The following is a 212,431-nucleotide window of genomic DNA, read 5'->3' as shown; positions in this document are numbered from 1 at the left end:
TTTAGGCTGAGCTGGGAGCTTCTGTCCACCTTTATCAGACTTGATCAGACTGTGCACCCTGGGGTATCACCCTCTGCTTCAATTAACACAACGACTTCCCACCTTCGCATGCTTTTCCAAGGCTGCTCCTTCAAGGGGACTTGGCTGGGTCAATTATTTCCTTCGCCTTTTGCATGTTCAGTGTTTTCCTTTCTTCTCGAGGCTTCCCCTCTGTGGACCAACATGTTCCTCCATGGCAAAAACAAAAATAACCAGCCCAAACCAGTTCTTTCTGCCCTCCTGCCCTCTGCGTATCAGTGCTGCCTCCTCCCTCCCTTTCATGGCATTGAATGGTAAGAGTGCAATACCCTCAGCGGCGCCTGACAGTCAGCAGTGAGCGCTCAGGACCCTCACCCACCTCTGCGGCTGATGACCCTCTCTTTGGCTCTGGCCCCAGCTGGCCTTGCGCCGTTCCTTCTCAAGGTTTTTCCTGGCTCGTCTTCGTGCCCCCTCCCCTGAGGGTCCCGGAGGTCTGAGTCCTCTGGCCGCCTCTCCTCTCTCCTTGCACTCCTCCTCTCGTGGAGTGACCCCGTCTGTGCCACCTTCTCACCTTCCACGCCACACACCTTCAGCCTTCACTGAGAAGAGAGCAGGGCTGCAGCATCGTGTTCCATTCTCATCCCTCACGGAGCCGAGAACTAAAAATTGAAACAGAGAAACCTCCTGACAAGGCCACTGGCAAGTTCAATGGGAACAACTCAGGTTTTCAGGAAGAAGTGTGATCCTGGAGCCAGCGGGTTCAAAAGAACGAAGAGATTTGTCAAGAATGAGACATACCAGACCAGCTGCGTTGCTTTCCATTGACAGGAAGCAAATCAGCTGCTCAGGAAAAGGTCAAGCATGGCACCTGGTCTCAGAGAGGTGTCCGTCAAAGGCTGTCATAACAGCCCTATGGACAAGAAGGAGACCTGGGCCAGGTGAGAGTGATGCAAAACCATTTGTCCCAAGGAATTGTGGATGGGACTTAGGGAAAGGAGGGGCTCCAGAGGCACTGTGACAGTGTCAGAGTGACTACAGGCTCCTCAGGAGATGTTGAGGGAAAAGAAAGGGCTGGGACGTGCCCTAAGACTTCTGTGTGCAGGCACTGGTCCCCTCTGCTGATTCAGGGCTCCCCTAAAACAGCCACTCTCATCACGAGTATGGTACCAGGCAGTGGCAAAACCTGTTACAACATCAGCAGGGCCGAGCGCAGTGGCTCATGCCTGTAATCTCAGCACTTTGGGAGGGCAATGCAGGAGGATCACTTGAGGCCAGGAGTTCGAAACCCCTTCTCCACAAAAAATACAAAAATCAGCCAGGCTTGATGGTGCATGCCTGTAGTCCCAGCTACTTGGGAGGCTGAGGTGGGAGGATTGTTTGAGCCTGGGAGGTCGAGGCTGCAGTGAGCTATGATTGCACCACTGCACCAAAGCAAGACCCCATTTCAAAAAACAACAAACAAACGAAAAACACACCAGCAGGTTCTGACTGCAGCCTCAGAAAGCCCCCGGCTTTCCTGTTCAGCAAGCAGGCGCCCTGCAGAGTGAAGGGTGCTTTCCCAGAGCCACCCTCAAGTGCTGCTGGAGGCCCAGATTCCTTCAAATGACCTAGGCAACCCTGCCGGAATGCAGTGTGACAACAGAAACAAGTTGGCTGCTTGGGGAAACCATGCGGGCATCCCCAGGCTCTGATTTGGTAACCGCAGATATTCTTTGATAAAGAATTACCAGTGCCATTAGGCACTGGTCTGGGCAGTATGTGTGTGGATGGGGAATCTGTTTATGAGAATATAAAATAAAACGTGCAAACACAGGAGAAGTAGAAGATACAGGTGGCAGGGTAGAGTGAGAACTGAAGTCAGGACTGGGGAGCTGGAGGAGGAAATCAGGCCTGAAGAAACTTTGTGGCCGAAGCCAGCAAATCTTGTATATGTAGGATCTCCATGAACTGTCCTAAAATTTCCAAGAGAAGGAGACATCTATCAAGTAGAAGACAAAAAGGGATGCTGACCAGGGAGGCTGGATGCTGGCAGGTAGAGTTCATGACTGGAGAAGGAAAGAGCAGCACAAGGTCCCTGAGGGGTGGTTAAGAGCAGCTGGTGACCGGGCACAGTGGCTCATGCCTGTTATCCCAGCACTTTGGGAGGCTGAGGCAGGCAGATCACTTGAGGTCAGGAGTTCGAGACCAGTCTGGCCAACATGGTGAAACCCCATCTCTACTAAAAATACAAAAATTAGCCGGGCGTGGTGGTGGGTACCTGTAATCCCAGCTACTTGGGAGGCTGAGGCAGGAGAATTGCTTGAACCCGGGACGCAGAGGTTGCAGTGAGCCGAGATCGTGCCATTGCACTCCAGCCTGGGTGACAAGAGCGAGATTCTGTCTCAAACAAACAAAAAAAGAGCAACTGGAGGCTGGGCATGGTGGCTCATGCTTGTAATCCCAGCACTTTGGGAGGCTGAGGAGGGTGGGTCACTTGAGGTCAGGAGTTTGAAACTAGCCTGGCCAAGATGGTGAAACCACGTCTCTACTAAAAATACAAAAAAATTAGTCGGGCATGGTGGTGCGCACCTGTAATCCCAGCTAAACTTGGGAGGCCAAGGCAGGAGAATCACTTGAACCCCAGAGGCAGAGGTTGCAGTGAGTCAAGATTGCACCATTGCTCTCCAGTCTGGGGCAATAGAGCAAGACTCCGTCTCAAAAACAAAACAAAACAAAAAATACAAAGAAAAGAAAAGAAAAGCGGCTGGAGGCTGGGTGTGGTGGCTCATACCTGTAATCCCAGCACTTCAGGAGGCCAGGGCAGGAGAATCACTTGAGTCCAGGAATTTGAAACCAGCTTGGGTGAAATCCCTTCTCTACAAAAACAAACAGAAATTAGCCGGGTGTGGTGGTGCCCCAGGTCTCAGCTACTTGGTGGGCTGAGGCAGGAGGATCCCTTGAACCCAGGAGGCCAAGGCTGCAGTGAGCTGAGATTGTGCCCCTGCACTCCAGCCTGGGTGACAAAGTGAGACCCTGTCTCAAAAAAAAAAAAGCAGCCGGCACCTTGCTACCTTCCCATCTCTCTTCTGTTATGGGGTGGGGGTTCAAAATCAAGACAAATAATTAAATAATTTAAATAAACATTTTTTTCCTCCAGATTTTCTTTTTCTTGACAATAAACTTATTTTTCATAAAATATATCAAGTACAGAGGCAAAATAGAGAAAAATATAACAACCAATCTTTTAAATATTAGCATTATTGCTGGCTGAGCATGGCGTCTCACACCTTTAATCTCAGCACTTTAGGAGGCCAGGCAGGAGGATCACTTGAGGCCAGGAGTTCAAGACCAGCCTGAGCAACATAGTGAGACCCCCATCTCTACAAAAAATAAAAAATTAGCCAGGTGTGGTGGCACATACCTGTGGTCCCAGCTATTCAGGAGGCTGAGGTGGGAGAATTGCTTTAGTCCAGGAGGTTGAGGTTTCAGTGAGCTGTGATCACACTACCGCACTCCAGCCTGAACAACAGAGCCAGATCCATCTCAAAAAATAAAAAAGTTAGCATTATTCCATTTTGCATCAGATCTTATTTATTTATTATTATTTTTTAAGACAGAGTCTCACTCTCTCGCCCAGGCTGGAGTGCGGTGGCGCAATCTCAGCTCACTGTAACCTCTACCTCCCAGGTTCAAGTGATGCTCCTGTCTCAGCCTCCCGAGTAGCTGGGATTACAGGTGTGTGTCACCATGCCTGGCTAATTTTTGTATTTTTAATGGAGACAGGGCTTCACTATGTTGGCCAGTGTGGTCTCGAACTCCTGACCTCAAGTGATCTGCCTGCCTTGGCCTCCCAAAGTGCTAGGATTACAGGTGTGAGCCACCACTCCCGGCTAGATCTTGTGTTTTAGATAGTATCGCAGATACAGTGGAGGGACGTACTCTCTTTCTGTTTCTAAGAGGCTACCTCAGTTCTATCAGCTTCTGGTCACTCTTGCTGCCTTCTGGCCATGGAGTACAAATCCTTTTGAGAATCACAGTACATAGATTTTTTTTCTTTTATTCTTAAAGAGTTCATTTTGCCTGGTATGTACATAGGTCTTGATGTAGGAAGGCAGGCACTGAAGTGAATGCTAAATTCCCTCTCTTGCTCAGGAAGGGAGGCAGAGGGTGGAAGGTGGGTGTGTGAGGGAAGATCTGTTGCTACCTGAGGTCTAAAGAAACAAAGACGCCTTCAAGCTGTGCCTATGTAATTAAGAGCACCCGCCCAAGCACTGGCACCAGTTTTTCTTGTTTATGACTTTAATCTTGCTGGTTGTCCTTTCGTTCACATGTTTACTGAATTGTCCACCCTTTTTATGGCATGCCCTTTTAACCACCAGGATTCATGAACCATTATTGTAATTTTCCACTTACGTGACTTGATCTGCAGTTGGGTGTTACCATACTTATTCAAATATTTCCTGCTTATTCCTGCAAAATTAGGACAAAAATCTCAAAGATTTTTTGAGGAATAAGTGAGATAACGTCTGTGTATTTAGCACAGTAATTGGCAATATGCAGTTCCTAGTAAATGCTTTTCCCCCTCTTTTCTAATTCTCATAAAATGTCTGTTTAAAACTCCATTACAATGATCAGAGTTGCCAACAAGCACTGCAGATAGAGTTTCTGGAAACTACTTTTTGTCCATTTGTGAAAATTGTGGCATTTACTTTCTTCTGATTGGCCTAGATACTGGAAAACCTGCAGGAATTAACAATGTAAAGTATAATATTTTCAGATGTAAAAACAAGGGCCAGTCGCAGTGGCTCACACCTTTTTTTTGGTTTGTTTGTTTTTTGATATGGAATCTGGCTCTGTCACCCAGGCTGGAGTGCAGTGGAATGATCTCGGCTCACTGCAAGCTCCCACCTCCCGGGTTCACGCCATTCTCCTGCCTCAGCCTCCTGAGTAGCTGGGACTACAGGAGCCTGCCATCACGCCCAGCTAAATTTTCTATTTTTAGTAGAGACAGGGTTTCACCATGTTAGCCAGGATGGTCTCGATCTCCTGACCTTGTGATCCGCCCGATCTGCCCGACTCAGCCTCCCAAAGTTCTGGGATTACAGGCGTGAGCCACCGCGGCTCACAACTTTAATCCCAGCACTTTGCGAGGCTGAGGCGGGCTGATCTCTTAAGGCCAGGAGTTCGAGACCAGCCTGGGTAACATAGTGAAATCTCATCTGTACAAAACATACAAGAAATTAGCTAGGTGTGGTGGCATGAGCCTATGGTCCCAGCTACCAGGGAGGCTGAGGTGGGAGGACTGCTTAAGCCTGGGAAGTTGAGGCTGCAGTGAGCCAAGATTGTGCCACTGCATTCCAGCCTGGGTGACAGAGTAAGACCCTGTCTCAAAAAAAAAAAAAAAAAAATTCAAAAACATAGTTTTGTGCAAATATACAATGAACACAGGTCAAATATTTTATTCAATTCAATTAATGAGGGCACTGGTAAGATGTTAAGATTATTTCAAAGGGAATTTGAGGAACAGAGAGGCAAAGAGAAAAGATAAAATGGTTTTGCAAATAGATGCAAAACTGGTTAATATCCTACAGTGCAATAAAATATAATGTTTGGTGTTCTCTCTTCTGCAGAGGAGAAATCAATTGTATCTTTATCAGACAAAATTTATTTGCATTGCTATGGATAAGAATTTGCCTTACCAGGCCGGATGCGGTGGCTCACGCCTGTAATCCCAGCACTTTGGGAGGCCGAGGCCAGCGGATCACAAGGTCAGGAGATCGAGACCGTCCTGGCTAACATGGTGAAACCCTGTCTCTACTAAAAATACAAAAAAAAAAAATTAGCCGGGCGTGCTGGCGGGCATCTGTAGTCCCAGCTACTCGGGAGGCTGAGGCAGGAGAATGGCGTGAACCTGGGAGGCGGAGCTTGCAGTGAGTGGAGATCGTGCCACTGCACTCCAGCCTGGGCGACAGAGCAAGACTCCATCTCAAAAAAAAAAAAAAAAAAAAAAAGAATTTGCCTTGCCATCAGATTTTTTTTACAATTTTACTTCATTTCCTACAAAATTATAGAATAACCTAGTCAATAAGAAATCAGTTAAATTGCACAACCCTATAAAATCCAAAAATTCCAGAAATTCCAATAGGCAGTAATAACAATTCCATTGAAAGGAAACCTAGTAATCTCCTTTGCCCATTTCCATATCTTGGATAGTTTTCTCTGGCAATTCTTATGCATTTAGGATGTGGTCTAGGAGGAAGCCTTGGAATTTTCTCACTCTGGATTGTGGAACCACAAAGTCAGCCTGGAGCTGCCTACATCTGGACACCTAGGCTCCTGTCAGAGCCAGTTTATTATTTCCAGTCACTCATTACTGGGATTCTTCTCTCCCTGGGGCGTTATGAAGGTAAGGAGAGGGTTCTTGGGCAGTCAGTTTCAGCATTAACCATTTTATTCCCACATTTGGCAATAGGGCTTGCCGTCCATTATTTATGGCCTCTGTCTTAGTCTGTTCTGTGTTGCTATAACACGATACCACAGACTGGGAAATTTATGAAGAAAATCAATTTATTTCTCACAGTTCTGGAGTCTGGAAGTTCAGTATCAAAGTGCCAGCATCTGACGAGGGCCTTCTTGCTGAGTCATCCCATGGCGGAAGCCAAAAGAGCAAGAGAGAGCGAGGGCAAGTGAGCAAAAGGAGGCCAAACTCACTTTTAAAACAGCCCACTCTCGAGATAACTAACCCACTCCCTCAAAAATGACATTAATCCATTCACGAGAGCAGAACAATTATGACCTAATCACCTTATTAGGCCCCACCTCCTAACACTGTTGCATTGGGGATTAAGTTTCCAACACATGAGTTTTGGAGGACACATTCAAACCATAGCAGCTTCCTTCCAAAACCTGTCTCAACTGCCCAAAGCCTTTTCCAGACTCTTCTTCTACTTGCAAACCCTCCATTCAAACCAAAGAAACAATTAATATAACCTTAAATTTACAAAACCATGTGGTTTGTTAAACAATTAATCACGCACAACCTTTTTTTCTTTTTTTTTTTTTTTTTTTTGAGACAGAGTTTTGCTCTGTCGCCCAGGCTGGAGTGCAGTGGAGCGATCTCAGCTCACTGCAACCTCCGCCTCCTGGGTTCAAGCAATTCTCCTGCCTCAGCCTCCTGAGTAGCTGGGATTATAGGCACCCGCCACCACGCCCAGCTAATTTTTGTATTTTTAGTGGAGACGGGATTTCACCATGTTGGTCAGGCTGGTCTCTTTTTGTATTTTTAGTAGAGACGGGGTTTCACCATGTTGGTCAGGCTGGTCTCGAACCCCTGACCTTGTGATCTGCCTGCCTCGGCCTCCCAAAGTGCTGGGATTACAGGTGTGAGCCACCGCGCCTGGCCATGCACAACCTTGAAACATCTCTTGTATCACATTTTTAAACTTGTCTATCATTTTTTTGAGTGTTCTTATGTCTTGTGTTTTCAACGAAGTTGCACTTCTAGAATAGATACCAGAAATTTTTCTCCTCTACCACCACCCCATATTAGATGTTGGTTTTTTTTTTTTTTTTAGACGGACTCTCACTCTGTCACCAGGCTGGAGTGCAGTGGCGTGATCTCGGCTCACTGCAACCTCTGCCTCCCGAGTTCAAGCAATTCTCCTGCCTCGGCCTCCCGAGTAGCTGGGACTACAGGCGCCTGCCACCACGCCCGGCTAATTTTTGTATTTTTAGTAGAGACAGGGTATCACCATATTAGGCAGGCTGGTCTCGAACTTCTGAACTTGTGATCCGCCCACCTTGGCCTCCCAAAGTGCTGGGATTACAGGCGCGAGCACCACGCCCGGCCCTGATTTTTTTTTTTTTAAATATACAGATGGGGGTCTCATTATGTTGGCAAGGGTGGCCTTGAACTCCTGGCTTCAAGCAATCCTCCTGCCTTGGTCTCTCAAAGTGCTGGGATTACAGGCTTGAGCCACCATGCCTGGCGTAGGTGTTAGCTATTTTGTATTAAAGGGCTGGAAAAAAGGGCTCAGAAAAAATCTTTGACTTCTCAATACCTTCACAATAGTGTGTAGACACTTAGCAGAGAGTCCAAGTTCCCCCTCGATATTTTCCACCTTCTTGTGCCAGGCCAAATGCTTACCCCCAAACATTTCTTTTTGCATCTCTGTATCTACGCTCCCAACTTGGAATGCTCTTTTACTTTACTTTCAGGGCTTAATTCAAATGCTGCCTCTTCCATGAAGTCTTCCTTGATCCCTCTAATTAGAAGTTACCAAGTGACTTGCCTTGTCCTGTAAAGATCTCCAGTGAGATGACGCAGGACACAAGTGTGGAGCCAGACTGCCTGAATTCGTTTATTAGTTTTGTGATCTTTGGCGAGTTATTGTAGGAGACCAGCATATGCCAGCACAAAATATGCCTCCTTAGCATAAGGGCTATTTTGAGCTGATGATTTTGAGAAGCTACAGATACAGGAGAAGCTCTGAAAACAGTAGAAATTACCCTTTTGTAAGGGAAATTTAATCTATAAAGGAAGTCTCCATTTGTTTTTTTTTGTTTTTTTTTGAGACAGAGTCTCTCTCTCTCTGTCGCCAGGCTGGAGTGCAGTGGCATGATCTCAGCTCACTGCAATCTCCGCCTCCCAGGTTCAAGCAATCTCCTGCCTCGGCCTCCCGAGTAGCTGGGACTATAGGTGTATGACACCACACCCAGCTAATTTTTGTGTTTTTAGCAGAAATGGGGTTTTACCATGTTGACCAGGCTGGTCTCGAACTAGTGACCTCAGGTGATCCACTCACCTTGGCCTCCCAAATTGCTGGGATTACAGGCATGAGCCACCACGCCTGGCCAGAAGTCTCCATTTGTAAGGGTTGTCTTCCTTTCTGTACCAGGAAAAGCAGGATGATTCTAAATCACTAGGAACTTATCAGTAGAGATGGCTCTGGCTTAAATCTGCGCAGCAAACCTCAGTCTTGTTTGCTCTGCTTTTCCTGGCGGTTCCCTCATTATCAGCCTTCTCCACAGCCTTCTTTCTCTGTCCAGCAAATGATGGTATTGAACCCTGAATTCAAAGCCACCTCTTTGAGGTTTACTCCTTTCTCTGTTTATCTCCTGTGGATACATAGGAGGTATACATGTTGTTAAACTTCTGGAGTTTTGTTTTGTTTAGAGACAGGATCTTGCTCTGTTGCCCAGGCTGGAGTGTAGTGGCACAATCTCAACTCACTGCAGCCTCAACCTCCTGGGCTCAGGTAATCCTATTACCTCACCCTCCCAAGTAGCTAAGACTAAGGCACCTGCCACTGCCCAGTTAATTTTATTTTGTATTTTTTGTAGAGGCAGCAGCATCTCAGCCGTGTTGCCAAGGCTGGTCTCAAACTTCTGAAGTCAAGCAATCCTCCTGCCTAGGCCTCCCAAAGTACTGGGATTACAGGTGTGAGCCACTGTGCCCAGCCTGTTTTTCTCTTGTTATTTGTCCTGTGTTACAGAGGTCCATCCTGTCTAAGAACTATGAAAGGCAGAAAAAAAAGTTATTTTTCCCCCTCTTCAATATTAAACCACTCTGTGCCTGAGTTTTCTAAAGAGTGCTACCCACTCACATCATAGGGTTTTTGTGAAGATTAAATAAATTAATACACGTAAAGCATTTAAAAGATGCCTAGAACATAGTGAGTGCCCAATAAAAGTTATTATTGTGGCCGGGCGCAGTGGCTCACGCCTGTAATCCCAGCACTTTGGGAGGCCTAGGCGGGTGGATTACCTGAGGTCGGGAGTTCAAGACCAGCCTGGCCAACATGGAGAAACCCTGTCTCTACTAAAAATACAAAAAATTAACCAGGAGTGGTGGCACATGCCTGTAATCCCAGCTACTCGGGAGGCTGAGGCAGGAGAATCGCTTGAACCTGGGAGGCGGAGGTTGTGGTGAGCCAAGATCGCGCCACTGCACTCCAGCCTGGGCAACAAGAGCAAAACTCCATCTAAAAAAAAAAAGAGTTATTATTATTCCTTTCAGATGCTCTCATAATTCTTTGCTAGTGCTTCTTTCAGAGTTTTTGTTTGTTTAATTGCTTGTTTTTGAGACAGGGTCTCATTCTATCACCCAGGCTGCAGTACAGTGGCATGATCTTGGCTCACTACAGCCTCAATTTCCTGGGCTCAAGCAATCCTCCCACCTCAGCCTCCCGAGTAGCTGGGATTACAGGCACCCACCACCATGCCTGGCTATTTTTTTTTTTAATGTAATACTGTTTATTTAACTTCAAAAACATTTCAGCATTCTAAACATACAAAAAAAAAAAAAAAACAACGTTGCAAATCGTGTTTAAGTACAGGAGGTTCTTGAACTTTCATTGATGCAGTGGCTCTTCACTTTGCTGACAAAGAAGAGTTCTACAGTTTGTTTAAAAACTACCCCACTTAACTCAAAAAAAAAAAAACAAAAAACTTCTCATGCCAGCTGACCCCACCTTGTCCACAGCTAAGATGGCAGCAGAATGCTATGTCACTATATACAGAAACAAGACAACCTGAAGCTAAATGGATGCCCACTGCATAGTCAACAGGTCCAGCCTCACAGTGCACGCCCTGAGCTACAGCCCCTCCAAAAGGCATCTTCCCCACAGCCTCAACGCCAAGCAAGGAGCATCAAGGGTTTGTCTCGGTTGTTTTGTTCTTTTTACAAACTATAGAGATATACAGTTGATAACTCAGGATTTCTAGCCAATAACCATATAGTTAACACCACCTTACAAATAAAAAGAAAATGCCAGAAACATCTTTAAATGCCTTGTCACACCAACAGTGAAGTGCTCAGAGTGAGGAGAACACGAGAGTGCCTTTTCATTTAAAAAATGTTTGGAAATATGTACAACTTTGATGCAGTTTCAGGGTGCTCCGGACACCCATGGCCACTTCATGTAAACCACTGACAATTTCTAGAGCACTTTGAGAGACTACAATACGATCCTGATCAAATTTTGTAATTAAAGCTAATGAGGGCAACAGACACTTATCAAATAAGAGATGTGTCAATTATGGCACTCCCCTACTGTAAGTATTCACAAGGAGACAGATTAACAGTTTCTTTGTTCATCCTCCTCGTCCTCCTCCTTCTCTTCTTCCTCCTCGTCTTCTTCATCTTCCTCTTCCACCTTTTTCCGGGCAACTTTAGCAGGACGCTTTGCGCCATCAAACTTTCCTTTCAACTTAACAGTCAACAACATCCTTCTCATACTTCTCCTTCAGCTTTGCCGCCTTAGTGACGTAAGGCTGCTTTTCACTGTCATTTAAGTTATTCCACATCTCACCCAACTTTTTTGCCACGTCTCCAATAGAGATGCCGGGGTTTGTGGATCTGATCTTGGGGCGGAATTCTGAACAGAACAGGAAGAATGCAGACGGTGGCCTTCTAGGGGCATTAGGGTCCTTCTTCTTGCCTCCCTTAGCTGGTCCATAATCCTTCATTTCCCGATAACAGCACACTTCATCCGCCTTTGCCATTTCACCAAATTTAAATTTCTCTTTCCTGGACATTGTCTTCCACCTCCCAGAGCATTTCTTGGAAAATTCTGCAAAATTGACAGGGACTTCTGGGTTTTTCTTCTTATGTTCTTCTCTGCAATGGAACAGGAATTAAAAGAAATTAAAGAGGCTGGGCGCAGTGGCTCATGCCTGTAATCCCAGTACTTTGGGAAGCCAAGGTGGGTGGATCACCTGAGGTCCGGAGTTCAAGACCAGCCTGACCAACATGGAGAAACCCTGTCTCTACTAAAAATACAAAAAATTATCCAAGCGTGGTGGCGCATGCCTGTAATCCCAGCTACTCCAGAGGCTGAGGCAGGAGAATGGCTGGAACCTGGGAGGCAGAGGTTGCTGTGAGCCGAGATCGCACTTTTGCACTCCAGCCTGGGCAACAAGAGCGAAACTCTGTCTCAAAAGAAAAAAAAAAAAGAAATTAAAGAATGTGTAAGCAAAAACTCAGTTGTATGTAAGAAAACCCAATTCTCCCTGAGAAAGAAAAAAGGCTGAAGTCCTTTAAAAATTGACTGCCTGTTTTTCTGTGTCTAGTGAGCCTTATCTCTCCCTTTCCCAGGCATTGTGAAGACTCTGTTTCTCTAGCTGTGCAGCTGCAAGGTCACTAGGCAGATAATCTCAAGTCACAAAACGTGTTGTTCCTTGGAAAGTAAGAAATGATGTAATGCATGTCTTAATTAAATAACTGTCTTTGTTTCTTGCTTCTGTAATATGCTTCCCCCTGCACAGATCTCCCCCCGCCCCACAAAATGCTTAAAAGATAGCTTGACTCTTTGTTCATGGCTCAGTCCTTTGGATGTTAATCCGACTGGGTCGGTGCACCTAAATAATTAAATAATTCGTCCTCAACCCCTCAGTCTTTCTGATTCCTTAATTATCCCACTGCAGCATGTCTGCACAGAGAAGGCATAAGCAGACATCTTGCCCGTTGGTTTCTTGGGGTCACCTTTAGCCATCCTGACTGTATTGTTCACTAGTCTGGGTAGCGCAGGGCACGACACGTGGTTCGGCGCTCCCTAGCCTCACACTAGCTGCCTCCATGAGAGCTGCCTCCATGCCTGGCTAATTTTTTTTTTTTGAGACGGAGTCTTGCTGTGTCACCCAGGCTGGAGTGCAGTAGCACGATCTTGGCTCACTGCAACCTCAGCCTCCCAGGTTCAAGCGATTCTCCTGCCTCAGCCTGCTGAGTAGCTGGGATTACAGGTGCTTGCCACCATGCCCGGCTAATTTTTGTATTTTTAGTAGAGATGGGGTTTCACCATGTTGATCAGGCTTGTCTTGAACTCTTGACCTCGTGATCCACCCGCCTCGGCCTCCAAAGTGCTGGGATTACAGGCGTGAGCCACCGTGCCCAGTCTGGCTAATTTTTATATTTTCAGTAGAGACGAGGTTTCATCATGTTGGCCAGGCTGATCTCAAACTCCTGACCTCAAATGATCTGCCCACCTTGGCCTCCCAAAGAGCTGGGATTACAGGCATAAGCCACTGTGCCTGGCCACTTTTTACTTTTTCTTTTGTTGTAGAGACAAGGTTTCATTAGGTTTTCCAGGCTGGTCTCGAACTCCTGGACTTAAGTGATCCTCCTGCCTCAGCCTCCCAAAGTGCTGGGATTACAGACAGGAGCTACTGTGCCTAACCCTATTATACTTATAATAATTAGTTCATCAGTTTACATATATTTATACTCTTAGACTAAGTTTATCAGTCTCATATATATTTTATTCACTTTTTACGTTTCTGTCTCCTTCACTGAAGTAAGCTCCTTAAGGGATGTTTAGGGAACATTTTCGAATGAATGAACAAATTTAAGAATGAGTGAATGGGTAATTGGAGCCTTGGTTCTCAGTAAACAAATCTTAATAAAAAATCAGACTAGCTGGGTGCGGAGGCTCATGTCTGTAATCCCAGCACTTTGGGAGGCTGAGGTGGGCAGATCACAAGTTCAGGAGTTCGAGACCAGCCTGGCCAACATAGTGAAACCCTGTTTCTACGAAAAATACAAAAAAATTTAGCCAGGCATGGTGGCATGTGCCTGTAGTCCCAGCTACTCAGGAGGCTGAGGCAGGAGAATCACTTGAACCCAGGAGGCAGAGGTTGTGGTGAGCCAAGATCACTCCACTGCACTCCAGCCTGGGCAACAGAGTAAGGCTCCATCTCAAAAAAGAAAAATTCAGGCTGGGTTTGGTGGCTCATTCCTGTAATCCCAGCACTTTGGGAGGCCAAAGCAGGTGGATCACCTGAGGTCGGGAGTTTAAGACCAGCATGACCAACATGGAAAAACCCCATCTCTACTAAAAATACAAAATCAGCTGGGTGTGGTGGCACACGCCTGTGATCCCAGCTACCAGGGAGGCTGAGGCAGGAGAATTGCTTGAACCTGGGAGGCAGAGGTTGCAGTGAGCTGAGATCACACTGTTGCACTCCAGCCTGGGCAACAAGAGCAAAACTCTGCTCAGACTTTCTGCTCATGATATGTGGAATTTTTGTGAGTGTGCACCAAAATATCATGTTGAAGGATTTTTTGACAAACCACCAAGCCTATGAAATGAGCTTTTATTTTGCAATGTCAGGCATCTGTTTGAAGTGTAATGTTTGGACAGGCCTGAAATCTACAGCACCAGGATTTTTCCTACATAAACCATCTTTGGTATATTTGTTTTGTGGGTGTTAAATCAGAATAGTAACTTGATAGTCAGTTTATTGTGCCTCCTAAAATTCACACAGATGGTTTTTGTCCCTCCGCCCCCCCTGCCATCAACAAAAGCCCTAAGCTGAACAGTAGGTACATTATCACTAGCAAGTTATGTGACCTTGAGCAAGTCACTTCTAAAATCTCGGGTTCGATTTCCTCATTTCAAACAGAAGGTGAGTTCATTTCCTGTTCTGTGTGGCTGCTTAGTGCCATTCCCACTTCCGCCTGTGTTCTCCCCGGTATCACAGGAGCTGGCATCTGGGACATGATGGTTCCTGTACCTGCTCATCTTCAGGGCTCCAGTCCAGGTTCTGCCAATAAATAGTGTATCTGCACGATTAAGAGAGTGAGAGGAGTAGAGAGGATTATTGCTTCTGGCAGCGGAAGGCAGGTGAGCAGACTTCAGCAGGCTTTGGAAAGAAGGTTTCAGCCACCTGTTCCAGGTGTCTTCTTGCAAGGTGTGCACCTCAGTGCTGCAGGGAGCTGAGTTCATTGGTAGTTCCTACACAGCTTGATTTTCTTAACACTAGCAGCAGTCTTCTGCCCTTGCAACAGTTTTGTTTGTTTTATATAAAAGTTAGGCCTGGTGCGGTGGCTCATGCCTGTAATCCCAGCACTTTGGGAGGCCAAAGTGGGAGGATCACCTGAGGTCAGGAGTTCGAGACCAGCCTAGCCAACGTTGTGAAACCCTGTCTCTACAAAAGTACAAAAAAATTAGCTGGGCATGATGGCGGGTGCCTGTAATCCCAGCTAATCTGGAGGCTGAGGCAGAAGAATCACTCCAGCCTGGGCAAGACAGCGAGACTCCATCTCAAGAAAAAAAAAAAAAAAAAGGCCAGGTACGGTGGCTCATGCCTGTAGTCCCAGCACTTTGCAAGGCCGAGGCAGGCGGATCACTTGAGGCCAGGAGTTTGAGACCAGCCTGGCCAACATGATGAAACCCTGTCTCTAGTAAAAATACAAAAATTAGCCAGGCGTGGTGGTGCATGCCTGTAATCCCAGCTACTTGGGAGGCTGAATCAGGAGACTCACTTGAACCCAGGAGGCGGAGGTTGCAGTGGCCGAGATCGCTCCACTGCACTCCAGCCTGGCGACAGCAAGACTCCATCTAAAAAAAAACATAAAAAGGCCGGGCGCGGTGGCTCACTCCTGTAATCCCAGCACTTTGGGAGGCCGAGGCGGGTGGATCACAAGGTTAGGAGATCGAGACCGTCCTGGCTAACATGGTGAAACCCTGTCTCTACTAAAAATACAAAAAATTAGCTGGGCGTGGTGGCAGGCTCCTGTAGTCCCAGCTACCTGGGAGGCTGAGGCAGGAGAATGGCGTGAACCTGGAAGGCAGAGCTTGTAGTGAGCCGAGATTGCGCCATTGCCCTCCAGTCTGGGTGACAGAGTGAGACTCTGTCTCAAAAAAAATAAAAATAAAAAAGTTAGTTTTAGTTTTTATTTTAAAAATAACTACAGATTCCTTATTTACACGGAAAGACTACCAACTTTTTTTTAAGTAACAGCTTTATTGAAATATAATATCGAAAAGCCATTTAAAGTATACAATTCAATGGGTTTTTAAAAATATATTCAAGGTGTTGTGCTGTCATCACAATGAATTTCAGAACATTTTTATCACCCTTAAAAGAAACTGCAAACCCATAAGCAGCAGTCTCTCCCTGTTCCACCCCAACCCTGCTCTCCCCACCTAGCCCTAGGCAACCAGCAATTCACTTTCCGTCTCTATGGATTTGTCTGTTCCGAACATGTCATAAATGGCAACATGATATGTGGCCTTTTGTGTCTGGGGTCTTTCACTTAGCAGAAGGTGTTTAAGATTCCTCCATGTCGTAGCTTGTTATAAGTACTTTTTTCTTTGTATTACCAAATAAAGTCTCATTATGTCACATTTTATTTATCCACTCATTATTGGAGGGATATTTGGAGTGTTTCCACATTTTGGCTATTAGAATAATGCTGCTGTGAATATTTGTTGTTCTGTGTTGTTTGTTTTTGTTTTGAGATGTAGTCTTGCTCTGTTGCCCAGGCTGGAATGCAGTGGCATGATCTCGGGTCACTGCAACCTCTGTCTCCTGGGTTCAAGTGGTTTTCATGCCTCAACCTCCCAAGTAGCTGGGACTACAGGCGCCTGCCACCAAGCTCAGCTAATTTTTGTATTTTTAGTAGAGATGGGGTTTCACCATGTTGCCCAGGCTGGTCTCAAACTGCTGACCTCAGGTGATCCACCCGACTTGGCCTCCCAAAGTGCTGGGATTAAAGGTGTGAGCCACTGCACCCAGCAAATGCTGCTATGAATATTCACATACAAATTTTTGTGTAGATGTATGTTTTTATTTCTCTTGGATATTTACCTAGATGTGGAATTGCTGTGTCATATGGTAACTCTGTTTAACCTTTTGAGGTGCCTCCAGGCTGTTTTCTAAAGTCGCTGCACCATTTTACAGTTCTACCAGCAGTGTATGAAGATTCTATTTCTCTGTGTTCTTGCCAATACTTGTTACTGTCCGGCTGGGTGCGGTGGCTCACGCCTGTAATCCCAGCACTTTGGGAGGCCGAGGCGGGCGGATCACGAGGTCAGGAGAGCGAGACCGTCCTGGCTAACACTGTGAAACCCCGTCTCTACTAAAAATACAAAAAATTAGCCGGGCGTGGTGGCGGGCGCCTGTAGTCCCAGCTACTCAGGAGGCTGAGGAAGGAGAATGGCGTGAACCTGGGAGGCGGAGCTTGCAGTGAGCCGAGATCGCGCCACTGCACTCCAGACTGGGCGACAGAGTGAGACTCCGTCTCAAAAAAAAAAAAAAAAAAAAAAAACCAAACCAATACTTGTTACTGTGTCTGTCTTTTAAATTATCCTACTGGGTGTGAAGTGATATCTCTTTGAGGTTTTGATTTGCATTTTCCTGATGGTTAATGATGTCAAGCATCTTTTCATGTGCTTATTGGTCATTTGTGTGTGTGCGTGTGTGTGTATATGTGTGTATTTGTTGTTGTTGTTGTTGTTAAGACAGGGTCTGTAGCCCAGGCTGGAGTGCAGTGGCATGATCTTGGCTCACTGCAGACTCGACCTCCTGGGCTCAAGCAATCCTCCTACCTCAGCCTCCCAAGTAGCTGGGACTATGGATACAAGCCACCACACCCAGCTAATTTTGTTCATTTTTTGTAGAGATGAGATCTCACTATGTTGCCCAGAGCTGGTCTCAAACTCCTGGGTTCAAGCACTCCTCTCACCTTGGGCTCCCAAAGTGCTGGGATTACAGGCGTGAGCCACCGCGCCTGGATGGCCATTTGTAGATCTTATCTGGAGAGTTATCCATTCAAATCCTCTGCATTTAGCTGGGCTAACTTTTTTTTATGAGTTGTAGATTTTTTAAAAATCACATATATGACTTGCAAACATGTTTTTCCATTTTGTGGGTTGTCTTTTCATTTTCTTGATGGTTTCCTTTGACAAATAAAAGTTTTAACTTCTAGGTGGGCACGGTGGCTCACACCTGTAGTCCTAGCACTTTGGGAGGCTGAGGCGGGCAGATTGCCTGAGCTCAGAAGTTCAAGACCACCCTAGGCAACATGGTGAAACCCTGTCTCTGCTAAAATACAAAAAATTAGCCGGGCATGGTGATGTGCGCCTGTAGTCCCAGCTACTCAGGAGGCTGAGGTATGAGAATCACTTGAACCCGAGAGGCGGAGGTTGCAGTGAGCCGAGATTGCCATACTGCACTCCGGCCTGGGTGACAGAGCAAGACTCTGTCTCTAAAAATATATATAAAAATATAAAAATTAAAAATAAAAAGTTTAACTTTTGATAATGTATAATTTGTCTATTTTGTTGTTGCATGTGCTTTTGATGTCATAACTAAGAAATCATTGCCTAATCCAAAGTCACAAAGATTTATGCCTGTTTTTTTTCTAAAAGTTTTATAGTTTTAGCTCTTACATTTATGTATATGATCCATTTTAAGTTAATTTTTACATATATGTATGGTATGGTATTTTGCACCCAAATACATAAAGCAAAAAATGAACAGAATGGAGGGAGAAACAGAAATTGAATAATGATAGTTGGAGATTTTCATGCACATTTCCACAGATGTGTGTTTCCTAAGTTTCTTTGTTATTGATTTCTCATTTCATTCCATTGTGGCCAGAAAACATGCTTTACATTGTTTTTATCCTTTTAAATGTATTAACGTTTGTTCAATGGCGTACCATATGGTCTATCTTAAAGAATCGTCTGTGTATTTGAGAAGAATATATATTCTGCTATTTCTGCTATTGCTGGGTAGAGTATTCTAGAGATGTCTGTTAGGTCTAGTTGCTTTATAGTTTTTTGGGGTTTTTTCTTTGTTTGTTTGTTTGTTTTTGAGACGAAGTGTCGCTCTTTTCCCCCAGGCTGGAGTGCGATGGCGATCCCAGCTCACTGCAACTTCTGCCTCCTGGGTTCAAGCGACTCTCCTGTCTTGGACCCCCTGAGTAGCTGGGATTACAGGCACACGCCACCACAACCGGCTAATTTTTGTATTTTTAGTAGAGACAGGGTTTCACCATGTTGGCCAGGATGGTCTAGAACACCTGACCTCAGGTGATCCACCTGCCTTGGCCTCCCAAAGTGCTGGGATTACAGGCGTAAGCCACTGCACCTGGCCATTTTATAGTATTAAGTCTTCTATTTCCTTGTTGATCTTCTGCCTAGTTGTTCTATCCACTATTAAAAGTAAGCAGGGTTTCTTTCTTTCCTTCTTTCTTTCTTTCTTTCTCTCTCTCTCTCTTTCTTTCTTTCTTTTTCTTCTTTCTTCTTCTTTCTTTCTTTCTTTTTTTTTTTTTTTGAGCTGGAGTCTTGCTTTGTCTCCCAGGCTGGAGTGCAGTGGTGCGATCTTGGCTCACTGCAACCTCCACCTCCCAGGTTCAAGCGATTCTCCTGCCTCAGCCTCCTGAGTAGCTGAGACTACAGGCGCCCACCACCACGCCTGGCTAATTTTTGTATATTTGGTAGAGACGGGGTTTCACCGTGTTAGCCAGGATGATCTTGATCTCCTGACCTCATGATCCGCCAGCCTCGGCCGCCCAAAGTGCTGGGATTACAGGTGTGAGCCACCTCGCCTGGCCTCTTTCATTTATGTATTTATGTTTGTATGTATGTATTATTTTTGAGACAGAGTCTCGCTTTGTCATCCAGGCTGGAGCGCAGTGGTGCGATCTCGGCCCACGGCAACCTCCGCCTCCCGGGTTTGAACAATTCTCCTGTCTCAGCATCCTGAGTAGCTGGGATTACAGACATGAGCCACCACGCCTGGCTAATTTTTGTATTTTTTAGTAGAGACAGGGTTTCACCACATTGGCCAGGCTGGTCTCAAACTCCTGGCCTCAAGTGATCCGCCTGCCTCAGCCTCCCAAAGTGCTGGGATTACAGGTGTCAGCCACCGCAACTGTGGTGATTTCTTAATGAGGTGATAAAAATATTCTAAAATTGACTGTGGTGTTGGTTGCACTATCTATGAATACACGAAACATCATTAAATTGTACACATAATTTAAAAAAATTATAGAGATGAGATCTCTCTATTTTGCCCAGGCTGGACTCAAACTCCTGGGCCCAAGCAAACCTCCTGCCTTAGCCTCCTCAAGAGCTTCAACTACAGACTCTAATTTGTGCATTTTAAATGGGTGAATGGTGTGGTATGTGAATTATATCTCAAGGAAGCCGTTACTTTAAAAAAGTAAAAACAAAGCCCATGAGTGGTCAGGCGCAGTGGCTCATGTCTGTAATCCCAGCACTTCAGGTGGGTGGATCACCTGAAGTCAGGCGTTCGACACCAGCCTGGCCAGCATGGTGAAACCCTGTCTCTACTAAAAATACAAAAATTAGCCAGGTGTTGTGGCGCATGCCTGTGATCCCAGCTACTCGGGAGGCTGAGGCAGGGTAATCGCTTGAACCCAGGAGGTGGAGGTTGCCGTGAGCTGAGATCATGCTACCGCACTCCAGCTTGGGCAACAGAGTGAGATTTCATCTCAAAAGACAAACAAACAAAAATAACAACAACAACAAAAAACCTACAATGAGATACCACTGCACACCCCCCAAAATGGCTCTGATCAAAAATGTGGAAAAATGACAAGTTTTGGAAAGAATGTGGAGAAACTGAAACCCCCATACATTGCTAGTGGGGTGCAATATGGGGCAGCAGCTGTGAAAACAGTCAGGCAGTTCCTCAAAAGGTTAAACATAGTTATCCTATGACCCAGGAATTCTACACCTAGGTAGAGATCCAAGAGAAATGAAAACAGACATCCACACAAAAACTAGGATGTGACTATTTATAGCAGCATCATTCATAATAGTCAAAAGAATAATAAACCTAAAACTCCATCAGCTGTAGAATAAACAAAATGTGGCACAGTATATTCTTATCACGGAATATTACTCAGCAATAAAAAGGAATGAAGTCCTGACACAGGCCCCAACGTGGATGAACCTTGACATTAACTGCTAAGTGAGAGGAGCGAACACAAAAGTCACATATTGTATGATTCCGTTTATATGGAATGTCCAGGACAGGCAAATCTATAGAGACGGAGGGTGGATTGCTGTTTGCCAGGGGCTGGAGAGAGGTGGACAAAGGAGGGACTGATAATGGGTATGGGGTTTCTTTTGGTGGTGATGAAAGTGATCTGGAATTAGATAGTGGTAATGGTTACACAACTTTGCCAATAAAAAAAAAAAACATTGAATTGTATACTTTAAACGGGTGAATGTTATGTTATGTGAATTATTTCTCAATTTTTAAAAAGAAAGTTTTGGAATGGAAACATTTTTGGAGAGGATTAAAATGGCACTGGATGAACAGGACAAGTGGAGTGGGGAACTCCAAGCAGGATGACCACTTTCAAGACAGAAGTGTCGGCTGGGTGCAGTGGCTCACGCCTGTAATCCCAGCACTTTGGGAGGCTGAGGTGGGTGGATCGCTTGAGCTCAAGAGTTCAAGACCAGCCTGACCAACAGGGTGAAACCCCGTCTTTACTAAAAATACAAAAATTAGCTGGGCATGGTGATGCGTGCCTGTAATCCCTGGTACTCAGGAGGCTGAGGCAGGAGAATCATTTGAACCGGGAGGGCAGAGGTTGCAGTGAGCCGAGATCGGGCCACTGCACTCCAGCCTGGGCAACAGAGTGAAACTTTGTCTCAAAAAAAAAAAAAAAAACCAAACACAAATGTCTCTCTGACCCTGACATCAACAACAAGACCTGACGTCAAGTATGCACTCGCACTGAATAAATGGTTATATTCATACACTTGTATGAAGAAACGGTTATATTCTATGGATTGGATCAACTGGGGGAAGAAAAGTTTCAGATGAAAGAGACATTGTGAAGAAGCGCTTTGAGGACTTGGAGAGAAGAGCTAGGCATGGCTGCTGTATAAGTAACATAGCAACATTGCTGAGCGCAGTGGCGCCCACCTGAGGTCCCAGCTACTTGGGAGGCTGAGGTTGGAGGAATGAGCTGAGGAGTTCGAGTCAAGCCTGGGCAATATAGTGAGGTCTTGTCTCTCAAAATAAAAAGCTTAAAAAAAAGTTTTTTAAACATTAAATGCATACAAGGCAAGAATGCAAGAGATGTCATAAAACTTATGTGGCCATCACCAGATAAAAAGCATAGACAATGGCATATCCAAATAGAGGAGAGAGAATTTACTGGGAGCAGGCAAGGCCTCCCAGAAGACATCTGGCATCCAGTGGGCCTCAAAGAATAGCAAAGATTTTCAAGGCTGAAGCAGGGACAGTTTCCTGTTACTAGAACTCCTGGAACGAAGGGTTTACGCAGGACAGTCCCAAGAAAATAGATCGGGAGTTTCCAAACTGTGGCTGTCCAGTGGCCCCTGGCTATCAGGGGAGGGAAGAAAGAGTTCTATCCTTTTGTCCTTAAGATCAGAACTAAAACTCTATCTCTTCTATAACAACCAGCCGTAATCCATAGGCTTTTTTTTTTTTTTTTGATACAGGGTCTAGCTCTGTCACCCAGGCTGGTGTGCACAGGTGAAATCATAGCTCATCGCAGCCTTGACCTGCTGGGCTCAAGCGATTCTTCCACCTCAGTCTCCCACATAGCTGTGACCACAGGCACATGCCATCATTACTGGCTAATATTTGATTTTTTGTAGAGATGGCATCTCACTGTGTTGCCTAGGCTGGCCTCAAACTCCTGAGCTTGTGTGATCCTCCCACCTCAGCCTCCCAAAGTGCTGGGATTACAAGTGTGAGCCACTGTGCCTAATCTATAAATTGCTTTCTGATATAAGCTACTTTCTTTTTAAAAGTGTTTTTAGAAAAAATAAAAAGCATGTAAGAACACACCTTTAAGACCATTTTAAAAGAGAATTTAATCCAATGGTTGTGAGCTGAAGTTGGTAAAGCCCACATAATGCTGGGTCATGCACATACCGAGATACTCAACAAGCCCTTGATGAATAGGTGAATCAATGAATGGATGAAATGCCTGAGGCCATCCTGATCCCCTCAATGAACTGAAGCAGGGTGACAAGGGTGTGGGCAGAGTGGGGGGTCAGAAGTGTGAAGGGAGGAGGGATGTGGCTGAGCCACTCAGGAGAAGTCTGTCTGATGAATAGGTTTCTAAATCTGTTGCTAAGAAAGCAGCAGCAGACATCTGACTTTTGTGGGTAAGCCCTTGTTCGGCCTCAGAGCTCTGTGTGCAGGAGATAGCGTGACCTCCATTTCCCCTGTGTCTGGTCAAAGAGGCTTTCTGGTTAATGTTTGTAGGACACAGAGACAAATATAAACAAGTGTCTGGCCTGGGCAAGGAGAAGTTTTGGTTTGCGTCTTTTTTTTCCAGTTTTAGCAGGGTCTGTGATGGGGGCAGGCATTATTCAATCTTTGCCAAATGATGTTCTGAAACCCCTTCCCGGTGGAGGGCACAAGGGCAGAGCCCTGTGAAGAACAGACAGGCATGGCCAAGGCACCTGTGTACCTGGCAGTGTTTGGAAGTCCCCCTTCCCTAGGCCGAAGGCTGTCCTTTGTTTAGGTGAGCCCTCTCTAGAGCCAGACTGAGGCAAGGACAGTCATTGGCTTTCTGGAGGCAAGGACAATCCCTGGCTTTCTGGGAGAAATACACATTGATGAGCAGGAAAATCCCAGACCTGCTGGGAAGACAGGATTTTTGGAAACAGACAGACGTAGGTTTGAAGTCTGACCACCTACCTGTCTACCAGCTGGGAGAGTCATATCTAATTCCTGCTTCTTCCCAACTTACTCTAAATCAGAAAATATTTAAATCTCAGCCCTAAGTGAGTAGCCCCCAGGAGAAGACAAAGGAGGGGTGGGAAGGAGGGAGAGAGACAGAGGGAGGAGAAGGAGGGGGAAGAGGGGAAGGGGAGAGGGAGAGGGGGAGGGAGAGAGACAGAGGGAGGAGAGAGGAAGGAGAAGGAGGGGGAAGAGGGGAAGGGGAGAGGGAGAGGGAGAGAGACAGAGGGAGGGGAGAGGGAGGAGAAGGAGGGGGAAGAGGGGAAGGGGAGAAGGAGAAGAGGAAGGAGAGAGACAGAGGGAGAAAGGCAGAGAGGTGAGGGAATAAAATGGGAGCCCGGCTGCAGGGCCCAGACCAGCCCTACCAGCCAGTAAATGATGGCTTCCAGGCAAAGAGAACATTGTACTGCAGGCAGGAGCTGAGCTGACCTGGACACTCGAAGTCAGGGACCCACAGACAGAACAGAGAGGGCTATACATTGAGTAAAGAAGAAATTACACACTTATTTTCATTAACCCCTAACTAAACTTCAGCTATTCCTTCAGTTAGTATATGCAACAAAGTAGGGTGTATCAGAGGCACCTGTGACTCTGGCGCAATTTGAATCTGAAATATTTTCACTTCCCACTGCGTTTGTTGCAGATACCTTGAAATTTCTTACATTCATCACTCTTCAAAATCATCGTTGTTATTAGAGCGACTGCCAGATCTTATCATGCAATGCATTAATAAAGTAGCGTTTATCTTGCCTGAGTTTGTTTACATTTGGATAACTGTATTTCAATACAGCAGGTTCTGTCTGGAGTCCTTTGTGCTTGTTTTAGGCATGAAGAACATGACTCCAAGAATCCGTCCATCCACCTCCCCAGGCTGCCGAAGACGGGAGCACGGCACACAAGGGTGAGAACTGAGGAGGGCAGCTGGCAGGGGCAGGCTCTGAAAGCACAGCTGTGTGAAGGTCCGGTTTAATATCCGCTTCAGAAGACACACAGCCCTTTGTTGCTCATGTCTGTTGCTGTCTAAAGTTGATCAAGGGCCAACTTAGAGAACAGGATGGAGCTGTGGAGAGGAATGGGTAGAACGCCATGGAGATATTGAGAACAAAAGGCCATGGCTAATACTCCCACTCCAGCCCCAGCACCCAGGCACAGGGAATCTGAGCCCCCTCCACCCGCACCTGCGAGCCCCTGACAGACTCAGCAGATGTCAGCTTTTTTGAAGAGATGGTGTCTCGCTCTGTTGCCCAGGCTGGAGTGCAGTGATGCAATCACAGCTCAATGCAGCCTGGAACTCGGCTTTGCAAGTGATCCTCCCACCTCAGCCTCCTGAGTAGCTGGGATTACAGGCATGCACCACCATGCAGAGCTCTTTTTTTTTTTTTTTTTTTTTTGAGACGGAGTTTCCCTCTTGTTGCCCAGGCTGGGGTGCAATGGTGCCATCTCAGCTCACTGCAACCTCTGCTTTCCAGATTCAAGCAATTATCCTGCCTCGGCCTCCTGAGTAGCTGGGATTACAGGCATGTGCCACCATGGCCAGCTTATTTTGTATTTTTAGTAGAGATGGGGTTTCTCCATGTTGGTCAGGCTGGTCTCGAACTCCCGACCTCAGGTGATCCGCCCACCTCGGCCTCCCAAAGTGCTGGGATTACAGGCGTGAGCCACTGTGCCCGGCCTCGCAGAGCTAATTTTTTACAGAGGCTGGGATCTCACTGTGTTGCCTAGGCTGGTCTCAAACTCCTGGCCTCAAGCGATCCTCTGGCCTGTAATCCCAAAGTGCTAGGATGACAGGCATGAGCCACCGTGTCCGGCCTCTGTCTGCCTTCTAACTCCCAGCCTGCTTCTATCATGTGCCGGAGAGCTGCCCTGCCTGTTGAAGAAAGCTGAGACCCCAAACGTCTTTTCCTCAGGAAGGTGAAGGTGAACTTGGTGGCATTTACCTGATGACTCTGCTGATATTTGATCCCTGAGGGAATGAGCCACGGCTCAGCACCCAACACCCACTTGAACTCTGCAGTTTCCCAGTTTCATTAAGAAGCTCATTGTTGAGTCTGGCCATGTGTCAAGGACACGTGGACTCTTGGGGCAACCCCGTTTCTCCAGCATCCTCCCAGGTGATGGGTTGGTGTGGCCAGGAGCCAACAGGAAGGGTGTGGGTCAGAGGGGAGAGGCTTCCTAGCAGCTGGCTGCCCTGGAGCTCTGGGAAGGTTTGACCATCAGGTTTACTGCACCAGGAATATATCCTTCAGTTTCCCCCAGCCAATCTGTAGAATAAGGAGAAATGGGGAGTGTAGGAAGATAACTGCAGTGTGGACACAGCCTCAGGTTTCTTCTTCAGTAAAGCTGATGTTTATTACACAGGGGCATAGTAAGTAAAGCATGCACTTCATTTTTCATTTTTCCTAGAATCCAGTGCTGCTAAAAAAAAAAAAAAAGAGAGAGACAACTGTTGACTCACTGAAGAGCAAATACATACGTTGTTGGATGAGGAAGAAAAAGTTCCGTCGGGACTGGGCGTGGTGGTTCACACCTGTAATCCCAGCACTGTGGGAGGCTGAGACAGGAGGATTGCTTGAGCCCAAAAGTTCGAGACCAGACTGGGCAAGATGGCGAAACCCCGTCTCTCCAAAAAATACAAATATTAGCTGGGCGTGGTGGTGTGCGCCTAGTCCCAGCTACCGGGGAGGCTGAGCGGGGAGGATCGTTTGAGCCTGGGAGGCAGAGGTTACAGGGAGCGGGAGGTTACAGTGAGATGAGATTGCGTCACTGCACTCCAGCCTGGGCGACAGCAAGACCCTGTCTCAGAGAAAAGAAAAAGTTCCATTGCTCCCCACCACCCAAATGAACGCCACCTAATGGCTGGGGGCCAGAGTGGCGGGTTTTGGGAGAAACAAACCACAGCTGCCAGTTATGAGGCGCCAGCTGCACCATATCGTTTCATTAGATCCCCCGCGATGCCGCGAGGCAGGAGCTCTTCAACTCACTTTCCACACGAGGAAAATAAGGTTTCGGGAAGTTAAGAAACTTGTTTCTTCCACACACATCTTACCTTCTGATTTGATTTTGTGAGAAAAGCCTGGTTTGTTTGTTTGTTTGTTTTTGCCTGTGCATGGTGCATATTTCAATCTGGAATGAAGGAGTATAGTGAGGGGGAGGCGCGGCGCACCTCAGCTGTTCAGGTGTGTGGTGTTATTAAAGCACACTGTAGCGGCTACTGGGAAGCCTGGGTCCCAACCCTGTTGCTAAGCTGCTGCTTGACCTGGAGTAGCTCCCTTTTCCCAGCGTGCCTCAGTTTCCTCATGGGAAAGCTCACTACCAGCTGAAGGTGAGTGGACTGGGGAGGGAGAGGAGGGGACGGAGCGGGGGTGCAGGCCGGCAGACGGGTGGAGTGTGGGAGAGGCTGAGATGGGGAGAGTCTGGGGAGCAATGGGGTTCCAAGGAGGGGGCTGAGTCCTGGCCTGGGGAAGTCAGGTTCAAGGCGCTGGCGTCCCAGCTGATCCCTGGACCTGAACAGGGACCTGTTTCCTGTCCTGCTTGGAAGTCTCGTCCCGGGTGTGGGCAGCCAGAGAAAGGAAGCGTTCTCCCAGTGCTGCCATGGGCTGCAGCCCTACCCTGCTGGGCTGAGTTCTGTGTTTAACGGAGGGAGGAGGAGGAGAGGGGTGAAGAGCTGGGCCTTCTGGTAGCTTTTTATAATTATTTCTAAAATGCTATAGTTGGATATTATTTTCTGCTTCTACAAATAAAACATGCTTATTGTAAAAAAATTCAAACATAACAAAAATCTGAAATTGCTGGAAATGTTTTCCCAGGGCTGCTCCCTAGAACAAACTATTATTAGGTGCTCATTGTACATGCTTTTTTACTCCTTTATTTTCCTTTTTTTTGGTGACATATGAACATGTTTATGTTGGACAACATAGAAGTATTTGAATCCAAATATCAGAGTTCCTCTTCCCCTCCTTTCAACATCCTCGTATGGCAGGCCAGGCCTCAGGAACGCAGGCCTCCGTAACAACGGTTTCAGCACTGAGTGGAGAAGTTAAATATTAAAAGCTGATAGAGCCAGTGTTCTTGTACAAAGGCTGGAATGTAACAAAACCCCACCCAGAGTTTTGCCTAGGCCTTTCCTGGGCCTTAAAGCATGACAAAATAACGAAGGCATTCTTAACAAAACCTGTTTAGGATTAAACAAACAAGTTTGATTGGGGGTCTGAAGAAACTCCCCAGGCCTCCACGAACCAGTTTATTGGAGGTCGGAAGGAACTCCCCAAACCTCTGTGATTTGGTAGGAGACAAGATAAGGGTAATCACTGCAGCACCTGGACCCATTTAGATTAAGTCAATTTACTGAGGCTCCAGAGGAAGGTCTTCAGGACTCAGACCTTAGTTATAGATTAGAAGTTAATTACTTATGTCTTTAGATAAATGCACACTTACACGTACACATAGAGCTTAGAAGGTATATAAGCTCTGGAATACTTTGAAATTTTGAGTTGGTCTGGCGATAATTTCCAGGCCTTCTCCCTGCACCCGGTTACAGAAATAAAAATTCTCTTCTTTCCCAGTTTATCTGCCTCTTGATATTGGGCCATGAGAATAAGCAGCTCGCCCCTCGGTGTGGTCTGGGAGCACTGGCACTAAGCACTGGGCAGTGGGAGGGCAGCTTCTGGGCAGTGGCCCCCAGCCTGCTCCCTCCTGCCTCTCCATCTCCCAGGCAGGTCCTCCTACCTCCCCAGGGGTGTGGCAGGGAGGGCTGGGGAGGCCTCAGCACTCCACTGACTCATCAACCCTTCTGTCCTTTGATGGGTAGGATGGGGTGAACATTAATGCCAGTAGACCTGGTTTCATAATATCTTAGTGTGTTCTGCATGTGTGATCCAGCCCCTCCCTTGGGATGCAGGGGAACTATGCATCTTTTATGTATTCTCAGACTTTGAGGTCTCAGCTGAATTGGAGACAGAAATAATCCCATCTTAATGTCCAGTCACATAACTATATCATCACTTATTTAACTGGCTTTCACTGATGGACATTAGGTTGTTGTGAGTGTGTGTGCAATAGACGTCACACCCATGTGTGAGCTCCTGTGCTAGTATTAATATTATAAACAATGCCTCTCATCATGCCACCTGACTTCAAACTATACTATAGAGCAGCAGTAACCAAAACAGCATGGTACTGGTACAAAAACAGACACATAGACCAATGGCACAGGATAGTCTAGAAATAAGACCACACACCTACAACCATCTGATCTTTGACAAACCTGACAAAAACAAGCAATGGGGAAAGGACTCCCTATTCAAAATGGTGCTGGGATAACTGGCTAGCCATATGCACAAGATTGAAACTAGACCCCTTCCTTATACCATATATAAAAATTAACTCAAGATGGATTAAAAACTTAAACATAAAACCCAAAACTATAAAAACCCTGGAACACAACCTAGGCAATACCATTCCAGACATAGAAACTGGCAAATATTTCATGACGAAGAAGCCAAAAGCAATTGCAACAAAAGCAAAAATTGACAAACGGAATCTAAATAGCTGCTGCCCAGGAAAAGAAACTATCAACAAAGTAAACAGGCAACCTACAGAATGGGAGAAAAATTTTACAAACTAGGCATCTGACAAAGGTCTAATATCCAGCATCTATAAGGAACTTAAATTTACAAGAAAAAGACAACACCATTAAAAAGTGGGCAAAGGATATGAACAGACACTTTTCAAAAGAAGACATACATGTGGCCAAGAATCATATGAAAAAAAAATCAACATCACTGATCATTAAAGAAATTGAAATAAAAAACATGATGAGACACCATCTCACACCAGTCAGAATGGCTGTTAAAAAGCCAAAAAAGAACAGATGCTGGCAAGGTTGAAGAGAAAAGTGAATGCTTTTACACTGTTGATGGGAGTGTAAATTAGTTCAACCATTGTGGAAGACAGTGTGGTGAGTCTTCAAAGACCTAAAAACAGAAATACAATTTGACCCAGCAATCCCATTACTGGGTATATACTCAAAGGAATACAGATTGTTCTATTATAAAGACACATGCACACATATGTTCATTGCAGCACTATTCACAATCGGAAAGACACGGAATCAACCTAAATGCCCATCAGTGGTAGACTGGATAGAGAAAATGTGGTACATATACACCATGGAATACTATGCAGCCATCAAAAAGAATGAGATCATGTCCTTTGCAGGAACATGGATGGAACTGAATGCCATTATCTCTAGCACACTAATGCAGGAACAGAAAATCAAATTCCTCATGTTCTCACTTATAAGTAGGAGCTAAATGATGAGGACACATAGAGGGGAACAACACGCACTGGGACCTGTCAGGATGTGAAGGGTGGGAGGAGGGAGAGGATCAGAAAAAATAACTAATGGATACAAGACTTAATGCCTGGGTGACAAAGTAGTCTGTACAACAAACCCCCATGACACAAGTTTACCTATATAACAAACCTGCACATGTACCTCTGAACTTAAAAAAACAAAAATGCCTCAGGCATTGTAGCTGCCAATTCTCATAAGCAATTGTCACTTTCACCTCCCTAGACCTCTAACCAGTCTCCAAACAAGTTCCCCTGCCCTGCTCTTCAAACTAGGAGAAGTTTAGCACTGGGCCTACCCAATGCATGTCACAGGGCTCCGAAAGCATCACATTTACTTAAACGTTCTGGTGTAAAAGGGGATGTAATGTAATTATTATGTACTTAAGAGAGGATAAATTGGCTGGGCATTTCTCCCTTGTAGTGAGCTATTTGTTGTTGGTGCCAAACCTCCAGGCCCTGCAGAGTCCATTCACAGTCATTCCCCTCTGCCCGCAGGGATATTTTGATAGGAAATCTTGAAATGTACTCTCTGTAGTAGGCAGCATCCAAGATGGCCCCAGGGATCCCAGCCTCTTGATATCCACACCCTTAGGCAGTCCCTTCCCACAGTGCACCAGGCTTGGCCTGTGCGACCAAAGAATATGGCAAAGGGATGGCAAGTCACTTCCACAATTAGGTTATAAGGTTACTATAGGTTATAAAAGGCTTCAAAGCCGAGTGCCATGGCGTGTGCCTGTAATCCCAGGTACTTGGGAGGATGAGGTGGGAAGCTCCCTTAGCCCAGGAGTTTGAGACCAGCCTGGATAGCATAGACCCTCATCTTAAAAAAAAAAAAAAAGACTCCATTGCGCGTGCTGGCTCACGCCTGTAATCCCAGCACTTTGGGAGGCCCAGGCAGGTGGATCACCTGAGGTCAGGAGTTCAAGACCAGCCTGGCCCACATGGTGAAACCGTGTCTCTAGTAAACATACAAAAAATTAGCCAGGCATGCTGGCGGGTGCCTGTGATCCCAGCTACTCAGGAGGCTGAGGCAGGAGAATCACTTGAACCCGGGAGGTGGAGGTTGCAGTGAGTTGAGATTGCACCACTGCACTCCAGCCTGGGTGACAGAGCGAAGACCCTGTCTCAAAAAAAAAAAAAAAAAAAAAAGAGTTTCTCTGGCTGGGTATGGTGGCTCACACCTGTAATCCCAGCACTTTGGGAGGCCGAGGCAGGTGGATGACTTGAGGTCAGGAGTTGAAGACCAGCCTGGCCAATGTGGTGAAACCCTGTCTCTACTAAAAATACGAAAATTAGCCAGGCATGGTGGTGCACGCTTGTAATCCCAGCTACTCGGGAGGCTGAGGTAGAATTGCTTGAACCCGGGAGGCGGAGGTTGCAGTGAGCTGAGATCATGCCACTGCACTCCAGCCTGGATGACAAGAGTGAAACTTGGTCTCAAAAAAAAAAAAGACTTGCGCTCTCTATCTTTCTTGGATAATTTGCCTTGAGGAACGGGGATGGATACTGGTAGGCAATGAAAAATGTTCATTAGACAAAATGTCTAGATTTGTAAACCCGAGAACTTAGTCCAGAAGACAATATTGCATCTTTTGATTTAGAGGAAACTGAATGCTCTAGAGGGCAAAATAATCGATTTTTCATTCAGTGCTGAGTTTCAAGCGCGTATCATTAATACGTAAAAGATTCCAGGACCTTCTCTCCAGACCTTTGGAGGTGCCTTCACACAGGAAAGGCGCTGGTTAATGAGCCCGCCACGTGGGTATACCGTAGTTGGCACTTTCATTCTCACTCAATTATTTGCATCCCTTTGATCCTGCGAAGTATCTTCTTATCCCCACATGCTAGATGAGGAAATTATGCCTGAAGAGGTTATACAAATGACCCATGGACACGTTGCTAATTAGTGGCACATCTCTGGTGTTAATAAGGATTCTCAACGAATTGGAGTTATGTTACCAAGTCAAAACATGGGGAACTGGCTGGGCGCGGTGGCTCACCCCTGTAATCCTAGCACTTTGGGAGGATGAGGCGGGCAGATTGCTAGAGCTCAGGAGTTTGAGGCCAACCTGAGCAACATAATGAGACCTCTTGTCTCTACAAAAAATTTAAAAAATTAGCCGGGAGTGGTGGCACAAACCTGTGGTTCCAGCTACTTGGGAGGCTGAGGTGGGACAATGACTTGAGCCTAGGAGCGAGACCCTGTCTCAAAAATAAAAACCAAAACATGGGGAATTCGTCCTAAGGATCCACGGGTGTGTCATGGAGCTTGAGAGCTGAGGTCCAGGTAGGACACGACCAGGGACCATCGGTCATGCTCCATCGGGGTGCTCTGCTTCCCCGTCTGCTCCTCTCCGTCTCTGCTCTGTTCTTCTCTTTTCCTGCAGTCAGGCTCTCTCTGCTCCTCTAGGCCTTGCGGCAGGAAAAGGTGGCCACTGCGGTCACTGTTTTTTTTTTTGTTTTTCCTGTTTTTTTTTTTGAGATAGAGTCTCACTCTGTCACCCAGGCTGGAGTGCAGTGGTGCAATCTCAGCTCACTGCAACCTCTGCCACCCAGGTTCAAGCGATTCTCCTGCCTCAGCCTCCCGAGTAGCTGGGACTACAGGTGCCCGCCACCACGCCCAGCTAATTTTTGTATTTTTAGTAGAGACGGGGTTTCGCCATGTTGGCCAGGCTGATCTCGATCTCCTGGCCTCAGCCTCCCAAAGTGCTGCGATTACAGGCCTGAGCCACCACGCCTGGCCATCACTGTTCTTTTCTTCCTCCCTCAGTTCCAAAATCCTAGAGAAGGCACACCCATGGGCACAGGGGGCAGGTCATGTCATACAAAATGGACGCTGACCTGGCCCCACTCCCGGGGGCCTCAGCGGATAGAGTCATTATGAGTTGCGCAGATAGCCCAGAAGCGGAATTTGTGTTACAGATCAGCAGCAGGGAGCGAGCCCCTGTGAGTTCGGCCAGGGACTTCCCACGGGTGGATTGCTGTGAAAGCAGCTTTGTGCCTACAACTTCTGCCAGCTTCCTGCTTTTTCTCTCATCACAGGCATTTTGTCCAAGCAGCCCCTGCAGCTACTTATTGTGCAATTCACAGCGTGTACTGAGGAGCCTTCAAGAAATAGCTGCCTGGGCCTGAGTTTCCGTCCACATCTTTGTGAGATGAAACTCTGGGGCATTTCCCTCCAGCATGGCCTTTGGTTCCAAGTCAGGTTTGGGTGGTAGATTCCTAGGAAGAGTCACGATGAGCCAGTCCCTGTGGGACAGTCGATGCCCTTTCTGGACAGTGGGCCCCGTGGACCCTGGACGGTCGAGGAGCTGATGGCATCTGAGTTCTGTGCACGGGCCAGGGCTTGTTGCTGGTTGCAGTTTCTGTGTGCACGCGGTATGTGGGGGCGGCTGTCAACTCTGTCTGGGTTAATGACTGACTTGAGCCTAATTCATTAAATACACAAGTCCAGGAAGGTGGTTCACCCAGAATTGGGCGAGTCATGGGAGCCGCGGCAGCCTTCCTCTGGCCTGTCTCTGCCAGGCCTCTGCGTGCATCACTCAGAGCTGAGAGGAGCCCTGCCCAGCTCAACAGGCCAGGGTCCTGAAGAAGGTGTTGTTGGCCCAAGGCTCCCAGGCAGCCCTGGGATGGCAGAGGTGGCTCCTCACCTGTCTGGAGGCCCTCTACAGCCCCTGAGGCCTTTCCCAAGAAGGCCTTCACCCTGGATCTAACCTGAAAGGGAGGAATCTTCCTCTAGTAGTAAAAGGGGTAGTCCTCTCTTAAAAAAGGAGGCTTCCTTCTGAGGCCTCCTGAAGTCAGCCTTGTCTTAGCTGCCACAATTACACGCTAACACCCAGTGGCCCAGGCTTCTCTCTAGAATTCTAGGTCTGGTCATCCAGCTTGTCTGTTGGACATCTGCCCTTGCGTGTGCCCTGGGCACCTCCCAGCATGCGAAGCCCGGTCCTCCTCACTCATGGGTACTCTGCTCTCCTTCCTTACTCTTCTCAAAACCTGCTCCTCTAATATTCACTCCTTACGGGACTGTTCCCACCAGCCCCCTAACCAGTTTGAGCCCAAGTGTTATTCTCCACTCCTTCATTCAAGAAACATTTATTTGGCCTGCAGTGGCTCAAGCCTGTAATCCCAGCACTTTGGGAGGCTGAGGCAGGCAGATTGCTTGAGGTCAGGAGTTTGAGACCAGCCTGGCCAACATGGTGAAAACCCATCTCTACTAAAAATACAAAAATTAGCCAGGCGGTGGTGGTGTGCACCTGTAATCCCAGCTACTTGGGAGGCTGAGGCAGGAGAATCGCTTGAGCCTTGGAGGCAGAGGTTATAGTGAGCCGAGATTGCGCCACTGAACTTCAGCCTGGGTGACACAGTGAGACTCTGTCACACAGACACACCACACACACACACACACACATTTATTCAACCCCTGCTATGTGCCAGGCCCTGTGCTGGGCCCTAGAGGTAAAGGCATGAATCAGTGCCAGCACAAGATGCTTGCAGGCTAGTGGAAAGCATACCATTCCACCCCGGGAAGGGAAAAAATGAGAACTTGGCAAGCTCACAACAGGAGGAGGGTGTGGAGCGTCTTGCTCCGTGGCTTATAAGATTCAGGAAAGGTTTCCTGGAGGAGGGGATACCAGAATTGAGTCAGGGGAGAAGACAGAGGAGGGAGGAAGAGGACTTCCAGGCAGAGGGGAATCTGGGGCCCAGTGTGTCTTGGGGAACTGGGAGCAGGCTGACGTTGCCAGAGTGTAGTATGCCGGGCAAGGGAGTCCTGGCAGCCAAGGCTGGAGCCATTATCAGGAGCAGGTTAAGAAGGCTCTTGTTGGGAAGGGGAGCATCTAATAAGATTGGACTTTGTCCTGTGGCAGGGGAGAGCCATTTAAGGGTTTGGAGCTATGGGTGGGAGTTGGGGATAAAGGGGCCATGATCAGGTTGTATTTGAGTGATTCCCTCTGGAGGCTGTGCAGAGGTCTGAATATGAAAGTGAGGGGTACAAAGCAGGAAGCAAGATCGTGGAAAGGCAGGAGATGATGGGACCTGAACTAGGGCTTTGAAGGAAAGGGAGAGAAAAGAACCGTTCACTAGGCGTGGGGGAGGCAGAAGATGAAAAGAGTCAAGGATGACCCTCCTGTTTCTGGCTAGGGTATCCGTTGAATGGTAGGCCAGCAATGGAGCCAGACAGTACAGGAGAAGAAATGTGTTTGCAGGGAAGTTTGAAGAGTCCATATTTGGATATGTTGAGTTTGAGTGCCTACAGCTGGGGTGTCCAATCTTTTGGCTTTTCTGGGCTGCACATAAAACTCTATCACTAATGATAGCTGATGAGCTGAAAAAAAAAATTGCCGAAAAATCTCATGTTTTAAGAAAGTTTATGAATTTGTGTTGGGCCACATTCGAAGCTGTCCTGGGCTGCCTGTGTGCCCGTGGGCCATGGGTTGGACAACTTGGCCTACAGGATATTCAGGAGGATAACTTCAGGAGGAGATGTTTAGCAGGAAACACAAGGAGAAGTGGGACTGGAGATAGGAATCCCTGTGTTAGGGGAACTATAAAAATGTTGCTGATGCAAGTAGGAGAGGATGCAGTAGCTCCAGGAAGAGTACGCAGAATGGGAAAATGGTGAGGGTCATATCCTAGTTAGCCCTAATGGGAACGGGTGGGCCAGAGAAAAAGAAACTCAGGAGAAAGAACTCAGAGAGCAACACTGAGGGCTTAGTGAGAGGAGTATCATGACAGCCAAAGGGCAAGTCATGGGAGCCACAGCAGCCTTCCTCTGGCCTGTCCCTGCCAGGCCTCCACACCTAGATATGCAGAGAGTCTCACACCACAGAGCAGTCCAGCAGCACAAAGACTGGAACGTGTTTATTAGACCTGACATTTAGGAAGCCACTGGCAAACCTGTGGTTGAGAGAGGCAGGCCTCGGCTGACGTGGTAGCTCCAGTCTCAACCGTACCTGTGTCAATGTGGAAGGAGCGTAGGAGTGGAATTCACACGCAGGAATCAGTCTTGTTCAGCACAGAGGCGGCTTGATTTTACAGCTAAACAAATTTGCATTTTGGAATACAACCAAAGCTGGGCACAGTGCCTCACGCCTGTAATCCCAGCACTTTGGGAGGCTGAGGCAGGCGGATCACTTGAGGTCAGGAGTTCGAGACCAGCCTGTCCAACATGGTGAAACCCTGTCTCTACTAAAAATACAAAAATTAGCCAGGTGTCATAGTGGGTGCCTGTAATCCCAGCTACTCAGGAGGCTGAGGCAGGAGAATCACTTGAACCCGGGAGGTGGAGTTTGCAGTGAGCTGAGATCATACCACTGCACTCCAGCCTGGGCGACAGAGTGAGACACTGTCTCAAAAGAAAAAAAAAGGAATACAACCAGAAAAAAAAAAATCCGTTATTAAATATTCAAAAACCACATAAACTTTTAGAAGCCCCACTCTGTAGGGAATAAACACAACATTGCTCAAGAAGGAATGAGGTTGTAAGCTGTAGTGATCCTGGACTATTCTGGCAGGCAGATTTCTAATGTATGCTTTCCACGAATAAAAGCAATATGAAAGCACATTAGCTGTTTATAACCGCGTCAATCCTGACCTGTGCATTAAGAAGCTTGTACTGTATTTGGAACTTGGTTTTGAGCAACAGTGCCTCCTGGTGCAAATGTCATGCATAAATACTTTACTAGCATAGTGGCAATATTCTAATAGAAATATTGCTGCTCTGATATTTTTTACTTAAGCAAGTTAAAAACATGTTTTGGGATGAGGAAAGTGATATGGGAGACTTGTTTTGGTTTTATGTAGTACAGCATTAGGGATATTGATAAAGCTATCATTTAAGATGATAAAAATTCATCTCCCCTTGCATTGTCACAGAGTGACACAGAGTGGGGTCTACCACTTATAGAAAGTGTCACAGAGTGGGGTCTACCACTTATTTTTTTAAATAAAATTTATAGCCAGGTGCGGTGGCTCATGCCTGTAATCCCAGCACTTTGGGAGTCCGAGGCGGGCAGATCACCTGAGGAGTTCGAGACCAGCCTGACCAACCAACATGGAGAAACCCTGTCTCTACTAAAAATACAAAAAAAAATTAGCCGGGCATGGTGGTGCATGCCTGTAGTTCCAGCTACTTGGGAGGCTGAGGCAGGAGAATCACTTGAACCTGGAAGGCAGACATTGCAGTGAGTCGAGATCGCGCCACTGCACTTCAGCCTGGGCAACAAGAGCAAAACTCAAAAAAAAAAAAAAAGTTTATAAAATGATACAGAAGATTGAACAATGAATTTCTCAAATTGAACCATTTGTGTAACCAAGCACGTAGATCAACAAATAAAAAATGACTGACAGCCCAGATGCCGCCTCATGACCTGAGCTCCTGTAGGTCACGACCACCTGGCTAGGGTAATCACGATCACGTCTTCTCACATCACAGATCAATTCTGCTTGTTGATATTTCTACAGTTGGAACAATTTGTAAGAATATTCTCACAAGTATATTGAATAAGACACAACAGTGTGTTCTTTTGGGTCTTATTCAATACATTAGCAAGATTTACCCATGTTGCTTGGTGTAGTTGGTTTTCTCTTTGCTGTATAAAAACCATTGTAAAGCTCAACCATAATTTATTATCAGTCCTATGGTCGATAAACATTTGGATTGTTTCCAGGGTTGGGCTTTTATAGCCTACTATGAACATTATTGTACATGCCTTTTGGTGCCCATATGCATGCATTTTATTAGGAATATACCTAGAAGAAGAACGACTGGGTTATAGCGCATGAACTTTAGTAGACAATGCCGACCAGTTTTCTAAATTGGTTGTTCCAATTTATATTACCGTCAACAGCGGATGAGAATTTCAGTTTGCTTCACATCCTCACCAACATATGGTATGGTTGATCTTTCTAATTATAGATATTTTCTGGTGGGTATATGTCATCGTACTTTTTAAAAGCAGCTTTATTAAGATACAGTTCAATTATAGATAATTGCACCATACAATCGATCCACTTGCTGTGTACAATTCAGTGGCTTCCAGTATACTTGGAGTTGTCATCCATCACCATAATCAATTTTAGAACATTTTCATTACCCCCCAAAGAAACCTTATAGCCTTTCATTATCACCCTCAACTCCACTATTCCCTCAGCTCTAGTCTACCACTAATCTATTAATACTTTCTCTGTAGAGTTGCCAATTCTTAACATTTCATATAAACAGAATCATACAGGCCAGGCACGGTGGCTCACGCCTGTAATCCCAGCACTTTGGGAGGCCAAGGCGGGCGGATCACGAGGTCAGGAGATCGAGACCATCCTGGCTAACATGGTGACACCCCGTCTCTACTAAAAATACCAAAAATTAGCCGGGCGTGGTGGCGACGCCTGTAATCCCAGCTACTCGGGAGGCTGAGGCAGGAGAATGGCGTGAACCCGGGAGGCGGAGCTTGCAGTGAGCAGAGATCGCGCCACTGCACTCCAGCCTGGGCGACAGAGCGAGACTCCGTCTCAAAAAATAATAAAATAAAAATAGAATCATACAGTAAGTGGCCTTTTGTGTCTGGCTGCTTTCACTTAGCATGATGTCTTCAAGGTTCATTAGATTTTGATTCTCCATGTGGGACACAGGTTGTAGGCTTCTTATTTATTCCCTTTAAGCTCATCTATTTGATGATACATTTCATAGTGAATTTATCTTCATGGAACTACCAGGAAGCAGTGCTACTCTAAATCAATCTGTGAGAGCATGACTGAGGTTTATCTTTGACTGCAAGAATGAGTGAGCTTTGTTAACATTTTCTAGGCCAAATTATTTTGGCCATCCTTTATGATGAGACATTCTGAAGTCTCAAGTTCGTTTGTTGGAACAGATCCAAATGATTTATTGAGTTGAAACAAATCTGGCTCTTTATTTTTTGAGAGGGGTTTTTGCTCTTGTTGCCCAGGCTGGAGTGCAATGGCACAATCTTGGTCATCACAACCTCCGCCTCCCAGGCTCAAGTGATTCTCCTGCCTCAGCCTCCCAAGTAGCTGGGATTACAGGCATGTGCCACCATGCCTGGCTAATTTTGTATTTTTAGTAGAGTTGGGATTTCTCCATGTTGGTCAGGCTGGTCTCAAACTCCCAACCTCAGGTGATCTGCCTGCCTCAGCCTCCCAAAATGCTGGGATTACAGGGATGAGCCACTGTACCCGGCCTGAATTGGGCTTTTCTTTCAAGTATCCCTACAGCCGATCTTATTGCTGACATCTATGTAGAGGCATGGGAACTTCCACCAGGAAAGGCATGGAATGAATTCTCCCCCAGAGCCACCAGAGAAAACCAACTCTGCCAACATCTTGACTTTTAACTTGTAGCCTCAACTACGAGAGAGTAACTTTGCTTTAAGCCATCACATTTGTGGTAACTTGTATGGCAGCACTAAGAAATGAATACACTAAAGACCTGATTTCAAAGCTGCCTGGCATAAGCTGGTGCTCAATAAAAGCTCGTGGAGCCGAATTAGGTTGTGAATATTCCTTAGCAAGGACCTGGACCTCTCTTTGTGTGTGTTGAACAAGAATAACGGAACGTGAGCTCTTTTTCCTGATGTTTCCCTAACTAAAATTCAGTAGCTTGGATCAGAGAGATGGTCCCAGTTTCCTGCAGATCTTCTGGAATTAGAGTAAATGTGACCTATTTTCCTCTTTAATGGCATCAAGGCTGGGGCATTCTGAGCGTGAATCACCATGGATAGTGACACATTTTTTATCGGCAAGGGGACCGGCCTTATTTTGGTAGATGAGTCGTTATTTTCCTCTGATTCAGCTTAAGTTTAGTACTAATGTCCAAAAGCAGAAAAGGAGAAAAAGAGCCAATTAGGATGTCTGGATACCATACTGCTTACACTGACTACAGAAATGTCTATCATACTAGGATTAAGTTTGAACTATCAGAAATCCGCCTCAGCACACATTTGGATAATTTTTTTTTTTTTTTAAAGACAGGGTAATCTTACTCTGTCATCCAGGCTGGATTGCAGTGGCATGATCAGAGCTCACTGCAGCCTCTACCTCCTGGGCTCAGGCAATTCTCCTGCCTCAGCCTCCCTAGTAGCCTGGACTACAGGTGTGCACCACCACGTCTGGCTTTTTTTTTTTTTTTTTTGTATTTTTTGTAGGGATGAGGTTTCGCCATGTTGACCAGCCTGGTCTCAAACTCCTGAGCTCAAGCCATCAGCCAGACTCAGCCTCTCAAAGTGCTGAGATTATAGGTGTAAGCCACCACACCCAACTGGAGAACTCTTCACCAGAAGATATACAATAACCACCTTACTTAGCCAGACTACTGGGTCCTGGCAGACTGCTAGGTGTGCACCACTGGTTATTAACCAGTCACCATGTATTGTTCCCATGTGTAGACCAAGGACTAGATGTTTGAAGGGGATGTGGATTTCTTCTTCCTGAACAACTCACTTCTTCTATATAGTGGGAAAACATCCAAACTAATTCTACCACATATTTTCAGATTATAAGGTGACATTCAATATTCCTGGCTGTCACCATGTTTTTCCCTTGTTCCTTTTCCTATATTTCCTGCCAAATTAGGAGACAGAGATACATGAAAAGGTCAAGAGTATGTGTGCTGTAGAGTATCTCAAGAGGAATCCACTCCATCTCAAAGTGGGGCTCAAGTTCCTACCCCCAATTCTTTGGAATGCTGAATTTTATGAAGATCAAATTATTATTTTTGAGACAGAGTCTCACTCTGTTGCCCAGACTGGAGTGCAGTGACATGATCTTGGCTCACTGCAACCTCTGCCTCCTGGGTTCAAGTGATTCTCCTGCCTCAGCCTCTCGAGTAACTGGGATTACAGTAGGCATCTGCTACCTCGCCCGGCTTTTTTTTTTTGAGATGGAGTCTCACTGTGTTGCCAGGCTGGAGTGCAGTGGTGCGATCTCAGCTCACTGCAACCTCTACCTCCTGGGTTCAAATGATTCTCCTGCCTCAGCCTCCCAAGTAGCTGGGACTACAGACATGCGCCACCACACCCAGCAAATTTTTATATTTTTAGTAGAGACAGGGTTTCACCATGTTGGCCAGGATGGTCTCGATCTCTTGACCTCATGATCCGCCTGCCTTGGCCTCCCAAAGTGTTGGGATTACAGGTGTGAACCACCATGCCCGGCCTTTTTTTTTTTTTTTTTTTTTTTTGTATTTTTAGTAGAGATGGGGTTTCACCATGTTGGCTAGGCTGGTCTTGAACTCCTGGCCTCAAGTGATCCACCCACCTTGGCCTCCAAAGTGCTGGGATTACAGAGAGGAGCCACTGTGCCTGGCCCAATTATTTTAAATAGCTGTGAATTCAAGCAAATGTATCTGAAGATTTACTGACAAACAAGGAGCTTTGTTTTTGAATCTATGGCAGCTTCAGAGAAATTAAGACTGCTTTAAAAATGAGTATTTTCTAATGTATTGTAGCAACAAAAGTTACGTTCAACTATATATAGAATAAAATGTTTTAAAATCATACTGTAGTTTGTTAAGGCATACAATAATAGAAAGTCATCTTGGGATATCACGAGTAACGTTCAATTCTTTAGAAACCAGGTTAACTTTGCATAGTTCTGGTCCAGACTTATACCATCTAACTTGGCCACTATGCACATGTGGCTACTGAGCATTTGAAATGTGGCTGGTCCAAATTGAGATGCATCGTCAATGTAACATACACACTGGATTTCAAACACTTGGTATGAGAAAGTATCTTAATATTACAGTAGAAAATATTTTGGCATATTGGACTGTATTAAAAATAATTTCAACTGTTTTCTTTTTAATGTGGCTACTGACAAAATTTAAAATCACGTGGCTAATTACACTTTATTGAACGGTCTTGTTCATCCAGTTCATTAAAGTGTACAAGAGAGCTGAAACAATGGCTGTGATGTAATCCCATTCATAAGAATCTTATCCTCCCGGCTGGGCGCGGTGGCTCATGCCTGTAATCCCAGCACTTTGGGAGGCTGAGGCGGGTGAATCACCTGAGGTCCGGAGTTTGAGACCAGCCTGGCCAACATGGCAAAACCCGTCTTTACTCAAAATACAAAAATTAGATGGGTGTCATGGCACATGCCTTTAATCCCAGCTACTCGGGAGGCTGAAGCAGGAGAATCACTTGAACCCAGGAGACAGAGGTTGCTGTGAGCCGAGATCACGTCACTGCACTCCAGCCTGGGGGACAGAGCAGGGGAAAAAAACAAAACAAAAAACACAAATCTTTTCTAGGGAGTGACTCAGGCCGCCACTACCCAAGCAGACGAAGAGAGCTGGCTTTTATGTATGCTTCTGCATGGAAAGGCCACATAGCCTATGCTTACAGGCCCTTGGCCAGAACCATGCCCCTCCATGACTTATTTAAGTAGGGTGACTTGGGATAGTGCATGGGTACTTAGCAGTAAATGCCTCTGTCATAAGACATGGCGTAAGTTTTGGGTTTCTTGAAACATTCAAAGTTAAACACAAGTACTCTTCTACATATGTTGGAAAAAGGAGGGAATAAAATCAGGATGTGGTCACTTCTGGCAGATGAGTACTGGAGCCAGTCAAGAGGGTAAAATCTTAATTAACACAGGCTATGTATATTGTTTTTATTTCCTTTTTTAGTCAAAGGAAAACTATTATACAAACATATATGGAAAATGACAAGCAGAGGCTCCTCTTTCCATATTATGTTGACAGTAAGTTGTATATAAACTGTAGCTAATGTGGACAAATCTAACTAGTTCTCTATTGCAGTCTTGTAGAAAGAACTCTAGTTGAATTCTAGTTACCTACGTATCTTTTTTTTTTTTTTCCGCCTTCCCAAGATGGAGTCCTGCTGTCACCCAGGCTGGAGTGCAGTGGCACGACCTTGGCTCACTACAACCTACGCCTCCCTGGTTCAAGCGATTCTCCCGCCTCAGCCTCCCAAGTAGCTGGGATTACAGACATGTGCCACCATGCCTGGCTAATTTTTGTATTTTTAGTGAGACAGGATTTCACCAGGTTGGCCAGGCTGGTCTTGAACTCCTGACCTCATGATCCGCCCAACTCAGCCTCCCAAAGTGCCGGGATTACAGGTGTGAGCCACCACACCCAGCCTTTTATTTTTTTATTTTTCCTGAAGAGACAGGGTCTTCTTGCTATTGCCCAGGCTGGAGTGCAGTGGCACAAATATAGCTCACTGTAACCTCAAATTCCTGGGCTCAAGTGATCCTCCAACCTCAGACTTCTAAGTAGCTAGGACTATAGGTGTGCGCCACCAGGCCCAGCTAATTTTTAAAACATTTTTGTAGAGATGGAGGTCTCACTATGTTGCCAGGCTCTACTTATGTATGTCTACTGTTGAATATGCATATACCACGTTTGGCTATACTCTTTCTGCTATCTTCTTGGCCTTTATAAAAATACAAATATGGCCGGGCGCGGTGGCTCACGCCTGTAATCCCAGCACTTTGGGAGGCCGAGGTGGGCGGATCACGAGGTCAGGAGTTCAAGACCAGCCTGGCCAAGATGGTGAAACCCTGTCTCTACCAAAAATACAAAAATTAGCCGGGCACAGTGGCGGGATCCCAGCTACTTGGGAGACTGAGGCAGGAGAATCGCTTGAACCAGGGCTGCACAGGTTACAGTGAGCCGAGATTGAGCCACTGCACCCCAGCGTGGGTGACAGAGTGAGACTCTGTCTCAAAAAAAAAAAAAAAAATATATATATATATATAATTTTATATAAATATGTACCATATGTTACAACGCTAGTTACTTTTGCATTTCTAAGTTGTTTACACAAATGCAGAAATACAGAATCTGGCAGCCAGTAATTCAACCCAGCTCTATCTTCCTGCTGCTCTCTCTCCATCCCCATGCATATACCACCCTTCCCCATCCCTAACACAGTGACATGAAACACAACAGATGTTTTAAGTGTACATCATACATTTATTACCAACAACCCTCTCAACTCCAAAATTGGGCACAGGGATTAAAAATAAAAATTCATTGCACTACTTAGTAAAGCATTACTAGTAACTTTCATAAAAAATGTACAAACTTTGTTAAAAATTTATCAAGCCTTCAAATGATTTGGTTACAGATATTTATAATACATACATTTAAAACTATATGTTAACTGATACAATGGAATATGATTTGAGAAAATGACTCAGCAAATGATTCCAAAAAACACCCCTGTGAGCTTTCACAATCTGAAACGGCAAAATGAGGTAACCAAATGTACCAACAGGGGGACAAACAGCTTCTAATGAAAAGGCCCAAAGATATCTGTGAAAAATATTCTCACAAGTGAGTCGGCAGATCTCATTCAAAATTATTCTAAGAGGCCCAAATTTAAGAATCTTAACAAATCACATTTCAGATAGTATATAAAATCTAAATATGCTTTCACATTTTCCAGACTTTGCTCAAAAAATTAAGGACAGAAAATCCTAATATGAGATCTTGATACCTGGAGGCCTTATTTTTTTGAGGGGTGGGGGTTAAAAAAACACCAAAGATGACAATTCACGCCAAAAAACAAACAAGAACCCACAAAAAACCCACAGCTGAGTTAAGATGGTAAAGCCAATATTATTTTAGGAGGAAAGAGGACGAAGGCCAACGAACCAACATCTGCCTGCTATCTGGTGCATCACCCAAGGTGACAATGGCTGGGCGCAAATAAACTGTTCTCTTTTGCTAGCCACAAAGTTGCTCACTGCGGCAAGCCTGAGCTGGTCAGAACACCTGTGTGTGTGTTCCTGAGACACACTAACCACAATAAGCAAGTCTGCACACATCTCTATGAGCCCCATGCAAAGACAAGACATTCCCAAAGATTAGTCACTAGAGTGCAACAACGAAATTCAAGATTTTACCAAAACAGACCCTGCTGCCTCCTAAATTGCCAACTGCCTCTCAAAAATTTACAGAAAAAGGGACATTATAAGAATTCATAGAGGGAGGGAAGAAAAAGCTGCTACTCCTAGTCATTAGTACAATGTGCTATGTTAATTAGGTACCTCTATATAAATTAGAAAAAGTGCTTTACTTGCATGCTTCAATAAAATGAATACTGAGTGTAGTAGTGTTATGTTAGATCTGTACAGATATAAATTTTTTGCAGCTATATAAAAGTATAAGATGGGCTTTTGCCATTTTAAACATGATTTATTTTCATTAAAAAAGATTAAACTATATGTGATTTGTATGTAGCTGATTATTATGCCAAGAATTTTGGTCTTTAACACACTTTTTATTCATCAGGACCAGGTGAGGGATATCCTAATGATTTAAAAGTAACATGTGCATTAACCATGTGCATTTTTACCACTATTTAGAAGTATTTCTGATGCACTGACAACCTAGGGGCAAACAGAGTATGCAAAACCCTACTTGTAGGACTAGATAGAGGCAACAGTGTCTCGAAAAGGGCAAAATTGTGCTTCTGTGAATTGACTTTACTTAACTCTAGGCTGTGATGAGCTTATAGACACTTCAAGGGAGGGCAAGCAGCATGGCAGTAACAAGTAGTTAACACTGAGTGGAAAACTGACACAGAGCCAACTGAAAGTTGAGTGGGGCTGGCAGCAAGTTATCACAGTCCTGACTGGAATAATGCAGCTTGTGCTATTGCAAACAAAGCAATTACATCAACTGCAGGAAGAGGCAGACAATGTTGAATACACTAAAAGAATGAGAAAGTAATTTAAACATTGCTGGAAAAATGACTTTAAAGTGAATTATGCTCAAAGAACTTACTAAAAAAAAAAACCCCACACAGCTATGTATTAGATCAACTAAATGAAGGTCAACTCCTGTTTAACAGCATTATTTTTTTATACAAAAATCAAATCTTCATTTATACTGCAAGTATTCTGGACACCTGTTGTATTAAACTTTTCTCATTCAAACAAAAAAGGAAAAGCAATAAAACATCAAAACAAATCAGGTCTAAGGAACATGAGCTATAACAGCACTTGATCCATCCTGAAACAAGGGTTTCGATGAGAAGCACATGTGATGAAGGAAGAACTAGACAACTTTCAGAATTGGAGTCTGGCAAGTGAATTAATATGAACAGAAATATAGTTTTCTTAAAACAATTTAGTTGCCCACAGGAGCTTGAACACAGAACACATATCAGAAGTCAAGCTGAATTAACAGGTTTTGTTCTGGTGGAAGTCAACAAGGTGAGACTTCATGGGACTAGTGGTCTTCTTAGAAATATATTAATCAAATATCTTCAAATAGACTACAAATCTAAACATTAAAAAAAATCACAGGTACTTTCTGTAAGAAACTTACTGGAAATGTAAAGGAAAAAAAAAGTATCAACATTCAAATCACTGATTGAAATGCTAATATTGCTAACTGATGATATATGATATTGCACCTTCTTTTTGGAAACAGCAAGTTGGAGATTTAGAAATTTCCACAACAGAATCAAAAAAATCAGGTTCAGGGAGTGAGAATTTGTTACACTTTTTTTTTCTTAAGTGACCCACTTAGGACCACCAATAAAGAGAAGGTGACAGCTGCCTGAAGCAAAGGAAGAAGGCTTTTCTCATTCCATTCACTGGGAGGGAAGGGGATGGAGTATTCAATGCTTGTAATTGATGCACCCTCAGCAATCAGTGTGCAACAGCAAACACAAGGGGAAAAAAACCAGTGTACAGTACTAGTGCTGTTTAAATAACACACCAGATTATACATTGCAGCATAATTAAAACTACACACACATTCTTGGTACATGCTGGTATATAGGATCTCATACACACGTTAGCTACCATGCCCTCACACAAGTAGTTGCACACACTCTCACACAGATACACTTATCACCAACAGTCATACGCTGCATTCATTTCCACTCACAGTTTCTGAAGGCTCTATATAAGGTAGATTGCTATATCATCTGTAGCTACCACTTTTTATAAAAGCACATGCTAAAAGATCACGTCCACTGTAATCTTGCAGCAACACTCGGAATGATCACACAAAAACCAGGGAATGTTAGTGCACACACAAAATTAAGCTAAAGAAAAAGTCTTTGGAGTTCCAATCACACGGTTAGTATAACAATCCCATAACTGTGAAGACTAATTGTAAGCTTTTATAGTTGATTAAGTCACACAGTGCAAAGAAAGGTCCATTGACCCTTTTGGTAAAGGGAGGGCTGGAAGCCACACAGATTAAGTTCAATGGATAGTCCGTATATACATGTGATGAGGAACACCCAAACTAAATTTGTGCTTCTTAGGTTGGTCATTCTGAATCCCGATGCACTTCTGAAGCATCAGCTCGGCAAATTGGGCAAGTACGATTAGCCTACAAAACAAAAGGGAAAACTTGTTTAAATTGTGACATATACAATGAAACACATTCAAAGCAATGGAACTACTTTTACTTCCCACAGTTTTTACATTCTTTCTTCCTCTGAAGAGGTACAAAGCAATTTTTGTCTTTTTTTAACACATAAACCTCCGAATTAGCCCAGGAATTTTTTTTTTGAGATGGAGTTTCGCTCTTGTTGCCCAGGCTGGAGTGCAATGGCACGATCTCAACTCACTGCAACCACTGCCTCCTGGGTTCAAGCGATTCTCCTGTCTCAGCCTCCCGAACAGCTGAGATTACAGGTGCCCACCACCATGCCTGGCTAATTTTTGTATTTTAGTAGAGACGGGGTTTCACCATGTTGGTCAGGCTGATCTCAAACTCCTGACCTCGGGTGATCCACCCACCATGGCTTCCCAAGGTGCTGGGATTACAGGCATGAGCCACCGCACCTGGCCGCCATGAATGATTTTTTAGTAGGTCTGTTAAAATATATAAACAAGATTACCATTCACCAGTTTGGACCAAGTTAACAACTTAGTTGACATTAAAGTAAAAGCTTGGTTAGTCTTTTTTTACCCCCCTTTTTTGAGACAGGGTTAAACCCTGTTGCCCACAGGAGCAGAGTGGCATGATTACAGCTCACTACAGACTTGAACTCCTGGGCCTAAGTGATCCTCCTGCTTCAGCTTCCTGAAAACCTAGGATTAACAGGTGTGTGCCACCACACCCAGCCAATTTAAAAGACGGGTTTCACTAAGTTGCCCAGGCTGGTCTCCAACTCCAGGCCTCAAATGATCCTCCTGCCTTTGCCTCCCAAAATGTTGGGATTACATGCCTGAGTCACCATTCCTGGTCCCTTGGCTATTCTTAATGGAATGAAGTCACAGAAAACATTTAGTGGTACCGAGGGAAGCTTGATTGTAAAATAGGTGACTGACTAGCTGATAGCTCTACTTACTCACCTGTTCCCTGGCTCCTAAATTTGCTTTCTCCATTTCAACAAATGGGACCATAATTTGTGGAGTTGCTAATGCAAGAAACATAAGCATCACCTGCTCTCCTACTTCCTACAACCCCATTATTCAGCACATAATCTTATTTCTGCATTATGGTAATTCTCAAATCAGTCCCTCTTTTCATCTAGTTGCCACTATCCATTCTCTGACCCACCATGTCTTTATTCTGTCTCCCTGTCTCTCAGAAATTACCTCTTTTATTCCATCCTCCAACAGTGGCCAGAAATCCTTCTAAAACACAGTCTGTTATATCCTTCCCAAATGCTTTCAGGATTACACCTAAACTCCTTTACGCTTCAGAGTGGCTTCACAACAAGCCGGTCATTGATTTTCTCTCTGAACACCTTTTCTTTTCCCACTCTTCCTCACATTCCAACTATCAGCCACATGGAACTTGTGGTTTTCTGATTCTCTGTCCTCACGTGTCAGGGATTTACACATATAATGCTTTCCTTTTAAAATAATTTAAGACTCTTTGTCTTCAGGATTGAGTTTGGGCTAAGCCAGATACTCTGGAACTGTGCTCCTTCAGAACTGACTTTAACTCTATCTTCCTCGCCAAATTGTAAGGTTATCTAGTTTTATCCAAACCGGAACACTTAATTTAAAAAATAACTATATAATTTTTTTTTATAGTCATGGAGCCACTGCACCCAGCCTATTAAAGTTCTTTTACTGTATCACATTTTTATTCTACTGTTACAATTTGAGACTATGAAACTATGAAGAGTAAAAAAGCAGCTTTTGTAAACTTTTTTTTAAAAACATTAAATAGCCAGGTGCAGTATATAATCCCAACACTTTGGGAGGCTGAGGTGGGAGGATTGCTTGTGCCCAAGAGTTCAAGACCAGTCTGGGCAACATAGTGACACCCAGTCTCGCTTGAGCCTGGGATGTCAAGGCTACACTGAGCCATGACTGTACCACTGCACTCCAGACTGGGTGACACATTGAGACCCTGTTTCAAAAAATATATATATAAAAAAGAAGCCCCTGCAATAATTTCACCCTGGCATAGCCACTCTTAGGATTTGTGTCCTTTGTGCTTTTGTTCATATATACAAAGGAGAAAATGGTCAGAATTAAATAAAAACACTAGATGTATTTTTCTCCATGCAAACCTCTGACAATAGAGCTATAATTAGGTAGCCTTCTAAACTCTCAAACTGTGGCCTAGCAAGTTCGGGCCTTGTCCCTATATACCATGAAAAAGGACATACTGATTGTCAAGAGGTCATCCATTTTGGGTTTTGTATAGTCACTCCTATGTTCTTGACTGCAGTTAATTTTTACTGGCCTTTTCTCCTCATTTGCAGAGATCATACTGAAAGCTGTGTTTCCATTTTGTCTTCCTTCCTGTCCACTGAGCTACGAACTTACTCTAATCTATGGTCAATAAAATAGAAAATTCAATGTCATTTCCTTTAAAGATGTCATCACTTTACCTTAAGCCATTTGTCAACACACTTGGCATGGAACTCGTGGTTACAGGGTAAGACTCTAAGTAGCTGCCTTGACTCAAAATCACACATGCATACTACACACCTAAAAAAAGCAAAAAGATAATTTAACCACAAAACCAGATGGTTTTCTATTATGACTATTGAAACCTACAAGATAATTTATTCTGTTATCAAAATGTCACTTAAATTTTTAAACAAAATTATCAACCAATACCCTGAAAAAACTGTGATGTTAAGGCAGTAAGAGTTTTGCTTTGCTGACAGATTAGCAAGAAAATTTCTAGTTAACATCAAGTCAATCTTAATACCAAAGATTCTATACTATTTAAAAAAAATGGTATTAAAACTGGATGTCCACATACAGAAGAATAAAGGTGGACTCCTACCTCATACCATATATAAAAACTGACTCAAATGGATCCAAAGCTTAAGTGTTAAGAGCTGAACTATTAACCTCTTAGAAGAAAACACAGTAAATCTTCATGACCTTGGATTAGACAATGGTTTCTTGGAGATGACATTAAAAGCACAAGAACTAACAAAAAAAGAAATGCAGTTGTTCTTCAGGATTTGAGGGGGATTGATTTCTAGGACCCGCAATGGATACCAAAATCTGCAGATGTTCAAATCCTTTATATACAATGGTATAGTATTTGTGACCTATGCACACCCTCCCATATACTTTAAAATCATCACTATAATACTTAATACAAGGTAAGTGCTATGTAAATAGTTGTTATACTGTACTGTTCTTTATTTGTACTATGTATTGCTCTATTGTTATTTTCTATTTCTATTTTTTTCCTGAATATTTTCAATCTTTGGTTGGTTGAATACAGAGGGCTGAGTGTAGGCTAAAATAAACCAAAATCAAAATTTAAACATTTTGTGCTTCAAAGGACATCACTGAAAAACTCAATAATCCACAGAATGGCAAAACATTTTTTTACACTTTTTATTATTCTATTCCTCAGAGATCCCTGTTCTGAGGGAAGACATTTTTGAAGATAATTTATCTGGTGAGATCTATAATATGTATAGAACTTCTACAACTCAATAATACAAAGACAAACCAATTTAAGGAAAATGAAGCAAGGATCAGAATAGACATTTCTGAAAAGAAGGTACACAAATGGCTAGTAGCACATGAAAAGACACTCAAGATCATTAGCCATCAGGGAAATGCAAATCAAATCTGCAGGAAATACCACTTCGCAAGCACTAGACTGGCTATAATAATAAAAAAAATAGACAATATAAGAGTGATTCAAAGCCATTATTTATCTTTGGCATTATTCAATGCCCAAAGTGGAAATCCAAATGTCCATCCACCGACGAAAAAAAAAAATATGATCTATACAATGGAATATTATTTGGCCATAAAAAGAAATGACTTACTAGTAAAAGCTACAATATAGAAAAAGTTATGCTAAGTGAAAGATGCTAGACACAAAAAGACCATATATTATATGACCCCATTTATGTATAATCTATATAAACACAGTGTAGACTGGGAATGGGGATGAGGCACCAAGGTGAGGTAGAAACATGACGAGTGTTGCCAGTGGGTGAGGGGTTTCGTTTTAGGGTGATGCAATGGGTCTAAATTTGATTGTGGTGATACTTACACAGCTCTATGAATATATGAAAAACCACTGAATTGTACTTTTTAAATTATTATTATTTTTTTTTGAGATGGAGTCTTGCTCTGTCACCCAGGCTGGAATGCAGTGGTGTGATCTCGGCTCACTGCAACCTCCGCCTCCTGGGCTCAAGCAATTCTCTCTGCCTCAGCCTTTCGAGTAGCTGGGATTACAGGCGCCTGCCACCATGTCCAGCTAATTTTTGTATTTTTAGTAGAGACAGGGTTTTGCCATGTTGGCCAGGCTGGTCTCAAGCTCCTGACCATAGGTAATCCACTCGCCTCAGCCTCCCAAAGTGCTGGGATTACATGTGTGAGCCACTGCGCCCGGCCTGAATTGTACATTTTAAATGAGTGGAATTGTATGGTATGTAAATTATATATCAATAGAGCTATTTTTAAAAGATCCCATACTAAGCAGAAATTTTAGGTAAGAACCTCAAACTTTATGTGCATGAATTTTCAATCTTGTGTGAAAACAAACATTCTAGAATGTGAATTAGAAACAAAATTGCTAAGCAACATAAAAATCCAAAACAGCCCTAACAGAACTTTCTAAGATGACAGAAATGTTCTACATCCATACCACCCAACACAGCAGCTATTAGCTAGTACAACTAAGACATTTAATTTTTAATTTAATTAGCTCTACATTGACTTATTGGACAAGCATTGGTTTAGACTATGAAACAGAGATAACTTATCTTTATCAAAGTTATCTCTGACTCCTAAGCATTTTCTATTTCCTCTCCCAACTTTTACCTTAATGACTCTTAAGCTTTTATTTCATAAAGGTAGAAAAGGAAATTTAGCAGAGTGATGTCAGAAAAATTTACTTACAAAGTCTGTTCTGACTGGTGGTTGTTAGGATTGAACCGATAAGAAGGAAGTTGTTCAATATCTGCTTTAGTCAGTCCACGAGGCTTTGCCTCTCCCAGTCGCTCTGCCAGGTTTAACAGGGCCTGCAGCGGTAAAAGACGACATATTTTCATCTGTCTTTAGATTTTGCATTCCAATATTTTTTTTTTAAGAGATGGAGTCCTGCTATGTTGCTCAGGCTAGAGTATAGTGGCTGTTCACAGGCATGATCATTGTGCACTGTGGCCTCGAACTCCTGACCTCATGCAATACTCTTGCCTCAGCCTTCTGAGTATCTGGAGCTACAATTGCGTACCACCGCAGCCCTATTAAAATAATTTTTTAAATGTTTCTTACGAAAAAATCTAAACACATACAAAAGTAGAAAAGTAACGTTAATGAACCTTGATCTATCCATTACGCAGGTCAATAGTCCATGGCTAATCTTTTACCTATTACCATCTATCCTAAACCTCACATTATTTTAAAACAAAACTGAAAGATGGTATCATTTCATTCGTATCAAGTGCATCTGTAAAACAAAGGTAGTAACTTTGACCCTGTGAGCTGGATAATTCTTTGTTGTGGGGGCTGGCCTGGGGACTACAGGATGTTTTGCAGCATTCCTGGCCTCCCTCTACTCTCAGTGCCAGTAACACCCCCTAGCTGTAACAACCAAAAATGTTTCCACACATTCCCAAATATCCCCTAGGGGACAAACTGTCCCCAGGTTGAGAATCGCTGCTTTCTAAAAAGATAGACTTTTTAGAATATAACCACAATGACATCATCACACCTAAAATATTAACACTAATTCTTTAACATCAAATGATCAATTAACGTTCAAATGTCTTTGTTTTCAATTCAAAACTTTAAAAAGTAGTTTGTTCAAATAAGGATCCAAACAAATCCGTAACTTACCATGGCCTAATTTGTCTCAAGACTCTTTTTCACTCTTAAATTTGAAGAAACCAGGTTAATGAGCTGTAGAAATTCCCAGTTTGAAATTTGCTAAATGAACCTCCCATCCCTGACCCACTGGGTTTAACAAATCCCTTGTTCCCTTGTCCTATAAATAGGTAGATGTGAATGAGTACTTTTTCCATAAGACCCATCATGTCTACTGGTTATGTTGGCAGCCAATGATGGAATACTGTCTAGATCCATTAATTCATTAAAAATGGCAAAATGGTAATATTCTAATTTTATCATTCTTCATTTATTAGAATGCCTCATATTAAACAATACTCAGAATAATTTAGGTAGAATAGGATAAATGAGACCACCTAATTTCTTTTATGAAGTATCCACCATCAACTCATGAACTTTAATATATTTGATGTGTTTCAATATTGTAATTATTATGCCTTTTTTTTTTTTCTTTTTTTTTTTTGAGTCGGAGTCTTGCTTCATCCTCCAGGCTGGAGTGCAATGGCATGATCTCGGTTAACTGCAACCTCTGCCTCCCAGGTTCAGGCGATTCTCTTGCCTCCTCCTCCTGAGTAGCTGCCCAGCTAATTTTTTGTTATTTTTTATTTTTTAGTAGAGAAAGGGTTTTGCCATGTTGACCAGGCTGGGCTTAAACTCCTGACCTCGAGTGATCCACCCGCCTTGGCCTCCCAAAGTGCTGGGACTACAGGAGTGAGCCACTATGCCCAGCCAATTATTATGCTTATTGATTTTACACCAGTACCTCCTTTCCTTAATGACTCTAATAACTCATTTGGTTTATCTCACAATTAGTCTGCCTTTTGTGGACTGCTTTTCTCCATTTTTCAGGTTGCCCCAGGGTTAACAGAATGGGTAACAAATAATGATAGATGAGAGAAACAGAAATAACTTCCCCAAATGTCAATAGTTAATGTGGTAATAACTGTGTGTTTTATTATGATACTACAACTTTGCTTCTGTGTCAACATTATTTAGATAATTGCGTCATCTAAATAATTTGTTCCCCTTTCACTAGCTCCCCAGCCCTTCTAAATGCTGGAATAGAAAGTAAATTACCAGGCCACACATGGTGGCTCAAGCCTGTAATCCCAGCACTTTGGGAGCCTAAGGTAGGCAGATCACTTGAGGTCAGGAGTTTGAGACCCACCTGGTCAACACAGTGAAACCCCGTCTCTACTAAAATTACAAAAAAATTAGCCAGGCATGGTGGTGTGCACCTTTAATCTCAGCTACTTGGAAGGCTGAGGGAGGAGAATCACTTCAACCCGGGAGGCAGAGGTTGCAGTGAGCTGAGACTGCGCCACTGCACTCCAAGCCTGGGCAACAAAGCGAGACTCCATCTCAAAAAAATAAAAAATAAAGAGTAAATTGCCAAATTGATGGTGATTACAATATATAAAATTTAGATAAAATTTATGATATCACTGATAATGATCTTTTATATCTCGTAGTACACAAAGGTCAACAAATACAATTTGTAACAAAATATGTTAAGTTCTTACAGTATAAAGACTACACAGGCATATTTCACTTTACCGCGCTTTGCTTTACTGCATGCCACAGATACTACCTTTTTAAAACAAAAACAAAAAATTGAAGGTGTGTGGCCACCCCATATTGAGCAAATCTATTAATTCAATTTTTCCAACAGTCATGTAGTCATTTCATATCTTGGTGTCACATTTTGGTAATTCTCACAGCATTTCAAACTTTTTCATATCTGCTATAATGATCTCTGATCTTTGACATTACTATTGCACTTGTTTTGTGATACCACAAACTGTACTTGTATAAGACAGAAAACTTAAATGTTGGGTATTCTGACTACTCCACTGAATGACTGGCTATTCGCCCATCTCTCTCCCTCTCCTGGGGTATTCCTAGTCTCTGAGACACAACAATATTGAAGTTATGCCAATTAATAACCCCACAATGGCCTCTAATTGTTCAAGTGAAAGGAAGAGTCACATGTGTCTCACTTTAAAAACTAGAAATGATTAGGCCGGGCACGGTAGCTCACGCCTGTAAATCCCAGCACTTTGGGAGGCTGAGCGGGTGGATCATGAGATCAGGAGATCGAGACCACTCTGGCTAACACGGTGAAACCCCGTCTCCACTAAAAATATAAAAAATGAGAGGGGTGTGGTGGCGGGCGCCTGTAGTCCCACCTACTCGGGAGGCTGAGGCGGGAGAATGGCGTGAACCCAGGAGGCGGAGCTTGCAGTGAGCCAAGATTGCGCCACGGCACTCCAGCCTGGGCAAGAGTGAGACTCCGTCTCAAAAAAACAAAACAAAAACTAGAAATGATTAAGCGTAGTAAGAAAGGCACGTCAAAGCCGAGACAGGCCAAAATGTAGGCCTCTTGCGCCAAACCAGTAACCATGTTCTAAAGGCAAAGGCAAAGTTCGAATAGAAAAAGTGCCATTCTCACTGGGAACAGTGGCTCATGCCTGTAATCCCAACACTTGGACTAGCCTTGGATGGCAAAACCTTATCTCTGAAAGAAAGAAAAAAAAAATCCACAAAAATTAGCCAAGTGTGGTGGCATGCATCTACTGTCCCAGCTACTTAGGAGGCTGAGGTTGGAGAATCGCTTGAGCCTGGGAGGTCGAGGCTGTACTGAGCTGAGATCGTGGCAATACACTCCAGCCTGGGAGACAGAGTAAGACCCTGTCTCAAACAAAACAAAACAAAAAAACAACAAAAAAAACCCCAGAAAAGTCACTCCAGTGAATGCACGAGTAAGAAAGCAAAGCAGCCATATTGCTGATATGGAGAAAGTCTGAGTGATACGGATAGAAAATCCAACCAGCCACAACATTCTCTTTAGCCAAAGCCTAATCCAGAACAAGGTCCTTTAATTCTATCAATATTGAGAGAGGTGAGGAAGCTGCAGAAGAAAAGTTGGAAGCTAGCAGAGGCTGGTTCATCAAGTATAAGGAAAGAAGCCATCTTTATAACAACAAAGTGCAAGGTGATGCTGGAAATGCTGATATAGAAGCTGTAGCAAGTTACCCAGAAGCTCTATCTAAGATCATTAATGAAAGTGAATACACTAAACAATAGATTTTCAATGTAGATGGAACAGCCCTATATTGGAAGAAGATGCCATCTAAGATTTTCACAGCTAGAAAGAAAAGGCGGCAATGCCTGGCTTCAAAGAACAGGCTGACTCTTTTTGGGGGGATAACACAGCTGGTGACTGTAGGCTGAAGCCAATAATCATCTGCCATTCTGTGGGCCCTTAAGAAATTATGCTAAATCTACACTGCCCAATAATAAAGCCTGGATGACAAAACGTCTGTTTACAGTATGATTTATGGAATATTTTAAGACAACTTTTGAGACTTGTTCAAGAAAAAGATTGCTTTCAAAATATTACTGCTCAAGTGCTCTGATGAAGATGTACAAAGAGATGAATGTTGTTTTCCTGCCTGCTAACACAACATTCACTCTGCAGCCCATGGAATAAAGGATTCTCTTTTCTCTACATTCTTGCCAATACTTACTGACTTTTTGAAAACAGCCATCCTAACAGGTGTGAAGTGATATTTTATTGTGATTTTGATTTACATTTCCCTGATTGCAATGTTGAGCATCTTTTCATATACCTGGTTGGACATTTTGTGTCTTCTTTGAGAAATGTCTATTCAGGTCCTCCACCCATTTTTTTTAAATTGGGTTATTCATTTTTTGCTACTGAGTTGTATAAGTTCCTTGTATATTTAAATATTAACCCCTTATCAGATGTTTTTCATATTTTCTCCCAACCTGTAGTCTGCCTTTCATTTTGCTGTTTCTTTCTTTTCGGTACAGAAGCCTTTTAGTTCAATGTAGTCCTAGTTATTTATTTTAGCTTTTGTTGCCTATGCTTGTGGTGTGATGGCCAAAAAACCAATGCCATGGCCAATATCGAGGAGCTTTTCCCCTGTTTTCTTTCAGCACTTTTATCATTTCAGGTATTAAGTTTAGGTCTTTAATCTATTTTGAGTTAACCTGCATGTATGGTGTAAAGGTCCAGTTTCATTCTTTTGCAGGTGGGTATCCAGTTTTCCCAACAACATTTTTTTTCTTTTTTTCCTTTTTCAGACAGAGTCTCGCTCTGTCACTCAGCCCAGAGTGCAATGGTGTGATCTTGGCTCACTGCAGCCTCGTCTCCCGAGTAGCTGGGATTACACGCACCCGCCACCACGCCTGGCTAATTTTAGTATTTTTACAGAAACGGGGTTTCACCATGTTGGCCAGGCTGGCCTCGAACTCCTGACCTCAGGTGATTTGCCCGCCTTGGCCTCCCAAAGTGCTGGGATTACAAGGTGAGCCACTGCGCTCAGCCTCCCAACACCATTTCTTAAAGAGGCTATCCTTTCCCCATTGCGTCTTCTTGGGGGCCTTGTCAAAAATTGGTTGACTGTTGTATTCCTTTCGATTCACAGTTCCTAAAGTTCAGAACATGCATGGTTTTATAATTTATTGCCTTACCTATTACAACATCTAAATAGGTTTCCTTGTCACCATTTTCTAACCACTCCCATCGATTACTTCACAGTAGTGGCAGAGTTTGGACTCTTAACAAGTACTGATGCCATAAAGCACCAAAAACATTTAGTGGCTCCTTCCTCCCCCACAATACTCAAAATTATGTCCACTCTGTAGCAAGCACTGAAGGACAACCAATTGAGCTTTTCAATCAACTGCCGATTTTCTCCCTTTTACGTTAACCACAGACCATCTGTTGATTCTCAAGAATGTCTAGCCCTTCTCTGCCTAAATCTTAAAGATGAAAAGCTTGTACATTATTTAAGATCTGGCTCAAACATTTTGGCTTCCACAAAATCTTTTCAGCATACCTAATCAAAATTCACTGTTTTCTCATTTGCATTCTCATTGGAATTGTACGTAATTCTAATAGAGCACCAATCTACCTACCTGTTATCATAGCTATGTGGTAGTACATATTCAAATATCCTTAAAGATGTTAAAACATTTTTATGACATGTTTGTATCTTGAAATGCACAAAGTGTTTACCTAATAAATGTTTAGATCAAGCTTGTTGAACACATGGCTTGCATGTGGCCCAGGATGGCTCTGAATGTGGCCCAACACAAATTCATAAACTTTCACAAAATGAGATGTATTTTTTGCAATTTTTTAAAAGGTTATTGGCTACTACTAGTGTTAGTGTATCTTAAGTGTGGCCCAACACAGTAATTCTTCTTCCAATGTGGCCCAGGAAGCCAAAAGATTGGACGCCTGTGGTTTAAAGAGTTAAGTAGAATAATACTTTCATGCACACAATATTCCCCAAATTAATTCACAATTCATCTACTAACCTCGTAATTTTCTACTTCTCCATCTTCTACATCTAATTCAAAGCTGAAAGTTGGGCCCACTGCAGGTGGCACTGGAAGCATTGATCTGCAGTGAAAACAATCACACTAGCATTGATATGTTAGTACATTAAATCAATGAACAGGACAGGGAGGACAGAGGCCAGTGCTATAAGGATGAAGAATGGTCAGTGTTAATCTGACAAATTTAACAAAACATATGCAAGAACTGTACAATAAAAACTGCAAATATATTGCTAGGATAACTTAAAGTGAATAAACAGAAATATACCACATAAGAAGATTAGAAGACTCAATATCATTAAGATGTCACTTTCTCCTTAAAATAATCTATGAATTCCATGCAATAGCTACCAAGATTGCAGCAAGCACTTAAGTAAAAACTCACATGCTGATTTAAAAATTTATAAGGAAATGCAAAAGACCTTAAACATTTTAAGAACAAAATTGGGAGACATACTATATCTGACATTAAGACAGAAAGATAAATAGAGAAAATGAGAGAGAGGAAGGAAGGAAGGAAGGAAAAACCATGACCACAGTGTGGTAACATAAGCACGTGGCCTTCTGGTATAAAAACTGTATTTCCTAGCATTCCTAGAAAGTAATTATAGACATGTGACTAAGTTCTGGCCAATGTGATACAGAGGCAGGGGTTATAAGTGCAACTTCTGGGACATATCCTTGAGAGGAGCAGGTAGGCAGAGGAATCTATTTTTATTTTTGCTAGGTGGAATGTCATATGACTAGAGCCTGAGAGGCCACCTTAGATCTTGTACAGGAAGCCATTAACATTGTTCATAGTCACAGGGCTAACAAATCATCGCTGAGCTGCCTACTTCTAGACTTTATTACGTGAGACAGAAATAAAGAATTACTGGCAGGGCGCGGTGGCTCACACCTGTAATCCCAGCACTTTGGGAGGGTAAGATGGGCGGATCACCTGAGGTCAGGAGTTCGTGACCAGCCTGGCCAACATGGTGAAACCCTGTCTCTACTAAAAGTACAAAAATTAGCTAGGCATAGTGGTGCATACCTGTAATCCCAGCTACTTGGGAGGCCTAGGCAGGAAAATCGCTGGAACCTGGGAGGCAGAGCTTGCAGTGAGCTGAGGTGGCGCCACTGCACTCCCGCACAGGCAACAGAGCGAGACTCCGTCTCAAATAAAAAAAAAAAAAAAAAACAAACCTACCCATGGGAATTTCTGTTACAGACCCACTTAATCCAAATAGAGTAGTTCTAAGACATAGAAATAAATAATTTTTCTCCTTTCTCCCTAAGAAAAATAGCACTAAAAGCTGAATAATCAAGACTGGTGGTTAAGTGTTATCACTTGTAAAAGAGGCAGAAAATCTTAACCTTTTCTGCTTCTTGATTTGTTAAACCTAATTTTTGGCTCACAGATTTCTTCCCTCCCCACTTCTCCTATGTTACTGTTCTTTCTTTCAGCCTTAACTGGCTCCTCCCACCCCACCCTTTAACATTAAGTAAAGACAAATAACTAACACACCGAAAGCTATAGACCACAAAGACATTCACAAAGGAAAGAGAATCTCAAGAGTTTCAAAATTCAGAAATCATTAAGATAAGAAAGAACTTACAACACATATGGCAGTAAGCTGGGATGATAAGGGGGAGGTGGTATTGGCTGCTGGGATCGGTATCTACTACGTCCTGTGAGCCTCCGAGGCATAAATGGAGGATAAGGCTGCAAGGCGAAAAATGTTAAGATTTAGAATCACTCTACATTTACAAATAGTCTGTCAAATGAAGTATCTAATTAAAAAAAGACTTAAACAGTGAAGTTCTTTATTGTTCAAGGTTTTAATATTCCTTAAATACTAACTTATTAATGGATGCAGCAACCATTTTAAACCATACACTCAGGTGTATTTCTAAATGTAACTTTCCAACTGAATGCTGTCGAGAATACATATAATTCTAAATATGGTGAATTATACTAAAACATAACTCAGAACAAGTAAGTTGCCAAAGCAAATTAACATAGTACTCTATGAAAACTTACTACTCCAAAGGACACCTCCTGATGCAAAGGATCATGTGTTAAGAACTGCAAGGGAGCTGATGGAGGTAATGTTGGGGGGTGGGCTGATGGAGGGTAAGTAAAACCTCCTACTGGAAGATGTTCTCCTAAGAGTTCCACTTCATTTTCTATCCTTTGCAGAGGCTGAGGAGAAAAAAAAAAAAAATATATATATATATATGTATATATGTATATACATACTTCCTGTGTTTAGACGGATTATGTTTTATAATAATCACAAATTTAAAATCCCAAAATGTCTCTAAGGCCATGCATCTCTTGATGTTCACATGAATCTAAAATTCACACAAGTAAACATATAGACAACAGTAAAATCTTCCTAACTTTGATTTCAACAAGGTTTAAAACATGTTATTAAACACTTCCATTATCCTTTATTTATTTTACTATTTGAACCTTCTCTTAAAATGAGAAGGCAAAAAGTCATCGAATAAGCCAATTATAGGAAAATTAGAATTACTTTTTCAGTCACAGCACCCTGACCTAAAGGATTTTCAGACACTTAACCTTTCACAGATGAAACAAAACAGGATGTGCATTTATAAATCAGAAACAGGGCTAAATGAGATATCGTACAGAGGCATTATGCTGTGCAGAAAGATTATGGGCTTCTGGACATTAGAATCTTGGTACTGTCACCAATCGGCCATGTTAACTTTCAGATAAATTACTTAATCTGAACCTCAGTATTGTCATCTATAAAACCGGCATGTTCACAGCCTACTTCAAAAGTGTGTAGTTAACACTGAAGCAATGTAGTGCTATGCAAAGCACACAGAAGATATGTATTTTTTTTGAAATAACAGCTCGGCTGGGGGCGGTGGCTCACGCCTGCAATCTCAGCACTTTGGGAGGCCGAGGCCAGTGGATCACCTGAAGTCAGGAGTTTGAGACGAGCCTGGCCAACACTGTAAAACCCTGTCTCTACTAAAAATACAAAAATTATCTGGTCATGGTGGTGGACGCCTGTAATCCCAGCTACTGGGGAGGCTGAGGCAGGAGAATTGCTTGAACCTGGGAGGCAGAGGTTGCAGTGAGCCCAGATCACACCATTGCACTCCAGCCTGGGCAACAAGAGGGAGACTCTGTCTCAAACAAAAACAAAAACAAAAGCCACAAGAAAACAAAGAACAGTTCATTGAGACATAACTGACATGATAAAAGGAATTCAACTGAATGGGTTTTTGGTATATTAACAGTTATGTAACCATCACTACTATCTAATTCCAGAACATGTTCATCAGCCCAAAAAGAAACTGTATCCCCATTATCAGTCAATCCCCATTTCCCCAAGCCATCAGCTTTCCATTATTTGTTTATTTATTTTTTGAGACAGAGTCTTGCTCTTCTTGCCGAGGCTGGAGTGCAGTGGCGCCATCCTGGCTCACTGCAACCTCTGCCTCCCGGGTTCAAGCAATTCTCCTGCCTCAGCCTCCTGAGTAGCTGGGACTAGGGGCACCCGCCACCACACCTGGCTAATTTTTTGTATTTTTAGTAGATTTTAGTAGAGACAGGGTTTCACCGTGTTAGCCAGGATGGTCTCGATCTCCTGACTTCGTAATCCACCGCGCATGGCCCAGCTTTCCATTTTTATGTATTTGCTTATTCTACACGTTTCATGTAAATGGAACCAGTTCATTTAAATAAGCAAGAAGCTATGTCTACCTTCTCTGCTTAGCATAATGCTTTCAAAGGCTCATCTGTTTTGCAGACTTTATCAATGCTTCACTCCTTTTTATGGGTGGGTATTACATTGCATGGATATACCACTCTTTCATCACCCATTTATCAGTTGATGGACATTTGGATTGTCCACTCTTTGACTATTAGGAATAGTGCTATTACTACATTCGTGTACACATTTTCATGCTGATGTTTTCAACTGAATTCTCTTAGGCACATTTATTTTTAAATGCTAGTCTGACTTCTTCCCTTAGTTACAGAATAGCAACATGTTATTCAAATATAAGTAAATATTAAGCTTTAATTTGGAAGCCTATGCATGCTTGAGAGAAATCACAATTGCTTACACTATAACACTAGTGAAAACAAAGTCTTGATATGGCTATGTGACTGGACCTTTAAAAGAATTCCAAATTTAGATACAAGTGATAGCTAAATTTTGCTTTAGCCTTGAATTCCCAGGTACTGGAAGCTGAGAAGGAGAACGTCCTGGCACAAATCCTATCCTATTTCCAAGAAAAGATTATCTTGCAGAAGCAATTCTACCTCTTCTGATGAGCCAAACTTGTGTCCTAATTGCTTCTACAGTTTTCAGGACAGCAGCCTCTTTGGTACCCAGCATGGTATAGAAATCCTTAGTAAACAATGGTAAGACTCTGCTATAATCAACTGTCAAGTTCTTTCCAGAGAGCTGAAATCTTCCACTTTAGCCATTTCTATAGGTTGTCTCTCCTGTTTCTCCTTAATGTCTGATGGTTTTGATGCTGAACCTGGCCTATCAAAACAACTGGACCTTTTTTCCTGTGCCCTTCTTTGTACTTATATAGTACTTACATCTCCCAGTGTCCCAAAATAATACGCCTCTCAACTATATCCCAGTCCCAAGACAGAATTAACTATGTTAATAGACTACCCCATCTGCTTTTCATCACAACATAGTGAAAAAACCAGGCCTTCAGAAAAAGTAACTGAAGTTCAGAAAGGTTAATTTCCTTGCCTAAATGAATACAAATATTATTCTAACAAGTATTAATAATTTTATAATATTTTCATTTTCCAATTTAGAACCACATAAAAAGAAAAAAATACAATTAAAAACTTTTCTTCAGATTTACTTCCTGAAGGACTGCAGATGTAATAGAACACAAATTTAGACAAGTGACATTAAAATAACTAGAAAAATTTAAGAAACCAGAAATTTAAGGTAAATGTTTATACTAATTTGTATATGTTTGGATTCCTTTAATTCTTTTAAGAACCAGAAGAGTGCCTAAGTTATTATGTTTGTTTGTTTGTTTATTTTGGAGACAGAGTCTCACTCTGTCGCCCAGGCTGGAGTGCAGCGGCATGATCTTGGCTCACTGCAACCTCTGCCTCCTGGGTTCAAGCGATTCTCATGTCTCATCCTCCTGAGTAGCTGGAATTACAGGCACGTGCCACAATGCCCGGCTAATTTTTGTATTTTTAGTAGAGACAGGGTTTCACCATGTTGGCCAGGCTGGTCTTGAACTCCAGACCCTAGGTGATCTGCCTGCCTCGACCTCCCAGAGTGTTCGGATTACAGGAGTGAGTCACTGCACCTGGCCAAGTTACTGTGTTTAAGTGTGCCATTTAAACATAGTAACTTAGGCATTCGTCTGGTTCTTAAATCCACTAAGGTTATATGCCTGGCTTAAACATTCTGAAAAAATTAAAAATTAGTTAAAAACTAAACATTCTGACATAATAGTAGAGATACCTACCGATCGTGATTGCTGTGTTTGGAAAGGGACAAACTGGCCTGGTGGTGGCAAATGAGGAGGATGATGGGGAGAAAGGTGAGGAGGATGTATAAGAAATGGATCACTAGAAATAAGGGGTGGGAATGCAGCATATGGTACTGGTAAGTGCTGAACTGAACATGCCTGAAGCATCTGTAAGAGAAACCGTTACAGTTTGGTTAAAAATATCAGAATATATAATTAATTTAAAAGGATAGTGAGATTAAAATCTGTCATTGTCACACCTCTCCCAAAATCATGAAAATGTTTTTAATAGCTTATATTAACAATGAAATACCAGTGTACTTTTTTTATCTACTAGTAAAGTAATGGTACTAATAATTATTCTGTATTTTATATAATTTTTACAAATTGGTTGAAATACTTGAGCCTTTTAAACATCTATGAAACAGGGTTGGGGCGGGGCGGGGGAAGTGCTGCAAAGAAGAGGAAACTCTAGTTGGTTTAAGATGTAGCAAACACTACTGTATTTCAAGAAACTCCCCTTTTCAATCCTGTAGAAATCTTTGTCTTCCTAGGATTTTTATAAGAGCACAACTCTCAACTAATTGCCTTATAATCTCTCAGTATTTTAGTTTGCAAATTTGGCACAATGTTTCTATTACTGAGAAACCAAGCCTGAGTAAATTAATCTGTTAAGTTAGCATTGGTATAAGTGTGCTTTAATCTCACATTCAGAGCAATGTATTAAGAGTTACATTTAAATTTTGCTGTGATTTCCTTTGAAGACATTGTTGACCTTAGATACATCATTTAAATACAGCGCCCTCATTTCTGAAAGGAGGCTGAACTGAGATTAAAGATTAAAGGACAAAGCATAAGCTTCAGAGGCAAGAAAAAAAAAAGTTAGTGTGACTCTCTACTCTCCTATACTAGCTGTCTCTACAGCACTAAGCAAGTCATTTAACTTTTCAGATTCAGACACTAGAAAATGGGGGATGATGCTACTTTCATCATAGGTTTCCTGTAAGGAATAAGACAAAGCACTCAAAGTGCCTATTAAAATTCAGTAAGTGCTGAGACTCTCAAGTGCTGAACAATAAGGTCTCTGAGACTTAGGCTGACCTTCATTGGCTTTAATTATAAACGGTGCTGATATATGAGAAAACATGGTTTGACCCTCAGGATATCCAAATATGTATAAGTTAATTAATGTAAAAATATATCCGGTTATAAAGCTAATTTTATTAAATGGTTACTATAAGGATACTATTGAGATTTTTATTGCAATAAAATTGGCCTTTTTACTTGAAAGTGAAACTACAAAGACAGTCTCTTAAATTTTGTTTGCTTATATAACGCAGTTAGCCCCTCTAAAGAGGGTAAGAGTCAGTAAGTTACAAAACCAAATTCAGGCTGGTGTGCTTAATAGTAATATCTAATGAGAACAAAGATATAGACTTACTGGAGGAGGCACACTACAGACAGGGAGGTGCTGTCCACTGAAAACCACAGAGCATCCTGGGACCTGCTGTGTACTACAAGCAGGGATGTGCTGGCCTGTGCAGAGTGGAATCCCATGTGGTGCCACTGTTGTTACTGTGTAAGAAACAGGGACTGTTCCTTGATGGAGCTTTAAAGGAAAAAACAAATGAACAAACTTTAGCTGTTTAGATAAAATGTTAACTATTCAAAATCAACATTTGGTCATTTATTGGCTCCTCTCTCAGCTACACAGATTTTCACAATGTACTCTCCAATAGTTTCGACCAGAATATTCGTTGTCTTTGTATGGGAGAGTTGACTATTTCAAGAGTATATACTATTCCCACAAAATTGGGGCTAAACTCCTCCCTCAAATGACTTGAAAAGCCCAGGGAAATAATGGATTACTATATTAACTCTTCTAGCCTGTCCTATAAGGCAGAATAAAAAGAACTGGAATCATTAAAGCTTGTATCTTCCATTATTTGGTCACATTCAAAACAAATTTTAATTACAACTAGTGAAACAATGCAAAGTATATTAAAAAAAAAACGAAATCTCATTTCCCGCCTAGCCAATCTTATTCCCATCCTACCTGCCACCCAGAGGCAAACGATGCTGATAACATATCCTTCTTCTCTTTCTCCATGAACATATGAAAGCACAATTACACATAAAATGACACGTTTATTTGTTTTTGTTTTCTTAACAGAAATGAGATCATACTACCCTGCAACTTTGTTTTTCCATTTAATACTACATTGCAGGTATGTATGCAAGGGAGTTAAAGGTAACTTGTTCTTTTTGGTACTAGCCAGATATTTTAAGAAACACTTGCTTAACACAGTCCTATCATATGGTTTATCAACACGCGTTCAAATTGTTTTCAACTCTTGCAAATATAAACACAACTGAAAAAAATATGATATTAGTTTGGCCGGGCACGGTGGCTCATGCCTGTAATTCCAACATTTTGGGAGGCCGAGGTGGGCAGATCACTGGAGGTCAGGAGGATGAGACCAGCCTGGCCAACATGGTGAAACCCCGTCTCTACTAAAAATACAAAAAATTAGCTGGGAGCGGTGGTGGGTGCCTGTAATCCCAGCTACTCAGGAGGCTGAGGCAGGAGAATCACTTGAACCTGGGAGGTGGAGGTTGCAGTGAGCTGAGATCGCGCCATTACACTCCAGCCTGGGCGACAGAGTGAGACTCGGTTTAAAACATAAATAAATAAATAAATAAATTTATATAAATGTATTAATTTTATTTATCTCAGAAGGATTACTAGGTAAAGGGGTGAACGTTTTTTAAACTTTTACAGATACTGCCAAATCATCTGCAAAAGGCTGGATGGAATAAGCCACACCCCCAACAGTAACATATGAGGGCCCATTTCCCAGGCTCTTTACTCAAAAGTAGATGTATTTGCATTACAACCATGCTTACCCGAGTGAAAAAATGGTATCACAGCAGGTTTGTGTTAAATTTGCATTTCTCTTACTAAAAAGGTTGACCATCCATTAACATTTTATTAAGCATTTAAATTTTTCTTTTCTGTCAATAATCTCTATCCTTTGCTCACTGACCATTTTCTTTTCCTTTCTTTCTTTTTTTTGAAAGAGGGTTTTGCTCTGTCATCCAGGCTGGAGTGCAGCGAGTGTAGTGGCACTATCACGGCTCAATGCAACCTCCATCTCCCAGGCTCAAGAAATCCTCCCACCTCAGCCTCTGGGGTAGCTGGGACTACAGGCGCACACCACCACATCTGGGTTTTTTTTTTCCTGGAGAGGGAGTCTCGCTCTGTTGCCCAGGCTGGAGTGCAGTGGCATGATCTCGGCTCACTGCAGCCTCTGCCTCCCAGGCTGAAGCGATTCTCCTGCCTCAGCCTCTCAAGTAGCTGGGATTACAGGTGCCTGCAACCACGCACAGCTGATTTTTGTATTTGTAGTAGAGATGGGGTTTCACCATGTTGGCCAGGCTGGTCTCGAACTCCTGACCTCAGGTGATCCCATCTGGCTAATTTTTAAACTTTTTTGAAGAGACTCACTTTGAATGCAGAGTCTCACTTTGTTTTCCCAGCTGGTCTCGAACTCCTGGGCCCAAGCAATCCTTCCGCCTTGGCCTCCCAAAGTGCTGGGATGGGAATACAGGTGTGAGCCGCTGCACCTGGCCCCATCGATCTTCTACTAGGTTGTCATAATCATTTATAATTTTTTAATTTAAGAGGTATATGAATCTATTGCTTGTTGTGTGTAATGAAAATATTTTCCTAGTCTATGTTTTATCTTTTGATGAGATCCTTTATTTAATGGCATATTTTTGTCTTTTGTGATTTTTTTTTTTAAATGTAGCCAGAGTGTAGCTTTGGGGTTTCCTTTACTGATGAGGTTATAAACATATATTCCTATATTTCCTAATTCTTTAGTTTTTTGTATTCCAGAAGACTTATTTTTGTTTATAAAGTAGGGCTCTAATTTTGCTTGCACATGGACAATTACACTTGCTCCATTTATTAAACCATCTTCTTACCTCTACAGTGAAATACCGTCTTTTTAAAAATTCATTAAGTATGCACATATTCCTGGATTTCATGCTGCTTTAATTACAGTATCTTACTAGAAGAGTTAGCATCTGGTAAGAAATTCTTCTCACCATACATCTTTTCATTTTTTGGCATTTTCACACAGTTATTCTTACGTATAAAATCAATTTTATTCACTTCCAAAACCCATTAGTATTAAGATTGTACTAAATATGTTATTTTACAAAGGACTGAATTTTATATTAAGATTTTTTTTTTGAGATGGAGTTTCGTTCTTGTCTCCCAGGCTGGAGTGCAATGGCACAATCTTGGCTCACTGCAACCACCACCTCCTGGTTTCAAGCAATTCTCCTACCTCAGCCCCCTGAGTAGCTGGGACTATAGGCGTGTGCCACTACACCTGGCTTTTTTTTTTTTTTTTAAATTAGAGACAGGGTTTCACCATTTTGGCCAGTCTGGTCTTGAACTCCTGACCTCAGATGATCTGCCTGCTTCAGCCTCCCAAAGTGTTAGGATTATAGGCATGAGCCACCGTGCCTGACCTATATTAAGACTTTTTATACCCAGAAACATTATGCCATTACGTTGAATATCACGGTTCTGTCTTTCAAGAAGAAATTAAGTTTTCCTTCAGCCCCATAAGACAGGATTGAAAAAAAAATTAGTTTTCTTCAAAAAGATTATTATTAAATTTATTTCTCAAAGTTTATTATTAAATTTGTTCCTCAAACTGTGGTTTTGTTATACTGACAAGAGGTTATTTTTCTCTATTTGCATGTCAAAGCGGTTAGTGTTAGTACGAAGATAATTTTTATTTATATTATCTTGAATACATCAACCTTACCAACTTTTAAATTCTGGTATTTTTTAAAAACTTAGAATCTCCTTTCCTAGGTATACAACTATAGGATGAGCATCCCTTATCTGAAATGCATGGTACCAGAAGCATTTTGGATTTTTTTGAATTTTAGAAAATCTGCATTATACTTACAATTCGGCATCTCTAATCCCAAAATCTGAAATCCAAAATGCTTAAAATAAACATTTCCTTTGAGTGTTGAGTTGGTGCTCAAAAGTTAGATTCTAGAGCATTTCAGATACTCAAATTAGGGGTGTCCAACCTGAATAAGGTTCAACCCAACTATCATCTTTTTGTGTTAGCAAACTAGAACCTTCAAAAATAATGTGTATAAGTACCTATATCCTATATCTGATTTTAATGGAAACGTATGATGAATTTTACCAATAAAACTATTGATTTCTGATAAACAGCCTTTGTCACAAATACCACCCCCCCACCCCGACCAACTGCACACACATTTTTTTTGAGACAGAGTCTTGATATATTGCCAAGGATGGAGTGCACTGGTGCCATCACGGCTCACCATAGCCTCAATCTCCTGGGGCTCAGGTGATCCTCCCACCACAGCCTCCCAAGTAGCTGGGACTACAGGTGCATGCGACCACACCCAGTTAATTTTTGTATTATTATTTTTGTAGAGACAGGGTTTCACTGTGTTGCCCAGGCTGTTCTCCAACTTTTGAGCTCATGTGATCCGCCCACTTCAGCCTCCCAAAGTGCAGGGATTACAGGCATGAACCACCGTGCTCGGCCAAGTACCATATTTTGCTGAATCCAAGACATCAGACTGTATAGTCATTTTTTCCCCATACTAATAAAAATACTTCTATTTTACTAACATAACACTTAGTCACACACACACACACACATATATATATATATATATATATATTTTTTTTTTTTTTGAGACAGAATCTCGCTCTGTCGCCCAGGCTGGAGTGCAGTGGCGTGATCTCGGCTCACTGCAACCTCTGCCTCCTGGGATCACACCACTCTCCTGCCTCAGCCTCCCGAGTAGCTGGGACTACAGGTGCCCGCCACCACGCCCAGCTAATTTTTTCTGTATTTTTTGTATTTTTTAGTAGAGACGGGGTTTCACCGTGTTAGCCAGGATGGTCTCGATCTCCTGACCTCGTGATCCGCCAGCCTCGGCCTCCCAAAGTGCTGGGATTATAGGCGTGAGCCACCACGTCCGGCCAGATTGTGTAGCCATTTTTTCCCCATACTAAGAAAAATACTTCTGTTTAACTAACATAACGCTTGGTCACTTATAAATTTTATATATTTATTAGAAGCACTTTAAATGAGATCATACAATACTTGAGCATTCAAAAAAGGAAAATAAAAGTGAAATTAGTTAGTTCTAACAGTTCTTCACTTTCAGAGTCTGACTCTGGTGAATCACTTTTAATTTCAGTGTCATTGTCTGGTTTTCCCACAAAAGGTTCAGTGCCATCAAGGGAGTTGGTGATGCAGCAGCGTTTCTTAAAACTATCCATAAAAGAAACAAAGGATACTTGAGGCTAGATTCTTAAGTCAGGGGTGTAATTATATACAGCTTGTCTACTTTTGACTCCTGCTTGGAGGTTTATGTTAAACTCACCTCCTGCCACACCCCCTAAACACTACCAACCACTTAATCCCTATGGGTTAACTGCAAGACATATGATGCACAGCACAAGCAATGAAGACTGTGTTACAACTACTGCTTGGCTGACACCAAGATTAAGATGCCATCAATTGTGACAAGCATCCATCCCAAATTTGGAGATGTTAAAATATGGAAATAGTACATTTTAAAATCAATGAATAGGGCCGGGCGCAGTGGCTCATGCTTGTAATCCCATCACTTTGGGAGGCCGAGGTGGGTGGATCGCCTGAGGTCAGGAGTTTGAGACCAGCCTGGCCAACATAGTGAAACCCCATCTCTACCAAAAATACAAACAATTAGCTGGGCGTGGTGGTGGGCACCTGTAATCCCAGCTACTCGGGAGGCTGAGGCAGGAGAATGGCTTGAGGTTGCAGTTGAGCCAAGATCGAGCCATTGCACTCCAGCCTAGGCAATAAGAGCAAAACTCCATCTCGGGGGAGGGGGAGGAGGAGTTTCATATTTCTTTTCAGAAACTTCATTGTAAAATACTTTGTAAAATACAAGCAAAGTACCAAAGTACATAAAGTATGAACATCAAGACTACAAAAAAAAAAAAAAAAATCATCAGATGAACACTCATGTAACCATCACGTAGGTCAATAAACAGAACATTGCCAAAATCCCCCAATGACCCCCACCTCAAGGACCCTTTCCTGGTCAAAATGATCTCACAGCCACTCTTTGATCCCAGTTATCAAAGGAATCACTATCCTGATTTTTCTGGTTACCATTTTTTTTTTTCTTTTGAGACAGAGTCTTGCTCTGTCACCAGGCGATCTTGGCTCACTGCAACCTCCGCGTCCCGGGTTCAAGCCATTCTCCGGCCTCAGCCTTCCGAGTAGCTGGGACTATAGGCGTGCATCACCACACCCAGCTAATTTTTGTATTTTTAGTACAGACGGGGTTTCACCATGTTGGCCAGGATGGTCTCGATCTCCTGACCTCATGATCCGCCCACCTCAGCCTCCCAAAGTGCTGGGATTACAAGCGTGAGGCACCACACCTGGCCCTAATCTGTTTTTCTTTATGGTTGTACCACCGAGGCTTGAACCCCAGCCTGGTCTTTTGTTGGTTAAGTATCTTTTCGCTGTCTTCACGGTGATTGGTTGTTTCAGTCTATGAGACGGGGGTCTTGCTCTATCATCCATCCATCCATCCATCCTTATCTACCTATGTATCTATCTATGAGATGGGGGTCTCACTCTGTCACCCAGGCTAAAGTGCAATGGCACAATCACTTGGGCTCAAGGGATCCTCCAGCCTCCGCCTCCTAAGTAGATGGGACTACAGTGGAGCACCACAGTGAGAACTTTTGATGAATACAAACCTTTCCAAAAAACAGACATAGAAAGCTACTATAAACAATCCTGTAGAAATTTTTTTGTGTGGACATATGCACTCAATTCTCTTGATTACACTAAGAATGGAATTGCTGGATTACTGGGTAGGTGTATGTTTGACATGATTAGAAACTGACCAACAGGTTTCCAAAATATCATGCTACTTTTTACTTCCACTAGCAATAGAATTGTCAGTCTTTTTAATTTTGACCCTCAAAATGTCATGTTTTCATTTGGTCACCCAACTGTCCCAGAACCACTTATTAGCAATTCTGTCTTGTTCCAACTCACCTACATTCATCAAGTCATATGCCATGTATATATACCCAAAATGCGTGGCTTAACGATGGGGATACATTCTGAGAAATGTATCATTAGGTGATTTCATTGTTGTGCTAACATCATAGAGTGTACTTATACAAACCAAGATGGCAGAAAGCCTACTACACACCTAGGCTTATATGTTATAGCCTATTGTCCCTAGGCTACAAACCTGTACAGCATGTTGCTGTTGCTATACTAAACCCTGTAGGTAATTATAACACAAGGGAAGTACAGTTAGCCCTTGAACAACATGAGTCTGAACTGCACGGGTCTACTTATATGCAAACTATTTTTTTTCTTTTTTTGGAGACACAGTCTCACTCTCTCGCCCAGGCTGGAGTGCAGTGGTGCAATCTCGCTCACTGCAACCTCCACCTCCTGGGTTTAATCATTTCTCCTGCCTCAGACTCCCGAGTACCTGGGATTATAGGCACCCGCCACCACGTCTGGCTAACTTTTATATTTTTAGTAGAGATGGGGTGTCACCATGTTGGCCAGGCTGGCTCGAACTCCTGACCTCAAGGGATCTGCCCAAATCAGCCTCCCAAAGTGCTAGGATTACAGGCATGAGCCACCGTGCCCTGCCCACATTTCAATAAAAGTTGCATAAAGTGTGCCTGCCTCTCCTCCACCAGAGACAGCAAGACCAACTCCTCCTCCTCTTCCTCAGCCTACCCCACGGGAAAACCACAGGGATGAAGACCTTTATGATGATCAACTTAATGTATTTTATGAGTTTTTATCACACTTTCTCTAGCTTACATTATAAGAATACAGTATGTAATATACAAAATATGTATTAATCAACTGTGTTATTGATCAACATTAGTCTATTAGTTTTTGAGGGAGTCAACCATTATATGTGTATTTTCAACAGTGTAGAGGGTTGGTACCTCTAACCCCTGTATTTGTGTATCTAAACACAAAAAAGATATAGTAAAAATATGGTATTATAAACTTATGAGACCACTGTCATATATGTGGTCTGTTGGTCAAACGTTATTATGTAGCATATGACCATATTCACAGAAAATGTGTTGGCTTCTAGGTTTTATATTCTATTTCATTAGCTTATTTGGCTATGCTGGCATAAATGTCTTTATTACCATAGTTTTATAATAATTCCTAGTAACTGGAGAAGCTACTTTGCCCACCTGTTCTTTCATGACTAGAACAGTGGTTCTCTAATTACAATGTGCATTAGAATCACCTGGAGGGCATGGTAAACTAGATTGCTGAGTCCCACACCCACAGATCCTGATTCAGTAAGTCTAGTGTACAGTCTGAGAATCTGCAGTTCTAACAAGTATCTAGGTGATGCTGCTGCTGCTCAGCTGATTCAGCTCATACTCTGAGAAATAATTGGTCTAGACCTTAAGACCAGGGTGTCAGTGGGCCAATTATTTCTTAAAGAGCTAGAAAGTAAATGTTTTAGGTTTGTGGGCCATGGTCTCTGCACAAAGTAGCCAAAGACAATACAGATAACAAATAGGTGTGGTTGTGTTCCAATAAAACTTTACAGAAACAACTATCAGTAGTTCACTTTCTATGGCTGTAGACAATTTCAGGTCTTTTAAATTGTCACTAAAAATGATAGAATCATCTTCTCAAGTTACACCAAAAATCTACTGAAAATTTATTTGGGATTATACTAATTCTATTATGTGCCACTTTTAAGAACTAAGAGCCTTAAAAAAACGGGATCTTTTGAGTCAAATCTCTCATTTAAATAAGTTTTCCTGTGGTCAGGCGCGGTGGCTCACACCTGTAATCCCAGCACTTTGGGAGGCTGAGGCAGGCAGAACACCTGTGGCCAGGAGTTTGAGACTAGCCTGGCCAACATGGTGAAACCCCACCTCTACTAAAAATACAAAAAATCAGCCAGGCATGGTGGCAAGTGCCTGTAATCCCAGCTACTCGGGAGGCTGAGGCAGGAGAATCGCTTGAACTGGAGAGGTGGAAGTTGCAGTGAGCCAAGATCTCACCATTGCACTGCACTCCATCCTGGGCAAGAAGAGCGAAACTCTGTCTCAAAAAATAAGTAAGTTTTCTTTAAACTCTCTCAATAATGCTTTGGTATTCTACACAGTGGTTTTAAACCACTTTTGTTAAGACTGATAGTTAACTTTTTTTTTTTTTTTGAGACGGAGTCTTGCTCTGTGGTCCAGACTAGAGTGCAGTGGTGCAATCTTGGCTCACTGCAACCTCCACCTCCCGGGTTCAAGCAATTCTCCTGCCTCAGCCTCTCGAACAGCTGGGACTACAGGTGCGCGCCACCATACCCAGCTAATTTTTGTATTTTTAGTAGAGACGGGGTTTCACCATATTGGCCAGGCTGGTCTCAAACTCCTGACCTTGTGATCCACCCGCCTTCAGCCTCCCAAAGTGCTGGGATTACAGGCACAAGCCACTGTGCCTGGCCAAGACTGATACTTAACTTCTTTAGTATTACTATGATTTTTTCAGTGGTATTTTTTCTTTGAATTTTTATTACAGAGAATTTCAAATATGTTCAAAAACAGTAGGATAAACCCCCATATCCACCACCCAGCCCTCAAACCATTAAACCATAGCCAATCCACCTGAATATACTGCTTTGTTTCATGTGTTTTGTTAAAGCAAATCCCAGGACCCTATCATTTAAAAAAAAATTTTAGTATGCATTTCTAAAAAATAAGACCACTTAACCACAATAGCATTATTATATTTTTAAAAGAAAGTTATTTAAAATCAAACATGCAGTCACGTTCAAAATTCCAATTATGTCATCAAATAAAAATAAATGATTTTATTAGACCTTTTTCCCTTTCCTCTCAAACAGAATAAAAAAAAGCTTTACATATTGCAACTGATTAGTACGTCTGGGTTGTTCAGTGTTAATGTATCTTTTAAAAAGTTGTTCATGTTCTGTTTGATTCTGGTATTAAAAAAACATACTGATTATTGTATATTCATTTTTGTAACATTTCAATCTGTTCAATTCTTAGTTCTAACACTTACCTAAGATGCTTCGGGATTTTCTATCAATATAATCAGTTTGACTGCAAATATTGATGGTGTTACCTGTTCTTTTCCTATTCTTAATGTTTTTTCTTCTTGTCTTTTCTGCTGGCTTAGCCTACTGAATAGATGTGGTAATAGTCAGCATCCTGGTTTATTCCAGGTAGCAGGAAAGTGTTCAGTTTCACCTTTAAGCATGTTTGAAGTAGGTGAATTCACTGTAGGTCTGTTTCTATTGGTTTTCAATTATAGCCCTTTTTGTCATGTACTGAGTTAACTTTGTTTATTGCCCGCTGTTCTTGAAAAATTATTGGAGGAACTGAGAACCAAAATGAAGATTCCTTCTTTCAGGGAGAAATTGCCTCTGTTTTCTAGGCCCCCGAGGTACCCATTACTTTAAATGAATTTTCACTAATTTCACAGAGTCATGTGAATTTGGGCTGCAAATTTACTTCTGCTCAGTCTTATCCTAGTGATCGGATATCCCTGTATTCTGGGTATACAGTGACTTAAGGTGCCTGGTATTTTACGTAAGAAGGGTCTCCTATACAGAAAGTGACTCCTTAAATAGTCTTTGATTTTTGTCCCCTTTGCCTCCTGACAGACTCAAAATTAAAGTTCAGGTTTGCTCAAATGAACAAATGCCTTAAGGATGGAACTAGCACCCCACTTTCCCTTAGTTTTGATTTCTTCTATTAGCTCTTTTGATGCTTTCAGGATACTTAGAGTATTTTATCTAGCACGCTCAGTTGTCCTCAAGCAAAAGGAATGCTATCAATAAGCCTTCCTACCACGTATTGAAAATTAAAGTCCTTCCTTTTTACACTTTAAGACCTTCTAATAAGAAATGATGGCTAGATTTTATATTTCTTGCGCCTATTAATATTTTTCCTTTATATTGTTGATAAAACCAATTATCTTGAAAGATTTCCTAATATTGAACCCATGCAGGACGGGTTCAATATTACGTTATTCTTTTAATACATCACTAGGTATATTAAAATAGGATTCCAACAGATTATTCTTTTTTGACTTTTTTTAATTAAAAAATTGTTCTCACACCTTCCTGCTGAAAACAGCTTATTCTTTTAATACACCGCTAGCTATGGTTTATTATTTAAAACTTTTTCATCTGTATTCATGAGGGAAACTAGTCAACAGCTTTCTTTTGTTGTATTCGTCTATGAAGTTTCATTGTTAAGGTTGTGTTAGTTTCATAAAATATATTTGGAAGCTATCTTTTTCTAAGATCTAGAATAGTTTAAATTGGAATTACCAGTTCTTTAAAGGTTAGACAAGAATTCAAATGTTTTTATTTTTTTGAGATGGAGTCTCGCTCTGTTGCCCAGGCTGGAGTGCAGTGGCACGATCTTGGCTCACTGCAACCTCCACCTCACAGGTTCAAGCGATTCTCCTGCCTCAGCCTCCCTAGTAGCTGGGATTACAGGTGCCTGCCATCACGTGCAGCCAATTTTTTGTATTTTTAGTAGAGACGGGGTTTCACCATGTTGGCCAGGCTGGTCTCAAACTCCTGGGCCTCAGGTGATCCGCCTGCTTCAGATTCCCAAAGTGCTGGGATTACAGACGTGGGCCACTGCGCCTGGCCTCAGGTGTAATTTTAATTTTAAAGACAGATTTTGTTATGCTTTTATAATTTCTGCCATGGCTACTGGTCTGCTCAGGATTTCTAATTCTTGTGTTGTTCTGGTTATTTACATATGTAATGTTTTCATATTCCAATATACAGACTCAACACCTAACACTACTACATAAATGAGACCTTGCCTTTTCTGAAATGCAGTCTTTTCTTTCTTTGGCTCCATCACTAACCACCACCCCTCCTTCACTTTAGCACTTACCCTACAAGCCTAGTATGTATTTCTCTATATTTTTCTCTGTGTTCACATAGTCCTATATACATACAGTCATATACATATTAATCATGCTTTACAAAATGGGACTTTGTAAACACTTTCCTCCATTTTGCTTTTCTTGCTCAAGGGGATGGGGAGAAGGTACAATTGTGTTTTTCAGTGTTTTATATCCATACTTTTATCAGGTTACGGCCACAAATAAGGTAAGCTTTCCTACATGATCAATTTTTAAGTGTCTCATAAACATAATAAAAACGTCTGGCATAAGAAGAGTATCTAGGTAAGATATTTTCTCAATTGTCACTATGTGTTATTGTTTATTATCTAGTGCAGTAGATGAAAAATGAGATCCTATTCTCATTAGCTTTCTCTGGTAATTTTTTTGGTTTATAAACTCACAAGATTTCCCCCTTATCCTTAAAATCCAGCAATTTTTATAAGGACATGCTTAGACACATGTCTTTTTTTTTTGACCTCAGAAACTCCACAGAAAAGACCACCATAAAATTGTGGTCTTCATCCTCAGGCTCTGAAGATAGGCAACCCCTCTCCTCAGCTGGTCCCTCAGTTCTTGGCAGGAAGAAAAGGGAAATGAAACATTGTAGCCTTGTACTTGTCATCTCCTTGGAGACCTATGAAAACCTATAAGCAAAGATGTACCCAACTGTCTTACTGAATTATTCCAGAAGAAACTAGGAAACAGGGATACGTACTCAAACCACCAGTTGTCTGCTATTTCCTATTAATCTTAAATCAATAATTTCAAATCAAGCATACATGAATTCATTCTAAGCTTTCATAACCTTGATCCTTTTTTTTATTTTTTGAGATGAAGGCTCGTTCTGCCACCCAGTGCAGTGGTGCGATCGTGACTCACTGCAACCTCCACCTCCTGAGTTCAAGTGATTCTTCTGCATCAACTGGGATCATAAACATGTACCTCCACATCTGGCTAATTTTCGTATTTTTAGTAGAGACAGGGTTTCACTGTGTTAGGCTGGTCTCGAATGCCTAAGCTCAAGTGATGCGCCTGCCTCAGCCTCCCAAAGTGCTGGGATTACAGGCATGAGCCACCGTGCTGGGCTGATACTAATTTTTTAAGTTCAACTTTCTTCTATGGAAGCTGTGTAGAATTTAAATCTCAATTCTTAAAAGGAATGAGGAACTTAAATAACTTCATTTTAGGTAAAACTAAAAGACATTTGCAATAAAAAGCCAAAAAAAAATCTCAAACTGCCACAAAATTTCAGCTTCTGTATTTCCAAGACATTCTGTTATTTTACCTGATCATGTATGTCAACCATGACTGCATTCTGCTGGGGTGGATGAGCAGCAGGATGTAACAGACGGGGAGATACATTCGGAGGGTGGAAGGCTCGAGGCTCCTCTATTGCTTGCTGCTGTGCATAAGGGAGATGGTGATAGTTTTCATCTTGACTAATGGAATTATGTCGAGACAGACGATCCCTTCTTCCTCTCTGGCGCCTGACAGGAGGACTGTAATAAATGTCAAAAAGAAAGTCATTATGCTTATTGTGATCCATCAGGATTCTGTATTGTCTTTCTTTGATATCTATCAATAGTACATGCTAAGGTAAGCTTTATTATTAAATAAAAATAACTGCTAAAATTCCCCATCAGCTCTAAAAACTTACAAATTTAAATACAAGGTATATGTTTTATACAATAATGAAAGCAAAGAGTATTGGTATTCATCTCTGAAAGTATTTAGAAATCAACAGCTACAAACAATTTTTTCTTGAATCATAAGAAATTGCCCTTTTTATAAGTAAAAAATAGTCTAATAGCAACAATTTCATATAATTTAACCTACCATTTTCTCCCTTTTTAAATATTATAATAAAACGAACTTTAATCTGTAGATACCTTGTCAGTGTTCCTCATATACCTAATAGGCACCTTTTTGTCTATTTAGCTAACACATACATAAGACATAGTTCCTATGTGGCCAAAATGACACTTTTAAAAAATGAGAAAACATGAAATAACCAAAGAAACATATAACTTGCTGACAACTGCAGATAGAAACTGGGTAAACACGCGATGAATATGACTGATAGTATCAACATAAATATTCCAAGAATATATAAAATTTTTAACTTAATTTTTATGGGTACACACAAGGTATATATACTTATGTAGAATTTTAAATTAGAACTTGCTTGTTGGGCCAGGTGCAGTGGCTCATGCCTGTAATCCTAGCACTTTGGGAAGCTGAGGCAGGTGGATCCCTTGAGCCCAGGAGTTTGAGACCAGACTGGGAAACATGGTGAAACCCTGTTTCTACCCCAAAATACAAAAAATTAGCCGGGCGTGGTGGTGTGCACCTGTAGTCCCAGCTACCTGGGAGGGTGAAGTGGGACAATCACCTAAAGCCTGGAAGGCCGAGGCTGTAGTGAGCCGAGATCACGCCACTGCACTCCAGCCTGGGTGACAGAGTGAGACCATGTCTTAAAAAAAAAAAAAAAAGAGAGGGAGAGAATTTGCTTATTGAAGCAAGTCACATTTACTCTCCATGTACTAGTCATCGACATAGTTTAATAAAAATTTTGTGACTAAACTTTCATTTTGTTCTTCTCTAAAACTGCTTTTTACAATGGCTCAGCACAAAAGCAACTTGAAAAAGTACTCTGCCTCATTAAAATTGTACTCTACATTGGGCAAAGGAGGTCAAACATCTCCCTTCTAGGAAGAACTCCAAGTGTCATTTCAGCAACTTTCTTTACGGTCACTTTTTCCTTAATCTTCCCACTCTGTTCCTCTAAATCTGTTTCTTCTTACTCCTAATTCTCCAATCTTAAGAGAACAAGGGACACTCCTTTATGAGATCAACTCGCAAAGGTGCTCTTGATATTGTCCCTCCAGCTTCTTGCTCCATTAATTGTTTCTTCTAACTTTATTTTTAATACAATCCTTTTTGCATTTTTGCTTCAAACTCTACTTACTGTATTATATTGAATTCAAGATGCCCTCCACCTTAGGACTAAAAACCTTTTTTTTTTTTTTTTGAGTCGGTGTTTCACTCTTGTCACCCAGGCTGGAGTGCAATGGCACGATCTCTCGGCTCACTGCGACCTCCGCCTCCCAGGTTCAAACGATTCTCCTGCCTCAACCTCCCAAGTAGCTGGGATTACAGATGTCCGCCACCAAGCCCAGTTAATTTTTTTTTTTTTTGTATTTTTAGTAAAAACAGAGTTTCACCATGTTGGCCAAGCTGGTCTCGAACTCCTGACCTCAGGTGATCCGCCTGCCTCAGCCTCCCAGAGTACTGGGATTACAGGTGGGAGCCACCGCGCCTGGCCTACATTATTTCTTTTAAAATGTTCTCGTATTGTCTTCTTCTGGAAATATTAGTAGACATTTAGAACTTATGACTCTGTGTTCATACTTAAATTTACTTTTCCACATTTTTCATTTTGCCCTGTTACACTACATTCTGGGAAATTTCCTCCACTTGATCTTCCAGAATGAACTCACTTTTTCTTTCTTTTTTTTTTTTTGAGACAGAGTCTCGCCCTGTCTCCCAGGCTGGAGTGCAGTGGCCCGATCTCGGCTCACTACAACCTCTGCCTCCTGGGTTCAAGCGATTCTCCTGGCTCAGCCTCCCGAGTAGCTGGGATTACAGGCGTCTGCCACCTTGCCCGGCTAATTTTTGTATTTTTAATAGAAACAGGGTTTCACCATATTGGCCAGGCTGGTCTTGAACTCCCGACCTTGTGATCTGCCCGCCTCGGCTTCCCAAAGTGCTGGGATTACAGGCGTGAGCCACCGCGCCCAGCCAAATGAACTCACTTTTTCTATTAAGTTTTACCAGCTAACATTTCTAGTTGATATTTTCATGAGTACAATATCCCTCATCCCTCTCCCTCTCACATCTCTCATATTACATGTACTCTAAAATTCGATGTTGCTTGTTCTATTGTTTCTTGAAGTTCATTGTTAATTGAGTGTAATGGCCCTGTTTATTCACAGTTCTTTGTTTTATTGCATTTATTAATAGTATCCCTCTTTCACTTCGTTTTTTTTCAAATACCTAGCTTTGGGTTCATTCACCTCTGTAACTGAAATCCTGCTAGATTATTGTTAAAAATTGCATCTGCTTGGCACAGCCTGTTTCTGGGAGAAAATCTGGCAGCTATGCTTATAGGTAACCTATATTTAGTAAACAAGAACAGAATACAGAATAAGACACACTGCTGAAAAAAACACCAGGAGAGCCAGTTTTCAGGGTGGTAAATACTCTCTACTACTCCTTTGTGTTGCTATGAACGAGGACCATGATGCTTCTCAAAGAACTCAAAGCTAGTTACCATTACCATCATCTGTAAACACACATTTCTGACACTCCCTTCCTGGTCCAAGGCATTTCCTATGACCTAGCAATTCTACTCCTAGACTTACATCCTAATGCAACTTTTGCACATGTACACAGAGAGATGTGCACACAAAGGTTCCTAACAGTATTGTTTATAATACTAAGAGCCGGGTGCAGTGGCTCATGCCTGCAATCCCAGCACTTTGGGAGGCCGAGGTGGATGGATCACCTGAGGTCAGGAGTTTGAGACCAGCCTGGCCAACATGGTGAAATCCCATCTCTATTAAAAATACAAAACATTAGCTGGGTGTTGTGGCAGGCGCCTGTAATCCCAGCTACTTGTGAGGCTGAAGCAGGAGAATCACTCGAATGTGGGAGGCGGAGGTTGCAATGAACCAAGATCGCACCATTGCACTCCAGCCTGGGCAACAAGACTGAAACTACATTTCCAATAAAAAAGGTAAGAAACTGGGCATAGCTACTAGCCAACAACAGTAGGCGGATACATAAATTGTGTGGTACATTAATATAATGGAACATTATATCACAGTAATAGAACTATTGCTACTGCTACCAACATTAAAAACAGAATGCTTAATAAACAGTCAAAGAAAAACACATTTAAATGAGAACAGGCAAAAACCAAAAGCATATTGTCTTAACAGTATATTCCTAAGTATTAAAAACTATGACTGAACAGGGAATAATGTCAAATTCCAGAACAAGGTTACCCTCTAAGAAAAATGAAGGGGAACGGTAGCACCTGAGGCCTTTGAGGGATCAATAACGCTATTTTCACCTAGGTGGTGGGTATATGTATTTGTTAGCCTTTTTTTTTTTTTTTTTTTTTTAATTTGAGACAGAGTCTCACCCTGTCCCCCAGGCTGGAGTGCTGTGGCGCGATCTCAGGTTTTGCCATTTTGCCCAGGCTGGTCTCGAACTCTTGACCTCAGGTGATCCGCCCGCCTCGGCGTCCCAAAGCGCTGGGATTACACACGTCAGCCACCGCACCCGGCCTTGCTAGCCTTTTTTTTTTTTTTTAAGATGGAGTTTCGCTTTTGTTGCCTAGGCTGGAGTGCAATGCACACCCGGCTAATTTTGTATTTTTGGTAGAGACAGGGTTTCACCATGTTGTCCAGGCTGGTCTCGAACTCCTGATCTCAGGTGATCCGTCCACCGCGGCCTCCCAAAGTGCTGGGATTACAGGTGTGAGCCACCGCGCCCGGCCTGCCTTTTAACTGTACATTTGTTTTAGTCATCATAAAACAGGAAAAGACTACAGCAGGTACTCAGGCCTTAACTTTGAAATAACTATACTTTCTCATGCTTATTATATTTAATAGCTATAAAATAATTTATCTGATAGCCATATACTATCTTACCTAAAAACATTCCCATGTAATTGGTTAATAAGGTACTGGGTAATGTAAAAGTCTTAATGTCTCAACAGAATATAGCTCAGAGACAGGTTTATGTTCTTTCAGCTGGAACACAGAATGGTGGTTTTAAGATCCCTTCTGTATCAGCCCGCTCAGGCTGCCATAACAAAACATTGCAGACTGGGTGGCTTAAACAGATACTTAATTTCTCAAAGTTTTAAAGCCTAGAAGTTTGAAATCAAGGTACCATCACAGTCGGTTTTTGGAGAGGGATCTTTTCCCTGGCTCTTGCAGACAACTACATCTCACTGTCTCCTCACATGGTGGAGGATGAGTTCTCCGACACCTCTTTTTGAGACAGAGTCTTGCTCTGTCGCCAGGCTGGAGTTCAGTGGTGCGGTCTTGGCTCACTGCAACCTCCGCCTCCTGGGTTCAAGCGATTTCCTTGCCTCACATTCCCCTGTCTTAGCCTCTCGAGTAGCTGGGACCACAGGTGTGCACCACCACACCTGGCTAATTTTTTGTATCTTAGTAGAGACAAGGCTTCACCATGTTGGCCAGGATGGTCTCCTGATCTCATGATCCGCCAACCTTGGCCTCCCAAAGTACTGGGATAACAGGCGTGAGCCACCCCGGCGCATCGCTTCTTAAAGGACATTAATCCTGCTGGGCAAGGGTCCTAACCTTATGACCTCATTTAACGTTAATTACACTTCCTTAGAGGTCACATCTCCAAATACAACCACACTGAGGGTTACAGGAAGGTTACAGTTTCAACACATTAATTGGGGAGGAGGGGTTACAAACATTTGGTCTGCAACACCTTCCTAACTCAAGATCATTGATATTCCTTCAACATCCTGGACATGCGTCTCACCATGCACTATTTCCCTGGGATAAGAAATACATGACCTCTGGCAACAACTAATGAGGAAGAAACTCAGGAAGAAATGCACTCCTCTAGGATGAAAAGACAAGGGCCAAATCCCATTGCCTAAAAGTTGAACTAAACTTGTCATCTTTTCATACCATGGGCTCCACAGTTGTTTTTTGTTTTGTTTTTTAAATACAGTGTCTCATTCTGTCACCAAGGCTAGAGTGCAGTGGAACAATCATAGCTAAGGCTCACTGCAGCCTCACACTCCTGGGCTCAAGAAATCCTCCTGTCTCAGTTTCATCCTGGACTACAGACGTGCGCCAACATCCTCAGCTAATTTTTTGTTTTTTTTTTTTTTGAGAGAGACAGGGTCTTGCTACGTTGCCCAGGCTGGTCTGAACTCCTGGCCTCAAGTGATCCTCCCACTTTGCTTCCCAAAATGTTGGGATTATAGGCATGAGCTACTACTGTGCCGAGTCTCCATGGTTTTATAAGAAACATAATTAAGCTCCTAATTGCCTTAGAGGATACAGAAGGAAAAGGAATGGAGTAGAAAAGGGGTAGCTCATTTCTAAGATTTCCATATATCCTTACAGTTACGAACTACAAAATGCATCTTCTAATAGTCAAGATTGTAGGCTAGTCCACAACAATCTGTACCCTAAGTAGCTGATTTCATATATAATGGCATGGACTGATTTTAGCCTCTTTCCATTTCTTCATCTGTCAATGATAAGCTAAATAAACTCTTGTAACCTACTGGAAATCTAGGCAACTTTATTTTTCGTGAGTGAATGTATGTGTATGTGTGGTGATGTGTTTATGAAATGCCCACAGAAAAAATGTTTTCTGATGTTAAATATACTCACAAATCTACCAATGGAAGAAAACTTAAGAAATAAATTGTAATCAACTAACCTTCTTCTGTTGCGTGCAGGTGTGTTGCATCGTTCCCCTGAGAAGTGATGTTGGCTTGGTCGAACTGAAGGGGGCTGCCTATTTGATGTCATCTCCCATGGTCGCATTGGTGGTGAGGGAGCTGGTGATGCTGATGTATAATCAAAGACTGAATGAGAGAGGCGCTGTCTCTTAGGACTTGGACTATCTTCACTCTGCCAATGCAACAAAATGGATCAACTGAGTAAGATCTTTTAAGGATTTCACATTATTGCATATGCACAGGTGTTAAGATGTACTTAACCTAAAATCTAAAAATGTAAAGCAAGGAAAAAAATATATGCTATCAATTCAAATTTAAAACCTTTAAAAAATGCTGGGATGGCATAGAACAGGGGCGGGAGATGCACAGTAAATGATACCAAGTGAAAAATGAGCTTTGTTTTTAAAAACTCATTCTAAGGCAAATGAGATAATGACATATAGGGTACATAACAGCATAATAAAACTTTTGTGTAGTACTTGACCTTCTCTTTAAATTCCCAAGCCACCTGGAAAATTACACTACACTACAATCTCCCATCAATAAGGCATCAATTCTCAGCTGTGAGTTCAGCTTAGCAGGAGATATAATTTGAGTAGGCCCTCGATTTGATTCTAAATCACACTCCGCTCCCTCCTTGTATCTGTTTAGGCCACTACATTTATTTTTTTTAAAGAGAGTTACATGGGGCCGGGCACGGTGGCTCACACCTGTAATCCCAGCACTTTGGGAGGCTGAGGCGGGTGGATCACTGGAGGTCAGGAGTTCGAGACCAGCCTGGCCAACATGGTGAAATCCCGTCTCTACTAAAACCACAAAAATTAGCTGGGCGTGGTGGCGCATGCCTGTAATCCCAGCTACTTGGGAGGCTGAGGCAGGAGAATCGCTTGAACCCAAGAGGCAGAGGTTGTTGTGAGCCAAGATCACGCCATTGCACTCCAGCCTGGGCGACAAGAGTGAGACTCTGTCTCAAAAAAAAAAAAAAAAAGTTACATGGATAAAATAAATTTATATAAGACAGATAAAGAAATAGCAGATTTACGTCATCAGTTCTTAACTAGAATATCACAGCAGTTTGGAAGTACTTTTAAAGTTTTCAAGGGTCCCAGCATGGACTTACTAGCTACAAAACTGATATGGATCACTTGATTACATTAATAACACTCCAGGGTTCTCCACCTGACTCAATTTCCCAAATCAGTCTACCCAAAAATATCAAAGTTACAAATTAACTGAAAATTTGATAAGGTTGTGTGTTTTCTAATAGAACGTCTATCTCCAATCTATTACTGCAAGTTCTAATTAGTTGGGCATTACTGTACTTTTGGTTGCAAAATAATTAGTACCTGCAGCTACCATAAAAATCATCTTATACCACTGCAAAAATATACAGGATTACAAATTAGTGTTAGATTTTAGATAAGCATATAAATCAGAACTGATTATTTAAGCTGAAAGGAATGAAGCAAATTGGTAAATGGCTACATTTGATCATTCCAAATTACTTAGCAGTATTCCAAAAACCATGTCATTTCCCTTCTATATTTAGGAGACATTATAATCAATTTTATTATCATTATAATTAAAATACAAAATACAAAAGCATTTTGTTCTAACTTTCCTACCACCATACTAACCTTATTTTCTCCCTAGATTTAACTGCACAGTCATCCCTCAGTATCCTAGGGAGCTGGTTCCAGAGACCACTCCCCCATACCAAAGTCTTAAGATGCTCAGGTCCCTGATATAAAATGGTGTCGTATTTGCATATAACGTACACACATCCTCCCATATACTTTAAATCTCTAAATTACTTAACAATATCAACACAATACAATGTAAATGTTTTATAAATAGCTGTTATACTGTATTTTAAAATTTGTATTATTCTGTATTGTTGTCTTGTTACTTTTATTTCATTTTTTCTGACTATTTCCCATCCGTGGTTGGTTCAATCTTTGGGTAAGGAACCACCAACTAATCTAGTAAAAGTACACTTATTTTCATCCTTTAATTTTAGTGAGAAAGTTAGTTCTTATGTTCTGATAATCCTAAAACTTAAAGGTAAATAACCACTGAAATTTAAATATTCTGATTTTTTTAAAAAGGCAGAACAATCAAGACCTGACAAACCTGCACATGAACTACATGAGCATCAGAAACAGGCTGGCTCCACAACTGGTGAAACAGATTTGATTAACACTGACTTTTTTTTTTTTTTTTTTTGGTGAGACAGAGTCTCGCTCTGTTGCCCAGGCTGGAGTTCAGTGGCGCGATCTTGGCTCACCGCAACCTCCGCCTCCTGGGTTCAAGTGGTTCTCCTCCCTCAGCCTCCCGAGTAGGTGGGACCACAGGCACATGCCACCATGCCCAGCTAATTTTTTGTATTTTTAGTAGAGACGGGGTTTCACCTTGTTAGCTAGGATGGTCTTGATCTCCTGACCTCATGATCTGCCCATCTCGGCCTCCCAAAGTGCTGGGTTTACAGGTGTGAGCTACCGTGCCCAGCTTAACACTGACTTTTTAAAAACAAAATGCTAGTAACGAATCATGATCATTAGTTTTTCATACATACCCCACATTGTATATCCTACTCTGAATAAGCCTAATGTAAGCTAAGACACAGAACTTTGAATTCTAAAAATTCACTACCTAAAATGGAGGCGAATGCTACAGATACTCATGATAAAGGTCAAATGACCAGAGAAAGCCCTTAGGTTATAAACCTTTATATATTTTCAGTGATGTGCAAATTGTGGGCTAAAAATGTTCTTATTTTACAAGACATGCAAAGCTTTTAAAAGTAGAGGTAAGGAAAAGTGGCTGCGAAAAGTAAAGTTACCATCACTTCTCTTGTGCTGTGATGGTGACAAAGAAGAGACAAAGAATGGGAAGTGAAGGGAGCTAGTCATTAGAGTACTTACTACTTTTCTTTTTTCCTTTTTTTTTTTTTTTTTTTTTTTTTTGAGACGGAGTTTCGCTCTTGTTGCTCAGGCTGGAGTGCAGTGGCCTCATCTCGGCTCACCGCAACCTCTGCCTCCTGGGTTCAAGTGATTCTCCTGCCTCAGTCTCCTGAGTAGCTGGGATTACAGGCATGCACCACCATGCCTGGCTAATTTCATATTTTTAGTAGAGATGGGGTTTCTCTGTGTTGGTCAGGATGGTCTCGAACTCTCAACCTCAGGTGATCCGACCGCCTTGGCCTCCCAAAGTGTTGGGATTACAGGCGTGAGCCACTGCGCAGGGCCAATAAGTTTACTTTCTAACTCAGTCATAGGAAACCACAATGACTAAATACAGGAAAACATTAAAAAGTAGTTTGCTATATGCAATATGATTTCATCACTTCCCTTATCAATTTTAGTACTCTAAGGAACTTCAAAGAAATTCTCACAGTTTCCAGAAAAGGGAAGCGGTAGTAACCTACAAAGAAATAAGAATTATATTAACATCAGACTTCCTATAGCAGAAACAGATGCTAAAAGTTCTCTGAGGGAAATGAATATTGAACCCAGAATTTTGTACTCCAATCACACTATTAGTTTGTGTGGAAGCATAAAAAAAAAACGACCTTTGCCAGATGTATCAAGACCCAAAGGTGCTCCTTACATAGCAGAAAATCACTTGATGTGTGCTCACAACATTCCCTATCTCTCTTATTTGAAGCTATTACACAATATCCAATAAATGACAGAATTAACCCAGAGAGTACAATGAAATGAAATTCCAGGAATGGTAGTATAGCAAGTGTGGAAATTCATCATTCCACATTAGAACAAGAAGTCAGAGGGCTCTGAGAAAAATGCCCTAAATAGAATCAAAATATATGACTGAGAACTTGGAAGTTGTTATTAAAATTTAAGCAGACGGCTCTATGTCATAAAAAAATATATATAAAAGACAATCAGTCCAGGAAAGTCAATGAGGAATGCAAATTCATCTGACCTTGTCATCTAAAGCATTCTTTGAGTGGAATGGGTAGTCAGAAGATTACATTCACTTTTCCATGGGCCAAACATGCTCTTGGTTCTGCAATGAGTAAATACATGTATGTTCCTAACATGATGCAAAGTGTTTACTAGTTTCTGATAGTTAAAATCAACCTAGGACAAGGCATGAAAGATCACTACTGTAGTTACAGAATAGAATGTAAGTATAAACTTTGTTAATGTAAACTCAAAGTTACTTTATGATAAAATCACGGACATTCAGTGAAAATCAAAATACAAAAATCTAAAAATAATGGCTTAAATATAACAAACATACTTTTTTGTTTGTTTTTTGAGATGGAGCTTTGCTTTTGTTGCCCAGGTGGAGTGCAATGGCAGGATCTCGGCTCACTGCAACCTCCGCCTCCCGGGTTCAAGCGATTCTCCTGCTTCAGCCTCCCGAGTAGCTGAGATTACAGGCATGCGCCACCACACCCTGCTAATTTTGTATTTTTAGTAAAAATGGGGTTTCTCCACGTTGGTCAGGCTAGTCTTGAACTCCCGGACCTCAGGTGATCCACCCGCCTTGGCCTCCCAAAGTGCTGGGATTACAGGCGTGAGCCACTGCGCCTGGCCTGTTTTTTTTAAAGACAGTCTCACTCTGTCATTGAGGCTGGAGTGCAGTGGCACGATCTCAGCTCACTGCAACCTCCACATCCCGGGCTAAAGAGATCCTCTCACGTAAGTCTCCCAAGTAGCTGGGACTACAGGTGCACACCACCATGACCAGCTAACTAAAAAAAATTTTTGGAGATCCAAGGTCTCACTATATTGCGCAGTTTGGTCTCAAACTCCTGGGCTCAAGCAATCCTTCCACCTCGGCCTCCCACAGTGCTGGGATTACAGGTGTGAGTCACTACGCCTGGCTAACAAACATGCTTTTAAAATGCAATGCTAAATGCAGGGGAAAAAAGGGAAATCATCAAGGACTCAGAAACTGAGAAAACTGAAAACCAAATTTGTATTTTTGATGCTCTCAGGAGGAATAGAAGATAAGGCCTTATGACTGAGACCCCTACATGAAGTAGTCAAAATTTCCAAAGTAGTACACTTAAAAAGGAAGACAAGAAAAAGTCATTCCAGTGGAAAAGAGAAGGAAACGTCAATAAGGAAATGTCTGCTCTGTGTTGACTTCGAGTGGAAGTGGGTTTCTCCCGTGAGAATTCAAACTTAGGTTCACTCCTCACACCATATTTGGGGTTCAGATTTTCATGATCCATGCTGTCTCTGAACCTCTAAACATAAAAACATAAAAACTCATCCAGAACTACGCTACTACAAGGACTCTTAACATGAGTAAATACAAAGCTGAATCTGGAAGGATATTCCCACTGCTTTTGTAAACTAAAAATAAAGTCCCCTCCAAATGACTGAACTGACTCTCTCTTGACTACAGAGACCCCAGAGAAACTAGAAAGATTGAGTTCTTGGCCTTGACAGGAAGGAAGACTAGATACACCTCATTTTATCTCTCCATCCCCTGCTTCTGGAGTTTAGGCAAAACTGACCAGAATTAATGTTAAAATAGAAATTATAGGACCTAACAGAATGAACTTTTTTGTGACAATAAAATACCAAATTATAAACAGGACCTAAGGCCAAGCCAGACAAGGGTTAACTCACACACCCCTACAGGTCACTCTAACCCAGTGTACTGGTTAACAGACTTTCTTATAAGATTCCCTTCTGCTGAATCCAAATTTTTACACAAAGCTTTACTCTATCAACCAACTGCAAATTACAGAATCTCATCTCTGAATCCACCTAAAATCTTTAAGTCCTCACTTCAAGATATTCCGTGTCTTTTCAGTCTGAAACAATGTATAACTTCCATGTATTAATTTATGACTTTGTAACTCCTGCCTCCCTAAAACTGTAATTCAACCATAGTGGGTACATTTCCTTGGGACCTCTTGAGACTGTTTCCCAGGCCACGGTTACTCATATTGTCTCAGAATAAACCTCTTTAAAATATTTTTACAGAGTTGGGTTTTTCCATTACTACCTATGCGAGTAGTTCTCAAACCTTTACATGCTTCAGAAACACCAGATTGCTGGCCCCACTCCCCAGTCTCTAATTCAGAAAGTCTGGACCAGAGGTCCACGAACTGTCATTTCTACTATTATCCCAGGTGATGATGCTTGGATAATTTAGATTTTGAATTATCAGGCAGAGAAGTTCTTTCCCTCCTCTCCTTGTTGATTCTAGGCCAGTGGACCAACTTTTCAAAGTACCAAGTGTTGACAATTTAAAATTCATAAGATGTTGATTCAAATCTGGTACAAGTACTGTCTCTATTATTTAATAATATAGAACATTGTACAGATATTACAGTATAGAACACTGCTACAGATTTAGGGATCAAGGGAGGTAAAAGAGGTCATAATGGGAAGGAAGGAAGGAAGGAAAGGCAGGTTTTATGCTTAGCATTAAATCTGATAAAAATGAGTCTAGGAGCACACCTCTATTAACACCAAACCATTTTTATTACCAAAACATCAACAGAAGTGAAATGAACCTGAGGCAGGCATAAGAATGCATTCCATAATTCCAGATGAACAAGTCAGAAGTCATTAAAGGCCAAACAATTTTATATGTAATATATATCTTGGGTTTATATATATCAGCAAGTCTTAGAGATAATAGGAGATGCTGAGCCAGACAAACTTTTCCCAAAACAGAAACAGGCTTCAAGTTCTACTCAGTGACTACAACATGCTTCTAATGGCAACCACTAGTGAGCCCTAAGGACTTCCTTCCCAAAGCAGCAAAGAGGCAACTTGTGTGGGGAAATGGAATTTCTCAAGAACCTGGTCCTCCTTCTAATCAGTCAGGACTACTCTTCACCTTAGATTTACAAATATGCACAGCATGAGTTAAGAATCTTCAATTCTCCTTTAAACTCCCAGACTTTCTCTACTTGCCTTAATTATCTTTAACAAAAATGAAGTTTCTTATTCCACAATTAAGGAAAAACAGTTAAATGCAAAGGGCCCAGGAAGAGCAAACTCTCACTAAATTTTATTCATTTTAAATAAATGTGAAAACACTTAGAAATCAACACTCTATATAAGCAACTTGTTACAAAAAATAAGACAAGATCCTTGTTTTGCAGAAGATGGATATAAGCTGGGGAAAGCAGAAAACTAATAATTTTATATTTGGATCACACAATAGTTTACAAAATGACTTCTAACATTACCTCATTTTATTCTCCACAAGCTGAGGTTTTTATTTTTAAACTATGTCCAGACAATATGTAAAATGTGTTTTTTTGTTGTTGTTGAGACAGTCTCGCTCTGTTGCCAGGCTGGAGTGCAGTGGCGCGATCTCAGCTCACTGCAACCTCCGCCTCCTGGGTTTAGGCGATTCTCCTGCCTCAGCCTACCAAGTAGCTGGGACTATAGGCGCGCACCAGCCAATTTTTGTATTTTTAGTAGAGACTGGGTTTCACCATGTTGGCCAAGACAGTCTTTATTTCTTGACCTCATGATCTGCCCACCTCAGCCTCCCAAAGTGCTGGGATTATAAGCATGAGCCACCGTGGCCGGCCTAAAATGTGTTTCTATTAGTGAAACTGAAACTTTTTAAGGCAGTTCAGTGAACATGCTGCCCTTGAACTATATAATGTACACAGTCTCATTTCACATAGGACTTTCATTTGATGTATGACTCTTATACTCCTCAGATCACAATTTTGCAATGAAATTGTCTCTCAACCAGACAACTAATATATTCTCCTGAAATGTTATTTTACTTGCAGATATAGAAGAAAAAAAGAGACTTTGAATGTTTTGTTTTCAAAAGTTACCATAAACATGCAGAAACAAAAAAATTTTGCTCTTTGATATGAGCCAAGTTTTTTTTTTTTTTTTTTTAAACGGGAGCCCAAAGAAAATAACAGTTTGATATGCAGTGGCTGCTCAGAAAGGCACTCTAGTAGTATAATGTATTGCAATCACACCATAATGAATAGTAAAACACGGTATTTTCCTATCATTGGCTATAACTGCTAGTCCACCAAAACACAGGAACTATAAATAAAGTGGCTTCCTAAGTCTAAGGAGGCCTGCATGGCTAGTATTTGAGTAACAGACTAGTGATGTTATATACTATATTTTTCACAGTTCCTAATTACACAAAACATCATTGGTTCACAAAAACTCATTTAGCTTGATGCTACAATTGTAGTTATCACTATATTTCTACCAGAGTACTAGATTCTACTCATGTATCTGTAACTATAATAATTTTAAGCTATAATTATAGATAAGAGACTAAAATAAAAAATCTAAAGTATAAACATGAAACCAGTGAAAATAGGAAAGACACTAAAACAACCTGAAATCAAGAGACCCTTTGAGAGATACCCCACCTGGAGGTGTTCTGTAAACAGCTGAAGCTCAGAGGGCAGGAATATAAATTTAGGAGTGTTGATATATAGATGGATCATAGTTCATGAAGCTGCAGACATGGACAAAATTGCCCCTCGAAAGTTTATGTAATGAAAACAAGGCCCAATACCGAAACCTAAGAAAGTTTATGTAATGAAAGTTTATGCCCCTCGAAAGTTTATGTAATGAAAACAAGGCCCAATACCGAAACCTAAGAAACTCCAACATAGCAGGAGGGTGGAGTGTGATGGAAGCCAGGGGAAGGAGGTTTCAAGGATGCAGGATGAGGGGCTGAAAAATATCCACCAGATATATTAGGTGAGTGCAAAAATAATTGCAATTTATGCAGTGCTGGAATTTGCCGTTTGGTATTGGAGTATATTCTTAAATAAATGTGGTTATGTTATATATCATTTTAATGGGAATTTCTCACTTTATGTTCTTTGTTAATGACTTATTACTTGCGATTTATGTTTATTTTAGACTAAGGAAATGATGTTAGACAAAAAGCAAATTCAAGCAATTTTCTTATTTTAGTTCAAGGTGGGTCGTAAAGCAGCAGAGACAACTTGTAACATCAACAATGCATCTGGCCCAGGAACTGCTAACGAATATACAGTGCAGTGGTGGTTCAAGAAGTTTTGCAAAGGAGGCGAGAGCCTTGAAGATGAGGGGCGTGGCCGTCCATCAGAAGTTGACAATGACCAATTGAGAGCAATCATCAAGCTGATCCTCTTACAACTACATGCGAAGTTGCCGAAGAACTCAACGTGAATTGTTCTATGCTATGGTCGGTTGGCATCTGAAGCAAATTGGAAAAGTGAAAAAGCTCGGTAAGTGGGTGCCTCATGAGCTAACCGAAAATTAAAAAAAAAAAAAAAAATCATTTTGAAGTGTCATCTTCTCTTATTCTACACAAGAACAAGGAACCATTTCTTTATCAGATTTTGTTATGAGATAAAAAGTGGATTTTATACGACAACCAATAACCAGCTCAGTGGGTGCACCAAGAAGCAGCTCCAAAGCACTGCCCAAAGCCAAAACTGCACCAAAAAGAGGTCACGGTCACTGTTTGGTGGTCTGCTCTGCTGCTGGTCTGATCCACTACAGCTTTTTTTTTTTTTTTTTTTGGAGACACAGTTTCGCTCTTGTCATCCATGCTGGAGTGCGATGGCGCGATCTCGACTCACAGTAACCTCCGCCTCCCAGATTCAAGTGATTCTCCTGCCTCAGCCTCCCGAGTAGCGGGGATTACAGGCATGCGCCACTATGCCCAGATAATTTTTGTATTTTTAGTAGAGATGGGGTTTCACCATGCTGGCCAGGCTAGTCTTGAACTCCTGACCTCAGCTGATCCACCCGCCTCGGCCTCCCAAAGTGCTGGGATTACAGGCATGAGCCACCGTGCTCAGCCACTACAGCTTTCTGAATCTCTGAAAAACCATTACATCTGAGAAGTATGCTCAGCAAATTGATGATGTGCACCGAAAACTACAATGCCTGCAGCCAGCACCGGTCAACAGAAAGGGCCCAATTCTTCTCGTCGAATTCTTGGCACGTCGCACAACCAACGCTTCAAAAATTGAACAAATTGGGTTACAAAGTTTTGCCTCATCTGCCATATTTACCTGACCTCTCGCTGACCGACTACCACTTCTTCAAGCATCTTGACAACCAACTTTTTGCTGGGAAAAGCCTTCTACAACCAGCAGGATGCAGAAAATATTTTCCAAGAGTACATCCAATCCCGAAGCAGTGATTTTTATGCTACCAGAATAAACAAACTTATTTATCGTTGGTAAAAATGTGTTGATTGTAATGGTTCCCATTTTGAATAATAAAGATGTGTTTGGGCCTAAGTATGATGATTTAAAATTCACGGTCTGAAACCAGAATTACTTTTGCACCAATCTAATACCAACACAGAGGTCTCTGACAGAGCTATTTCTTTCTAATAGGATTTGCTATCTCTTATGGCATATTTCTCCCCTTATGACAATTTTTGGAAAAGTTTTTCCCCCTTTTCTTCAATAATCTTCCATATGAATTTAAAAATAATTCTGAAAGCTCTAAAAACAAAATTCTGCTGATATTTTGGCTGGAAATTTCATTAAGTCTACAAATTTGCTAGAATATAGGTATTTTCACAATAATTTGTTTCCTCTTTCAGAAACCTGGCATATTTCTCTATGTGTATAGCTTTTCAAATTTTCATTCACCTAATTTAACTTTAGTAAATTTGTGAGAGGCGTTTGAACCAGAGTGCCTCCGTACTAAACAGCGACTTGGTAAAATAAGACTTGAGACCTGCTGGGCTGCATTCCCATCAAGTTAGGCATTCTGAGTCACAGGATGAGGTAAGAGGTCAGCACAAGATACAAGACCTTCCTGATGCAACAGGTTGCAGTAAAGAAGCCGGCTAAAACCCACTAAAACCAAGATGGTGATGAGAGTGACCTCTGGTCATCCTCACTGCTACACTCCCACCAGCACCATGACAGTTTACAAATCTTATGGCAATGTCAGGAAGTTACTCAATATGGTCTATTTTTATTTTTTGAGAGGTAGTCTTGCTCTGTTGCCCAGGCTGGAGTGCAGCAGCACAATCTCAGCTCAGTGCAACCTCTGCCTCCCGGATTCAAGCGATTCTTGTGTCTCAGCCTCTTGAGTAGCTGGGACCACAGGTGCGCACCACCAGGCCTGGTTAATTTTTGTATTTTTAGTAGAGACGGGATTTCACCATGTTGGCCAGGCTGGTCTCGAACTCCTGACCTCAAGTGATCTGCCCGCCTCGGCCTCCCAAATTGCTGGGATTACAGGTGTGAGCCACCGCGTGGGAGCACCTACCTTGTCTAAAAATGAGGCATGAATAATATACACCCCGTGTTTAACATATAATCAAGAAATAACCATAAAAATGGGCAAACAGCAGGCCTTAGGGCTGCTCTCCTTTACTTTCTTAATAAACTTGCTTTCACTTTATGGATTCACCTCAAATTCTTTCTAGCACGAAATCTAAGAACCCTCTCCTGGGGTCTGGATCAGGACCACTTTCTGTTAACAAATTTACAAAATAAAAGCTATAACATAGCAGTCATTAAGATATCACAAACACCCCTGAAATTAATGGTTGTGCCAGATATAAAATTATCTCACCATGTACTTAATTACCTTTTGAAAACTTACTATCTTCAATCACAACCATTGAATCCACTGATAGTAAAGACATGGCAAATTTTAAAACTTTAAGATAGGGGTTGACAGCAAAGAGACATGAGGGAATTTTGGGGGGTGATGAAACTGTTTTATTATTCATTGTGGTGGTGACTCCACATCTGTATGCATTTGTCAAACTCACAAACCTATATGCTAAAAAAGTAAATTTTATGTTAAGTATACCTTAATTTTAAAATGTTTAAAATATTGTAAGAAGCACTTTAAGATTCTAATTTTAAATATGGGTTTTTATAGAGATGCAAATGAGCCTACACTTACACCTCTTCTGTGGGCAATGAGTACACAAAGCCATCATTTTCACAGAAACACTAAAATACCAACCAAATGTGCACTGGGAAGCACATACAAAATATTCCTGGAAGCACTGCTTGTAATAACATTAAAAAACAAAAACAAAAACAAAAAAAGCATGAAACTACCCAAATGTCAAGCAAAAAAGAAAGGAGACAAGCTGCAGTATATTCATATAATAGAAAACTAAAAACAATAAAATAAATCAAGTATACAGGCAGATGCACTAGTAGGGATGAATTTTTTAAAAAGTATACAAAGTGTGACATCATTTATACTAACTTCAGAAACAAGCAAAACTAAACAGTATAATATCAAGGGATATTTTATATGGTAAACCATATAGAAAAACAAAAGGATACTGAAGAGAGAGATGTACGTGAGGCACAAGTATGGGATATAACATGGAGGGTCATATGGGGGCTTCAAAAGTGTTGGTAATGGCTGGTTTCTTACACTAGATGGTCTTATTATTATATAGGTGTCTGCTTTACATTTTCTAAATTGCATATATGAAATATTTCACAAATATTATTTCACAAATAAAGCATGTAAAATTTAAAAGAAAACCCAGGATTTTGGGCAATTAAAAAGAAGTCCTGACTAGGAGCAATACAAAACAAGCAAATATGAGAAGCAAAATGTAAAAGTTTGTAATAAACAAGGACAATGACAGAACTGATAAATAATAGATATGACTGACCAAAAAAAAGCTCAAAAACAGGATAACTTTTTTTGTTCAAAAAGACTGGTGGTAGAAACAACAGTAAGAATCCAGGAAGTGTAGCAACACATTTTTTTCTCCCATATTGCCACTTGACTAGCCATACACCCAACTCCTCATGCTCGGTGTGGGGGATGGTGGAAATCAATCAATTAACTTCTTTACTCTTAGAGAAGGCTGATGTTCTCAGAAAAGACAGGAGTTTAAAGGAAGCAGAGAGGATGCCTTAAGAAAAAAATGAGAACACACGTAAATCTGTTTAAAACAGATTATTCTAAAAAGAAGGAAAAGTAGAAAGAATTGGGAGAGAAGGTACTTGAGGAGAAAGCCAAGAAGAAAGCATAACACATTAAGAGAATAATTTTGTGACACTAGATGGCAGGGTAGGTTTTTCTTTGCATGTGGTAACTAAGTTTTTAAGGATAAGAAGCATAACTGGAACTAATAAATTACACCCTTTTTAAAAAGATATCAACTAGCTGAAGGTATCAGTATCTCAAAGAGGTTGTGAGAAAGATCTACTTTGCTTCATGTCGAACAGTGCTTCCATGTAGGGCAGTTTCTGGGCAAAAAAACCTTCTAGATCCCCCTGCACCCCCGCCGCAAAGTTCATTGAGGGCTTTGTTCTAAGGTTCAAGGAAAATAAGGCTTAAGTTAAATTAAGACTATTTAAATAAAAATTTAACAACAATACATTTCATCTTTCTGCAACACTCAAATGCAATTGGCTCTAACTTTGTTTTGTTTTCACAACATGAGTTTAAATCTACTGCATTTGGCAGCTACTCTCTGAAATTAAAGTTTATATTGAGTTATTGTTTGAAAACACAAAGGGAGTATGGAGAAAAGTACCCCCCCCAAAAAAAACCCTTTTTATTGGTGGCAGTAGTAAGGGTATTAAGTCCATTTCTTCCACAAATACATAGTAGACAAGATATAGCTAAAGTTAGACTGGAGCCCCTTCTCTGCCAAATAACTACATATGTGATTAGGCACCTCACTGAGCTTTTCTTAGCCTGTTTCCACATCTTAAAAACCATCAATGACTAGTTTATTGTGAGGGCTAAAAACAAAAAGAGTTAATACATGCAAAGCAGAGAACCTGGCACAAATTCCAAGAAGGAATACCAGACTGAAGAGCCTTAGATCACCAATCCCTCCAAATTTTTTATCTCCAACTTTATGTGTCACAAGCATTTCACTTTCATACAAACAGAAAATGAGCTGGCTCTTATTCAAAAGTCCCAGCCTTGATGATCAATTATTTCACTACCTCAGGTTTACACACATTGGCCTGCAATCCTACCACTCAGAGGCAATTGTGTAACCTAACTTTTGTGGTAACAGCGATACTGACTTCCATTACTAAAACATGCTTCTCGAGGAATATGGATTGAAAGTTTGGTAGCCAATGATTTCTATGGGCAGATCCCAGTAATCTTGTTAATAACCTAATGAGTTTCAATCCATTTACACATCTTACTTTCGAGTTTTCATTTTATATTTAAAAAAAAATTTTTAACTCACATGTTTACCCACAGGTAAAAGAAGACAAGTAACCATGTTTTCTCTCAGAAATATATGTTACTATCGAACTCTGGGTGCCAAGCAAGTAACCAGTGAACATCTTACATGCTTTCATTTTTCCTTTCCTACACAACTTCATATATTCTACACTATCTTCTACTTTCCTACAGAACTTGACCTATTAGGACAAGTGATTTAAGACCAAAAGATCAAAACACAAGAATATTAAGTAGTCAAATAATTAACAGTAGCTGAGTAGCTCAAGAAGACAAACATTTGTCAGAAAAGCTGGCTGAAAAAATATTGAAGTCCTCTAAGAAGAATACTTATTTCCACATACAACAGAAAACAAGGAGACGATATTGGGCATTTTGTTTCAAGCCTTCCTAGAAACACCGTAGAATGTGACTTTCAGCCCTATGTAGGGAAAGGGTAAATATATAAGAACCTGGAAGAAAGCTTTGAAGTGAGCATCCTCTTGAACGGTAGTGTTCTGATCACTTGGGAGGAGAGGGAACAGGCTCTGAAGTCTCACCCTTTCACAAATCACCTTGTTAGGATGGCCAGGTAGAGATGCTGAATTGGCCCCGGGAGATATCTGGGAAAAAGAGGAAGAAAAGGATAGTTCATGGCTAGCTGCACCAATGTGGAGAATCACGCCTATGAAGGATAGTCTGGATTTTCTAGGTATTTGATGATTCTGCTAGCGAAGACAGGAAAGAAATTAAAAATTAATTTTAAACATCAAAACATAAAGATGGCAAAGGTTGCCTCTGGCAATGGATCTCTTACAAAAACTGTTGGAGGCAAAACAGCACAGCCCAAGAACACCACGTCCTTCCTGTTTCCCAAATACCTATTGGTAACTTTTTCTGTTGATGTTAATTCTGAAATCCTAAAGGACAGACTTCATGCTAAGAAAACCCAAGGTAAAATTACATATCTTAAGTACAGAAAGGTTAAGTGTTTGCCTGGACCAAGATTAATACTTTTTCCCATTCTGTTTTTTAGTTAACCTTCCAAATAATCATGCAAAGGAAGATGACAGATTTAACAATATTTGTGGCAAATTTTCTATAGCAATCATGTTTGACTGCAGAAATCTCAGCTCTATTCAACACAAACCTAATGACCTTCCTAAGGAATAAAGGACACAATCACAAGCACAAAAGTAAATGACTGCCACGTTTCAAATGCTTGATTTGGCCAATGCAGTGGTCACACCTGTAATCCCAGCACTTTGGTATGCAAAGGTGGGAGGATCGCCCCAGTATCTACAAAAATTAAAAAACAAAAATAAATGTTTGACTTGGTTATGGGTTAATCCCCTTAAATTCATATGTAAATATACTTACTCTGTAACATTAAAAAAAAATCATGAACATAATGTGTTCCACTGTGCTGTGACAGTGAATTCTTCTTGGGGGGTTAAGGCTCGTGGTCCCTTCTTGTCCCTACACTAAAAGTTATATACTTTAACATGGTCTTCTTTTTAGAGTTTCATTGCCTCATTCATTCACTCAAGCCTACATTTAAGCATCTATTTGGTGACAGGCATTAAACCAAAAACAAAGACATCGTTTCCTGCTTTCAAAAAGTATACGCTATAAGAAAGAAACAAAAGTAAATCACTGCATGATGTAAGTATTATGGTAACGCTAGGAACTAGCTGCTATGGAAAAGTAGCTGCCAAGAGACAGCAGTGTAGCCAGGAAACTGCAAAACATTTAGTATGGCTAGATAGTAAGGAAGCAGCCAGAAACCGATCATAAAATGAAATGCTATTAATATCCCTGCTGTTAATATATTAATACCCCCACCTTCCTTAGCCTTTTTATAGTATTTTGTTTCTGGTTTGCTACGGACCTGGTAAACAGATAACTGTGCCCACTGGTAAGAGTAAAAATACTTCCAAAGACTCACCTAGAAGTAAAAAACAAAGCACTTGAAAACAGAAACTTTAGAATTCATTAGTTTTCTGTACAGAATGTTCTGATCTCTATACTACAAACATGAATGTGCTATCCTTTACCATTACGCAGAAGTATGCATTGCTGAATCAAGGTGTATTTACTGACTGACTCCTACAAGCCAACAATTACATTAGGAAGAAGATAGAGACAGGCCAAATGCAGTGGCTCACAGTTGTAATCTCAACCCTTTGGGAGGCCCTGGTGGGAGAAGAGCTTGAGTACAGGAGCTCAAGACTTGCCTGGACAACATAAGAGAGAACCCTATCTCTACCCAAAAATAAAAAATAAATAAATAAAAACTAAAAAAATTAAATTAGTGTGGCATGGTGGCACACTCCTGTAGTCTTAGCTACTCAGGAGGCTAAGGCAGGAGCTCCACTTGAGCCCAGCAGTTTGAGGTTACAGTGAGCTATGACTGCAATACTATACTCCAGCCTGGTCAACATGGTGAGACAATTTCTAAAAATAAGTAAGTATTTGCTAATCTAATAAGATATAAAAACATGGGCCCTACCCTCAAGAAGCTCATTCTAACAATTTTTGAAACCCAGACGCAAGCAGCCAACATAATATTTAAAGGCCATAAAACAGGGAAAAATTAGGAGTAGGAGTTCTGAATTAATGTGAAGGTAAGAGTTAAGATTTCATAGAAAAAGGAGTATTTCACATTCCTGACTCAATCTAAGGAGGGCTTTTGCCACTCTCTCAAAATGGTTTGTTTATGTAGGAATCTTTTTGCATCCTCTTAAGCTTTTCATTTGCTCATTATGTATCCTTTGTAGCGTGTTATCCTAAGGCCATCCTGCCTTCAACTATCATGCCCAAAGCAGTCTTACAAAATTGCTAGTACAAGTAGCTGGCTGGGAAAAGACAAATCAAGGTTATGTTTCTTCTCCTTCATTCCTTGTTCCTTTGAAATCTTAAGATCTTGGTCATAGACAAATGAAAAACTGGCCAACCTGGTCCCTGTGGCCATAATTTTCAAGCATATCCTCTCCTACTCACAATAGTTTTCCTTTGATCAGGGGCTCCATTTGTCCTAAAAAGGATGGACCAATATAATGGAGAAAAGCTATATTCAAATATAATGGAAAAAAGCTATATTCGAATATAATGGAGAAAAGCTATATTCGAATATAATGGAGAAAAGCTATATTCGAATATAATGGAGAAAAGCTATATTCAAAATAAGTCTGGGACAAAACCATAGATGGGCTTGATTAAAAGGAGGTACAATTTTATTTTACTACTAGGTAAAATAAAATCACACACACACGTGTGTGTGTGTGGAGGTACAATTTTATTTTACTACTAGGTAAAATAAAATCACACACGTGTGTGTGTGTGTGTGTGTGTGTGTGTGTGTGTGTGTGTGTGTGTCTGTCGCAGGCAGTCCCATACATAGGTTGCCCAAGATTACCTCTGGTGTCCATCTCCTGTACAAACCCCCTTCCCCATGTGCGCAGGCAGGGCTGTGAATGTGATGTATTTCATTCCCATGATTAGGTAAAATCATATGACAAAGGAGGAAAGACGTTCAGATGTAATGAAGATTCCAAGTAAGGTGAATTCAAGTTAAAGACAGATTATCCTGAGTGAGCCTGGGCCTGACTTAATCAGAGAAAGCAGAACTGAGTCCTTCCCAAGAGATTCTCTTGCCAATTCTTCAGACTAAGATGTTGTGAGAAGGCATGTGAAAGGTACCATGTGGCAGGGGCTTGAGCGCAGCTTCTAGGAGCTGAAAGCAGTCACCAGTTGACGGCCAGCAAGAAAATGGGGGACCTCAGTCCTATAATCACAAGAACCACATTCTACCAGTGAACTTGGAAGGAGACACAGATGAAATCACAGCTCTGGGCTGGGTACAATGGCTCACGCCTGTCATCTCAGCACTTTGGGAGACCGAGGAGGGCAGATCATGAGGTCAAGAGATAGAGACCATTCTGGCCAGCATGATGAAACCCCATCTCTACTAAAAATACAAAAATTAGCTGGGTGTGGTGGCGCACACCTGTAGTCCCAAGCTACTTGGGAGGCTGAGGCAGGAGAATCACTTGAATCCGAGAGGTGGAGGCTGCAGTGAGCTGAGATCGCGCCACTGCACTCCAGCCTGGTGACAGAGCAAGACTGTCTCAAAAAAAAAAAAAAAAAAAAAAAAAAGAAGAAGAAAAGAAAAGAAAGAAATCACAGCTCCTGCAAGGTAAGACCCTGGACAGGGGGCCCAGCAGCTAACCCCATACCAGGACTCCTGATTCATGGAAATTGTGAGGAAATCTTTGTGTTTTAAACAAATAAATTTGTAGTAATTTGTTGCAGAAAACACAATGTGTATGTATATAACTTTAATAAAAATTATTGTACCACAATGAAAAAGTTTCTTCTCCAGAATTTTGGCTACACTGATTTGATTATAAAAGATATAAAAATTAATACATTTTTATTTAAGCAGTATAGCAGGTTTTAAAGCCTCAATCTGGTAACAGCTAGCTTCATGCCAGAAACTGAACTGGGCTCTCCCATCTTTATACACTGAACATCAGGTTTAACAGACTTGCTTAAAGTCACACACCTCAGATGCTTAAAGTCACACACTTCAGAAATATCAAAACCATAATCTGACCTCAAGTCTATCAAATTCTAAGGTTCATACTCAACCCACAAAACCACCTTCTACTTTAAAGTAACATTCTTTTTTATAATCTAGTTTGATTAGTATCAACTATTCCACCAGGCCTATTTAAAACCATTTTTAGTAGTTAAAAATAAACTTGTTTCCTGAAAACTGATATAATTTTTCTCTAGACTGGCAACTGTTCAGCATTACAGATTTGGTAACTCTGGCTTTCTCTCAGAATGCAACCTGTATTTAAAAAGTCCTGCCAAGGAAACATCCTGAGACCACATTAAGTCTGCAACTCCCAAAAACTTAACATGTTTAATGTCTATTTCCATATAATCATATGACTAATCCATTAAGCATAACTAAGAAAACCCTATTTCACAAAACTAAAGTTTACAGAAAACAGTGTAACCTTTTAAGCATCAACACTACTATTTTAGGACAGCCTTTGTTTAATCTGGCCATTCTGTGTTTTGGTAACATAACCAACAATTTAACTTTTCTTGGAGACTTGCAGGCATTATTAGTAATTATCGCACTAAAATTAGCATTTAGGACAAGACACTGTCCCCAAACATTTAAAATTGCTTCTGACAACAGCATCCTTCTTCATTCATTTCCTTTTTTTTTTTTTTTTCTGCAGTAAAAGTGAGAGAGAGGATACAGGTACATGACTTCTATGCCAGTATGACATAACGTACTTCTACAAAATAAGGTGTTCACAAAGGCCCACAGAGCATTCTTCAGCATACCAACTAGTCGGTCAAAAGCACTAAAATCACAGCCTAATATAAAAGACGAAAACAAAACATTAGATGAGGAGTCAGGTGCTTAGTGTCACCTCTAGCTACAAGTCTGGGCATCTGTAAAATAAAGTCAAATCCAAAACTCCAAATATTCTCACCACTTCCATGATGGCCACTGTTAATCTCTTGGAAGTAATTTGGTAGATTTTATTAATAGTTTAAAAAACATGTTTGAATCTCTAATATTTAAACTGACAAATTATCAGGTTATATACCAAAATATGAGAAAAGCCATATGCATGAATATGGTCACCACAGCACAATAATAGCAACAATTTAAAAGGTAACTAGAAGCAACCTAAATATTTAACAAATATTTGCTAAGTAAAATTACGGTACACTTGCTTGAACTATGCAGCCATTAAAAAGTAGCAACCAGAAACACTACTACTTGGGGGAGGGGACAATTATTTAAATGCTATGATCATAAGGTAGGGTTAAATATAAACAGGACTTCATAAATTCAAGAAAAAAGTTATCTTGGAATATTAGGAAGAAAAACAGAGAACTCCCTATAAAGATTAAAAGAGCAGCCAAATCAATGAGGTGACTTGAGCATACCTTCAGGAGAACATGTACTGTTCAGCACAATGTCATTAACACCTAGAAGAGTACATGGCACATAGCAGGCATTCAACTATTTATTAAAAGAACAATTTTCCAAACTATAAGCAAATGATGTAACAGCCTGCCTTTCTGATCTGTGTAACAAGTTTCTTAGAAATCTGGTTGGCAATGAGACAAGCTAAAAGCTTTGATCAAGGAAGAGATCTGATGCACTCACCTGCAGGTTACCATTAAATGAAGTCAGTGGTTGCCCAGTAAGTCCACCCCATCCTACTGACGCAGAATAAATCATTGAGCTACTGATGCATGCTGTGCTCCTTGCTAGGATTTTTTTTTTCCCTGTTCTGAGAATAAACTAGACCTAAATGTCACCTTTCCTTTGAGAAGAGTTCTATCACTGGGCCTAAATCAAATCTGTTTCCTTGGCTTTTGTTTTCTGGGAGCAGAGTTCTCTGAAAGGATTTTGACAGTGTGGAGCAGGGGTACTCAAAGTCCCGGATGACATTCTTCAAAGCTGGTCCAGGAGAGAACACTGCAAGCAGGAATGGGACTGTGCACGCTTAGAGTTATGCAAAAGGCAGGCCTGGATGGGCACAGGGATCTTTGGGGGACAACAGAAATGTTCAAAATGTAACAAAAAAAATCTAATTGAATGGAGTGAATTTTATGGTATATAAAACGTAACTCAATAAAAAGCTCCTTTAAAAAAAAATCGAGAGCCTGGTTCTGGAAAACTGAGGTCCAAACACTGGATAGAACTGACCCTCTGAGATCCAAGACAAAATTTTTAAGTCATTCATCTCTAAACTTCAACAATTCTCATACACAAATGACACATGAAAGACAATGAAAGGAATAAAAAATAAAATCATTCTATCACTACACAATGGTCACAATTTGCTTTTCATATATATATGTGTATAGGCGTGTGTGTGTGTGTGTGTGTGTGTGTGTGTGTGTGTGTATATATATTATTATTATTATTTTTTTTTTTTTGAGACAAAGCTACGCTCTTGTTGCCCAGAGTGGAGGGCAGTGGAGCAATCCTGACTCGCATGATACTGACTCACTGCAACCTTTGCCTCCCGGGTTCAAGCAATTCCCCTGCTTCAGCCTCCAGAGTAGCGGATTACAGGTGCTGGCCACCACACCCGACTAATTTTTTGTATTTTTAGTAAAGACAGGATTTCATCATGTTATTCAGGCTGGTTTCAAACTCCTGACCTCAGGTGATCCACCAACCTTGGCCTCCCAAAGTGCTGGGATTACAGGCGTGAGCCACCATGCCTGACCCAAAAAATAATTTTGAAAAGCTAATAGGCAGTATTAGGAGAAACCATTCAAGGACTGGTACTATGTGGGTGAGGATGTTCATTACTGCCCAGCACTGGAACAATCATTTCTAAAAAGAAATTATGGTTCCCACTCTTGAGTTTAGGCAAACAAACTGGACCCATCTCTTTCTAAGAGCATAGCAGCAATAGGGTCTGTGAAAATAGCCTAAGGCTCCCCTACTTCCTTTCCCCAGTCCACAATCCCATAAGGTGATGAAAAAGAAGAAAAAAGGAAAAGAAAACAGATGCAACTAAAGAAATCCCCTATCCATTACGCAGAGAATGCAGAAATAAAGGGTAGGAAAAATAAGAGTTACATATTTTAAACAAACTTTTCTTTCCTTCCCTTCCAAAATCTAGATTTGCCTACACAAAGATTTTTCTCCCCTCAAAGAAGTATGTCTAAAATCGTTTTACTTAGTTTGGTTACCACAAAGAATTACACAGATGTGAAAAATATCTAGACCACAAAAGTCCAAACCAATAAAAAATTTTATACACTCTCTCCACCTCCCTCTCTCCAAACACACACACGGCGCACACACAAATAATTACTTACACAATAATTGTGGGTTTTACAATAGTTGGAAAAAAGAGGTATGATTATGATTTTATTAAATAACAACCATAATTCAAATATTTATTGCTTGTCTGCCATATGCTGGATGCTGTGACTACAAAATGGGAAAAAGAAACAGTCCTTACCCTTAAAGCGACTCAGTCTAGTGAGGGACAATTAATAACAGGAACTACAAGAGGATAATAAGGCTCCATAACCTAGATAGAAGTAAGAGGTAAAAAGTTCAGATCCTTAAAAAGGGGAAAGATCTAAGGCAGGCAGGCTCCATGGCAAATACCTGTAGTCCTAGTTACTCAGGAAGCCAAGAAAGATCACCTGGGCCCAGAAGTTCAAGTCCAGAATGGACAACATAGCAAAACCCCTGTTTCTGGAAAAAGTGAAATTAAAAAAATTTTTTTTTAATGAAAGATGTAAGAGTTGGGAAAAGAGACCGTGTACATGACCCCTCTTCTTCATCTGTTTATTCTAAATTTCTCTCATTAATTTACTATATAGAGTTCAAGTATTAATGCTTTATCTCCTCTAGATAACGTCGTATTAGTTAACGTTTGCTGATGAATGAACTAGACAAGAACTATACTGTACAAATCCATGTTTACAATCTGTTCGCTCTTTCCAGAGAAAAGGCTGTGAGTTAAGTAGAGTAAAATGGAAGTGAAAACTGTCTGACATGTTTTCTTAGCAGGAAAACCAAAACAAACACAATGCAACAATCAAGACTAATTAAGAACTACCTTTCCAGCAAAATGAATTACAAAATGGTGGTGGCCTAAACCAAACTAGAGGTAGTACAGAGAAATAGCTGGAATAAACTAGAAGACATAATCTTGACCAATAATCTTTCCATATTGATCAAGTACCTAATCAATTCAGAAACTTTCATCATAAGAATTTCTCACCCACACTTTCCACTCACAGCCTCAAAAAAAGAAAGTGAGCACAAACAGAAACAGCCTAGGAATGTAACATGAATTAACTAAAAGCCTCATCCAATGCTGCCGGCAGAGAGACAACAGATCTACACTCTACATTATGATGCTAACAGATTCAGTTAAGTCTGACTATGCCATCTTGTTTACTCTTCATCAAAAATTAGGTTATTTTAGCGGAGAAAATTCTCCTCAATATTCACCCAGAATAATACTTGACGATTTAACTATAAAAACAAGATGGGCATATAAAGCCCAACAAGTATGGAAATACGAACTACCTTCTAGAATCACAGACGAAGTCAGAGGTGGAAAACCCACAGATTATTTAAGTCCAACTTTTTTTATATTTTACAGATGAGAGCCTGAGGCCCACATGACGAGTCTGTGGCAGAACTTATCCAACTATAGGCGCTAAGGCCTTCAAATCTCTTAGAAATAAGTCTTACAGAAATATCATAAAAATCAACTTAAAATTGAATGAACAATGTATGATTAGCAGGTTTGCAAAAGGTGAAATATACCATATTATAAATATACATTTATAAACCCCAGAGAAAGGGGTATCTGAAGTGACACAATTCCCAGGTAAACTTCCAGTCAGAAATTTCATCTTTTTATTCCAAGTGTGTCCCAGCTTCCCACACCTGATCTGACATCTATATGTATTTGGTTTCGTATTGTTATCTCCACAAAAGTTCTATTTCTTCCATTAGACGGTGCTCCCTGAAGATAAGAACAATTTTACTTCGATTCCAACTGTCCCTATAAAAGGGAATTTTTTTTAAAGCCTACATACAAGGTTTGTTTGCTACTGAAAGAAATTTACGGTAAATGTTCAAGTATAACAGCACTCGCAATCAAGGCCAAACAGGATACAGCAGACTTGCAACTCTAAGGTAACAACTGTATTATGAGCTTTGTATACATTTAAGTTTTCATACGTTAAGTCCACCGCTTAAGAAAAAAGAAATGGCAATTCATATGATGGTGGCGATAATTACATGTGTGTGTTTCTACTTACAGTAGAATTAGCATACCCAACTTTTACTGAATAATAGCATACATCATTTTTGCAACACAAAGAAAAATACTGTACCTTACAAGCCATACAGACGTAAACAAAAACTTTATTTTTTTTGGACCTCAATAACCTGAAATACTCCCGTTTCAAAAACCAACCTCTCTCACGCTTCAGCCCTGAAAGGAAGAACTTGCATCCCCTGAGAACAAAACGCAGCCTGTCCAGAAAACCACGGAAGCAGAAGGACGCCAGAGAGGACCCTTTCGACCGGGTTCCGCGTTCTCTTGGGTGACATCATTTCACCTGCGTCTCGGCAAAAAGGGAGGGAGCGAGAGAGCGAGGCCATCTGCCGGGCAGCGGGCCGGCGGCTCCGCGAGCTCAGACCGCGCCTCCTCGCCACCGCGGGAACAAAGAGCGCCGGGCGGCCGAGTCAAACCTTAGCCCAAGACTCGGGCGCGGCCCCGCAGGCTCTCAACGGCCCGCAGCCCGTCCCGCCCTCGCGCTGCAGCCAACGGCCGCGGCGGCCAGTACCTGCGAGGGGAGGCTCCGCCCTGCCGGGCAGCTCCCGCGGCTCCTCGCTGGGCCGCCGCCTCCTATTGTGACTGCTCGCCCAGCCCGCGGCCAGCTCGCCAGATCCGCCGTCCGCGGGCCTCCTCACCCCCGGAACCCCGGCTCCAACTGAGGCACTGTCACTGCGCTTCCTTCCTCCCGGCACCATCACACGGGCCGCGCCAGGAAACGACGGCTGCACGCCCAGATGACAGAGTCGCCTAACGCCTCGGAGGCTCCATCCTCTCCGCCCCCGCGCCCCAACCGTCCGGGCCTCGGCCCCGTCCCGCAACACCACACTAGGGGCCTGGCCCGGCCCGGCCCCGCCCCGCTGCACCCCGCCTCACCCCGCCTCACCCCGCCTCGGCGATCACAGACCCGGGCTCGCTGTGCGCCGGCGCACTGGCCTCCGCTGCGCGCGCAGGCGACTCCCCTCGCCGCTAGGCCGCGACACGCGCGGCCCTCCCACTTTTTAGGTCCGGGTCGCCCGTCCCACCCCGTACCCTCGCCAGCACAAACCTAGCGAGCTCAGCGCGCCAGACCTCCGGAGCGCTCCTCCCTTTTCTCCTAGGCTCCGCACCGCGCGCCGAGCCCCCTTTGTTTCCACCCCGAGGGGGAAGGGGGCGGTGCGGGGCTGCGCGCGGGGCGGGGCTGCGCGCGGGGCGGGGCGGGGCGGGGCTGCGCGCGGTCCGGCGCACGACTCGGACTAGTTCCGGCAACAGAGCTCCGCGCGCAGCACCACTGCGCAGCCCCGCCCCAGCCCGCCCCAGGCTGCCCTACGGACCGCAGGGCCCTGTTCCAATTCCTATAAATTTTCTCTTAGTAAATTGTTGCTACTGTTCCGTGCCTCCTACCTACTAAACTCCGCAATCAAACAGTAACTAACCTCACGTAGTTCTTACAGCATAAATGCATTCACGTGGCCCGAAAAGTAGGAATTTTTATTGCAGTACGCAAAGGTGTCTCTCAATGCAGCAAGCAAACAGGTTCGAACCCAACTTGCCCGAGGCTGAACAAGTGTGACAGTTGTTCAGATGTCGCTTGGGGAGGGGAAATAAGGAGAAAGATTGAAGCCGGCTTGGCTTCTGTCCTGAAAATCACGATACAAGAGAGGAAATAAATATTTCCACAAAAGCACAATCCATACAAGGAAAAAATAGTAAAGTGGTATCAGAGTTAAGGAGAGAGGGCAGTCAAGAGGACATCATGGAAGGGGTGGGCTTTTTAAAGCAGAAATTAGATGTTTCCCGCAAGGATGGTGATCATATTTTAGGGTGGTAGAGTAAAATTATTAAGGACCAGTCAACAGAAAACTCGGGTTCTCAGGTTCTAGTTCTTTTGGCATTACTTAAACCAGTCTCTCTTTCCCTCTCTGGGCCTCAGCTGCATCCAGTAGAAAATGGGGGAAATCAGACTAAATGTTGTTTCAGGACCTTCTGGACCTTGGACATTCTCTTTATGAACAACACTATATAGTAATTATTTATGTACACTTGTCTCCCATATCAGACTAAGCACCCAGACTCTGTTGGGACTGTGTAAACCCAAGGCCCAAGCCTAGTGCCAGAAACACAAGAGTAGGTGTTTAGCAACTGCTGAATCAAAGTTCCAGCAATAACATCACAGGTTTTGGAATCCCAGGACAAACAAAGAGAAGCTGGAAAGAGGTATCAGGTCCCTATGAACATATCCACCCCAAACCCATACTGGAATTATGTAACCCAGTTAACCAGGTGGCTGGCTCTCTCCCGAAGCAGCCAGTTTGGAGATGATCACATCTAAACTTGTTTTTCTTTTTGTTTTTTTTTTCATTTCAAGGTAAAGTGCCAACCATACCTTTAAGTTTATCCAATGTATCCTATTTTCTGTCCTCTGTATCCCTCACAAATCGCAATCTACTGTGAATTCGCCTTGCAATTACAGATCTTCCACCAGAATCTAAGCTAAAAAAAAAAAAAAAAAAAAAAATCTTCCCTACATAACGCAGACCACCCTGAAGTAAAATAGCTTTTCCTCCAAGCTTGGCTAGGACTATGTGAAGAGAGGGGAAATGGGAGAAGAACATCAGGAAAGGAAAGGGAAGTTACATTTGGGAGCTGTCTAATTGTAAGAGGCAGATTCCTCAAGTGCTGAACTCAGCAGCAAAAATCTATTACAGTCCTCCAGCATTCCTCACCTCTAAGCTTCAGCAAATCCCTCTGAGCTTCAGCCAACCTTTTGTGAGGCAAGCTTCCTGAAACCTCTCAAATGGTTATGATCTTCAACAATGCTGTCACAAACCCAGGTTGGATAGTTTTAAATTTCTTCTATTTCTTCTATTTTATTTTATTTTGAGACACGGTGTTCTGTCGCCCAGGCTGGAGCACAATGGCTGGATCACATCTCACTGCAGTCTCAAACTCCTGGGCTCAGGCAATCCAGGCTAAATTTTTAATTTTCCATAGAGACAGGTCTCACTATGTTGCCCAGGCTGGTCTCTAACTCCTGGGCTCAAGCAGTCCTCCCATATTGGCCTCCCAGAATGCTGGGATTACAGGTGTGAACTACCATGCACAGCCTCTAATTTATTTCTTAACCAGAAAATCTTAAGCCATGCAAGTAAACATCCAAAGAGTAGGCAGGCTTTTAAAGTGGTGGGCCACCTTTGACACCTAATGTGGCAGGGGTTAAAGTTATACCAGAGCAGTCACTTAACTACAGTCCAGCTAAAATTTTATTTGGTGTCTGTCCGCAAAGATGGAAAGTCCCACTGTAGAACTAATAGAACTTTCTGCAATGACAGAAATATTCTACATCTGCCCCATCGAAAAGGCTGCCACTAAGCTAGCGACATGTGGCTACTGGGCACTTGAAATGTGGCTAGTCCAATTAATGAATTGTCCAGGATCAGTTTTTAAAGCCACACAGGGCTACGGGACAGTACAGCATTTGTAAGAAAAGGTGCTTTTGGCAAGAGCTTTGAGAATTCTGACTCTGAGACTGCCCTTTAAAAAACTGGTTTTCTTGACAAAAGTGAAAATTGTGAATGACTACTGTTATTCCAGAGCTACCCAAGTCATTTGAGTCCCTTCAATTTTAAAATAAAAATATATCAAAACATTGCTTACTGAACAGGAAAATGCTGAAGTTCCTTCAGATGGTTCTGGTAGTTATTCAATGAGATTGTTTACTCTGGTGTTCTGCCATTCTAATACATGGGAATAATAGCAGCCACTATACAAAAACTGCATAGGATTTTAGAACTGATCACCTAGTGAACAAATTCAGCCTATTCTTCAATGCTAAATCTCACCCACTTTTCACCTTTTAAAGAATGTGACTCTACAAATTCTCTTTTATACCATCATGTTTTTCTCTTTATTGGATTATTCCTAACAGAACACAAAAACACACCATTAATTTCTCCCATCTTTAAATCTTTATAGCTAATGGTTTCAGGTTTGTGTTTCTAGTTGCTGTTATTATCCTGTTTAAGAAATATTTCCCTTCACTTGGGTCATAAAGACATTTACCTATATTATTTCCTTAGAATTTTTATTATTTTCTCTTTTCCATTTAGATCTACACATCACCTGGAATTGATTTTTGGTGTTGGTGAGGTGGGAATCAAGTGCCCCCTTCCCCATACGGACATCTACTTGACACAGCATCATATACTGAAAAAGACTTGCCAACTGCTCCTTTGTTTAAAAAACTGTGGCCACATATGCATGAGTTTGTTTCTGGATTCAGCAGTCTGCTGCACTGTTCTCTTTATCCCTGTGCTGATCCACACCACCGTCATTACTGCAGCTTTATAAGACTTCCTTTCATCTGTTACAGCAGGTTATCCTTCAGAGTGTCTACATTATCTCTGGCCTTTTAAATTTCCATAGGAATTTTAGAATCAAATTATTTCAAAAGAAGGAAAGAAAAAAAGACAAGGAAAAAGGTGAAACTGCTGGGATTTTCTTGGGCTGCATTAGATCTAGAAATGAGTTAAGGAATATAGGAAGATTAAATATTGTAAAGACAGCAATCTATAAGCTATTTACTTGAGTCTTTAATTCTTTCAATAATGTTTCATAGTTTTCTGTCAAGGTCTTGCACATTTTAGTTCTTAGGTTTATTCTAGGTTTGTTAATATAATTCAATTATTAATTCTAATAGTTTATCTCAGTTCTTTTGAGTTTTCTATATACACAATTCTGTTTATATCCTTGTCTACTTGGCAGAAAATACTGACTGTTCCATTTCTTTCTTTCCAACATATACTCATTTTCTTGTCTTAGTGCACTGGCAATGACCTCTAGTACAGTGCTAACCAGACAGCTTTGTTTTATTCCAAACCTCAACTGAAAAACTGTCGATATTTAATATTTAAGTACGGTGTTTGTAGTTTTTTTTTTTTAAGGCCCCTTTAGAAAATTAAAGGAGTTCTCTACTATTTCTAATATATTAAAAATTTATACATGGGCCAGGTGCAGTGGCTCATGCCTGCAATCCCAGCACTTTAGGAGGTCAAGGTAGGCAGATCACCTGAGGTCAGGAGACTAGCCTGGCCAACATGGTGAAACGCCATCTCTACTAAAAACTACAAAAAATTAGCCAGGCATGGTGGCACGTGGCTGTACTCCTAGCTACTTGGGATGCTGAGGCAGGAGAATCACTTGACCCCAGGAGGCAGAGGTTGCAGTGAGCTGAAATCATGCCTTTGCACTCCAGCCTGGGCAACAGAGAGAGACTCTGTCTCTTAAAAAAAAAAATTCATAAATGGATGTTTGACTTTATGAAAAACTTCTGTATCTGCAAGTTAATCATACGACTTTTCTGTTAATATGTGAATTTGATTGGTTTGGGGGTGTTAGGAATTCACGTTTCTAATCAGCCCATTTTAGGCTTACTGTATTGCTCTAAATGGTTGATTTGGTTTGTTTAGAATTTTTGCTTCTGTGTTGAGTGAGATTACCTGTAATTTCCCATGTTTGTAATGTCCCTGTCAAGTTTTGTTACAAAGACTTATGCTAGCTTCAGAAAATGAATCAGGGAGTACTGGCTTGCTTTCTATTCTCTAGAAGTGTTTCTTTAAGACTGGTGTTAACACCTTCTTTAAATGTTTGGGAAAATTTGCTGGTTGGCTAACTGGACTTGGAGTTAAATTTCCTTAGATGTCCTGTTTTTTCTTTATTTCTAACTAAGGCAAAACAACTGTTCTTAGGGTACATATATATAAGAAAGATCTCATTCTGAAATTCACTATCTGCTTCTAGAAAACCATTTCCCAATCTTGTGAATTTGAAGGGTACCGTTGCTACAAATACATTTTAAAACACACTAAACAATAATCATAAACAAATTTAAATAAGTGCTAGTTAATAGTCTGTCAAATGGTAAATATAGTTTATTTTTGTGACCAGTTTTGCATTTCTAGACATCAACGAATATCTAAAATAATGGTTATCTGAAGGATCTTTTTACAAAAAAGGTGACTATGAGGTTACAGGCTGTCCTCCTTATCCCTCTACACACTTGTATCATAACACCTTACAGCATTTATCAAATATCTGTTTCCTCCTGTTAAACTGTAAGCTCCTTAAGTCTCAGTTCTGCTTTGTTTGTATATCACTGACACCGATGTTGGGGGGAAGAATGGATGACGGAAAATGCACAAAAATGGAAAGAGGACCATCTCCTATTTTAAGGCATTGAAAGGCATGATTCAACAGCTACAGATAAAGAACCACTTGTCTAAATGCTGAAGAACCATTCACATGGAAGGAAATGTCAAAGTAGGTGCTGGGTAAAGAATGGCTTACCTGCTGGAAGTTCTGGACCTCTACTAATGAGAAGGCAGTTTCTTATTGGTTAACACTGTCAGTACTGTTCTGCCGTCACATCCACATCCAAGTATCCCTACTATAATCTCACTCCAACAACCTCAATCTCTATTGCCGAGTTAGTGGCTTCTCCTGTGTGTTCTAAAATAGCATTAATCATTCTGCCTTCCAACTTTGTATTTACTTGACACTTCTGCCCAATAAATAGTAAACTTCTTGAAGCCAAGGACTAAGTCTTACCAAATCTGGCAAGGGGTTAGCACATACCATGTGCTAATAAATATTTCAATTAATGATATGTATATATTTCACAGCAGTGGTTGATTCTACGTTTCTCGCACGGTAAATTCCCAAGGAGAAATGAAGCACAGGAACAACGGAAAGTGGGCCGTGAAAAGAGAGGAAAAGGGATGCAAAAAAAATAAATTCCAAAATTTTCCCTGAAGCTAGCTTTGCTGTCATCCCTAAGTTTCCTTTCTTCCTCCAAAACCAGCTAAAAGGACTGAATAACATAAAGCTGCACTGGGCCAGGTGCGGTGGCTCACGCCTGTAATCCCAGCACTTTGGGAGGCCAAGGCGGGCAGATCACTTGAGCTCAGGAGTTTGAGATTAGCCTGGGCAGCATGATGAAACCCCATCTCCACCAAAAATACAAAAAAAAAAAAAAAAAAAAGATAAAGCTGCACTGAGGGAAAAGGTATATTGGCTGAACAACATTTAGGCTACACAGTATCTACAAGCATGCTACAACTTGATCTACTACTGCAAAACAATCGACATAAGCAGTTTCATCCAGAAATGTTAACACAAATCAAAGTAGAAAAAGTTAATTAGCAGCAGCTGCCAGCTATAGCAGCTAGAAACCAGAAGAGGGCAGCAAAGGCTCACCCAAATCGAAGTCCACTGAAAGCCTCCCATATTATATAGCCACTTATCCAGCTTTGGGGTGAAGAGTTAGTCAGATGGCTGTTCCCACAGTGCAGGTGAGAGATGACTTGGACTGAACCATGGTAGCTGGGATGACAGAGGGAAAGCTCATGGTAGTGAAGGTGTGAAGGGGCTAAAGCAGGTGGACAGTGAAAAGGCATCAGCCAGGAAGGAGTTCAAATGAAGAAACCTAAGTGCCTAGGACAGCCAAGTCAGAAGCAGAAAAACAGAGACCTACACCAATCAGAAGTGGAGACCCAAGGACACAAATAAAGCATGCACTGCACATCACAGCATATTCAACCTCTAGAACAGGGTAACCAGGCAGGAGCTGACCCTGAGGCAAGAGGCCTCCACTATATGGCCTGCTGTAACCTATACTCTTTTGAAGCCACACTCTTGCTCGTTCTGTTCCAGAGAACAGACAGCACCTTGAGCTCAACTGTATGCTCCAGCAGCTTCATCTCAGGGGCAATCATATTCTGGTACTACAGTTTTTACCGAATCCAATGGAGACCCAGAGCACAAAAAAAAGTTAGCCACATACAGATCTAGGTTATTCTTTTCAACAAAGCCAATTCTTTCTTTGTTAGGGAGGAACCATCTCTGTATTTTTTTTTTAATCCTGTATTACATTTAGGTTGTTCTCAGTGTTTTGCTATTACAAAGCTATTATTAATATTCTTGTACATACATATAGTTTGGCAAGCATTTGAAAATATATCCATAAAAGTACATTTCTAGAAGTAGAATTGCTGGTTCAAACAGTATGTGAATTTTCTTAAAATTTCAAGATATATTGCTACACTGCCTCCTAAAAGGCAGCATCAATTTTTTTCATTTTTTGAAACCTGTCACCCAGGTTGGGGTGCAGTGTCATGATCACAGCTCATTGCAGCCTTGAATTCCTGGGGGCTCAAGTGATCCTCCCGCCTCAGTGCCGAGTAGCTGGGACTACAGGCATACACCACCACAACAGACTTAATTTTTTTTTTCTTTTGTAGAGACTGGGTTTCACCATGTTGCCAAGGCTGGCAATTTTTATTCAAAGCAAAGCTAACTGATCACAGTTTGGAGTTGACCCTGGAGAGGAATCAGTAGTTTTCAGGGTACTCCCTGAGGAAAGATAGGCTAGCCCTATGGACAGCAGTAAGCCAAGCATCAGGAAGAGAGAAGTCCTGAGCAGAACTTGGACCAGTATACTTTGAGTGAAGCCATATTTCATATGCAGCTTTAAGTTCTCTTTGTTCTAATGCCCTTCTGTTAAATCCTTTATTAAATATTAATAGCCTAGGAACTAGGCCCAAACTATAGTCTTATTAAATACAATAGCCTAGGAGCTGGGCCTAAACTTGAGCCAAAGTGACACCAGTGAGAACACCTTAGGGAAGCTTGGTGACCAATGGGCCATGGGTCAAAGGACTGGCTGGAAGGACAAGCAGTTTACCCAGGAAGTCCCAGAAATACCTGGAGAGGAAAGCCAGACAAAATGTTCAACTGAAGTTAAGAAAAGCAAGCACTCAAATCATTAAGAATTCGGCATTAATGGAAAATGTGATCCCAAAAGCCAGTGAAATAAGGACTTAAATGGGTTATACTTACATAAGTGCTTCAATGTAAGCACTTATGTAAATAAATGATGTTATGCACATGGCCGGGCATGGTGGTTCACCTCTGTAATCCCAGCACTTTGGGAGGCAGAGGGGAGTGGATCACTTGAGGTCAGGAGTTCGAGGCCAGCCTGGCCAACATGGTAAAACCCTCTCTCTACTAAAAATACAAAAATTAGCCGGGTGTGGTGGTGAATGCTGGTAATCCCAGCTACTTGGGAGGCTGAAGCAGGGGAATCACTTGAACCTGAGAAGCAGAGGTTGTAGTGAGCCAAGATCACACCACTGCACTATAGCCTGGGTGACAGAGTGAGACTGCCTCCAAGAAAGAAAGAGAGAGAGAAAGGGAGGGAGGGAGGGAAGGAAGGAAGGAAGGAAGGAAGGAAAGCAAGCAAGCAGGCAGGCAGGCAGGCAGGCGGGCGGGCAACAGAAGCACAGCCAACTAGCCACTTTACTTTTGGGAAGGACAATGAAGAGAAGTCGCTGAAAACAGACATGGGAATCACAGTCTTAAGAAGTTTGAGATGCAAGAAACATTCGAATGTTGCAGACCAGACTGCCTGAACGTCTATTTCCATTATGTTCAATGAGGAACACACTTTCTTTCCTCTAGGGAATTCTGGTGGAGCTCAAATACCTGTACAGTCAATAACTTGCTCTAGATGACACACACCCTGCTATAGAAGTCTAACATCTTGCATTCATGAAATGTGACCAGCTCACTAAAACTGCCAGTGTTTCCACTGATGATAGTTTTAGGATCCTAACACGAGTGGTTTTGCACAGACATATGTGATACACGGCGCATCTCCACAAACCCTGTATCCTCCTGCCCGTGCCACATTCTACAGGCCTTCCAGACTTTAAGGAAAAGAAGGAAATATGTAGGCAGGTTTCTAATTTGTATTATAAAACAAATCATAATATTAAGTAAATCCCTTAAGGCAGTACAACTCTTTGTAGAGTAAATATAAAATTTAAGCTTCCATAGGAAGCTTATTTATCTTCCCCTGGCTTGCTTGTTCCTGTTGCAATAGTGTCTTGTAAATAAAACAAAATAAACTTAGGAGATAATGACATTTTAAAGACCAACAAAATAATCTCCAATAACAACAATCTCAAAATACCTATCATTACATGGAATCTCTCATCAGATATTTCACAACAAAGCAAAGTGAGAATCTACTGAAAACACAGTGGGCCACATAATCATATACTAAAAATAAATTCCAGGTAGATAAGAAAGGATAATGTAAAATTATTACAACTTTTAGAAAATACAGGTAAATATCTGAATGGAGACAGATTTCCTAAACCTAAAGGCAATGAACTACGAAAGAACATATCACATAGATTTGTTCCTCAAATTATTTATTTATTTTTATTTTTGAAATGGAGTCTTGCTCTGTCGCCCAGGCTAGAGTGCAATGGCATGATCTCGGCTCACTGCAACCTCCGCCTCCTAGGTTCAAGCGATTCTCCTGCCTCAGCCTCCCGTGCAGCTGGGATTACAGGCGTCCAACCACCATGCCTGGCTAATTTTTGTACTATGAGAAGCCATGCCACCAGGAACAAAGGGAAATCTATGAAACCTGCTGGCAGATCTACAACATGGAAATGGCTGGCAAGATCAACTGCTTGATGTAAAAGAATCAGGCGGAACCAAGGCAGGAATGCTGAGGCCTGCGGATAAGACATCCAGTATGAAAACACCCAATCAGTTTTTGTCTCTATCTCTTTTCTTTCAACAACCCTATTTTCTATTACTATTCTCTACAATAAATCAATCACGTTTCCAAGAAGGCCTCCGCATATAAAAACAATCCTATTAGTCAGCAGTGGACCCTCTCTTTTATTAAGTGAAGGAAGAAACGGAGTCTGAAAGTAGTCTAGGAGTAGAATGTTGTTTCCCAGGGGCTGGAGGAGGCAATGAAGAGTTATTGTTTAATGGGTAGAGTTTCAGTTTAGGAAGATGAAAAAGTTCTGGAGATGGAGAGTGGTGGTGGCTGCACAAAAAGGTGAATGTACTGTATGTACTTAATGCTACTGAACTGTACACGTAAATGGTTAAGATGGTACATTTTATGTTATGTGTATTTTATTACAGTAAAAAATGTAACTTATGTAATAGGTGAAAATACATGTAAATCATGTCTAATAAGGGGTTAATATCCAGAATATATAACTCCTAGAACTGAACAGCAAAAAAAACAAAAACAAAAAAAACCTGATTAAAAAATGGCAAAAGGAAGTGTAAATGAAAACCACCATCTCACACTCATTAGGATAGTTACTATAAAAAAATTAAAAAGAAAATAACAAGTGTTAGCGAGGATTTGGAGAAACTGGAATCTCTCTGCATTGTTGGTGGGAATATAAAATGGTACAGCCGCTATGAAAAACAGTATGGCAGTTCCTTACAAAATAAAAAACTGAATTACCATATGATCTAGCAATTCCACTTCTGGGTATATACCAAAAAGAACTGAAAGCAGGGTCTTTGAAGAGATACTTGTCCACCCGTGTTCATAGCAACATTATTCACAATAGCCAAAAGGTGGAAGCAACCCCAAGTATTTATCAATGGATGAATAAACAAAATGTGATGTATATTACAATGACCTTTTTTTTTTTTCTTGAGACAGAGTCTTGCGCAATCACCCAGGTTGGAGTGCAGTGGCGCAATCTTGGGTCACTACAACCTCTGCCTCCCAGGTTCAAGTGATCCTCCTGCCTCAGCCTCCTAAGTAGCTGGGACTACAGGCACCTGCCACCACACCGGACTAACTTTTGTATTTTTTTTTAGTAGAGACAGGGTTTCACCATGTTGGCCAGGCTGGTTTCAAACTCCTGACTTCAAGTGAACCACCACCTCAGCCTCCCAAGGTGCTGGGAATATAGGCATGAACCACCATGCTCAGCCTTACAAGAGTATTATTCAGCCTTATAAAGAAAGGAAATTGTGACATATGCTACAACATGGATAAACCTTGAGGACCTGCTAACTGAAATAAGCCAGTTACAAAAAGAAAAACAGTGTATGATTCTACTTGTATGAGGTACATACAGCAGCCAAATTCAGAGAGACAGAAAGTAGAAGGGTGGTCTTTTATAAACATGTCGTATTATGCCACTCCTTTGCATAAAACCCTCCAATGGCTTCTCGAAAAAGCAGAATAAAATCTAGACTACTTTCCCTGGCTTACAAAGAACTACATGGGCTGGCCCATGCCCACCTCTCCAAGCTCATCTCATATCATTCCCAATCTGCATCCACCGTGCTTGCAAATATCAGCCTTTTGTTTCCCTCATCTTTCCGGCTTTAGGGATTTTGCACTAGCTGTATTATTTCCCTGAAATGTTCTTTCCATGACCCTGATTTTCACCTGAACTGTTACTTATCATTCAGATCTTTGCCAAAGTGTCAGGTTGAAGGCCATCTTCAACACCTAATAGAGAGCAGCTAACTACCCAATTACTTGCACAACATGAATCTTGAAATGACCATGTGATATGGTTTGGATATTTGTCCCCTACAAATCTCATGTTGTATTGTAATCCCCAGTGTTGGAGACGGGACTTCGTGGGAGGTATCTGGATCTTGCGGGTGGATCCCTTATGAATGGCTTAGCGCCATCCACTTGGTGAAGAGCGAGATCTCGCTTTGGTAGTCCACGAAAGATCTGGTTGTTTAAAAGAGCATGGCACTGGCTGGGTGCAGTGGCTCATGCCTGTAATCCCAGCACTTTGGGATGCCGAGGTGGATCACCTGAGGTCAGGAATTCAAGATCAGCCTGACCAACATGGTGAAACCCCATCTCTGCTAAAAATACAAAAATTAGAGTCAGGCGCGGTGGCTCATACCTGTAATCTCAGCACTTTGGGAGGCCAAGGCAGGTGGATCACCTGAGGTCGGGAGTTCGAGACTAGCCTGACCAACATGGTGAAACCCCATCTCTACTAAAAATACAAAATTAGCTGGGTGTGGTGGCACATGCCTATAGTCCCAGCTACTCAGGAGGCTGAAGCAAGAGAATCGCTTGAACCCAAGAGGCAGAGGTTGCAGTGAGCTGAGATCAAGCCATTGCACTCTAGCCTGGACAACAAGAGCGAGAGTCCATCTCAAAAAAAAAAAAAAAAGCTGGGCGTGGTGGCAGGTGTCTGTAATCCCAGCTACTAGGGAAGCTGAGGCAGGAGACTCATTTGAACCTGGGGGGCGGAAGCTGCAGTGAGCCAAGAACGCGCCATTGCACTCCAGCCTGGGCAACAGAGCAAGACTCCCATCTCAATTTAAAAAACAAAAGAAAACAAAAGCATGGCATCTCCCCACAACTCTCTCTTTCCCTCTATCACCATGTGACATCGCCTCCTTTCCCTAAGCTTCCTGAGGCCTCACCAGAAACCGATGCAGCGCCATGCTTTGTATAAAGTCTGCAGAACTGCAAGCCAATGAAACTTTTCTTTATAAATTTCCCAGCCTCAGGTATTTCTAAAGCAACACAAGAACAGACTAACATAATCATGCTCAGTGAGAGAAGCCGGACACAAAAGGCTACATTTTGAGATCCCATTTTATGAAGTGTACAGAATAGGCAAATTCATATACAGAAATATCAGTGGTTGCTGGGAGCAGGGGGCAAGAAATAATGAGAAGCATGGGATATGTTTCTGTTTGTGTCACCTATGATTTCTTTCGGCAGTATTTTGTAGTTTTCCTTGTAGAGGTCTTTCAGCTCTTAGGTCTATTCCTAGTTTTTTTTGTTTTGTTTTGTTTTGTTTTTTGCAGCTATTGTAAGAGCAGCTGAGTTCTTGATTTGATTCTCACTTGGTCACTTCTGTTGTATAGTTCAAGTCCGTTGTTTCTTTGTTGACTTTCTGTCTTGATGACTTGTCTAGTGCTGTCAGTGGAGTATTGAAGTCCCCCACTATTATTGTGCTGCTGCTTATCTCATTTAACAGGTCTAGTAGCAACTGTTTTGTAAATTTGGGAGCTCCAGTGTTAAATGCAAATATATTTAGGATTATGATATTTTCCTGTTGGACCAGTCCTTTTATCATTAATAATGTCCCTCCTTGTCTTTGTTAACTGTTACTGCTTTAAAGTCTGTTTTGTCTGATATAAGGACAGCGACTCCAGATAGCGACTCCTGTTTGCTTTTCATGTCCATTTGCATGAAATATCTTTTTTCACTCCTTTACCTTATGTTTATGTGAGTCCTTATGTGTTAGGTGAGTCTCTTGAAGACAGCAGATACTTGATTGGTGAACTCTTACCCATTCTGCCACTCTGCATTCTTTGTGGAGCATTTAGGCCATTAACATTCAACGTTAGTATTGACATGTTAGCTACTATTCTATTCATCCTTCTCACTGCTGCCTGAATATCTTGGTATTTTTTCCTTGTGTTATTGTTTTATAGGCCCTGTGAGATTTATGCTTTAAGGAGGTTCTATTTTGGTGTACTTTGAAGTTTTGTTTCAAGATTTAGAACTCCTGCTGGGCGTGGTGGCTCACGCCTGTAATCCCAGCACTTTGGGAGGCTGAGGTGGGCAGATCACCTGAGGTTGGGAGTTCAAGACCAGCCTGACCAACATAGAGAAACCCTGTCTCTACTAAAAATACAAAAAATTAGCCAGGTGTAGTGGCACATGCCTGTAATCCCAGCTACTCGGGAGGCTGAGGCAGGAGAATCACTAGAACCCAGGAGGTGGAGGTTGTGGTGAGCCAGGATAGCACCATTGCACTCCAGCCTGGGCAACAAGAGCGAAACTCTGTCTCCAAAAAAAAAAAAGACTTAGAACTCCTTTTAGCAGTTCCTGTAGTGCTGGCTTGGTGGTGTTGAATTTTCTCAGCATTTGTTTGCTTGAATAAGACTTTTATCTTTCCTTTATTTATGAAGCTTAGTTTCACTGGATACAAAATTCGTGGCTGGTAATTGCTTTGTTTAAGGAGACTAAACATAGGACCCCAATCCCTTCTAGCTTGCAGGGTTTCTGCTGAAAAACGTGCTGTTAATCTGACAGGTTTTCCTTTATGCTTTTCCCTAACAGTTCTTAAGGTTCTTTTCTTCATCTTTATTTTAGTTAGCCTGATGACTGTGTGCCTAGGTGATAATCTTTTTGCAATGAATTTCCCAGGAGTTATTTGAGTTTCTCGTATTTGGATGTGTAGATCTCTAGCAAGGCCAGCGAATTTTTCCTCAATCATTCCCTCAAATAAGTTTTCCAAATTTTTAGATTTCCCTTCTTCCTCAGCAACACCAATTATTCTTAGGCTTGATCGTTTAACATAATCTAAAACTTATTGGAGGCTTTATTCAGTTTTTTCTTTTTTGTCACATTGGGTTAATTAAAAAGCCTTATCTTTGAGCCCTCAACTTCTTTCTTGTTCAATTCTATTGAAATTTTCCAGTGTATTTTGTATCTAAGTGTGTCTTTCATTTCCTGAAGTTGTGATTGTATTTTATTGATTCTATTTCTCTGGAGATTTTTTTGTCTGTATCTTTTTTTTATTTTATTTCTTTTTGTTTTTTTTTTAAATGTCAGAGGAAAGATCTGGGGCTCAATAGCTGTTGTTCAGATTCTTTTGTCCCATGGGGTGATCCCTTGACATGGTGCTCTCCCCCTTCCCCTAGGGATGAGGTTCCTGAGAGCTGGACTACAGTGATTGTTGCTGCTCTTCTGCATCTAGCCACCTAGTAGAGCTACCGGGGTCTGGGCTGGTACTGGGGAGTGTCTGTAAAGAGTCCTGTAATGTGATCAGTATCCAGGTCTCTCAGCTGTGGCCATTAGCATCTGCTCTGATGGAGGAAGCAGGGGAATGAAGTGGACCCTGTGAGGGTCCTTGGTAGTTTTGTTTAGTGCAGTGGTTTTCTCAAATGCTGGTTGTGCTGGCAGCGAAGGTGTAATGTGGATAGACTCAGAACCTTTGGTTAGCTAGAATGTTATAGGCAGTGGAATTTGCTATTATTTTCTCCTTTCTTGGTGCAGAGTTGTTCTTTTATGAGTTGCTGTAATGGCTTCAGTTGGTTGGCCTCCAGTCAGAAGGTAGCACTTTCAATACAACATCGACTGCGGTAGTATGGAGGGATACAAGTTGGCCCTAAGGTCACTTGGATAAGTATTCTGATTTATCAGGTGATAGAGCTCCCAAGATATTATGTGTTTTGTTTTACGCTACCAGGGCGGAAAAAGACCATCAAGTAAGGGCCAGGTTAGGCATATCTGAGACTCTCCTTGGGCAGGGCTTGCTGTGGCCACAGGGCAGGGGAAGGGGGGAGGAGTGGGAGATGGGAGGATGGGGGATGGGGGTGTGATTCTCAGGCCAATAAAATTGTATTCCCTGGGGGATTATGGTTGCCTCTGCTGCTTCAAACAGATCACCAGGGAGCTGGGGGCAAGCTGGCAGTGACAGGCCTCACCGAATTCCTGCACAACCAGCAAGGCCGGTCTCAGTCCCACCATGCCCTGACAGCACCCTTATATCCAGGCAGCCTTAGCGCAAGGCTGAAATTTTGCCCCAGGCTACAAAAGCCCCTGCTGAGAAAGCAGGCAAGGATTTCAGGTCTTGCCCCTCCCTGCCTGCCCTGACTTCTGTGCCAGTATCTGCACTTTTGGTTTGCCCACTCCCAAATATTGCCCAGGAAAATTTGCACTCAGTCAAAATTATTACAAAGTTAGGCTGTAAGTTTTCTTCTCCCTGTGGTCCTTCCCCATTTCTAATGGCAGCCTTTCCCAAGAACCCCTGGTAAGATAAAAGTCAGAAATGGCTTCCCTGGGGACTAGAAGTGTCTACAGGGCTCCTTCTTGCTGCTGCCTCGATTTTTTTTTTTTTTTTTTTTTTTTTTTGAGACAGAGTCACATTCTGTGGCCCAGGCTGGAGTGCAGTGGCACCATCTCAGCTCACTGCAGCCTCCGCCTCCTGGGTTAAAGCGATTCTCCTGCCTCAGCTGCCTAAGTAGCTGGGATTACAGGCATGTGCCACATGCCCAGCTAATTTCTGTATTTTTAGTAGAGACAGGATTTCGCCACGTTAGCCAGGCTGGTCTCGAACTCCTGACCACAGGTGATCCACCCACCTTGGCCTCCCAAAGTGCTGGGATTACACAGCACTTTTTGGCTGGGAGCCACCGCGCCTGGCCTTGCATCAACTTTTATATTTCATTTGGCTCTCCAAATTCATACCAGCTCCTGGTAAGGTTAAATCCTTCTCCCATGATCTGGATTTTCAGGTTCTCCAGTGAGGATGTGTGTTCAGAGGCAGACTTTCCCCCTCTTGCACTTTGGGCACTCACAGCTTTTGGCTGTCTCACGGAATATGCAGCGACAAGCCGCTTATTTCAAAGGGTCTGTGAATAATTTTGGTTTTACTGTTATGTTCCTGCAGTAGTTCTTGAAGCAAAAGTTCATGATGTGAGTCTCCACACACTGTTTTGTCCATCCGAGTAGAAGCTGCAAGTTAATCCTGCCCGCTTTTGATTTAAAATTATACATCTTACTTGAATTCTAACAGTAGGTTAACTTTTATTTTTGATATTTGAACTATTTACCTAAAAGTACCAATAATAATTCTATAAATTAACAATACTTCCATCACTTTTTTTGGTTTTGGAGACAGAGTCTCACTCTGTCACTCAGGCGGGAGTGCAGTGGTGCAATCTCGGTTCAATACAAACTCCACTTCTGGGTTCAAGAGATTCTCCTGCCTCAACCTTCCAAGTAGCTGGGATTACAGGCGTGCACCACTACGCTCAGCTAATTTTTGTATTTTTAGTAGAGACAGGGTTTCACCATGTTGGCCAGGCTGGTCTTGAACTCCTGGCCTCAAGTGATCTGCCTGCCTTGGCCTCCCAATCTGCTGGGATTACAAGCATTAGCCACCACACCCGACCACTTCCACCACTTTTTAAATGAAACACTGCTTAACTTTTACAAATCTAGTTCCTATCTTAAGCTAGAGAATCTTTCTCTACCAAGGTACAATCAAGGAACTTGATTTTACAAGGATGAAAAACATTTCATACAAATATGGTAAGAAAAAAAAATCTGTTAATACTGAAATTCCAATTGTTATTTCTCAGGAGAGAAATTGAATAGAGTGCTGTGTTTGTTTTTACAATCAATATGTAATTTTTTTTTGTTTTGTTTTTGAAGACAGGGTCTCACTCCATCACCCAGGCTGGAGTGCAGTGGCTTGATCTCCATGCAACCTCAAGTAATCTTCCCACCTCAGCCTCCTGAGTAGCTAGGACCACAGGTTGTACCACTAGGCCCAGCTAATTTTGTATTTTTTGTACACACAGGGTTTTGCCATGTTGTCCAGGCTGGTCAGCTGGTCTCAAACTCTTGAGGTTGAGTGATCCACTCGTTTCGGCCTCCCAAAGTGCTGGGATTACAGGCATGAGCCACTGCGCCTGGCCAACAATCAATATGTAATTTTTAAAAATTAAAAAGAGGCCAGGCATGATGATTCATGCCTGTAATCCCAGCACTTTGGAAGACCAAAGCAGGTGGATCATTTGAGGCCAGGAGTTGAAGACCAGCCTGGCCAGCATGGTGAAACCCCATCTCTATGAAAAAAAAATACAGGCTGGGCGCAGTGGCTCAAGCCTGTAATCCCAGCACTTTGGGAGGCTGAGGCAGGCAGATCACTTGAGGTCAGGAGTTCATGACCAGCCTGGCCAACATGGTGAAACCCTATCTCTACTAAAAATACAAAAATTAGCCAAATGTGGTGGTACGTGCCTGTAATCCCAGCAACTCAGGAGGCTGAGGCAGGAGAATCGCTTGAACCTGGGAGGCGGAGGTTGCAGTGAGGCGAGATGGTGCTACTGCACTCCAGCCTGGGCGACAGAGCAAGACTCCGTCTCAAAAAACAACAACAACAAATTAGCTGGGCATGGTGGTGGTGCATGCCTGTAATCCCAGCTACTCGGGAAACTGAGGCTGGAGAATTGCTTGAACCCTGGCAGTGGAGGTTGCAGTGAGCCGAGATCACACCACTGCATTCCAGCCTGGGCAATGGAGCAAGACTCCATTTCAAAAATAAACAAATAAATACTAAAAAGTAAAAAGATCAAGAAAAAGGAAGTATACAGTCACAGAAGAAAAACTGGTACATCTCGAGCAAAAATCTAAAAATCCAAAATCTGAAATGCTACAAAATCCAAAACTTTCTGAGCACAGATTTCACACTCAAAGGAAGTACTCAATGGAATATTTTGGATTTTCAGATTTGGGATGCTCAACCAGTATATAACGCAAATATATAAAACCTGAAAAAAATCCAAAATCCCAAACACTTCTGGTCCCAAGCATTTTAGATAAGCGATACTGAACCTGTAAAGTACATTTTCCATCTTCCCTGAAGGCAGTATGCATGGGATTACTTATACCACAAGCTAGATGGGTGCTTTTTTCCAAGACAAATGAACGAAGCCTACTAAAAGGAATTCTTGTCAAGAAAGACTCCTGCTCTGAAGCACACATAAGCAGTTTAGGAAGAACTCTTCTATTTTCGTTTCTCAAATGGCCATCCTCCTGGCAATGTATCAAGAACTCTGAAAAAATATATAATTGAGGCTACAAGTTAATTCACCTCAACTGAGGGAATAGTCTTATCAAATTCTTCAATATTTTATCTCATTCTCAGGTCAGACCTAGTTCCCCAGCTCAAGCTTGTTGTCACTGTGAAAATGTGACTATTTTCAAACTGACATTAGCTAAGTTAATTTCAGTATCTAAGTGAAACATGACTACAGGTGGCACGGCGTCTGTATTCCCAGCTACTTGGGAAGGCTGAGGTGGGAGAATCCCTTGAAGGTGGGGGCAGAGGTCGCAGTGAGCAGAAATTGCGCCACTGCGCCCCAGCCTGGGCAACAGAGTGAGACCCTGTCATAAACAAACAAACAAAAAACTCGCACAGAATTCTGAGCCTGACACAGGGTAGGGATGACTTGGCAGAGGAGCCTGGAGTAACAAACAGTCATGAATCAGAATAAAGGCCTGGGGGCAAGAAAAAAAACTAGAGACAAGGACTGGTACCAATGGTTCAGTTCCACTGTGACTCTCTGAGGCCTTCTCCACTTGCAGATATGTTTCTCCGAGCATGTCACAGTTGAATGGGTAAAGTTAAAATAGGAATAGGTTTCTTCAAATAGCAGAGTACAGACTTGAGCAAGGCAGCTTGGGATGGAATCCCAGTGTACTGCTGTGTGATCTTGGGTAAATATTTAATCTGTGCCTCAGATTCCTCACTGATAAAACTGGAATAAAGCAGTCCCTACTTCAAAGGGTGTTGTGACTACCTGGTTAAGAGGACAACCTTCGGCCGGGCATGGTGGCTTACGCCTGTAATCCTAGCACTTTGGGAGGCCGAGGCGGGTGGGTCACGAGGTCAGGAGATCCAGACCATCCTGGCTAACACAGTGAAACCCCCTCTCTACTACAAATACAAAAAATTAGCCAGGTGTGGTGACAGGCACCTGTAGTCCCAGCTACTCAGGAGGCTGAGGCAGGAGAATGGCGTGAACCCAGGAGGCAGAGCTTGCAGTGAACTGAGATCGCGCCACTGCACTCCAGCCTGGGCAACAGAGCAAGACTCCGTCTCAAAAAAAAAAAAAAGAGGACAACCTTCTCCCAGTACTTCTATGCCCCCTTCCCTGCTTTCTTATTCTTCACAACACAAATAATCAGTTAACAGTATCTTTATTGTCTTGCCTTTCCCCACTCACAGAAAGCAAGCTGCATAAGAGCAAAGACTTCTGTTTTCTTCAATGCAGTATCCCCAATATCTAGAACATTGCTCTGTATGTAGTAGCTACTCAAATATAAACGTTTGCTACCTAGAAATTATGGAATATGGCCCTGTGAACGAATGTAAAAATAATGCTGGAGGGCTTGTGCAAATTGCTGTGCCCAATATAAATTAATGAGAATTTGTAACTCACAGGATTTAATAATTAACATCAGAGCTGGAATCAGTTTCTTCCAGCACTATAAACTATACACAGATACGTATCAAGAGAGAAACTTTAAGCTGGAGAATAACAGATCAAGCCAAAAAATTGGGGATTGGCCACCACCTCCAAGGCTGTAGAGAGGATGTCCAACAAATAAATTGGCCCTCATACTCCTTGCATGAACTGTGGTTCCATCCCCAGTCACACATGGATTAGTTAAAAGTGAGAAAACTTAAAAGAAAAATCATCTTTTCTTCCCCAATCTGAGAAACACACCATGCCTGAAAGATAGGCAAAGACAACAAGCAAAGAATCAACACGTTTTGACAATGTGCTCAGAATACCTAAGCAAATATTTTATATAACTTGCATTTGATACAGATCTGGTCTAGCCCTAGCACTGTGGGTTACCCCTGAACAAGTAATTTCTCCCATGATGGTCACAGCTCCCAAGTTTATTTTTTTTAAAAGCAGGTTGGGGCCAGGCGTGGTGGCTCACGTCTGTAATACCAGCACTTTGGGAGGCTGAGGCTGGCGGATCACTTGAGGTCAGGAGTTTGAGACCAGCCTGACCAACATGGAGAAACCTCGTCTCTACTAAAAATACAAAATTAGCCGGGTGTGGTAGTGGGTGCCTGTAATCCCAGCTACTCGGGAGGCTGAGGCAGGAGAATCACTTGAACCCGGGAGGCGGAGGTTGCAGTGAGCCAAGATCACACCATTGCACTCCAGCCTGGGCAACAAGAGCGAAACTCTGTCTGAAAAATAAAAAAATAAAATAAAATAAAAATAAAAAGCAGGTTGGCGTAAACGTGCTCTATGATCCCTTTAATTCTGAGTGAGACTATGAAGAAGTGGGGAAGGGAGAGACAGTGAGTGTGCAGAGGGCAACAGGTTCATTTCAGTTTTTGCAAAACCAATACCCACGTGTCACAGAAAGACGTCAGGGGGCTGTTGTATATGTAGGGATCTGATTTTTAAATATTATATCCACCCACTCTCCTCCCCAGAATAACACCTGATGATCCTGTTGAAAGCTATAATATGGCCGGGCACGGTGGCTCACACCTGTAATCCAAACACTTTGGGAGACTGAGTCAGGTGGCTCACTTGAGGCCAGGAGTTCGAGACCAGCCTGGCCAACATGGTGAAGTCCCGTTTCCACTAAAAATACAAAAATTAGCCAGGCATGGTGATGAACACCTGCAGTCCCAGCTACTTGGGAGGCTGAGGCACAACAATCACTTGAACCAGGAGGCAGACACTGCAGTGAGCTGAGATCTTGCCACTGCACTCCAGCCTGGGCAACAGAGGGAGACTCAATCTCAAAATAATAAACAAACAAACAAACAAACATAAAAATACAAAAAATTAGCTGGGCATGGTGGCACACGCCTGTAATCCCAGCTACTCAGGAGGCTGAGAATCGTTTGAACCTGGGAGGCAGAGGTTGCAGTGAGCCAAGACTGTACCACTGCACTCCAGCCTGAGCAACGAAGGGAGACTCAGTCTCCCCACCGAAAAAAAAAAAAAAAAAAAAGACAAAGAAAGGCTGTAATCTGTAACTTTTCTTTTATCCACTTCACTTATTGTAAAATGCTATACTAGAATCTATCTGTTTTGTATCTGGCTGTATTCCCTAAATGGCTAGACACATAGCTACCAAGCAATAAGTACTACTTGCTGACTGAATGAGTTGAATAAATTCTAAATACATAGTCAAGAGACCCTAATCCATTTTCTCCATTTCCATTTAGGAAACAATCAATATATACATGGTAGGTAGGAAGAAAGGAGAGTCGTTTCAGACAGTTCTTTAATCTGCTGATCTCCTGTTCCTTAATAATATTCCTTAAACTTCTCTTCCCTTTTCTCTCCCATATTTCCAGAAAAATCTCCTGTCTCAAAAGCACAAAATCAGCTATAGAAAAGATTAATAAATTAGAAAACAAAAACATTTTAAGGGGTGACAGGAAGTACCTGGCAAAGGTAGACAAAAAGCTTATCTTCAGAATCTAAGGTCTGGAGACAATCCGGAGGGCGGTCTGGCTTCTATACCATAAACGAACAAATGGATAGTAGCATAACACACTTAGCAGAAGAAAAAAAATTTAACCCAAAAGCACCTTCATAATTATGAAGCACAATCACTTGTAACATTAGTAACCTAAAATGATTTTGCCTTCTCCCTCTATCATCACTCTTAATTTCAAATGCTCATTTCTAAAATCTGTAGTATACAAAATTTTCTGTAGCCAACTATATATTCTAGAAGTCTCTTTCAGTGGCTTGCCTTTGAAAGAAGTTAAAAATGAAACTCATGCCTCTTGATTGGTACAATAATAAAGGAGACTCTGGAATGCTACGAGCTACCACTCTCTGTAAAGAGAGTGAAATCAGTCTGAACAAAGCTCACAAAGACAGAGACCAACAAACAGAACAAAGAAACCATTTGGAAAATCCCAATTATCAACCAACTTCTTGATCCAGCTCCAACACAATGAGAGAGGAGGATCTTGATCAAAACAGCAGAGAAAAAGACTGCTTAGATTGGTCTGCACTGGAAACTACCAAGGGAGTGATAGATTCCTGTATATAACACACAGGAAATGGGAGGGAAGCCACTAGAAATTGATGGTGAAAAAGACTAAATTTAAGTCCGTCCAGATCGGCAGCCAGATGTTCCAAACGCCCAGCCCACAGAAATATTTACTGCAAGGGCTGGGCCGTCAAGGGTACTGATGAGTATTGAAAAGCCCCCCCTAGAGACCAGGTTTCTTTAGAGATAAAAAGAACAAAAGCAAAAAACACAATGAAACCACCACCAATAGTTTGGACATAATTTAAAATGTATACATATCAGGCCCAAAGTAGACTTCTTGTGTATGAACCAGATCGATTCAACTGACAATCCCCAATATCTAAATTGGCCTTTGTAAACAGAGCCAAAAAAATGTTTTGAAGGTAAAGTATAAGAAGAAAACATAATTCAATGCAATTAATGCCAAAAGTGAACCAAAATGTAATGTCCAAGATATTTCCAACATGAGTTGCTGAGATAGCTATCAACCGCTGAAACACGTTCATATATTAAGATAATCCATTCAGGCTGTGCAGAAGAGGAAGCACCACAGTGGGGACAGAGGCATAGGTAGGAAAGTGGAGTGCTGATCAAAAGTCCAACCCACCTCGGGTTGAGGAATTAGCCTTAGGTTTCCTGGAGCAGTCAATAATTTGACACACAAACCAGCAAGGCCCTCAGCGTCTCAACAATGTGTCCCCACAAATCACACTCTTCTTGCCCTAGGCCCAGAATTATGCAAGAGAATCCAGCAACGTAAGTTTGGCATGCATTTTCACCATGGCAGACATCAACACGAACCTCACCTTGTCACTGTCATCATGACAAATGTGGTCGTGATGGATGGACTGGCACTGAAAAGAAGCACCAACACTACCTACAAGAAAAAGGGAGGAAAGGTTAAGATGCAGTAATTCCTTACATTTAAACTGCTTTACCAATTAAAAGTGCTTTTATATCCATGATCCCATCTAATAAAATACTCATATAAGTAGACACTGTGGGGATTATTATTCATGCATTTTAACAGAGGAAAACAAAACACAGAGAGGCTGACCCACACAAAGGAGCAGTCAGGGAGTGGCAGGTCTAAAACTACAACTCCATTATTCAAACCGCTAATTCCCCCTCTTTCTACTAGACTGAGTGGTCTGCTTTCAAAGTAAGATTACCTACATAAACACAAGCCTTCAATAAGGCAAACTCTTATTTATGAGGAAAAATATTACATTGCTTTTCAGACTACACACGCTTTGAGAAAAAACTGGTCCTATAAATTCTAAACATATAAGAAACAATCTAATCTACAATCACATAACACTTTAAATGTTTTTATTACTTTAAATGCATACAAAATATACCCATTTGTAAATTTTAAAAACTACCTTCCAATAACAACTGCTCTTTAATAATAGTTACATTTCTAACCAATAAAAACACAAACTATTCAACAAGTGATTGGAACAACGGATTACCCATTTTTAAAAGTTTTGGTTTGTACTTCATACCATAAACAAAATGGTGAGTCAAAGATCTATGTAATGTAAAAAATGAGGCCAGTTTTAGACAAAAATGTTAAATTTTTAAAATAATCTTAGAGGCCAGGCGCAGTGGCTCAGGCCTGTAATCCCAGCACTTTGGGAGGCCAGGGCAGGTGGATCACCCGAGGTTAGGAATTTGAGACCAAGCTGGCCAACATGGTGAAACCCCGTCTCTACTAAAAATACAAAAATTAGCCATGCGTGGTGGCGCACCCCTGTAATCCCAGCTAATAGGGAGGCTGAGGAAGGAGAATCACTTAAACCCGGGAAACAAGAGGTTGCAGTGAGCCGAGATCGTGCCACTGCACTCCAGCCTGCATGAGTGAGACCTTGTTTCAAAAAAAAAAAAAAATGAAAATGAAAATAATCTTGGAGTAAGAAAAACCTTCTGAAAGAAGATACTAAACATGAAGTCAGAAATAAAAAGCACACATGACTGTGGACCAAAGGCTAACAAAACCCCTCCTGAGGAGCTGGGATTACAGGCACACGCAACCACACCCAGCTAATTTTTGTATTTTTAGTAGAGACGGGGTTTCGCCATGTTGGTCAGGCTGGTCTCGAACTCCTGACCTCGTGATCTGCCCGCCTTGGCCTCCCAAAGTGCTAGGATTGCAGGCATGAGCCACCGCACCCGGCCTCAGACAGTACATTTTAAGATATTATTAATGTTGGGAAGATGTTAAGTAACATGAGGCTAAAGACTGTAAGTGAGGATCACCTGCTTATTTACTATTACAGTAAGAGCTTACTGATACTTCTAGATATGTAGAGCAGAAAATTCTCTTTCAGAATCAGATTTGTTTTGTTTTGTCTTGTTTTAAACAAAATTAGTGAGACACAATTCACATACTACACAATTATTATTTAAAGTATACAATTCAATTTTTTTTTAGTATATTCACAAAGTTTTACAACCATCATCACAATTTTAGGACATTTTCACCACCCTAAAGAGAAACCTCAAGCCCATTTATCTCTTCCCTGAGACACTGACAACCACTACTCCAACTTCTGTGTATTTGCCAATTCTGGACATTTCATATAAACAGAATCATAAAACGTGGTCTTTGTAATCAGGTTCATTCACCTACTATAATGTTTGCAAGGTTCATCCACACTGAACCGCGTACCAATTCATTCCTTTCTATGGCTAAATAATATTCCAGTATATGGATATACCACATTTTGTTTCACTTTGGAAATATTATGACTAATGCTGTTTTGACATCCATTTATAAGTTTTTGTGTGAAGGTTTATTTTCATTTCTCTTGTTGGGTCACTTGATCTCTCTATTCAACCTTTTGAGGAACTGCCAAACTGTTTTCCAAACTGACTGTATCATTTATAATTCCACCAGCAATATATTACAGTTCCTCTGGCATTTTTTGAGTAGAATGAACTTTGGAGTCAGACTTCAATACAATTCAGGAATTTACAGACTATGTGAACTTGGGTAAGTCACTTAACAAATCATATGCCTTCCTCATCTGTAAAATAAGAATATTATCATCTACTTATATATAGGTAATTTATAGAGCTGTTCTGAGAGATATTAAAGTTAGATGTATGAAAAAGCTCATAGCACAGTGCCTGGCACACAGCAATTCAAGAAATGGTACTACAATTAACACTTCTATTCACATCAGGGCTGTGATTTGCCTGTGAGACATTACCTAAGTCCTCAATTTTTTTTGCTAGAGCTGTTTCATCACCTTCATTTTTTGAGGAGGAAGGGGAAGAGGTAACATGTCTGTCTCTCCAGCCACATCATAGGCTCCCTAATTTATCTTTTCATCCTCCAGCATGCAGCACATTTCCTGACTCATGGCAAGTACTAAGTAATTGCAAAAAAAAAGCATGAGAGAAAAGAAATAAAAAAGAGAAAAAGTTTTTAAAAGATAAAAAGGAAAAAGGGAAGAAAGGAAATGAAGCCTTCCTGATTTCTCCCTCCCTTTCCTAGTCTACACTTCCATCAGTCCCTCCACCTACAGGCCCCAATGAGATTTAATGACCTCTTCCTCCTTTCTCTTGTACAAGCTGCTTAGCCCTTGTTATCAAAATTCCTATGTTGAAACCTAATCCCAAATGTAAGGGTATTTGGAGGTGGGGTGTTTGGAAGGTGATTAGGTTATGAAGGCAGAGAGCCTTCATGAATGGGATCAGTATCCTTATAAATTCGGCCCCAAAGAATCCCTCACCCTTTTGCCTTGTGAGGACACAGCAAAAAGGCACTCTATGTACCAGGAAGCAGGCCCTCGCCATAATGAATCTGGGTTCCTTGATCTTGAATTTCCCAGCCTCTGTCTATCTATCTGTCTGTCTGTCTGTCTGTCTATCTGTCTGTCTACCTACCTACCTACCTACCTACCTACCTACTTACTTATCTATTAATTTATTTGAGGCAGTTTCACTCTTGTTGCCCATGCTGGAGGGCGGTGGTGCGATCTTGGCTCACCGAAACCTCCACCCCCCGGGTTCAAGCGATTATCCTGTCTCAGCCTCCCGAGTAGCTGGGATTACAGGTATGCACCACCATGCCTGGCTAAGTTTGTATTTTTAGTAGAGACAGGGTGTCTCCATGTTGGTCAGGCTGGTCTCAAACTCCCGACCTCTGGTGATCCGCCCACCTTGGCTTCCCAAAGTACTGAGATTACAGGCGTTAGCCACTGCACCCGGACAAATTTCTCAGCTTCTAGAACTGTGAGAAATAAATTTCTGTTGTTTATAAGCCACCTAGACTATGGTATTGATTATAGCAGCCTGAAGAGACTAAGGCAGGCCTTACACTACAATAAAAAAATGAGGCCAGGCGCAGTGGCTCATGCCTGTAGTCCCAGCACTCTGGGAGGCGGAGGCAGGCGGATCACGAGGTCAGGAGATGGAGACCATCCTGGCTAACACGGTGAAAGCCTGTCTCTACTAAAAATACAAAAAATTAGCCGGGTGTGGTGGCACGCACCTGTAATCCCAGCTACTCAAGACGCTGAGGCAGAATTACTTGAACCCGGGAGGCGGAGGTTGCAGTGGGATGAGATCACGCCACTGCACTCCAGCCTGGGCGACAGAGCAAGACTCTGTCTCAAAAAAAAAAAAAAAAAAAAGGATAAAACTGTAGTACAACTACTGTTTACATCAACAGTGTGTTTGTGTGTATACACACACACACCCCCCCCCATATCTATATGTATGTATAAATTAAATTTTCCCTGCTGGACCACGACCACATGTTTTTAGAGTCAGAGACTGAGCCTTGGTCATCTTTATGATCTCCGTAGAGGCCATAACATACATCAAGTTTTGTTCAAAGAAGGCCATACTTAAAAAGTTTACTTAATACATAAAGACTTTGAGTAACAGCATTATTCTGACCTTAGGCCTAACAAAGAAACCAACCAAGTGAAGCAAGGGACATATGACAACTGAATAAATGTAACAAGACACAGCTGGGGGAAGTGATCTCTCTTCTTACATTCAGGGCTATATTTCTTGAATGGTCCATTCTAAAGACAGCCCTGAGCATTTACTATCTACTCAGTATGTACCAGACATATGTACACAAGACAAAGCAAAAAGCAAGCAAGGCCCCTAGCTCTATGGAGCTTACAGCCCAGTAGAGAGCATTTGCCTGCCATCCTGAAGACTCTAATCTCACTCCCACTCCAGAAATTTCATTTCTGCAATTGCTTAATTCATTAAATAAGTATTTATCAAGCCCTCGCTACATGTCAAGTCTACCCTAGACACTGGGAACATAGGAATAAATAACACAAGGTCCCTGCTCTTCATGAATTTTATTTTAACCAATTCTACAAAGATGCATTTCTTTGCCAATAATTCTGTGAAATACCCGTATGCTCTAACTTTTAAATAAATTTTAATAGTAACGTGTACATAAGCTTAAAAAGTAAAAAAAGAATGAAATGGATTATGATGAATAAAGAATCCCATTGCCTTCTTCCCTATCCCTAATCTCCCTTCCCAGAGGCAAATATTCCCCAAATCTTACAGGCATTCCCTCCAGTATTGAAGACAATGGTCCTCTCGTATCTGAGGGAGATTGGTCCCAGGACCCCCGATGGATACCAAACTCTGCAGATGCTCAAGCCCTTTATATAAAATGGCTTAGTATTTGCATAAAACCTATGTACATACTCTCATAAACTTTAAATCATCTCTAGACTACTTGTAGTACCTAATACAATGTAATGTTATATAAGACACAGTGGCTCACGCCTGTAATCCCAGCACTTTGGGAGGCCGAGGTGGGAGGATCACGAAGTCAGGAGTTTGAGACCAGCCAGTTTGAGACCAGCCTGGCCAACAAGATGAAACCCTGCCTCTATTAAAAATACAAAAATTAGCAGCGCATGGTGGCGGGCACCTGTAATCCCAGCTACTCAGAAGGCTGAGGCAGGAGAATTGTTTGTACCCAGGAGGCAGAGGTTGCAGTGAGCTGAGATCCCGCCACTGCACTCCAGCCTGGGCGACAGAGCAAGATTCTGTCTCAAGAAAAAATAAATTAATTAATTAATTAATAAACAGTAATTGTGCTACAGTTTTACTCATTTTTTTAATTGTAGTATTGTTGTTTTTATTGTTTATTTTTCCTGATATTTTCCATGCAGTTGGCTAAACCCAAGGATGTGGAACCTGCAGACATAGAGGGCCAACTATAATATACTTTATATGACTATTTCTTGGTTATTAATTTTATAAATTGTTTATTGAATTTCTAGCATACTATCATCAGATAACTAAACTATTCCACCCCTCCTACCCTACTCTCACCCAGTCCTCCAACATAATTATGCAGTATTTTGTGTTTTTATCAAGAGGATGGTCACTGAAATTCCAGAAATAGATAAGACCTCCTAAAGAGAAGGTGTAATCAGAGAAAAGCAGAAGGCCAAGAATTATTATTATTATTATTATTTTTTTTTTTTTTTTTAATTTTGAGACAGAGTTTCGCTCTTGTTGCCCAGGCTGGAGTGCAATGGTGCGATCTCGGCTCACTACAACCTCCGCCTCCCAGGTTCAAGCGATTCTCCTGCCTCAGACTCCCAAGTAGCTGGAATTACAGGTGTGCGCCACCACGCCTGGCTAATTTTTTGTATTTAGTAGAGACGGGTTTTGCCATGTTCGTCAGGCTGGTCTTGAACTCCTGACTTCAGGTGATCCACCCACCTTGGCCTCCCAAAGTGCTGGGATTACAGGCATGAGCCACCGTGCCTGGCCTTAAAATTTTTTAAATACTGAAATGTATTGGAGGAAAGAGGTAGTTAATGAAGGAGATAAAGAAGAGAAAGAGCCAGAGGAAAGAAATTAAAGAATATGTGTGGGGGATATAAGAGGACCAAGAAGGAAATGTCTGATTTGATTGATTTTCTTGTGTGTTAATGAGAGGCTAGTAGTAAAAGGACCCGTTCTACTTTGTATTTTTCCATTTGAATGGAAATATGAGGACTTCAGAGGACTTCCAGAGCATCTCCTTATTCTTCTTGAGGAGAGATAAAGAGAATTCAGACATTCCGAATCCAAACAAAAATCTGGCCTTAATGAGGATTAAAAAAAAAAAAAAAAACCAACATGGCTTTTCTATACTCTCACAACATTTCTGGTACACAATTTATGAGTTGTCCACACCAAGCAATCCTTCAGTTCTCCACGGACATCAGTTGAACATCCTATAATTCTAACACTAACTACCCATAGTTAATGTAGACCCCAAAGGTAAAGGGCTCAGTCCCACAAGACTGCCTCCCACTTCAGATGCCAATTGCAAGTAGTGGGTCCTCAGGCTAACCACAACTTTTGTCAGTTTGGCTACAAATCAGAGGTTCCCATCACCCCTTCTTCTGATTCAATAATTTGCTACAATGGCTCATAAAACTCAAGGAAACATCTATAGTCATGCATCGCTTAATGATGAGAATACATTCTGAGAAATGCATGGTTAGGTAACTGAATCATTGTGCGAACATCATACCAGAGAGTTAGGCTATACGGAATACTTAGACAACAGGATATAACCTACTGCCCCTAGAGCACAAACCTGTATAGCACACGTTACTGTACTGAATACTGTAGGCAACTGCAACACAATGGTATTTGTGTATCAAAATACATCTAAACATAGAAAAGGTACGGTAAAAATACAGTATTATAATCTCAGGGGACCAGTCATATACGTAGTCCCTCTTTGACAAAAACACCATTATGTGGCACAAGACCGCACTTTTGTTTACTGGTTTACTATAAAGGTTAAAGATGAACAGCCAATGAAAGAGGCGCATGGGGTTAAGATATGGAGGAAAGGGGAATGGGCAGAGCTTCCATGCCCTTTTTAGGCACACCATCCTCCCAGCACCTCAATGTCTTCACCAACCCAGAAGCTCTCCAAACTCTATTATTTAGGATTCTTATGGAGATTTCCTTAGGTAGGCATGACTGATAAAAATCACTGGCCATTGGTAACTGAACTCAGTCTCCAGCCCCTCTCCTCTCTCTGGAGGGATGCTGGGTTGAAAGTTCCAACACTCAAATTGCATGACTGGTTCCTTTGGCAACCACCAGCCCTCATCTAGAAACTGTCAAGGGGCCCACCAAGACTCACTTCATTAGCAGAAACTCAGGTATAGCTGAAAGGAGCTAATTACAAATTAAGACGTTCCTCTCACCCCAATCACTCAGGAAATTCCTAGGGTTTTAGGACCTCTGTGCCAGGAATTAGGGATGAAGAACAAATATATATTTTTTATTACATCACATTATCACAGTGGTCCACTCCTTGAGTTGTGAGATAAATAATCTAATTTCCTTCGTATTCTCCCATGGCTTAATATTAATCTGGGTATTAACTTTTTTTTTTTTTTTTTTTTTGAGACAGAGTCTCACTCTATTGCACAGGCTGGAGTGCAATGGCACGATCTCGGCTTACTGCAACCTCTGCCTCCCAGGTTCAAGTGATTCTCCTACCTCAGCCTCCCAAGTAGCTGGGATTACAGGGGTGTGCCATTATGCCTGGCTAATTTTTGTGTTTTTAGTGGAAACGGGGTTTCACCGTGTTGGCCAGGCTGGTCTGGAACACCAGACCTCGTGATCCACCTGCTTTGGCGTCCCAAAGTGCTGGCATTACAGGCGTAAGCCACTGCGCCTAGCCGAGTATTAACTTTCTTATCCACTCATAACTTCCCATTTTACAAGAGACAAGGGTAAAATTCAAAGAAATACTATTGGCCAGGCGCGGTGGCTCACGCCTGTAATCCCAGCGCTTTGGGAGGCAGAGGCAGGCGGGTGGATCACGAGGTCAAGAGATCGAGACCATCCTGGCCAACATGGTGAAACCCTGTCTCTACTAAAAATACAAAAATTAGCTGGGCGTGGTGGTGTGCGCCTGCAGTCCCACTTACTCGGGAGGCTGAAGCAGCAGAATCACTTGAACCCAGGAGTAAGAGGCTGCAGTGAGCCAAGATCCAGCCTGGAGACACAGTGAGACTCAAAAATCAAACAACAACAAAAACAAAACAAAAAAACAAAGAAATACTATTTCAGCCATTCAGGAGAAAATGCCAGTTACACATATGGTAAGCATGAGTCATCACTATTTATTACTATTTATTATAACTATTATTTTCACTATTACCATTTATGATAACTAAACATAACACACTTATTTTACAATTTAGTACCTATAGGAATTTAAATCTCTAGGCTAAGAAACCTGAAATCTCTAATATCTTCCCTAACTATTAAATAAGATGAGAAGGTAAATTGCTGCTGTGATTTCTAGCATAGAGGAAAGATTGATATTCACAGTGGAGATGAGAGAAGAATGATAGCTACCAGAGGCTGGGGAGGGTAGAGGAGGGGCTGGGTGGGGGAAGTAAGGATGGTTAATGGGTACAAAAAAAATAAATGAGCAAGATCTAGTATTTGATAGCACAACAGGGTGACTATAGTCAACATAAGTTTAATTATACATTCTAAAATAACTAAAAACAGTATAACTGGATTGTAACACAAAGGATAAATGCTTGAGGTGATGGATACCCCCCCTTACCCTAATGTGATTATTAGGCATTGTATGCCTGTATCAAAATATCTCATGTACCCCCATAAATATATATACCTACTAGGTACCCACAAAAATTAAAATTTAAAAATTTTTAAAAAAGAAAACATAGGGCCGGGCACAGTGCTCACGCCTGTAATCCCAGCACTTTGGGAAGCCAAGATGGGCAGATCACTTGAGATCAGGAATTCGAGACCAGGCATCATGGTGGACACCTGTAATCCTAGCTACTCCAGAGGCTGAGGCAGGAGAACTGGTTGAACCTGCGAGGCGGAAGTTGTAGTAAGCCGAGACTGTGCCACTACACTCCAGCTTGGGAAACAGAGTGAGACTTTGCCTCAAAAAAAAAAAAAAAAGAAAAAGAAAATATAAATGACTTTGGATATATACAAATGTTAAACTTTTCTCAAAAGAAAAATTAAAGTAAAAATGACACCTTGTCACCCACCAAATCAATAAAAAGCAAGAAGTTTGATAACACACTATATTGGAGAAGGTATGAAAAAAACAGGCTCTCAAACATTGCTAGTAGTAGATATATAAATTAGTACATCTTCTAAAAAGAGTAATTTGGCAGTTAACTGACTCAGTGAAAAATACATATAACTTTTAGGCCAGGCACGGTGGCTCATGCCTGTAATCCCAGACTTAGGGAGGCCGAGGCAGGTGGATCACAAGGTAAGGAGATGGAGACCATCCTGGCCAACATGGTGAAACCCCATCTCTACTAAAAATACAAAAATTAGCTGGGCGTGGTGGCACGTGCCCATAATCCCAGCTACTTGGGAGGCTGAGGCAGGAGAATGGCTTGAACCTGGGAGGCGGAGATTATAGTGAGCCGAGATCATACCACTGCACTCCAGCTTGCCAACAGAGCAAGACTCTGTCTGAGAAAGGGGAGGGGAGGAGGGAGGGGAGGGGAGGGGAGCGGGAGGGGGAGAGGGAGGGGAGGGGAGGGGGAGGGGAGGAGGAGGAGAGGGGAGGGGAGGAGGAGGGGGAGGGGAGGGGAGGAGGAGGGGGAGGGGAGGGGAGGAGGAGGGGGAGGGGAGGGGAGGGGGAGGGGGAGGGGAGGGGAGGGGAGGGGGAGGGGAGGGGAGGGGAGGGGGAGGGGAGGGGAGGGGGAGGGGGAGGGGGAGGGGGAGGGGAGGGGAGGGGAGGGGAGGGGGAGGGGAGGGGAGGGGAGGGGGAGGGAGAGGGCTCAGGAGGAGGAGGGGGAGGGCTCAGGAGGAAGAGGAGGAGGGCACAGGAGGAAGAGGGGGAGGACTTTTATTTTTTGAGATGGAGTTTCACTCTTGTTGCCCAGGCTGGAGTGCAATGGCGCCATCTTGGCTCACCACAACCTCCGCCTCCCGGGTTCAAGCGATTCTCCTGCCTTAGCCTCCCAGGTAGCTGGGATTACATGCATGTGCCACCAGGCATGCCTGGCTAATTTTGTATTTTTAGTAAAGATGGGGTTTTTCCATGTTGGTCAAGCTGGTCTCAAACTCCTGACCTCAGGTGATCCGCCCATCTCAGCCTCCCAAAGTGCTGGGATTACGGGCATAAGCCACCGTGCCCAGCCTACATGTAACTTTTAAACCAGATATTCCAATCCTAAAAGTGCATCTCACAAATATACTTGGCCCTCAAACTGATGTGTGTACAAATTATGCATCACGGTTTATTGCATGCCTCTCAAGATTAGAACTGGCTCCATGAGGGCAGGAAATTCCCTTGCCTTATACATTATATCCCAAGTGGAAAGAATAGTGCCTGGCACATAGCAGGTAATCAATATTTGCTCAACAGAATGAGTAAAATCAATTATTTTAAAGGTTTAAATGACCACCAATAAGAGAATACTCTGCAACTATAAGTGGAGGGTGGGTGGGAAGAGGAAGCTCTTTATGTACTGATAAAGAATAAGCTCCACTATATACTGTCACAGAAACAAAGCAATGTGTGGAACAGCATAGTGGGCCACCACTGTGGAAAAAAGTGGGGGCTGGCGGAGGTACAGATGTATAGAAACTGATCACACTGTCTCTAAGTCTAGGGAGAACAACGAAGCAGGACAGCCATCAAAGAAAGTCTTTTCACTGTATGCTTTTTCCTATTTTTAAAATTTTGAACCATGCGAATATATTACCTATTTAAAAAATAAACTTTAGAAAAGAGATTGGTCTTACTCTAAATTACAGTGGTTATAATATGAAGCAGATTCTTAAACATACTTGAGGGTGCCAAGTTGAAATGCAAGGCAAACACGAGAGTAGTAATTTTTAAATGAGATGTGACCTATACCTAAGAATTATTTGTATTCCAAAACAAAAAGTAAAAATTAGGTAGAAATTTACTCTAATAATTTATATTATTCTGTGAAGTCAATATAGTTGTTTGAATAACAGGCATCATTTAGAGGGAGAAACTGAATTTGAAAAAACAATAGTTAATGATCAGTACTGGTTCTTAAATGTTCAAAGACATTGAACATGCCTTGGCCTTACTGAATGGAGGTTTTTTTGTTTTTTTTTTTTTGAGATGGAGTCTCGCTCTGTCGCCCAGGCTGGAGTGGCTGGAGTGCAGTGGCGCAATCTCGGCTCACTGCAAGCTCCGCCTCCCGGGTTCACGTCATTCTCCTGCCTCAGCCTCCCGAGTAGCTGGGACTACTAGCGCCTGCCACGACGCCCGGCTAATTTTTTGTATTTTTTGTAGAGACGGGGTTAGCCGGGATGGTCTCGATATCCTGACCTCGTGATCCGCCCGCCTCAGCCTCCCAAAGTGCTGGGAGTACAGGCATGAACCACCGCGCCCGGACTCTGAATGGAGTTTTTATACACCACAAACCTAATCCAGTTCTTTGCAACTCTTTTTGTATCCATGAGAACCTATAGATTTTTACTTCCTAAAAAAGCACTTGTTTCAAAATGGCAAAACAATTCATTTAAATGTTAAGCTTCCTATATGAAGCTATAGGCACCTAATATTAAGGATAGACTCTGCGTGTATATTCACAGTTGTGTAACGAAGTTTATAGATAAATCTTTCATTCAAATTAGGCTTTTATCAAAATTAAGTTGTAGCAGGATGTTTTGGTAAGGGAGATGCCAAGAACGTAAAGAGTGGGTAGAAAAGTAAAATATTGAGAAAGCGCATTGCAAAAATATCTAGGGAAGTCAAATGATCTCAATGGGAAAGCTGACATTAAACAGTGATAATCCAAACAAGAAGAGACTTCAATTCAGTTTAGAAAGAGCTTAGCCATTCAGCTCCTTTTCTGAAAGATAACTGCCTATTATTAAAATAGTAATGACAGACTCATATAGCATAGTCTAGATTATCATATTAGATTCATTTATACCCATTTTCCTTCTATTATTTGTGGAAAATATATAACTTACAGATGCAATAGTAAGAAACACTTACAATCGTGGCTGGGTGCAGTGGCTCACACCTGTAATCCCAACACTTTGGGAGGCCAAGGCAGGCGGATCATGAGGTCAGGAGATCGAGACAATCTTGGCTAACATGGTGAAACCCCGTCTCTACTAAAAATACAAAACATTAGCCGGGTGTGATGGCAGGCGCCTTGTAGTCTCAGCTACTTGGGAGGCTGAGGCAGAAGAATGGCGTGGACCCGGGAGGCGGAGCTTGCAGTGAGCCCAGATAGCACCACTGCACCCCAGCACGGGCGACAGAGCGAGACTCCTCAAAAAAAAAAAAAAGAATGGGAACACAAGTATAAGTAATATAAAATGGATAATCATCCATCCTTTAGTTTTGCCATGGCAACCAGGGTCAGTAATCTTTGAAAGCTGTTTTCTGACTTCCTAGTTCTAAAACAGAGAAGGCAGTTTTCTACCACCAGAGAAGCCAAAGGTCAGACCCTTCCTTTTTCCCTCTTAGCTATTCCTATGCAGATAAACATTTGAGGAGGCAAATAGGATATGATGAGTGGCTGCTTAACAAGGCCACTTGGGCTGCAGTGGCAGGACCAGGGAGAGAATTCATGTGTCAATCTTACTATCAAAGATGCCACTCCCCAACCAACATCAGACCAGTCATACAATGCATTTGGTTTTGTCTCAACATATCTTACAACTAAAATATCTTCTCATCAATTCTTGGTTCTTTATGAAGATGATGCAAGTGAGCCTAATATAAGTAAACCAACTCAGAGGAAAAATCTACATAGCTTGGTCAGTTATAGTTACTGGGTATCTCACCTAAAATTAGTCCCACATCACTGGTTGTAAAATGTTACCTTCCATCTAGGAAACAAATCATTTTCACCTGAGCTCAAAGCTTTCTAAGGACAACATTCTAAAAAACAAAGAAGGAAAGTCAGATCAGACAAATTTATAGAAGAAGCAAGGTTGAAATAAAAAAAAAAAAAAAAAGAGCAGACAAATCAATACTACTAGCTGACAGGCTGAGCTAGGTGCTGACAAGGAGGACAAAAATCAACAAAATATGGTCCTTATTTTTAAGCAGCTTTCAACTTAGGAAGGGAAACAAAACCTAAATGTTCAGCTAATAACCCTAAAGTAACTTGTCAAGACAGTTTACTTCAGACTGCAAGTGCAAGGCAATTCAGTGAGTCTATTAAAGACGGAGGAAAAGTCTTAAGAGGTAGGTCTTAAAAGAGGAGGAAGAAGAATGATATAGTAGCCAATGCTAATTCTTAGGCAGGAGTCTGTGAAGCCTAAGAAATTTTACAAAAAGGTTTGTAGGCATGAATGTACCATTTTTCTGTAGAGGATGTTGGTTGTTTTGGGTTCTTTGACACTGAGTCTCACTCTGTAGCCCACGATGCAGTGCAGTGGCGCAATCACAGCTCACTGCAGCCTCAACCTCCTGGGCTCAATCAATCTTCCAGCCTCAGCCTCTCCAGTAGCTGGGACTACAAGTGTGTGCTACCAGGCTCAGCTAATTTTTTATTTTTTGCAGAGATAGGGTCTATGTTGCCCAGGCTGGTCTCTCAACTTCTGGGCTCAAGAGATCCTCCCGTCTCAGTTTCCCAAAGTGCTGGGATTACAGGAGTGAGCCACCATGTCCAGCCAAGGGTGTTGCTTTTTATCAGACCGTCAAAGTAGTCCAGGATTCTCAAAAGGTAGATCCAATACTCTAAATAAGCTTGTCCAACCCGTGGCCCATGGGCTGCATGCAGCCCAGGAAGGCTTTGAATGCAGCCCAACACAAATTCATAAACTTTCTTAAAACATTAAGACTTTTTTTGTGATTTTTTTTTTTAAAGCTCATCAGCAATCGTTAGTGTTAGTGTATTTTATGTGTGCCCCAAGACAATTCTTCTTCTTCCAATGTGGCCCAGGGAAGCCAAAAGATTGGAAAACCCTGTTCTAAAATATTCAAGATTCCTCCCTCCACATCTTATCCCAACACACATCTACAAGCAGAAGAGTTTCAGTACATTCAGTGTTTTTGTCTACAATCGCAAAGCTTTCACAGTGCTGAACAGACCTAGATAGGTTAGCACACTCAGGCATTTACTTATGCAAAGCTAAAAAGGGAGTGGGATGACAATGCTATTTCTACCTGAAAGAAAGAATCTCCTCTTACCCAGCTGAATAGGTGAGAGACTTGACATCTTCCCCTGTTTGGGAAGAGATGTCCTCTCTCCTCCTCTCACTACCTTAGAGAGCTAGGGGCCTAGAGAAGGGCAAACAATACATGGGGCAAAAAATTTTACAACATGGACATTAGAGCTTAAGAACTATTATCAGAGATTTCTCTCAGCCTTGAGTACTGCTAAACACACATTTATAGTAAGTGCTCTCTACTCTCACAAACTAGAAGAAGAGGTTAAAATAAGCCACAGGGGCCACCTCATATTATCATACTTCGGATCTATGCAGAATAGAGCTATGCATGAAAAGCAATGAGGGCGGGGTGGGAGGGGACTACTGAATTCAAATAAACAAGAAGTGATTTTTTGAAACAGAACACAAAAATTATATTCAAGCTAATTCTAACATCACTGGCAGGAAAAACATTTCACTTGCTAATAGTATATGTAGACCTAGATGTGAGATGTGAAAAAGAAAAAGATTTTGCAGTAAGACAGGCTTGAGTTTTAATCCTTGTCCTTCTATTCACTGGCTGTGAAACCTCAGATCTTGAACAAGTGACCCTCATTTTTTTTTTCCTTACCTTCAAACAGGTGTGGCACCTATGACATGAGGTTGCTGTGAAGCTTATATGACGTATGTAAAGAACACAGCACTGTGACACAGAAAATGGTTAATAAGTGGTTATTCCTATATCAATAGAAAATAGCCAGGCATGGTGGCTCACGTCTGTAATCCCAGCACTTCGGGAGGCTGAGGTGGGAGGATCACTAGAGGTCAGGAGTTAAAGACTAGCCTGACCAACATGGCAAAACCCCGTCTCTTACTAAAAACACAAAAATTAGCCGGGCATGGTGGCACACACCTTTAGTCCCAGCTACTAGAGAAATCCCTTGAACCTGGGAGGTGGAGGTTGTAGTGAGCCGAGATTATATCACTGTACTCCAGCCTGGGCAGCAGAGTGAGACTCTGTCTCCAAAAAAAAAAACATTTATCAATAGAAAATGCTAAAAGTACCAATCTCCTTTCTCCAAATCACCACAAATTTGTCTGGCATAATTTGTAACTGAGAAAATTTTATTGGTATCCATTGATATCTATATACTATTTATTATACAGCCTGCCTTAAAGTTACTGACATGGGCCAGGCACTGTGGCTCATGCCTGTAATCCCAGCACTTTGGGAAGCTAAGGTGGGCAGATCACTTGAGGTCAGGAGTTCGAGGCCAGCCTGGCCAACATGGTGAAACCCTGTCTCTACTAAAAATACAAAAATTAGCCAGGTATGGTGGCTCGTGCCCGTAATCCCAGGTATTTGGGAGGCTGAAGCAGGAGAATCGCCTGAATCTGGGAGGTAGAGGTTGCAGTGAGCTGAGATCATGCCACTACACTACAGCCTGGGCGACACAGCAAGACTCTGTCTCAAAAAAAGAAAAACTGGCAGGGCGCAGTGGCTCACGCCTGTAACCTGTAATCCCAGCACTTTGGGAGATGGGTGGATCACCTGAGGTCAGGAGCCTGACCAAATGTCAAAACCCAGTCTCTACTAAAAATACAAAATTAGCCGGGTGTGATGGCAGGTGCCTGTATTCTCAGCTACTAGGGAGGCTGAGGCAGGATAATCACTTGAACCTGGGAGGCAAAGGTTGCAGTGAACCAAGATTGTGCCATTGCACTCCAGCCTGGGCAACAAGAGTGAAACTCCATCTCAAAAAAAAAAAAAAAAAAGAAAAGAAAAAGTTATTGACATGGAAAAGTTACCAAAATATATTGTTAAGTGGGAAAAAAAAGCAAGCTGCAGAACAATAAACAAGGCCCTGTTATCTAAACATACAGACTAGAAATACATACAAACCGCTCACAGTAATTATCCTTGAAAAGGACAATGGAACTGAGGACACATTGATCTATTTCGTATTGTTTGCATCTTCTACAATATTAAGCACTATCTGCTAAATTAAAAACCAATAACAAAAGGAAAAAACCACCAGTAAAATGAAAATTATTCATACAAGGCACTTACATAATCTCAGATACTTTGGGAGGCCGAGCTGGGTGGATCACGAGGTCAGTTTTAACCTTCCTATGCAACACTTTTTTTCCCCCCAAATGCCTCATGGTCTGACAGTCTTGAAAACTCCATGGGCAGACACATTTTTACTCCACCTGCCTGACAATCTAATACAGTCAAGGCTAAGTTGAGCCTGGCTCCTTTAACCCCCACAGTGACTATGGAGTAGGAGAGTAGGGTCCTGGTAGGAAAAAGGGTGTTAGAAGAAAAGATGAGAAAGAAAAAGCTCCAAGGAAAAGAACATACCCTTTTCTACTTTGTAATGTACTAAGGTTACAAAAAGGCCTTTGTCCATCCCAGCAGACACTTATTGTGACCTTAGCTATTTATATGCAACACAAACTCTCCAAGAATGTCAGCTAAGTGAAAGATAAAATTTACATAATTTCATTTTGCAGGCTTTTGATCTGTTCCGGGTTACTAAATTACCAATTTTTTTTTTTTTTTTGATGGAGTCTCACTCTGTCACCCAGGCTAGAGTGCAATGGCAAGATCTCAGCTCACTGCAACCTCCGCCTCCCAGGTTCACACGATTCTCCTGCCTCGGCCTCCTGAGGAGCTGGGATTACAGGCATGAGCCACCATGCTGGCTAATTTTTCTATTTTTAGTAGAGCGGGGTTTCACCACACTGGCTGGGCTGGTCTTGAACTCCTGACCTCGTGATCCACCCAGCTCGGCCTCCCAAGTGCTGGGATTACAGGCATGAGCCACTGTGCCTGGCCCCAAATCTTTTAAAATACTGATTATAATATCACCTAGGATGGATTTCACCAAACACTACAAAGGTCTAAGATGCATTCATGTACATACTCCTCAATTAAAAACAACAACTTGTGCACCTCTTTCAAAAAGGCTTGCTTTGGGAAGTTAATACTATTGCTCTATGACACCTCAAGTCCATCTAAATTAGCCTGGGAATTGACCTTCTGTTCAAAGAAATCACAGCTATTTAAGGAATGACAACTTCTAAGAAAGAGTATTTTCTAGTATATTAAGGCATTTGTACTTCCAAACTGATTTACAGTGAACATTAGATTATAAACCCATTTATTATCATTGAATATTAGCCTACTCTTAGACACGAATGATAATTCTTTCTGAATACATCAGTTTAACCTTGTCATTCCCCTACATAGGAACCATCAATAGCTTCCTCCTACTTATAAGCGGGGGTGGGGGGGAAGTCAAATCTGTCCATCAGGCATTCCAATCTTCCTAATCTCATCACTACCAACTCTTGCCAAAGCCTTAGCTCAAACTGGCTGTCAATTTCCTGTTCTTTGAACTCACCGTAATCTGACTGAATGTTCTCATACTATTAGACCCATCTTTAAAACTCTACCTCAATTCTGCCATCCCTCAATATCCAACTCAAGCCTCAAAAAAGCTAGATGGTATCATCTCCCCTATGAACTTTTAGCAATGACTAACTACTATTGGAGCTTGGGGGTTCACTAAATAAAATCCCTTCACTCCATCCACCTACCCACTCATTTCCGGAATAAGGGAGAAATATGACCAAAAAAGTCAGATAGTGACCAAACTGTCAGCTTTATTATAAAGCTCATATTTTAAAAATACATTAAAAATTAAAGACACCTGCCAGGCGCAGTGGCTCACGCCTGTAATCCCAGCACTTTGGGAGGCCGAGGCGGGCGGATCATGAGGTCAGGAGATCGAGACCATCCGGGTTAACATGATGAAACCCCATCTCTATTAAAAATACAAAAATTAGCCGGGTGTGGTGCCACGCCCTATAGTCCCAGCTACTCGGGAGGCTGAGGAAGGACAATCACTTGAACCTGGAAAGCAGAGGTTGCAGTGAGTCGAGATCGTGCTATTGCACTCTAGCCTGGTGACAGAGTGAGACTCCATCTCAAAAAAAAAAAAAAAAAAAAAAAAAATTAAAGACACAAAAACAATGGGTTTCCTAAAATTGCATCCTGGAATTGAGCAATTCGCTCACCCAATAACAGTAGCAGTTGGAAAACCATAGGCCTACCCACATAGAGATCGGTTTCTGGAAAATTTGCAGCTTCCAAGAATAGGCTACAAGTGGCTGGCTCCTAAGCCCTGCCTAGTTTCTCACCCAAATTCTTCAATGAGATTAGTAAGTCCTCCTCTGGGCAAAGAGAAGCCAGGGGAATCACACAGTGATGTCCCTCCACATGGAAATGTGACCCTAGGAGAAAAGAGGTGTCCATCCCCCAGTTACGGCTTTGTTTCAAACACAGGCTTATGCCACTTCTATGGATGCCTTAAAACGTTATTTTTAAGTATCACACTGTTTTTAATATGTTTGTTATCTCCACATAGATTAAGCTCCTAGAAAGTGAAATATTAAATGGATTGTCCACAGGCATAGTGATGGCAAGACTTGGAGTGGGGACAGCAACACTGGGAGCCAGATAATAAAATCTCTGATGAACTGAGGGGTGTAGGATGAGAGAAATGTCTGTGCCTAGAGCTTTAGAAGAAGACGGCAAAAAGGGGCTATAGGGAAAAATAGCATAAACCTCAAAGACCGATTTTCACATGAAGATATTAAAGCAATGGCTGAAAGTTGCAAGAGTGAGAAAAATGTCAATGCTATATATTTACATTAAAAAGGAAAAACAAAGCAATTCTATCTTTATATTATTTATATGCACAATACAACAACCACTCAGTTGTTGGGACACAGAAGACTCAAATGACAAAATGACAATTAGGAATCACTACAAATAAAGACTTAACTAACATTCAATGCTGGAAAATTATTTCAAGCCATCAAACCATATAGACCAGAAAGCAACAAAAAGAATGTAATTAAAATGCAAAAAAGAAATGAACTTAAACGCTGAAAGGCAGGCATAACCATTGAACTGAAAAAAATAGGATGGTAAACAGACTCATCCATCTGGTTTCCATGACTAATGGGAACAGAAATGCTCAGGGAGAGCGAGTGGAGAGAAAACAGGAGGTTACGGATAAGAACCTGGTGAATATACACAGAAGACAGGTGTTGCAAATTGAAATGTACAGAGACAAAATTAACTACAGTCAACTTTTGGCTAATGAAGGAGTGAAGTCACTTGACAGAACCAAGCAGGCTGGAGCCAGCATGTTCCCCTCCCAGAAGAGCAGCTCTAATGATCACTGCCACAGGAAAATGGCCACCCAAGTACAGCCAGGACATCTTCTCCCCAAAAAGGCCACACATTCAGATTTTAAATATTTTTATTGTTAGCAACTACAATAATGTTTTCAAAACACTCTGAGGGCCAATAAAACATCTGCAAACAAGATTTGACAGTCAGCTAGCCATTCTTGATTTAGGACATGGACAAAGAAAAAGCCACAAAAGCACCTGAAAAGAAGTAATTTAAAAAAAGGACAGTGAATGGTCAGGATAGAACAGTTCACTGAAACCAAAGGCAAAGGGTTTCAAGAAAAAAAAAATGAGGGTTGGGGGATGGGAGAGCATCAGGAAGAACAGCTAATGAATGCTGGGCTTAATACCAAAGTGATGGGTTAATCTGTGCTGCAAACCACCAAGTCACACGTTTACCTATGTAACAAACCTGCATTTCCTGCACTTGTACCCTGGAACTTAAAAGCTGAAGAAAAAAAAGAAGAGTGATTAATAGGAAGTTCAATTAAAAATCAAGACAAAGGCCAGGTGTGATGGCTCATGCCTGTAATCCCAGCACTTTGGGAGGTCAAAGCAGGCAGATCATTTGAGGTCAGGAGTTTGAGACCAGCCTGACCAACATACTGAAAACCCATCTCTACCAAAAATACAAAAAGTAGCCAGAAGTGGTGGTGCACACCTGTAGTCCCAGCTACTTGGGAGGCTGAGGTGGGAAAATCACTTGAATCCAGCAGGCAGAGGTTGCAGTGATCTGAGATCGCACCACTGCACTCCAACCTGGGTGACAGGAGTGAAAACCCTGTCTCAAAAAAAGATTTGAATAAATAAGGGAATACCACACCTCTCAAATAAAATGCCGTTAGTGCTCTTTAGTAACCTGAAAATTTAAAATAGTTTCATACTGCAGCTTTAAGAGCCATTCTCTTTTTTTTTTTTTTGAGACCCATCCGTGATCACCAGAGATTCTGGTTAATCCATTATCCCTCAGACCCAAACAAATCCTGCATAAACTACAAAGGCTCAGATCTCCTGGACTATGCTAGGGGACCCAGAACACCTGGAGCCCCACTGGGGTTCAGCATCCACAAGGGTGACACTTCACCGTCTTTTGCGATGGGACAGTCTGTTGTGACATGATGCTTCCACTCTAGAATGACAGAGAAGGTACGCACTTACAGACAACCTATCAGCAATAAATAGCAAGTACTGGAACCAAAGAACAGAAAAAAATCCAGGTAGAATGAAGTTGATCATGAAATGCTTTCTGGGAAAATTTGAACGTAGCAGAGAAGTTGAACATGGTAAGGATAAAGACAAGAGTCATACAAAGTAGATTTTGTGGCCATGTGCCCCCAATCTTGAGACAGTATGATTTCATGTTTTTCTTTTCAATCATTACTTATTTCTTGCATTCTTTTTCATATTAATAATTTTACAACTAAATTCCTTCATCAGACCTTCTACACCATTTGAGTTTGGATAACTGGTCACCATATGTATGAAAGCAATGGAACCCACACGGGTATAGAGATGCTTATGAATAAATTGGAGTTGGGATGAGAGAGAGTGAAACAGTCCATGCTAAGACAGGGGAATCAAACCATAAGCCAGAACCACTGGAGGATGGTGAAGGGGAGAGAGAACTAGCTGGTAAAAGACTCCTCTAAAGTAAGGAGGCATGCAGCTCTCTGAAAAGCCAGCCGACAACTCCTTACTCCAGTTTTTCAATCTACTACTTCAAATTGCCAGCTGATATCAAGGAGTGCCACAAGACACCGTAAGGTGTCACAAAACACCACAGCTTTAACCTGTCACCTGAAATGACAGCCTAGGGAAAAATGTATTCAGATTCTTCTCCCTTTCAACTATCAGGCTCAAACGATTCACCCTGATGTGGAACTTCAGAGCTGTTGCCACACAGCGTAGCACTTAGTCCCTGAGTTGTTTTGTTCTCCCACGTGCATTCTGCTTGAATCCAGTGCTTGTCTTCCATCTTTCCCACCTCTTAAACAAAGTTTTGGCTCTTACACAGGGAAGTCCACCAAGCTTTGTGATGTGCTACACTCTCAGGCTGTTCTGTGTGGTTCATGAGCACACCTGAACCTCTGATCATGTCAGGCAGTTTCCCAGTGACTTAGCCCTGCCCAAGTGTTAACTATGCCAGCAGCCCTCTGCTAAGAATTCTGGCCCCTCAAGTACAAACTCTGGGAATGTTACACTGATTTGTATCACAAAAAGGGTTAGTTTCTGTTCCTGGAGTTTGAAGGAAACTAGTTAATATGAAGCACTCATATAAACAGCAAGGATTCTCCCAACCATCTGTAAGAGTTGAGGACAACAGAAATTCAGTACAACAGTTTACATGAGATGCTTTTTTCTCCCCTGTGCTTCCTGCACAAGAAAATTTGGGACAAGGGAATGGTTTGGAAACAACTGTTTCTTTCATTAAAGTACAAATTAAATCTGAAAACACATTATTAAGTTGAAATACACATCAGCCCAGGCGCCGTGGCTCACGCCTGTAATCCCAACACTTTGGGAAGCTGAGGCAGAAGGATCACTTGAGGTCAGGAGTTTGAGACCAGCCTGGGCAACGTGATGAAACCCCATCTCTACTAAAAACACAGAAAGTCAGCCAGGCATGATGGCCCCTGCCTGTAATCCCAGCTACACAGGATGCTGAGGCAGGAGAATCACTTGAACCCAGGAGGCAGAGGTTGCAGTGAGCCGAGATTGCACCACTGCACTCCAGCCTGGGCAACAGAGCGAGACTCTGCCTCAAAAAAAAAAAAAAAAAAAAAAAAAAAAAAAAAAAAAAAAAGCCAGGCATGGTGGCTCATGCTTGTAATCCCAGCACTTTGGGAGGCCGAGGTAGGTGGATCACTTGAGGTCAGGAGTTTGAGACCAACCTGGCCAATGTGGTGAAACCCGTCTCTACCAAAAATACAAAAAAAAAAAAAAAAAAAAAAATAGCTGGGTGTGGTGGCAGGTGCCTGTATTCCCAGCTACTTGGGAAGCTGAGGCAGGAGAATCGCTTGAACACAGGAGATGGAGATTGCAGTGAGTCGAGATCGTGCCACTGCACTCCAGCCTGGGCAACAGGGCAAGACTGTCTCCAAAAAAAAAAAAAAAAATTTAAATCTGATTAAGTGCTTGTGATTAAGTGTGGCCAGAAATTTTGAGTAAGGAGTCTCATCACTGTGACCTAATAGCCCAATTTTAGATGACTCCTCCTGTATTTACACAGACCTCTGCATACACCTATCACAACACATCACACTGCTTTGCTTCTCCTTCTAGACCAAAAGTTGCTTGAGAGCAGAAGCCATGACTTACATGAAATGATTAAAAGCCTAGGACAGTGCTGGGCACACAGTAGGTATTAAACAGTCCTGAATGGAAAGCCATGATACAAATTCATTTACCATAAATTCAGGAGACAAATTTCTAACTAAAATTCTGCTATCTCTAAAGGATTCCAAATCAGCAGTAAATAGCTGCACACCTCAAGCCCTAAATGTGTAGGCATCTGATAATATATAATACTAGTAAGTGGTCAGTAACAACCAACCTGCTAAAACAGGTACTAAGGAAAGGAATAAGCCACCAAAGAAGTCTAATGAAAATATGCATTTTAATATAATCTGAACTCTTCAGCTGTCTTAGGATACTTGGTACAGTATTCAAAATAACAACTGAGTACCTAACAGAAATGTAAACATAGGAAGAATGGCCAACTACCATTTGCTTTCTCTCAAACTCAATGACCTTAGGGTCCAGACCAAGAGGAAGCTTGAGATTTTAACACTGAGAAGAATTACTAACTGTATTAACAGGACTAAATGAAAATGCATTCAACTGAACTTCATAACTGGGTTTTGTTTTCACTGTGTGCATTAACTACTCTCATAGGCAACCAAGAGCAGCGGCTTCTACCACCTAAGTTCTTCTTAACTAGAAGCATAACAGAGGGCAATTCATCACTGTAATAATGAAGCCTACACGCAGCTCTGCAGTGCTGAAAACAGCCTTTAAAGCTCATCACATCTACAATTTTACACCAAGCACAAAAGGGTAGGTGACTTACCCAAAGGCACACAGAAACTTAATGACAGGGTGAGGGCAGAGTGAGGACAGAACCGGTCTTCTTAAGGCCTGGGCCAGCAATCTACCACCCCAAACCAACTATATCCCTGCAGCTACTATGTTTGTATTCATTGTGATAAACTATATCTAAGTATTAGGCAAGCGCAAATGTAAACATAAATGATCAAATACAGCAGAATTTTCTTAACCAGACTTCTCAGAGCTGTATGTTCTAGCTGACTTAATTTTCTGGTTACCAGAGATTGATATTGAAAAACGAACCTCACAATTATCATCAGGAAAAAGAAAACAAGGGAAAAAACAAACAACGAATACTAGTCCTGTCCTTACATGCAGAGAGCTGTTTTCTTTTTGATAAATCTTTGCTATAAAGTAGTGGTGGTATGGTACAAATAGTCCAGCCCTATTAATAACTGACTAGTTGTGTGACATTATTCAAGTCAATCTCTCTGCAACTCAGTATTTACACCTTTAAAATGAAGAGATAGAACTAGATAATGTAAAGTGCCTTCCAGCTCTGAAATTCAAAGTTCTTCAGAAAGTGCCTGCCCCACCCCCAGATAAGTTCTAAATATATTATCTCAGGTTGAAATAGACCCAGATGGGCCGGGCGCGGTGGCTCAGCCTGTAATCCCAGCACTTTGAGAGACAGAGGCGGGTGGATTGCCTGAGGTCAGGAGTTTGAGACCAGTCTGGCCAACATGGTGAAACCCTGTCTCTATTAAAAATACAAAAAAATTAGCTGGGCGCCTGCAAACCCAGCTACTCGGGAGGCTGAGGCAAGGGAATTGCTTGAACCAGCGAGGTGGAGGTTGCAATGAGCCAAGATCGCGCCACTGCACTCCAGCCTGGGCAACAGAGCGAGACTCCCTCTCAAAAAAATTTAAAAAAAAAAAGAAAGAAAGAAAAAAAGAGACCCAAACGATAAACCAGTTAAAACACACAACTGATACCTAGATCTTCTCTACAAATACTTGTAACTCTTATTAATAATGGCTTTTTGGTGGAATTATTTTTTCTGTATCACCATTTACACAAGAACTACTCAGAGACTTGCCATGGTTTAAAACATTTGGGAGGCTTAGGCAGGAGGATCTCAAGGCCAAGTGTTTGAGATCAGCCTGAGTAACACAGCAGGACCTCATTTCTACAAAAAATAAAATAAACAGCCAGGTATGGTAGCACATACCTATAATCCTAGATATTTGGGAGGCTGAAGCAGGAGGATCACTTGAGCCCAGGAGTCTGAGGTTGAAATGGGCAGTGATTGTGCCGGTGCACTCCAGCCTGGGTGACAGAGTGAGACCCTATCTCTCTCTTTTTCTTTTATTTTTTATTTTTTTTTTGAGATGGAGCATCACTCTGTCGCCCAGGCTGGAGTGCAGCGGCGCAATCTCGGTTCACTGCAACCTTCGCCTCCTGGGTTCAGGCAATTCTCCTGCCTCAGCCTCCCAAGTAGATAGGACTACAGGCGCGTGCCAACACGCCTGGCTAATTTTTTGTATTTTTAATAGAGACGGGGTTTCACCATGTTAGCCAGGATGGTTTCGATCTCTGAACCTCGTGACCCGCCCACCTCGGCCTCCCAAAGTGCTGGGATTACAGGCATGAGCATGAGCCACCGCGCCCAGCCTAGACCTTATCTCTTAAACAACAAACACAAAAACATTTGCAGGTCCTACAATTAAGTAGAAGCAGGGGAAGTTGCTCAACTGGATGGAGGAAGCTTTGTGGACTTCTCACTCAGGAGTTCCAATATCATGTTTTATTTTTCATAGTTCTGCTATTTGATATAATTTTGGAAGCTCACTGATTTAAGGCTGGTCTAGGTCTTTCTCCCCAGAAAATACATAGTATTGACAAACATATTCGTTCTGTTCACAGGAATTGCACTACTGAATTCCCTCATCTATTTATATGGGATCATATACTATCATAAGGCTATCCCTTTCTTTTGTATTTTTTATTGTGATAGAATATACATAAACTTCACCATTTTAAAGCATAAATTCAGTGGCATTAACCTAAACTAACTCTTCAAAACCCAGTTATAAAGCTTAGTTGTGCAACCATCATCACTCTCTATTTCCAAAACTTTTTTGTTGCCCCCGACAAAAACCCTGTACCCAGTACGCAGTAACTTCCCACTCCCACTTGACTTTTTTTAATATAATTATATTCTCAAAAGGCTTAATAACTTTTAAACTGTGATATGCTGCCACCAGGTGGCAAGAGAGCATCATGGCTGCCCTAAATTGGGAGGAAAGGCAGGGAACCACTAGTACTTTCTTCCAAGAATTAGAAAAGTTAAAATTTCACTCACCAAAACCACCTAGGTACATAACTATAAATTTCTACATGTTTTAATTTCCCTCTAAAATCTATAATAACTAAACTCATGCAAACTGCAAACAAAGAATTTCAGGGAACAATTTTAAAACCAAATAAAGCTCAAAATATAGAACTTGGTGAGTATTTCCTAACTTAATCATCACTATACCTACTCAACTTTCAAAATTAACCTAGAGCCAGGCGCAGTGGCTCATGCCTGTAATCCCAGCACTTTGGGAGGCTGAGGTGGGCAAATCACCTGAGGTCAGGAGTTTGAGAACAGCCTGGCCAACATGTCAAAACCCCATCTCTACTAAAAATACAAAAATGGCCTGGCGTGGTGGCTCACGCCTGTAATCCCAGCTACTTGGGAGGCTGAGGCAGGAGAATCGCTTGAACCCGGGAGGTGGAGGTTGCGGTAAGCTGAGATCGTGCCATTGCACTCCAGCAAAGTCCCATAGGTTGAGGCAAAAATCAATCATCACAAAAGTGAGATAACCAGACAATATGAGTCTCCTAATGAAAGAACACAACTCCCTTATGATGTAGTCTTGCATTCCCCAATTCCAAATAAAGTATCCTTAAATACGACTGAACCTCTAATTCTAGCAACCAATGTGTGCAAAGAGAAAACACAGAGGACTGTGTTAATAGACACCTTGGGAATGCAATCAGCAAAGTTCAAACTAAAAAATTATGGAACAAACAAGCGGCTTTCTTCAACAAATAAACTGCAGTATTTTGGCCGGGCGCAGTGGCTCATGTCTGTAACCCCAGCACTTTGGGAGGCTGAGGCAGGAGGATCACTTGAGGTCAGGAGTTTGAGACCAGCCTGGCCAACACGGTGAAATCCCATCTCTACTAAAAATACAAAAAATTAGCCAGCTGTGGTGGCGCCCACCTATAATCCCAGCTACTCAGGAGGCTGAGACAGGAGAATCACTTGAAGCCAGGAGGCTGGAGGTCGCAGTGAGCCAAGATGGCACCACTGCACTCCTGCCTGGGCAACAAGAGTGAAACTCCATCTTAAAGAAGAAAAAAAAAATTGCAGTAGTTTTTTTTTTTTTGAGATGGAGTTTCGCTCTTGTTGCTCAGGCTGGAGTGCAATGGCGCGATCTCGGGTCACAGCAACCTCCGCCTCCCAGGTTCAAGCGATTCTCCTGCCTCAGCCTCCCTAATAGCTGGGATTACAGGCAATGTGCCACCATGCCCAGCTAATTTTGTATTTTTAGTAGAGACTGGGTTTCTCCATGTTAGTCAGGCTGGTCTTCAACTCCTGACCTCAGGTGATCCACCCGCCTCGGCCTCCCAAAGTGCTGGGATTATAGGCATTAGCCACCGCACCCGGCCTGCAGTATTTTTTTAATGATAAAAGGGAAAGGCAATATATAGTAAAGATTTGAGAGGCACTGTGAATCACTTACAAAGTATTAGTTGATGTGGCTCAAACAAACGTTTTTAAAAAAAAACTTTTTAAGGCCAGGCGCGGTGGCTCACCCCTGTAATCCCAATACTTTGGGAGGCCGGGGAGGATGGATCACTTGAGCTCAGGAGTTCAAGAACGGCCTGGGCCACATAGTGAGATCCCATCTCTACTAAAAAAATTTTTTTAAAAAAAACAGACACGAACGATGCCGTGTGCCTACAGTTCTAGCTACTCAGGAGGCTGAAGTGAGAGAACCACTTGAGCACCCAAGGAGTTGAAGAGTGCATTGAGCCGTGATCACACCACTGCACTCCGGCCTAGGTAACAGACTGAGCTAATGTCTCTAAAAAAACTTTAAAATGTTCTTAAAGTGGTTTTTAGTATATTCACTGGGTTGTGCATCAGTCACCACTAATTCTAGAACAGTTTCATCATCCCAAAAAGAAACCCCGTATCCATTAGCAGTCAGCTCTCCCCCATTCTCCCCTCCTCCAGCCCTAGATAACCATTAATTTACTTTCTGTCCCAATGAATTTGCCTATTCTAGACATTTTACATAAATAGAAGCATACTACATGTGGTCTTTTGTGCCTGGTTTCTTTCACTTAGCATGTTTTGAATGTTCATCCATGTTGTGGCATGTTAGCAAAATCTTGCTTCTTTTTTCTTTTTTTTTCTTGAGATGGAGTCTTACTCTGTTGCCCAGGCTGCAGTGCAGTGGCGCAATCTCGGCTCGCTGCAACCTCCACCTCCTGGTTCAAGCGACTCTCCTGCCTCAGCCTCCCAAGTAGCTGGGACTATAGGTGTGTGCCACCATGCCCAGCTAATTTTTGTATTTTTGGTAGAGATGGGGTTTTGCCATGTTGGCCAGGCTGGTCTCAAAGTCCTGGCCTCAAGTGATCCGCCTGCCCTGGCCTTCTGAAGTGATGAGATTACAGGCATGAGCCACTGCACCCAGCCAAAACCTTGTTTATTTTTATGAATAATATGCCATTGTATGGGCATACCAATTTTTGTTTCTCTATTCATCAGCAGAAGGGCATTTGAATTGTTTCTGTTTTTCAGCTATAATGAATAATGATCACTCCTGTGAACACTTGCATACAGCTTCTGTGTAGACTTAACGTTTTCAATTATCTTGGATATCTAGGAGTGGAACTGCTGGGTCATACAGTAATTCTATATTTAACTTTTTGAGGAACGGCCAAACTGTTTTCTAAAGTGGCTGCACCATTTTACATTCCCACCACAGTCTAAATGTTCCAATTTCTCCACATCCTTGACAACGTGTTATTGTCTGTCTTCTATTATTATAGCCATCCTAACAAGTGTGAAGTGGAAATATTATTATTATTATTTTGAGACAGTCTTGCTCTGTTGCCCTGGCTGGAGTGCACTGACACAAACATAGCTCACTTCAGCCTCAAAGTCCCAGAACTCAAGCAATCTTGCTGCCTTAGCTTCTCCAGTAGCTGGGACCATGTTCAGGTAATTTTTTTTTTTTTTTTTGAGATGGAGTCTCACTCTGTTACCCAGGCTGGAGTGCAATGGTGCGATCTCAGCTCAATGCAACCTCCACCTCCTGGGTTCAAGCGATTCTCCTGCCTCAGCCTCCCAAGCAGCTGGGATTACAGGTGCGCGCTGCCACGACTGGCTAATTTTCTGTATTTTTAGTAGAGATGGGGTTTCACCATGTTGGCCAAGCTGGTCTTGAACTCTTGACCTCAAGTGATCCACTGCCTTGGCCTCCCAAAGTGCTGGGATTATAGGCATGAGCCACTGTGCCAGCCACTGAGCTAATTTTTTAAAAATTTTTTGTAAAGATGAGGTCTTGCCATGTTGCACAGGCTGGTCTTGAACTCCTAGTTTCAAGCAATCCTCCCGCCTCAGTTATACACAAAATAACTGATGTGAGTCATTGCGCACAGCCAGAGGTATTAGTTTTTAAGTGTGATAATGACATAGTAGTCATGTGCGCTATTAGAGATTCACACTGAAATATTTATAGGTAAATGATATGTTGTTTAGAATCATTCAAAATAACACAAAGTAGGGATGAGGGGAGAAGGTAGAAGTGGAGATGCATAAAATTGCCACTCTAATAATTATTGAACCTTAGTAATGGGTATGCATGGGTTTGTTATACTAGTCTCTCTAAAGCTATGTTTAAGATTTTTCCATAACAAATATTAAAATGTATCTACAATACCACAAATACATAAAATTCTTTCATCCTTTTTTTTTTTTTTTTTTTGAGACAGAGTCTCACTCTGTCGCCCAGGCTGAAGTGCAGTGGTGCAATCTCGGCTCACTGCAACCTCCACCTACCAGATTCAAATGATTTTCCTGCCTCAGCCTCTGTTGTAGCTGGGATTACAGGCACCCGCCACCATGCCTGGCTAATTTTGTTTTGTATTTTTAGTAGAGACAGGGTTTTGCCAATGTTGGCCAGGCTGGTCTAGAACTACTGACCTCAAGTAATCCGCCCACCTTGGCCTCCCAAAGTGCTGGGGTTACAGGCATGAACCACCATGCCCAGCCTCTATCATACATTTTTAAACCCTAGAAAACAAAATATCATATCTATTACATTATTTCACATCTCAACATTGCACAAATATTATGTTAGGTGTTTCTGAAAACCTGAGAAAAAAATTATGCCTAATAAAAATATCAATTATACATTAATTTTATCTATTTTTTTTTTTTGAGACGGAGTCTTACTCTGTCACCCCAGCTGCAGTGCAGTGGCACAATCTCGGCTCACTGCAACCTCCGCCTCCCAGGTTCAAGTGATTCTCCTGCGTCAGCCTCCCGAGTAGCTGGGATTACAGGCGTCCACTACCAGGACTGGCTAATTTTCTATATTTTTAGTACAGACGGGGTTTCACCATGTTGGCCAGGCTGGTCTTGAACTCCTGACCTTAAGTGATCCACCCGCCTCGGCCTCCCAAAGTGCTGGGGTTACAGGCGTGAGCCACTGCCCCCGACCTAATTTTAAATCCTGTAAACAGATTTTCAAGGTTATATATTTATGCTAGTTAATAAAAACTGTTGTAGCCAACTAAACTTCATTAGCTACAAATGTGAAAAATCAAACTCATCAGTATTCAACTCCCATGCGTATAAAGAAATAAATTCTTAAGAACATAAACTGCAAATGCAATCTCTTTTTTTTTTTCCTTTCTGAGACACAGTCTCACTCTGTCGCCATGTCTAGAGTGCGGTGGTGCGATCTTGGCTCACTGCAACCCCTGCCTCCCAGGCTCAAGTGATTCTCATGCCTCAGCCTCCTGAGTAGCTGGGATCACAGGCACGGACCACCATGCCCAGCTAATTTTTCGTATTTTTAGTAGAGACGGGCATTTCACTGTGTTGGCCAGGCTGGTCTCAAACTCCAGGCCTCAAGTGATCCACCTGCCTCGGCCTCCCAAAGTGCTGGGATTACAGGCATTAGCCACTGCATCCAGCCTTGTAAATGAAATATTGTACTTTATCTCAGTTGAGAAAGTTTTGTTTCTTTAATAGTAAGCACAACACTAAAAGGAGTAAACTCTCAATTATCTCCAGAAGGAAGCTAAGGAGCAAATAGTTTAAAAGTGCACTCATTTAGCCAGACGCAGTGGCTCACGCCTATAATCCCAGCACTTTGGGAGGCCCAGGCGGGTGGATCATGAGGTCAGGAGTTCAAGACCAGCCTGGCCAAGATGGTGAAACCCCGTCTCTACTAAAAGTACAAAAATTACAACACGTCTATAATCCCAGCTACTCCAGAGGCTGACGCAGGAGAATCGCTTGAACCTGGGGGGCGGAGGTTGCAGTGAGCCGAGACCGCGCCACTGCACTCCAGCCTGGGTGACAGAGCAAGACTCCACCTCAAAAAAAAAAAAAAAAAAAAGGTGCACTAATTTAACTCAATTCATTTTTTCTTTCACAAATTGCCATTTAACCAAATCACAGAAAAGGTAGCCTTCCCATTTCTTTCTAGCATCAGAGGGAGTAAGAAGTTCCACCTGGATGAATTTTCTTGGTAACAATCCAATAAATAATTTTCTTTTTTGAGACAGAGTCTCGTCTGCCATCCAGGCAGTGGCGTGATCTCAGCTCACTGCAACCTCCACCTCCTGCCTCAGCAATTCTCCTTCCTCAGCCTTCCTAGTAGCTGAGATTACAGGTGTACACCACCACATCCGGCTAATTTTGTATTTTTAGTAGAAACGGGTTTCACCATATTGGCCAGGCTGGTCTCGAACTCCTGGCCTCAGGTGATCTGCCCACCTCGGCCTCCCAAAGTGTTGGAATTACAGGCGTGAGCCACAGTAGCTGGTCTCAAACAAATAATTTTTATTTCAACCATATTTAACAGAAATTATTCCAAAATATAATATGCATTTCTGTGTGTTATAAGTCACTAAAATGCAAAGTAATTTTAAACTTTTCATGATACATAAACATCACTAACATCAATTATCAAACTTTTTGATGCTATAGAATCGGGAAAACTAGACATCTGCTTTCATGTATCTCAGGGTCTTGGTTTTTCTCTTCAAGGATCTATCCTAGACTCTGGCTTGCCAGTGAAGGCTGTCTCTCCTACTGGGCTGAGGGTTTCTCTGGGCCCCTTCCTGCAATTCACCTCTCAACCTACTGGACACTGAATCTAATGAATACTCACTATTTTTCCATTCCAGGCTAGCTAGCACAAATACCCGTTATCTCCTTGAATCCAGAACTGTTATATTCTGCATTGTGCCAAGCATGAAGACCAACAGATTGGGCCATGTTGATCACTGTGCTAACTTACTTAATGGTAGACATGTTTTAGAATTATAAGATATGAGAACTTTAATAATACAAGTGTAGGAGTTCAACCTCCCTGCTTTATAGAAAAGCAAAAAGCCCGGAAGATTAAGTGACTCATCCAAGGTCACTGGGTTTTTTCGTAGCAGAAAAGAACTGCTGGTTTCTAGTCCAAGTGCTTTTTGCACTACTTCATCAACGCCCACATCCTACAAGATTATCATGCAATAAAGCATAAACTAATTAAGGAGCTAAATTTTGCCCTAATTCTTTAAATTCATGGATGCTGGTCCTTCCAGAAATAAAACAAAACCCTAAAATCTGATTTCTGCTAGATGAATTTATATTAAAGTAGAACTAGCTTTATCACAGGTACCTGCTTTCTTACCAAACACAAAGGCACTGAATTAATAGGAATCAATCACATTTAAACCAAACATAAGATACAACTATCTTCAGAAACACACATACTGCATACAGGTAACACTCTGGAGTAAGGCATGCTTTAAACAGACTTCCTCTAACTGAATTTAAACCATTTAATTGGCAATTAATCCATTAATTGTAACTCTTTTCCACTGAGCTATAACAGAAAAACATGCATCTATCCCTCCAACTGAGTTCTGCTTACACCATTAGATTCTGAAAGTCTGCGATGGGCACAGACATTAGTATTTACTTAAATAGTTAAAAAGCCTTTGTTGGAAATAACTTTAAAGCCCTTATGTATAAACTTTATGGTTGATGGTAATCTTTAAGGCACAGGTTCTCAAACTGAGATCCACAGGCTTAAGTTTATCAGGGGACTGGGCTTGGTGGCTCACGCCTGTAATCCCAGCACTTTTGGAGACTGAGGCAGGCAGATCACTTGAGGTCGGGAGCTCAAGACCAGCCTGGCCAACATGGTGAAACCCCATCTCTACTAAATAAACAAAAATTAACTAGGCATGGTGGTGGGCACCTGGGAGCCGAGATCACGTCACTGCTCTCCAGCCTGGGCGACAGAGGGAGACTCCGTCTCCAAAAAAAAAAAAAAATTATCACGGGACTTCAGGAGGTCTACAAACTCCCTAAAACTGTACACTAAATTCAGAATGTATGTGCATTTGTGCATGTGTTAGGTTGAGAAGAGCCCTAGCTTTTATCAGATCCTCAAAAGAGAACCATGATGCCAAAAAGGTTCAGAATCACTGCTTTAAGTAAAACAAAGCTTTCAAGCTGTGGAGGTAAGGCAGTCCATTGATGGTTGCAGAACACACAACAAAGGTTGCCTCTCCTCACATACACCAACGCTTTTGGAATGCAGAGCCTCAATATAGTAGTAATGAGAGGTGAAGCCAGCTGGGCTTCTGGGTCGGGTGGGGACTTGGAGAACTTTTCTGTCTAGCTAAAGGGTTGTAAACGCACCAATCAGGGCTCTGTGTCTAAAGGATTGTAAGCACACCAATCAGCACTCTGTAAAATGGACCAGTCAGCGCTCTGTAAAATGGACCAACCAGCAGGATGTGGGCGGGGCCAAATAAGGGAATAAAAGCCGGCAACCCCAGCCAGCAGTGGCAACCCACCCGGGTCCCCTTCCACGCTGTGGAAGCTTTGTTCTTTCGCTCTTCACAGTAAATCTTGCTGCTGCTCACTCTTTGGGTCTGCACTACCTTTATGGGCTGTAACACTCACCACAAGCGTCCGCGGCTTCATTCCTGAAGTCAGCGACACCACAAACCCACCAGGAGGAACAAACAACTCCTGACGTGCCACCTTTAAGAGCTGTAACACTCACTGCAAAGGTCTGCGGCTTCACTCCTGAAGTCAGTAAGACCACGAACCCACCGGAAGGAAGAAACTCCGGACACATCTGAACATCTGGAGGAACAAACTCTGGACACACCATCTTTAAGAGTTGTAACACTCACCGCGAGGGTCTGCGGCTTCATTCTTGAAATCAGTGCGATCAAGAACCCACCAGAAGGAATAAATTCCAGACACAGTAATATCGAGAAACCATAAATTCACCGGTCACAAGACAGAGAGACAAGTCCACTATATATCCTGACCAACATATCGCCACATTTGGTGTCTTAACCACAGAGCATCAAGACATTCTGTAAGACAGAAAGATTGCCCTCTGGCTGGATGCGGTGGCTCACCTGTAATCCCAGCACTTTGGGAGGCCAGGGTGGCAGATCACAAGGTCAAGAGATTGAGACCATCCTGGCCAACATGGTGAAACCCTGTCTCTACTAAAAATAAAAAATTAGGTGGGCGTGGTGGTGCAGGCCTGCAATCCCAGCTACTCGGGAGGCTGAGGCAGGAGAATCACTTGAACCCAGGAGGTGGAGGCTGCAGTGAGCCGAGATCGCACCACTGCACTCTAGCCTGGTGACAGAGCGAGACTCCGTCTCAAAAAAAAAAAAAAAAGATAAAGATTGCCCTCCACAGCTACAGACTGAAAAGACTGGGAAAGGGATAGAAATGTTCTGGGGGAATCTCTAGGGTAAAGGGCCTTTCGGCAAAAACACTCCCTGAAATTACTTTATCTCAACTAGTACTAACACTTCCTGTGTATACTTAATTCAGTAACCTGTGTTAAGGTATTTACTCCTTTTATTTGTCCAAAACAAAAATCTCTCTGTCAAACATTAGGGATAGGGCATTGCCTTCATTTTGGTACACTGAGTATTTTGTATTTAGAGAATAAATCCATTATCACAATTTTGTAAGCTGTGAACACAAATCCCCTTAGTGTTTTCTGACACTGAAGAATTACTTTGTATTTAACACCCTGGATATGTGAGTGTGCAAGAGAAGCGTATGTGTATGTGTGTACATACTCCATCACAGGCTACATAAAATAGTAACTCTAATTATTGTATGGTGCTTACAAAGAAATCCTGCTTTCCTTCTACCACCACTAAATACTATTAATTTTTCACTTCAGAGACTTGTGGATTTTAGGAAAGTTTATTTTCATTTCCATGTTCTACTGTCATGTACAATACTAAAAATCAGTTTTAACTGATTTTAGTGTTTTCCCAAAAGAAAATCGAGAAAGGATTATTGAGTCAAGAAATCTGTGCATACAAGATACTCTGGCGATTAGTAACATTGTTGTATTTTACACCTATGTATTTTTAGGCTATTGCTATCCAATACTGTAAGGGAAAATTTTTTAACTTAATGCAAACGAATGTTTTTCTAACTTAAACGACAGAGAATTAAATCCATTCACCAAAACCATGCTTCTTAATATCTAAAAACCCTACTTAGGGCCAAAATCAGTGCTCCCAATTAGAGATCACAAATGTAACTTTAAAAACATTTTTCTTGTGGTTTCTTAAGCTTATGATCAACTGCCTACAAGATACTAAGAATGTTGCCTACAAGATGTTGAGGATTAAAAACAGTAAAGAGCAATAAATATACTAGAAATTCCAATTATCTAATTTATTGGCACAACTGATGGTTTACTTCTCTAGCATAAGTGACCACAGGAAGGCAAAGACTAATTTAAACTTTACGCAACAAACAGGAAATTCGAAAGCAGGAATAAAAAGCTTTTATCTATAGTGGTTTAGCCAAACTATCATACATATACATACTGGAGTAAATGGAGGTGACAACATTAAGTGTGTGTGTGCAAGTGCCTGCCCCGACCCCATCACCAAGAACAGGGTTGATCCAGAAAGTAAGGTAAATCAATGCACAGTGGTGGGAAACAGGCTTTTCCTAGTCCCAGAATGCTTAATGGACTGGAAGCAGCAACTAGCTTAATCAGTGACATTCACACATATAAAGAAAAAAAGGAGCCGGGTGCGGTGGCTCACTCCCGTAATCCCAGCACTTTGGGAGGCCAAGGCAGGCAGATCAGCTGAGGTTGGGAGTTCGAGACCAGCCTGACCAACGTGGAGAAACCCCATCTCTACTAAAAATACAAAATTAGCCAGGCGTGGTGGCACATGCCTGTAATCCCAGCTACTCAGGAGGCTGAGGCAGAAGAATTGCTTGAACCCGGGAGGTGGAGGTTGCAGCGAGCCGAGATTGCACCATTGCACTCCAGCCTGGGCAACAAGAGGGAAACTCTCTCAAAAAAAAAAAAAAAAAAGAAAGAAAGAAAGAAAAAAAGGAGGCTGGTCGTGGTGGCTCACACCTGTAATCCCAACACTTTGGGAGGCCGAAGCAGGTGGATCACCTGAGATCAGGAGTTCAAGACCAGCCTGGCCAACATGGGGGAAACCCCATATCTACTAAAAAATACAATAATTAGCTGGGTGTGGTGATGCACACCTGTAATCCCAGCTACTTGGGAGGCTGAGGCAGGAGAATTGCTTGAACCTGGGAGGCGGGGTTGTGGTGAGCCAAGGCTGCACCACTGCACTGCACTCCAGCCTGGGCAACAAGAGCAAAACTCCATCTCAAAAACAAAAACAAAAAAACAAAAAACTCTGGGCCAGGGATGTTAAAGCCATGAATGAGTAGTGGTAAGCTGTATGCTATAAAGGAAAAAGAAAACCAGAATACAATAAGAGAGCAGACAGGTAGAACCTTCTTTAGACTGAGTAGTCAAGGAAGGCCTCAGAAGAAAGCTGAGAGCTCATGGATGAGAAGGAGCTGAGTACTCAAAGGGTAGAACAAGAGTGTTCTGTGCAGAGAAAACAGCCTGGAAGAGACAGGAAAAACTGTGTAAATTCAAGTGCAATGGGATGCCACTGAATAGTTTAAGTAACCATGTGACCCATTCTTTCAAAAGCTTTCTCTGGCTGCTATGCAGAGAAAAAAATTGGAGAGACCAGAGAAGAAGTGTGAAGACCAGCTGAAAGGCTACTGTGGCAGTTCAGGGGGAGAGATGGGATAGCTTCAGTGAAAAGAAATGAAACAATACAAAATACATTCTGGAGATGTGTTGGAAAGGACTTGGTGAAGAATGTGGTGGGGAGTGGTGTGTAAGAAAAACGAAGGTGCCAAAAATGACTCCTAGATTCCTGGTTTAAGCAGTTCGGTGCCCATTTCCGATGAAAAAAACTAAGGGGAGAAATAGTTTTGCAGATAATAATTTCAGTTTGGACATGTGAAGTATGAGCTCCCTGTAAAATACAAATTTGGAGATTCTCAGCACATAAATGATATTTAAATCTTTGGGAACAAATGCTATCATCCAGAAAACACAGAAGAGAGATGAAGAAACAGGCCCGAGCCCTGAGGAACTCAAACATGCAGTGACTGTGAAAAGAGGTTGGCAAAAAGTATATGCAAAGGTGAGAGGAAAACAAGGATTATGAGATTACAGAAGCCAACAGGCTGGGATCCAAGAAAGAGGATGAATTATGTGGATAACTCTGGTAAGAGATGCAGTGAGATGTGGGGCTTGAATATCCACTGGTTTGGCAACCCACCATTATGGATGACCTTGGCAAGAGCAGTTTCAGGGAACTGGAATAAAGGATTAAGTCAACGAGGGCTGAAGGGACTGACTATACACCAACCAGCCTGTATGCAACTTAGCAAACTTCCCAAGTATCACCAAGATGCAGGTAAATCACCACATCTCTCTCCTGCTCTACCATAACAGCCTCCCAACTGCTTTTCCTGCTTCAATCCTTACCCTCCTACAGCCCATTCTCAGCACAGCAGCCAGAAAGATCCTAGAAGGGAAGTCATACCATCTATCACCACTCCTCTGCTCAGTGATCTCATCTCACTCAGAACAAAGGTCAAAAACAAAGTATTCCTAATAGTCTAGAAGGTCACCATCTTACCTCTGAACACTCCTGTTCATGGAATACAGCAAGCACACTTTTGCATCCGGGCTTCTGCACTTAAACAGCTTGATGCCTAACTTCCTTCGAATTTCTGCTCACATGTCACTGCGCCAGTGAGGCTTTCTCTGACCAACTGATTGATTTTTTTTTTTTTTGAGACAGAGTCCTGCTCTGTCACCCAGGCTGGAGTTCAGTGGCATGATCTCAGCTCACCGCAACTTCCGCCTCCCAGGTTTAAGTGATTCTCGTGCCTCAGCCTCCTGAGTAGCTGGGACTACAGGCGGGCACCACCACACCTGGCTAATATTTGTATTTTTAGTAGAGATGGAGTTTCACCATGCTGGCCAGGCTGATCTCTAACTCCTGACCTCAGGTGAGCTGCCTGCCTCAGTCTCCCCTGCTGGGATTACAGGTGTGAGCCACTGTACCCCGCCCTGATTTACTTTTTTTTTTTTTTTTCTTAAGTGAAAACAAGTTTATTAAGCAAGTGAAGGAATAAAGAATGGCTACTCCATAGGCAGAGCAGCCTGGTCAAGTGATTTAAATAGCACCCGCTTTCATTCTTTGCTTATCTTTGCCTACCCTGATCTATTTTTCTTCTTACCACTTATCATCCTTATGGCATATTTATGCTTACTGTCTGTCTCACATGATGAGGATGTAAGCTTCATAAGAGTAGAGGTTTCACCTGCTTTTGTTCACTACTGTGTAGCGAGTATGTAGGCCTGGTACACAGTAGACACTCATTTGTTTCTTGCATGTAAGTCAGGAGAAAGGCCCCGCACATTATGAAGTAATAAACTGGCACTTTCAGTTTGATACAAGCCTTCTGTTATTTAGATAATATGAGTCTGATCACTCCCAGGAGTGCAGGAAAGGCTCATTTCTGGATCCATGAAATAGAATACTAGTTTTTCAATGATCTAAATGTAGACCTTGAAAAACTCACAATTATGCCATTCTGCTGGGTGTCTCCTTGTAAACTCAAGAGCATTTCCCTTCAATTCTCAATATGAACTGTTTACCTTTTGGGTAAAGCAAGGTACACTAGACAAAAAAAAAAATCATTTGTAATAACGCAAAGACGTGGTCACGAAGGGGGCAATGGTACTGATGAATCACACAAATACAAAGATATGTACATATTACATTTGAACAAAGGCAAGTATGTATGGTGCACTGGGATTAGGTAATTCTTCCAAATAATTGAACCATGCTCTCCAGTCTATTTAATTTCCCTAATCATCCCTCTAATCACCAAGAAGAGACTAAGCTATTTTTCTCTGCAAACTCCCTAGCTCACACTTACTCTTTGGTCTCAGAAAAATAAGTGACCAAAAACTATTATCTTAGGCTGGGTGCGGTGGCTCACGCCTGTAATCCCAGCACTTTGGGAGGCCGAGGCAGGCGGATCACGAGGTCAGGAGATAGAGACCATCCTGGCTAACATGGTGAAACCCTGTCTCTACTAAAAAAACAAAAAATTAGCCGGGTGTGGTGGCAGGCACCTGTACTCGCAGCTACTCAGAAGGTTGAGGCACGAGAATGGCGTGAATCCGGGAGGTGGAGATTGCAGTGAGCCGAGATTATGACACTGCACTCCAGCCTGGGCGACAGAGCAAGGCTCTGTCTCAAAAAACAAACAAACAAAAAACCACAAAAAAAAATATTATCTTCTAATTTCTGACAAGATCAAAGCCCTGCATTATGTAGATGAAATGCAAGCCTTAATTATAGTTTGAAATCATATTTAGGCCGGGTGCAGTGTCTCACGCCTGTAATCCCAGCACTTTAGGAGGCCAAGGCAGGCAGATCACAAGGTCAGGAGTTCGAGACCAGCCTGGCCAATATGGTGAAACTCTGTCTCTACTAAAAATACAAAAAAAAATTAGCCAGGTGTGGTGGCGCACACCTGTAATCCCAGCTGTAATCCCAGCTACTCAGGAGGCTGAGGCAGGAGAATTGCTTGAACCTGGGAGGCGGAGGTTGTGGTAAACTGAGATTGCGCCACTGTACTCCAGCCTGGGCAACAGAGTGAGACTCCGTCTCAAAAGAAAAAAAAAATCATATTTGTATCAGATTATCAGTCATATATATCTACTCATGTAACCCTAAACAAACTCTGTGAAAACACAAATCCTGGAAACTGCAATATTCACCCAATAAATTAATATACATACCCTGTATAGCTAAGAATGGAAGGAAATGACAAAACAAGTTAAAATACAGATAAATCTAAATAACCATGATCAATCTGGCTACATAATTGTGTGGAACATTTTTAAAAATCATTTCCAAAAATATGTAATATATAAAGATAACATAAATAAAATTCCAGATTTGCAAAGAAAAAAGTAAAGAAAGCAGATGTACTAAAATGCTTGTTTTACAATTACGAGGACTCAAAAAAGATACTATTTAGTGCTCTGCCTCTGACAGAGAATTTTAAAAGCCTTCTTAAAATCTGCATGGACCAATAACACAAAAAGATACTTAACATCATTAGCCATGGGGGAATGCAAATCAAAACTAGAAGGAGATACCACTTCCCAGCCACTAGGAGGGCTATAATCAAAAAGACAGATAACAGAGAACAAGCGTTGGCAACAATGTGGAGAAATTAGAACCCTGGTACACTGCTAGTGGGAATACAAAATGGTTTAACAACCTTAAAAAACAGCACGGCAGTTCCTCAAAAGGTTAAGCATAGAGTTCCACTTGACCCAGTAATTCTACTCCTACATAGGGGTGGGTTCGTGTTTACACAAGAGAAATAAAAATATATGTCCACGTAAAAACTTGTACACAAGTGTTCATAGCAGCATTCTTTTTTTTTTCTTCTTTCAAGATGGAGTTTCACTCTTGTTGCCCAGGCTGGAGTGCAATGGCGCAATCTTGGCTCACTGCAACCTCCACTACCCAGGTTCAAGTGATTCTCCTGCCTTAGCCTCCTGACTAACTGGGATTACAGGCATACGCCACCACGCCTGGCTGATTTTATATTTTTGTAGAGACAGGGTTTCTCCATGTTGGTCAGGCTGGTCTCGAACTCCTCACCTCAGGTGAGGACGCCTGCCTTGGCGTCCCAAAGTGCTGAGATTACAGGCATCAGCCACTGCATCCAGCCCATAGCAGCATTATTCATAATCATCCAAAATAGGATGCAATCGATATGTGCATTAACTGATGAATGGGTAAAGTATAATACATCTATACAACTAATATTTACCTATAAAAAGTAACAAAGTGCTGGCTGGGCGCAGTGGCTCACGCCTGTAATCCCAGAACTTTGGGAGGCCGAGGCGGGTGGATCACGAGGTCAGGAGATCAAGACCATCCTGGCTAACACTGTGAAACCCCGTCTCTACTAAAAATACAAAAAAAATTAGCCGGGTGTGGTGGCAGGCGCCTGTAGTCCCAGCTACTCGGGAGGCTGAGGCAGGAGAATGGCGTGAACCCAGGAGGCGGAGCTTGCAGTGAGCAGAGATCGGGCCACTGCACTCGAGCCTGGGCAACAGTGCAAGACTCCGTCTCAGGAAAAAAAAAAAAAAAAAAGTAACAAAGTGCTGATATATGTTACAACATAGATGAACCTGAAAATACTATTCTAAGTGGAAGAAGCCAGTACTGTTCATAAAAGTGCAAACTGTATGATTCCATTTATATAAAAGGTCCAGAACAGGCTAATCTACAGAGACAGAAAGTAGATAGCTGTTGTCTAGGACTGAGATGGGAGGAAATGGAGAGTGACCGCCAATGAGTGGAGGATTTCTTTTCAGGGAGATGAAAATGCTCTGGTATTAGATAGTGGTATTGGTTACACAACTGTGAATACACCAAAACCCACTTAATTGTATACTTTATTTGGGTAAATTGTATATGTCAATTTATATTTCGATAAAGCTGTTAAGAATGAGGTAGCAGGCACAATGGGAGGCTTATAATGCGTAGTTTTAGTATTTTATTTCTTGACCTGCTTGGTAGTTACACACGTGGGTTCACACTATGATGATTCACTGAGCTGCAAACTTACAGGATATGAATGTTTCTATACGTATTTCATATGTCAAACAAATGTTTCGAAAAATAAGTTTGTAAATACTGACTTGGAAAGAGACCCAACATTATTATAAAGTGGGAAAAAAGCAAGTTTCAGAACAACATATATACTATGGTCCCACTTTTTGTAAATTTATACACAACAACACTACATGAATATACACATATCCAATCCTCACTGACCTCTGCAGGATTCAAATAAAGGAACTTTTATTTTCTCTAATATACATTTCTTTAACATTTTAAATTTTGCCATGTATATTTTTGTAATCTGAAGACAATAATGTCTACTTATAAAAAAATTTAAAAAGGCATAAAGATAGCCAGTTGTGGTGGCTCACGCCTGTAATCACAGCACTTTGGGAGGCCGAGGCAGGCGGTTCACCTGAGGTCAGGAGTTTGAGACCAGCCTGCTCAACATGGAGAAACCCTGTCTCTACTAAAAATACAAAAATTAGTCGGGCGTGGTGGCACACGCCTGTAATCCCTGCTACTCAGGAGGCCGAGGCAGGAGAATCGTTTGAACCCAGGAGGTGGAGGCTGCAGTGAGCCGAGATCACGCAATTGCACTGCAGCCTGGGTGACAAGAGTGAAACTCTGTCTCAAAGAAAAAAAAAAAAAAAGGCATAAAGACAAAATTTAATAAAGAGAAGAGAAATTCCTGAATTAGTATACAAAAATATACAAATAATAAATCCAAGAATAGATTTTTTTTTTTTTTTTTTGAGACAAAATCCCGCTCTTGTTCCCCAGGCTGGAGTGCAATGGTGCGATCTCTGCTCACTGCAACCTCCACCTCCCGGGTTCGAGCAATTCTCCTGCCTCAGCCCCCCAGATAGCTGGGATTACAGGCGCCTGCCACCACGCTGGGCTAGTTTTGGCATTTTTAGTAGAGATGGGGTTTTACCATGTTGGCCAGGCTGGTCTCGAACTCCTCACCTCAGGTGATCCACCTGCCTCTGCCTCCCAAAGTGCTGGATTACAGGCGTGAGCCACCACGCCTGGCTGAATACATTCTTTAAAAGACGATCATTTAAAAAATAATAGCAACTACACCAGGCATGGTGGCTCATGCCTGTAATCCTAGCACTTCAGGAGGCCGAGGAGGGTGGATGACGAGGTCAGAGTTCAAGACCAGCCTGGCCAAGATGGTGAAACCCTGTCTCTACTAAAAATACAAAAATTAGCGAGGCTTGGTGGCGGGCACCTGTAATCTCAGCTACTCGGGAGGCTTAGGCAGAGAATTGCTTGAACCCGGGAGGCGGAGGTTGCAGTGAGCCGAGATCACGCCACTGCACTCCAGCCTGGGTGATAGAGCATCTCAAAAAAAAAAAAAAACTGCAACTAATCTGATTGCTATTACATATATATATATACACACACACACATATATACACACACACACATATACATAACAGTAATAGTGAAATTATCTTTTCCAACTATTTAAAATTATGAAAAAAATTAGATGTCTACTTCAAATTTTTCAAGATTTTCAGAGTACATATTCAAAATACTTTGAATATCACTGAATTAAGGAGAGTAATTATGCAGCAAGAGAAAACAGCCCAGTGCAAGGAGGCCGCAGCTCTGAGCTATGGGGCCTGAGAGAAGAGCCTAGCCCTCTGTGGGCCTGTTTCCTCAATATGACAATAAGGAGGTCAGATTATGATTCTGCTGCTCTCTGCTTCAAGAGTCACTAACTGGGTGGGTCAGGCCATTTGGGATATAACATCACTACCAAGAATAACACCATTAGCAGCAATAATAAAACCCACTACAGCTTTTTCAACAATTAATGTACACTTCCATGCATCATCTCTATACACAAATGCCTGCGCCTCTCACACGGGTAATTTGTGGACACACACCAAAATGGTACCTGTTACCACCTCTGGGATTATAGTGGGGAGAGGAATAAGAATAGAGGGTCCATCAGTCAGGTCCCAAAAGTAAAGAGATGGCAAATACAAATTAGAATAATCTGAGAAGGGTTTGTTTATAAAAGAAATAATTACAAAGTTGGAGGGTAGAGACTACAGAAACCATGGGGATGGAACAGAAATCATGACTAGTAAAGGCAGAACAAGGCTGAGCACCAGTAGCTCACACCTGTAATCCCAGCACTTTGGGATGCCGAGGTGGGAAGACTGAGTGAGCTCAGGAGTTCAAGACTAGTCTAGGAAACACAGCAAGATTCCACCTCTACAAAAAATGTTTAGAAACTAGCCAGTTGTGGTGGCACGCGCCTGTCCGTCCTTACTCAAGAGGCTGAGGTGGGAAGACTGCTTGGGCCCAGAAGCTCAATGCTGCAGTGGGCCATGATCGCACCACTGTACTCCAGCCTGCTGGGCAGAGCAATATTCTGTCTTTTAAAAAAAAAAAAAAAAAGCAGAACAAGTATTGTTTCTAGAAGTCCCAAAGAAGATAGGAGACAGAGATTACCAGAACGCAGAATCCAGGTATATAATACATGCTACCCTGAGAGGTGAAGGGATAAATATTCTGACCTCCTTCTCCTTTGGCCCTTCAATCCAGAGGGCCTAAGAGTTCTTTATTTGGGGCAAAGAGCCAGGTAGAAAAGAGTAGAGGATGGATCTGGAGAGGTAAAGAAAAGATATCCAGCCCAGATTTCTTTTAACTTTTTATAAAATTAAATACATGAGCCTGGCATGGTGGCTCACGCCTGTAATCCCAGCACTTTGGGAGGCTGAGGCAGGTGGATCACTTGAGGTTAGGAGTTTGACACCAGCCTGGCCAACATGGCGAAACCCCGTCTCTATTAAAAATACAAAAATTAGCCGGGCGTGGTGGCGGGTGCCTGTAATCCCAGCTACTCGGGAGGCTGAGGCATGAGAACTGCTTGAACCTGGTAGGCAGACGTTGCAGTGAGCCGAGATCATGCCACTGCACTCCAGTCTGAGCAACAAGAGCAAAACTCTGTCTCAAAAAATAAAAAAAAATTAGGCCGGGCGCAGTGGCTCACGCCTGTAATCCCAACACTTTGGGAGGCTGAGGCGGGTGGATCACAAGGTCAGGAGTTCAAGACAAGCCTGACCAATACGGGGAAACCCTGTCTCTATTAAAAATACAAAAATTAGCCGGGCATGGTGGCAGGTGCCTGTAGTCCCAGCTACTCAGGGGGCTGAGGCAGAAGAATTGCTTGAACCCAGGAGGCGGAGGTTGCAGTGAGCCGAGATCGCACCACTGGACTCTGGCCTGGGCGACAGAGCAAGAGTCCATCTCAAAAAAGTAAAACCTTACATAGAAACCTGAAGTCCCACCCTCCATAATCCTGGATCCTTCTCTCCAGAAGTAATCATTTTTGTTATCAGTTAGGTGGGGTTTACTGTTGGCCCTTTCTATACAGACAGAGAGACATATGACAGTAAAATACAGAGAAGTGTTTTATGGAGTGCTATTCGTTTAACATGAATGGTATTACTCTACTACTTTGTTCAATCTTTTTTTTCCCCACTATTTTCAGTTCAGTTAGAAAATAATGTTCAAGGGCCAGGCACAGTGGCTCACACCTATAATCCCAGCACTTTGGGAGGCTGAAGCGGGCGAATCACCTGAGGTCGGGAGTTCGAGACCAGCCTGACCAATATGGAGAAACCCCATCTCTGTTAAAAATACAAAAAATTAGCCAGGCGTGGTGGCATATGCCTGTAATCCCAGCTACTCAGGAGGCTGAAGCAGGAGAATTGCTTGAACCCGGGAGGTGGAGGTTGTGGTGAGCCAAGATGGCGCCATTGCACTCCAACCTGGGCAACAAGAGCGAAACTCCAACTCAATAAAAAATAAAAAATATATATAATGTTCAAAGCCTGGTGCGGTGGCTCACACCTGTAATCTCAGCACTTTGGGAGGCCAAGGCAGGTGGATCACTTGAGCCCAGGAATTTGAGACCAGCCTGGCCAACACGGCGAAAACCCGTCTCTACTACAAAATACAAAAAATTAGCCAGGAGTAGTGGCACCTACCTGCAGTCCCAGCTACTTGGGAGGCTGTGGAGGGAGGGTCACTGGAGCCTGGGGAGATCGAGACTGCAGTGAGCCAGTACTGTGCCACTGCACTCTAGCCTGAGTGACAGAGTGAAACCCTGTCTCAAAACAAACAGAAAGAAAAAGGAAATAATGCTCAAGAAGCCAGGATGAGATGGATGGGCTTGATTCTCCTCAGTTGTTTCTACTCCACCACAGTGGCTCTCAGAACACACCCTGCCCTTCATCTGCATTAGCGTCACCTAGGAACCTGTTTAAAATGAAAACTGCAGGCCCCACCCAGTGAGGTGAATCAAAAGCACTGGTGGGGGTGTCCAGCTTTTAAAGTCTAAGAACCACTACTCTACCTCCTGGTACTCAAAACTTTCTTCACCATCACCTGATGCCTTGCCAGAAATCGGCATTTTAACAAGATCCCCCTGGTCTACCTCAGGGCCACAAACCATAACCCCCAATCCATAATGCTTCGCACCCATCCACACAGTGTCTGAGTGGTTTCTGGGAATGGGAGGTAGGGGAGGCCCGCTGAAAGAGCAGTGGTTTTTATCTCTTTGAATATGAATCTATCACTTACCAATCCTGTGGGAAAAACGGCACTGCATGCCCTAGTTAGACAAGAGTATGTTGTATGTGTGACAGAAAGCACACAACTACCATTAAACTGCCATGGAAATTTATTCCACTTAGATGTCACTGTTATGTCATAAGTTATTTTTCTTTTAAAATAAGGGAATTTCAATTTTAACCCCAGGCATAATAAAATTACCAAGATTGTCTAACCTTTGTTTGTATTGCTAATATTGTAGTAGGAATCCATCACCTTAAAACAAACCAACCAAGGGGATATACCTTACCTTCTCTGCTTGAACAAGGACACCTTTACCAACATCTAGCCCCCACTTCCATGCAGCAGCCCCCACCTCCATACAGCATGGAGGAAGGAAAACTATTTCCAGTAGTTCACCTTTAACTTCCTGCTGCCTCTCTCAAAGACTCATAGATTTTATCTCAAAATCTGAACCCGAAGGCCCCTAACTCCATCTCTCCCTTTGCTTCTCTCTCATTTTCCTCCAGAGACTTCTCTGGTCTGTTGTACTGCAAACATGTCAGCTCTTCCAGCAAATCTACAGGTGAACTGCGTACATATTTATGCCTAAGAATTGTACTGTCTCACTGCTCAATCCAGCTTGACTCAGCCTAACACAACGATGGGCTTTTTTAAGGCACTTCCAGTTTCACTTCTAGCTCCTACCAGGCTTCCGCCCCGCCCCAATGCAACATAGCCCCCTCAGTTTCCCAGACCCAGGAAGTAGCAAGGTCAATTCTGTGAGGCCCATATCCAATTTGACTTGCCTCTCTCTTCTTAAAGCAATCTTGGAATTAAAATTTCTAAAGCCCCCTTTCAATGTAATAACTTTTCTTCCATAGAAACAAGAGGTTTTAATCAAGCCTTAAAAATAAATTTGAGCCTTGTGTTTTTAATCACATAGCATTGGGAAAAATAATATAACTATTCTACCAAATTTCAAAAGGAAACATGTTTACATCTCAAATGTGCTATAAAAAGATCCTGGTATGGTAAAACTAGCTTGATTTAGACTCCCACCCCAACCTTTTTTAAACTTCTCCAACACAGTTCCAGAATAACTTGTCAAAATCACTTCTAAAGCGGTAATCCCAGCTACTCCAGAGACTGAAGTGATCGCCTGAGCCCAGGAGTTCCAGGCCAGCCTGGGCAAAATAGTGACTCATCTCAAAGTAACAAAACAAAACTTACCCTGTCAATTAGACTCAAAAGATGTATAGTACTAACTAAACATTCCGGAGTCAAATTGTAAACTTCAGTTTTTATCTCAACACAGAATTCATGAGTTGCACATAAATTTACTTTACTTCTTTTTAGGAATGGAGTCTTGCTATGTTGCCTGGGATGGTCTCAAACATCTGGCCTCAAGTCATCCTCCCACCTCAGCCTCCCAAGTAGCTGGGATTACAGGTGAGCCACCACATCCAATTTACAAATTCACTTTAAAAAGTCAAATATTTTCACTTCTTGCTTTGCTTCTTGGATTTGTTTGGGGAGGAGGAATGTTTCTTTTTTTAGCAAATAATGGTAGCTTTTACTTGAAGCTTTAAAATATCAATTTAAAAAAAACAATTTTAAAATAACAATTTGTTTTCAACTATATATGCAGTTTTAATAAAAGTATTAGATAATTCAATTACAAGAGTTCTTGACTTACATTCCTGCCATTAGCAAAGACAGTCAACAATGTCTTAAGAGCCACCAAACATATCAATCTCTAGATACGGTCTAAACCTAAGGTTATTTAAAAAACTAAAAACAGTGAGTGTGTAGAAACTCTTCAGTTATCTGGATTAATCAGTTTTTATCCTGCCTGTATACAATCAATATCTTCCTCCTATGAATTAATTCCAGAGTTTAGTAATTTTGAAAGGCAGAGAATTCATTTTTCCTTCCTAGGTATCCATAAACCAAGCTTGTCTAACCCATAGCCCAGGATGGCTTTGAATACAGCCCAACACAAATTCATAAACTTTCTTCAAGTGTATTTTATGTATGGTCCAAGACAATTCTTTCAACGTGGCCCAGAGAAGACAAAAGATTTGACATCCCTGGCCAGCAGTTAGCAGCACTCAAATAAAAAACAGGCCTTATTCCAAAAGTTTATATAATCTGGCTTTGACCTTAGAAGCCCCTTTTGCCATAGATCATTTTCTAAATGGTAGGTTCCCAGGATGGCCCACCAATACCTATTAAGCCCACAATATAGATGAGATACTGAACTACCAAGCCCAGCCAAGAAGTTTTTCTTCATCTGTTTAAGTGCCCAAACAAGCACTCAGTTAAGATCTAATGTTGAGAATCACAGAGCATGGGACCTTTTCTAAGAAGTAACTTAAATATGTCTGATTTATAGAGAATCCAGGGCTGGGTACGGTGGCTCTCATTTGTAATCCCAGCACTCTGAGAGACCGAGACGAGTGGATCACCTGAGGTCAGGAGTTCAGGACCAGCCTGGCCAAGATGCTAAAACTCTGTCTCTACTAATAATACAAAAATTAGCCAGGTGTAGTGGCACACGCCTTTAATCCCAGCTACTCGGGAGGTTGAGGCAGGAGAATCACTTGAACCCAGGAGGAGGAGGCTGCAGTGAGCCAAGATCACGCCATTGCACTCCAGCCAGGGTGACAAGAGCGAAACTCCATCTCCAAAAATAAATAAACACAATAAATAAAAAAAATAAAGAGAATCCAGTGCTGGGCACAGCTGGGGGTGCCTATAGTCCCAGCTACTCAGGAGGCTGAGGCAGGAGGATCACTTGAACCCAGGAGTTCAAGTCCAGCCTGGACAACATAGTGAGACCCCATTTTTAAAAATAAATAGCTGGGCGCAGTAGCTCATGCCTGTAATCCCAACACTTTGGAAGGCTGAGGCAGGCGGATCACCTGAGTTCAGGAGTTCAAGACCAGCCTGGCTAACACGGTGAAATCTCGTTTCTACTAAAAATACAAAAAATTAGCCAGGCATGGTGGTGCACACCTGTAATCCCAGCTACTTGGGAGGCTGAGGCAGGAGAATTGCTTGAACCCAAGAGGTGGAGGTTGCAGTGAGCCAAGATTGCACCACTGCACACCAGCTTGGGCAACAAGAGCGAAACTCTGTCTCAAAAAAGATATTAAATAAATAAATAAATAAGTGTACCAGTCTGATGCAGGTACTCCTACTCTTGATGTGACCAAGTAATGAATGATTTAAAAACTCAATTTTTGGCTGGGCGCAGTGGCTCACACCTATAATCCCAGCACTTTGGGAGGCCGAGGCAGGTGGATCACAAGGTCAGGAGTTCAAGACCATCCTGGCCAAGATGGTGAAACCCCGTCTCTACTAAAAATACAAAAAAATTAGCCGGGTGTGGTGGCGGGAGACTGTAATCCCAACTACTCAGGAGGCTGAGGCAGAGAATTGCCTGAACCTGGGAGGCGGATGTTGCAGCGAGCTGAGATCATGCCACTGCATTCCAGCCTGGGCGACAGAGAAAGATTCCACCTCGAAAAAAAAAAAAAAAACCTCAATTTTTAAAACCCTAGCACAGACGGGGCGCAGTGGCTCATGCCTCTAATCCCAGCACTTTGGGAGGCCGAGGCAGGCAGATCACGAGGTCAGGAGATCGACACCATCCTGGCTAACACGGTGAAACCCCATCTCTACTAAAAATACAAAAAATTAGCCCAGCGTGGTGGCAGGCGCCTGTAGTCCCAGCTACTTGGGAGGCTAAGGCAGGAGAATGGCGAGAACCTGGGAGGCGGAGCTTGCAGTGAGCCAAGATCACGCCACTGTACTCCAGCCTGGGCGACAGAGCGAGACTCCGTCTCAAAAAAAAGAAACCCTAGCATAGTAATTCAGAACTTAAAAACAAAGTTATTTCTCAGGAGAGACAAAGGCAAAACAAAAGACTGCAAATTCTCTTCATCGGCTAAAATAGTGATCAACTTTGCTTATATTCAGTCTTTTGTTATCAAAACTACTTGCTGTGTTTTCGGAGGCTATCTGTAAAGTAAGATGCAGTAAAGCATGATGGCTAAAAGTACAGATTCTGGCACTAGACTACCTGGGTTCATATCCCAGGTAAACACTCTTAATAGCTGTATCATCTCCAGCGAGCTGTTTAACCTGTGTGCTCCAGTTTCATCTGTACAATTAAGTATGAGTCCCTTAGGGGACTGCAGTGAGGATTAAATGAATTAATCCACATGAAATACTTAGAGTAGAACCTTAAATAATAAGCACACAATAAGTGACCACTATTATCTAGATATTTAAAAAGAGGTAGAATTTAGAAAAGGAACTGAAGGAAAAAGAGGCATTATAGGCTGAAGTAACAATCAAAGGAACAGAGGTAGAAAAATCACACACAGGGCTGGGCACGGTGGCTCATGTCTGTAATCCCAGCACTTTGGGAGGCCGAGGTGGGCGGATCATGAGGTCAGGAGATCGAGACCATCCTGGCGAACATGGTGAAACCCCGTCTCTACTAAAAATACAAAAAAAATTAGCCAGGCATGGTGGCGGGCGCCTGTAGTCTCAGCTGCTCGGGAGGCTGAGGCAGGAGAATGGCGTGAACCCAGGAGGCAGAGCTTGCAGTGAGCCGAGATCGCGCCACTGCACTCCAGCCTGGGCGACAGAGCAAGACTCCGTCTCAAAAAAATAAAATAAAATAAAAAGAAAAATCACACACAGGTGGGCGAAAAGGTGTTGTTCTATTTCCCTGGAGAACAATATTTATGATGAAGAACAGTAAAGACTAGAATAATGAGGACCCAAGAATGCTGGCCCTCAATGCCAGACCAAAAAATATGGCTTTTACTTAGAAAGCAGCCACTTAAATATTTGATCTAAATATGTGCTTTGGCAAGGTTATCAAGGTTATCAAATCATATCATTAAGCCCAGCACTGTGGCTCACGCCTGTAATCCCAGCACTTTGGGAGGCCGAGGCAGGTGGATCACTTGAACCCAGGAGTTTGAGACCAGCCTGGCCAACACGGCGAAAACCCGTCTCTACTACAAAATACAAAAATTAGCTGGGCATGGTTGTGTGCACTTGTCGTCCGAGCTACCCACTCGGGAGGCTAAGGCAGGAGAATTGCTTGAACCTAGGAGATGGAGGTTGCAGTGAGCAGAGAGAGCACCATTTCACTCCAGCCTGGGCAACAGAGTGAGACTCTGCCTCAAAAAAAAAAAAAAAATCTTATTACTATTAATGCAATTGTGATGTTTTTGCAATCCCAAAAATGCATTTGTTTTGCTAACACTGTCATAATCTATCATTGAACTGATGCATATCTGAATTATCTCTGAAATCCTCACTGTGCCTAGTACATAGTAAGCATTCAACAAATGTTTACCAAATTATTAATATTAGTAATTATTATTATTAATCATTATCTTTTTGTATGTGTGTGAGACAGGGTCTCCCTCTGTCACCCAGGCTGGAGTGGAGTGGCATCGTCTCAGCTCCTGCAACCTCCATCTCCTGGGTTCAAGCAATTCTCCTGCCTCAGCCTCCCAAGGAGCTGAGATTACAGGCGCCCACCACCACGCCTGGCTAAGTTTTTGTATTTTTAGTAGAGGCAGGTTTTCACCATGTTGGCCAGGCTGGTCTCGAACTCCTGACCTCAGATGATCCGTCACCTTGGCCTCCCAAAGTGCTGGGATTACAGGCGTGAGCCACCATGACCGGCCTCAAATCATTATTTTTTAGTGGCCAACAGAGAGCAGTAAAATAGAGACAGGGGTTAATCCCCTAAAGAAATATAAACTAGCCGGGTGCGGTGGCTCACACCTGTAATCCCAGCACTTTGGGAGGCTGAGGCAGGCGGATCACAAGGTCAGGAGTTCGAGATCAACCTGGCCAGTATGGTGAAAGCCCATCTCTACTAAAAATACAAAAATTAGCTAGGCGTGGTGGCTATAGTCCCAGCTACTCTGGAGGCTGAAACAGGAGAACTGCTTGAACCCAGGAGGTGGAAGTTGCAGTGAGCCGAGATAATGCCACTGTAATCCAGCCTGAGTGACAGAGCAGGACTCTGTCTCAAAAAAAAAAAAAAAAAAAGAAAGAAATATAAATTATAAATGAGGCAAATAACCTAGATTATAGTTTACAATAAAGCTAAAATAAGTCATTGCTAATCAACATACTTAATTAAAACAGGATTTTGTTTTGTTTTTGAGACCGAGTCTCGCTCAGCCACCCAGGCTAGAGTGTAGTGGCATGATCTCGACTCACTGCAACCATGGTCTCCTGGGTTCAAATGAGTCTCCCGTCTCCCTAGTAACTAGGATTACAGGCACCCGCCATCATGCCTGGCTAATTTTTGTATTTTAGTAGAGACAGGGTTTCCCCTTGGCCAAGCTGGTCATGAACTCCTGACCTCAGGTGACCCGCCCACCTCAGCCTCCCAAAGTGCTAGGATTATAGGCATGAGCCATTCCACCCAGCCAAACCTTATGTATTTTAAAGTCTCATAAAATTTAGCTGTCAAATTGGTACAGCCTTTTCAAAGGATTATTTGGGCAATATCTTTTTAATGGACTACCAGACAGTCTTTTTTTTTTTTTTTTTTTTTTGAGATGGAGTTTAGCTCTTGTTGCCCAGGCTGGAGCACAATGGCATGGTCTTGGCTCACTGCAACCTCTGCCTCCTGGGTTCCAGTGATTCTCCTGCCTCAGCCTCCCTCCCATGTAGCTGGGATTACAGGCGCCCACCACCGTGCCCAGCTAATTTTTTTTTGTATTTTTAGTAGAAACCGGATTTCACCATGTTGGCCAGGCTGGTCTCGAACTCCTGACCTCAGGTGATCCACCCACTCTGGCCTCCCAAAGTCCTGGGATTATAGCCGTTTCCTAATCCAGGACAAAATTATGCTGGCGGGTAAGAATAAAGGTCTAACTCCTAACTTGACTCCAAGTAATTGGAGGAAAGGACAGCTTTCAGTAGCCATAGGTTTCCATGGAGTACACACTATCTACCTGTACACCATAGACGTCAATGCTAATTACAGCAACAAACAGGGCCACCCTCATCCTGAGAATGGACTCCTGAAGTTTACAGTCTTAAAGTCTAAAGATTATTGGCCAGGCGCGATGGCTCACGCCTGTAATCCCAGCACTTTGGGGGGCTGAGGCGGGTGGATCACAAGGTCAGGAGTTCAAGACCAGCCTGGTCAAGATGGTGAAACCCCATCTCTACTAAAAATACAAAAAAATTAGCCGGGCGTGGTGGTGGGTGCCTATAATTCCAGCCACTCGGGAAGCTGAGGCAGAGAATTGCTTGAACCTGGGAGGCAGAGGTTGTTGCAGTGAGCCGAGATCGTGCCACTGCACTCCAGCCTGGGTGACAGAGCGAGACTTGTCTCAAAAAAAAAAAAAAAAAAAGATTACCTTGCAGTCAATTCTTTGGTGTATTTCTTACAAAATACAACAATAAAACAGGCTGGGCATGGTCACTCATGCCTATAATCCCAGCACTTTAGGAGGCCAAGGTGGGAGGATCACTTGAGCCCAGGAGTTCGAGACCAGCCTAGGCAACATAGTGAAACCTCCATGTCACAAAAAAGTGTAAAAGGTTAGTGTAGTTGGCCGGGCGTGGTGGCTCACGCCTGTAATCCCAGCACTTTGGGAGGCTGAGGCGGGCGGATCACGAGGTCAGGAAATCGAGACCATCCTGGCTAACATGGTGAAACCCCGTCTCTACTAAAAAATACAAAAAATTAGCCGGGCATGGTGGCGGGTGCCTGTAGTCCCAGCTACTCGAGAGGCTGAGGCAGGAGAATGGCGTGAACCTGGGAGGCGGAGCTTGTAGTGAGCTGAGATCGCACCACCGCACTCCAGCCTGGGTGACAGAGGGAGACTCTGTCTCCAAAAAAAAAGGTTAGCGTAGTTGTCACACTCATTGTCCCAGCTACTCAGGAGGCTGAGGTGGAAGGACTGCTTGAGCCTGGGAGATGGAAGCTGCAGTGAGCTATGATTACCACTGCCACTGCACTCCAGAGTGGGCAACAAAGCAAGACCTTGTCTCAAAAAACAAAAAAACAAACAAACAGAAAACAGCAGTTTGAGATACCAATAACAAGTAATACAGTAATAATTAACATATTAAGAAAAAAGTTTTCACTAAAAGATTGCCAACAAGACTTCTTAGAAGCACATCATGACATAGAATGGTTGATATAAGTGTTTATTACCAGACGTGGTGGCTCAAGCCTGTAATCCCAGCACTTTGGGAGGCTGAGACCATCCTGGCTAACTCGGTGAAACCCCGTCTCTACTAAAAATACAAAAAATTACCCGGGCGTGGTGGCGGGCGTCTGTAGTCCCAGCTACTCGGGAGGCTGAGGCAGGAGAATGGCGTGAACCTGGGAGGCGGAGCTTGCAGTGAGCCGAGATCACGCCACTGCACTCCAGCCTGGGCGACACAGCAAGACTCCGTCTCAAAAAAAAAAAAAAAGAAAAAAAAAAAGAGAGAGAGTTTATTAAGCATACATCCCCAGATAAACTGATTTTTTTCTGGTGGCAATAGGGAGAAATCACTTCCCAAAAAGGTAAGTATTTAAAAAAAACAAAAAAAACAAAAAAACAAGAAGATTGGCCAGGCACGGTGGCTCACACTTGTAATTCCAGCACTTTGGGAGGCCGAGGAGGGCAGATCACCTGAGGTCAGGAGTTCGAGACCAGCCTGACCAACATGGAGAAACCCCGTCGCTACTAAAAATACAAAATTAGCCAGGCTTGGTGGCGCATGCCTGTAATTCCAGCTACTCGGGAGGCTAAGGCAGGAGAATGGCTTGAACCCAGAAGGCGGAGGTTGCGGTGAGCCGAGATGGTGCCATTGCACTCCAGCCTGGGCAACAAGAGTGAAACGCTGTCTCAAAAAAAAAAAAAAAAAAAAAAAAAAAAGATTAATGGGCGCATCCCTGGGAGAATAAGCAAGTTATGTATTTGGCTTTTGTGGGCAATCAATCATTCTGGTAACACAAACATAAGGCAAAGTAGACCCAGATTTCTATATATTTTCCTCTAAAGTACTTTTAAGTTACAATTTCAGACTTAAAAAAAAGAAAAAGGTTCCAAGCTCAGTCTTGTCCTTTTTTAAAGCTGCAAGTATTATAATTTAAAACTCTGAAATGTATTCGCTTAAACACGTTCCTGTCACTATTAACCACAATGCTCCATTATCCACTTTGGGTACTGTCTCCAGATGATTTTTAATCCCTGCCTGACTTCTCCCTACCAACAAGTACTTGGATACCATCTTTACCCCGCCTGCCCCCACTACTTGGTTGTGCCTAGGGAATTATAATTACAGCAATCCCGCCTTTAGAACATCCTCAGAGCACAAAGCTTCTTTGTATAATGGTGGAGGGAGGGTGCCCTCCAGGCTCCACAGAAAAGAGTGGGTGGTAGCAACAGAGGAAGAGGAACTGGAGCCACTATGGTGGCCCTCAGTTCTAGTTCAATATTGTTTGTGGGAATTTACTTGTAATGACCAGCCAGGGTTCTGTTGAGCTTCTGCATCTCCTCCCATGTGGGGGTGGAGAGAAGCAGGGCTTATCCTGGCAGATGGGCAAAATCACCATGCCCAGAAGACCAGGGAGCAGAAGGAAGCAAGAAATTTGGGAGAAAAGCAAGCAATAACTGTCTTGAATTGCACCCCGCTATGCGATTCTCAAGACCTTAAGTGAGGAAGTTTTGACAACAAAAGCTATCATCCTAATTAACCAGTGGTTAGTATTGGCATTACTGGCACTCGGTAGATGCTCAAAGATGTATTGAGGTGGCAATAAAAATCTACATAGGAAGACAAATCTATAAAAAAAAAGTTTTAACAACAAGATAGCACAAAAGTCAAATGAAAAATACTTTTTATTAATTATGAGTCCCAGCCGGGCATAGTGGCTCATTCCTGTAGTAATCCTAGCACTTAGGGAAGTCGAGGCAGGAGGATTACTTGAGCTCAGGAGTTCAAGACCACCCTGGGCAACATAGCAAGACCCCATCTCTTTAAGTATGAGTTCCAACTCTTCTCTATCTGTAAATGTGATTTTTTTTTTTGAGATGGAGTCTCACTCTGTCACCCAGGCTGGAGTGCAGTGGTGTGATTTCGGCTTACTGCAAGCTACGCCTCCCAGGTTCAAGTGATTCTCCTGCCTCAGCCTCCCGAGTAGCTGGGCCTACAGGTGCACACCACCACGCCCAGCTAATTTTTGTATTTTTAGTAGAGACAGAGTTTCACCATGTTGCCCAGGCTGGTCTCAAACTCTTGAGCTCAAGTGATCCACCTACCTCGGCCTCCCAAAGTGCTGAGATTACAGACGTGAGCCACTGCGACTGGCCCCGTAAATGTGATTATTAAATGAATACCTGTTTTACTTTCTGCCTACTCTACTTCTGTTTAGTCTGAGAAACTGCTCACTTTTTAGTTTTCTGACAATAAAACAAATTTCAACAGAAGGTCAGCATGCAGCATCTGCAGCCACTAAAATCCAAGATGCAGAAGCAGAATGGACAGGCAACTTTTCAACTCCAAGAATATCCCAAAAGCACTACAAATTGTCCTACTACCTAACTGCTTGCTATTCTTCTTTCCATGTATATAGTTTTCTCTCTTTTTTTTTTTTTTTTTGAGACAGGGTCTCACTCTGTTCCCCAGGCCGGAGAGGGCAGTGGCACCATCTTGACTCACTGCAATCTCCACCTCCCAGGCTCAAGCGATTCTCCTGCCTCAGCCTCCCAAGCAGCTGAAATTACAGGCAAGTGCCACCACACCCAGCTAATTTTTGTATTTTTAGTAAAGACAGGGTTTCACCATGTTGCCCAGGCTGGTCTCAAACTCTAGCTCAAGTTATCCACCCGCCTCGGCCTCCCAAAGTGCTGGGATTACAGGCGTGAGCCACCACACTCGGCCTCTTCCATGTAGATAGTTGGTCCTCTTACTACTACTTCCCTACATTTCTCAACAAAGTCAAAGGATCAGTATATGCACCAAAACTCACAATATCTCGCTCCCTTATTTCTATGCATATTTTACCACAAAAGCAGAAAACGAAGTGATAGCTTTTTCTTTTTTTTTGAGACAGAGTCTTGCTCTGTCACCCAGGCTGGAGTGCAATGGTGCAATCTCGGCTCATTGCAACCTCCGCCTCCTGGGTTCAAGCGATTCTCCTGCTTCAGCCTCTCAAGTAACTAAGATTACACGTGCGTGCCACCACGCCCGGCTAATTTTTGTATTTTTAGTAGAGGCAGGGTTTCACCATGTTGGCCAGGCTGGTCTCAAACTCCTGACCTCAGATGATCCACCCGCCTTGACCTCCCAAAGTGCTGGGATTACAGGCATGAGCCACCTCACCAGCTAGTGATAGCTTTCGACAGCATTAACTATTGATAAACCCTAATATACTCCCATCATTCTACTCTTCCACCTGTCCAACATCACTGCAGTTAACTGTTCTAAGCAGTCCCAACAACAGCGCTAATATCCATTTAAGTAGAACAGGAAAAAAACTGAAACCACTCTGGGTAAGGCCTGCAGGTAGGAATTGTTTATTTTCCTTCTGTGGGCAAAAGACCACTTTTGTTAAACATCTTTAGTTTTTTAACACATAATTTCTTTTAAAAAATTCCTCCAAGACAGCAGCATAAGCAAATTGAAACATCCTATCCCACCACCCTCAATCATGTTTAAAAATAATAATAAAAAAGACAACAGAAACCACTTCAAATGTATCTCTCCCTTGAGCCCCCAGAACAGCATTCATCCACGACAACTGTTCTGAAAAACTCTGCCATTATTTCCAAAAGCAGTAGGAAGTCCGGTCTTGTCCTTGGTTTGTACTCCCCCCTCCTCTTTCTCCAAGAAAAAATGAAACAGCAGGAAGCGTAAACAACCACTTAATGGAAAATACAAATGGGTAAATATTTTCAAAATTGGCTAAAAACCCTCAGGTCTTCAGGAATGCTAGTGCAGGGGGAAACAGGAAGAGAAAAATAACTGCATTTACCCCTCCAAGTGAGCACTGTAAGAAGACAAGAGCAAATGTGGCACATAGGTACTATACTTTCTCTCCTCCATTTACCAGATACTTTTGTCTTTTTTTTTTGAGATGAAGTTTCGCTCTTGTTGCCCGGGCTGGAGTGCAATGGTGCAATCTCGGCTTACAGCAACCTCTGCTTCCTGGGTTCAAGCGATTCTCCTGCCTCAGCCTCCCAAGTAGCTGGGATTATAGGCATGTACCACCACGGCTGGCTAATTTTGTATTTTTAGTAGAGACGGGGTTTCTCCATGTTGGCCAGGCTGGTCTCGAACTCCCAACCTCAGGTGATCCGCCCACCTCGGCCTCCCAAAGTGCTGGGATTACAGGTGTGAGCCACTGTGCCCAGACTTTTTTTTTTTTTTTTTTTTTGAGACAGAGTCTCACTCTGTTGCCCAGGCTGGAGTGCAGTGGCCTGATCTCAGCTCACTGCAACCTCCACCTCCCGGGTTCAAGCGATTCTCCTGCCTCAGCCTCCAAAGTAGCTGGGATTACAGGCATGCACCACCATGCCCAGCTAATTTTTCTATTGTTAGTAGAGACGGGGTTTCACCATGTTGGCCAGGCTGGTCTTGAACTCCTGACCTCAGGTGATCCACCCGCCTGACCACAGGTGAGCCACTGTGCCAGGCCGACAATGGTATTTTCTAAATAGCTTATTCTGTACATATTTCTCCAGCCTCATAACAAAGTTTACTATTTTAAGCTGTGCTCTTTGGTTCAGCTGAGCATGGTGATGAAAAGCCCCTTCCCATGAAAAGTTCACATGGAGAACTCTTGAAGCCCCTAGGGCAAGCACCAACCCAGACCTCATGGTAAAGCCCACAATGCATATGGATGAAACTGTTAGTTACAGCTGGACTAACAGTTCCAAAGGTGCAGAACAGTGCTAGATCACAGATCACCTTTGCGTGGATTAGAAAAGGTGCCCCTTCTCTGAGGGCACACAGTTCCACACTAGGTACTCATCTTGGTAAGTGGAGTACAGAATAGATTTCCACCCTCACTTGCCACCCGAAACAGGTATCCTTTTGCTGGGTGCAATCTCTATGGTCCTACACAGCAGCACCGTTAAGAAGTGTACTGGCCAGGCACGGTGGCTCACACGTGTAATCCCAACACTTTGGGAGGCCGAGGCAAGCTGATCACAGAGGTCAGGAGTTTGAGACCAGCCTGGCCAACATGGTGAAACCCCGTCTCTACTAAAAATACTAAAATTAAATATCCGGGCATGGTAGCAAGCGCCTGTAATCCCAGCTACTCGGGAGGCTGAGGCAGGAGAATCGCTTGAACCTGGCAGGTGGAGGTTGCAGTGAGCCGAGATCTCGCCATTGCACTCCAGCCTGGGCAACAAGAGCGAAACTCTGTCTCAAAAAAGAAAAACAAAAGCGTACCTGGGCAATGCTGGACCTCCAAAGTGGGTTTCCAGATAGAGGAACCTTAAGAAAGACAAACAGGCACTTCACAAATTTCACTATCAGAAAGCCTCAGATTTGTTAATATAAATTCATTCATAAACACATCAGGACTAAGGAAGAAAGGTCTAGCAGAGAAGGAAAACTAGCAAATTTGGGAGAAAGGACACTCTTCCATCTTGAGGGATAATCAGTTGTCTCCTACAGACCTTAATCTCTGACCATAGGTTCAGACGGCTGAACCTCAAATGTTGGTCACAAGCTAAAACAATCATTAGCATCTGCAGAGGGATGGATCATCTTTCTCTTAAGACATGATGACATGTTTACCTTTGGGGGTTTTACTTTCTCCAAATTTTCCTTCTCTGCTAGACCCTTTTTGCCCTTACTTTTTGCCCTAACTTTAAAACCACATACAGTTGACACATGCATTAAAATCTGTAAAACCTGATAAACAACCCTGGTAGGTAGTGGGCCCCTTAGCTAACTCCATGAAAATCAGAGGAATGGACAACCTAGATTAAGAGGGGTATGGCATCCAACCCTATCATTCTTTTATGCTCCACAAAAGAGGTAAAGTATTACATGGGTCAAAATTCCATCCCAGTCATCCAGGAGTGGGAACAGAGGGGCAGCCTAAGGAAAAGATGAGGACTAGGCTGGGGCAAACCTAAGATAGTGGTTCTCAAACTTTAGTGGGCATCCGAATCTACTGGGGAGTTTTCTCAGAATCAGATGTCTGGGTCCCTCCCTACACCTGATATATCAGAAAGTCCTGGAGCACATCTATTTCGACAAAGCTCAAACTGCTGACACAGGTCCACTAGAAAGTTTAGAAATAATGAGAAATCTACCGCAACTATCAGCAGTTCCAAAATAAAAGTCATCCATTGCAAAACTAGGTTTAGCAGATCAGAAAGGGGTGAAAAAGGATCACCAGCCTGCATGTCTAACAGGCTGCGCTAGGCTGGAGCCTGTAGGAGAGGTCCATTATTATGAAACAAAAACTGTGTTCTATAAACAAATTTTTTTGTGTGAGAAATATTTCAAACATCTGAAAAATATTTAGAGTATACTAAATATCTCTATACCCTACACCCAACATTACCAAATCTTAATTTACAATTACCTGATTCAGATTTTTTTTAAGTAATAGAACATTAAAGGTACAAATAAAGCCCTTTTGGGTACCCTTGTGTAATCCCATTTCTCCTCTTCCCAAAGACAATCATTACACTTAATATGTATATTTTAATACTATCACCATATATTGGCATAGCCACAAACAATATTATTTTTCATGTTTTCAGATTTTAAACACGTGAAACGATTCTGTAAGAATTCTTCTGACTTGCTTCCCTGCTCCATATGGTTTTTGAGATTCACCTATTTTAATGCATGAGGCTAGTTTATTTTTCACAGAGCTGTAATATTCAATTGTATGGGTCTATCTAAAAATGTATGTATTGGCCAGGAGCGGTGGCAAACGCCTGTAATCCCAGCACTTTGGGAGGCAGAGGCGGGCAGATCACGAGGTCAGGAGATCGAGACCATCCTGGCTAACACGATGAAACCCCGTCTCTACTAAAAATACAAAAAAAAATTAGCCGGGCATGGTGGCGGGCGCCTGTAGTCCCAGCTACTCGGGAGGCTGAGGCAGGAGAATGGTGTGAACCAAGGAGGCGGAGCTTGCAGTGAGCAGAGATCGCGCCACTGCACTCCAGCCTGGGTGACACAGCAGCGAGACTCCGTCTCAAAGAAAAAACCAAACAAATAAATAAATAATAAATAAAAATGTATGTATTCTTCTGTTGGTGGACATTTAAGCTGGAATGAGCATTCTTGTATTTTTTTCATACTTATTTTCTTGGACAAGTGTACAAGGATCCCTTAGGGTACATATATATACCCAGAAATGGACATTTTAGGTAAATGAATATGTCTGCTCACCTTCACACTAAACACCAAATACCACTACTCTCTAAGGTGGTTGGATCCATTTACATTTCCACTACACTATATACAAGTTTATTTATCCACAACCTTAATAATCCTCGGTTTATCACAGCAGTACATTTTTGCCAACCTGATCGGTGTGAAATGTCATCTCACTGTTGTTTCTATTTGCATTTCCCTGATTGTAAGTCTCTCACAAGTACATTTTCTTGCTTTTAAGTATATATTTGCCAAATATGTGTTTTAGAGTTTTTTAGAAAAATCTAACCCATCTTGTCTGAATTGGGGCAGTCCTTCCCAAAGCACCCTGCCAACAGCCACCACAGCAGGAAAGCTAAGGTGCAAGAGGGCAGCAAGAAAACAGCTGACTTAAACAAGGAATCATCTTGGACAAAGGGCCTTAATTAATGCATTTGTTAATTAGTCTTTCCCTTCCCTCTTTTGTCAAGCCTTACTTCCAAGACAATACTCCAGGCCCTGGGGGTCTGCATCCTTAGAACAGGAGCGAGAATGAGGGGGAGGGGGTGCTCAAGCTAGAACGTTTCTATAAAAGTATAGCTGTCCTTACTCAAAGAAAAGAAGTGACTGCAGTCCAATTCACACTCAACCTTGTAAGCTACCATCCACCTCCAACAGACTCCTTTCAAACTCATCACGTTTGGCACCTTCTTTGAAACATCCCAATCTTTTTCTCCAGACTAGACACCGTCCCCCGCCCTTCAGCAACCCTTTCATCTCCCTTCCCCCACAATGACTGAATACCCTCTCCTTTTTCCCCATTCTATTTTCTAGCTCCACGGGACCCTCTTCCCTGCCTGTAACACGTTGCTCTCTCCCTTGCCTCTAGAACTGCAAGTCCTTTCCCCTTCCAAGGGACATCCGCAGTCAAAACAACCCACCTCATCATTCACCCCAAATAAAAACGGAAATCCCATGTATTACATGCCAGGCAGGCGGGTGACTCGGTCCCAATCCTCCCAGCTTCCTTCCCCCTTCACGCCTGGGATAGCTGTTCTTTCTCGGGGAGTTCTCCAAGTGTGGTAGGTCCAAACCACCTGGAAAAAACTCACATGGCCTTCTGCGCCGTAAATGTCTTTACCAAGGCCATGTATGCATTTCTGGTTTCGGCATGAACGAAATTCGGGCCATTTACTGAAAAAAGACACCTTACGGGCGCCTCCACAAAAGCGGGCAGGCCTCCCTCCCAGTAATTCCAGCTGAATTGGTTTAGTCCGTGCAGTGGTGGGGAAGGTGGCCTGGCAGAGACCAAACGGTCCCCACGATAAGAAGTTTCCGAAGCTCTGCCCCACTCACTCAAGAAAGCCCTCTCCCCGAGAGCACACCCCGCACAGAAGTCTTTCCCTCTGCGGCTCCCCAGGGCACCACCAAGCTCCCAAGTCGGCCCCCTGCTCTTCCGTCCCACTCCGCAAGAGATCATTACTACCAAGCGAGCCCAAAAAGGGCTGGGTGGGTGTGCCAGGGTCCAGGGGCTGATCCCCTCCCCCCAGATCTATCTCCCTCGGCTCCCGGGGGCCAGGGGATCGATCTCTTCCCAGCCCCCTCTGCTCGGGGCCCGCGCCGGCCCAGGGTGGCCCTGGGTCCCAGCCAAGCTACTGCTCTCACTGGCTATGTGACCTTGGGCAAGTCACTTCCCCCTCTAAGCCTCGGTTTCCTCCTCCGCCGAGCAGAGACCTAGAGAGGTCCTGCCCTGCACACCCTGGGGGAGGGGGCTACCCACCGGGTGGGAAAACGCTTTGTGAGCCGCTCCGCGCGGCTGAGGCGCAGGGCTCGCAGGGGCTCCGGGGCCGGACAAAGCTGACCCGGACAACGCTCCTCCCCGTCGGCGGGGCCGGGCGCCTGGACCACACGCCTCCGGCCCCCACCCGCGGGACCGACCCACGCCCCTCCCTGCCTGGCCCGCTCCGGGACCCCGTACCTGCTCCCGGCGCTCGGCCGCAGGCGCCGCCACCCTGGGCGCCCGCCCGGAGAGGCCCGTGGCCCGGAGGGCTGAGGCGGTCCGTGGCGGCGGGCTCCGACCGGGACGGCGGCGGTGGGGGGCGCGGGCGGCGCGGGGGCCCGAGCTCGGCGGGGCCCGGCCTGGGAGACGACGACTGAGGCTGAAAGTGCGCGGCGGCGGCGGCGGCTGCTGAGGCGGCGGCGGCAGCGACCGCGGCGGCCGCGCTTCCGCTCATGGCGGGGCCGCGAGCAGCGGCTCCGACTGCGACTCGACTCCGGCGCGGCGGGCGCTGGCTGGGCCCCGGCCGGCAGCAGCGGTGGCGGCGACGGAGGCGGCTCCCGAAGAGGGAGGAGGCGGAGTCGGGAAGCGGCGGCGGCGGCGGAGGGGGCGGGGACGTGGAGGGGGCGGGGACGCCGAGCCGCCGCCGCCAATGGGCGCGGGGCTCCTCAGCCGCGGCTCCGGGGGCGGGCGGGCGGCGCCGAGGGGTATCCTCAGTCTCCGCCGCTCCCTGAGGCGGGGAGGCCGAGCGCGGGCCACCCGCCGGGAGAGCCCAGCTGCAGGGGCTGCCCCGCCCCCGGCCCGCCCCTGAGGCGCGGCCGCGGGCCTCTGGGGCCAGGCCTCGCGCGACCCAGGCTGGGGCTGCGCTTGAGCTCCGCTGCGCAGGGGTTCGCGCCCGCGAGGGGGCCGGAACTCGGCCCAGATAGCTACTGCTCGCAGCCCGCCTGCCAGACTCCCTCCTCCGCTCCCCCGCACTGGAGACGCAGCCTTCTCTCCCCTCCTCTGCCTCTCTTGGCTGTTTCCTCAAAGTTTTTCCCCTTCAGACACTTAGGAAAGAAACTCTCCCTTCTGTTCTTAGGCTGCGTTTCAGTGATAAATTAGTCCCCGCGGACCCAGAGAGAACAGCAGAGGCAGAAACGAAAGAGATGGAAACGAGCTGCCGTCCCTTAGTCCCCGAGACCATCTTGAATGCTGAGCAGGAGCCAGCCAGGCTCAGCCCTGGCCCCTCGCCCCTTTCTCTGACTTTCTCTTTCTCTTTCTCACTTTACATGCCCTTGTTGTTAGAAGACTTAGATAAAAACATCCAGCCCAGCTGGGCCTAGTCTCAAAAGAGGGGGAGGGTGTGAGGTAAGGAAACGCTTTTGACCTGTCCCGACGGCTTTCCTATGAGGGGAAGAATTCTGCGAGTTGGTGACCCCCTTTGGGCCCTCCTCCACTTGAATGTGATGTTGGTCACTGAAACCGTTTCCTCCTCATGTTTCTCTGGCTCTCATATCAAAGCCGTAGAGGAGCAAAATAAACAACCATGTGTTAAGGGTACATCTAAGGTGCAGGTACGTGGGTGGGCCAGGGTGCAGCTAAACTGCTGAGTGGATCATTTCAATAAAACCTTATCCTGAGCCATTCTCCACTGAGCAGAGGGAGAAAGAGCTCTATTTGAATCTTTGACAACAGACATTTCAAATTCCATGCTGACACTTAATAGGTGCCTGATCTTTCATTCATGCTGGTCTTTCTGTCATCAGCAATGCTAGGCACTGGGAATACAAGAATAAAAAAGATATAGTCGAGGCCTTCAAAGAGTTTACAATCTCACTGGAGGACAGTGAGATATTTTTAGAAGTTAAAAACTTATGGATGAGCAGGAGTTCACCAAGGGGGGCAGGTTGGGGGAAAGTGGAGTGGGAAAACATTAAGATTGTATTTGGCCAGGGGACCTAAGATTTTCTGAATCACATCCTTGACTTTTTGGTCACAGAGGAAGCAGGTAATATATTACTTGCTGGAGCTTGGGTCCCAGTGCCCACTGTAGAACACCTGTCAACTACTGCATGGAGGCACCTTCTTTCCTCTGATAGGTCTCAGCAGCCTTGAGCAACATTGGATCTATTTCTGTGCCAAAGCCCAAACCCCAGTTTCAGCTCTTACAACCCCAATTTGAGCAAATGCCTTGACCACCAGCCCTACAAGAGAATGGACAGATGAGCAGTTTAATCCAGTAACCAAAGGAGCCCATCCAAGGATGCCTTGCGGCCAGGAAGAAACAGGGAGAAATAAAGGGAGAGGGCCAGGCAAAGCCTTGGGCCACCTCACCTTGCCAGTTTAGGGAAACAAAATAAAGAATGGACCACATTCATGTTGGTTGCGATCTTTATCTCTTAACTTTCCGTCCCCCAATGATGATCAGGAAGAGAGATGAGCATTGGGGTTTAGGAAACGACAGGTTTAATAGGACTGGAGCACAGCCCGGGTGATGAGTGGTAAGAAAAGAGCACGCTGGAATTTAGTTAAGACAAGACCAAATCATGAAGAGTCTTGAGTGCCACATTGAGGAATTTGAACTTAACCTGAATAACAAAAGTGAGCCATTGAGGACATAATGAGGAAATGATGTGATTAGATCGTATTTCGGAAAAACTCTGGCTGCGGTGTAGAAAATGGATTGGAAGGTGCTATGGTTTGAATATATGTCCCTTGCAAAACTTATGTTGAAATTTAATCCCCAGGCCGGGCACAGTGGCTCACGCTTGTAATCCCAGCACTTTGGGAGGCCGAGGCGGGTGGATCACCTGAGGTCAGGAGTTCAAGACCAGCCTGGCCAACATGGTGAAACCCCATCTCTACTAAAAATACAAAAATTAGCCGGGCGTGGTGGCACACCCCTGCGATCCCAGCTACTCGGGAGGCTGAGGCAGGAGAATTGCTTGAGCCTGGGAGGCAGAGGTTGCAGTGAGCCAAGATCGTGCCACTGCACTCCAGCCTGGCTGACAAAGTGAGACTCTGTCTCAAATAAATAAATAAATAATAAAAATAAAAAATTTAATCCCCAATATGGTAGTATTGAGAGACGGAGCGTTTAAGAGGTGATTGGTAGAGCCCTCATGAATGTATTGATCCATACATGGATTAATGGGCTATCATGGGAATGGGACTGGCCTTTATAAGAAGAAAAGAGACCTGAGCAAGGATGTTAAGCCCTTTCACCACGTGATGCCCTGTGCCACCTCAGGACTGTGCAGAGTCCCTAGCAGCAAGAAAACCCTCATGAGATGTAGCCTCTCAACATCAGACTTCTCAGACTTTGCAACTGTAAGAAATACATTCCTTTTCTTTATATATTGCCTAGTTTCAGTTATTGTGTTATATATAAATAAGCAACAGAAAACAGCCTAAGATAGAGGAGAACCAAAAGAGAAGAAAACTGGCTAAAAAGTTTTAGGCATGGGATGAAAGTGACCTGAACTAAAGCAGAGATAGCAGGAATAGAGAGATTTTAAGGTGGTAGAATCAACAAGGCTTGAGGAAGATGAGATTGATTCAAGGATAACAAAGATTTTTGGCTTGGACAACTGAGTGACGGTGGTGCCATTCCTGAAAATATTAACAGATAATACAGAGAACTATGAAGAGCAGAGAACTATGACCCTGGTTAAATCAGATTATTTCTGTGACTCTCCACATAAAGCAGAAGGGCTGAAGCAATTGGACTAGAGTCACCACTATACAATTACTAATGTCCTCTGAGCTGGGGATCCAAAGATATGCAAAGGAGAGGCACAATAGAAGGATAGCCCATTCCTTTTTTTCCATTAAAAAAAATTGTGGGCTAGGCGCGGTGGCTCACACCTGTAATCCCAGCACTTTGGGAGGCTGAGGTGGGCAGATCACCTGAGGTCGGGAGTTCGAGACCAGCCTGACCAACATGGAGAAACCCCGTCTCTACTAAAAATACAAAATTAGCTGGGCGCGGTGGCACGTGCCTGTAATCCCAGCTACTCAGCAGGCTGAGGTAGGAGAATCTCTTGAAACCAAGAGGCGGAGGTTGCGGTGAGACAAGATCGCGCCATTACACTCCAGTCTGGGCAACAAGAGCGAAGCTCCGTCTCAAAAATAAATAAATAAATAAATAAATAATAAACTGTGGTAAAATATATTATGTAAAATTTATTATTTTAACCATTTTCAAGTGTATAATTGTAATTTCAAGTGGCATTAACTATATTCACAATGAACTAGCTGGGCTTGGTGGTGGGCACCTGTAATCCCAGCTCCTCAGGAGTCTGAGGCAGATAATTGAATTGCTTGAACCCAGAAGGTGGAGGTTGCAGTGAGCTGAGATTGCACCACTGCACTCCAGCCTGGGTGACAGAGCGAGACTCTGTCTCAAAAAAAAAAAGTAGGAAAACTGTATTCACAATGTTGTAAAACCATCACCACTATCCGTTTCCAGAACATCTTCATCACCATCCCAGACAGAAACCCATTAAATAACTTTCAGTTCCCTCCTCCCCTCAGCCCCTGGTATGTTTATTCTACTTTCTGTCTCTACAGATTTGATTATTCTAGATACCTAATGCAAGTGGAACCATACAATATTTGTCTTTTTGTGTCTTTCTGGCTTATTTCATTCGCATAATGTTTACAAGGTTTATTCATGTGGTAGTATGTATTAGAATTTCCTTCTTTTTTGTTTTATTTTTATTTATTTTTGTTTTATTTATTTTATTTTTATTTATTTTGGCAACAAGAGTATTGCTCTTGTTGCCAAGGCTGGGGTGCAATGGCGCAATCTCAGCTCACCGCAACCTCCACCTACCGGGTTCAAATGAGTCTCCTACCTCAGCCTCCTGAGTAGCTGGGATTACAGGCATACACCACCACACCTGGTTAATTTTTTGTACTTTTTGTAGAGACAGGGTTTCTCCATGTTGGTCAGGCTGGTCTTGAACTCCCAACCTCAGGTAATCCACCCGCCTGGGCCTCCCAGAGTGCTAGGATTACAGGCATGAGCCACCAAGCCTGGTCTTACTGCTTTTAGTTCTTTTGAGTATATACCTAGGAGAAGAATTGCCGCATCACAATGGTAACTCTGTGCTTAACTTTTTGAGGAAGCACCAGACTGTTTTCTATAGGGGCTGCACCATTTTTGCATTCCCACCAGCAATGCATAAGGGTTCTAATTTATCCACATTCTTGCCAACACTTGTTATTCCACCCCCATCCCCACCTTTTTCTTCATAATAGCCTTCCTAATGGATGTGAAGTGGTATCTCATTGTAGTTCTGATTTGCACTTCCTATTTCACTTTCAAGCTTAGCACAATGTCTGTTTACTTGTATTTGCCCCAGCCTGGCTTGTAAATCATTATTTTATTTGGGGGTTAACGAGGGAGTGGAGGAGAGAAATTGTAAGAAAATACTGAAGGGGCGCCGGGCGCGGTGGCTCAAGCCTGTAATCCCAGCACTTTGGGAAGCTGAGGTGGGCGGATCACGAGGTCAGGAGACTGAGACCATCCTGGCTAACACGGTGAAACCCCATCTCTACTAAAAATACAAAAAATTAGCCGGGCGTGGTGGCGGGCGCCTGTAGTTCCAGCTACTCGGGAGGCTGAGGAAGGAGAATGGCGTGAACCCGGGAGGCGGAGCTTACAGTGAGCCGAGATCGTGCCACTGCACCCGAGCCTGGGCGACAGAGCAAGACTCCGGTCTCAAAAAAGAAGAAAAAAGAAAAAGAAAAGAAAATACTGAAGGGGCTATTTCATGAAAAACGATAAGACAATGATAGACCTAATAGCATATAAAACCAAAAAAGGAGCAAGATGGTATTTCAGAGTAATACTTTGAAGCCTTAGCAACTGAAGGAATCTAGATAAGGTAGATCCAATGGAATTTGTAATCATGCTCAACAAAGGAAGTGAAAATAGCAATGCCAAATGGAAGGGGCTGGGGCAGGAGATGCAATTAACCACCGATACCACATGACTACTTTCCTTCACAAACACATCACAAGCACATGTGAGACAACTATATGGTTTCCCTGAAATGCTTGGGGATGTAAATTGCAGGGTGTGAGCCAGGGCGAAAGAAAACACGCTGAGCATTTTTCCTCACTATTATCACCTTAATAAACATTAGTTTCTATTTCCTTAGGCCACATTCCTGAAGGTGGAATTGCTAATTCAATGTTTTGAAAAGTTTTACTTTCCAGAGAGATCATAGCAATTTATTTGTGTAATCATTTATTTTTATTTAAATATAAGGGATTGAATTGGTCATATTTCTCACTTGTAAGGACACTCTCATTTGTTTTATTTATTTATTCTCTTTTATTCACATTCACTAATCTCATTCCCCTTTCTCACCACAGGCAATTATTCCGATGTGTTTCATGTATATCCTTTTGTTTGTGTTTATTTAAAATACGTAGTATTGGGCTGGACATGGTGGCCGACGCCTGTAATCCCAGCACTTTGGGAGGCCAAGGCAGGCAGATCACTTGAGGTCAGGACTTTGAGACCAGCCCGGCCAACATGGTGAAACGCCGTCTCTGCTAAAAATACAAAAATTAGCTGGGCATGGTGGACCCCGTCTCTGCTAAAAATACAAAAATTAGCTGGGCATGGTGGACCCCGTCTCTGCTAAAAATACAAAAATTAGCTGGGCGTGGTGGTGCACGCCTGTAATTCCAGCTACCCGGGAGGCTGAGACACCAAAATCCCTTGAACCCAGCAGGTGGAGGTTGCAGTGAGCCGAGATTGCACCATTGCACTCCAGCCTGGGTGATGGAATGACACTCTTTCAAAACAAAATCAAAACCAAAACCTCCCAACAAAGAGATTTAAAAAAAAAAAAAGTAGTAATAGGATAAAATATGTACTATTGTCTTAGATGCGTGTATTTTTTTCTTCTGTAAATAACATTGTAAGACAGATTTTTTTTCTTATTTTTCTTTTTTGCTGCAGCATGTTTTTAAGATCTGGCCCACTGCTTCTATCTACTGCATATTACTCTACCCATCACATTTTGCCTAAGGTCTTCTTCATTAGGGACACCCAAATTGCCTACAACCAAAAACATCACTGCCATAACTATCTTTATACATACCCCTTATAGAACCTGTGTGAGAATTTTAGGAGGGTTATATATATAGTATGAGAATTGGAATTTTATATTTTTTTCTCTGTTATATAGTTTTAGCTTTCATATTTTTATTATTGGTAAGGATAAATGTGTATGTGTGTTGTGTGTGTGTGTGTGTGTGTGTTTCTTTAACCACAGTATTCTAGGAATTTTCTGATCACTTCCTTAGCCCTATCCTCTATGGCTTCTTTAAAGACTAATTGAGTCTGTAATTGATTGTAATACATTGAATAAATGTAATGCATGAGTCCATAATGATGCTCAAAGAGCAAGAAAAGAGAAAGGAGGAAAAAATTCATTTGCCACTATTGGAAATACTATGACACCAACTCCTTTGTCAGGAAATTGGTAATTAAAGAGAAAGAATGAAGCATTTAACCTGCCATTTTAGGAAAAAATGAGGTTCATCCCCAATTGATGAGAGGAAATTCTTCTTTACAGAAGAATGTCATCTAATAAATGTAGAAGGATTGATAGAATTAAAAACTCACAATTTTGCAATCTCCAATGAGATAATTGATTCAAGCAAGGATCATCAGTGAATGTTAAACTATTTAAAAAGAAAGAAAAAAGACCAATCTACCATTGTATCTATTTCCCACCATTCACTTGCTCTACAAACACTTCCAATTTGACTTCTGCTCCTACCATTCTATTAACTACATGCTTGAAAGACAATGCTGGCTTCTCAATTGCCAAATACAATGGTCTTTTCTCAGTTCTCGTCCTCCATGATCTCTTCATGGTATTTGACAACAGCAGCCACCTCCTCTTTCTTGTAACTCTCTCCTTTCATCTACAAAAGACTGGCTATCCATTGCTGTATAACAAATCACTCTAATATATTTAGAGGCTTTAAACAATTTATTGTTATTTTTCGTGGTTCTGTGGGTAGACTAGGCTCAGTTGGGTGGTTCTCACTTGGGATCTCTCATGTTTCAGTAAATGGTGTCTAGGGCTGGACTCATCTGAAAGCTTGACTGGGCTAGACATCCAAGAAGGCTTCTTCACTCACTTGTCTGGCATCTCGAACGGATGGCTGGAACAGCTGGAGGTTAGTAGGGCAACTCTCTGTCTCCATGTGACTGGCTTGGGCTCCCTAACAGCATGGTAGACTCAATATAGTGAAGACTAAACTCTGATTTTTTAGTTTGTCCAAATTCCTACCTAAGGGCCCTAGGGAGTCATGCCCTACAAGCCATAAAGTCTCATCAGAGGGGTTTTCATTTTAACTCTATATAGTGTGGTCTGCTTTCTAACCTGACTCTGGCATAACATCACATAACAAATAAGGGAAGAAATCAAAATATTTTAACCCTAAATATAATTCCTTGCCATATCTTGACATTGCCCTGAAAAGTTGTCTCTTGTGGGAAAAATCCACATTCCATAGAGAAACCCCTTTCCCATTTTTTTCCTTCCTTCATTTCCAGATCCAGGAGATAATCAACTAAGAGCCAGGCACTCTTTTACATCGGATAAGAAACATTTTACAACCTGTTCTTTCTGAAGTCTGCTATCTGAGAGCTTCCTCTGCATAATAAAACTTGGTCTCCACAATCCTAACCTAAACATTTCCTTTCTGTTGATCCCAGGTCTTCAGATAAAACTCGACCAATCATCAACTGGAAAATATTTAAATCTACCTATAGCCTGGAAGCGCCCCCTCACCAAAAACCAATGTACATCTTAAATGTATTTCATTGATGTTTCTTGTCTCCCAAAAATGTATAAAACCAGGCTGTGCCCTAACCACCTCAGACTTTTATACATTTTTGGAAGACAGGAAACATCAGGTCTCAGGATCTTCTGAGGGCTGTGTCACAGGCCATAGTCACTCATATTTGGCCCAGAATAAATCTCAAAATATTTTACAGAGTTTGACTCTTTTCGTCGACAATAGATAAGACTTCTTACATAGTGCCTGGCTTTCCCCAGAGCAAGTGTTCCCAGGTGGAAACCGCAAGGCTTCTTAAGAGACAATTCATGCTCTTTCTCACCCAATATGCATCATCTACTATTTTCAGCATTGGTTTCTTTAGAGGGGGGGAAAAAGAACTGAAAGACTTTTCCAAAGCTGAGTGTAAAATCCATCTATGTTTTTATTGTTTCATTTCTATTTTTATTATTATTATTTTTTTTGAGTCTCACTCTGTCACCCAGGCTGGAGTGCAGTGGCGCGATCTCGGCTCACTGCAAAGTCCGCCTCCCGGGTTCACGTCATTCTCCTGCCTCACCCTCCCCAGTAGCTGGGACTACAGGCACCGGCCACTACGCCTGGCTAATTTTTTTTTTCTTTTGAGACGGAGTTTCGCTCTTGTTGCCTGAGCTGGAGTGCAATGGCGTGATCTTGGCTCACCACAACCTCTGCCTCCCAGGTTCAAGCGATTCTCCTCCCTCAGCCTCCCTAGTATCTGGGATTACAGGTATGTGCCACCATGCCCAGCTAATTTTGTATTTTTAGTAGAGATGGGGTTTCTCCATGTTGGTCAGGCCGGTCTCAAACTCCTGACCTCAGGTGATCCGCCCGCCTAGGCCTCCCAAAGTGCTGGGATTACAGGCATGAGCCACCGCGCCCAGCCTAATTTTATATATATATATATTTTTAGTAGAGACGGAGTTTCACCGTGTTAGCCAGGATGGTCTCGATCTTCTGACCTTGTGATCTGCCTGCCTCAGCCTCCCCAAGTGCTGGGATTACAGGCATGAGCCACCACGCCCAGCCTATTATTTCATTTCTAATGATGTGTCTATCCACATCTAACCCCAAAGCAATTTTTAAAGGAAGTTTTTTGTAGAGACGGGGTCTCACTATGCTGCCCATGCTGGTCTCAAACTCCTGGCCTCAAGTGATTCTCCCCCGTCAGCCTCTCAAAGTGCTGGGATTACAGGCGTAAACCACCACACCTGGCCCCCAAAGCAGTTTTGAAATACCTTTATCATTAAAACCTAAAGTATAATAATAATACATAAATAAATAAATAAAAATTAAAAAATAAATTAATTAATTAAAAAAAATACCTTTATCAGCTGGGCGCAGTGGCTCTCGCCTGTAATCCTAGCACTTTGGGAGGCAGAGGCGGGCAGATCACCTGAGGTCAGGAATTTGAGAACAGCCTGACCAACATAAAGAAACCCCGTATCTACTAAAAATACAAAATTAGCCGGGCGTAGTGGCGCATGCCTGTAATCCCAGCTACTCGGGAGGCTGAGGCAGGAGAATCACTTGAACCCGGTGAGCCGAGATCATGCCATTGCCCTCCAGCCTGGGCAACAAGAGTGAAACTCCATCTCAAAAAAAAGAAATACCTTTATCAAGTCTTTCAAAAACATTTAGCTTAGTTTTCATAGAAGCAGGAACAATCTTTCCACTTGCACTTGTGTTTCCACAGTTTACTTAATATTTAATTAGGTAACATAATTTCTGTAATAAATAAAACTAACACAAACAGATTTGTGAAGAAACTTCTCAACTGGTAGGCTCAGTAAGTCCCAGAAGCTAGTTTACCAGCTATGAGCATTCAGTGCACATCGGTGTAAATTAGTATATTTTACAGATGGAATAGAGGGCATTGGTTAATACAATTAATCGGTTAAAAGAGTTTCTAATGTATCTTTTTTGAACCTTTTGAATTGGAAGTACATAAACCACTTTAAGAAACATAGACTCGGCTGGGTGCAGTGTCTCACACCTGTAGTCCCAGCAATTTGGGAGGCCGAGGCAGGTGAATCACTTGAGGCCAGGAATTTAAGACCAGCGTGGCCAACATGGTGAAACCCCATTTCTAGTAAAAATACAAAAATTATCAGGGCGTGGTGGCATATGCCTGTAATTCCAGCTACTTGGGAGGCTGAGGCACGAGACTCACTTGAACCCAGGAGGCAGAGGTTGCAATGAGCCAAGATGGCACCACTGCACTCTAGGCTGGGCAACAAAGCGAGACTAGGTCTCAAAAAAAAGAATGAAAGAAAAAAGAAAAAAAGAAACATAGGCTGTATTGGCTTTTATAATCCAAAGCCTGGGGTGGATCTGGCATGACTTGATTCAGGGACTTGAATGATGTGTCAGCTCCCAATCTTCCTCTGTCTTTCAGCTGTGCTCACCACCGTGTTGGTTTCACACTAGACTCCATGCAGTGATGAGACAGTGATGGCAGCTCCTGGCACAGAGGAGAGAACACGTAACCCTTTCAGCAATCCTAACAAAAAGTCTCACTACTTTTTATCAGCTAAGATTGGGTATATGCTTGCTTACCTTATACTGATCTGTGACCAGGGAGATGTGATGACCTGAGTGACTTAGGATTGAGTCCCATGCCTCTCTGAAGCCCTTTCTAACCCCTGGACTGAGAAGAATTGCCTTGGAGCATTCCAGCTTATATAAGTTGATTTTTTTTTTTTTTTTTTTTTTGAGACGGAGTCTTGCTCTGTCACCCAGGCTAGAGTGCAGTGGCGCGATCTTGGCTCACTGCAACCTCTGCCTCCCGGGTTCAAGCGATTCTCCTGCCTCAGCTCCCGAGTAGCTGGGATTACAGGCGCCCACCACCGTGCCTGGCTCTTTTTTTTTTTTTTTTTTTTTGTATTTTTAGCAGAGACGGGGTTTCACCATCTTGGCCAGGCTGGTCTCGAACTCCTGACCTCAAGCAATCCACCCGCCTCGGCCTCCAAAGTGCTGGGATTACAGGCGTGAGCCACTGCGCCCGGCCTTAGAAGTTCTTTTTTTGTTTGTTTGAGACAGTCTTGCTCTGTTGCCCAGGCTGGAGTATAGTGGCATGATCTCGGCTCAATCCACCTTCACCTCCCGGGTTCAAGTGATTCTCCTGCCCCAAGCCTCCCGAGTAGCTGGGACTATAGACACGCATCACCATTCCTGGCTAATTTTTTTGTATTTTCAGTAGAGATGGGGTTTCACTGTGTTGGCCAGGCCGGTCTTGAACTCCTGACCTCAGGTGATCTGCCCACCTCAGCCTCCCAAAGTGCTGGGATTACAGGCGTGAGCCACTGCACCCAGCGGAAGTCCATTCTTGAAGTAATAATTGGGTTAAAGAAGGACTGTGGGCTTCTCGACGGCAAGAATGGCATTGTGTTTCTGTCTGTATCCTCACTCTTCATACATAGCACCCAGCATGTTTCCCTACACACAGCAGACATCACTTAATTGTGAACCAAAAAACTGCAAGCATCTTTCTTCATTCACTGTATCTTACTGCTGTTTATAGAAGACTTGCCCTTGCTGTGCAAAATGCCAGTCCCTATTTGCCTGGGTTTTGTCATCTTTTGATCTCTTGTGCTGCCAGAAGTCCTCAAAGCATAAGTTTGAATGGGGCTTGGACTCGGAGACCCATAGAGCTAAGCTCCGTATAGAATTCCCTGAGGGAAGCCTTTTCCCTTCCATCTCAAGTCTGGCATATTGCTCTATAACACTGGTTATGATGATGCTGCAGTTTTAATTTTACCTTTTGTGTTTGTTCTAGAGCCACTTTAAAGGACTCTCTTTGGGTCTTTCCCCTAATCCTCCTTTCTGACCCCCAGCTTCCCTTGGTCCCTCTCTTCCCTGCAGCCACAGCTGCCTGGCTCCAGGGCACTCAGACGGCACTGTCGCCTAGGCAACCCAGAAGGGGGCTTCAATCTACTGTCTCCCCAGAGGGGTTGGGCTGGCCCTGAGCCAGGAAGAGGCAGGGGGCAGGGGACCTGCACCAGCCCTGCACAGGGCATGTCGGGAAATAAACAGACTACTGGTGTGCTGTCTGCATTAAGAGACGGGGAATGTCATGGGTGTGTTGTATGTGTGTTATGTAAGCAAACAGCCAAGGATGCCACTGCCCGCTAAGAGCAAAGAAATGGAACAAGAGAAAGAAGGGCCTCCCGTACATCTTGGACTCAGATCTGCAGTGGTGGGGTTAACTGGCCAAGGCTCTGTTTTAGTTTCCTAGGGCTGCTGTAACAAAGTACTACAAACTGGATGGCTCAAAACAACAGAAATGTATCTTCTCACAATTCTGGAGGCTAGAGGTCCAAAATCAAGGTGTCAGCAGGGCCATGCTCCCTCTGCAACCTGCTGGAGAACTTCCTTGCCTCTTCCTAGCTCCTAGTGGTTTGCTGGCAATCTTTGACAATCCTTGACTTACAGCCACATAACTCCAGTCTCTGCTTCCATAGTCACATAGCGTTCTCCCTGTTTGCCTCTGTTTTCATGTGGCCTTCTTCATATAAGGACACTAGTCATATTAGATTTAGAGCCCACCCTTGCTCCAGCATGACTTCATCTTAACTAATTACTTTTGCACTGACCCTATTTCCTAACAAGCTCACACTCTGAAATGGGGATTTGGACTTCAACATATCTTTTTTAGGGGACACAATTCATCCCGTAACAGCCTCCCAGATGGGTATGAAATGATGGGATAGATGATTTTAGAAGTTCCCATAGTATAAGAGAAAGCCCTTTCTAGGGCTAATTGACAAGACTAAGGAAGCTCTGGAACACCAGGCTGAGGATCTTGGCTTTGTTTAGTTAGAGGGGAGACATGAAGGGTCTCAGAGAAGACAGCAGTGTGGCAATCTATAAGACTCAGGGTTTTTGTCATTGGTTGCTTTTTATGTTTTAGTGCCAGTGAAATGAACCACTCTTTTCTCCAACGCATACTCCCAGCTGCCTCTTTAAGTAACAGCCCTACACAGCCAGTTGTAGCATGACAAAAACCTTCGAAATGAATAGCACAGAGTTTGGTGTGGTTCCGAAGTAAGACTGCCACTTGCCAGCTGTGTCAGCCTTAGTTGCCTCCTCAGTCAAATGAGGATTATAAAAGTACCAATCTCAAAGAGTTGTTACAGGGATTAAATGAGTATGTATGAACATATATAATATATATATAACATATTACATATATGATATACATACATATATATGTATATATATCTGTCTCAGAAGAAAGCCTGGCAAATTAAGAACTCAGCAAATGTTCACAATTATTATGCAAAGATGAATAGTTAATTTGGCTAAGGAGTAAAGTAGAAGTCATTATTATTAGTGCTGGTTATTAAGACTTTAGACCCTGGCTGAGCACAGTGGCTCATGTCTGTAATCCCAGCACTTTGGGAGGCCAAGGGGGTGGATCACTTGAGGTCAGGAGTCCAAGACCAGCCTGGCCAACATGGTGAAACCCCGTCTCCACTAAAAATACAAAAATTAGCCAGGTGTGGTGGTGCACGCCTGTAATCCCAGCTACCCAGGAGGCTGAGGCAGGAGACATGCTTGAATCCGGGTGGCAGAGGTTGCAGTAAGCCGAGATCACACCACCGCACTCCAGCCTGGGCGACAGAGTGAGATTCTGTCTCAAAAAAAAAAAAAAAAAAAAGAATAGGAAGAGAAAGCTTTCACTTTTACTTTATACAATTTTAAAATAAGCACATAATATTTTAATAATGAAAACTTAATTCCATTTAGAAAATTATTAAAGCATTTCATATACAAGCAACATTATTATAGGCATATCTTGAATCTGCTCTGATTTTCTTCAAGGAAATCATTCATGAATATGCATAGACTATTTCTGGAAGTATCTTCAAGAAGCTGATGACAGCGGTTGCCTCTCAAGAGGGAGATTGGGGGACTGGTGTTTGGAGTCAGGGATGGGAAGAAAATGACCTTTATGCTATATTTTCTTTTACAAGATTTAATTTGTTTTTAACCAAATGCATGTATTATGAATTCAAATAAATTAAAAGAAAATTTTTAAAAGCTACAGTAATTTATAATTACCAATGAATAATGTGTAACTTACCTCATAACTGATCACAACACACCAGTGCTTCCGACTGGAGTAGATGCTAAGCAGAGTGCTGACAGTCAAACTCAGGACTCCAAGTCCAGAGTTTTTTTTGGGGGGGGGTGAGGGGGACAGAGACTCTCTCTGTTGCCCAGGCTGGAGGGCAGTGGCACAATCTCACCTCACTGCAACCTTGCCTCCCAGGTTCAAGCAATTCTTGTGCCTCAGCCTCCTTAGTAGCTGGGACTATAGATGTGCACCACCACACCCGGCTAATTTTTTTTTTTTTTTTTTTGATACAGAGTTTTGCCCTGTTGCTCAGGCTAGAGTGCAGTGGCTGGATCTCGGCTCACTGCAAGCTCCACCTCCAGGGTTCACGCCATTCTCCTGCCTCAGCCTCCCAAGTAGCTGGGACTACAGGCCCCACCACCATGCCTGGCTAATTTTTTGTATTTTTAGTAGAGATGGGGTTTCACCGTGTTAGCCAGGATGGTCTCGATCTCCTGACCTCATGATCTGCCCGCCTCGGCCTCCCAAAGTGCTGGGATTACAGGCGTGAGCCACCGCACCCGGCAATTTTTCTATTTTTTAAGTACAGACCAGGTTTTGCCATGTTGGCCAGGTTGGTCTCAAACTCCTGACCTCATGTGATCCACCCACCTCGGCCTCCCAAAGTGCTGGGATTACAGGCGTGAGTCACAGCATCCAGCTGTCCATGGCTTTTAATACTACATCATTGCCCAGCATGGTTGCTTCAAGGACTGCACCCTTGCAAGCCCAGTACCTCCAGGACCACCCCCCGACTCAACAAGCCATGACAGTAACATCACAATTGCCATAGCAGAAAAGTCATGACTGTGGAATTAACTCCTCAACAAACATTAAATATTCAGCTCAGTGAATTTTTATATATGTTCACCTGTGTAACCATGATCTGGATCAAGA

General features: G+C 42.6%; 1 protein-coding gene and 1 pseudogene across 18 annotated transcripts; both read right to left on the bottom strand.

Moving 5' to 3' along the window:
* Positions 1-10,260: 10,260 nt before the first annotated feature.
* LOC134737947 (high mobility group protein B3-like) lies at positions 10,261-12,506 on the bottom strand (annotated as a pseudogene).
* A 31,274-nt stretch (positions 12,507-43,780) lies between these two features.
* Positions 43,781-197,138, bottom strand: RNF38 (ring finger protein 38). Of its 18 annotated transcripts, none has more exons than XM_054500038.2 (13): positions 196,780-197,138; positions 132,797-132,867; positions 99,164-99,313; positions 84,531-84,724; positions 78,304-78,517; positions 65,408-65,575; positions 63,964-64,134; positions 60,500-60,661; positions 60,075-60,181; positions 58,456-58,540; positions 52,156-52,277; positions 49,656-49,755; positions 43,781-47,185 (listed from the first exon to the last, which is right to left on the bottom strand). In XM_054500038.2, exons 1-13 carry the CDS (start codon positions 197,033-197,035, stop codon positions 47,123-47,125), a joined length of 1,863 nt encoding a protein of 620 aa, XP_054356013.1. In that variant the 5' UTR covers positions 197,036-197,138; the 3' UTR covers positions 43,781-47,122. The 18 variants fall into 18 exon arrangements, with proteins under 18 accessions (XP_054356013.1, XP_054356014.1, XP_054356015.1 ...); XM_054500039.2 differs by having other exon boundaries at positions 99,251-99,313; XM_054500040.2 differs by having other exon boundaries at positions 99,266-99,313.
* Between the last annotated feature and the right edge of the window lie 15,293 nt (positions 197,139-212,431).

The sequence above is a fragment of the Pongo pygmaeus genome, chromosome 13 (genome assembly GCF_028885625.2).
Source record: "Pongo pygmaeus isolate AG05252 chromosome 13, NHGRI_mPonPyg2-v2.0_pri, whole genome shotgun sequence".
NCBI classification, from domain to species: Eukaryota; Metazoa; Chordata; class Mammalia; order Primates; family Hominidae; genus Pongo; species Pongo pygmaeus.
The sequence above is the reverse complement of the archived record's forward strand: the minus strand, read 5'-3'. Positions and strand labels throughout refer to the sequence as shown.

Excerpts from the sequence above, each read along its gene's own strand:
- RNF38 (XM_054500038.2), bottom strand. The coding sequence starts at position 197,035 with ATGAGCGGAAGCGCGGCCGCCGCGGTCGCTGCCGCCGCCGCCTCAGCA. Across the intron at positions 60,182-60,499 it reads AGGAGGTGTCCTTTGGAGTA|CCTTATCCTCCATTTATGCC; the intron begins GTAAGTTTTCAT and ends TTCGCCTTGCAG. Across the intron at positions 58,541-60,074 it reads AGCTTACTGCCATATGTGTT|ATCAATGCTTCCAGTGCCAC; the intron begins GTAAGTTCTTTC and ends TTTTCACTGCAG.